The sequence below is a fragment of the Neovison vison genome, chromosome 14 (assembly GCF_020171115.1).
Source record: "Neovison vison isolate M4711 chromosome 14, ASM_NN_V1, whole genome shotgun sequence".
Taxonomy (NCBI): Eukaryota; Metazoa; Chordata; class Mammalia; order Carnivora; family Mustelidae; genus Neogale; species Neogale vison.
This window is the reverse complement of record NC_058104.1, coordinates 12043356-12325790: the sequence shown is the minus strand read 5'-3', so window position 1 is coordinate 12325790 and position 282435 is coordinate 12043356. Positions and strand designations below refer to the sequence as shown.

The following is a 282435-nucleotide window of genomic DNA, read 5'->3' as shown; positions in this document are numbered from 1 at the left end:
GAAGGAAAGACACTACCATCAGAGGTTAGACTGGCTTCAGATCCTGGTCTCGCTGGGGAGGGGGACTTAGGAAGCATGTGGGGTCCCAGCCCCGGGGGCCGGTCCACACACCGTGGGCCCTCCTAAATGCCCGGGGTAAGCACTGAGCATGGGCAGGAGTGGGGCAAGATGGTGGAAACCAGCTGGGGCTCTGGTGTCATAGCAGGGGGTCTTCAGAGAAGCAGAAGCAACAGGACCTATACAGATACATAAAAAGGGGTTCATGATGAGGGATCGGATCACGCAGTTATGGAAGCTAAGAGATCCCACGACCAGTGTGAAGGCCCAGGAGTGTCAGTGATGCGGCTGCGGTCTGGACCCATAGGCCTGAGAACCAGGAGCGCCCATGTCCAAGAGCAGAAAGACATGGATGTTCCAGCTCAAATGAAGGACAAAGTCACTCTTCCTCCCCTCTTTGTTCTATTCAGGCCCTCAGTGGAGTGGAGATGCCCACTGCATTGGGGACCACACTTCTTCATCATTCAGGCTACCAAGTCCAGTGCTAATCTCTTCCTGAAACACCTTCAAAGATGAGGCCAGAAATAAGGTTTTACCCGCTACCAAGGCATGCCTTGGCCCAGCCAAGTTCACACCCGGGCTTGAGATTGTCTCCTTGCCAGCATGTACCACCCACTTTCCAGCCCCCTTTTCCATACATCTCCTGGCCCTTCCACCTCCCATTCCAATCCCAAGTCTTATCTCTGCCTCCTGCCATCTCTGTCTCTCTCTCAATCTGTGTGTGTGTGTGTGTGTGTGTGTGTGAACACCTTGTCTAAAGGAGCACCTCAGCCATCCTCAACCACTCGCCCCCCCCACCTCTGCTTCCTTTTTCTTGAGAGTCCTAATCCCCGCCTGACAAGACAGTATATGTTTCCTGTTCGTCCTTCTGTTGTCTGTCACCCATCGAAAAGAAGAACTCCTTGTGGTGATGACTTCAACTGTCTTGTCCATTGCAGTATCGCTACCACTTCTGATAATGCCAGGTGCACAGGAGGCACCCAGCAATATCTGTAGGACAGCTGGATTATGTCCACAAACTGCCCTTGAGCAGGTGTTCAGTGAGGTTAGATATAATGGTGACAGTCATAGTGATCAAAATTCAGTGAAAGCTCAAGGGCCTGGGTGGGGGGGTGTCCCCAGAGGATTTGTGTCTTTCCTATGGGGCGGTAAGGAGAAAATCTTCAAATGCCTCCCTAGGGCCAGCCCAACTAAGACCTCAAATGAATCCTTCCAAAGGTATCTAGGCTTAAGACAAAAGAATGACATTCAGGAACAAACTGAATCCTGAGAAAAGGAACCAGGCCTTCTGTACTTCCTGCTAGAAGAAGTAAGGAGATCCCATTCTACTCTTCTCAGATTCACAGAAGCCCTTAAGTCCTTAAGAAAATGTCAAGTGCCTTCCACGTGTTCAAGGGCCAACCTCAATTTTTCCCCACAAAACCAGCCTCCCTTTCACCCAACTGAAGCTTTGTCCATACTGCAAGTAACTGAATCTGCCTGGAGACCATCCAAGGCGGCAGAGACTAAGTTGGTGGGTACCCTGGGATCCCCATGCCCTCCCAGGAGGCCCACCCCCTCTATCTCACATGTACTTGTGTTCGTGTGTGTGCACACACACATATGTGAACGCACACACCACACACATACACATGCACACACACCACCCCCTTTGACTCCCTCCCTGGAGCTGAACCACTGCCCCTCAAAGACTTTGGAGAGCCCAAGATACTAAGCGGTCCGCCGAAACCCGCCTGGCGAGCTCAGGCCATATGGAAATCAGACAGGGTCCTTGAAGACATGTGGGGAGAAAATACACCCAGGTCATGTCTACATGGTACCAGAAACCCCTCTCACTGCTACGTGGAATCCTTAGCTAGAAATAGATCAGAAAGTAAAAATGCAGGGCAGAAGAGCGTTTCCGATACGCTCCAATCCCTTCCAGCTGGTGCGCAGATGTGAGTGGCAGACAAGCCAACAGGGAAGTGGGGGCTCTGGTCCCGGGGCGTGGACTGGGGGGCTGGATCAGAGCCCCCCGGACAGCCGGCTCCTGTTACAGATGAGGAGACTGAGTCTCAGAGAGCCCACCGCCCCTGTCTGCCAGCTTCACACCGTCAGCCCAATCTGGGGTGTCCTCAAACTCGGCATCCCCATACCTCTGAAAATTTCTGGAAGCTTCTTTCAGGATGCGGGACCCTAGGTGCCCTCCTTGCTCTTCTCCTTCCCAGTCTGCTTCGTCCTGATGGCCACACTGGAGCAGAGCTGGGCAATTTGACCCCCTGGGCTGGGCAATTTGCTCCCATCTCCAGGCGTTGGTCTCCCGGCTGTGCAATGGGAGGGTTGCATCTGTTTCCTTCCGGCTCCGAAGCTCCCTGACCCTGTACCACCCCACAGAACCAGCAAAACTAAGAAGTCTACCCTCTGTTGCCATTACGTCTCCCCTTCTCAGGACTTGCTTCTCAATCTTGCTCCCGCCCCACAGAAAAGCCCAAAGCTCTAGTGCTATCCCAACTTCTTGGTCACAGAGAAAAGACCCTTAGGAACAATGTCTCACAAGATATAGGAAACCAGAGCTCCCCAGAGTGGCAGGAAAATAATCAACCCAACCCTAAAACCGGGCCATCTAACTCCCAGCTCAGCGCCCTCCCCAGGTCACCTCCGCTGCCTCTGGGTGGATCCTAGGGTTGCGACGACCCCACACTCAGCGTGCCTCCATCTCGGCCTCCTGGGTCCAAGCGTCTGGCACATGCACATGTTCCAGAATGTTCACTAAATGCAGAAAACAGGTCCTGTGTGGGAGACACCCCTAAGCATCTGACTCTGCCAACTCTCGTCCAACCCCTGGTGCCATGCCTGCCCCCACGGGACCCATGCTGTGGGAGTTTAGACCACCTCCCAGAGCCACCATCTAGTGTCGGCTCCTGGTACCACGTTCTTCTCCGTTCCCATGTCGCCACGTGGCAGAAGACCCTCCAGGCCCAGGCCACGTATGCACCACCTGGAAGGAGGGTAATTAATGCCCAGCAGGGCAAAACTGGCCAACAGGAGCCTCTCGAGGGGCTATCCTCAGAAGAAAGAGGGGACGACCTCTGGGACAGCTGTCCCCTCCATTCAGCCTGCCCAGCCCACACCAGCTTCTCAAACAGGCTCTGCCCTCCCCGCTTCCTCACCGCTCTGTCCCTCTCTTGCTCCCTGGGACCCCCTCCTCTCTCCTAAAGCCAGAGCAGGCTCTGCTTTCCCAAGAGCCCAGACCGACACCCTCGGTGGACTCCTGTGTCTCCTCTGCACTCACAGGATGTTGGCATGTTGTTTGCCAGGTGCTGTGCTGGGCACCGTGGGGGCCAAGAACAAAAGCACACAGCTCCCCCCACCCCAGGGGTTGGCGGGCCCAGCAGAGAACAGACACGCAGAGAAACAGCCACAAGGAGGCTGGTAACACCAAGTTCATCTCTTCCTGCTAGAATTTCCACCTGAGTACCAAAGCCATTTGGACCCACACGGCTGGGCAGGAGGAGGCTGGGAAGAGAGAGAGGCTTCTCCAGACCCTGGGTGGTCGCACCCCTGCCTGTCTGCCCGCCCCTCTCCGCTCCACCCTGGGGCTGCAATTTAGGGCCCACGAGGCCCCGTGGCATCACCCACGCAGGCTCATCTTCCCAAGGAAGGTGACATCACTTAGAAGAAATGCCTTTGGGATAAGGGGCAGCTAGGGGGGCAGGAGCAGGGACTCTGTGCCCCAGTTTTCCCATCTATAAAATGGATACAAGGTACATAATCGTCCTAACTTCCCGTCCCAAGTTAAAAATGAGATGATGCATGAAGTGTTTAGACCAGGACCCAGTACCTAGCAAGAGCTCAATAAATATGAATCCTCATTATTCGTCTGTTCCTCCCAGGGCACGCATGTGCACAAACACACACAGAGACAAGTGACTCAGATTGCGCATCCCTGTGAGAATAAAGTCCCCGTTGTCTCTCACAAGCCATCTCTCTGCCCTCACGGGGCTACGTACTCCCCCATTAACGGTGCTCCAGCCCTGCTGGTCTGCATACACACCAGGCTCACTCCTACCCCAGGGCCTTTGCACTTGCCTTGAAGATAGTGTAGGTTTGACTCCAGACCACTGCAAGTAAAACAAACATTGCAGTAAAACAGTTATAACCAGGGTGCCTGGGTGGCTCAGTGGGTTAAGCCTCTGCCTTCGGCTCAGGTCATGATCCTCAGGGTCCTGGGATCGAGTCCCATGTTGGGCTCTCTGCTCAGCACGGAGCCTGCTTCCCTTCCTCTCTCTCTGCCTGCCTCTCTACCTACTTGTGATCTCTGTCAAATACATAAATAAAATCTTTTAAAAAAAAGTTATAATCAAATTAAAACAATTTTAAAAACTGCTAGAACTCATACAGCAATTCAGCAACGTGGCAGGATACAAAGTCAATGTACAGGAATCAGTGGCTTTCTTATATACTAACAATGAAAATACAGAAAGGGAAATTAGAGAATCGATTCCATTTACTATAGCATCAAGATCCATAACATACCTGGGAATAAACCAAACCAAAGAGGTAAAGGATCTGTACTCGAGGAACTACAGAACACTCATGAAAGAAATTGAAAAAGACACAAAAAGATGGAAGACCATTCCACGCTCTTGGATCGGAAGAATAAACATTGTTAAAATGTCTATACTGCCTAGAGCAATCTATACTTTTAATGCCATTCCGATCAAAATTCCACCGATATTCTTCAAAGAGCTGGAGCAAATAATCCTAAAATTAGTATGGGATCAGAAGAGACCCCGAATCGCTAAGGCAATGTTGAAAAACAAAAATAAAGCTGGGGGCATCACGTTACCTGATTTCAAGCTTTATTACAAAGCTGTGATCACCAAGACAGCATGGGACTGGCATAAAAACAGACACATAGACCAGTGGAACAGAGTAGAGAGCCCAGATATGGACCCTCAACTCTATGGTCAATTAATCTTCGACAAAACAGGAAAAAAACTACAGTGGAAAAAAGACAGTGTCTTCAATAAATGGTGCTGGGAAAACTGGACAGCTATATGCAGAAGAATGAAACTCGACCATTCTCTTACACCGTACACAAAGATCAACTCAAAATGGATAAGATTTTTTTTTTTTTTAAATCACAAGTAGGCAGAGAGGCAGGCAGAGAGAGAGAGAGGGGAGAAAGCAGGTTCCCTGCGGAGCAGAGAGCCCGACGTGGGGCTCGATCCCAGGACCCTGGGATCATGACCTGAGCCGAAGGCAGAGGCTTTAGCCCACTGAGCCACCCAGGCACCCCTGGATAAGAATTTTTTAAAAATGAATTTTTTCCTTCCCAGTGCCTAGAAAAGTTAGGCTTCCACTCTACCCCATGACATATGCCACAGCATTATGTCTTCGTTTTGAGAAATACCTTATCGGTAAAAACTGCTAACCATCCTCTGAGCTTTTAGGGAGTCCTAAGAGCCGATCATGAAAAACACAATCATGAAAAGAAAAAAAAATCAAAATCCTGCCAGCCTTGCCAAAAGGTGCCCCAGAGACAACCAGCGAGCGAATGCTGTTGGAAACAAGACTTGCTCGACCAAGGGCTGCCCCACCCTGTCAGGCTGGAAAAAACACAGTATCTGCCCCAAACGGGGTACGTCTGTGCTGTTTGGTTCCAAGAGGGCATGGCGGGGGCCGGAGGGGTTGGGCAGAATTGACAGCTCTCTGTGCAACGCGAGGTAGGCAATAGCTTCCTTCCCAAGTCAAAGAAATAAAAAAAAATTCGCTGTTCCACCAAAGCCCTCCATAGGAGACGTCACCAGAATGACACGTTTGCAGTTCGCGGTGATGGTGGCCCAACCTGGGGGGGGTCTACGTGTTAAAGGGGCGCACCTGGGGTATGTGAATTCTATCTCCATGCTTTCAACGTGAATGGGAGATGTCACCAGGAGAAAGGATGCTAAGGCTGAAAAGAGCTTCAATGCACCAGGCCGGCTGCTTGTCTACACCCGGGCACAGGTGTGCTGGGACCGCGGGGGCTCCCCGTGTTATTAATGGGGCACCACTGCCACCTAGTGCTCATGGGGGTGAACAGCAAGAAAATGAGAGTTGGGATGTTGCAGAGGGGCCCCCTGGGCACACATGGGCACAGCCCTGTAACACTGCTGGGGGGGTGGGGGTGGAGAGGGGTGGAGGGGACACGGGCCAGAAGTCAGGAAGCTGGGTTGGAGCCTGGCGGACTCACCCATGTTCCCTCTAGGGGTTCCTGGCCTCCCTCTCCTGCTCTACACTGGAGATCGGGCTTAGCAATGCTGGGGTCCATTTCCCGCTCTCGAGCGCGGGGTGACCTGCCTCACCCCTGCTGACCCTCCCTGACACACCTCCCTGTGATGTGGCCAGACGCCCCCTTCACACAGGCCATCTCACCCCGTGTTCCAGCCGCCACGGTTTTCTCAAATCAGCACAGTTTTATTTTCAAAGAAGCCCATCTAATTCTCCTGGGGAAAGAAATCTTAAAAAGTCATAATAATAAAACCCATAGAGCTGCGTATTACCAGTTAGTATTGTTTGCTGAAAGAATGAAGTTATATAAAATGCGGGCCTCCTACAAAATTCTGGATTCGCCCGGAAGCTTCTTTCGGCTGTCCGAGACCGTAAATCCCACGGGCCCCCTAGGCTCCAACCACCGCCCCCCAAAATACCAGAAACTGAAAACCGCCAGTGAGGACGCTGGCCTGGGTAGGCACCGTTGTGAGTACACTTGGGGAGGGGGGTTGCGGTTTCAAGTGGCTTGGAACCTACTGTCGAAAGTAGCTCAGGGTGTAGACACTGTCCCCAACGCCCATTCACACACGCTGAGGCTTACGGGCCGACCCGTCAGTTCTGCCCTTGAATTCGTGGGCCACATGGAAGACAGACAGGAAAACGTGATTTAAATTTTTCATTTAAAATGACTTCATCGTTGGTTTTCCCAGAGGCAACAGGCAGATATAACCCGGTTCAGAAGCCCAGCTCGGGTCACCCCCGTGCCGCCTGAAGGGTAGCGGGGTGGGCTGTCATTAGGGGCTCTCGCCCAGCCTTGGCTGGGCTTCCTTAGCTCAGAGCCCCAGCCGGGGGGCTCCTGTGCTCTGTTCGGACGAGTGGGCGTGTGGCCGGACGGAGGCCGGGGGCCTGGAACAGCACAAAAGCCTCTGTTGAATTTCCTTTCTCCTCTGTGTAAAACAGAATAGCGGTCTCTGACCGTTAGCGTTATGCCCATGGGTTGGGACGTTGGGGACAAGACACCGGTGACTCTAGGTGGGGCTCTCTGGACAGGACGGACAGGGTCTCTGTGTGCCCTTTCTTGGTCCCATCAGCTCTGTGGCCAAGCCGGCAAGAACTCCAGGAGCAAGAAGGGTCCCTCCAGCACCCACCCCCCTGCCACAGACCCGTATTCCAGCATCTAGTCTCCTGAGACGGATGGACAGACAGATGCATGACACACACAGGCAATGCCCCCCAGCGAAAGTCCGTTGTAAGGGGGAGGTGGTATTTATTCCCATCTTCCAGAAGAGGGAATGGGGCACAGAGAGGTTGAGTAACAGCCTCGAGCTCACACAGGCAGGAGGAGAAGGGCCATCTCAACAACTTCCTTATCAACTCCCAATGGACCCCCCCACACACACACCGCAGGCAATGTCCCCCTGACCCCTGCCATCCCCTCCCTCACCTGGCCAAGGATCTGGGCAGCCTCCTCCTGGGGTGGAATGGTCCCCCAAAGATTTCACAAGGTATTTTATGACCCCAATGAGAAAGTTCCCACCCCACCTGGGACACAGTGTTTGTGCCTAAAACCTGATTCCTAGAGCCGAGTGGAAAAATACTACCCAGTCCAGCCTGAAGTCGTCCCTGCCCAGAAGAAAGACCAAGACAGGCCAGCCCAGCACCTGCCAAGCCCCACCCCCTGCCCAACCCTGCCCGAGACCGGAGGAGGAGGCTGTCTCACCCGGAGACATGAAGGACCCGTCCACCCGGTCCTGCCAGGCCAGAGACACCGAAGGTGGCCCCCAAGAAGCCCAGAGCTCAGCCTGGCCCTATCCAGCAGCCCAGCCCAGCTGCTGAAGAAGTCTGGTGCGGAGCCCCCAGAGCCCAGCCCCGTGCTAGGCACAGCCCAAGAAATATTCAGCCAAGAGTCAGAGCCCAGCCCAGCCCAGCCCAGCCCACCCTAAAACCAGGGCTGCTTCAGCAGCCTCTCAGCTGCTGACCAGGTTGGGGCCACCACCTCCCCCCAGGAGCCAAAGCAGCCCAAAGCCTCACCAGCGGCCCCCCACCAACCCCCACCCTGCAGCCCACCCCAGAGGGCCCCACCTCAACAGCCTAACAAAAGAGCCCAACCCCAGCCACCTCCCCTCTGCGCAGCCCAGCCTGGCTGCCTAGTAGCAAGGGGGCCTTCCTCGGGGGACAAACAAGAGGTCTGGGCCTTGGTAGGCAGAGCCGGCCGAGCGGACCGTCTCCAAGCTTCCAGCGGCAGCCCCCAGTGGGCTGAGCTGCCTGGAAGCAGAGAGGCCAGTGTTCCTTCCTCCCCGGGTTGGAACAGGTTCCCGGGGAAGGAGCTAAGAATGTCAAGAAGGCGTACCCTGGACTTCCAGGTTTTCTGAGCGAGAAGTGGACATCCGGCGGCTTCTCTGGGTGGGGAGGAGAGGAGGGTCGGATGGGGAAGAGGGGGTCCTGCCCCTCAGAGACGGGGCAAGGATCCTGCTGCGGGATCCCTGCGCCAACCAGGGCTGTGAGCCCCCAAAGTCCAGCACCACCCGAGGTGGTTGAAAGCCCCGCCTCTAGAAACATTACAGGTGACTCCAACTTGCCTTCCTCCTTCTGCATCTGGGGAGTGGACGGTCAGCAGGACTGCCTCTGGGATCAGATTATCCGAATTTGGGTCCTGACCTGTCTACCTCCAGCTGTGTGACCTTGGGCCACTGTCCCCACCTCGTTGCGCCCCCACTCCCCTCCGCTATAAGATGGGAATAAACACGATGTAATTCAAGGTATTTATTTATCTGCTAGCATTACCCGGCCACCAACCCCACAGGACACACCTGTGCTGGGGCAGGGTCCCCAGAAGGGCCCTGGAGGGTCTGAAGCTGACCCTTCCGGTGGACCTCAGAAAAACCCAGTGACTAAGGTAACTGGGGCCAGAGGACCCCAGTGTGAATGGACCGACCGTTTGATAAAGCAGCCATCGTTAGCTGGTACTACTCCACGCCAAGTTGTGTAGGGGACGGCTGTGAGACCCCTCGACCTGAATGAAATTCTTGGGATGGGGTTCAGATTAGAAGTAAATGTGCCTTTGGACTTGAGGCCATTTTTGGAACAAAGGGAGACCTCCAGAGCTCCTTGGAAGATACCAGGCAAGGAAAGGAAGTGCCTGGAAAATCATTTTTTCCACTTTTGCCCTGTGTGCATGGAAGGTGCACAGAATCATGGCTTGACTTACAGAGGAGAAAGGATGGTCACAAGCAGACAGGTTAGTGTCCACCATGTCATATCGATTATATGGGGCACCTGGGTGGCTCAGTCGGTTGAGCCTCTGCCTTCAGCTCAGGTCATGATCCTAGGGTGCTGGGATCAAGCCCCACATCGGACGTCCTGCTCGGGGGGAGCCTGCTTCTCCCACTCCCTCTCCCTCTGCTTGTGGCTGCCCCTGCGTGTGCGCTCTCTCTCTCTCTCTCCCTTGCTCTCGCTCTTTCTGTCAAATAAATAAATAAAATCTTTCCAAATAAATAAATAAATAAATGGCTCCAAATTGAGTTTGTCTGTTGGGTCTAATATTCTAATAGCCCCTTCCAGTGCCCCTCCTTTCTTAAAATGTTATTTTACAGGCTAGCCCCTCTTTTGCGAGCTGGTGCCGCCGTGACAAGCAGGACCCCCCCGCCCGTCTCCGTGACTCACAACGGCCAAGGTCAGCTGTGGCAGCTACCGTGGCCCTGCTCTCTGAGTCTTCTCAGACGGAGACGGCCGTCCCCATGAAGAGCATCCTTGCTGTGCTCACAGCAGCGGGGAAAGAGCAAGAGGGCCGTTAGGAAGTCACGGTGCCGCACATAAGGCACTTCCCCGGGTGTGGTGCACGGGCCATCTGCGCCCATGCCAGTGGTCAAAGCAAGTCGCGTGACCAGGTCCAGTGTCGACGGACATGGGATGCCTCCTCCTCCCACAAGAAGAGCAGCCCTCGTATGGTAATGACAGGATGGGTGATTCCCTTACAGAAGAGGGAGAATGAGTTGCTGGGAATGGAGACATCATTTCACCACATCCCTCCAGGTGACTCTGAATCTCCTTTGGACAAAAATACACTGAAAATGCCTTTGAGGCTTTCCACGTACACGCTACACAATATATACACGGACCTGGAAATACTACGCCTCTTACAGTCCTGGACCTCCCAGCCAGAAGCATGCACGACAAACAGGGTGTCGTAGTGTCATAAATATCCCGCCTCCTGGGGCCCCTGGGTGGCTCAGTGGGTTAAGCCGCTGCCTTCGGCTCAGGTCATGATCCCAGGGTCCTGGGATTGAGTCCCGCATCAGGCTCTCTGCTCTCTGCTTCCTCCTCTCTCTCTGCCTGCCTCTCTGCCTGCTTGTGATTTCTGTCTCTGTCAAATAAATAAATAAAATCTTTAAATATATATATATATATATATATATATATATATATATATATATATCCCGCTTCCCTCCCAGTCCTGCTTGTGTGAGTGTGTGTTTGTGTCCACTATAAAGACAAGCGTGGTTCCCGTTTGGATGTAAAAGTAAGTACAAAGATAGTGTATCATAGAACTAAGTATCAAGTAATTATCGCTTCTCTGATGACAGGACCCCTTTCCGAGCTGGGGACAGAGAGGAGAGATCTCAAATGGGAAAGACCGTCGGCTAAAAAACACAGGAAAGATCTGAAAGCAGTACAATTAGGAGACGGGAACCCCTGGAGTGTGTCGCCGCTGCGGGGATTACCAACAAAGTGTTGATTTCGAAGTCTTAGAGGAGGCTGAGTCGTGCCTGGGGGTGGGGACCCCGACGCCCATCCTGGGACAAGCAGGTTCCTCCAAAAGGGAAACTCCGTTCGCACGAAAGGGAATGCCAGTTTTTAAAGGGTCCCACCTCGCGGCGACCCTAGAAAGGCAAGTGAAAACCACAGTGAAGACTCACGAACATGGGGTTGATGAGCTCAGAACTCTTCGCTTCGTAATATCCGGTGCCAGCGCGGTCGTGGTGAGATGGGAATCCGGCAAACGTCGCTGGAACGGCGTCCGATGAGAAGAGCCCGGCACGGCGCCTTCGAAGAGCATCTTGACAACGTACATCAAGGACCTCAAACATGCTCGGACCCTTTGACCCGACGATCCCACGTCTGGGAACCCGACCTGAGGATCTTATTCAAAAGAAAATTTTAAAAAGCCATTTTTAAATGTGTGCTACAGTTTTGCTTGTAAAATCTGAAAAAAAAAGAAATGCAGTCTTGGGGACAGAGGGAAGGGTCCGGTTTCCGGAGGAAAGAACGGACTCCCATCCCGGCTGTGCGTCCTCCCTTCGTCCCTGGCTGTCTCACCCACCCTCTCCCAGCCCCTACTTCTCGGCTGTGCTTTGTAATAAACCCCCCAGGTGGTGGGAAGGACTGAGTGACATATAAGACACAGCTGTTTTGTAACCGAACATAACGGGTATTTTTGTTGTCCGTTCGTCAGAGCAAAGACTCAGGGAGAGCCCAGGCGAGTAGGAAAATGTCAAGTAAGTTTATGATGTCTCCACCCAGCCCAGGGGAAGCAGGCAGCCCTCCAGACTGTGAGTCCGGAGATGGTGGAACAATCTGGAAGAATGCACCGGATGTGGTCAAGCAGGAAACAATAGGATGTTACAACAATGTGAAAACTGTGCACATGGGGCGCAGGGGTGGCTCCGTGGGTTAAGCTTCTGCCTTCGGCTCAGGTCATGATCTCAGGGTCCTGGGATCGAGCCCCGCATCGGGCTCTCTGCTCAGCGGGGAGCCTGCTTCTCTCTCTGACTCTGCCCCCTGCTCAGTCTCTCATTGTCTCTCTAATATAAATAAATAGAAATTTAGAAAGAAGGAAGGAAGGAAAAGACAAGACAGCTGTGCACATGAATGAGAACAGGGAAGAAATCGGGAAGGGGGGTAGGAAGTGAGAAGTGACTGCATTCAAGTGATTGGTTGTAGGCACTTTTCCTTATTTTTCTCTTTATCTCACTATTGCCATGATCGGTTTGTGCCGTAAATAAAAGTGGGCGTTGGGGGAGAATGGCTATGAACGTATGGAACGCCTCCTTCCGTCTGCTGAGAGAACCACGTGCTTCGTGACCTCTTCTGTGGACGGGATGGACAGTGGAAAACGTCCCCCAGCTGTCCCACACTCCGTCCCCAGGGAACCCTCACTGGACCCTCGTGTATCCCGTTTCATTGGATCTGAAAACTTTTACTGAGCAACTACTTTGTACCAATTACAGCAACTAAAAAAGAAAGGGGCTAACGGAGCACGTGCCTTGGTGGGGGCCAAATCCTGGTCCTCCGAAGCAGAGAAGATCCATAGGGTAAAGGTGTCAGAGCCCAGGATGGGGCTTGGCACATAGTAGGAGCTCAATAAATACACGTAGCATTGAACTGAACTGAACTGGACTGAATGGCGGAACCTTATTTCCAATCAACCTCTTCTACTCCAGCCCAGAATGGAGGAAGAGCGCCAGCCCTCCTGGGGAGCCCCGTGTCTGACCCCCAGTCACGCCCTCCACCACGGCCTCACCCAAACCTCGGGTCTCAAGCAGGGTGCTAGAAAGAGGCCCTGCATGCCCCCTAAAGACCTCCAGGTCTTTGGTCCTTGATAGATGAAAACCCCAGACCTGGGGAACACCGACAGAGAACACCTCCCGATCTGTACAGTCATTCGTAAAACACACACACAAAGAAACAAGAAACGATCACACTCCGGTTTAGATTTAACGACCCACTTTTATTGAAAAGAACAAAACTACCAGGGAAGAAGATAAAATTCCGGGAGAAAACGGCGCGTGGGTCTGCACGTTTGTCCCCTTCGTCACTCATTCTCTGTGGGAGCTGGAGATGCCTCGCCCCCCCCCGACTCGTCTGAAGGGCCCACCCCGACCGGTGACTGCTTATTCCTGTTAATGGTTTCCAGGGCGCTTCGAAAAGCCACAGAACAGTCCACGCGGCCAACCACAGGACATCTTGCAGCCTCTGTGGTGAAGCCGTCTCCGGACCACACCGTAAGGGCATGCTGGCCTGGCGATGGTCGCCTGTCTTTATAAAACAGAATTCCTCTCAGGCAAGCAGGTCTGCAATACGTTCTTCTCTCTCTGACCTTGTTATTCACTTTCATGCTAAAATAACATTTTATGATTAAGGGATTCCAAACAGGGGCGTCCGGGGGGCTCAGTCGGTTAACGTCTGCCTTCGGCTCAGGTCATGATCCCGGGGTCCTGGAATCGAGCCGCGCTTCGGGCTCCCTGCTCCGTGGCGAGCCTGCTTCTCCCTCTGTTCCTCTGGTCCAGGAGAGGCTACCCCCGTGTAATGCAAAGCAAAGAGCGCCCCCTGGAGTTGTGCCACGGGGAAGTTCATAAGAGAAGGGAGATGATCGGATATAACGTTTGGTCTAATCACCTCCGCCCGACAAACAGCGGAAGCCGACACTGTCAGGGGAGACCAAGAACGGGACTCTCGTCCCCCTACCCCCTTAACCCCCCGCCGCCGTCTCAGGCAAGTTGCTACCCCCTGACCTGACAATCCCTTCCAGCCCCGACATCGTGATCCTGACGGCCGTTCTGAGAGCGTGTGCCGCTAACACTATCCACCCTTGTCTCGGGGAAGATCCCCTCGTGAGCGCGTATGGAGAGACATGTTGGTTTCCTGCGGGAGGTGATAATGTATGGGGAAATCAGAGACCCCTGGGGATGCAGAGACCCCTGGCTGCCTCATTTTTCCCATTTCCTCTGGACTTATCTGCCCTGGGGACAACAGAATAAAACGGGGAAGCCTTAGTTTTCAATCCCCACTTAAAGTCGGCATTAGGGTTAGGGTCAAGGTTAGGGTCTGGCTTAGGGTTATGTTCAGGCTCGCCTTTTCCTCAACAGATTTATCTCCCCCACCAGCTTCGAGTATCATCCCGTTCGTTCTCTCTTCAGTCTTCAAACACTGATGTTCCAGAGCCTCTGTGCCCCCCTCGTCACGTCCTTCGAGATCCTAGCCTGCAGGTCACGATGGGGAAATCCACTACCCTTCACGTCACTTCCCCTCCTTCCAACTTCCAGCAAACCGTCCCAGCATATACTGACCTTGTTCCTCGGATTTCTTTATTTACAATTAAACACCAGGATCTTGAGTTGACCGTCCAGCCATTTCTGACAAATGCACACTCCAGGTAACTAGGAACATTGCATCCCCGTAGAAAGCTGAGCTGTGTGTGTTTACCCCAGGATAACCGTTGATCCGGTTCCTGTCGCGATCAGTTGGTTTTTCCTGTCGTAGAACTTAATTTAAATGAAATCACTGGCACCTGGAGAGCTCAGGTCATGATCTCAGGGTCCTGGTATCGAGTCCCGAATCGGGCTCTCTGCTCAGCGGGGAGCCCACTTCCCCCTCTCCCTCCACCTCTCCCCCTGTTTGTGCTCTCTCTCTACCTCAAATAAATAAAATCTTTTTTAAAAAAAAGAAGTGTCTTATCACCTTCCACGTGTGGGCTGACCTCTGCAGGCCAGACGGTGGACACCGCCCCTCCCCACCGCAAGGTTCGGGTGAAGGAGGTGCCCATCGTGACCACGAGCAGAACTGCTGGGACAGAGAAGGCAGTGCTCGCCGAGCGTGCCACCTGCGTCCCGTGTTTCCCAGCCTCGCTTACAAATCGGCTGGAACAGGGTAAAGGATTTTGGCCAATGGATTATGAGCAAAAGTGACACGTATCTCTTCCAGGCCAGGGCGGCTAAAGCCAGCAAGCCTCGTGCATCCCTCCCTTCTCCATGACGCCTCCCTCCGCCTGCCCTCGCCTCCCCCCGAAGTGACAGTAGGAGCAGTGGCACCTGTTGCTCTCACTGGAGACGCCAAGGGAGCTAGAAGGAAGCGTTTGTGGCCAAAGTTCTTCTGTAGCGGCAACTAGCAACAGTTACCCTGACCCACCCAACTAACTATGTATCAAGTATCTTCCAAACATCTCCCAGCAGCCTGTACCAGCCCCCCAGGAACATTCGTCAAGGACCAGTGTGTCCTACAAGCTTTGAACAGCCCCAAAGAATTCCCTCTGGAAGCACGACATCAGCAATGTCTGAAACACCTCCCTGCCTAGGGACCCCCACACACCCCTGCCCAGATGTCAGCTGTCGCCCGAAGCCGGGCGGCTGGCCACCGGTTCCATCGCTGAGACTGCACCTCATAAACATTTATGGACCTGTTCAATTGCCAAGCGATCCACGCAATTAACTCCCATCATGGTTTTATTGTGGAAAGATGTGGCAAGCTCCCCCGTGAGGTCAGGACCCTGCGTCGGCTCGGGAAACGCGGCCGCCAGCACCCAGTGGGGTCCGTCGTCAAAGCAGGTGGAGAGCTCAGATCGGCGGCTCGCGGCTAATGGGGCTGCTGCTGGTCTTGCCCAGGCTTCAGCTGGACCTGAGCCCGACGCTTCATCCTTCCAGCAAAGGTCCTGGAAAATGCTGGACTGGAACCAGCCCCCCTCCCGTCTCCCGCGTACCGTGAGGTGATGCTGAATTCACCCCCGGAGGGATGCATGGGTCATAAAAAATCAGGGATGTTCAGCCTTGCTGGCCGAATCCTGTGCCCACGACAGACCCACTTCCTAGACCGCTGTGTGACATCTGTGGGGTAGCACCCATTAATGAATGACAGAAAGAGAGAGAGAGAGAAATGGGACTTGGACCACTGAGAGGCGGAAGGGAGGAGGAGGGAGGGCAGGCCGGCGGGTACCCCCTCCCCGGTCCAAAGCAACCGACAGGAGCCATGTTTCCCCAGCAACAATCTCTGATTGGTCACCAGCTGACGTGAGTCCTGGCTGGTGTGTCCTCGGTCCCCCCCACCAGACAGAAACATGTAGGAGAAGCTCAGAGACTCCACTCGGGATGCTGCCCCCACCCCCCACTCTAAGGCTGGCAACAGACCTTGAAAAGCTCTAAGCATTGAACGTGGTGATAACCCCGCCGTCTCCCCAGCCCATCTCTGCACAAGTCCCAGCAAAATGGTATTTCTCCGAAGGACACTCAGTTTTATTAACGCTCGAATTCTAAGGGTCTCTTTCTCGATCGGATTGCAGAATTTGGGATGAGCGTCTCCGAAGGGAGCTCTTTTCCAGCGCTGTGTGCGTGTGTGCTTTTGTGTGAGTGCAGAAACGTGCGACTGTGTGGGCTGGAGACAGCGTGTGTGGAGTGTGCTCCCCCAGAATTTCTCCCTCTGCGGAGGGCCCCCAGACGGGCCCTGCCTGCTCCGGGAAACCATTTGGTTTGGGGAGGTGGCCAGAGAGTCAGGAGGACCTACAGAGCGGAAGCATGCCTGGCAGAGGGGGTGGAGGGGAGGGGGGTGAGGCAGGACGCCGGGGGGGGGTGCTGGACGTGAGGAGGGAGGTCCTGAGGTCTGTCCAGCGAGGGTGCGTCCCTGGACACCCACCCCCCACATCAGGTAAGTGGGGAGGAGGCATTCAAACCGAGCCTGCCTCACCATGAAGACGGTTTTGGTTTTGCTAGGCACCCTCCAGGGGCTAAGAAACCCTGTCTCCGTAGCGGCAGGACAGAGCAGAGGCTGGGGACAAGGAAGCCGTGCCGCCAAGCAGTGAGAAAGCAGGGAAGCAGGAAAGCTCATGAGAAAGGCCCTTCGGGGTCTTTCTGGCCAAGGAGCATCTTGGACCAAGGCATGCCAGGAGTCAAGCCGGAGACCCCTGTCTCTGGGAAGGGGGAGGGGGCAACTGGACGACCATCTCTTTTCTTTTTTAAAATTTTATTTATTTATTTGACGAGAGAGACCTAGCGAGAGAGGGAACACAAGCAGGGGGAGTGGGAGAAGGAGAAGCAGGCTTCCCGCTGAGCAGGGAGCCCGACGCAGGGCTCGATCCCAGGACCCTGGGATCATGGCCAGAGCTGAAAGCAGACGTTTAACCCACTGAGCCACCCAGGCGCCCCAAGGACCACCATCTCTTGTTGGAAACACTGCAAGTTCCAGCAAAACAGACTCCTCTCCCTCCCCGGTGTCAGCCGTGCACAGCCCGGCCCCTCCCCGTCTTGCGTCTGACCATCTGCAGGGTGACAGCGATGTTCCAAGCATCCTCATGACGGAGACCCCTAGCCATAAAGTAACGTATTTCTGAAAGTCGGCAAAGTCCTTGGAGCCTCGCGGGTGCTCTGAACATACGGATCTTTGAATGGCCAGGCCGGCCGCCGGATGGTCCCTCCTGCAGCTCAGCCCCAGCACACGTGGCCGCCTCGGTCATTCAGTCTGCAGGCGTCCTGCCTAATCACCGCTCATGCCAACGTGGGGCCCTGACCTCCTGCCCTTTGCATGCGTCCCATCTCCCAGGCCTGGGGATTCAGATCCTTCTCTCCCTCCAGAAAGGTCTGAAGACCCAGATCTGCCCTGACCACCTCTGCCCCACGGAGGGAAGGACCATCGTTCTCTGCTTTTCTGTCCCGCAGAACAACATTCGCTCAGGCGTGCTGCAGGGGGGACAATCCGCCCACCAGCGACACGCCACCTCTTGTGAGCGGAGAAGGATCTCGTTGGGAGGACCAGCGAAGGAAGGACCCGGTGCTATCCTGGCCAGAGGCGGGCCTCACGGTGTGGCTTCTCCTGGGGTGGGAAGCCGCCGGTGCGTCTGACCCGATCACCATCAAATGCGGGCGCGGTGAGCTCGCACGTCAGAGGTTTCCGGAGCAGGGCCATGCGGGAGAAGAGTGTCAGTGATCTGGATTTTCCCATTAACCACCTGTGAGCAAGGCCCGCCCTGCTCCTGGGTGCCGCTTGCCCAGATAGAAAACGTTGGGCTAAATCATGGGTTCTCAGTGGTCACTGCTCCCAGCTTTGAGAACCGCTGGCCTCTGTCCCCTCTGGGTGCCCTTTCATGAGGGACCACTCAGCCCTCTCCTGGCCCCACTTCCCAAACCCACGGGAAATTGGTTGTGATGAAGATGGTTTAGACCAGCACTCGGGGGCTAGGAGGGCTTCGCGTCACCAGGCCTCCCTGGTGCTCCCCGCCAGGTGGCTGTGTGCAGCGACGCCATTTCCTAGCTCTGTGCCATGGCCAAGTTCTTGATCTTCGTAAATGTCTGTTTCCTGTTCTATGATATGAGGCTCAAGGGAGGACAAAAGGCATGAAACATGGAGAGCCCTTTGTTCCTGGTGCTTGCCAGGTTCTCCTAAGTGTTAGCAATTTGGGACAGGTGCCCCGTCCTTAACCCGCACCCCGGGGAGGCCAGCCAGAAGAGAGTGTCCCCACCTTCCCTGCCTATTATGAAAGGCAGCATTCACTGGGGGAGTGAGGGTCAAAATGGGGTGCGTGAATCCTGGTACCCACAGGATAAAGGGGGCACCTCTTCCCGGATCCTCCTCGCGGTGGTAAGCCATTTCAAAGTGCTTCTCAAATTTTAATGTGTGGGGACAGCTGGTAGACCAGGAGGATAGGCTACAGGAGCTCTCCCAGGAGACAATTCATCCCAGGAGGAAAGAAGCCAGCCTGACCCAGGTGCTAGACCTGTGGTCTTTTTTATTGGGGTAGGGCGCATGGTTCTGCATTTCTCATAAGCCCTCAGCTATGCCCAGGGTCCCGAGCCATAGACCACACCTTCAGTACGGAGTTTAAATAAAATTAAATAAAGATTTTTTAAAAGATTTTATTTATTTACTTGACAGAGATCACAAGTAGGCAGAGAAGCAGGCAGAGAGAGGAGGAAGCAGGCTCACGCTGAGCAAAGAGCCTGATGAGGGACTCGATCCCAGGACCCCAGGATCATGACCTGAGCCGAAGGCAGAGGCTTTAACGCACTGAGCCACCCAGGCGCCCCTTAAGATTTATTTATTTATTTGAGAGAGAGAGAGAGCATGGCAGAGGGAGAGGGAGAGAGAGAATCTCACGCAGACTGCATCCACACCCAGCACGGAGCCCAATACAGGGTCTGATCCCATGATCGGGCTCCCTGTTCAGTAGAGAGTCTGCTTCTCTCTCTCCCTCTCCTCCTCCCTCTGCTCATGCACTCTCTCTCGCTCTCACTCTCTCAAATAAAATCTAAAAAAAAAAAAAAGGCACTCACCCTCGTGAGGGCTACATCACCGCCGCCGTGACCACCACCTGCGAGAGAACCCATGTCAGAAGCCTTCTGTGGGGCTTGGGGTTCATGGCAGCGGCCAAAGTGGTTCACTCTGCGTCCTCTGTACACCCCGCCCTTGTTCCATGGCTCACCTCCCTTGGCTCCCCATCCTGGGCTCCCTCTCCCCCATAGGGTCGGCTCCCCCAGGGACCTCCCCAGACCACCCAACCCCCTCTGATCTGCCCAGTCTTGTCTTCCCAACCCTACCGCCTTGAAAGGGACGGCCACGTGGGTCACCCCCAGACGGCTGCCATGCTGCGCCAGGCCTGGTGTTGCCACTGAGAAAGCTGAGCAGGGACAGACTTGGGTCCTGCCCCTGTGGACTCCTTCCCTGTAGACCCCAAAGCCCGACAGGAGGGCCTGCTTCCTTTCCCCTCTCTCTGCCTGCCTCTCTGCCTACTTGTGATCTCTGTCGAATAAATAAATAAAATCTTAAAAAAAAAATCGGGCTGCAAATCCCCTTGATTCTGGGGCGACCTTAGTCATAAGACTGGCCCATGAGTAGGGTGATAGAGACACTAATTCTCTAGAACGTCTTCATTGCAGGTCCCCTGTGAGCAGTCTGGATGCCCGAGCCTACCCTACTTTGAGGATGTCCAAGCTAGTCCAGCAGGTGCCCCTACATGGAGAGACACGCCCAGCCACCCCCCAGCTGCCCCGTCCCCCGGCTCCCCCAGCCCCCTGTTCCCGGCCCCTCCCATCCCATCACCCCCGCCAGCCCCCAACCTGCCTGAAACAGCAAGAAAGACCCCACACACACACACACACCCCACCCAGAGCAGCCCGGCCAAGCGCTGCGCTTCCAGAATTCCTGATCCCACTGACACGACAAGCTCTAATTTCAGGGTGGTCCCTTCTACGCCACTACATTCTAAGTTCCTTTGGGGTTCATAGGAGGAACAACAGATCCCAGATCACGCCGTGGAAAAGCTGGGATTGGGACTTTACCCCACACTGCCTCTTGGATTCACAAGCAGGGAAGGAGAAGCCCCAGTTGCAAACGCCAGCAAGAATTTTGAAATTGTGACAGGTCACGGGGTCACGTGCCTCAGAGAAAAGAAAAAGCCTGCCAGGCAGGGGGATGGCGGGGATGGCGGTGGTCGTCGGCAGGAGCATGGAGGACACAGGACGTGTGAGCCCCGGGGGGCAAGTCACTGGGGATGAGACACCAGGAATGGCTGTGCGGCTTTGGAACCAGCAGTGGGTTCCTAAAGCTGACAAGCTCAAGGCACGTCAAATGCATTACCCGGTAAGGACAGCTGCCTTAATGAGCACAGAAGCTGGCGCCGAGGTGGGAGGGAACCCCGTTGTCAGGCCCCGAGCTCTGGGTCAGCATCACCGCCTTTGGAGGGAACCGAGGCAGGGTCAAGGTCTTTGACCCGTGTGTTAATAATCTCTGCCTTCTGTTGGGAAAGGGGTCGCACGCTGCCGGCTCCCCAGCGGGCGGGGGGCAGGCCTAATTGGGAGGAGAGGGATAGGGCTGGGCAGAGGGCACATGGATGACGTCCCAGCCACAAAAGAGAGCCCCGTGGGCTTAAAACCTGCTGATTGCTGAGGAGGGCACAAGATGCTCGTTAAGCCAGCCCCATACTCCAGTCTTGGACTCACTACTGGAAGCCTCTCTCCAAACTTGGTTTAGGGCGCCTGGGTGGCTCAGTTGGTTAAGCTGAGGAAATTGCAAGCTAACACAGCAATGAAATACCATCACATACCTACTAGAAGCGTGAAAATCCAAAATACAGCACCAAATGCTGGTGAGGTGGTCGAGCAAAGGCTCTCTCAGTCACTGCTGATGAGAATGCAAAATGGTATGACCTCTCGGAAGACAGCTTGGCACTTTCTTACAAAACGAAGTATGCCCTTACAGTACCATACAATCTAGCCAATCATACTTCTTGGTACTTACACGGGTGAGTTGGAAAATTATGCCCACAAGAAAACCTGCCCACGGTTGTTTATAGCAGTTTTATTCATTACTTCCAAAACTTGGGAACAACCAAGGTATCCTGTAGAAGGTGAATGGGTAAATAGACTGTAGTACATCCAGACACTGGAATATTACTCAGCACTAAAAAGAAATGAGCTATCCAGCCATGAAAAGACATGGAAGAATTTTAAATGCATATTGCTAAACGAAAGAAGCCAATTTGAAAACACTGCATGTTGTATGATTCCAGCTATGTAATTCTGGAAAAGACGAAACTATGGAGACAACAAAAAAGATCAGTAATTTCCAGGGATCCATGGGAAGGGGGGATGAACACTCAAAGCACAGAGGGTTTTTAGGGCAATGAAACTATTCCATTCAATTTTTCTATGCACCTAAAATTGTTCTAAAAAATAAAGTCTATTTTTTTAATGGAACATTGAGTTTGAGCAACCAAGTTGGGGAGGGGAAGAAATGTGAAGGATATATGTCAAGGGAGGGTACCCAAAATACTTTCAACACCTTCCCCCATGGTTTGAGCACTGCAATGCCCCCTCTTATCACTAGAACTACATTTCCCAGCCTGCCTTGCCACTGAGGGCCATGTGACTTGGACTCTGCCAATCAGCTGTAACCATGTGAAACTGACCAGGCAGTGAGTTAGGAGAGGAAACACAGGGGTCCGGCAGTGTTTCTTCTGCTGCCCTATAAGAGGTTGCATGTTTAGAGGTCATTAGCAAGGGCAACAGATTCCTGGCCATGGCAGGGGCAACGCAGCCTGGAGTCAGCAGCAATAGCAGCTCCCTTCTGGGCCAGTCTGCCATCCTGGAAACTGGTCCTGAGAACGCATTGTAGTGGTGAATCCCTTCCAAAGATTCAACGAGCTCTCTAGTGTCTTGTAATAAATTCTCTCCTGCTTTAAACTATCCCAGGGGATTCAGCTGTCTGCAGCTAAGAAACCTGACTGATACAATGTAGGTTTTGTTTCAGGTTTGTTTTGCTACTAAAATTAATTTAAAATAAATACAGAAAAACAAATATCATATAATCTGTTTTATATGTAGTCTTAAAAAAAAAAAAAAAACTCATAGATACGGGGAACTGATTGGTGATTACCAGAGGTTGGAGGGTAGGAGAGAAGCAGGAGGAATAAGAAAAATGAGTTAGAGGGTATCTGGGTGGCTCAGTGAGTTAAAGCCTCTGCCTTCGGCTCAGGTCATGATCCCGGGGTCCTGGGATCAAGCCCCACATCGGACTCTCAGCTCAGGGGGGATCCTGCTTCCTCCTCTTTCTCTGCCTGCTTCTCTGCCTACATGTGATCTCTGTCTGTCAAATAAATAAATAAAATCTTTAAAAAAAAAGAAAGAAAGAAAGAAAGAAAAATGAGTAGACTATTGGGTTTTTTAGGGTTTTTTTTCTTTTTTAAAAAAGATTTTACTTATTTATTTGAGAGAGCGAGAGCATAAGAGTAGAGAGGTCAGCAGGAGAAGCAGACTCCCTGCCAAGCAGGGAGCCTGATGTGGGACTCGATCCCGAGACCCCAGGATCATGACCTGAGCCGAAGGCAGTTGCTCAACCAACTGAGCCGAGCAGGCACCCAGGTTTTTTAGTTTAAATAAATTGAATAAATAAACGAAGGAAGGAATATGTACATACATAAATGCAATATTTTTGTCCCTAAATTTTTGTCTGCGCTTCTGCTTAGTTCCTAGAATTACTACGAACTCCAGGAAATGAGCTACGAATATCTTTTGGTCATTGACGCACAATGTCAAATGGCTTTCCAGAGAGTTGAAACTAATCTATAGTCCTGTGAGTGATGTATGAAGACCCGTATCAATCTCACTTTCTACCAGCGTGGAATGTTTTCATTTTTATAGCATGGGAGTGCAGGGCGCTATGGCACTCAGAGGCCAGAGAAGAGACTCTTTTCTTCCTAATACCCTCAGAGAAGGCTCCAACAAGCTCACACCCTCTGTGCTACTGAGGCACGAGGTGATGCCAAGGTCTCTGCTCCGGGTTTGGTGGCAATCCAAGGAATGAGGCCAGATGGCAGATCTGAGGTTGGTGGGGGCTCCTGTCAAGAAGTTCTGGGTTTTGTTTTGGTTTTTTGTTTGTTTGTTTAAAGATTTTATTTATTCATTTGACAGACGGAGATCACAAGTAGGCAGAGAGACAGGCAGAGAAAGAGGGGGAAGCAGGCTCCCTGCTGAGCAGAGAGTCCGATGCGGGGCTCGATCCCAGGACCCTGGGATCATGACCTGACCTGAAGGCAGAGGCTTAACCCACGGAGCCACCCAGGCACCCCTCTTGAGCAAGTCTCTTAACCTCTCTGAGCCCCAGTTGCCTCTTCTCCACAGCAGGGGGTTATAACCTCTACCACCCCGGGGCTGACGTCAGGAGGAAGGGCAGTCACATCCGCTCAGAACATACTACAGTACCCTGCAGACAGAGACCCATGACAGGTGCACATCCTCTTTTCCCCTTCTCTCTCTGCTCCTGCAGAAACAATCTGTCTCTCCACATTGTCCTGGGGTCACTACCCTGGATGGCAAGGGGTGGTGAGTTCTTCCATGTGTCCCCTTCCTGGGGAATGCTGGAGGACGGTGGGACTCCGGGCTCTCACTGGACCTGTGTGCTCTGCGGGGTGGTGGGGGGGACCTCAATGCCACTCTGCACAGAAGGCCTCGTGTGGACAGTGCACGGTCTGGACCAGGGCATTCCAGAGCATTCTCCGTGCAGCACACACTAGGTGGCAAACACGGGTCAGGCCGTCTAGCTCTCCTCCCGCTTTGTGCTCCGTCCCCACCGGAAAGCCCCCCTGGGGGCCTTCGCAGAGAAGCCCTCCCTGTGACCAGCATGGCCAAGCCACTTCTAGAACCGCAGAGGAAGGAACCAGGCTTCCCAGGCAGGGCATGGGGGTGGATTCTGAGGCTTTGGTTCTTGTTGTTGGAGCTTACTTAATATTAGCTGGGAATTTTGCCTTAGTGTAATGCAGTTTTATCTTTTTAAAAAATTAAGATCCTTGTGATTATCAAGAATATTTCAGAACATTCCAAAGTGGGACACAGACCCATATGGTGTCTGAGCAGCACTAGCCCACCAGAGAAGGACATCCTGTTCAGAGCGAGGAGGCAGGGCAGAACCTTGACCTCCTTCATGGGCCTGTGGTCTACAGACTCACATGACTGTTTGGGATTGGTAGGGACAGAGGGCAGAGCTAGACCAGGTCAAACCAGCTACTCTAAACCATGTGATTTTTGCTTCCAGTAGCAGAACGTCCAACTCAAGAGTCAGGGGTCATTATTCGCGTTAACGAGAAGTTCAGAGTAGGGGGTTTCTAGAGTTATTCCATGGCTTAATGATATTATCTGAGACCCAGGTGTTTTCTGTCTTCCCTCTGCCATACGTCTGTCCTCATGGTCCCTTGGTGGCTGCCACTGCTCCAGACTTCATACACAGGAGCAACAGTGTCCACTGAAAAGAAGGGAAGGTCTTTTTTCCTGCACATGTCTCTTTTTTTTTCCCCCTCCCCATCATTCTGCTTCCTCCTCAATCCCTCTTGGCAATAATCACCATTCTGTTTTTATGATAATGTTTTCCTTGCTTTTCTTCATAATTTCACTGTCTATGTCATCTATGCAAGCATTCTTGATCAGTATTTGGTTCTGCCTGCTTTCAGCTTTATATGCACAGAATCCTGTAGTGCATATTCTTTGTGTCACCGTTGTTTTCAGACTGTGGGAAGAATGTACTAGAATGCATCTGCTCACTCTTCTGCTGGTGGATGCTTGGGTAGTTCTGGGGCTACTATGAACAATGCTGCCGTGAGCATCCTTCTGACACGGGCATGCAGCAGGAGCCCAGCTCCTGGGTCGTAGGGTCCCATAGGTCCCGTAGGGTCCCTAGGGTCACAGGTAATGTCTAGTACTGATTTCCTGCTGTTCATACAACATCCATTCCCTCCAGCACAGGGGAAGAGTCGTCCCTCTGCATCTCTGCCATCCCAACACTCATCTTTCCGAACATGTAAACCAGATCTGTCATTCTCTTGCTTCAGGTCCATTTTACTTAGAATAAGATCCAAACACTTAACCCTGGGCCTCGGGGGCCCCAGCTCTCTCTTTGGTCCCACCTGTCACCACTGGAGAGGATCCTCCCGGCTACCATGCCCTGGCCACACGGGTTCACAATGCTCAAACCAGCACCTGGGTAGGAATGGGAACAGAGGCGACTGGAGAAGGGGGTGGGCCAGGCTCGGGAGCTATGCCAGGACCCCACGGGGACTTCTACCATACAAGACACCCCGTGGACCCTGCATTCTGCCCCTCGGGAGATCAGCGGCTCTTCAGCCCTGGTGGGGCTTCCGTGATCTTCCCCCCACGGAACATCCCCACCACCTAAGTCAACCACGTCACCAGGAGCAGAGACCAGTTCGAACCCCGACACTGGAAGAAAACCTGCTGCTCGGAGAAGAAAAGAACGACGGGGATTAACAGAGCATATGGATGGAGCCAGAGAGAGACGAGGAGAAGGAACCCGGGAGGACGTTGCGAAAGTGAAACCGAAGCGTAAACAACTCAGACAACCGTCCTTCCAGAACATGTCAGAATCGATTGCTCAGATCCCAGATTTCCAGGAAATGACATTTGTCAACCCTCTGTGAGGTCTGCGTTGCCTGGGGGGGAAGGGGAAGAGCTCTCCGTTCAGTTCTGTTTGGTTTTGTTTTTTTCTTACCCGAGCTGAAGTGACAAGTATTAAGCCGAGTTACTGAATGACACTTTAGGGGCGCCTGGTGGCTCAGTGGGTTAAAGCCTCTGACTTCAGCTCAGGTCATGATCCCAGAGTCCTAGGATCGAGCCCCGCATCGGGCTCTCTGCTCAGCAGGGAGCCTGCTTCCCCCCTCTCTCTGCCTGCCTCTCTGCCTACGTGTGATCTCTCTCTCTCTGTGTCAAATAAATAAATAATCCTGACAGAGATCAGACTCCTCTCCCCAGGTACTTTGTCTGACTAAAAATGGGAGCTATCCTCAAAGTCAACTGAAATGACTGGAAACCTGGGAGGAAGTTGGCCAAACACCCAGTCCAGGGCTGGAAGAGCCAGCAGGGAGAGCAAACAGGCTTTGCCCCATTCCCTGATCGTGCAGAAGCAGGAGCAGAATGAGTTAGGACAGGGCTTAGGCTGGTCCAGAAGGTGTGGCCGATTGCATCTCCCAAAGAGGGCCACAGCAGTGTCTCCCATCCCCTATACCCTTACTCAAAGGGGCAAGTCCATTCCACCAGCAGGAGTGGGGTCCGGGTCCCCTTCCTTGAACCTCGGCAGGCTCAAGACTGTGTCTACCAAGAGAGTATGGTGGAAGTTATGGGGTCCCTCAGGCCTCATCAGAGAGAGACCTGCCCCTGCCCCCTCGCTTTCTTAGATTGTCCACCCTGGAGGAAGCCAGCTACTAGGGCAGAAGTCAACCTCCCAGAAACCACCACCCCGGGGACCCCACAGCCAGTTGGCATCAACGGCCAGCCAAGGGAGTGCGCCGTCATGGATGGCCGGCCCGGTTGTGCCTTCGGATGACTAGGTTCGCAGCCCACGGCGACCTCAGCCAAGTGAGCAACCCCAAGGGAGAAGTGGCCTGCCGAGCCCTTTCCCAATCCCTGTCCTACAAAATAGCAAAATAAAAGAGGCACTTGAAGCTGTTTCATGTGGGGGGTAATTTGTGATCCAACAGGAATAACCCAAACCAGAAGGCGAGGGAGGGAACGTGGAATTACAGTGAGGAGACAAGGGAGGGAATGTTGGCCACGGCAGCTCAGAGGACACGGAAGGAGAAGGAGATGCAGCCGGAGGTAAAGAATTTGAAGATGACGAGGATGGGGAAGAGCAAAAGGAAGACAGAGACAAAGCTTGGCGGAGTCCCGCCTTCCTTTTCTGATTGGTTTTGCTAATTCGTTCCCAGCCCTGGCAGCAAGGGGAGGGTCTGCTCTTTTCTCCTGGGTCACCAGGCTCTCCTGGAGTCTTTCTTTGACTTCATCACACTTTGATATACAATTGTGGGGGGATGGAGGCGGGGGAGGTGTTCGATCCCAAGTTCCTTTCTATCCCTTCCTTTCTCAACAGACCCTTCCAGAATGCACACACCATTGTGCCCGCGAGTCAAAGACAACCTTCCCTCCCCTGACCCTGCTGGCCGCTGGAGGCTGCCAGGAGTCTGCGGGGGGGGGGGGGCAGGCAGCAGCCCGGAGATCTTCCTTCTCTCCCTGCATCTGTAACCACGTGACTACGGACAGCAAGCCAACTCCAACACAGGTATGTCTACTCCGTAGAAAACAAAAGCTGAAAACAAACCAAGAACAAGAAAAGCAGGATTCAGGAATTCGGCAAAGGGTGGGGTTGAGATGTTTGGAAGAGTAAAGCGGGCATTTTGGCAATACTGCTTCCCCTTGGGGGATTGTACTGGATGCTCTTGCCGTGAAAACGGTCACTTTGAAAGGAAATTTCTCGCTCGATAATGACTGGAGCCCGGCCACTTGACAGAGAATCGGCAGAACGTAAAGGAGCTTCTTTGGAAACGACACTCTGCATTGTAATTTTCCTTCTGTTTTATTTTTAAATTTCCTTTTTATGACACGTCTTTCAAATATGCCAGCCAAGAAAAAGAGCGGGTGGGGAGAACTTGGCGGCGCTAGGTGGGCAGCGTGGCGACCGTGATTCGAGCTGGATGCTGGGTCCATGGGGGCTCATTGAACTACTTGCTGTGCTTTCCACAGATGGCTTCAGATTTTTCCGTTATGAAAAGTTCATTGTTTTTCCTTTTGTCTCACCAGAAATGAAAAAAAAAAGATATTCCGTTTTAAATGTCAAAAAGCGCAAGGCATCTCGTGAGCATGAAAGCGCATGTGCACGCAAGGATTTCGTTGTTCCTCTCTCTCCGAACATACACTTCGGACCCCCCCCCGGTTTGAGTCCCTTAATAAATCTCCATCAAGCCTAATGTCTCCGACTCTAGCACAATTCTGTCCAATGCTCGCTGGAGGGCCGTACGGTGTGATCTAAATGCAGTGTCATTCAGCAGCCATGATGTCGTCGACACAACCCTGGGGACACCTCACATTGCTCAGCATTTAGTTGTTGATCCCCATCTTTCATTTTTATCTCAGTTTTGTTGCTTAAAAAATGGGCCACCACATCCACGGAGTTGCTAAAATCAGCCGCCGGCAGATGGATCTTAGGGGCTCTAATGCCCAGAGATGATCAAGGTGTTTGCTGGCGTGTCTTCCTCGAAACAACCGTGTCCAAGGAGATGGAAAAGCTCTCAAGAGCAGGAAGTCAGTGCTGGTGGAAAGAATTGGGGTAAAGGATGCTTTTTTTTTTTTTTTAAATTCTGTATTTTGGTGCTGGCTATGAAACAGGAAAGCCAAATGGAACTCATTCCAGCGACCCTGTTGAGGGGATGGCCCCTGCTTGGTCAGCCAAAGATGCTGAAGTGCATAAGCTTCGCAGGCTATAAAATTGAGTGGCTAGAGTTCAAGGCCACTTACATTAGCGATCTGCGTTCATGGCGATAGGGTCAAGACTGTTACGGGCTGGGTTTATTTTCCCAAAATTTATATGTTGAAGCCCTAATCCCAAATAGCTCAGAAAGAAGTTATATTTGGAGATGGGGTCTTAAGGGTAATTAAGTTAAAAGAAGGTCCTTCGTGTCCTAACTCAATATGACTCGTGTCCTAATAAGGAGATGGGATTAAGACACCGTCAGGCGCAGAGATGAGAGCATGTGCGCACACAAGAAGACAGCTGTCTACACACCAGGGAGGGAACCCTCGGAAGAAACCAGTCCTGTCAACACCTTGATTTTGAACTTGGAGCCTCCAGAACTGAGAAAATGCATTTCTGGTGTTCGAGCCCCCACTGCCCGTGGCTTTGTTACAGCAGCCCAAGCAAAGAACTTAAATACGGATTGTATCCAATGTTTCTGCAGTACTGAAAATATTTTTTCTAATAATCTATAGTAACCACCGATATACCAACTCCAGTAACGACTCTAGTAACTAACCATGGGGATTAACTTCTTGAACCCTATTTGCATTCCCAGGGTAAACCTCACACGTTAATAGTGAATTATTTTCTATTTATTTCTAAGTTCTATTCGCTGATAGTTAGAAATTTTGCATCTTCGTGTATGCATGAAATTCATATGTGTTTTTCTTTTTGACACTTTATCAAGTTTTGCTGTGTAAATTACTGCGACTTCATATAACTAACTAGGTCCTGTTCATCATATTCTTGGCCTTGGAAGAACTTCAGTAACTGTAGTTATATGTTACTTAAATCATAAAGCTTATTCACGAAGCAACACAAGGGGACAAAAAAGCTTAATAAGCGGGACCAGTCCATCAAGAGGCAAAATACTAGAACAAAACCTTCTTCTGTGGGCAGAATGAGGCAAGAATTTTGGAAATTAAAAAATAATAAAAGAACAAATTAATTAATTTTTTTAAAAAGATTTAGGAAATATTGGGAAATGCTGAAAATCAAGGAAAGGAGTCATTTTTCAGATCAAGCTTAAAACAAAAAGGCCGGCAGGTGCAGCCTTCCTTGGCCCTTGATGGTGCTCCGGGCTTGTCCCACATGCCTTATCAGGGTCTGAGGGACCTTATTTATTTATTGAAACGCTTCTGTCTCCATGACAGCGAGGATCGTGCCTGTCTTATCCACTGTTGAAGGCCCAGTGCCTAAAAAGGCAGCAAGTTGGCTCCCAATAAATATTTGTTTAATGAACGAACCGGTTCGGGGGGTTAACTCTCTAAGGCAATGCTGCTCCCTTTGGTGGCCACTAGTCCCATGCAGTTGTCCACATTTAGACAGAGTGCAATTACATTTCTTTTTTTTTTTTTTTTAAGATTTCATTTGTTTATTTGACAGACAGAGATCACAAGTAGGCAGAGAGGCAGGCAGAGAGAGAGAGAGAGGGAAGCAACCTCCCAAGCAGGGAGCCTGATGCAGGGCTCGATCCCAGGACCCTGGGATCATGACCTGAGCCGAAGGCAGAGGCTTAACCCACTGAGCCACCCAGGCACCCCAAGTTTCATTTTTTTTTTTTATTAAACTGACCATACAATTCACATGCCCAGAGGGTGGGGGCCACACATGGGTGGGTGGCCTGCCTATTGGACGTGACAGCCACAGACCCTTCCCCTCAGTGCAGAGAGTTCTACTGGGCAGCACTACCGTCCAGGATCCAAATGTGTACATGGAGGGGGCGGGGGGGGGGACAGCTGCAGACTCTCTCAGAGTCGGGGTGGAGGCAGGGAGATGGGGGCACTGTTATCAACACCGGGAACGTTACCTCCCCCTCCCCCTGAGCACCTGCTGGATGCTGGGCCTGGCTTGGATGTATTAGTAATGCTGTCCCTTCTGATGATCGTGCAGGACAAGTAATGTCAGCACTAATCATGACACGCTATTCGTGATACAGTAGCATAGGCAAGTGACCCCAGGAAAGAAAATTCCAGTTCAAGGGCCGGCAGGAGTGGGGAGGAGAGGCTTCAGGGGCCCAGCCAAGTTGGCCAGATCTCAGGGAGGATCAACGGCCCTAGTGGGGATCGAGAGCATGAGATGGGAAACCAAGGCAGGAGCTGCGCTCTGGGGCTGCGGTACGTCATGTGGGAAGAGGAACCCATGTAAGTGGGTGTCCAGGGCTCTGCTAGCCACTGGGTCCAGGCCTGAGGCCTGAGACCCAGGCCTGCCTCAATGCCAAGGAACAGAAGCCGCTGATCCCTGCACTGCCCAGGCCAGAGCCCCGACCCCACAGAATGAATATTCGGGACCCTGGCTGCAAGTGGCTAAGGAACGCTGGGAAGAGCAGAATGGCCCAACCTCCAGGGCACCCTTGAGACCCCAAGGCTGGCCATTCCCAGGTCTGTTGCCCGGCTTCACGGTCGGTTTGCCCAGTCCTGGAGCAGAGGACCTCCTGGACACCAAGCAGCGGGGAGGGCACCTGGGTTATAGGGACCTCAGTGCCCCGAAGGGGGGGACCTCCATCTGACGCTGGAGCCCCCCTGCTCCGGACAGGAAGCCCCAGAGCATTAGCAGTCTGTTGCCAGGCTTCCACGACAGACAGAGCTCTGACTCCCGGCTCCGCTCCACTTCAGCGTGGGTAGGGGGGTGGGGAAGGGGGGGGGTCCCATGCCACCCTCAGAGGGCCCCCCAGGACTGACCCTCTCCTCTTCTCTGGGGCCCTGGGAAGCCAGGCGGAGAGGCAGAGGCCCTTTATGCACCAGACAAGACCGTTGTCAAGGGACTGCAAATCTGCTTGAGGTGTCACAGGTCTGTTTTTAGAACAAGAATGTCACATCAGCAGGAATCAGTGGCCAAAGATGGCGGGGGGGCCGGGGGTGGGGGAGACAGGGAGAGCAGTGGCAAAGCAAAGGGGATGAGCATCTGTCTTAGAGTTTCGGGGCTGCTGCCCCCCGTATCTGGGGCACATTTGCACAGCCCAGAGGGCTATCCACCCCCCAGCTTTATGAAGGAGGCCCTGTGCATGGGTTAAATCGCCGTCTGCTCACTACAAAATGACAGGCAGGTGGCATTGTCCCTGCACTGCGGACAAGGGCTACGGCTTCTGGGGCTGGGCTGAGACGGTGCCCCAGGCTCCTGACTCCAGGGCCCAGGATACAGCACCTGCCAAGGGCTTTCTCCCGTCTCTGACCCTGTTGTGCCCTAGAGGGCCAGGGACAAGTGCCCCGGAGGTGACCCTTGACGGGTGACAGATGGGAGTTGGTACCAAAGCCCGTCAGCAACCTCACCTCGCAGGAGGGACAGCTCTGAGAGGCCCCCACGGGATTCAGCTCAGTGGCCACCATGGCGACTCGCTTGCTTATGTCCCTTTATTGGCTGTCTTCCTGTCCCTGTCCGGCTCCCCCCACCTGGGCTTCCGAGACATCTCGTATTTGAATCTTTATCTCAGGGCCAGCTGCCGACGTCACTCAAGCCAAGCAGAGAAAAAAAGGAGAAAGCTGGCCATTGGGGGCCACGTCACTGGATAGCCTGGACAGACGTGGTCTGGGGGAGGGGAACCTGGCTCACGAGGCTGGCCAGCGGAGTGTGTGGCCCAGCGGCGGAGTCCCCAGGGAGGGAAGCTGCCCAAATTGGTGTTGGCAGAAGATTCTATTCTGGGTAGCCCGTCCAGATGACAACAGGACCTGGGGACAGGGAATCAGGGTCCAGCCCTGGGAAAGGCAACTGACCAGCCCTGGGTAGCTGGGCCAAAGCTTGAGGACCTTGGGGTGCAGCCTCGGTGCACATCCCAGCGGAGGCAGAGGCCCGAAAGTATTGATACAGCACACCTTGTGGGTCAGAGGCAAGGCTAGCACTGGGTAGAGACGGGATTCTTGGGCTTGGGGCCCACAGGAAAGCTGACCCACCCAAGACTCCAACCCCAGGAGTCAGCATGAATTGTCTCAGGCAAAGGGCAGGTGAGTTCGGGGCGGAAAGGTCTCACCTGGACAAGGATAAGCAAGACTAGGGCTTGCACCCAGACCTCTGTGCCCTCCCCCTCCCCACCAGCAGCCCACTGCTGTGCAATCCATCACATCTGGCTTGGGTCCTAAATAAGTCTCCCTTCGTCCTCTCTCCCTCCTCTCTCGCCATCTCCACTGCCACCTCTCCGGTCCCAGCCGCTGCCACCGCTCTCTCACCCAGGCTGGAGCAGGCTCTGAGCTGGTCTCCTCTCTCCAGACCTTGCCCTTCTCCTGTCCTCTGCTGCACAGAGCGGCCAGAAGCGACTGCCAATGGATCGAGTCTTTTCTTGACCTGAAGCCTTTGGTGGCCTCCAACTTCCAAGGCTCCTTTGCTCCTTGGGTGCTTCACCTTCTTGCCCTGGGACGCTTAGAGGCCCTGAACCAGTCCCCAGTGGACCCCCACATTCCCTTGTCCCTGAATGACATCCTGCTGCCCTTCAGATCTCCAAACAGATATAGCTTTCTGGGAAGAAACTTCCATGAAGCTCCATTCAAAGAACAATTCTATTACCGAAGGCATCCTGACCGCCCCAAGGGCACAGAGAGCCAAAGGGAGCAATGCACAAGGAACAGTTAAGAGATCTAGAGGAGGGGCTTCCGCATTTACCTAAGAGACGTTCCAGAGGAAGAACAAAAGGATACAACAGTGGAGAAGCAATAGGTAATGGCACAACTGCTGAGAATTTTTGAGAGCTAAAGACAGACTGTGATTTGAGGTCTTAATTAAAAAATGCACTCCAAGAAGAGACAACATAAATTAAGATAAATCTGTATGTGGCTCTATGTTAATTAAACCACAGAATTTGGGGGCACCTGGGTGGCTCAGTCGGTGAAGCGTCTACCTTCAGCTCAGGTCACGATCTCAGGGTCGTGGGATCAAGCCCCGCATCGGGCTCTCTGCTCAGCGGGGAGCCTGCTTTCCCCACCCTCCGCCTGCCTCTCTGCCTACTTGTGATCTCTCTCTCTGTCAAATAAATAAATAAAATCTTAAAAAAAAAGAAAGAAAGAAAGAATGTGAAGGGGCAAGTCACCAAAGGAAAAAACCCAAATGCCCAACAAACCCATTAATCCTTCTCACTAGTAATCAGGGAAATTGCAAAATAAAACAATGAGATACCATTTTACACTCATGTAAGCAGAAGTTAACGTCTGGTAACACAGTTATTGGTGGAGATGTAGAAAAATGAAACTCATACACACGGGCAGGAAAAGTGTCAGTTGGTATTAGCTCGTGGAAACCACACCGAAGATGTTCATAGACTTTGCCTCACCTGTTCCATTTACTATCCTAAGTAAATATCCTAGAGAGAAATCTCAGTCCCTGCCCTCCAGAACACATTTATAAGTTTATTGCAACATTGTTTAAAACAGAAGAAAAAAGCGACACAAAGTAATATGTACAACTGAGTGTATACAAACAAACCAAGATAGGATGTATATTGGATACAATGTATATTGGAAAAGTATCTAGCGATGGAAATGAACAAGAGCTTCCCCTATCATTATATACATAGTATCCATTTGTATAAATCTCAAAAATCATTAAGGTGAGCAAAATAAGTTGCATAAGTATACAAACAGTACCATACCACTAACTTAGAACGCTTTTAGGTTCGATATTTTTGGCCTAGTTTACTGAGATATAATTTACATCCAGTGAAATTTACTCCTTTGGCATACAATTCCGTAAGTTGCAACAGAGGCATACCGTCTGTGATCACCCTCACAATCAAGATATAGAACTGTTCCATCCCCTCCCCAAATTCCTCAGTGCCCTTCTGTGGGTGCCAAATCCTGTCCCATCACCCCCAACTACTATAATCATACTCTATGTAGCCTTTTGGGTCTGACTTCATTCACCATCCATAATGTGTCTGAGATTCATCTATGTTATTGTGTATCACCAGTTTTTGTTGCTAAGTAGTATTCCACTGTACGGATGTACCAATGTATTCATCCATTCAACAGTTACAGTGCAATGGGGTTGTTTCCAATATGGGCAACTGTGATTAACCCTTCTGTAAACTTTTGTGAACTGGTTTTTGTGCAAATGTAAGTTTTCCTTTCTCCTGGATAAATACCCAGGAGTGGACTTGCTGGGCCATCTGGTGAGTGTATATTTAGTTTTATGAGAAACCAGAGAACCAGGGTACCTGGGTGGCTCAGTCAGTTGGGCAGCTGCCTCCAGCTCGGGTCATGATTCCGTGGTCCTCAGATCAAGTCCCGCATCGGGCTCTCTGCTTAGTGAGGAGCCTGCTTCCCCATCTATCTCTGCCTGCTTCTCTGCCTACTTGTGATCTCTCTCTCTCTCTCTCTCTGTGTCAAATAAATAAATAAAATCTTTAAAAAAAAAAAAAGATGTGTCTGTCAGCCTGTGCAAGGGACCAGAGGCCATGAGAGCATACGTGGGAGGGAAGGAGGTGTTCTCGATGGACGTTGGAGGGTGGGGCTGTGAGGTGGTTGATGGGACCACCGGAGAGAGAAGAGACCAGACTGCAGTGAGCGTTGAATGCCTCGTGCACAGCTTAGTTGCAAACCACAGCATCCCCTCTGGTCCCATAGAAAAGAAATTTATTTTTAAATCTTGAGGAACCTGTCACAGCCAAGAGGAGCCTAAGAAGACATGACATGACAGTGAAATGTCATGTGGTACCAGGGATGGGATCTTGGGAGAGAAAAAGGATGTTAGGTAAAACCTAGGGAAATCTAGGGACACCTGGTTGGCTCAGTCGGTGGAGTGTGCAAACTTTGGTCTCAGGCTTGTGAACTCAAGTCCAACGATGGGTGTAGAGATTACCTAAAAAAACAAAAAACAAAAAACAAACAAACAAACAAAACCTAGGGAAATCTGAATGAAGCATGGGCTTCAGTTAATGGTAACATATTGTAACAATATCCTAGGGGCAGGATACTCGGAATCCATGTACTGCCCTCCCAAGTTTCCTATGATTTCAAAACTGTTCTAAAATCGCCACTCTGGAAAACAGCATGCAGGTTCCTCAAAAAGTTGAAAATAGAGCTACCCTACGACCCAGCAATCGCACTACTGGGTATTTACCCTAAAGATACAAATGTAGCGATCCGAAGGGGCACGTGCACCGGAATGTTTGTAGCAGCAATGTCCACAATAGCCAAACTATGGAAAGAACCTACATGTCCATCAACAGATGAATGGGCAAAGAAGATGTGGTATATATACAATGGAATACTATGCAGCCATCAAGAGAAATGAAATCTTGCCATTTGTGACGATGTGGATGGCACTAGAGGGTATTATGCTGAGCGAAATAAGTCAGTCAGAGAAAGACAATTATCATATGAGCTCTCTGATATGAGGAATTTGAGAGCCAGGCTGGGGGACGATGGGACGAAGGGAAGGAAAATATGAATTAAGATGGGACCAGGGAGGGAGACAAACTATAAGAGACTCTTAATCTCAGGAAACAAACTGAGGGTTGCTGGGGGTAGGGTATAGGGATAGGGTGGCTGGGGAATGGACATTGGGGAGGGTATGTGCTATGGTGAGCGCTGTGAACTGTGTAAGCCTGATGATTCACACACCTGTACCCCTGGGGCAAATAATACATTATATGATAATTTTAAAATTAACTAATTAAATTTAATTTTTAAATGTTCTAAAATGAAGAGTACCATCTTAAATGGGATGAAGGAGATCCAAAGGTACAAACTTCGAGTTATAAGATAAATCACTGGCCGAAGACAGAAGTTACCGCTGCTGGGTGAGGAAGTTAACAGCCAATCCTAAGAGTTCTGATCACAAGGGAAAAGACATTCTTTTTCCTTTTGTATTTTTGTATCTATAGGAGATGAGACATGTTAGCTCAACGTAAGGGCAACCATTTCACAATGTGTGTAAGTCAAGTTATTACGCTGTACGCCTTAAACATATATACCTTTGGGGGCTCCTGAGTGGCTCAGTGGGTTGAGCCTCTGCCTTCAGCTCAGGTCATGATCCCAGGGTCCTGGGATGGAGCCCCGCATCGGGCTCTCTGCTCAGCGGGGAGCCCGCTTTCCCCTCCCTCTCTGCCTGCCTCTCTGCCTATTTGTGATCTCTGTCAAATAAATAAATAAAATCTTTTAAAAAAAAAAGAAAAAAAAGAACAGGGGCCCCCTGACTGGTTTTGGCTGGTAGAGCATGCGACTCTTGATCTTGGGGCTGTGAGTTCGAGCCGCACAGGCGATGTAGAAATGACTTAAAAATAAAATCTTCAAAAAAAAAAGAAAGAAAGAAAGTAATATTAAGAATGGACTCTTTGGGGGAGCTGGAGAAACAGGGTCTAGGCTGAACTCGCAGACCCTACCATGGGGCAGAAATTCTGCAAACCACAACTTTTCTTGGGACCTCCCCTTACTAAGTGGCAAGTGATTCCAAAAATGACTGAATAGGGGCACCTGGGTGGCTCAGTCAGTTAAGTTTCCGACTCTTGGTTTGGGCTCAGGTCATGACCTCAGGGTCATGGGATTGAGCCCCACGTCGGGCTTTGCGTTCAGCACAGGGTCTGTTTGGGATCCTCTCTCTCCTTCTCCCTCTGCCATTCTCCCTAGCTCGTCCTCTAAATAAACAGATAGATGGATAAAATCTTTTTTTAAAAAAATGACTTCACTAAGAATTCCATCTAACTCGCCCCTCAAGGTGATTCTGCCATTCCTTCACCAAGAAGAGAAGTACGACACACACACACACACCCCCACCCCGTCTTGACTCAAGACAGCTTGTGCCTGTTTTGACCAAGAGGGATACCATGAAAGTGATGCCATGGGGTATCTGAGGTTTAAAAAAAAAAAAAAAAGGCCCTATGGTTTTTCCCTGACTCTCATGGAACTCTGCCTCTGGAAATGCTCCCTCTGGAAGTCCAGCCTCCACGCTGAGAAACCCAGGCCATGCACAGGAGAGCTCCCGTGGACAATCCCAGTTCAGCCCGTCCAAGCACTAGCCATGTGAGGGCACAACCTCCAGATGATTCCAGCCCCCAAGCCCTCAAGTCACTCCCAGGATCCAAGTTCTCCAGGGGAAGTCCAGCTCAGTACCATGGAGGCCAAGTCTAACCGCCCCCACGTGCCCCGTCTGCATTCCCAACCTGCGGAATTCATGGGCTCATAACAAATTGTTGTTCTGCTCTGCCAAGGGTAGGGTAGGCTGCGTGTCCCACAGCAGTAGTCCCCAGGAAGAATCTTGCCACCTTCCTGTGCTGGGCTTCTGAACCCAAATCTGAGCCCCGTCTTCCATTGGTCTGATATGCCCGCACCACAGCCAAGAGGGAGGTCTGGAAGCTTCTAGAACATGGGAAATCATCCAAACGTACACTGGGTGGCCACCACGGAGAGATGCCCACTAGCTCCAGCAGAGGGAGCTAGTGGCTTCGGCTCCTTGTGGGGGCTGATGGCTTCTAGCCAGGGACAGAAATGACCTCACCCGTCCCCCAGAACTTCTACAAGACTCGTTGCTCAGGTGCTGACTTTGCTCTTCTGCAAAGGCAGTGGCTCTCCAACTCGATACTATGTCAGCGTCTCCTGGAGGGCTTGTTCCAGAGACCTGAGGGTCCCACCTCCAGAGTTTCTGACTGAGCAGGTCCAAGAGGGGGCCTGGGAGTTTGCATTTCTAACAAGTATCCAGGTGTTGGTACTCTTGCTCAGATGAAGCAAAGTATGGGTGTGGAGGCTTGGGGGTGGCAGTTTTCGACCCTGGGGGCACCTTGGTAATCACAGGGAAACTGGGGGAGGGGGGGAAATGTCTGATCCCAGTCCAGATCAATAGAACCAAAGCAGCCGGAGTGAGCACATCTCGGCCTGTGGAGAGGGGCCAGAACCTTCTCTGAAGACGGTAGACATTATAGGGGCCCATCTTCTGTAGAGGAGGTGGGTTCTTAAGTTTAGGAACTTAAGGCAAAGGCCATGCCAGGCCCCAGCCAGGCCAACTGAGAAGTCCTGCCTACCTTCGAGCATCGCTTTCTTGGGTCCGGAGACTCCAGACTTAAGTGGGAAAGGGGTTCCTGGCAACCACACTCCCACACCCCATCCCACCACAGCCGGGTGTTTGGGGCCTGGGGGTCGATAAAGAACAGAGACCCAGGCTCGTTGAAGCAGGAGATGGCCTGAGCCTGGGTATTTCTACCTCCCATGATTCTGACGCTAAACACAGCCTAAGAGCCACTGAGCTAGAAAAGCCCCGTCCAAGAAAATATAATGCAAGCCATATGGTCTTTGGAAGTTTTAAAAAAATGAAAAAGGAATGGACGAAATCAATTTAATGATATATTTTATTTAACCCAATATCTAAAATACTATTATTTCAACATGCAATCGATATTAAAAAATTGAGATATTTTGCATTCTTTTTTTAATGCCAAGTCTTGGAAAGTCAGGGTATACTTTATTTTATTGTACATCACCATTTGGATGCTTAACTTTCACCTACAATTCTTTTTTTTTTTTTTTTAAAGATTTTATTTATTTATTTGACAGACAGAGATCACAAGTAGGCAGAGAGGCAGGCAGAGAGAGAGAGGAGGAAGCAGGCTCCCTGCAGAGCAGAGAGCCCGACGTGGGGCTCTATCCCAGGATTCTGGGATCATGACCTGAGCCGAAGGCAGAGGCTTTAACCTCACCTACAATTCTTGATCTGGGTTTTAGATTTCACAAATTTCCATAACCAAGTTGTTTCATAGTCGTGTGATCAACGTGTCCTGGTTTATCCCGCATCCTGAAATCCTCCTCGGTCCCCAAGAAAAGAGCACAGTTAAGCACGCTATTCCAAACACACTTGAACTCTTTTTTTTTTTTTTAATGTTTATTCATTTAAGTCATCTCTACACCCAACATGGGGCTCGAAATCACGACCCCAAGATCAAGAGTTGCACGCTCTCCCCACTGAGCCAGCCAGGAGCCCCGTGAATATTTTCTAATAACAGAATTGAGTAGCAGTTCTTTAATTTAAATTAAAATAAACTGAAATTAAGACATCACAGCCTCATGGCACTAGCCACATTTCAACTGCCCAAGAGCCATATGTGGTTAATGGCTACCATATTGAAAATTGCTCTAGGACCAGGAAGCGTTTTCCTTTTACATAAGACCAGCTGTGGAGGATCTGAGCTTGGTTTTCTTAAGAGAACTGTGGTTTCCTCCTGGGCCTTAAAGGACATTAGGCAGTGTTGTTACAGGAGGATAGGGTCACAGAGTAGAACAGCTCCCCTGGGAATGAGAGATAGATAGAAGGGGCATTAGGACCTTCAGGACAGGGGAGTCATGCTCTGACATGGGATCGTGGTGGCCATAGTCGAGAAGGATGCTGGATTAGAGATATATGGTCTATAAAATCATTAGGACTTGGTGATTGTTCAGATATAGAGGTTGGGGTGGGGGTGGAGAGGCACCCAGGTGGCTCACCGGTTAAGCGTTCCACTCTGATTTTGGCTCCGGTCATGATCACAGTTGAGTCCTGCTCAAATTCAAGGGGAGACAACATAGACTCACCTCCTGATTGGCATGTTGCCAGAAGAACACGGAGGGTGGAAGACCATACTGCCGCCATCTTGGAAAATGGTGCCACACCAGGTTGGTAACTTGAGAAAACAGGTCTGGTGCCCTTCATCAAGACAGGGATTCCAGGAGGAAGAGCAGAAGGGGAAGGTCAGAGGTGGGTCAGACAATGAGGTCAGGTTCAAACAGGTTGGGTTGGCAGAGCCTGTCAATGTTCAGAAGGGGGTAGCCAACCGCTAGGAAGCCAGACGCATCAGTCAGGGCCTCTGGAACACATTCTTACGGGGGACTATCAATCTGGGGACCATCAACATATCAAAGCCAGAGACTAAGTCCACCCAGAGTGAGAGAAGATGAGGGTTGAATTATCTATTGCTATATAATGAACCACTCCAAATTTTAATGGCTAAAAATGACTATTCGTTATTTTTCTACAGGTTGGCTGACTAATTGCTCTTCTGGTCAGCCGGCTTACTCGGGATGTCGCATTCATCTGGACAGCGAGCAGGAAGGTCCAAGAGGGACATGTCGGGTAGTTGAGGCCAGCCGTAGGCCAGGAAGAGCAGGCCTACACTCAGGCCCTTCCTTCCCTGTGGTCTTTCATCCGGACTTCTCCACAGCACGGTGGTCTCAGGGCAGCATTCCAAGAGGGCGAGTCCCACTGTATAGGACTTATCAAGCACATTGGCCAAAAAGGTCCTAGAGCCAAACCCAGAGTCAAAGTGGAACGACTTACCGGAAGGCATGATTCACTGGCAGCCATTCTGGCAAAACTACTCTGCAGGAAGGAACATCACGGAGGCCTCCTTTCATTGTAGGGCTGGGCAGAGAAGAAACCACAGCTGGCAAGTGGAAGAACCAGAGGGGCACCAGAAGGGCACAGCGCTAAGGAATCAAGGGAGAGGAGTGAAGACCATGACATCAAGGGTGCCTTGTCTCACCCTAGTCCCAGCCCGAAAACATCCCCTGGACTTGGCAGCCCACAGGACAGTCTCTCTAACAGATCAACACTGATTTCTGTAGTCATCTCCCAAAAACTAAAATCACAAATACCGCTGAACAGAAGCGATTCTGCAACGCAAAGCCATACCATCAAAATTGCAAATGTTATGATGGTCTGGCTTGACCAGAAAACCCGCAGAACTGTCAGCTGCTTTCGAGTAAGACCACAGTAAGAAACACCTCTGCAGGGAGGTTCGCACGTGGACACGCAGGCCAAAATTCCAGTTTCCTGCGACTTGGAAAACACAGTAACCTAGCCTTGCAACGTGCAAGGCCCCGTGCCGTTTTCTATTCTTGTTTTGTTTGGTCTTTAATGCTAGTCGGTCCTGCTGGACTGATTTCCCCATCCGCTCGTGGGTCTTAACCTACAGATTCAAAAAAACACTGACTGAGGCCATCCAGTGCAGAAGTCAGAACGCAGACCATGTCCTACCTTTAGATTCAAGTGCTTGCTTTCCTCTGTTGGTGGTTTTGTGGGGTTTTTTTTGTTGTTGTTGTTTTTAATAGAATGTGATGCCTTCAAGCAGGCTTCCCTTCCCCTGTTCTACTTAGGACTGTCTGATACCCAACTGGTTCACACGTCTCAATTACTTGCCTGGGCCCTGAACGCGCATTTCCATTTGGGCCTCGTAGACCCCTAAGACCCTCAAAGAATAGGTTTTGCACTTGCGCACTCCATGAATACTGAAACGCCTGTGCCTCACAGGCCAGCCACATCGCAAGCAGTGGGAATAAAGCAGAGAACAGATAAAAGTCAATGCCTTCATGGAGGTGAGATTCTACAAGAGGGAGACAGACAAACCAACAAAAACAAAACAAAAAGTAAATATATTCTTTATTATAGGGTGATAAATTCTTCAGTGAAAACAAAGCGGGAAGGGGATCAGCCCACTGGAGGAGCTCCCAGATTGCTGGTTTCACACCCCTTTGTGGAAATGAGGGAGCCTCCTATGTTCCTACCTATCAGAGGCCAGCCTGGGGAGCGCTTGTGGGAGGGCATCGCTGGAGTTTTCCCCCAGAGAGAGCCTTGACGGCCTGCCCTGTCCCCAGGTCACTCTGCCAACGGGAGAAGCACCGGCGACCTTAACCTAGGCCATCTCCCAACCAGCCGGCCACGACGGGGATGCGCCGCAGGCCACGGTCACCGCACAGGGGCCCCGGGGTGGGAACGACCCCTCGGACTGCGGCCGACTGCTCACTAATTCGGCCGTCACGGTCCCCGTCCCCCGCTCCCGCGCGGGCCCCACAGCCGCCTCATTAGATCCGCACCCATGACCCCTCTCGACCGGACTCCTGGAGACGACGCCTGCCTTATCTCTCGCCTCTCGTCCCTCCCATTTTCCGCTCCAGCAAAGCCAAACAGCGCTCGGCGGGGGCTTTCACGCTTCTGTGCTCCGGACACGCTGTTCCTTCTGCCTGGAAGGCCCCGGGCCGCGCCCCGCCCCCCTCCGGGGCGAGCTCCCGTGCACCCGTCAGCGCCCAGCCTGCAGGACCCTTCCTCCGGGAACGGCCCCCGTGCCCCCCCCCGCCAAACGCCGTGGGCCCCACCTCTGACCGCGGCCCCCGAGTCTGCGCGGCTTCCGTGCGCTCTGACCACCGGTTCTCCACATCTCGCCCCTCCCGGACCCGGGCCTCCTCCCCCCGACCCCGGCGCGGGAGCTGCGAACCCCGGAGCGCGCGGCCCCGACCTCGGGGGCGGGGGGGGAAGAGCTCGCAGCCAGCTAGGCCCCAGCCGGGCCCCCCCGCCCCGGCGCACCCGCACCCCCCGGCTCCCCGCGGCCCCGCAGGCGCGCGCGGTCCCGCCTTCCCCCGGCGCCCGAACGGCCCCCACGCGCCGCCGCCCCGCCCCCGCCGCCCCGGCCGCGCGCGACTACAAGTCCCGGCAGGCCCCGCGGCGGCCGCGCGTGCGCAGCGGGCCGGCGTTTGAGTGGCAAGTTGTTTGTTACAGCGAGCACCAGCTGCTCCCCGCGCCGGGCGCCGCGCGCCGCCGCTCCGCCAGCGCTGCCGCCCTCGCCCGCCGCCCGCCCGCCGCCCGCCCGCCCGCCGCCCGCGGCCCCTCGCGGCTCGGCGGGCCTCCCCTTTGTCCGCCCCGGGGCCGCCCGGCGCCGAGCTCCCGGTCCTCCCCCGGGGCCGGCCGGCCGCGGCGCTCGGTGCGGCCGGGCGCGCAGGGGGCGGGGGCCGCGGCTCGCCCCCCGCCGATGAGCCGCGGCGGAGCGCGGAGCGCGGGCGGACGATGGAACTCCACATCCTGGAGCACCGGCTGCAAGTTGCCAGCGTCGCCAAGGAGAGCATCCCGCTCTTCACCTACGGCCTCATCAAACTTGCCTTCCTGTCCTCCAAGACCAGGTGAGCGCGCGGGGACGCGGCGCCGGCCGGGCGCAGACAAAGGGGCGCACCCGGGCGGCCGCCGGGCCGCGGGGAACAACTTCGAGCCCCCGGGGAGCGCCCCCGCCCCGCCGCCCGCCCGCCGTCGGCGAAGCCGCCGGGCCTGCCCTCGAGCGGGGTCCCCGCGCCCCGGGCCGCCCCCCTCCCCGCGCGCGGTGCACCCCCGCCGCTGTCTCTCCCCCCCCACCCCCATCTCGGTCCCCTCCCGCCCATCCCCTCCCCGAGATCCGGAGGGCCGGGGGGAGGCCGCAGGGACGAGCCCGGGAATGAATGAACGAACGAACGAATGAATGAAAAACAGGTGTGAGGACGCGGCCGTGGCAAACACACACTAACGCCCCCATCCCCCAAGGCCTCGGCTGGGCCGGCCCCCGGCGCCGGGGCCGGGGGAGGGATTCTGCTGAGCGCGGCTACCCGGAGCCGAAAATCCTAAAATCATTAGTGGGTGTTTATCGCGAGGTGCCCGCGAGGGTTGCGGACGGCGCGGGGGGCCGGGGGAGGGCCCGGGAGGGGCTGCGGGGAGAGGGTCGCGGTGCTGCTTTCTCCTCCAGGTCCGGGAAGGTGGGGAAGTTGGGGGGGGGGTGTTGCCGAACCGTGGAAGGGGGAGGAGCAGGCGTGTTTATGGCTCAGCCTCGAGGCTGGGCTTGGATGCTGCAGGGGGAAAATAGTTGAAGGCCTTGAGAGATTGGGGAAGCAGCAACCACCTTTAAAAAAAAAAAACCCAAGTTGGATTTTCCCACTGCCAGGGCAGGCTCTGACTTTGTGAGCACCCCCCCCCTCGCCGGGGATGCCTGGGGTGGGGTGTGTTTTTGAAGGAGCCCAGAGGAGTGTGAGCCCGAGCTGGCCGCTGTAACTTAAATCCCTTGTTTGTCCATCATGGCACTGTGACCCGTCAAAGGGTGAAGTTGTTGCTGGTTGGGTTTTTTTTCCAGGGTGGGGGCCGAGGGGGGTTCTCCCCGGCTGCAAAGTGAATGAACATATTCCAGGTCAAGGTTAAGGTTGAAATGACGGCCCCCTTCGGCTGCCCCCCTTGGGCTCAGAGCTCCGGGAAGCTCTGGCGATGCAGGGAAATGATCCGGTCCCAGCTTCTTCTCTGCCTGTTAAAGTTCTTGCCTGGAAATCTCACTTTGATGTGTGTGTCTGAGCGGGCAGCTCGGTCCCGCCATTGTTTGCGCGGAGAGCCGCTGGTGGCATCTTGTTTACTTTCTTCTCCGGCTGCTCCGTGGGGTATGGAGGGTTGAAACCCTCTCCTTCCCCCGAGCCCTGGCTTCTTTGATTGCAAAGGTAATTATTAAACAGGTCATTTGAAAACAAAAGCCGGCAGCTCAAATTCTGAACCTTTCCCTCCCCACTTCCCCCGACCCCCCCCACTCCCCCCGCCTCCGTTGACACCCCCTACATCCCGCCTCCACCTGCCCTCTGCCCACCACCCCCTAGCCTGTCTGGAGCTTCCGAGGTTGGAGGTAAGAGAAACCGGCCTTGTTTTCCCAACCCTGGGCCCTCGGCCCCAGGCAGCCCCCTGGCTGATTTGTCGCTACCATTCAAACAGAGAGGATGACTCAGACTGCGGCTGGGGCCTGGGTGCTGGGAGGAGGGGGCATCTGGGGGCTTCTTAGAAAGGCAGCAAAGAGCCACTCCCTCTGCCCCTCAACCTTTGTCTAGGGACTGGCCCTCTTCCAGCATCCACCCCAGGGCCCAGTTTAGGAGACTGACATGACAGATAGACGTGGGGGGTGTCAGGGGCCGGCGGGGTGGGGGGGAGTGGTGAGCCCCTGCTGCCCTTCCTGACCGCGGGAAACCTACCCTTCATTGAGTTCCCCTTTCTCTCTCCCCTACTGGAGGCCACGGGTCTGTGGCCCAGGTGTCCAGTCCAAGCTCAAGATGACTCAGAGATCAAAGGTCACCTCCTTGTCTCCAGGGTCTGGCTCTGGAAGGCACTGAGCACATTCGGCCCACAGCTGAAGGCCTCCCCCGCACCCCGGGGCCGGGCCGCTGTCCTCAGGTTGTGGCCAGCCCCGCATTGCCTGCGTGACTGTGGCAGGGTCCCTTTCCTCCGGGCCCCAACTCTGTCCCCCTGCCATGAAGACCCCCCCTCCCCGCCCAATCTCACAGGGCTGCCTTGCGTAGCATGCGGTGCTTGTGGACGCTGGCTTTTTAGCGAGGGGTAGTCGAGTGTGGATGTACTCCTGGAGCATTTTGATCAGTCAGTCCTCCAGGGCGAACTTTTGCTCCTGTTTGGTTCCCCCACCAGTGGTGGCCCATAGCCCTGTCACTTTCCCCACCCCACCCCCGACCTAAGTTTAGCTCAGGCTAGCCCAGGGGCCAGTGCATAACACACACACACACACACACACACACACACACACCCCTCAGTGTCCCTGTGCTGCTGGGTCACACGTTTTCAGCTGCATCCTGTAGGGTCGCATCCTTGGCGTGGCGTCTGAGGCCCGGTGGAATCTAGACCAGGAATCCTCGTCAGCCACTCAAGGCAGAGACTCTGGTGAGCCACAGTTTACTTAACTTTCCCTTCACACCCCTGTGCTTTTGGACTTCTGATTCTGCCTGGAAGCAGGTCCCTCTCCCAGTCAGTTTCTCTTCACCCTTCAAGATCTACTGATATCACCCCTGAACCTTGCCGGAACCCCCTGCCCTTTGCTTCGCCCCCAGCAGACTGAATCACTTTTTCCTTCTTGTGTCCATCTGGGTGGAGCTTTGGGGAAGGACGAGGCATGGGAAGGTGCTCCGTCCGTGTGAGAGTGCAGCCGAGTCTGAGCCATGCTAAGATGCCCCTCAGCTGGGGTTGCAGACAGGTCTGGGGGATTGCCATTGCCTGAGGGAGCCTGGGAAGCTTCCTGGAGGGGCGGCACTGGATCTTAGGGCTTTAAAATAGGAATTAGCTAGGTGGGAAAGGGGATCCTGCTCGTAGATCCCACACACACCGCCGCACAGCTCTGTGAAGTGGGTTTAATACCCATTTGCAAAGAAGGAGGTTGGGGCTCAAAGGTGAAATGACTTGCTCAAGGTCACACGGTGAGCGGGAGAGGCGAGGGTTTTGAATCCGCATCTTCTGGCTTCAGCTCAGAGATTTGCTATTACAGGTTCAAACGACGCCCGTATTCAGCAGTCCGTCCAGCTCTTCTGTGGGCAGCACACAGTTCTAAAGGCTTCGGGGACACAGACCGGAGGCTCTAGGCTTTCTGTGTCCTTTCCGTCCTGCCTCTGTGGACCTTTTCCCTCCAAGAACGCCCGGCCCATCTCACCTACTGACTCGCCGCCCCGCTCAGATGCTCCCTCCCCAGAACCTCTCATCGCTGCTCAGCTGTCTGCCACAGCTCAGCTGTCTGTCACAGCGTATTGTCGGCCTCTCATTGTCAGACCCAGGTGGGAAGCCTCACCCCCAGGAAGCTTTCTGAGCCTTGTTTTACCCACTGCTTACGCCCATGCCCGGCCAGCCCCGGAGAGAAGCGAGCCACCCGTTGATTTCACATCTCCCACAAAGAGGCAAAGTTGCCGGGTTTGGAGAAGGAAGGTGTCTTGCTCAAGGTCACCCAGCTGGGAAGAGACAGAATTGGGATTTGAACCAGGTCCTTTCTCCGCCGCGCTTAGCACGCTGCTTTGTCGGTACTTAGTAACCGCCCGTTTGATAGATGTCCGACTCGTGCGTGGAGTGACCCAGATTTCAGCCAGGGCCTCCTGTGAGCGCCCTGGGGGCTGGAAGAGGCACGGTGGGCAGCAGCGCACCTGGAGAAGCTGGGCCCGGCGCCCCTGCCCCTACGCCAGGTTCAGCGCAGCGTTTGGGTACGGCTGGACCCACGGAGCCCACTTATTCTAGGCACAAAGCCGGAGGGCGAGACCGTGGGCGAACAAAATCAAGGCCGCCCACAGAACCTGTCCTCTGCCCTTGTGATAGCCTGAGGGTCTGTAGCCTGGCTGAGGGGCCCCCCCACAGCCCACCCCACCTCTGGCTCTCCAGCCTCACCTCTCCCGGCTCCCAGCCACACAGACTGTCTCACCTGCGTGCACACACGTGGACACACAGACACACACATATACAGACACACTATGGTGTCCGCAAACTCAGGCCTTTGTTCTGGCTGCCTGGAATGTTACCCTTTGCCCTGCTCCCTTTATTGGCCTGCTCATTCTTTTGGATTCCATTTCACCTCCTCCAGGAAGTCTTCCCTGAGTGCACAGGCTGAGCTCAGACCCTTCTCCCGTCTGATGGGCTTAATCTCAAGCAGAGGAAATGAGACCAACCCCAGGATATCAGCAGGATGCTTTGGGTTGCAAATACCAAAAACCCTTCACTTTGCTGGCTAAGTTTGATAGGTTTGTGTGAAAAGAGGCTGTGAGTCAGGTGCTCAAAGTGTGGTAACCTAAAGGCTTGCTGATGTCCTTAAGGACCCAGGGCTTCCTGTCTGTGTTTGGCCATCCTTGGCATGGCAGTGCGGCTCCCTCTGGAATGGCCCTGGACCGCTGTAAGCTTTATTGGCCGTGGGTCGGAAACCCAGTGTTGGGAAAGGCTCCTTGCCTTCAGAGTGTCTCAGAAACCTCTCCAGGAGCACACCCCACTCCTGCACAGACTTCGTCTCATTGAGCAGCACCGGGTCACATGGACAGGCCTGCACCAATCCCTGGCTCAGGGAATGAGACCATCACAGACCAATCAGGACCCACTGCTGCAGGGGGTGAGGAGGGGGAGCTGCTGCCTGGGGGCTCGCGGGGGGAGGCGGGGCAGGGGCAGGCAGAAGCTCCTGCTACTCTTGTGGGACTCAGAGTCAGTCCCTGCAGCCGTCCAAGGCGAAACTGGAGCACGCTGGCCACCGATAGTGAGTGTAGAGTAACAGCGAGGCCAATGCCACGCTGGAGCTGGGATGTTCCCATTTTACAGATAAGGACAGCGAGGAACTTGAGTGCCCCGGGGCACACCGAAGTGGCAGAGCTGGGATTTGAACCCAGGAATTAAGGCGGTAAGACCTGTCCTGGTGGGCACCTTGGCACCACAGATGGTTAAGCGTCTGCCTTCCGTTCAGGTCATGATCTCAGGGTTCTGGGATGGAGCCCCGCATCTGCCTCCTTGCTGAGCGGGGAGCCTGCTTCCCCGTCTGCCTCTCCCTCCACTTGTGCTTGCTCTGTCTCTTTCTTTCCCACATGAATAAAGATCATCTTAAAACAAACAAACAAACAAAAAAGTGTCCCAGGGACCACTCAGCCAGGCCTAGGAGCCCACCAGCTTGGTTGCCCCAGGGGCCACATAGCAGAGGCATTGCTGAGAGCTCGGCCGTCACCATGAAGGGGGACGGGGCAAGATCATTATCCCGGAGTCCGTCCAGGTTGCAGGAACCTGCAACACACTTTTTTTTTTTTTTTTTTTTTTTTTGCCAGTAAAATGCTATTATCTTTAAGTCCACTCTAGAAAGAAAATCCATCTCATTTGGTTGGCCAAGAAAGCATCTCGGTGAGTGTGAGGGACGCACACGCCCACAGAGACCCACAGCCTGCCTGGTCCCTGGTGCCTCGTGGCCCGGGTCGGGCGGGCGTGTTGTCGCCTGCGGGAAATCTTGCCAGCAAGCCTCAGCGAGCGCTCAAGACTTCAGACCCGTTTATGGGGGGAAAAGCTCAGAATCGCCAACAGTCCATCCAAAGTCCATCGGTTTCCTGAGTGCGCGGGGCTGAGCCCCACCCCCCACCCCCCACCCAGCTTGCACCCGGCTTGACCGCGGTTTAGGGAAAGACGCGGGCCAGTGGCCACGGTGAGAGGCCCCAGCACCCGGGCCCTGGGGCAGAATCCTGGCGCCGCCCCGTGCGACCTCGGGCCAGCTGCTTGATTTAGCTGGGCTGTCACTTCCTTGCCTCTGAAACAGATAACGATCGTGCCTGCTGCCTGGCCTCTTGCGAGGACTTTGTGAGACGGACAAGCACTTCCACAGAGCCTGGTCCACTCTCCCCCCCACCCGGCGCTTGCCGAGAGCAGGGGCCCTAGTTAAGCTGGCCAAGGCCAGGGCCGCGTCGGAGAAGCCCAGGGTTAGGGGGCTTTACGGCTCTGCACCCTCATACGCTGATTCTAGCAAGGGGAGGTTCTTTCGAGGCCCTCCAGGAACCTACCTGGGGACACAGGTCGCTTGGGCCTCTGCAAGTGCCTGCAAGCGCGTAAGGCTTCCCAGAGGAGGTGGCAGCGTGTGAGCCGAGTCTAGGTGGAATGGGAAGACGTCCGGGGGCGGCGGTGCTGGGGATGAAGGAAGACCGGTCCGGCGGGCAGCAGGAGTGGGCGCGCACACTTGGGGCTGGGGAGGGTGCGGGTGGAGAGCCCCAGGCTGAGCCCCGGTGTGAGCCCAGCTTGGGGCTTGGCTGTCCACGCAGAAACCCTGCACGATGCACCTGCTCTAGGCCGGGCCCAGCGGGGAACACACACGGACCCTCCACCCAGTGGGAAGGAAAGGTGCGTTCCCCACCAGAGACGGGGGGTGAAGGCCCCAAAGACCCGGAGGAAAGGGACAGCTGGGCACGGCTTCCGCTCGCCCCACTAGAGTTTGGTGCTGGGGCGGACGACATGGTTTGCTCTGCTTTGCTCATAGCCCTTCTCTGACTACCCCTGCTTCTCAGCGGGCATTGTGAACATCCCATAATCTGATTTCTTCTCTCCTCCCTGGCTCTGTCCGGTGTCCACACCGCGCATATCTGATTTTGTTAACTGTCCCCAACCCCTTGACACCCTTCTCTCCTAGAGCTAGGGCGCCCCTACCTCTAAGTGGGGTCTGGATTAGTGACTTTCCTCCAGCGAGCGGAAGGTGGCAGAGGTGATGGTGTAGGCCTCTGGGCGTAAGCAGATGGCGTCTGCCTGGCCGTATCTCCCTGTCTCTGTCTCCCTGTCTCTCTCGGATCTCTGGCTCCATGGGGACAGCTGCCATATCTTGGGGACACAGAAGCAGCCGTGTGGAGAGGGATCGAGGCCTCCCACTGACAGCCAGCCTGTGCCCGAGCCACCTGGAAAACAGACTGCTGCCCCGGGCAAGCCTTCCAGTGACCTCAGCCTTAGCCAGCACCTTGACCATGACCTCGTAAGAGATCCTCAGCCACAAGTGCCCAGTGGAGCCGCGCCCAAATTCCTCAACCGTAGGAACTATGAGAGAGAGGAGTTTGTTGTTCTTCTAAGCCATTGAGTTTTGGGGTGATTTGTTAGGCAATAGGTAATACAGGGACCATATAATTTATCATCCCCACGGGACACTGTTGAGAATAACAGGGAGCCCTAAAAATAATTACCCTGGACAAGAGGGCAAACCAGAACATGTGATCAGTCAGTAGTCGACCTGACAGCCCTCACGGGTGCTCAGATGACTCTTGGAATTGGTTCAAGCATCACCTCCTCCAGGAAGCCCCCCTGGGCTGGGTGTGTGGTTTCCTTGGATCACTTGGACAGCGGGGTATAGGCTAGAAGGACCGGTCCCCTCTCCTCACTCCACGTGTGTGTCCAGGCCTTGGGACCGATGCACTGTGGTACTGATGTGTCTTCCGTGGGACCAGAGTAGTCATAAAGGACAGAACTGGTCTTTCCGGAGCCTGCATACGGCTAACGGGTTTTTTTCCTTATTATGACCTGTGCTACAAGGAACCAGCCCCACCGGGGCCTGGAGCAGTCGGATTCTGGTTGTCCGGCAAGCAGTCAGGCCCCGGGAAATGTCCAGCAGCTGACAGTACACTAATTGTTGGGGGTGTGTTTGCTGGGAGCGTGTTCAGTTAAACGTTTAAGGGGAAACTTACCTTTAGATCCCTTATGCCCCTTAAGTAGACTCTCTTAGATGTGCTCCAGCCTCTGAGATCAGTGCTTAAAGCCTGGGGTCTGTCTGGTCCACTCACATGTCTGCCCGTGGAATTCACAGTAGCCCGAAGGTGACACCTCTCGTGTCTGTCCACGGGCCAAATGTGGTCCGTACGTACAGTGCAGTATTACTCTGTCTGCGGAAGGAAGTCAATTCCGACCCCTGCTACGGCCCAGATGAACCCTGAGGACCTTACGCCCCGGCAGGAAACCAGTCCCAAAACGACAAAGACTTCACGGTTCCACTTACAGGGGATACTTTGAGTGGACACAGAGAGTAGGATGCCAGGGGCCGGGGGGACCCGGGGGGGGACTGAGTGGGGACATTGTTGTCTGTGGCTACTTAAGTCTGTTCTGCAGCACGGAAAGAGTTCCTGAGATCAGCTGCACCACCGTGTGTGATATACGTAGCACCGCTGAACTCTGCCCTTAGAAATGGTCAAGATGGGGGCTCCCGGGTGGCCCAGTCGGTGAAGTGTCTGCTTTCGGCTCAGGTCGCGATAGCTCAGAATCCTGGGCCGGAGCTCTGGGTCGGGCTCCCTGCTCAGCAGGGAGTCTGCTTCTCCCTCTCCCTCTGCGCCCCCCCATTTGTGATTTCACGCACTCTCTCTCTCAAATAAAAATAAAATCTTTGTTATTTTTAAATGATTAAGATGGTTTAATGTCATGTATGTTTTACCCAAAAAAAAAAAAAAAATGGCCCTAGGAACTTAGCCTGTGAAAACCAAAGGGCAGTGTGGCGGCCGGAGGGCAGTGAGCCGGGGGGCAGCCCACTTAGTCCTCAGCACTGTCCACATGTGTACAGCGACCGGCCCCATGTCTCTGGGGACACTGAGGCACCACACAGTTCACTTCCTTTCCAAGATCCCAAAAACCAGTAAGGGAAGAGTCGGGTCTTCTTCGTAACAGCTTTGTGGAGACACAGTTCACGTACCGTACCGTCGGCTCGCTTCGAGCTTGCCCTTCACGTGGGTCCGGGACGTCCCCAGCGTTGTGCAGTCTAACTCCAGAACGTTCTCATCACACGCAAAAATCCGTACCCACTAAGTCGTCAGCCCCGGCCCGTGCCGGCACCAGGCTGCCGTCTGTCTCTGTGGATTTGCCTCTTCCGGACGTTTCGTTTAAATGCAGGCCGACCGGGTGGTTCTTCGTGTGACTGGCCTCTGTCACTTCCCGTCATGTTTCCGAGCTTCCTTCCAGTCGTGGCATTGGCGGGAGGCCGTTCCTTTTTACGACTGAGTAATACTCCCTTTCTGGCTCTGCTACCTTTTGTTTGTTGGTCCCCAGATGGTCACTTGGATCGCGTCCACGTTTGAGCTCGCGTGAGTCACGCTGCCGGGGACATGTGTGCGCCAGCGTTGGTGTGGACGTGTGTGGTCGTGCCCCCTGGGTGCGCGTATGCCGAGGAGTAGTGGCCACACGGGGTCCCGGGGTGGCTCCGTGTGTAGCGTTCTGCGGGAGCCCCGGGCCGCCCTCCACCCGCGACGTGCCACATAACAGGGTATTTCGCATACCTGAGGTGGAGGGACTTGAACCCAGCACCGTGGACAGCGCCCCCCCCCCCCAGAGTCCCGCATGACCACGTTACCTTAGTGCTGGGAGGAGCCCGGAGATCCTTTCTGGGCGACCCCAGTCTCAGGGACCTCCTGTTGGTTTGGGGCAAAGAGGGTTGCGGGGAAGTGGTGGCCCACACAAGCACCCAGCCCGGGGGCAGGCCCTTCCAAGAGCCCTCCTGGTCCCCTGGGTCCCGAGCTTCTGGGGATTCGGTGTCACTGACACAGGCACACCGTGAGTGGAGGTGAGGAAGCTCCTGTGTGGTCCTGGTGGCTCCTGGGTCCCTCGGAGGCGGCTCCCACATGCCTGCTGCTCGGCGGTGGTCTTGAGCAGCGGGTGCCGGACTGGTGGGCTCCAGGAGGCGGCCACACCCGGAGGCTCTGGTGAGGTGTCCGTGGAGGGGGGTGGGCTCCCTCGCGGACCTGAGCTGGGGGCTGCCCGGAGACGAGCAGGGAGGGAGCCGAGGAGAGGCTGCAGACGGGTCAGCCGGCCCTCTCCGTGCGGGCCGGCCGTGTCTGGGGCTCCAACGCGGGGCTCATGCTCGAGGTACGGTTCATTTTCCCTCCCAGGCTGGGTCTCCCCTGACACCAGCCCGGGGCCTCCTGGACGCTGCCCTGGACTTTCCCCTCTGCCCCCTGGGCCTCTGCCTTGCTCCGCCAGGCCTGCCTTCCTTTGGACGTCCCTCCTACCCCATGCCGACTGCCTTTCTCGAGCCGGAAAGACGGGGTGGAAATTCGTTCTCAGAGTTCAGTCTTTTCCGTCGGGGCTCAGAAGTCACCGAGGCAGTGACTGGTACAGTGAGCTTCACGACAAAGCTTAACCCCAGAGATCTTTCTAAAGAGACTACTGTGCACCATGTCCCCTCCCCGTGGCTCCGTGGGAAGGAAGAGGGGCCCACCCCACTGCCCAGGACTCCGTGCCACGTGCCGGGTGACACAACAGACACGGAGCGTGGTGGGGTTCACACCGGCTCCCCTGTCCACGGCCGTCCTCTGCCAGGCCCCACTCCATGCCTCCCCCCTCCCCATTAACTCCTGACAGACCTTTCTCGGGGACGTGCCTGCCAGGGTCAGTCCAAGGCCACTGCTTACCTGCTGTGTGAACACCGGCAAGTTGTCAGTTAGGTCACGTGGGACTCAGTGTCCCCATCTTTAAAATGGGCGGCATGGCATCAGTCACTGGTTGCGGTGAGGACGGCGGGGAAATTTCATGCCGAGGACTCAGCGCCCAACCCGAGGCAAGCTGGTGGAACCGGGCGGATGTTCATCGAGCTCCGAAGTGCCCGGGGCTGGACTGCCGGCGTCAGCAAGGGGGCGGCTGCCCAGATATCTGATCCCAAGGCCTGCCAGTGTGTCACCCACTCTGGGGCTAAGTGTGGCCCTTGGGGCCCCGGCCTCTGCACTCAGCCTCCCGAAGCCTCCCCCCTACTTGTTTCTTGCTGCCCATCCCCCTGCAGTGTCCTGTTCCCCAACAGGGACAACCTCTCGTCTGCCTGCGTGCTCCCCTGCCTGAGTCCCCTGCCCCTCACCTGACCCTGGGGTCCTCGTGTGGAAGACAGTCGTGTTCTGTGCAGCCTAAAAGGTCTGGCCCAAGTGGGGATGGGGGTGGGGGAAGTCAGGAGACTTTTTGGACTCCACCCCCCTTAACTGCCTTAGGGGTGAGGCTGGGGCAGGTCACTCAGGAACCGGAGATGCCCACCTCCGCCCCCCCAACCTCTGCCCTCCGAACCAGGAGCTGGGACCTGTCTCTGATTCTTGTCTCCCCTTCCCACTGCTTGGTCCCAGGCAGGCGCAGCCCTGGGGTGGGGAGGGGGCCTCCCTGGTGTACTGCTGGGAGAACTGGCACCCTCCCCCCCAGACAGGACCCCCCCAGAGCTAAGTGATCCTTTAGGGACGGTTTGCCCATGCAGAGTGTCGCCGTAGGGAGCAAGGGGGCCAGAGGGCTTACAGGGTCACCTGTAAATGACCGGGTGTCACATCAGCGCCGAGAGCCCCCGCTGGTGGCCCAGAAGTCAGGAGTACCCCGTGCTGGAAAGCAGCAAGACCACGGTCTTTTTTTATCTGCTTTTTTCCAAATTCTCTTCGGAGGAGAGCCCTTCACAGTGACCCCTCAGCTTCCCTCTGGCCGCTTCCCTCCCCAGCCCTTCAGTCCAAATCAGCCTGGTTTAACCGTCTGTAGCCGTTTCTGCCGAACAACAGAGAAGGCGCCGGCACCCACGTCCCGGGGCCACACGTGGTCCCCGTCTGGGGCAGCCGTGGTCGTGGGGGCCAGGAATGAGGCCCCTCTCAGCGCCCACGGCATCCACCCCTGCTGCGGGCCTGCTTCGCACCCCAGTCGCGTCACTAGACTGTCCCGGAAAAGTCAAGTCACTGGAAAAATGCCCTGTGTCAAGGCCCCAAGGAGTGCTTGTCCCCCAAAGCCAGGACCCCTGCCTCCTCCTGTAGAAGGAAGTTGTCTCGCATCACCCGTGGTTCTTGCTGCGTGTCCCAAGAGGGCGGGTCTCCTCCACAGTCTCGCCCCTTGTCCCGCAAAGGGCAAGGACAGAGGGAGGCCCCGTGGGAGAAGTCTGGGTGAGCGTGTAGTAAGAAAGTGCTGTTTCCCAGCCCCCCAAGGGCTCATCTGTCACCCCAAGGGGGCATCAGGCCCTTTGGACGGTGGCTGGGGAAGGGAGAGGCTGCCTGTGGAGAAGGTTCGTTCTTCCTGTCTGTGATTTCCTTACACCTGGCGTGGGCCCTTGGCCTTGAGGCTTCCGAGGCCGCCTCCTTCTCCCCCAGCTCACACGTGAGTCTTGATGCCAAGCCCGTGGTGAGTGCTGGTACCACGGGGACTCGGACCCCATCCCTGGACGGATGCACAGACTCGGACCCCATCCCTGGACGGGTGCATAGCCAGGTGGGGGACACAGCTCTGCAACCCCTGATCACCTGTCGTCTGGAAAGGGGGAAGTCCCCAAGGCACAGGGTAGGAGGAGGTCCTGAGGCTGGGGGTGCCGGGGAGGGTTTCAGGAGAGATGGCTCTGAGCCAGGCTGGAAGCATTAAGTAGGGAAGGGACTTCCAAGAAGGTGGAACAGCATGTGCGGACAGCACAGTGGCCTGGGCCGTGTGGAACAGCATGGGGGCTGGAGAGAGTGGCCTGGCGTGAGGGTGTGAGGGAGGGGCTGAAGGGCTGTGTTCAGACTCCTTGGTTGAGATCCAGTCATTGGCCTAATGCCAGGGCCAGAGAAGGCTCCCGGGGGAGGGGAGGTCAGACCAGGATGAGGGCAGCTTGGGGAAGGGCCTGGTGGAAAAGGAAGCGAGAAAGAGTCCGGTATGGACTAGCCAAACCCCACTTCGGGCTCCTGCGCAGAAGAACAGAGAGCACGGACCCTGAGGACCTGTTTGCACACGCGCGTTCTCAGCAGTCCTGTTCACCGTCGCTGGAACGTGGGCGCGCCGCACGGCCCGCGGCTCCACGAACGAGTAAGCGAACTGTGGTCTGTGCCCGCAGTAGAATGCTGTACGGCCTCTGAAGGGAGGGGCACTCTGCCACCTGCTGCGGCCCCTGAGCCTTGACGTGGCGCTCGGGGGAACCCTCAGCCAGAGGAGGGCGGGCACCGTGTGATCCCCCCACACGAGGGGCCCAGGAGCCGTCGGATTCGTGGAGACAGAAAGCCACGGGGTGGGTGCCAGGGGCTGGGGCGGGGGGGGGGAGTTCCTGTTTAAAGGGTACAGAGTCTGAGTTTCACAAAACGGAAAGCGTCATGGGGGTGGACGGCGGTGGTGGCCACGTAATAATGCGAGTGTGTTTATCCCGTACGGCACATTTTGTGGTGTGTGCCTTTTAACACAGTAACACGTACGAAATGTTAATACAGAAGTGCAGACGGAATAACAGGAGCAACCCGTCTGGGCTAGGGAGAAAGAGGTGGTCAGGGGGTGGGGTGTGGCCAGGTGGCGATAGGCCTGTCCCGGGGTGTGGATGGATGTGAGTTTGAACCCCTGCTGAATCAGCTGTATCTGTCTGCCGGGCAGCAGTAACAAAGAGCCCCAGGCCGGGCGGCCCACGGAAGAGACCAGTCTCGTGGGCAGAGCTGGGGTCTGGAAGTCCAAGATCAAGGCGCCCACCGATGCAGGGCCGTAATCCTCGGGTGCCCCCCGGAAGGCCTGGGGCTCTGGGAGCTGCTCTTTCCCCCCCCAACAGGCTGTGTTTGGGGATTCTCTTGCTGGGCCTGGGGCTCTGGTCTCCATGTAGGGGCTGAGCGACCGCTGGGCCCCAGGAAGGCTTGTGCGGGCGTCTGTCTTCCCGTGAAGCCTGCGGGTCTTCGCTTTACGGTTTCCCACACCCCTGTCGGGCCCAGGCTTCCCAGGGAATGACCTGGCAGCTTTTCCTGGGATCCCTGAAGCGGGAGAAAGCAAAAAGCACCAGGGGCAGTCACCTGGCCTGTTGGATGGGTCAGTGTCCCCTGATGAGCGGGTGGCGGATAGCGGAGACGTGCCGCACCCAGCCTGGGGGGGGGTGCCCCTCTACAGTCCCGACGTCACTCATGGCCAGGTGGCCCTGGACCCCGGGCAGGGAGTGACTGTCGGCGTCGCCGTGCGGGTGGACGGCTGGCTCCTGACGCCGTGCCTCGGGCCACGCTCCCTCCTTCCCGCACCTTCTCAGCACACCCCTCTTGCTCCCTGCCTTTGCAGTTCACCCTGGTCCCACCTCCTCCTCCTCCAGGAAGGCCTCCTGATCTCACTGTTCTGTTGTCTTTTCTCACTGTCAATTTTGGGGTGGATAATAAATTCACAGTTTATTAGGAGTCAAAGATACACCAAGGTGCCCGGCGAAAGCTCTCTTCCAGTCCCGTTCCTGCCCCCACAGACGGCGAGGTTCGTGGGGATGGATTCTTGGGGAGACAGATGTATATAAACTTGCGTATCTGTTCTTCCCCCTGTTTTTTGTTTGTGTGTTTGTTTGTTTGTTTGTTTTTTAAGCATAAATTGGTATTAAACCACGCTCCCTGCTTCCTGCCCACTCTGGCTTTTTCAGCCGACATCCGTCTTCGCAGAGATACGTGTCCCCCATTTGAACTGTTGCGCCGTGAGCCACGGAACAGGTGACGCTCCTATCCCTGACTTGTCACGCGCTGCGGACATTTGTTCCCGGTCCTCTTTTGTTGTTGTTGTTGTTGACGACCGTTAATGCTGTAACATACCACTCGGGGCCGAGTCCTCCCTCTGCATGCTTGGGGCTGTGTGTGCCCGCAGAGGTCCGGAAACCAAACCCCGGGCCCGAGGCTCTGTGCCGGCGAGGTCCTCACGCGGTCCCTGCGGAGACGGGTTCCGAGTCTACACCGCCGGCCGGTGTCCCGGGCCTGCCTCTCACAGCCTGATCACCCACCTTGTCACCCCACGGCCCGGGAGTGGAAGGCCCCCCCGATGTCACCTTCTGTTCTGGGGGCGCCCGGGTGTGTTTGCTCCTGCGTGCGGGCCCCGAGGTGCCTGGCCGCCCTCCTGTCTGGTTCTTCGTCACTGTCCATCTTCCTCTCCAGCCGGCTCACAGGACCCCAGTGGGCTGCGGAGTCTTAAGGGTCTCCCCGCTCCCTACCTGCCCCCACCACCGCCCACCACCAGAGTGTCCAGCCAGAAGTCAGCCAGCACGCTGAAAGCCCTGACTGTATCGGCTCCCAGGGGTGGTACCTGCGCATCTCTATGGCCAGCTGTCCCTCCATCCCCCGCCGCCCCAACGAGGGGAGCCAGACCCACACTCAGCCGGCCTCGAAGCTGGGTCCCTCCACCCCGGGACCACCCGCTCCCCGAGCCTGAGTCCTGTTGGAAACCGTGCCAGGTACCAGCCCCCCAGCTGTGCCACCTTCCCACGCTTCGCCTCTCCAGGATGCAGGTTCGGGGACCGGCTGGGCCCCCGAGCAGCACCCTCCCTGGGGCCTGCTACTCCCCAGAGGTAACAGGTACAAGGCGCCCGTAGAAACACCTGCCCACCCCAGGGCAGCGAGTAGGCAGCTTCTGGCCCCTTTCAGCCTCGGGGGGCTCACTCCTGCCCAAGACGATTAGCCCTGGGGTCACCCCCTCCTGTGCGGGCAGAGAGGACATGGGTGCTGTGGAGGGCCCAGGCTCTGGGGCCCAGGGGGTCTCCTGACTCCACCCACCACCACCACTTAGCGCTCGCACGGGGCCCATGCGGTCCACTTACCAGCTCACAGCCTTGTCAGGCCACTGGCCGTGGGCCTCGGCTTCTTCATCTGCGAGATGGGCTGGTACTGCCCGCATCCTGCTCTTTCTCACCTCTTCCCCGTCACTGCCGTCTCCCTCCCTCTGTCTCAGGGACTTGGGCAGACGGAACTTGGCCCCAGGGATGCTGGCCTTCGCCAAGTGAGGATTTTAATGAAAGTGAAGTTTTGGGCCCAAAGCCCGTGGAAAGCCCTCGGGGCCTGGACCTCGTCGCCGCGGGGCAGCCCAGGGAGGCGAGGACAGGCCTAATCCAAGCACAACCAAATGCACCGTCGTCGGGGAGGCACGGGGGGGAGGTTGGGTCGTGGGGGGAGAACGGGACCCGGGGGCACCCGTGTTGAAGTTGGACCCCAGTGGGCGTTCTGTAGGTGTGTTTCGACTGACGCCTGGCCCCCCACCAGGTGCCTGAACGTTCCAGAAAGTTCGGGGATCTGGGTAGTAAGCAAAGCCCTGTTCTCACTGGGCCCACGTGGCCGGGGCAGCCGGAGAGATCAGCCCAGCAGGCTGTGTGCAGGGGAGCAAGGAGGGGCAGGCTGTGGTCTGGGGACAGAGCGGTCATGTCCACCCCCTCCTGTCCCCTCCCGGAGGCTCCCCCCATCGCTGGGGTAAGTGTCGCCTTCCCGGTGGAGGAGGGTGGGTAGCGCAAGGACTCCCTCATTCTCGGACCACCTTCGGTTCACATTTCATTTCATGGATTTGGGACGGAATGCTAGAAAGACAGGACTGACCGGCCGTGGTGCTCGGTGGCCCTCCAGCCCCCCGGGGAGCTGTCCCACACCATTTTTCAGAGTCTTCTCCACATTTCCCAGCCCTTTGCTCTTCTTTGTGGGGCTTCTGTCCGCTTCCTTCACCAACACGTCTTCTCAGTAGCCTTCGTGGATGCCGTGGGCCGAAGGCTTATGTCCCCCCAAAACTCACAGGCTGAAGCCCTCACCCCAGATGGGGACTGTATTTGGAGGGAATTTTGGTCAAATGAAGTCAGGAGGGGGGGACCTGACCCCATAGGATGAGTGTCCCGGTGAGAAGTGACAGCGGGGAGCTCGCTCACAGCGGGAAGGTGGCCGCAGCGAACCAGGAAAGCATTCTGTCCAGAAACCCCACCAGCTCCTCCGTCTGCCTCCAGCCTCTGGAACTGGGAGCGAGGCCTCTCTGTTTCAAGCCACCCAGCGGCAGGTGCTTTGTTCGGGAGCTCTGTGTCCCCTGTGTCCCCCATACAGCTCCCCGACCTTCCCGGGCCCACGCAGGGAGGACTAGTGGAAGGAGCCGAGACTCAAGGTTTGTTCAGACCTTCCTCCACCGCTGACGGGACTGGGTCCTGGCCTCAGTGTGACCAACCTTGGTAATGGGAGGGCGAAGAGAGAGGAGGAGCTCAGGGCTCAGAGGCACAGTGAACGGTGTTCCTGCCCTTTCTTCCCGGCTTAAGGCTGAGCTCCTTAAAAAGCGCTCAGTGCCAGTGCTGTCCCCGAGGACTGTCCTGGGGAACGTCGTGGTAACATGAGCATCGTACTCGGAACCCCGCGTCATGCCCAGAGCGCGCCCTTTGCTCCCAAGGGCTGCACTGAGGCTCCCAATGTCACGCAGCCAGGGGTGCGGTCCAAGCCTGGGATGGTCCGGGTGCCGGTGGCGTGAGGGTTGACCACAGCACGGCAGTCAGTGGCCCGGGGGAGCACGTGGGTCCGGCTCCAGGTGGAAGCCTTGAGCAAGGGACGAACCGCCGGGCCAGATCCGGAGCCCGCAGCCACACGTGGCTGTCCAAATTCAGGTTAATTAACATCAGATCGAACCAAAACTTCTTCGCCGCACTAGCCGTGCTCCCGAAGGGCTCTGTAGCCACGTGTGGCAGTGGCTGTCGAGCGGGACGGTGCAGGCGCAGGACATTTGCACGATCCCGGAAGCGCTCCCGGACAGCCCTGGCTTAGGGTTTAGAAGATTGGTTTGGGCAGCGAGAGAGAACGCGGGGTCTGTCGTGGCAGCGGCTGGCCTGGTTCAGGCCTGGTCTCGGCGGGTCAGACCTGGTCGCGTTCGCCATCCCTGAGGGCAGGTCTGCACCGTGGGCCTCTCGACATAGCAGTTGTGCGTGTGTCCATTGCTGTGGCTGGGCCTTGCCTGGCGAGGCTGGTGGGAGTCGGTTCCATTGGGAAACCATCAGCTACACACGGACTTAGCTTTTCAGCTTTGCGCCCAACGCCACCTCCAGGAAGCCTTCCCTGAGTCCCAGAACCCTCCCTCCCGATATCCACCGTTGGTTCATCCCTGCTTCCTCCCTGCATCATGCACCCCCTTATATGAATACATCATTCCCTCGGCCTCCCCCGCAGACAGCCCTGGGCTGTGGAACCATGGTGGACAGGCCACGTGTTCTGACTCGGGGAGCCACAGGATACCAGCCCAAAGCATAAGGGGGCACAGGACAAGCCCAGGGCGACCCAGCTTGCAGGGAGCAGCGCTAGGGAGTCAGAGCTCACACTCCTTCCTGACTGCCAACCACAGGCCCTCCCAGGACGGTGACGGGCGCCCTGAGGTGTGACTGCCCGGACTCAGGGCTTGGGCACTGTGGAGCTCCAGAGGGAGGCAGGCCCGCTGGGGCAGCAAACCTGTGAAAGTCCCACTCAGGGTCCGGAGCTGGCTGGTTGGCACAGGCCGCTCTGTTTTCTCTGGTTTACATTTTGCATAGCCGACTCCCGGGCCCCCCTCGGAGGCAGCCCCAGGGAGATCTGGGGACCCCCCCCATCAGAGCTCCAGGTGCAGGCCCACGGCAGCCACTCCCACAGGCACCCATTGCCATCCGGGAAATCGACTCCCCCCAAACCCTAAACCCCAGACACTTGAGAACGGTTTGGGGTTTGGGAAGGGAAAACAAGGTATTTGGAGGCCAGACGTATTTTTTTTGGCCCACCCAGTGTGTTTTTAAAAAAGTTATACCAGCGATGTTTAAACACGGAGAGAGCTCACAAAACTCTGGATTTCCATCTTCCCTGGAAACACTTGGAGGATCTTGTGACCCAGGCCCCACGGGGTAACAGTTTCTCCAGCAGGGAGGGCCCCCCCTCACCCCAAGGCAGCCTCCCCCGTGGCCCCTTCACACGAGACCAGGTGCTGGGCCCGTTTGTCGTTGGGTCATGCCCAGCGAGTTCCATGGGTACCGAAAAATGGTGTCTGTTCTTCTCGCCCAAAAGTGCAAGGAAGAAAAGCAGAGTGAGAAGCCCCTCTGTGTCTCGGTGCAGGTGAGAACCGTCCCTGGGTGGCGCCGGCAAAGCGTGGCTTACCCAGTCCCGGTTCTCCTCACCTGAGGAGCTCAGCTGCCTGCCCCAGCCGGCCTCCGAGTGTAACCTCCGTTCTAGACCTTTCCAAGCTCTTCCTTGATCGAGGGCCTCCTCCCATCCTCCCTCCCACCCTGTTTGGTTTCCTGACCCTGGAAGCCCTGCAGGTGCACCTGTGTCCAGCTCCCGACCTTGGGGGGCTCGGGCAGAAACCGCAGACTCGGTCAAGGCCGTGGGGACCGGCGCTCCTGACCGTCCTTCGGGGCTCCCCGCGGGAGGGGCACGGGGGCTGGGGTCTGCCTCGGTGCCTGTCCGACGTGGCCAAACTCCCAGGTTTCCGTGTCCAGCGCCCGCATCCCGGAATCCCCCAGGGTCCCCGCTTTGGACTGTGGCGGATGGAGCCTGAGCTGCTCCCCCGCCCCAAGGGAAGACGGGACCCAAGCAGGAGCAGAGAGGGGTGTGCAGAGATTGGACAGGGAGATTGCTGGGGAGATGCAGGAAGAAAAATCTCAAAAAAAAAAAAAAAAACAACAAAAACAAGCAAATGCGATCAGCTGCCGCCCCCGTCCCTTCAACCCTACCTTATACATTTCAAAGCTTTTTTTTTTTTTTTTTTTTTTTAATGGACTTGGGTGCCCAGAATTCGATGACTCATCATTCTCGGGCCGTGACAGACCTATTGGTCCTGCTTTTACTTTACCTCTGTTTGTTTGAAGAACGGATGGCGGCTGCGGTCTGCCCACGCTTACCTTTCCCTTGACTTCTGCAAACAGCGCGCTCCCCGGCATCCATCTGAAGAAGCCATTCTGGCTGTGCCTCGCCTCCTGGGGCGTCCTCGTCCTCACCCAGCGTCGTGTTCCAAAGCGTAGCCGGGTGTAGACGGTTCGGCCACACCACCGCATAAACATACGGATCTTCTTGGCCGCAGGAAGAGCCACCGGCTGTATAAAGCGGAACGGATTGGTCTCAAAATACGTCGGACCAAAGGAGCCAGACCCAGAACGGTGCCCACAGCACGAGGTCACGGCGACGGGGCTCACGAAGCAGCCCGACCCGTGCGGGTGGGAGCCGGGCCTGCCTCTCGTGGGCCGGAGGGGCTGACGGGAGGGACACACGACCCTGCAGGGACGGGAACGTTCGTGTGTCGCCCCAGCCGGCGTGCACGTGGGCGTGTCCGCTGGTCACAGCTCACCCGGCCACACCCCTGAAATCCGCACGTTTCGTTACAGTAAATCCTGCCACAGTTTTGGAAGAGTTTGGGGTAAGAAAAAAAAAAAAAAAGCTGTCGGAAATGATGATCCAAGCCCCGCTTTGATCTCGGGAAAAGCGTGTCTCGCCCAAAACGATGAGGGCCATTTGGGAGCTGCTGCGTGGCTCGGGCTCCGTGACAGGGACGTCACCGAGGGGCTTTGCAGAATGTTTCCTTCTCGTCAGCGCATCACCTCCTCGCTGCCTCTCTGCCTTCCCTCAAACCTGCGTCCGGGGGGACCCTGGAGGCCCACCCAGGGGCGTGAGCCACGTGGCCCGGCCGCTCAGTCGTGGCGTGAAGGAGACCCAAGGGGGACCCAAGCAAGAAGCCTTTGGCCTCCGCCCAGCATGGCCCCCCCCCGAGACTGCTCCTCTTTGGTGGGGACGTGGCAGCCGCGTGGGGCATCACGGGTCTGACGTCCGGGGCTCTGTGCATTCCCGTAGGTCAGCCGCCCCTGGGGAGGCCAACACCCACGAAAGACCCAGCGCTCCCAAAGTGCCCCCACTTCACCCCTGGCAAAGTGTCCCCACTCGCCCACGACGGCCCTCTCCTGCCCACTCCCTGTCCCGACCTCGCTTGCCTCTGTGATTCTGCCCGCTCTGAGTGCCCGGGCTGGGACGGTCCCAGGCCAACCAAGACGGCTGGTTTCCCTAGTCACCTCCCTGTTGGTGACACGGTCCACGGGCACTGCACGTGCGCAACAGAAACGCACGGCCCTGCGAGGGGAGAGCAGAGCCTTCTTAGGCGGACAGTGCCCTGCAGGTGGGCTCTCGCCCAGGCTGGGCCAGCAGCACGTGGCAGTGGGTTCGCTCTGTCGAAGCCCCTGGCTGGGCAGCTGACCGGGGCGCCTTCCTGACCAGGAGAGCCTAACCATCCAGTAAGGGAGGCTGGTACCACCACCCCCAGTGTCTCTGGTGTTCCAGTTTTGGCCCTACAACTTCGGTTGTGCCTTTTAGAGCCTTACAGCCGAGTTCCGGTGCCTTCAGCAGTGGAGAGCTTTGCCCAGAAACCCTGTTCTCACTATGGGAAGAGATGGCGGTCCTCCTGGACCCCTTCCCTGCCATTTTTACAGCAGGAGCAAATGCCTGTGGGTCCCTGAAGGACAGAATTAAGGCTAGCTGGGTATCAGTTAAGTGGAGACCACATTGATAGAACCTTCCAGAAATAAGCTACCCCAGGATGAAAGGAATTGCCTCAAAAAGGAGTGAGCGTCCCCTGCCTAGGGGTATGCAAATGGGAGCTGGGTCTCCATCTCTCCAGGGTCCATTACAGAAAGAGGTGACGCACGGTCGCTGCCCCCACCCCCGCCCCGGCTTGATTTTGTGCCCCCGCTGTGTTCCCCTCCCTGTCTGGGGGATTTCAGGGGCGTCCGTGTTCTGTGGCTTCAGTGGGGAACCTGTTGTCAACTGTCCCACAAATTAAACCCTCCAGCTCCCTCCCTCTGCTCACTGACCTGACCTCACAGATCAGAGCTCTCAGATCAGGTCTGCTAGACAAGTTTGCCTGCAAATCTGGAAATGGCCCTTCCCGGGGGCAACGCCCCCCCCACCCCCGCCCTGCCCCTTGCCTCCTGCTTGAGGTCCGTCGCCGCAACGGGGCTCCGACTGGCCGGGGCTTGCCAGGATGGCCGAGAGGAGGCCGGTGTGAGGGCCCCGCTCTGCTGGGTTAGGAATCCGAGAGTAAACAGATCGAGTTTCCAGTGTCAGCTGGGCTTTTCCATAACAGGCGCCACAGCCGTGGAAAATGAGAATGTTCTCTGAGATGACTCAGCCGGCCGGCCCCCAGGTAGGGCAGCCCCCCGGCCTCAGCTCGGCCCTGGTGACCAGCTGTCGGCCGAGCCCCAGGGGGTGGCAGCGGATTTCCAGGCTCGAGGACGGTGGTGCACTTCACGGGGCTCCCTGTCAGGATGAGGGCACGTGCAGCCGCCTTGGTCACCTGGCGGGTCCTCAGTTTCCCCATCTGCGAAATGGGATCAGCAGATCCTCTCCCAGGGCGTGGGGGGAGAGGGGGTGTGACGGGAGACCAACAGTGTGGGTGGAGAGGTGCACATTGGAAGCTTGGGAAGAGAGCTTGGACCACAGCAGCGGGAACCCTGGGAGGGACAGAATTGCCCCCACCCCCCCCCCAGAGCCACCTTCATCGGGGAGGGGAAGAGAAGAATTACAGAAGAATCACAGAAAACGAAAGAGGGGCGTCACCCTCAGAAGTTGGAGGCCGTGGGGTAGATTCCACGTCCAGGGGAAGGCCTTGGCCGCCCGGGTGGGGTCTAGCCCATCAAGGACAAGGACAGGACGGCGGGAGAGAAGGGGGAGGGGTCACTGCTGTACTGAACCGGATCCTTCCTAAGGCAGAGGCTGGCCAGTGACCATAGCCGGAGGGCTGGGGTGACCCGCTGGGGGAGGGGAAGGAAGAAGGTGGTGGCCTGGGGAGGAGATGGGGATGAGGGAGACTTTTTTTTAGGATGTTGGAAACTTAAGCCTGTTTGTACTTAAGACCAGGCGGCCAAGAAGGAGCTGGAGTCCCGGGAGGGAGGGAGGGAGGCGCTTGTGGGAATGCGAGAGACGCTCGCCGGGAGCTGGATTTCTCGGGCCAGAGACAGAGATAAGATGGGTGAGAAAACAGAGATGTTTTGAGAGGGGCCCCTCCCCAGCTGGCCGAAATCCTAGGAAGCCAAGGGTGTGGGGTCAGGGTGCAGAGCTGGGGGTGGGGGGGCTGAGCCGATCCTACAGACGGGGCGGGAGCCGGGCCCTGGGGGGATTTCTGGCCGGAGGTCATGGTGCTGGACAGAGGTCATCTGAGGATGGGGTCGGCCAAGGGGGCCGCCCAGGACATCCTGCCCCTGGACGAGCAGCGGAGGGCACAGAATCCAAGTGGCTGCCAGAGAGGAGAAGCTCTCGAGTGACCAGGGAGCCCGGGGCCCTCAGAGCTGCCAGGTAACAGGGCAACCCTCCCAGCTTGGTTCTGCAGCCTTGTAACAGCCAAACCCTCGAGGGGCTGTGGTTTCCAGTTACGAGTGTCCTGGACTTGGCGCGGGGGGTGGGGGGGGCGGCGCAGAGGACAACTACAGATGGCTTTGGGGTCCAGTGTGTTGATGATGGTGTTCCGCTTCCCGACCAGAGGCCGGAAGGGTGGGTAGGAGGTTGTGTGTCTCTGTGTGTCCTCAGTGGCTGTGTTGAGGACCAGGGGACCTCGAATAAGCTTCTGGCTGTGTCAGCAGGAAACCAGAAGAACATCAGCCCAGAGCCCAGACGGAAAGGGAGGGAGAAAAACTGGTGTGTTGTAGCCCTGGGGCTTCTACCCCCAAGGGGGTGCTGACCTCTCACCCTGGCCCACGCGATCGGGGGCGTTTGCCCCTCTCGATGAGTGGGAAGACAGGCTCAGGGGTCGCGTAAATGTCTTTAGGCCACAGGGCTGTCGCCATAACGGGGACTCACACCCAGGCCTCTGTCCCCGCAGAGCAGTGTTCTTTGGGGAACACAAGCGCGTGGAAGCCCCTGCACCATCAGAGGGTCAGATAGCGACTGGACTGTGGGGACCGTGTCGGGATCAATCCATGGAGCTGAAGGGAACCCCCAGGTCACTGACCAGCCAGGGCCGCCTGGAATGGCCTGGCTCGGGGGAGGTCGCAGCCCTAGGACGGGTCCTGTCCACTCATCCTGCCGCCCCTGCCTGATTCTGTCCCCACTCCAGTGTCTCCTTGCCGTGGCGGTGGTTCTGTGGCTGGGGCCAGACGGTCACCTGGGTTTGACCAAGGGTCGTACCCGTCCCGTACTAACCCCCACCCCGGGTAACCCCGTGTTCTTCATTGCCTTGCTTCCTTTTTTTTTTTAAGATTTTATTTTATTTATTTGACAGATTTATTGATTTGACACAGCGAGAGAGGGAACACAAGCAGGGAGAGAGGGAGAGGGAGAAGCAGGCTTCCCGCTGAGCAGGGAGCCCGATGAAGGGCTCGATCCCAGGACCCCGGGATCGTGACCTGAGCCGAAGGCTGATGCTGAACCACCCAGGCACCCCCCTCCGCTTCTTTTTTGTGTGTCTTGAGACTTCATGTGGTCCGAAAGGTTTATTTTATCATTTTTAAGAGCGGTTCCTTCTCTCTCTGCCGGAACAGATGCCGCCGTCCGTGCTGTCTGCGGACTGACTTTGCCGTCTACCAGATTATGGGGACTCCCTCGTATTTTTGCAAGTCACACTAGACCGTTCATCCTGACGGCTGGTCCTCCTGTGTCCTCGTCCGCCTGCTTGCCCGGCGACGGCCGTCTGGGTTCACAGCCCGCTTTCTGTCCCCGAGAACAAGTGGTTATCAATTCTCATGTCCGCGGCTCCCGTGACACATGTGGGAGAGGGCGGATGCCTCCCAGGGCGCGTGTGAGGGCCACACCGGCCTCCCCGCTGTAGACACGGCCCAGCCTACTGGGCCCAAGGCTCTAACTTTCTACCCTAACTGAGCCTCGGGCTTCCTGCCCGCGAAGTGGGAATAATTAGTTGGGCTACATGTCTGTTTGGTTAGTGCCGATGACGCACAGACCGCGTCACCTCCTGTCCCAGCCATGCGGGGGCGGGGGGCGGCTGCGGGGAGGTCTCGGCCCATCTCCCAGGAGCAGGTGTGTCACTGAGCACAGTCAGATCTGGAAGTGAATAATCTTTCATGGTATCGTCACCGGGGAGGATGGGCCGGGGCTTGGACCTGCCTGGAGGTGCTGGGGTGGGGGCCACGGGAATGGGGAGATCCGGAGTCAGACAGGCGTCGTTTTACACCAGAGAAGCCAAGAACCTTCCCCTGCCTGCGAGGCCGGAGCACTGCCTGGACAGGAATGTTGCTGGGAGGTCCGGTTCCGCACGGGTGTCCAGGCCAGCTCCTGGACTCGCCACTTTGCATGACCACACGAGCCCAGGCAAGATCTGAGCACTGCCCTGTGTGTTCAGTTCCTCCTTCAATCCCACACCACCCTGCCAAACCTCTTTCAGAGATAAGAGAGCTGTTCCGGTCTTGTCTGGGGCAGGTGGTAAAGCCAAGATCCACACATGGGCCCTTTCCATCTCCGACCCCCCCAGGGAAGAAAGAGAACTAACTGCCAGTCAGCTCAGAGCCTACCCTTGGCTCTGGGTTTGTGAAGCAAGAGGCTGAACTTCCCCAGACTGTGGCCCTATCCTGGCAGGGCCCTTCCTCCTCACCCCACCCACCTGACTGCCCCAGGCCATTGGGACGTGCATAAGGAGGCCTGTGGCTTTGGCCCTCAGTGCAGGACTAGGCCAGTCTGTTGGCTCAAGTTCCGCACCTTCCCCAGGTCTCCATGGAGGAAAGAATAGAGGTGTCAGCGGAGATCAGGTTCAGAGGTGACAACAACCTGCCCGCTGACCTCATCTTCCCGAGGTGCTGAGTCTTGCTTCCTGGCCACCCACGGAACCACGCCCACCACCTCCAGCCTGATCCAGGCCACCGTCGGCTCTAGCTAGTGGCCGGCCGGTCTCAGGGCCCACCCACTCCCTACAGCGGCCACCAGACGTCCTCCCTGCCCTATGACCTGTCCCAGCGCTGCCGGTCACTACTCCCCCACCACTCAGCCGCCCTGGCCTCTGTCACTCCTGGCCTGTGGCCGCTCCGAGGACCATGGCATGCCAGCTCCTCCTCCCCCAGGTCCTGTGAGGACCTGGCTGGTACCTGCTCAATTTCCCTTTTTACTGTGGCCACACGGACCTAACCGCATTGACCACTGTCGCCGTCCCGAAGTGCGTGTGTCACTGGCATCGAACGCCGTGGCACTGAGTTTCCCTCCCGCCGTCCCTCTCCGGAACTTTCCCACCATCTCTGACCACAGCTCTCCATCCGTTCAGTGACCGCTGCCCGCCTCCCCGCCCCACAGCTCCTGGCAGCTGCGCCCTGCTCAGTCTGAGATCGCCAGCCCCATCCCCCACAGCCCCTCTACCCTTTCTCCGCTTTTCTGATTTGGTCTGCGGTACACACCGCTGGTTTTTTCCCCACCCCAGCATGTGAACCCTGACTGTCCGATTCTTGGAGGTGTGTTCCCGAGCACTTGCCGCACAGCCTGACATAGGCAAGCGCTTAGTGACCTGTTTGTCGAATGACTGAATGACCTAGCCACTGATTTCAGCTCCTGCCTGGATCTAGGGGCTTCCCCTTGCGCCCTACCCATCTCCTTTCTGCCATCCCTGTGTCACCCTAGAACTTGCGAGTGCCACAGCTCACACGGTGATTGTCCTGGCCGCCTGCGACCTGAGCAGATTTTTTTTTTCCATCTTAACAGAAGAAAAAACTTCCCCTTTTCGGGATGGCCCTTCAAGTCACGGACACGATGCAGGGCTTTCTCTCTACCTGAAACTTGAAACAGCAGCCTCCGGTTGCCAAAGACCATAGAAATGAAATGTCAGTAACACACGAGACCTAGCGAAGACCCAGGAGGAAGAGAGAAAAAGGCCACGGCCCGTCGAGGGATCAAAAGCCTGGACCAGCATGAGGCCGGCTCAGTGTCGCTCGCTGTGCACGGTGGAAGGCTCCTGCGCCGCCGGCCGTGGCCAGGGGGCCGGCGCAGGAGGCGGCCAGAAGCAGGGGCGGACCCTGGCTCCAGGCCCAGTGGGCTAGCCTTGGTGAGAAACACTTCTGGCTTCCCAGGCTGAAATTCAAAACAGGCCCATGCGCATTCAGAGACACCCCCCGCCCAGTGGAACAAAAGACAGTGTGTCCACAGGTGCCTGGAACATGCGGGAGGCCTGGTCTCAGTCCTGTGCGCGGGGCCCGTCCCAGTGCATGAAGGCAGTGACTCCCCGGCGGGCCGGGCTGTCTTCCCGAAACGTCTGCACCTGTTCTGTAATGAGCTGGCAGGTGACCTCAGCAGGGTCTGGCCGACACGGGGCATCCTGACCCTGCAGGAAGCGGGCTCTGGTCCCAGACTGGTCTGGCTCCCGCCTGCCCTCAGCTCGGGACTGGCCGACACGGGGCATCCTGACCCTGCAGGAAGCGGGCTCTGGTCCCAGACTGGTCTGGCTCCCGCCTGCCCTCAGCTCGGGACTCCGTGTCCATACCACCTTTGCAGATCCTTGACTGCGTAAGGGGGTCTTTGTGGTGTCTGGAAAACGAGGGGAAGGGAGCGGGGCACAGCCTGCCGGGACCCTCCACCAGCCAGCAGGTGGACGGAAAAGGCGAGGTGCGTGCCCATAGGGGTCCCCATCCCTGGCTGCCCTGATCCGGACACTCTGCTTGCTCAGACACGCCAAATGTCTGTGAAGGTCCCTCAGCCTCTACGTGATGTGTCAGGGAGCGGGGGGCAGGGGTGCTGGGGTCAGGCCTGGGGCCGCAGAGCCCCTGGGATCTCGGGCTGAGCCTCTAACGTCATCAGCCATCATGCTGGCTCCCTGGTGGGGGCTGGGCCACAGGCTGGGTGGATGGAGGCTTTTCAGCCAGAGCTTGTGGCATGGAGGATCAAGTGTGTAAGAGCCAGCACCACATGGGGGGGGGTCTCCCCACGGAGACCCCATCCCGCCTACAGCCCCTCAGAGAACCGCCGGCCCACCGCCCCTCCAGCCGGCCCACTGCTCTCTCGAGCTAGCTGGCTTTAGAGCTTCTCTTCCCTGGGAATACAGGCCCGCTTCCCGGTCAGCTCCCTCTGCCGTCCGAGAGTAAATAGCCAACCTGTGGTGCTGCGTGCTAAGACGTACACTGGGTCTTCGCTCATTGGTGTCCTTCAGCAACAACCCTGGGAAGTAGGGTTATTGTCCCTGTTGTATACAGGAGGAGACTGAAGCACAGAGAGGGTAAGCAACTTACCTGAGGTCACACAGCCATAAACAGCAGCACTCCTTCCGTCCTATGGAGCACAACAGCCACAGAGGAATAAAGGAGGCAGCTGGACTCTTCCTCCAGGCTGAAGGGGGCACAGTCTGCAGTCTCCGGGCAAGCTCTGTGTTGGCCATGAGCGTCTGAACAGACACAGGCTTCCTGGCATGGCCTGCCTACATCTAATACCCCTGTTCTGTTCAACAGAGCGCAACAGTGCATTGTCACCCCCTGGATGGGGGACTTGCATGATTCTTGGGGTGTGTCCTGAACCACAAGTTGCTGCTCCCCAGTCTCCCTGCCTTCATTGCTCAGAGCTGTAGAGTTTTATGTCCTGTTTACCTGATGATGGCTCCAGTAGAACCTGCCAGGTGATGGTCATGCACTGTTGCGTGGGTTGTGCACTGCTCAACTGAGAGCACTCTTCACAGAGACCATGCAGTGAATGAGCCCTGCCCCCAGAGCTGTGATACACCACCTGCCCCGCTACCCGGATAGCAGAGCCGTCTTGGGTTCTGATTTAAGCTGGTTTGGATTTTGCCTGCCCTTGAATGGTGTTTTCCAGACAGACTCCATGGTTCTAGGATCATCTTTCTGTGCCTTCCTGGCCAGGTCCCTCAAGGGTGCCCTGCTGTGGAGCTGGCGGGGTTCCATGTGGCCCACGCTGGAGCTGGATGGGAACCAGTCCACCTTGAACCTGGCCCTAACTGTACAGCGGAATGAAGCAGCCCAGGGCTCACCGCCCCCAGGTGCCAAGCTGGGACTAGTACGCAGGCCTTCACACTTTCCCAGTCCACTTTATTTTCCTTGTTGTTCCATCCCATTCCTGAGTACCATGAGGGCATCCAGAGGGCACCCCGCTCTCCTCCTCCTCCTCAGACTTCCTGACAGCACTGAGCAGAGGCTGGCGAATCGTGGGTTTTGTCCTCTCTCCAGCTCCTCATAGACAAAGTAGAGGGAGGCCGCGAACACTGGGGCCCCAAGCATCTGGAGTGTGGCTCTAGCCATGACTCGTTAGAAGGTCAGGACTGGAGCCTTCAGTATCTCCCAGAGGAGGGCAGGTCAAGGCAGTGCCCCCACAAAGGGCCAGCAGGGTTTGTCCAATCAGGGCTTCTCTGGCTTGGGGATAAGTCTGTGGCCCTAGTGCACTTTTTTGCTCATTGGACAATGAGTGTTGATTCTCTTCCCAGCCTATGCCAAGGACTAGCTGTATGTACAGAGAATCCACAGCCCTTGCCAGAGAGAGCTCTCGGTCTGCTGGGGAAATGGAGTATTATTTGTCATAGGTTGTGGAGATGACCTAGGACCCTCATCATGCACAGTTGTTCAGACTGTGCACTGCTCAACTCTAAGGGCAGACTTCACATAAACCGTGAGATGAGCGAATTGTAACACACCAGCAGCCCAGCTGTCCGCGGGGGCTCTAATGTCCTGTAGACATCGTATAAGGCTGTAGACTGTCAAGGGAGGACCACAGCCCTGCAGTGGGAGGTGAGGGAGATGGGGCGGCCGGTGCCAATCTGAAAAGGCTTTACCCCAACGAAGATGCTTGCTGGGTCTTAGAGAATGAGCGGCAAGTCCCCAGCCGAAGAAGAGGGAAGGGTGTGCAGGGCCGTGAAGAGACCACTTGTCAGCCTTGGAGGCGTGAGACGGGGAGGCAGGCCAAGCGGAGGGGGACGGGGCGACGTAGGAGGCCTGTACGGTCTCCAAGGCAGAGCTTCACATGAAGGGGAGTGGTAGGCAGAGGGGAAACCTGAGAGCACCTCGGGGTTTGGGGAGGAGGCTGGTGGGGTAGCGACATGCAGGCGGGGGTCTGACTCCCCGAGTTTGACCACAGCCATCGTGGCTGGTCCTTTGGGCTGACCCGCCCTCCCGGGGACCTGCCCACCCCAGCAGGCACATTTTTGGAGACCCGGAAGACGGGTCACGTCTACAACATGTATACCTCATTTACACGGAGGCCGGTGCTGCCTTCTGCTGGGGTTTCTGCCTTCTGGGATAGTTTATAGGGTCTATTTCTGGAACATCCCTCGCAGCCAAGAGGACATGGAGGGGGGAGGGGGCAAGTGCCATCTCTGTTCACTGTCACAGTTAGCCGGATGGCCACTCCCCATACCCAGCAAGTACCCGTTCGCGGCAATCCGGTGACCGGTGGGGGGTGGGGGGGACGTGCTTCCGAGGCTCTTTCTCAGTGTACAGGGGTCCCCAAGAAGGAGCCAGGTCAGACCAGCGACTGCCACTTTCTGAGGTGACAATAATTTGCTGCCATCCCCGAGCAATTGCAGATCCCATGTGTGCGGGCAGTTTGCAAATTGGGTGTGGGACGGACAGGGACAGAGACGCATCTGATAACGGAGAAGCCAGAGGGAGATTGAGGCGCGTGTGGGTCTGGCTGAGCAGAGCGTCTGGGGAGAAGCTCGCCACCTCGCTGAGGACTCTGCTCTAGCGGTTTCTTTGAGGTCAGGTGCACTGATGGGGCGCCCAGTGGCTTGGCTGGTTGAGCGTCTGCCTTCAGCTCAGGTCGTGATCCCCCGGGCCTGGGATCGAGCCCCGCATTGGGCTCCCTGCTCAGCGGCGAGCCTGCTTCCCTTGCTCTCCCTCTGTTGAAAAATAAATCTTTTAAAAACTATGTTTTAAAAATAAAGTAAGGCACATTGGGGGATTATTACATAACAGTAAAAGTCACCCCTCTTAGGGTATGATTCTTGGAGTTTGGACACACGTATGTGTTCTTACAACCAGCACCATAACCAAGATACCAAGCATTACTGTCACCCCAGAAAGTTCCCCAATGTCCTTCTAAAGTGGACCCCAACCCAGCCCCCAGCACCCGTGACTCCCTTCTCTGTCCCTAGCCTTGCGCCTCTCCCAGAATGTCCTCGAAATGGAATCAGGGGACGTGTCTGATTGGAGTCTGGCTTTAACTTCGGCAAAACACACTCGCGATCCATCCGTGTTACTGTGCGAACCGGTAATTTACCCCTTGGGTTGCTGACCAGTGTCCGTGGGGCCGATGGGCCACCGCGTCTCCGGGTCTCCAGGTGAGGGGCCGACGCTGGACGTGTTCCCAGTTTGGGGCGAGCACAAAGCAAAGCCGTAAAGACCTGCACGCGGGTCTCGGCGTGGTCCTGGGTGTTCGGTTCGCCCGGGGTCCAAGCGCGGGGGTTGCCGAGTCCCGTGGTCTGTGTATGTTTCCCTTCAGGAGAAACCGCCGCCTCCTCCCAGGGGCTGTGCCTTCTTGCATTCCTGTCGGTTCCGGGTGGTGTTCCCGTTCCTTGTGAAAAATTCCAAGGACAAAGCACATGGGGCACCGGGGAGGTTGTGTGGCTGGGCTCTGCGGCACGGGTGGGCCAGCCCCACCTCCCTCCGCCCCCTGCCTTACAGCCCTGCATCCCCTTCAGGATTGTCTTCCCCTTGAATCTTTGTAGAAGTACCATTTGGGCCCCTGCGGGGGTTCCTGGTTGGTCCTCTTTCTGGTGGGGCTTCCCGTGATGGATGCGTTTCACACGTTGGGCACGGAGACCGCACTGGGCCTCGCGCTGGAGAGCCCAAGTGACGCCGGAGAAATGACCACAGGCTGTTTCCTGCTCGCCGCTGTTCGTGCCGCGCGCCGTCTCTCCCTGCAAGTGTCCTGGGGGCCGTTCTAGCTGGCGCAGGGACAGGGAGACAGGCAGTGAGGGGCGGTGGACCCCCGCCCCGATCTGCTGCAGAAAGCCACGGAGCCCCGCGTGTCTGCCTAAGAATGAACTCAGGGACGAGAATGAACTAAGAATGAACTCAGGGACAAGATACAGAGGGACGGAGTGAGTGGCAGCCCCAGCCTTGGGAAACCGATGGTCTTGTTTGGGGCAGAAAGGGCAACGCACACATACACCCCAGGCTAAGCCAGCATCACCAAAGATGCCGGGGACGATCCCGGGATCCGTGCCGCCGCCCCCCACCCCTGCCGCACAGGTGGCCACACCCCATTCTTGGGCACGGAGGAGAAGTACCCTAAAGGCTGGACTGTTGGTCGGGTGACTTGACTTGGGTCTTAAATGACCATGGGACTCTCGAGTGGGTGAGGAGAGGGGCTGGGACTCACGGGTGTGGAGGGCCGGGGGTCGCGGGCAGCAGCAGAGGCCCGGGAGTCGGGGCGTGGGGCGCCTGCAGAAAAGACAGTGCTCCCTGCTCCCTGCCAGTCCTCCTTCAGCTGCTGCTTCCCCGGGGAAAGTGGGATCGAGGACCCCTGAGCTGTGTGGGGACCTCAAGGCTGGCCGGCTCAGGGGGTCCACCAAGGTTGGTGGGGGGCGGGGCAGAGGGGACGACCAGCGTCTCTGAGATCCCGGAGTCAGAACTGGAGGGCAGCGCGGGGGAAGATCCACAGCTCACGGCAGGTCACACGGCAGCCTCGGGTCAGAGCTCTGGGTAAACCGAGTCCTCTCCCACAGGGTCCCAGGGTCCTGCCCGGTCCGAAGTGGGACTAACAGTGATGTTCTCTGTCTGTCCGTCCCCCGTCCAGGTGCAAGTTCTTCAGTCTGACGGAGACGCCGGAGGACTACACCATCATTGTTGACGAGGAGGGGTTCCTGGGTGAGTGCTTCTGTCACCCCAGACATTTCTGCTCCCGCCCGCCGCCTTATTTCTGTTCCTGCCCGCCGCCTTATTTCTGCCTCCGTCTCCCGGCGAGGGGGTTAGAAAGTCAGCACAGAGTCTGTTTTCTTCTCTCCCTGTGCTGGCGCTGCTCCCCTCCCTTTCCGCTGATGAAACTGCCCCAGGAAAGGCCCCAGAGCTGAAAGGGTCAGTCAGGCAGGCAGCGGGTGCTTACCCAGCTGGGAACTCCAGGCTACGGAGGAAGTAGCTACGACCCTGGGCTCGTTTCGCTGAGCTCCCGCCGCTGAGCGAGAGGCTGTCGGTCCTCCGTCCCTGGTTCCCGGGCAGGGCTCCCGTAAGCCCCGCTGCTGTCCCTTCCTTCACGCGTGTGTCCGTTTTCGAGGCGGAAACACAATTCACGAAGCAAACACGCGCCCTTTTCAAGTGTCGGGTTCAGCGGTCCGCGGTGTGCACGGGGCTGTGTGGCCACGCCCACCCACCTCTCCCCTCCCCCCAAAACAGCCTCATCCCCGTTGGCATCACCCCCCATCCCCCTTCTCCGCCGTGTCCCCTCCGTTTTATTTCGTAGGTTTATGATGTTGGTCCTGGTCTAAAGCGCCAGCGAGCGTCCGATTACGCTGCCTGCTGCCCAGTCGTTTATGAGAACGGGGTGTGTTCGCGTCCCGCCGGCGTGAAGCTGCGAGCCGGGGGGAGGTCAGGGGACCAGGCCCACAGCCACGGAGCGGGGCTCCCCCCAGAGCCAACGTTCCCGCCGTGCCCCCCAGTTCCGTTCGGGAAAGCCTACAGAGAGTGCCCCTGAGTCCGCATTTTTATAAAAACCCCATTCCACCCCACAGGCAACTCCTGGTCACTCTTTCCGTGTTTCCCTTTCCAATGGTCCGGGGCACGAGTTGTCTCCCTTCAATCTGCGTGCCTTCCTGTCCCGGAGAGAAGTGCTTGCCCCTGACACCAGACGCGACGTTTCCTGTGATGTCGCGGCCTCTCGTGGTCCACGCCGTGGTGGATGCCGCCTGCCTCCCTGCCCGGTCCCCTGCGCTTAGAATCCAAGTGGGCATTCCTGGTTCTCCAGGGATAAATTTATGACCTTCGTTTCACTCTGGCTGATTCCTAAAATGGGGTCTGAGACCTGGTGTTCCGGGGTCAGAAGCTGTTTGTGTGGTTCTTAGGGCAAGTGGGGGGGAGGCGCCTTTTTAGACCATCCACGCCGGTGAACGAGGGGAGCTCGGAAGAATTGACTTCACCCCTGCGCTCTGTCGTGCTTACACGCCCCTACCCCATCATCGAAGATGTCTGTCGGGTCCGTCATTCATCCATGCACAGACCCTTTGGGAGCCTAGGAGCCACAGACAGGAACTTCTGCCCTAACCACAAAGCAGGGTCCCATGAAGAGCGTACACTTGGACACCCCAGACCCATTTCCCCGTCTCTGTGTGGGTCCTGCCGAGAAGCACGGCACTTTGGACGCAGAAGGAGCGCCCCGGGATGTCTCTGCTCCAGGAGCAGGTACCCTCACGGCCCCGTCTCCCCAGACGAGACAAGCTCGCTCCAGCTCGGGGCCACAAGCGAGCCAGTGCGGCGACCAGGGACAGAGGAAGGCTGTGGCCGCAGGACCCAGGGGGCCGGTTTTGCAGGGTTAGGTTAGGGTTTGCAGGCCCTGGAAACCCACGTTTGTAAGAATCCTCAGTCCCCTGGGAGGCATCGCGCAGGTGAATGGTGCCTGTCCCCAGCTGGCACCGCCTGCCTCCGGGGTTGCAGGAGGCGGCACTGACAGAGCCCCGCTGACCCCATGAGCTGCGGGGTCTGCCAGCCCGTGACGCGGTCAGTCGTGGTCGCGGTGGGTGCTGTGCGGAGACCCCGTAGGAGGGACCCTTGCAGTAGTACGCAAGCCAGCAGAGTGGATCGGTAAGGGGCCTGAATCGGCCTCTTCCGACTTCCCTCCCTGCCCCCACGGGGCTTCTGGCTGCGAACACTGTGCTGTAGAAGCCCTGGGAAGGACTCTTGCTAACTGCGTTTTATAGACAAGGAACCTGAAGTGCAGAAAAGGCTGTCGCCAGCCCCGGCCTCACGGCTGGTGTCCTCTCTGGATGCCTCCAGGGGCCGGGCCCGAGGCCGGGGAGAGCAGAAGTGCAGGAATCTGGCCTTTGCCTCTCAGGGGCTTACGGCTCTGGGAGGACAGAAACACAGGAACCAGAATTGCGGTATCAATAGAGAGTGGTACCCAGCCTGGCTGGCAGAAGTGCAGTCCAGGAGGACGCCCCAGAGGAGGCAGTGCTTGAGGCAAACCCAACTAAATGACTAATGAGCCCACCCGGTGAAACCTGTGACACTGGGAGTGGAGAGGCTTCTAGAATGGGGGGTCGCTGGGCATGCAGGGGAGAAGACAGAGCAGGAGGAGATGGGACGAGGGGGGCCAGGAGAGACAGAGGCAGGGGGAGCCAGTGAAGGGGCTCATCTGACCGTGAAGGGCTTGCCTGGAGGAGAGCAGAGTGAGGAGGCTGGCGCAGTGAGGACAGAGCAGGAATCTAGAAAGATTCGAAATCTGAATTTACCTGGGACTTTTTCCTGAGCTGCACTGCTAACCAGCGGGGAGCCTCACGCTGTATTTAAGTCTGGAAGAACCGGGGAGCTTTCAGCATGACCCTTTCTGGGAGCTCAGAAGAGGAGACTTTGGGGGAGCTTAGGTAGTCAGGGAAGGCTTCCTGGAGGAGGCCATTTTTGCTGCCTTTGAAGGGCTAAGGAGGGAGAGCGCATGTCAGGTGGGGGTGTATGTAAGTCTGGACGCAGAAGCAGAGACCAGGTTCAAAAAGTCGATGGAAAGACAGGTTCAAATTTAAAAAGGGGTGAGCAGGGTCCATTTGGACCTTGTTCTGCAGGCAGTAGGGAGCCATTGAAGGTTGTTGAGCAGGAGAGAGTCGTCATTGAGGCTGGACTCAGGAAGAGGCGCCTGGAGTGAGTACGCGGGAGGCGAGAGAGGGTGACGTGGGGGCCTCCCTGGGGGAGAATAAAAAAAAAAAAAAAAATAAGCAGGCTTTGTCCGAAGTGAGATCTTCAGGCCCAGGCTGAGACCCCGACTGACCCAGGGAGGGAACTACCCACAATCTTGAAACCCCAACTTCCCCTGGAGCCGTTAATAATCCCTTGGCCTCTCCCCAGACCTGTTCCGGCGGCCAGAGCAGTAATAGTGTCTTCAGTGTGGGGAAAGGGGCTCCGGGAGGGGGAGAGAAGCCTGTGTAAGTGATTCACGCAGCAGGGGCTGAGAGGAAGGGTCCACTACCGTGCGACAGCTGTGTAGGGGTCTCGCTTCCAGGCCGCGATTCCTGGTCGGCACTCGGGGCTGAACCGGGTATGATTACGGGAGTGCGGGGTCTCTCGCACGCGCGCTGGTCCAGAGGCAGGGGGAGGATGTCGTCCAGAAGCGACTCCTGGCCTCCCAGTGAGCACGGACGGGAAGACCCGGGTTCAGACCCGGCTCTGCCGCCTGCACAGCTTCTGGTGCTGGGTGTTGGCGTTGCCCAGAGTGAAGGCGGGATTAAACACCTCCCCCTCCTCCTGACCCCAGGACCCTTGACCCTGCTGCGGGTGGGGCAGGAGAAGCCAGAGAAACACAGGCTGGGTGGGGCACACAACAGCCGAGGCACGCAGGGACGGGCAGGTCCTGCAGCCCGGGGCAGGGGAGGCCCGGGGCAGGGGGGTGGGTCCCATGAGGAGGGCAGGGGGAAGGCTCTACCCAGCCACAGAGCCACCCCCGTCTGTGGCTGGGGAGTGACAAGACACCGTTAACCTCCACCACCACGGCTCCCAGAGGCTGTTTGTAGATCCTCCGCTGCGTGTGGTGACAGACACAAACAACCCATCTTGGTCTTGGAGTGGGTCCGCTTTTCCTCTAGGGACGGGCAGGCTCGCGGTCTCCTGGTCAGCCTCCTGGAGCTCATCCCCACAGCCCCAACAATGGCACCTCGTCTCCCCGAGGCTTGGCCCGGGGTGAGGATGGGCCCGGACAGGCCTTCCCTCCCCGCCGCCCGCCCCGGTATTGCAGGTCCCCAGGGCCGAAGCAGCGAACACTGTGGTTTCCAGCTGCCTTTGCTCCTCTGAGGAAACTCCCGCTTCTGAGAGGATCCGAGGGGTGACCGCTGGTCCGAGCTGACCACTGTCCGTGGTTCTACCCAGGGCCGAGAGCCAGCAGTGGCCGGCCCCGAGGCCTGGAGCAGGGCGGGCAGACCCATCCCGGCCGACCCGCTCGCTGCCCAGACTGGCCAGCAGTTGGACGGCCCTGAAGTCCTCTGTCCCCCGCCCCCTTCAGCCCCCGCACGGTCCCACATCCCACTCTCAGCTGCCTCAGGCCTGGGCTTCTCCCTGGGGCGCATCCAAACCCACCAAGAGACTCCCCAGAGCAGAGCCGTGTCTGCACCAGTGCCCCTTAAAAATGCACACACCCAGCGCTTCACTGACTGGGGGGGACACGCCTTCCCCCGCTGGACTGGCCGCAGCTTCCCGGCAGCCTCCGCCAGGGCGGCTGGAGCCCGGACTGGAGTCGCCCCTCTCCCAGCCTGAAGCGGGCGTACGTCGCCGTCCGCCTCCCTGAGCTCACAGGACCCCACGGCCTACTCTGCCCAGCGGGGACGGGGCGGATGTCGCACAGTCCGTGTGCATCCGTAAGCTGATGGGCAGCGAATGCCCTGTCCCCACTGGTGGGCCAGGGCTGGGAATGGCACTTGCTCCCCCCTGGGGCCCCGTGGCCCGATCCTGGGAGGTTGGATATGGGAGGAAGGGATGATGGTGAGGCCACCCCCCAACCTCGGGCCCGGCAGGGTGACCGAGCCCCGACAGAGGAGCGGGAAGGCACGTGGGTCGGAACGTGGGGCCCGGACAGAACACAGAGGCAGGGCCGGCTGCCCCCCACCCCGTCCTCGTCATCTTGCACCCCTGCGCACCACGTGCTGAGCATAGACGAGGCCACTGCCCCACACGGTAGCCGCGCATCACGTGCACTTCTCAGAAGCAAAATGAATCCAAGTGAAAGAAAAAACCTATGAACTTTTCTGTTGCATTAGCCACGTTCTTCTGTCGCTCTGAAGCCACAGCGAGCGGCTACGGTCTTGGGCAGTGCGGGTGTAGACGGACCGCTCCCTTTCTCCACACAGAGCTCTCCGGGGAGAAGGACTTGGGCTCTTCTCCGAAGGATGCGGGAAGCCGCTGGGGGTCTGGGGTTGCAAGGAACCTGGCAGCGGCGGGCAGTGGGCCGGTTCGCAAATGCCAGTGTGGTCTCTTGCTAATACGCAGCGACTTAAGACGTAACTGACCCTTCCAGGGTTTTCCCAAGAGGGCCAAAGGGGTTCTGCCCTAATGGACAGGGGCGTTTTCAAGTGTCCAGTGTTAAATACATTAAAGTGATGGCCGCTGTCGGGGCTGCGTGGCTCACGCCCAGCACACAGGCCCCAGGAAGCCCTAGGCTGAGCACTGAGCAAGGCTGGACCCTCAGGACACCCGGCCCTCAGCGGCTCTTGGGGCTGTCTCTGAAATAGATGGCCGGATTGGGGGACTCGGGGCATTCTCCCTCAGTCCAGGCCCCTTAGAATTTCAGAATTGAGCTGCTGTTTCTGGGGAGTTTTCCTGCAGCCGTCAGACTATTTCTCTTCCAACACCCACGTAACAGACCGGATGCTGAAGCGGAAGCCCAGGGCCCCTTAAACGCCTTTCCTCCCGCTCTTCCCCCCGAAGCTTTCCCCTTTCCTGGGAAGCCGCCTGCCCCTCCGGCAGGCCTGGCCAGGACGGTCCCTTCTCAGCCAGGGGGACCGGTTGGCGCACCGGGCTGTGGTTACCGTGGGAGTGGTCGGCACGTCTGAGGTCCTCTGAGGGCCTTCCCTCTCGGTCCCCCCAGGCTGGGACCTCTGATGCCATTCTGCTCCGGCAGACGAGGGAACCGAGGCCCGATGGGGGGCACTGGCAGGCAGCCGGCCCTGTCCCCGGCCCGGAGGACCCATCGCAGTCACAGGCCTTCCATGTGTCGTCCGCTTCCCCCCCCACAGAGCTGCCCTCCTCGGAGCACCTGAGTGTGGCGGACGCCACCTGGCTGGCCTTGAACGTGGTGTCGGGCGGGGGCAGCTTCTCCAGCTCGCAGCCCATTGGCGTCACCAAGATCGCCAAGTCGGTCATCGCCCCGTTGGCGGACCAGAACATCTCCGTGTTCATGCTCTCCACCTACCAGACGGACTTCATCCTGGTGAGCCGGGGCCCCGCGCCCTGGGGCCTTGGGTGGCATCGTCTACAGGGTTCTGTGCCCCCCCCCCACCGCTGCATGGTCAGCTCAGAGAGAGGTCAAGGGTACCTCAGGGTCATGGCTCAAATGTCCGCAGGGCTCCGGATGGCACTGCGGGGCTCCGTTCAGCCCCGTACACCAAGTGCTTGTTGCAGACTATGCCGGCTCGGACCCCGAGCCTGGGCTGTGAGGGCACACGAGGGTGCGGGGGGGGGCAAGAGTGTCTGCTCCCAGGCCGCAGCGGTTCCAGACTCCCATCCCCCACGAGCATGGCGGGAGGGATGGGGGAAGCTGGTTCGGGGAGCAGAATCTCAGAGTGAAGGGAGGTGCCCCCCAGGGACCACGGGATACCGACATCCTCGACTCTCCGTCCGTAGGTGCGTGAGCGGGACCTGCCCTTCGTCACGCACACCTTGTCATCAGAGTTCACCATCCTGCGGGTCGTCAACGGTGAGACGGTAGCTGCCGAGAACCTTGGCATCACCAATGGCTTCGTGAAGCCCAAGATGGGTGAGTTCAGGAGGCTCTGCCGGGGAGACCTCAAGAAGTCCCCAGGGCACCCTAGAGCAGCCCCGTTCTCAGAACATTCACAGAGCACCAAGTATAACACTGGGTCAGACCCTGCTCTCCAGGTCTAGTAAGGACAGGGAAGGGGACACAGCTGGCGATGTCCAGAGGCCACTCCTCACCCATCCAGGGTATCAGGATGGGCTTCCCAGAGGCAGTGACTCTCGAACTGAAGCTTGGAGCCCAAATAGGAGCTCAGCCAAGTGGTAGAGGTTAGCACGGGCATTCATTCCAGCAGCCAGCAAGGCATGTGCAAAGGCCCAGGGGTCTGGCAGTGAGCCGGAGAATCAGGAGAGCCGTGAGTGAATGTATTGGAGGCTGGAGAAGGCACAAGGGCCAGGCCCCCCAGAGCAGCCTCTGGCTCACCCTGCCTCTTGTCCTGGGCCCTCCTCCTACCCCATGTCATTCCTCCTCCTAGCCTCAGCACCCACTGTCTTTGCTCTCACAGTCCAGAGGCCTGTCATCCACCCTCTGTCCAGCCCGAGCAACAGGTTTTGTGTCACCAGCCTGGACCCTGACACGCTGCCTGCGGTCGCCACACTTCTCATGGACGTCATGTTCTACTCCAATGGGTACGGCCGCCCCCTTGGACGGGAGAGGCTGCAGGACAGGCCAGGGAGGCCAAGGGGACACGGCTGTGCCTGGTAGCCCCGGTCTGAATAGGGAGACACCGAGCTACCCCCTGTCCTGGAAGCTGGTCTGGGACAGGGGTCATGACTGTACCCCAAAGCCATGCTCTGACTGGGGAGACATCCTTCCTCGGGAATCCCAAAGCATGGCGAAGCCCTAGGGGCACACGTCTGTGGATTCCGCCCCCACTCACCATCCCCGGAGCTCCGGCGGCAAGCCCGGTCTGTAGGGGCGCCAGGAGCCCAGGGCTTTTCTGCTTGGCAGACAGTAGGCTTTGCTGCCTTTTTTTCTTGGATTTTAGTGGGGGTGGGACCAGGGACCCTGAGATGTGGGTAAGCGCAGGGACAGAGAAACCATGTCCAGGGAGGGGCGGAGGGGTGGTCTGCAGCCAGGGCCGGCTGGGCCTTGGGTTCCGGGAAGTATGGTGCTCGCCTCTGTGAACGTCATGGACTCGTCCGCCTCAGATGGGGAGACCGAGCCTGGGGCCGGAGGTTCAGGGTCAGGATTGGGGCCAGGACTTGGCCACAACTCTCCCAGGCCGATGGGCAGGCGAGCGGACCGGGTGGGGATCTGGGTGTGGTCAGGGTCCACTGTCCCGCTCACCACCGCACCCCCTGCCCCAGAGTGAAGGACCCCATGGCTGCCGGGGAGGACTGTGGCCACATCCGCTTCTTCTCCTTCTCCCTCATTGAGGGCTACATCTCTCTGGTGATGGACGTGCAGACCCAGCAGAGGTGAGTGGCCCTTCTTACTTACCAACGACAGGCAGCTCAGAGAGGTGATGGCCCGGGGTCCCTCGGCCTCCTCTCTGGGGCTGGCGGTGGGGGAGGGGCAGCGTTCCCAAACGCACTCACAGCCCTGCTTCCCCGTTCCCCCAGATGAGGGGGGCGCTCAGGCAGGGCCTCGAGACCCCTGATCGTCCCGAGGGCAGCCACCGCTCTGACCAAGGGACCGCGACCAACGTCGGCCTCTGGGGTTTCTCTCTTTCTGTCCTTGTTAAGGTTCCCTAGTAACCTGTTGTTCACGAGCGCGTCTGGAGAGCTCTGGAAGATGGTGCGGATCGGAGGACAGCCCCTGGGATTTGGTGAGCCCCGGGGGGTGCCACACCAGCGGGCGGGGGCCTAGCATCTCCGCGGGCATTCCATCCGGGCTCACTCACCCTGCGGTGCAGCTGGGGGGACTGAGGCTGGGGGGGCCGGCGTCCGTGGCCCTCGCCCGGCGAGTGACAGGAGGCAGGGGGCTCCAGACAAGAGGGCGGAGGAGCGCCTTCAGCCAAAGCAGCCGTACCTCTCCCCGCCTGGGAGAGCGCGTTCCTAGCACGCCGGGGGCCAGAGTCAAACAGAAAGGGGAGGGAGGCCTGGGTGGCTCAGGCCGCTAAGTGGTGACTCTTGATCTCAGCTCAGGTCCTGGTCTCAGGGTCATGAGTTCGGGCCCTGCTGCTGGGCTCTGTGCTGGGCGCGGAGTCTGCAGTGGAGAAGGGAAAACGTCACCTGTGAGTCCCAGCTGCTCCCAGGCCGCGGCTGTGGTTCTGATGAGGGTCCTTCACGTACACAAATGCCACCGCCATCAGACTCAGACACCCCAGCACTCACCCCGAAATACCTCACTGTTCCTGTCCTGGGAAGGAGCCTCTTCTCTGTAACAATGACCTGACCCTATGGAGGACCTCCGTGGAGATTCCCTAAGACTCTCGAGCGTCAGCTGCCGTAACTGCCCAAACAGCGCCGTTGGCGGCAAGTTTTGTCCACAGGCGTGTTCAGGGGGCCGTGGGGCTCAGGGTCCTCGGGGGTTAGCAGGCCTGCGGGGCACTGATTCGCCTGCGGCCGGGTGGAGGCCGCCGGCCGCACTGTCAGGGATGCGCCGATCGGAAATGATTTCCTGCAGCTAGACCTGTTAGACCCCAGAGCTGGAACCCGGGTCAGGCTCTCGGTCGTCTCCGGGAAGCGGCGTCCACAGACCCGGGTGGGATCGGTGAACCCTGAGTCCCCACAGACGGAGTGAAGGACATTCCCGACGAAGCCCAGACTGCTCCAGGGGCCATCACGTCAGCCCTCGGACGCCCGTTCCTAGCATAGGAGACGGAGGTGGCAGCATGTGTTGACCTGGGGGCAGAGGGGCGGTGAGGGACCCAGGTTCTGCCCCCGTCCTCACCTGCCCGTGGACGCACTTGCAGGTCACGGTCACTAGCAGGACAGGACAGCAGTTCCCCGAGTCTGCTCACATCGAGGCCAAAGCCAGAGCCGTCCTGGGGGCAGAACAGCAGGCTGCTCCGTAGAGTGCTAGGAAGTGTACACTGAAGGCTCCTGGTCCGACCCTGGCCACCAGTTTGCCTCTCGGCGTGGGGGTGAGGGGCTCCTTCACCACAGACCCTAACGTTTCTCCCGCCCACACTGGCTGCCCAGGGCCAGGTCATGGGGATCGAGCGCTGGAACGAGTCCTCACCAAGGAGGTTGTTAGAAACAAGCATGGTCGCAGGGGCATCCTAATGAGGACGGTGGGTCCCTCCCCCGGGGGGAGCACCTGTGCGTGTCTGTTGTACCCGTGCTCTGCTGTCAGCGTCACGGGTAAAATCCAAGTGGCCCAGGAGAAGGCTCCCCAGAGAAGGTGACCAGTGGGTACTCCCCGGCTCTCGGGGGGGGGGGGGGAACGCTGCAGCCCCTGTCTGCGGCACCCGCGTGGCTCCAGATGCCTGTGCCCGGGGCGCAGGCTCCAGAGGTAGGCAGGGTTGAAGAACCTAGCCAGGTCAGCACAGGCAGAGGGACGGGGTCCTGAGGCCAGACCGAGGGGTCTGCCACCATGTCTTCCTGTAGGCCGTGGGGAGCCGCCGAGCTCTGGCAGGCGGGGGAGCCGCCGGGGGGCGACCAGGAGCCCGAGTCCTTCAGAGGACTGCCTGTAAGACAGTCGTGGAACGTATGATGACGTGTCCAGATGTGTTGCCGGCGGCGCGGGGTCTGAGCCACCCCGACAGCCGGCAGGACCCTGCCAGGGAAGCAGCTCGCCGAGAATCTGAAGGGTTCCAGACCAGCGGGTTCCATGTGCTTATGAGCGTGCTTTGGGGTAAACGCAGCTTCCCCCGGGACCCAAAGTGCCCAGTGCAGGTGGCTCCGTCCTCGCCCCGGCTCTGCTGCGCGCCCTCGGGGCTTCCCCTTGGCCACCCTGTCGTTCTGCAAAGTGTGGGTCCCCGGCCTTCCAAACTGACGTGACGCGGGGTCCAAACCCGCAGTCGGGAAAGCATCGTTCTCGACTCCCATCTCCAGCCCCCATTTCTGTTGGAGTGGTTGTGTCCGTAGTGAAAGGATTTGGGGAGACTACACGTCCCCACCACACGGTGGCACAGACGGTCACCAGATGCCGGGCTCGCCCAGCCGCCAAGGGCCTGCGTGTCCAGCCGGGAGCCCCGGCAGACTGAGCAGAAAGCAGGAGCCCAGAGTCACCGCACAGGTCCAGGGCTGGGCCAGGGAGTGAAGGAGCAGAGGGGAGGCTGGAAGGGATGGCAGTGGGGTGCCGTAGGCTTGCGGCCCGGGTCGGTTCCCGGGCTCCAGCCTCAGAATCGCGCGGGGAGCTGGTGACCCGATCTGGACTGTCCCACCCAGTTGGGAAAAGGCATCATCGTCAAAATTGGAATAATGGATTTGGGGGAAAACACCTGAAAGTTTGGAAGGGGCTGTGTTGGTGGCAGAGTGGTCCTCAGACCCTGGAGGAGGAAGCTTCGAGTGGTGCCTTCAAATCAGGCAGGGAGCCGGGGGTGAGGAGGGGATACACCCCCGCTTTGGAGGTCTAGAGGGAGGTAGAAGCCCCATTCCCGGTGGGGACTCTGGGGAGGAACCCCGTGCTCGCAGGGAGGAAGTGACTTGACCACGGTCTTCTGGCTAGAAAAAGGGTCAGAGGGCGACAGGGAAGAGGGCCTGAACCCACTTCCTCCCTTCGGTCACACGGGCTCCAGCTCTGTCGCGGAAAACTCGCGAGGTGGTAGGGACGGGGAGCGGGGGAGCAGGGGAGCAGACGGAGAGTTCAGCTCTGTGGAGCCCCACGGAAGAGAGCCCGTTGCCGGGCTGGGGGGGGGGGCGGGTCAGAGCACCAGGGAATCCTGGCGTGGCATCGGGAACCCGCGTGGCAGGCGGCCGCGGCTAGCTGAGCATCGTCCCCGCCTCCGTCCCCAGATGAGTGTGGCATCGTGGCGCAGATCTCCGAGCCCCTGGCCGCCGCAGACATCCCCGCCTACTACATCAGTACCTTCAAGTTCGACCACGCGCTGGTGAGTGTCCCGCACCAGCCCCCGGGCAGGGGACGCCAGTGCGGGGCTCACGGCTCTTGCCTCCCCTGCCCCCTCGCAGGTGCCGGAGGAGAACATCAGTGCCGTCATCAGCGCCCTGAAAGTCAGCCAAGCAGAGAAGCACTAGGGGGGCCTCCTTCCTCCTCCCTGTCCGCCCCCCAGGCCTGGGCCCGGCCCTCACCCGAAGATTCTTCTCGCAGTATTTCTCAGACTGGAAAATCGGCCCCAGGAACCCCCAAGAAGGGGCCTCTGGGAGACGCCCCCAATTGCTTCCCCTGCCAGGCCTGGGGCGTCCAAGCCAAGACCTCCCCGTGCCCTTCCTGGAGCCCCCAGACCCTCCAGAGAGCCCCTAGTCTCCTCCTCCCCCGACTCCTCCTCCAGAAAATGAGGTCCGAGGCCCAGGGAGCCCGCGAGCCCACCCACCTTCCCCCCTGGCCTCGCCCGCAGTGGGGGGCGGATGCTGAAGGAAGCAGGGCCCTCCTAGGAGATGAGGGGGTTCCGGTTCTCGTGTCATCTAGGGGAGCTGGCCGAGCAGGGCTGAGTTCATGGAGCCCAGGGAGACCCCCGTGAGGACCTGGGCTGGATGTTGTGGTCACTGGTCTCTGGTTCCATCAGCTCCGGGCTGGTTCCCGCAGAGTGGAGGCCAGTGGGCGGCCCCTGGGTCATGTGCTGGGGCAGCTGGGACAAGCCAGCTGGGACAAGGGTGAGCCCCGAGCTGGGGAGGACCCGCACCGCCCAGAGTCTCGCCTGCCGTGCACAGGGCCTGTGCCCCGACTCCCAGCAAGACTGCCAAGGGGGCCCTGAACAGACCCTCCCCACTGTAAGCGCTTGCTCCGGGGGGCGGTTCCCGGGAGACCCACCAGCCTGGGGCGTGGGCGCCCGTCCCCTCTTGCTTTCCCTGGACCCTACCTGGGCAGGCAGAGCCTCGGTTTCCCCCAAGTGGGGGCATCCCCAGCATTCTGGACCTGGGGTTTCTTGGGTCACCCCCACTCCCCAGCAGTTGACTAGACCAGCACAGGCCTCCCCTGATATCCTGTCCCCTCCCCCGCCCCACTTTTGGGGGATGCGGAAGGCCCCTGCCCCCGACTCGCCTGTCTGCCCACCCCTCAGCTGGGGACTGTGGCATTTATGAGTACTTGACCTTGGGGGGCAGCTTATCTGAGCCTTAACAGAGAAAACTGTACCGTATGTTTTAGTTTCTTATTTAATATATTTGCGCCCAGGCTGCGGTTGGTGGCAGTTTTCGGGGGATAGGGCCTGCTCTGTTCCATCAGGGGGCCCAGGGGCTCGGCATCACTCAGCTGGCGCCCAAGCAGGAGAATCGGGGGGTGTCCCAGGAGTGTGGGCCTCTCTTTGGAGCAGGAAGTGGGCCACAGAGTCTGTTGCAAGGCAGGGGTCCCCCCAGGGCAGCCCCACTGACAGCACCCAGGGAGCCGTGGTCTGTGTGAACATCAGAGGGGACCCAGAGGCCACGGGGCGGTGGCAGCCAGGTGGCAGGCCAGCTGAGGCGGTCTTGTACCCCTGCGAGGCTGATCTGGGAGCATGGGGTGAGCCCCCGCGCCTCCCCTCCAGCCGGGGGTGCTTCCCAAGTGAGCTGGACCAGAGGGTCCCTTGAGGCCCGTGTCCTTCCTGGTGTTCTCAGCGCGGCTGAACCGCCGTTCCCGAGAAGCTCAGAGGAGAAAGGACGTTCCCTTAGGCGAAGGGCTCGTGCGAGCCCCAGTCCCCCCTACTCCCAGCGTGAAGAAGACCTCTGAGCCCCGGCAGCCCAGCACGGAAGAGCCGTGGGTCTGGATCCTTGACGCGCTCAGGGCCCAAGCACTGATTAGGAACCCTCTTCTTCTTCTTCTTCTTCTTTTTTTTTTTTTAAGTTAATTCATTTTGCACAAAACTCGAAAGCAACCAAAACGTGTCCACTGTTTGCTGGCTCCAAACCGGGGGGTGGTCGAGTGGGCAGGCAGAGACCCTCAGGGCCCCTCTCTGTCCTTGGAAAGCCTCAGTGTTCCGGGGCTCGTCCTTCCAGACTCCCATCGGGTCTCCTGATGGTGTCCGCTCTCCGCCGTCCCTCCCTGCCCAGCAAGTGTGTCGGCGCCGTGACCCCAGAAGCGTGTGCTGCCCAGACCCCCCCGAGAACGTATCGATTGTACACACCTATAAATACTTGTGTTTTATGTCGATATAGATATATACTGTAAATAGCACATATACTTGAGCAATATATGTTAATATATGCTGTGGGCACGCACACGCGTGTGCGCAGGGTGCGCGGACGCCGACCCCGCTGTGCGCGCGTGTGTGCAGGCTCCGGGGCCTCCGCCCGCCGTGTCCCCGCGGCACACGGGCACGTTTCGAGCCACCGTGTGTTTTTCAATCAAGTTACGCAGGCAATACGTTAGCGGAGAAGCCGGGGCTTGAGAGCAAAACCAAACCAGCAGCCCAAGAGCGGAGCCCCCGGGGCCCGCCCCCCCAGTCTCCCCCAAAAGCTGGATTCCGTGCCATCCTGCACCCCCATTTCCATGGCCAGGGCCCCGGATACCCCCGTTTGGTCTGGGGGACGCTGGTACGAAGGGAGGAGAAAGGCCATCTTCCCATCGCCCTGAGCCTGAAGACCTGGGCGGTGGGGGGGGTCCCGGGGGCTTCCGACCCAGCTTTCCACCCAGGGTCCCCCCCCCCAACGTGGCTGTTCTTGCGTCGTTTCACCCGCAAGCTCAGATACCTCAGGCTCTTCTCTCAGGCCGCCTCCTGCAGACGAGCCTCGTCTAGCCAGGAAAAGGACCGATGTCGGTGACCTTGTGCCCAGGGGGGGCTGGTGAGGCCTGGGCAGGAGCAGCCGCCCGGACCTTCCCCTTCCCCTTCCCCAGTCTCCCCTCCCACTGTTTGCGTGACCGTGAGGAGCACAGTCACAGGGACGTGGTCTCCACAGTTCGGGGGGGAAGAATGCCCCCCAGTTTGCATTGTGGAGGGGTCTCCAGACCCGCAGGGCCAAAGCTGTCTTGGCTCTGGGTGGAGGGCACATGGCAGGGGCAGGGAGATGGGCTCCTGAGCAAGGCTGCCGAGAGGTGGGGTGGGCTCTGGGCATGTGTGGCTTTGTCTCTGTGTCCCATGCCAGCCGAAGGCCACCCCTGCCCATCGCCTGCTCCATCCCTGCACACTACAGAGAGGAGGTGGGGAGAGGGAGGCGTGACCACCCCCTTCTCTCTCTCAACCCCAGTTAAAAAATCTGTCTCTGAGGTTCAGCCCTCAGCATGGGCTCCTCCGGTTCCCAAGAAACCCCTTCCGACCTCTGCCCCCCCCCCGCCGCTGGGGCTCGACTGGGCAGAGGTGGGCGGGGCCGGCCCTGCACCTTCTTTGGGGTGGGGGAGGGTCTCCAAAGCCCAGAGCACACATCCAAGCTAGAGAGGTGTGCGGACTTCCCCACCCCGGGATCGGGGGGTCCCGAGTCTCCCAACCACCAGCATTCTCCCCGTTCCACCAACTGCAGGCCACGGGCCCCTGGCGGGACCCACAGCCGCCAGCCGTGGCCTCCCCCATTGGGCAGCATGGCCTTGGTGACCAGTGCCGGGTCCGGAAGAAGATGCGTGGTCTGGCGAGGCTTGTCCCCTGTGAGATGATGGAGGATGAGGGCCTGGAGGTCAGGAGAGAAGGTTCTGGTTTGATGGGTAGGGTGAGGCCCCTGTCCCAAGCCAAGGAGCCTGGTGGTCAAAGATGAACCCGCCCCAGCCCCTCCTGGCCGCGTTTCTCAGGCTGACCATTAGGGGGTCCCTGGACCACCTTTCCAGGCCTCTGGATCTGGACGTGGGGACAACTTGGGCCCTTCCCAGACGGGGCTAAGAGGGACCTCGAGGATCTCCCAGGAGACAGCAGAGCGCTCCTGTGCTCTGTGACCGAGTTTCTGATGCCACTTCCCGAGTGAACCCCGGGGGGAGGTAGGGTTAGGAAGAAACACCCCCCCCCCGTAGATCTGTGTCCCCTGTAAGTGGGGAGAGGGGACCCGCTGGTCGTGGCGGTCACAGCCGCTGGGAAATGGAGCGGGCGGTCGGCTTGGTGAGCAGAGCTTGAGGGGGAGGATAATGGAGTCTCCCCCCACTTCACACCCCCAAAGAAAGGAGCTTTGGCTTTTCAGGTTTTCCCAGATGCTGTGCTGGGAGAGGGCTCGGCCCGGAGGGGGCAGTAGCCTCCCTTGAAAGAGGCTGCAAGGCCCTCAGCCAACCAAGATGGCCCCGGGGAGGGGGTCCTGGGGCGAGAGGCCCACTCCCCACTCAGATACCTGTCCCTGCGGCCCAGAGCTCCCCATGCTCATTTTCTAACTTTCATTTTCAAATTAGAGGCCCCGCAAGGGCAAGCTTTTTTGTCTCTCCTGCTCTGTCCTTAAGCCCTGGGGGAAGGGCCAGGCGGGGAGAGCTACCAGGAGTGGCCCCGGGACAGTGGGGGAGGCCCGCAGCCTGGCCCTGTGGCCTCCGGGGCAGGGAGGCAGTTTGAGGCTCTCGGTTCAAGGCAGGAGCCCGGACGGTGTCGTGTGCTGGGCCCTGCGTGCGCAGTGTCCCGCCTGCGAGTGTGTGAGCCCCCCCGGGGCCCCCTCAGATCCCGGCGAGGGGCCTCGCCCGGTCCGTATTTTGCGGCCTTGGGAGCTTTGTCCCCGCGGGCCGCATGGAGTGGGGTTGGCAGTGTGTGGGTGGCAGGCCTCGCCCGCGGGGCTGCCCCAACTTCATGAAGCCGCTTGGAGGGGGCGGGGGGCGTCCCCCACAGACCGCACTCGCCAGGAGAGGCTTCGGGTGCCGGCGCCCCTCACCTGTGGGGGCCCCTCGGGGTCCCAGGGCAGGGAGCGCAGTTGGTGGAGGCGGAGAAACAGGCCAGACTCGGGTCCCAAGAGAGAGGTCAAGCCCAGTGCATTTTCCAGTCCTCTGCCTCAGTTTACCTCCCCAGAAAACCGTCCAGGAAGAACTGAGCAGGGTTGGCTCCCCAGCGGGGGCCGGGGGGGTGGGGTGACTGACAACAGAATCCCAAGTCCTCTTGCTCTATGCCAAAATTATTTCCGTTATCCTGAGACGGGGGCGAGCGGATGGTGGGTGCGTGACGGGGCCCTCAGGGGCCTCCACCCCGCGCAGGGGGGCCTCGTCTCGGGCATCTGGCCCTCACCTGGCATGTCCCGGGTCACCAGCAGCCGTAGCAGGGGCGCGTAGATCCGTCCCAAGTTCTGGGGCGAGGGGGAGCACGGGGCCACCCAACGCCCCAGGGCTCTCACGCTTTTACCCTCTTTGTTGAAGACACACAAAACCCTCGAGATTCATGTACTGTATGATGGAGAGAAAAAAGAAAGTACCTAATGTTCCCCCCAAAAAAGACAGTATATTTTGTACTTTGTAAAGTGTTAATTAAAATGGAGACAAAAATGGATGTTGGCTGACCGGTGTCTGATGCGGGTCTGCATGTGCTGTTGGTCTTCCCTTTCTCTGAGCCGTGGCCGGACGGGCGGGTGGCGGGGAGCACAGCCGGGGCCGGGGAGCACAGCCGGGGCCGGAGGCGGGCGCCGGGTGGAGGGAGAGCAGGTCTTCCAGCCCCGCAGCCAGAGTCGGAGAGGAGAGACACCCGCCCAGAGCGAGGGGGGCTGTCACCGCTGCCCGGTGCCGTGTAACAAGCAGCCCCCGGACCTCAGGGCTGCACAAAGGACCCGGTGCGTGTGTGTGCACACTTGCGCGTGTGTCGCGGTGCGCGTGGGCTCGGGCGGGGGAGCAGCTGCAGCCGTTCTGGCTCAGGGCCGCTCAGTCACCTGAAGTCTTGGCCAAGACCAGAGGGTCTGCTCCCAGAGGCGGTTTAGTGCCGGCTGGCGGGCTGGGGGCTCCCCGCGGGGTGGCGTTCGCTCGCAGCACGGAGCCTGGCTTCCCCCAGAGCCGGGGACACGGGGGCCAGGGTAGAAGCCCACATGTTCTCGGGATTCCCACAGACCACCCACCACCCCACTCCATGGCCGTAAAGCCCGGCTCTGGTTTGACCCAGGAGAGACCCTCAAGGTCAGGGTCTTGGGGGCCGTCTTGGAGATGGGCGACTCGGCCCACACTCCTCCCCAGGCCTCTGGCAGAGGTGGGCCCGGGGGTCGGGGGTCTGTGGGGCAGGACGGAGCTCCTTCCCCAAGCCCGGAGCCCTGCTGTGGACAAAACACACAGACACACACAGGGCCTGGGGGGCGGGGACACACACACACACGCATGCACGTTCCGGAAGCCCAGGCGCGGATACTTCCACACAGGACACCCTGGAGGCAGGAGGGAGGGCACCCGCCCAGCGTCCGTCCCACAAGACTCTGGCGTCTGGCTCCTTGCCCTCTTGGCAGGTGGGCGTTACGGCTGCCCCAGCAAGAAAGAGGCCCTGGACCTCTCTGGTATTTTCCACGGAAGGAAGGCAGGTGTGAGCAGGGCAGGGCTGAAGACCCGTGTCCCCATTTAGCACCCCCCCCACCTCAGCCCTGCCACCCTGAGCCCCAGGAAGTTCTGCTGCTATGAGGGCTTTTCCCTCTGAGGTCTGTGGACCGAGCGCCCTCTCAGGCCGTCCGAGGACACCCAGGAGCCAGGACACCCGTGGGGACTCAGGTGGCCGCCGCCGCCGGGAGGGTCAGGGGTGAGGGGACAGAAGCAGAGACACCAGGGGGAAGACAACTGTGGAGAGAGTCTGGCGTGTGCAGGACGCACTCCAGCCAGCCAGGCAGATGGAGCCCGCCTGCGAGAACCTGGGTCATGACACATCCAAGGTCGTCCCTTTCAGGGCCCTGGTTCCTGTGTCCAAGACGGAGGTCGTGGCGGGGCCTGAACCTTGGGTGGGGGGCCTGAAACCACTCCGACCTTCAAGAGAAACCCTGCCCGGCACCGTCACATCCTGGCCCCGAACACCAGGCTGGTGGGACGCAGGAGGCATGACCTTGACCTTCCGGGGCACGCGCCCTCCCTGAATCGGCAGGTGCTCTAAGACTGCACGGGGACGGATCTCTGTTCTCCACCACCGGCGGAGGGGGACGGTACACGGCCCAGCCAGGAGTTTCGGGAAGGAAACCGACAAGTCACTTAACTCTCAAGTTTATGGAAGATCTTTCATGGCAAGTGAAGGAGCCGGTTCCCCACGGACAAATGGAGGGGACGCGAGCCCAGGAGGTGGTCCCGGGACTGCTCCCCCAGACACAAGGTCCATGGGACCTGGCTAGGTCCTCCGGCCTCAGCTCACAGCAAGGACTACTCAGTGACCGTTTCACTCATTTTTTTTTAAGATTTTTATTTAGAGAGAGCGAGCATGAGCGGGGGGAGGGGCAGAGGGACAGAATCCCAAGCAGGCTCGTGCCGCCCAGCGTGGAGCCCAGCAAGGGGCTTGAACCCACAACCCTAAGGTCATTACTGAGCCGAAATCAAGAGTCAGACATTCAACTGACTGAGCCACCCAGGCGCCCCCTAAAGACTGTATTTTTAAGTCATCTGTACACCCAATATGGGTCTCGAACCCACAACCCTGAGCTCCACGGACCAAGCCAGCCAGCCGCCCCGACCGTCCCCTTCCTGCAAAGCCCCCACATGGCCAGCCCCGTTCCCCGGCTCTGCACGGCCCACGCAGGGAAGCGCCATACACTCCGTTTGGCCTGTCGCTGTGTTTCACCTCCCAGAACGTAAGCTGTGTGGGACCTGCTTCCAGGGGCGTCGTCCCCGAGTCCAGTGTGACCGAGAGTAGCTGCCCCGGTGGGGACAGAGGATCTGTTGAGGGAATGAGTCAGAGGAAGGGGGTGCGGCCACGGGGCGAGACCCCGGGGGGTGACCCGGTTGTCGCTTCCTCCCAACGAAACCGTGGGGAGGCGACTGTGCAGACACACCGTTTTCAGGCAGGACCGTCTTCGGGAGTATTTGTCCCTGGCTTCTAGTCGTCTCTTTAACAAAAGCCTTGTTTTTGTGAGCGAATCTCTAAATGATCAAGTAAGATTAAAAAAAAAAAAAAAAAAACCCTCTTCAGTGCTCAAAAATAAAAAGGCAAAAAATAGACTTTATTCCAAAAGAGATTTTCCAAAGATGTTTTTAAACGAAAGGCCAAGTTGATGTTACGACCTCAGCTCTTTTCCACGATTTCTGGATCTCTTCTCGGGGGCTCGCCCTCCAGCCAAGCTTCTGAAAGCAGGGGGTGTTCGGTGCACAAGAACCTGGCCTCGCTCTAACTTCTCCAAGCTTCTCAGCCCGGCTCCCGCAGTGGGACGGGGACTCGCCCTGAAGCCCACACGCCCATCACAAGCTCTGCTGGGGTCGGAGAGTTGCGGAACCCCTCCTGGCCACTAGAGCCGTCCGGCAACCTTCAAGCACAAACAGAACGGCACGGCGTAGAGCTAAGCTTCCCCCAGACCAGCTGCTCGGGTCCGATGAGACACACAGCCCGGGGCCCCTCTCGCTGGTGCTTGGCCGGATGAGGACAGCCCCCCGTGGTGATGCAGCGGGTCCCAGCCTCGGCCAGAGAGGGGCCTGAGTCCCGGGACTTCCAGCACGTTCTTGCTAAGGGCACTGGCAGAGAGCGTCACGTGTCACAAGGGGTCTGGGTCCTCTCTGACCCCCGGCAACAGCCCCGCTGGGGTCTCTGCCAAGCAGTCCAAGGGGTTCTGAGGCCAGGTTCCAGGGTGGAGCTTCAGATGAAGGACTTGGCCAGAGTCACCATGTGGTCCACACCACATGCCACATCCACGGGCTCCCCAGGCATGGTCACCTGCAGAACAAGACCCAGCACAGCGTGAGGGGACATGGTTCGGAAGCCGCCCAGCCTGCGCCTGAGCCCGGCTCTGCCTCTTGGTGACTTGACCCATCTGAGCCCAGCAGGACAGTTCGGACGACCCCGGCGTCCCACCCAGCCGACCGCAGACGTGACTCTTCCTACCCGCCCGTTGCAGAAACTACCAGAACCCGAGCGCCCACAGAGGTTACTCAGCCCTGAGGTCAACACCTCTTCCCAAGCCAGGGGCTTGGTGACCTTTCCTGGGGGTCGCCCCCATGGCTCCCTGGAGCTCAAGAAGCCCCAGCTCCCCACGCGGGGTCCACTCTGGGAAGGAAACCCCTGGCTGTGCACGCCGTCAGCCTCAGCCCCGGGCCGGCTGCTTCCTGCACCACGTGCATCCTCCATGAGGAAGGTCTCCCGCGCCGCAGAGGGGCCACGGGCCCTGCGGCACCCGCCCCTGCAGACGGCATCGCTGTCTATCATTACCGTTCTTTTCGACAGGTAAGACCCTCTCCTGGGCACATTATAAAGGGACATTCAGTGAAGAAGAATTAAAAAGATATGAAATCCCCTTTTTTTTCTAATTTTATTTTTAAGTAGTCTCTACACCCGCAGTGGTGTAGCCACACGCTGGGGGAGCCCCGCGCCCTGGGCGCACCCGTAAGCCCACCCAGCACAGCCTTACCCTCCACGGGAAATACTGGTCTTCCAGACGGCCGATGCCCAGGCACCCGCGGATGTTCTTGCCCCACACAAACAGCTCTCCTCTGTCTGCAAAGAAAGAAAAACGGTGTGTGGTTGGGGCCACACCAAGAGCAAGTCTCCAGGAGGAGGGTCATGAGAACAGGCTTTCTAGAACCAGGAACCAGGAGGGCCCGAAGTCACATTTCAATCTCCACCGGGCCTTGATGCTCTCCTCTGAATGGACGCGGGCTGCGCCCGTCACACGGGGGACAGGCACACACGCGGGGCTCTGAGGCCGGCAGCTCCACACAGCCCGCTCTGCTCGCCCCCCTGCACACCCCCTCCTCAAAGCCTGGCAGCCGACCCCCTCGGGCCCGAGTCACACCCCAACAGAGTGAGAAGCAGGACGATCCGTGACTCCTTATCTGGTTTCTGTACCTCGGGACCATGTGGTCCAGAGATACGCAGTGACCAGCGCCTCTCCGGGCCGGGTCTACGTCCACGTGCCAGGAGCTGGGACAGGGCCGCAACTGAACACGCACGGTCCCTGCCCGCACGGGCCTGCGGCGACTCAAAGAGCAAGACCCAGACGAGGGAGCAGAGCTCACCGTAAAAACGGATGTTCACCGATTGTGTAAAGTGCCGTGAAGGAGGACGGCCCGGCAGACCAAAGGCAGAGGGGGCCCTGGAAGTGCCAACCTGCAGGACGGACCCCAGCCCCGGCAGGGCACTGCCCGCAACCCCGCCTTTGCCGCAGATTTCCATCCACGCCAGCTGGGGGCGCTCCTCGGCCCAGAGACCCCATCCTGGCAAAAGGCTGCGGTCACAGGGAGTAGAAGAAAAGCCACGGAAAAGCCGGGCCTACAGAAATCCAGGCTGATTAAAGAGGAAACCCCCCCGTTCCGAGCTGTCAGAGCCCTCTGATCTCACTGTCCTCCGTGGTCCCCCTGCCGCCCGGATCCGAGCCTTCCGACGAAACGATTCAGTCTGGCCCCCGCTCCGGAACGAGAGCCGACCTGGGCGTAAACCACCACCGCCAGCCAACCCCCAGCTGGCCGGATGCAAACGCGGGGCCCACAGACGGGGCCGAGCTCCAGCTCTGACGCTGCCCCGACTAAGGGACAGCAACCGGCACGTGGAGGCGGCCACCGGGCCCTGGGGAAAACCCACGGGACGCACAGCAGCCGCACAGCCTGACAGCAAGCGGGAAACAGTCCACCCGTCGAACACGTCGTACTGACTTCCAAGCATGCGACTCTGCACGCAGCGTAAGCCCAGAAATGCCCTGGAAAATACACCTTTGTTACCCCCCGAATTCGGCCGTGTGGCTTCTTATGGGCTCCGGCAAAACGGCTTCAAAAACCTGCCGTGACTCAGGGCGACCCAAACTCACCGTCCCAGCCCGGATGTTCCCAAAGAAAACAATTACTTCCCATGAAATGTGATTTTCCAATCGCAAGGAAACCACCAATCTACTTGAGAACCACACCGGGAATGAGCGTCGTTCAGCCTGACCGTTCCCGTCGGCGACAGAGGCAAACCGATCCGGCCGCGCTTGCGGAGGCGGCGTGACCAACACAGCGACACACCAGCCAGAGGGCCGCCGAGCCACGGGTCCTGTACGGCTCTGTAGTCTGGCAACACTCGGCGAAAACCTGCGTCTGGGCCTTGCCTTTGATCCCGCTGGAGGACTCGGGCGGCCTGGCCTCTGCGAGACGGCAGGATGGGCTCCCAGACCCACCTCTGGCCGCCCCTGTCGCCTCCTGGTCACCCACTGTGGATTCACCAGCCCACGGCTGGCTTCCGCCAGCACCGCGACACGCTCGACCCTCTCCCACTGCCAACAGGTGTCCTCACGAGGAAACTCGCTTTACTGTGGCCTGACCACAGAGCCAAGGAACTCTAGGATGAAGAGGAGACGCTCATCACACGCCCTCAAGGCCAAGCACCTCGTGGCTTAGCCGCCTCCTGAAGGTCCGTGAGCTCAGCCACCCCCCGGGCCGCACGGGCCGGGCCACTCACTGGTCAGGGCGGCAAAATGGCTGAGGCCACATCGGATCAGGGAAACGTGGACTCCCGGGTTGAACTCCGTCAGGCCGAAGAGACTGGGCGGGATCACCTCGGGAAGGGCACTTTCCACAAGGTTCGGTCCTTTCCCAAGAATTCCGTAGCCCCAGATGAAAACCTGTCCTTCTCCTGCATTAGAGCAAACACCACGGTCAGTCGGGCGAATGAGCGCAGCCCGCCCTCCCTGGAAATTCAGATCATGCCACCCAAATCCCGTGTCCACGTGGATGGGTTTCTTCCCCCCTCCTTGCCTGTCAAGAACACATGGACAGAGATCTAAAACCGCGTTTCTTCCCTCCCTCTTTCCAAGTCCTGCTTGCGGCAGATGTCCAGCCAGCGAACCGTGCTCAGGACGCGAGCTTCGCACACCTGGAGCTCACCGGGACGGGCCCGGGGCGCCAGCCGCCCCGCTGCCCGGTGAGCACAGGGGAGGCCCGGGACGGTTTTCCCCACCCAGATGCTCTGCTTTCACACTGACGGCAGGAGCAAGCCGAGGACACGACCAACCTGTGGCCACATTCCTAAAAGTCTCGGAAATGAGTATCTTGGTCATAGAAGGTTTACTGCTTCTCAGCGGTGCCTGGCGTTTAATTGGGCACAGGCCTTGGGACCCACACCTCATGGCTCTCCCCTCTGCCTACTGTCTTTGGGCACAGCCTCCCTGGGGAAGGTGGGGCTGAGTCTCTGGCCCAGGGGGAGGAGACCCCAGAGGTCGGTTATCATTACGGAGGTTGGAAGGACTCAGTCCTGCTGCTGTTTGTCTGTATCTGAATCATGGCTCTCACCCTCTGTCAAAAACGTCACCCTCACCGCCTATGAAACTGAGCCCATGGGGCGCCTGGGTGGCTCAGTGGGTTAAGCCTCTGCCTTCGGCTCAGGTCATGATCTCAGGGTCCTGGGATCGAGCCCCACATCGGGCTCTCTGCTCGGCAGGGAGCCTGCTTCCCCCCCTCTACCCCCGGCCTGCCTGCCTACTTGTGATCTGTCAAATAAATAAATAAAAATCTTTTTAAAAATATTTTTTAAAAAAAGAACCTGAGCCCAGGCTAACCAGACCTCCCACAGCCACGCTCCCTTCCCTTCCTCGGGGTGAGGGCCGCAGCCACGACTCCAGTGGGCCCTGAGCACCCCCCAATGCACCCACCTCCAGCTTCCCAACAAACCGCGCGCAGGAGGGTCTCACCGTTTAACACGGCACAGCCCGTGCCGCCGCAGGCAGCCTGCTTCACCTTCCCCACTCCCGAGAAGGGTAGGCACCGGGGGACGTTCACCTGCATCCAAAGCAGAACCACAGTGTTAGGAAGACACACCAGTGAGATCGCGGCCGTGCTCCGTCTCGTGTGCAAAGCAGGGAAGTCCCCGGCCGTTGACTCAATCTCCAAGGCGTGCCTGAACGTCCAAGATACACTGAAGACCTAACCAGGTGCTGGGGATTCGACAGGAAGGAAGCGACGTGGTCCCTCACCCCGAGTGGAATCCGGTGGAAAAGGTAAGAGGCCGGCCAAAATGAACCCAAAATTAATTTGCACTGAATGCAATGAAGGAGAGTGTGTGTCAAGGAACCGGATCTAATTTGGGGGGAGCGACCGAGCAGGCTTCGTTTTATCCTGGGTCCCGAAGGATGTGTAGGGGTAACAAGGCCAGGGGAGAGAGGCCACCTCAGAACAGAGCGGGCAGGCACCCAGGGAAGGGGGTGAGAGGGCACCTGCAGGGAGTCTGACCAAGGTCACAGAGGCTGAAGCAGGGGCACGGGCGGGATGTGGAGACACCGGCTAGAGGTTGTGGGCCATGGTTAGGAACTGGTCTTTCTCCTGAGCGCAAAGGGGAGCCAGCAGGGGTACTAAGAAGAGGGCGGGATTTCCAGAGGCAACAGGAGGGGACCTGGGACACAGCAGAGGAACAGGGTGTGGGGGATCCACCGTTCACTGCGCCCAGAGCTGGCCGAGGGGAAATGTCTTCGGGGATGCCCCAAAGGGCGATGTGGGTGCAGAGCGAGAAGCCCACACGGGGCGTCTGCAGGTGGAGGCCGCACGGGTCAGGGCGGGCCGGCGGGACCAGTGGGGAAGGGGAGGCTGGAGCCACGGGGACGAGGGCCAGACGGAGGAGGGCTCCCGAGAAGGCGGGAGCAGACAGGACCCAGGACGCGGAGAGAAAACTGGCGTCACCGGGGAGGGACATGCTGTCCGCGTGCTAGAAGGGAGCGGGCCTGGGCTGGCGGCTGGAGAACTCCGAGTGGGAAACTGAGGACAGGCGCATCTGACAGCGCACGTTTTCCCCATGAATCAGGGACCAGATCTGCTGAGAACGAGGGACACGAGGGTCGGGGTTGGCGTGCTCTCGTAGACGCCCCGGCAAGGCCTGAGGAACACCCCGGCACGGAGACGCCGGAGACGCGCCTCGGCTGTCCAAGACAGGGTGAGGCTCAGGCCACGTCAAGAGTCCCAGCTGCGGTAGCTGCTCCCCAGAAAGGTCCCGTGACCCCCTCTCCTGCTGGTCGTACCCACACGGCCCCCGCCCTGGCGTGAGGCCGGACCTCGGGACCGGCTTCTGAGGAGCAGAGCGCCAGCGAAAGCCAGGGCAGGTCACCGCCAAGAGGAAATGATAAAACGCTGGCCTCCGTCTCGCGCTCCCTCGATTGCTTGTTCCGATGAAGCCGCCGCCAGGGTGGGAGCTGCGCATGGGAAGCCTACGTGGCCAGGAACCAAGGACGGCCGGGCCGACAGCTAGTTGGCTCACCGCCCGCGAGGAACCGGGGCACCAGGCCAACGGCCCACGGGGACCTGCGTCCTGCCAACAACCGCCGGGGTGGTCCTGGGAGCAGAGCCGTCTCCCACCGAGTCCGAAGAGGACGGCAGCCTTCGGGGGACGAGGGCCAGAGGACCCGGCTGAGCGCCCCCTGGATTCTGGACCCACAGAAACTGTGAGACAATCAGTGTGTGCCGGGCGAAAGCACGAAGTGTCGGGGTGCGGCCACCTGACACACCGCGGTAACAGGGCCACCAGCCCGGGGCTGTCCCCCGGGGGAAGCCCTTGGGAGATGCGGTTCTCAGAATTTGGGAGCAGGAAGAGCAACAATTTTCCTGAACATGTTATTCGTTTCTCTTCTAGAAACAATGAATCATTTGAATGGGTGTGTTTTCTTCTTGAATTGGGCTACTAGGAAGCTCAGAACCCTATCTGCTACGGCTTCTAGCCACTGGACCGGACCACAGGGAAGGCTTCTCCTCATCCTGTTCTCGGCTTTAGTTTCCTCTGGGCTGATCTCTTTACTAATACACATTTAAGGGGAACCTGGAGGCGTAGTCAGTTAAACGGCCGACTCTCGATTTCAGCTTGGGCCGTGATCTCAGGGTGACAGGATCGAGCCCCATGTCAGTCTCCCTATACGGCTGAGAATTTGCTTGAGATTCTCTCTCTCCCTCTTCCCCTGCCCCTCCCACTTCAGCTCTGCAATGAATACATAGCTCTTTAAAAAAATACATAATTTAAACCTTCTGCCTGTTGTCAGAAGTTTGACGGTATTAAGGAATAAAGTGGGTTTTTTAAGTAGTCTTTCCCTTTTAGAGATAGATATGGAAACTTTTATGGATAAAATATGATGTCTGGGATTTACTGCAAAATAATCCAGGGCAGGGGTGCCTATGGGTCCACCAGCTGCACATCTGAGTCCGGTTTCAGGTCAGGCCATGAGCTCAGGGTCATGAGACTGAGGACCGTGTCAGGCTCCACAATCAGCCGGGAATCCGCTTGACATTCCTCTCTCTCCCCCTCTGCCCCTCCCCGCCCCATGACACGCTCTCTCCCTCTCAAAACAAAACAAAACCAAACAAATCCAGGGCAGAGAAGCAGATGGCAACAAAAACTGGCCATTGGGGATACAGGATTATTTTTTTGTTGGGGGGAGGAAGGTAAAGTAAAACTTCTGGAATGAGACGGCTGCACGACTTGTGACTACGCTAAAAACCACTTAAATTCTACACTTGAAAAAGGTGAATTACGTCTTGGGTTTTTTGCGGCTATTTCTGGTTTGGGGCCATTAGCTGAGAACTGCTGAATGTGGGTTAGGGAGGGAGGTTCTTCATGCAGTGGAGTTTTTTATTTTTATATCCAATTCCCCTTCATGTCTAAAATCCTACTGTACTGTACTGAAGGTGGCTCCCTCCGGTGAGAAGGCGGGGGCGGTGACAGGGAGGCCACAGGCAGTGGCTTCTGGCGTCCCGTGCGTGTCCTACTGCGGGGGTGGGCGGGGGGGAGCAGGTGCGCACCAGCGATCTATGTGCCGTACGTGGCACATGCATTACCCTGCCCAGCACATAGCGACACCACGGGAACTCACACCCCCTCCGACCGGGACAGGGCGCACAGGTGCACCTGTCAGCCCGCTCTGAACCAGCTATCGCATCGAAGGCTTGATAACGATGGCTTTGAACCCCAGCAGCCTTACAGGTGGTCGGGCCTAAACAGCACTCCCCACGTCGCACTTTGCTGAAGAAGCTCTTTTCTATCAAGATGTGCTTGTTTATTTGAGAAAGAGAGAGAGAGCACGTGCCCACGCGCCCCGGCAGGGGAGGGGCAGAGCTGCAGTAGACTCCCGCAGGGCGTGGAGTCCAACCTGGGGGTCCATCCCACCACCCCGAGACCACGACATGCCCCAGAGTCGGACACCCAACCAACCGAGCCGCCCGGGCGCCCCAGAAGCACGTCTCACAAACGCCCGTGACCCGCCCTGTCTACCAAGCCCCCAGGCCCGGCTGCGCGCGGCCCCGTACCTGTGCGGCGTCGGTGACGGCGGCCAGCTGCAGGTACTCCGAGTTCCCCCATCCAAAGAGGCCGCCCTCGGCAGACACGGCCAGGCAGCAGTCAGCGTAGGTGGCCACCTGCACCACGCTCACTCCGGCCAGGTCCCCGCCCAGCTTGGTGGGCGCGCTGGTGATGTTGTAGTGACCCAGACCTGCCGCAACAGCGAAGCGTTACTCTCAGTCACGGACTCTTGGCACGGACGCTTCCAGGGGCTTCCTATGTGCCGAGCACAGTTTTAAACGCTTTACGAGCATCGGCTCGGCAAGGCTAATCTGCTCCTCTCCGTACTCTACAGCTTCCTTCTCCACGCTCTCTCAGAGGAGGAAGAAAACAGAAGAGTGAGCGTTTATTTTTTAAACCCCGGAGACTTTCTCAGTCTGACTCAAGTTAGAAACGTTTACGAGACACAAGCGCGCGGCACAGTGAGGCCAGGGGACCCTGTGGGAACACACACGGACCTGTGCGGCCAGCGAGCTCCAGCGCGCTGCTGGGCTTACCAGAAAATGAAGGAACTCTCCCAGAGCCCATTCCACCCCAGCTCCCCACGTCCCCCCACCAAAATAACAGTAAGCCGGAACTGGCCCACCGGCGCGGCAGGCAGCGAACAGGAGAAAAGGCAGGTGGCCAGAGGCCGGTGGGACAGATGGCACCGTCCACGCCGTGACGGAAGGGGAGCCCTGGCAGCAGGACCAAGGCAGAACGCACACCCCAGACTCCCACTGTAAATCAGGCTTCACAACGGGACCCAGGGCAGCATCAGACTCGCAGCACCCCTTAGCGACAGACAAACGTGAACCTGGATCCTCTCTGAAGGAGAGCATCTCCACCTAGGCTCCTCCAGTTTCCACAAGGTCAATTCAATGAAACAGGAGCCCACGGTCTAAAGTTACTCAACCCATAAGGAAGGGTAGGCTTGTGCCAAGGCCCTGGGGCTGCAAGAGGCCGGCTCCAGGAACCGACTGCAGGGGCCTGCAGAGCTGGACACCAGGCCCAGCAAGCAAGGGCAGGGAGGCCAGCCGTCACCTACGACGGTTCGCTTCTGGAACAGCACCGGGAAACTGTTAACCACGGTCATCTCCAGCGAGCAGGGCTTTTGCATCTCCCCTTATTCCTCTCTGGGCTGTTGGGATGCATCTATCAACGAGCTTCTTATTTTTGGGAAAAGCTGATTTTTCGGGGCACCTGGGTAGCTCAGTTTGCTAAGCCTGTCTTCAGCTCGGGTCATGATCTCAGGGTCCTGGGATCGAGTCCCGCATCGGGCTCTCTGCTCAGCAGGGAGCCTGCTTCCCCCTCTCTCTGCTTGCCTCTCTGCCTACTTGTGATCTCTGCCTGTCAAATAAATAAATAAAATCTTTAAAAAAAAAAAAAAAAGCTGATTTTTCAAAAATGACCCACAGCACGATTTTAAAAGTAAAGAGAACCTTCGACTTTACAGATACCGAAAAAAACACATGTGAAAATACTGGCACAGGGATGAAATCAGCACACTTAAACGGACAGTATTTGTTGCTGGAGAGCTTATGGCCACCGTGGTAACTTCTGTACCGTGGCTAAGGACAGTCCGGGCTAGTGCGATATTTAGAAAGCAACCTAATGATTCATTCTGAAAACGCAAAAATATTCTACTCTTCTGATCCACTCCTTGATCCACAAGGGGGTCTCGGAAGGGAATCAATCCTACGGCAACAATCCCCAAAAAGAAAAAGTGTGTGTATACATGATAAATGTCATAATATCTTCAATGACCGATGTGGGGCTGCCCCTGGTTCCCCCCACCCAAAAATGTACCTCCTGACAACAGGGTAATGATTAACTAATGATTTAGTAAGTAATGAGTCATTTATCTCACGGTAAATGAGCTTGATGCTGTATCGCACAAATTATTAAAAACGCAACTGTGAAAACTGTACCGACAAGATTTAAAAGAGAAAACAAACGTGTAAAAATCACACCTGTGCTATCATCACAATACAAAAGACGTGCACGCATGAACAAGAATGAGAAGGAAACGCAAGACCAAGAACAAAGGTGATCCCATGCGGTGGGGGGTCTTAGGGAGGATCTGTACAAGACTGAAATCTTAAATTTAAAGGCCCTCCCTCCAGACAAATTTCAAAACACAGGAGGATTAAATAAGCAAGGTTAATAAAGCTTATCCCTCATTCCTCCCGATTTTCATCCCATTCTCCTCAGAAGGGCTAAAGCCGCGCTCTCTTTAGCTGGCCTTTGTGAACCTTTTGTCTCCAGTGGCATCTAGAATCTTCCACCCAACCCTTTGCGGGATGGTTGCCAGGGGTGCTGGGGGCGAGGGGAATGAGGCGAGACAGGCTGGCTGGGGCGGTAAGAGAGGGATGAGCCTAGGGAAGGCAGGTGCTCGCCCACAAGGGTCCCGGAGCCCCCACTCCCTAGTGCCCCAACCCCAGTGGGGAAGGACCCCTACCCGTTTGCCCGTCGGCGCCCCAGCCGCAAGAGTAGACTTCTCCTTTGTCCGTCAGGAACAGGCTATGGTCCTGGCCACAAACCACCTGTCAGACGAACAGCGGGGAGGCTGATGAGAAATCCTTGGGAGCCCAGCATCCCGGGGGACAGACCCAAAGCTCGCCACATACCCTCAGGACCAGTGAGCCGGCCAGGCCCAGGCGGGCTGCCCCGCACGGCCTCCGCACCGGATTCTTGCTCAGTCCCCTCCTCCGTAAGCCCTTCTCTTCCCCGTCCCCGCCTCGACCTCCCCACCGGCCTCCTCCGATCTTTGTCACTAGCTCCCCATCCACCCTTCTAAGCCCTCGGGGTGCCCCTCCTTCTGCCGTAACCCCTTTCCCCCCTTTCCGACCAGCCAGCCCCGCCTGTCTGACCCACGCCTCCTTCTCCGTGTGCCTTCTCTCCCTCCCCTCCACCCCCGCGAGCCTGAACAATTCTCCTTCTGCGCTCTCAGGGCCCTCCTGTAAGCGTCCGCTTACGTACTAAGGCCTGTATGGTGAGCACGGGCCGTGCGCCAGGCTCCGCACCGGGGATGGAAATAAAATGGTGAGCACGACCCGGCCAGCCTGGGATGCACACACAACTGACTCAGCCTGGGCCTCCCCTGAGAGCGCCAGCCCCCCCAAACCGTACTAAACTCTGTACCCCCATAACCTGGTGGAAACCAATACCCTCCTGACCTACAGGAGGCGGGCAATAATTTTCACTAAAATAATTTATTAACTCAGATAATTGCCCCGACCCATCTGCCGTCACCCCCCCCCACCTTTCACCCCTGCAAAAACAGCTCCAGGGGCCTGGAGGACAGGCTCTCAGCACCTCTCCAGGGCGTGTCCTACCTGAACCACCTGTCCGTCGAAGTCCTGCATTCGGTTGACTTTGTGACTTTCGCTGCAGCCACGCGCCATTTAGGGAGAAGCAAGAGGTACGGTCATCATAAGCGCCGTGTGGTTCCGCCCCTGCCCGTCGCCCCTAACTGACAGCCCCCACGTGCACACAGTTAACTGTTAGGGCAACTCTCAAGGTCAAATATAGGGGAGAGGCAGGCCAAGGCAGGAGAGTAAAAGAGGACAACAACCCTTTGGTGATTTTTTTATTTTTAAATAGGCTCCGTGCCCAACGTGGGGCTCAAACTCACAACCCCAAGATGAAGGGTCACGTGCTCTACAGACTGAGCCAACCAGCTGCCCCCACTTTGATTTTTTTTTTTTTTTTAAGATTTTATTTATTGGGTGCCTGGGTGGCTCAGTGGGTTAAGCCGCTGCCTTCAGCTCAGGTCATGATCTCAGGGTCCTGGAATCGAGTCCCACATCGGGCTCTCTGCTCAGCAGGGAGCCTGCTTCCTCCTCTCTCTCTCTCTGTCTGCCTCTCTGCCTACTTGTGATCTCTGTCAAATAGTAAAATCTTTAAAAAAAAAAAAGATTTTATTTATTTGTCAGAGACAGAGAAAGAGAGAATACACAAGCAGTGGGAGAGGGAGAAGCAGGGCCCCTGCTGAGCAAGAAGCCCCATGCGGGGCTCGATTCCAGCCCCGGGATCATGACCTGAGCCAAAGGCAGACGCTTGACCGACTGAGCCAGCCAGGTGCCCCCCTACTTTGGTGATCTTAATATACTGCCCGAAATGAGACTCGTACTCAGACCCAACAGCATAGTGTGAGGAAGGAGAAGGGAATCTTTTTAAAGACCAACATCAATAAGGGTCTAGCTCAATGGGTTGAGCATATGACTCTCGATCTGTGAGTTTGAGCCCCACTGGGTATAGAGATTACTTAAAAATAAAGTCTTGAAAAAAAACAAAGATTGAAATAAATAGAATAGAGGGAATTTTTAAAGTTAATCAATTTGGTAAAAGTAAAAAACTAATTCAGAACAAGTCCGACGCACCACAGTCAACACTCGACCACCCTCCCTTCCACCCAGGCACTACACAGAGCTCAGCCCTCAGCGGAGCGACCCCTCCACGACCCCTCCACAGCCTTCCAGTGACTCTCACCTCCCCTCTCAAGCAGGGGAAGCCTGCCACTTCCTGCTCTGTGCGTCCATCACTTACTAACCACACGGGAAATGTTAAATGCTTAACACGATCTGGGGAAGTCCTTTGGGGAACTCACCTGTAAATTTCATTTTCGACCACGTTTCTTCCACATTGCCCGTAAGAATTGTTTCCCATGCTGAAGACTGCAGAAAAGACCACCAGTGAAACCCACTCTGCGGGCTCGTGGGATCCCGGAACGTCAGGACTACAAGGGGGTCTCGGAAGGGGTCTCACTCCAACCACACAGGCTAAGCGCCCGGTTGCCTTCTCGGACACCCCCAGCCTTTGCAGGTGCACCCGTAGGCCAGCTGGGGCCCGGCCCGCCAGCAGCAGCCTGGGCCACCTTGCCAGGCCCCTCTGCCTTCCCCTGCAGGCCCTTCTGAGGCGAGCACCTCCCAGGGAAGGCCCCGCCACCCCCACCCCGGGACGTGTCCCTAGAGGCTGCCCCGCACGCCACAGCTGCTCTGGAAAGAGTTCCTGATCACCACGTCTGCCTTTTCCCACAAAGCATGCTTAGCTGGGAAATGAAACTGGGAACATTTAGGCAAGACGGCCTTTCCCCAGAAACACTCGCTCTTCGGGAGAGAATCTGTGCTCTCTGGACTCTGGAAGCAGCCCCCCAGCTGAAGGAAGAGAATCTGTGCTCTCTGGACTCTGGAAGCAGCCCCCCAGCTGAAGGAAGAGAATCTGTGCTCTCTGGACTCTGGAAGCAGCCCCCCAGCTGAAGGAAGAGAATCTGTGCTCTCTGGACTCTGGAAGCAGCCCCCCCGCTGAAGGAAGAGAATCTGTGCTCTCCGGACTCTGGAAGCAGCCCCCCAGCTGAAGGAAGAGAATCTGTGCTCTCCGGACTCTGGAAGCAGCCCCCCAGCTGAAGGAAGAGAATCTGTGCTCTCCGGACTCTGGAAGCAGCCCCCCAGCTGAAGGAAGAGAATCTGTGCTCTCCGGACTCTGGAAGCAGCCCCCCAGCTGAAGGAAGAGAATCTGTGCTCTCTGGACTCCGGAAGCAGCCCCCCAGCTGAAGGAAGCGCCGGCCAGCAGGCTCCTTTCATTACAACAGAAAACACCGTCTACGGGCAGCCCAGGGACTTCATGGCAAAGCGAGCAGGAGGCCTTGCGAAGGCGGCCTGGTGGGCGCCGTCACGTTTACGAATACTGAGGTTCTCTAAGAATCACAGAGAGCAGAGAACACGGAAGAGCTGGCAGGAGCCCCCAACGGTGACCTTGAGCCACCCTACCGGTCTGCTCGGGAAATGCCAGCGGCCTCCCTAGTGACGCGTGTTTCCATCAAACCACCCGGTTTCGACCCAAGGGCAGAAAGTGGCTCCCCGGCTCCTCCATGAACCCGAGAGGCCAACTCACCTCCTTCGCGGTCTGTCAGGATGAGAGAGTGGGCTCTGCCGCAGGACACCTGCAGCACCCGTGTCTCCTGAGGTCTGTCCAGAGGCAGCGGGACAGGCGAGGGCTCCAGTACGTACTCATACCCCCTGGCTGGAAGAAGAAAGAGCAGGTTCACGGCCAGCCGCACCGACCCAGAGTGATAGCACTCCCGGCATCGGACCTCACGCTGTCCGACCCCCACAACGCCCCACAGAGATCAGAGGGACTCGTCCAGCCACCTGAGCGAGTGGCCGAGCTAAGACCGGAACCCCAGGCCCCGGGCCGGGACCCGCGGCAACCCGCTGCCTCCGGTGAGCCTTCCTGGGTCATTCACGCCATCTGCATCCGAGGAGAGCAAAGGCAAAGACCCACTACCATCTCCCAGTAAAGCGAAGCGCAGCATGTACTTCACGATACCGCTCGGATTACAAAGTGGGAAAAAGGATACACGGGGGCCTTTGCTTGTGTACGCCATTGCATCTCTCCAGGAGAAACTGGAAACTGTTAACACAGGTTGTCTTCAGGGAGAAAAAATGGGTGGCCAGGAGGACAGAAGCAAAAAGCAGCCTTTTCTCCAAAATATTCTAGTGCACCTGGAGGGTTCTCAAGTACACAAATATGCTCTCTAGTCGAAGAAGAAAATTGTAGGGGCGCCTGGCCCTATGCCTGGTAGAGCGTAAGACTCTTGATCTCTGGGTCGTGAGTTCGAGACCCACACTGAGCATAGAGATTATTTCAACAATAAAGTAAGATCCCTAAAATTAAATTTTTCTTAATTGATTAATTAAGTACAGTGAGTTCTGCACCCACCGTGGGGCTCGAACTCATGACCCTGAGATCTGGAGTTGCACACTCGACCAACGGAGCCACCCAGAGGCCCCTGAAAATTTTAACTTTTAAATAAGCGAGTAAGGGGAAAGTTCTTTAGAAGTCACTCTGTAGAAGAAACTTATACTTTTGTTTGTTTGTTTACAATTTTATTTATTTATTTGACAGACAGAGATCACAAGTAGGCAGAGAGGCAGGCAGAAAGAGGGAGAGGGAAGCAGGCTCCCCGCTGAGCAGAGGGCCCGATGCGGGCCTCGATCCCAGGACCCTGAGATCACGACCTGAGCTGAAGGCACATGCTTCACCCCGAGCCACCCAGACGCCCTGGAGAGAGTTTTCTGTCAGCATGGAGTAACTGCTTTATCACACCAAGATGTTGTGATTCTAGGCAACATCGAAGAAACCAGACCATGTTGTTGATGTATACCTCCTCCACTGCTACCTGCACAGACCTCTAAGGGCCTGGGAAGCCTTCAATGTATCACGTAAGGGGAATCGGGCCAGAAATACAGCTATCAGGAAGTACAGAGAATGACATTAGACGGAACCACAGCAAACTCCAGACTGGAGAATTCTATAGGATAAACAATGTGATCTCATTTTTTTTTTTTTTTAAGATTTTATTTATTTTTTAAAATATTTTTTATTTTATTTATTTGACAAAGAGAGACAGAGAGATCACAAGTAGGCAGAGAGGCAGAGAGAGAGGGCGAAGCAGGCTTCCCGCTGAGCAGAGAGCCCAATGCGGGGCTCGATCCCAAGACCCTGGGATCATGACCTGAGCCAAAGGCAGAGGCTTAACCCACTAAGCCACCCAGGTACCCCTAGAGATTTTATTTTTAAGTAACCTCTACACCCACTGTAGGGCTCAAACCCACAACCCTGAGATCAAAAGTCACACACTTCACCAACTGGACCAGCCAGGCATCCCTATTTCCTTTTTTTTTTTTTTTTCTTCCTTAAGAAAGGAAGCCTTGGCGGGACACCTGAGTCAGGTCATGATCTCGGGGTCCTGGGATCAAGTCCTGCATCGGGCTCTCTGCTCAGTGGGGAACCTGTTTCCTCTCTCTCTGCCTGCCTCTGTCTCTGTCAAATAAATAAAATCTTTAAAATAAAATAAATATTTAGTAACATAAAGGGATTATATTGTTCAATATTTTTAGGTGTGAAAATGATGTCGCATTTACTTTTTTTTTTTAAGATCCTTATTTTTTTTTTAAGATTTTATTTATTTATTTGACAGACAAAGATCACAAGTAGGCAGAGAGAGAGAGGAAGAAGCAGGCTCCCTGCTGAGAGAGCCTAATGCGGGACTCGATCCCAGGACCTGACCCGAGCCACCCAGGCACCTCAAGGGCCTTATTTTTTTAGATGCATACTAAAATATTTACCAACAAAATTAATAATGTTGGGATTTGCTTCAAATTAGTGAGGGGAGGGGCACCTGGGTGGCTCAATTATTAAGCATCTGCCTTTGGCTCAGGTCATGATCCCAGGTCCTGGGATCAAGCCCCAAATCAGGCTCCCTGCTCGGCGGGATCCTGCTACTCCCTCTCCCTCTGCCCCTGCTTGTGTTCCCTCTCTCTGTCTCTCCGTCAAATAAATAAAATCTTAAAAAAAAATTATTGAGGGGAAAGTGCGGGAAATGAACAAAACCAAACGGGCTGAGTTGGTAAGTAAAGCTGGCATACCTCCCTCTGTCCATTTGTGTGTGTGCCGAAACGTGATCCCCGGAAAAGGGGTAACACATTCAATGTGGTGTCTTACAGCTAACGCAGCCTTCAGTGCTGACTTCTAAAAGAATTCTGATGCAGAATTAAGTGAAAGGCAGAAGATACCCACTGACCCAAACCATGCAAAAATGTAATTGCCCATGAATGAGAAAACAAGAAAAAAATGAAAAGGTTTATCCAGACAGTAAAGGTACGGTCCAGTACAGCCAACCCCCCCTTCTCCACGGGGGATACATTCCAAGACCCCTTGGATGCCTGAAACTACAGACAGGACTAAACCCCATATACACTCTATTTTTATTTTGGCATACCTATCTATGATAAAGTTTAATTTATAAATTTATATATATTTATATTTAATTAATATTTATATTTAAATTTAGAAATAATTTATAAATCAGGCTGGGTGTCTGGGTGATTTGGACAGTGAAGCAGTCGACTCTCAATTTCAGTTTGGGTCACGCTCTCATGATCCCGGGATAGAGCCCCACAGCAGGCTCCATGCTCAGCGCGGAGTCTGCTTTGGGATTCTCTCTCCCTCTCCCTCTCCCTCTGCATGCATGCACGCACACATACACACACTCTCTCTAATAAATAAATAATATCTTCAAAAAAAATTCATAGAGGCGCCTGGGTGGCTCAGTGGGTTAAGCCTCTGCCTTCAGCTCAGGTCATGATCCCAAGGTCCTGAGATCGAGCCCCGCATCAGGCTCTCTGCTCAGTGGGAAGCCTGCTTCCTCCTCTCCCCGTGCCTGCCTCTCTGCCTACTTGTGATCTCTGCCTGTCAAATAAATAAATAAAATCTTTAAAAAAATGTTATATATCAGGCACAATAAGAGGAATATCTTTACTTATCATCAAAGCCTCTTTTGCCTACAGGTCCAGTGTTATTACCAAAGGGGCTCACAAGCAATCTAATCCAGACGGTTCCAAATAACATTCGTGTAAGACTCCTTTTATTCCGTTCTGCCAGTCCGGTTTGTGTCATCACATTCTTGAAAACAAAAGGAGAGCTCCCTCAGACCAGTCGCAGCACAGAGTAGCCAAGGTGAGCACACTCACTTTTATCTTTGCGGCTCTGGTGAAATCCAAGCTGGGAATCTTTGTTGAGCCCCATACCCCAAACTTTCGTCACATCCTTGGTTTTAGAGGACAACAGTGTGAATCCATAGCCACAGGCAGCAGAGGAAATCTGCAAAAGAGTTCCCATAAAGCATGAGCTGATTTGAGACAACAAGTTTTCTCTGCAATAAATGACAGGTTGTTTGCCCAAAGAACATATAGCACTGGGGCGCCTGGGTGGCTCAGTCGGTTAAGCATCTGCCTTCGGCTGAGGTGATGATCCCAGCGTCTGGGATAGAGTCCCACATCGGGCTCCTTGCTCCGCGGGGAGCCTGCTTCTCCCTCTGCCACTCTGTCTGCCTGTCTCGCACTCTCTCTTTCTCTGACAAATAAATAAATAAAATCTATAAAGAAAATAAAAATAAAAGCTACTCTATTTAACACAAAAGAAGGCAGCAAAGGATGAAGAGAGAAACAAAAGACCTACAGAAACAAACAGCAAGACAGCAGATGCGATTTAACCCTATCAGTAATGACATGAAAAGTGTTAGGGTCCGTGAGGACATGGATTGAGTGACATCAGTGAAAACGGCAGATCAACAAGAACACTGGCAAAATGCCAGAATCCTTCCCCCCCCCCCCAGAACTCTGGAAATTAATCAAAGACTTCAAGCGATCTGGGGGCTGTTGACTCCAGAAAAGCAGCTGAGTCTCCATAAGAACAGCAAGCTTTGTGGTTAGAGAATATGCATTTCTTTAATTTCGGCAAAATGCTTTGCAGCATTTCAACTCGACCTATTCCCATTCCCCTCCGCGAAGCTCTGCGGTAGCTCTGAAAAGGAACAGGTCACAGTGACCGCACAGGCGGACAGTCCGGCAGCCCCTGCAACAGGAAGAAAAGGGTTTGGAGGAACTTCAAAGCCCCATTCCCAGAGCGTTCTCATCTCATCCGTCCGGTGGCTCCCTGGAAGACCCCATGCGCCCCGCTCTCCTCCTGTGACCTGACCCACGTATCACCCAGGGCAAACAGCCTCCTCCCCAGGGCTATTTGCTGAAAACAATCAGCAGCTAATGTTTGACCACTGCAGCTGCCTGAGGTGGTGGAGAACAGCTGGAGCAAATAACAGGTCAACCAAGGAGTCACTAACCCACTTGACCTGACATCAAGTCCCCCCCCCCACCCCGGACCATGGCAGAACGCTCCTCCCTTTCCAGCACACGTGGAACACTGTCCAGCGCAGGCCCCAGGCCAGCCTGTAAAACGGAGTCTCAATGCACTTAAAAGGGCTGAAATTAGAGAAAGTATATTCCGCGACCCCTAGGAACGTAACTGTGACTCCGGTGACAACCCCCTGCTCCGGGGGTGACGTGCGAATGACGCTAGTCCGGCACAACAGGGGCACATTTCGGCCACTCGTTAAACGTGAGACCCTAACGCCCTCCCCCACCCACCTGGGCCTGCAGCCCGCTGAGGGTCGTCCTCCCCGCCGCTGGACCACCCAGAGTCCCAGCTCCCCGCCGAGGGCCTCGGGGAGCAGCGGCGGAGGCCAGAGGGCGCTCCGAAGGGACAGAGCCGCGGCCCGCACCTTCTGGTCCAGCTCCAGGCGGTAGGGCACGGGCTGGATCCTGCGGGGCGGCCGCGAGCCGGCGCGAGGCTTGGGCCCCGCGCTGGGCAGCACGAAGGTGGGCACGCCCAGCGCCCCCGAGAAGCTGAAGCCCCACACGAAGATGCGGTCGGCACGGGCTGCCCGCTCGCCCACGTACTGGAACACCGGGGCGTCCGCCTCGCGCGAGCTCGGCGAGCGCCCGGCCGCCGTCCGGTGCCCTCGCCCCGCCCGCAGTCCCGGTCCCGGTCCGCTCAGCAGCCGCCCCAGCCGAGGCCCGGCCGCCAGCGCCGCCAGCGCCATTCCCCGCTCCACGCCTCAGCGCCTCCTGGGCGCTGCCATCTTGAGTGACCCCTGAACCCACGCTCTGGCGGAAGAGCCCCAGGGCTCGTCAGCTATTGGCTGAAGGCAAAGGCGCCGAGGGCCGCCAGTGGCTGGGGGAAGGCGAGGGACGGGGACGGGGCCTGGGAGCCGCGGACTCGGGGGGGCGGGGCTAGGGGCGGGGCCTGGGGACAGCAGGCTTAGTGGGCGGGGCGCTGTGCTGCAGCGCGCATCTGTCTCGCAGCTCCGCAGCCCGCCGGGCGCCTGCCCTCCCCATCCCGCGCTCCTTGCGGAGGGTCTTGGCTCTCGGGGGGCGGCGGGCGCTTCCGTTCCGAAGACCCGTTGCTGCCTGTCTGTCCGCAGAGGTAAAACGTACTGGTGGCCCGCTCTGCGCGGCTCCCACGTGGCGCTCTCCCCCGCCCCGGTATACCCTCCTCGCCGCGGCCCCTCGTCGTCCCCAGCGGGCGCCGTCGCAGACTCCCCGTCCGCTTCCAGGCCGCTCAGCCGGGCTCCAGCCCCAGCGCGCGGGAGGGCTGCCCTGCAGGTGCACCTGCCGCCCCCGGCCCCGCAGGGAAGCCGCACCGCCTGCCGCAGCGCGTGGTCCTCCTCCCCAGCCCATCTCGCCCCTCAGCCGCGCGCTGCCCCCGGAGTAAGGTGGCTTTCCTCGTCATTTCCGAATCCCGGGGCCGGTTCAGGGCTGCCTGCTTAGCACCCGGGGCCCCGCATGTCCTTCCGGCCGCCCTCCTGCCTGCAGGTGTCCAGCCGACTACTAGCCATCTTCTGAGATCAGGCACCTGCTCCCAAGTTCCCAGGAGGCGGGAACGGACGGGGCGGAGGGAGTGGGGGGTCCGGGGACCTGGGCCTAGTCCTGGCTGTGCTACTCCCTTGACACGTGGCTTTAGCAAGTTGTCTCCCTTCTCTGGAGAGCACCTCTAAAGTGAGGAGGGGAAGGGAGGGGAGTGAAATGAATTTTTTGAAATAAATGAGATGTGAGATGTTTGCGCTTTGTGACCTGTATGTAGGATCTTCTGCGGCCCATGCCGACCGATGATGGACATTCCACATACTAGTCTCAAAAGCTGAGGACAGACGACTCTGAAACTAGGCATCCTACAGGATGGTGGGGTTCCAGAACGGCAGAGCCAGGTGGCTGGACTTGATAGAAGAGGCAGCCAGGGCAGGGTGGCGGCCCTAGTCCCTGGCACCATTGGTCTGTGGCTTGGCTACCTGACCACGGTATTCCGAGGAATGAGGTGTAAGTTCCTCCTTGACGGTGTATAACCAGAAAAAGATCTGACTCTGTTCTCAGACCAGAATCCAGCAACTGTAGGGGAAGCAGAATGCACTTAAAGGACCCTGTGGAGCCAGCACGAGTAGAGGCAATAGCTAATCACTTCCCAGAGGAATTTGTAGGTATTTACCAGGGTTCCTATACACTAGAGAAATGAGAATAAGCAGATCTCCCCAGAGCTTCATAGAGGGTCTGAGATGACACTGAGCCCAGGAGACCTGAAACACTGGCAAGGACCGCAGGTAGGCCGGGAGCTTAAGGAGCCCGTACAGGCACGGCTGTGCGTGGGTCAGTGTATCCCTGCACCGGCCCCTTGAAATGCCTCAGGTTCCTGAGTCCACAACTGGGACAGACAGACATCCTTAGCAACTCATACTGGTTTCCTCATCCTGTCCTGACCCAGCCAGTATTAAATCAGAAGACATACTGCATTGCGGTTAGAATCGCACCTGAGAGGCATCTGCAGAAACGCAGAGGATAAAAAAGAGAGAGAGAGAAGGAAATGCAGAGGATCCTGGTTCCCGTCATTATCCCATTCAGCTCATATGCTTGGCTCCTACACAGCCCAGGCAGGTTATGGCCAGTAATGTGATAAACTATGTAAACTTAACCAAGGGCGGAGCCCAATCCTAGCTGCTGTGTTGGGGGAGAGTTTTTCTAGAACAGACCAACACAGCTGAGGACCTTGCTACAGGATACTGATCTGGTGGATGGGTTCTTCTCGATTCCAGTGGTAAAGAGCCTCAAAGGCAGTTCAGCTCTATAGAGAAAGGACATTATTATTCATTAATTCTCCCTGACTTTTGGCTCATGCTACCTCCCAAATTAAGTATCCGTGTACAAGATCTTGTCTCCAGATCTGCTTTTATTTACAAATCAGGAGCTCCCGGGTGGCTCGGTCTGTTAAGCATCCGACTCTTGGTTTCGGCTCAGGTCATGATCTGAGGGTCGTGAGATCGAACCCCAATCCAAGCTCCATGCAGGGCCGGAGGCTGCTTAGGATTCTCTCTTCTCCCGCTGCCCGTCCCTGCTCATGGTCTCTCTCTTTAAAAAAAAAAAAAAAAACTGAGACTTGGGGGTGCTTGGGTGGGTGGGTTAAAGCCTCTACCTTTGGCTCAGGTCCTAATTCCAGGGTCCTGGGATCGAGCCCCACATTGGGCTCCCCGCTCTGTAGGGAGCCTGCTTCTCACTCTCCCACTCCCCCAGCTTGTATTCCCTCTCTCACTGTTTCTCTCTAAAATCTTTTAAAAAAAATTTTTTTAATAATAAGTAAAGATTTTACATTTTTATTTCCACACCCAATGCGGGATTCGAACCCACAATCCCAAGATCAAGAGTCACATGCTCCATCATCTGAACCAGCCCATGGCCCTGATGTCTTGAATTTATCAAACATTTGTCTTCTAACAAATACCCAAAAGACATACCATCGGTTGGAGATTTTAGGGGACAAAGGGCACGGTGATAAAATCTGCAATGTGAGCCTCAGCCACTGGGTGGCGATGCTTGCCCATCAATTTTGTGTATTACTCAACCAAGGAAAGCCAGTTTGGGCCAAGGGAAAGAGCTGGTTTTGTAGCGACAACTGGGCTTTTATATTTTACTATTAAAACCTGATTGTTTTGGGGCATCTGGGTGGCTCAGTAGGTTAAAGCCTCTGCCTTCGGCTCAGGTCATGATCCCAGGGTCTTGGGATCGAGCCCCGCATCTGGCTATCTGCTTGGCGGGGAGCCTGTTTCCTCCTCTCTCTCTCTGCCTGCCTCTCTGCCTACTTGTGATCTCTGTCAAATAAATAAATAAAATCTTAATATATGTGCTGCCGAAGCGAGCACAATAAATAAAATCTTAAAAAAAAAAAAAACAAACACCTGGTTGTTTTGTATACTGGTTGTATGCTGGCTAATACTAGTCCATATTGTTGCTTGAAAAAGATGGTCCCACAGCAAAATACCAGCCCTCCCAGAGTGTTAAAAAGTCTGCTATCGGTAACCAAGCTCCATTTCCCTATACTGACATTTTCCTGCAGACATTCTAATTTCTTTTTTTTTTAAGATTTTATTTATTTATTTGACAGACAGAGATCACAAGTAGGCAGAGTAACAGGCAGAGAGAGAAGAAGGGAAGCAGGCACCTTCTGAGCAGAGAGCCTGATGCAGGGCTCGATCCCAGGACCCTGGGATCATGACCTGAGCCAATGGCAGAGGCTTAACCCACTGAGCCACCCAGGCGCCCCTCTAATTTGTTTGTTATACTGGGATAGTTAAAATTCTCTGGTCTGGGGAAGAATGAACTTCACTTATGTATTCTAATTATTATTATTAAACTTTTAGTTATATAATTAATATATGATGAAGTACCTTTGTAAAAAAAAAAAGAAAGAAAAAAAATTACTTAGGTGTTCTATATGGATAAAAGGAAAGGCTCCTTTTTTTTTTTTTTTTTTTTTTTTTTTTGGCGACTCCGCCGGGACACGAGGAAAGGCTCCTTTAACCACAGCCCCACATATATAGAAATATATAGAATAAATAGAAAAAATAATAAAAAAATAAATAGAAAAAATATTCTTAAATTTGTTCTGTGTGTTTAAAGAAAACAGTATAATATGTATCTTATTTTATCACCTCTTTTCACTCAAAACTTTATTGGAGACACTTTCATAGTAATTTGCTTGCACTTGGCCCATTCCTTTCCAGCCTTGCATATTAATATGAATAAGTCTTGTTTATTCTTCTGGTGAAATGTTAGGTTGTTACTTTCTTTTTTTCTATTACAATGTTACAGTGAGTGTTCTTGTAGATGTTTCCTTTGGTATCTGTATAATGGTATCTTTGGGTAGATAGTAGATAGGGATAAACAGAACTGCAGGGTCATAGAAAATGCTCATTTTATTATTTTTAATATTTTTTCTTAATTTTATTTTTTATACTTTATATATTCACTTGAGAGAGAGAGAGCGTGCAACCAGGAAGAAGGGGCGGGAGAAGCAGGCTCCCCAGTGAGCAGGGAGCCTGATGAGGGACTCCATCCCAGGACCTTGAGATCATAACCTGAGCTGAAGGCAGCTGCTTTAACTTTTGAAATGTTTGTCAATCCCGATACCTAAAGCACATCTCTTGTTGATTTTTCTTACGTTTCTGTAATGTCTTGGGAAGGTAGAACACCTTGTGGTTACTGGCATTTCATATTTCCTCTACCAAGAATTGTTTGGCTCTTTACATCCTTGGCCATGTTTCTACTGAATTGACTATTCTTAATTTATAGGAGAACTTGATATAATTGCGTGGGAACCTTCTGTTACATGTTGAAATATTTTCTCTTTTCTTTTTACTTAATTTATGGTGTCCTTTCTTCTACAAAATTTTATTTTAGTGAGGTCAGCATTAATCTTTTTTTTTTTTTTTTTTTTTTTAAGAGAGAGCATGTGAGGGGGGAGGAGGGGCAGAGGCAGAGATAGAGGGAGAGGGAGAATCCTAAGTAGACTCCGTGCTGACCTGGGACTTGATCTCACAACCCTGACCACGACCTGAGCCGAAATCAAGAATTGGATGCTTAACCAATTGAGCCACCCAGACATCCCTACGGAGTTGATTTTTATGAGTGGTATGATTGTACATTTATTAATATCTTATCAGATACATGATTGTCCCCAAATAATTAACTGGCTATAACATACTTTGAAGATTTAAAATGTCATTTATAACATGATGCTTTTCTGTATACGGGCCAGTTTCTGGAGTCTGTTCCTTCTGATCTATTCTTTATCTGACTGCTACAGTTTTATATTATACTCTGATTTTTATGCAGTCAAGTCTTCTTTGTTCTTTTGCCTTTGCTACTCATAACATTTACTTCCATATAAATTTTAAAGTCATCTTGTCAATTGAAAGAAAGATCCCAATGGGCTTTTTATTAGAACTGTATTAAATGGATGACCTAGTTGAGATAAATTAATAAATGACATTTTACAATCTTGAGTCTTTCTGTATCACATAAATGTGGCGTACTCCAATATTATTGGTTTCACTCATCTGCTTGAATGAATTCAGCCCTCTGCTTGCAGATGAAATCTTCTGTTGGTTTTCTGACAACAGGATCTTCCAAATTTTTAGAGCAATAATCTCCACATTATTTTTTGAACTCTTCTTTTTTTAAAGATGTTTATTTATTAGACAGAGAGAGACACAGCGAGAGGGGGAATACAAGCAGTGGGAGTGGGAGAGGGAGAAGCAGGTTTCCTGCTGAGCAGGGAGCCGGATGTAGGGCTTGATCCCATAACCCTGGCATCATGACCTGAGCTGAAGGCAGACCTTTAACCTACTGAGCCACCTAGGCATCCAGAGAGAAACTTAAGTAGGCTCCATCTCACGACCCTGAGATTGTGACCTGAGTGGAAATCAAGAGTCAGACTCTTAAAAAAAAAAAAAAAAGAGTCAGACTCTTAACCAACTGAACCCCCCAGGAACCCCTCATTTTTTTTTTAATTTATTTATTTTTTAAAGTAATGTCTATGCCCAAAATGGGGCAGGAACTCATGACCTTAAAATGAAGAGTCACATGCTCTGCCAACTGGTCCTGGGATTGAGCCCCACATCAGGCTCTCTGCTCAACAGGGACCCTGCTTCCCCCTCCTCTCTGTCTGCCTCTCTGCCTACTTGTGATCTCTCTGTCAGATAAACAAATAAAATCTTTAAAAAAAAAAAAAGATTCTCTCTCTCCCTTAAAATAAAAGAATCATCTGAAGACGAGCTAAGGACAGACAAGTTAAGGGAGACAAATTAGGAATCTAGTGCAGGAAATGACGTTGGCCTGGACCAGTGCGGCGGCAGTCGCAGTGGTCCGAGAGTGGCAGAATCTTGGGAAATCAAGCTGACACGGTTGTCAGGATCAGGGACACTGAAGGATCAGTGTCACAGCGTCAGAGGAGGGAGGAGTAAAGGATACTTGCAAGGTTTTGGCCTGAGTGACTGAAGAATGGTGTTTCGTTCATTGAGGTGGGAAGGGACTCCAGGAGAATCTGGGGAGAGGATGGGACACTGTCTTGCTTGAGATGCCCCTTCCTCCTCCACGTGAAAATGCCAAAGTAGACAGCGGGTCATACAGACGGGGGTGGGGGTGAGGGGGCTGGGCTAGAGACACAAACTTGGGAGTCCTAAGCAGACTGAAGGTCTTTCAGGATTGGACAAGGTCATGTTAAGGAGTGAGCAAAGAGATGTAAGACAGCCCCGAGCTACAGCACTACTCAAAAGGTTGTGGAGAAAGAAGGACCTGAAGGAGACTGACTCCTGAGGGCCGAAAGGGCAGGCCGGGCTGCAGAAGTGTTGCAAATTGGACACAGTGCACGGTAACGACCACTGCTGACATCGAGCCATTCACAAACTGAAAAATGCCCGGCAATGACCTCGGAGAGAACAGCTTCCGTGGAGGAGTGAAAGCTCGCAGGAGTGGGCTCCAGAGAGAATGAAAGAAGGGAGATCAAAGGCGGGGGGGTGCACACAACGCGTCTTGAGGTCAGTGCTTTCAAACCAGTGACGCGTATTTTGACCCCGTAAACCGTTCCAAACACATTAGAAAATGGTTTCCAAGTTAAGCTGTCAAGTTCGGGTCTTAGGCGCTGATCATTTGGCATTATGCATCAATTTCGTGTTCGTGAATTTACCTGCTCGCTGAAATTGATGGGTAAACCCAAAACCACTACAGCGCGCTCCCTGGCTCTTGGACAGGCGCAGACTGGCAAAAAGCTTACGTGGCCTGATGCACATTACCCAGCTGAGGTAGAACAAGGTCCCAGTCCTGTTCCAGTTCTCACACTGTAAAGTGTCCGTTTGCCAGTCTTTTTAATGCTATGGTGTTTTTTGTTTTAGTTTTACTTTTTGTTTTGATATTTTGTGCTTCTTGTGGCTTTTGCGGTTCCCCAAAACATCATGACTCTGGCAGAAACCTAACCTTGTATTAACACTCGGAGTTGTAGCTCAGACTTGCTGTTTGACAAAACTCTGTAGAACGGAACTCTTTGGAATAAGCAGCAGCAGCTATAACATTATGGGAATATTTTCCAAACATCTCTTTTAAAATTGTCCAAAAAAACAGGCACTTTTAAAAAATATTTTATTTATTTATTTTTCGGAAAGACAGCGAGAGGAACACAAGCAGAGGGAAGTGGGAGAGGGAGAAGCAGGCTTCCCGCTGAGCAGGGAGCCCGACGTGGGGCTCCATCCCAGGACCCCGGGATCGTGACCTAAGCCAAAGGCAAATACTTAACGTTAGACTGAGCCACCCAGGTGCCCTGGTATTTTTTTTTTTTTTTTAAGCATTTAAATCCCAGTATAGTCAACATAGTGTTGAACCCGTTTCAGGCGTAGGACAGTATTCAGAACTCTACACACTACCCAGGGCTCTTCATGGTAAATGCACTGGTTAATCCCTCCTCCTGTCTCACCCACCCTCAGTGTGTTCTCTATAAGGAAGAGTCTGATTCTTGTTCTGTGATACTTTCTCAATTAACTGTTGAAATTTTTTTTTAAGATTTTATTTATTTATTTGACAAAGATCACAAGTAGGCAGAGAGGGGGAAGCAGGCTCCCCCATGAGCAGAGAGCCTGATGCAGGGCTCGATCCCAGCACCCTGAGATCACGACCTGAGCCGAAGGCAGCGGCTTAACCCACTGAGCCACCCAGGTGCCCCTAACTGTTGAAATTGTTAACTTTCCCTTGCAATGCCAGTTTTTATTTTTTTAAACAGCATCTGCTAGGAAGCCTAACGCTGACAGTCACTTCCAGAAAAAGGGCTCAGCAAAGAAGACACTGGTCTTTTTTTGCAAAAGAAAATGTGCATTAGAACATACAAACTTCAGGACAGTCTTTACGGGGGGCGTCTGGAGGGTTCCCGTGGGTCAAGCCTCTGCCTTTGGCTCAGGTCATGATCTCAGGGTGCTGGGCTCGAGCCCCGCATCGGGCTCTCTGCTCTGCAGGGAGCCTGCTTTCCCCTCTCTGCCTGCTTGTGATCTCTGTCTGTCAAATAAATAAATAAAATCGTTAAAAATAAATAAAATAAAGGACTAAAGCCGAGTCTGCGGTGCCCCAGGCGCAGGAGGGCGGAAACCGCCGTGAGCCGCTGCACCAAAGGAGGCCGGCGGCGGGGTCGGGGCGCGGGGACACAGGTGCCAGCCGCTCGCCCGTCGGAGTCCGGGACGGAGGCGACGGAGGGGACGACCGGCCCCGCGGCCCCCGCCCCCGCCCCGACCCGCGCGGCCGCAGCGCGGCGGCCCGAGCGCACCGGAAGCGGCGGCTTCCGCTGGGGGCGCTGCGGCCGCGCGAGCCGAGGCCGCCTTCCAGGAAGCCAAAAAAAAAAAAAAGGAGGAAAGAAAGAAAAAAAGAGGGGGAGAGAGAGAGAAAAAGGAGGGAGAGCGGCGGAGAGCCGGGCCGGGCCGCCGCCCGCACGCCGCGCCCCCGCCTCCTCGCCGCCCGCCCCGCAGCCCTCGCGACCGGCCGCTCCCCCGCGACCCAGCCCTGGGACCCCGCGGCCGCCCGGCGCTGCCTCCGGCGGGCACTCAGGTGCGTAGCCCGCCCCGCCGCGGCCGCCATTAGGAGCGGCGCTGCCCCGGGAACGGTCTGCGCCCGCGACCCGGCGACGGGGAGGCCTGGGGAGGGAGGCCGGCCGGCCCGGGGCACCGAGGGGGGCGCGCCCGCCGAAGCCCTGCGGCCCCCGAACCCCGGTCCCCGCGGGCCGGGCCCAGGCGTGGGGGTGGGGCGGGGAAGCCCCGCCGCGGGGAGCACGGCCGCGCGCACGGCCGCGCAGCTCCGTCCCCTCTGATTGGTTGCGCGGGGGCGCCGGGGGCGGGCGTCTGCGGGCTCCGGGCGCTCTGGGCCCCGTGCGCGTGACGTCACGCCCCGCCCGTCGTACGTGGGCGCTCCCGCGGCGCGCGGACGTGCCCGATGGCGTGGGGGGGGGGGGCGCGCTGTGGCCGGGTGACTGCTCCGTCGGGCCCCGCCCCCTGGTCGCGCGCTGGGGTTCTGGAGGGGACCGGGGCCGCGGGGCGGCGTCCGGCGTCGTGTTCGTCAGCAGCAGAGCGACCCGGAGGCCGGAAGGAGAGCCTCGGGGCGGGGGGCGGCGGTTCCTGGTGGGGGTGACTCGGAGGGCGTCCTCCCCCGGGGGACCCACGCTCCGCGGCGCTGGCCGCGGCTCTGTCGGGTGGGCTGTGGGGTCAGCCCTTGGTCTGTGGCGAAGTGGCCCCGCTGTCCAGCCGCAGAACACGGCCCCCTGCAGCCCCCTGCAGCCGCCCTCTCTGCCGGCTCCGACGTTCCCCATACACATGGGGTCATCCTAGGGGGCCTGTGTGTCCGCGTCTTTCCCTCCCTTTTATGGTCCCTTTTATGGCTGAATAGCGAGCCCTTGTATGGCCAGACCCCATGCTTCCCCCCCCACCGACTGATGGATTTGGGGGCGGTTTCCACGTTTTGGCTATAATGAATAATGCTACCGCGAACATTCATATACATTTTTGTGGTTGTTTTGGGGTTTTTTTGTTTTTGTTTCTGTGTAGAGGGGGAGGGGAGAGAGAATCCCAAGCAGGCTCCGGCCCCAGCACCCAGTACCTGCCCACATGGTGCCCGGTCACACAACCCCGAGGTCACCCCTGAGCTGACGTCAGAAGCCCCAAGCTTAACCCGCTGAGCCACCCAAGCCCCCCCACACGCACTTTTCTGTGGGGCCCCGCTTTCCACTGGCGTGGGTGCATACCAAGGAGTGCACCTGCTGGGCCCAACTTTGCCTCTCAAGGGGAATGTTTTTCAGGTTTTAGCGTCCGGCTGGAGATGGTTAGTGTGACCGGCGTCAGTACCCACAGACATGGGGACGGGCTGCCGCAGGTGTTACCGAGCCGCGGTGACTAGGGCCGGCTCTCCTATCTGCCTGCCTGCTGGTCAGCCCCACAGTCTGCTGCCCTGAGCTCCGGGTCTTTGCCTGGACCTTCAGCCTGGACATTCCCGTCCTCGTTCTCAGGCTGCCCAGCTTGGAAATAATGCTCACCTTGTCTTGTCCCTCTTGGTTACTGAGTCTGTTTCCAGACATGCCTTGGGCCACGTCAAGGGTGTTCTGGCTCACATTTTGCCTTTTTTTTTTTTTAAGATTTTATTTATTTATTTGACAGGCAGAGATCACAAGTAGGTGGAGAGGCAGGCAGAGAGAGAGAGGAGGAAGCAGGCTCCCCGCTGAGCAGAGAGCCCGATGCGGGGCTCGATCCTAGGACCCCAGGATCATGACCTGAGCTGAAGGCAGAGGCTTTAACCCACTGAGCCACCCAGGCGCCCCATTGTTGTTGTTCTTTTTTTTTTTTTTTTTTTTTAATTTTTGTCTGGTTTTGGGGTATCTGGTGGCTCAGTTAAGTGGGAGACTCTTGATTTTGGCTGAGGTCATGATCTCAGGGTCCTGGGATCAAGCCCCACATAGGGCTCTGTGCTCAGCCGGGAGTCTGCTTAAGGATTCTCTTTCTCCCTCTCCTTCTCCTCTGAACCCAGCTTCCCATACATGCTCTCTCTCTTTCTAAAATAAAACAAAATCTTTAATTTTTTTGTTTGTTTTTAAAGATTTTCTTTATTTATTTGACAGAGATCACAAGCAGGCAGAGAGAAAGGGGGAAGCAGGCTCCCCACTGAGCAGAGAGCCCGATGCGGGGCTCGATCCCAGGACCCTGGGATCATGACCTGAGATGAAGGCAGGTGCTTAACTGACTGAGCCACCCAGGCGCCCCAAACTACTTTGGGTCTCTGGTTAGTTTCTTCACCAGTAAAGGGAGGTTGGAACTAGGTCATCGGCAAGGACCCTCGCAGCTCTACACACGTGCTCGGGGGACACAGGATTTCCACCGCTCACTGTCTTGTGACTTCTCTTGGACAGGGATCATGGCCCAAGTGGAAGTGTCTGCTCTGCCCATGGAAGACGAGGAGTCCTCGGAGAGCAGGATGGTGGTGACGTTCCTCGTGTCTGCTCTGGAGTCCATGGTGAGACAGTCTTCAGTTCTATAAAGTGTCCCCTCGTGGGACCACTGTTGAAATAGAAGCGCCGGGTCACCACCCCTCACTGTCCCTGTCTGTGTGGCCGTAGCCTTCTCCATGGAGGTCAAGGTTCATCGGGTCATCTTTAAAGGCGCTCCTTATATTATGGATGTAATTAAATCAGTGTGAGCTTTCTAGAGCTGAACATTTAACGAGAGCGCCTCTGTTCCCTGGTTGAGAATGCTCTCGTTCTGAATTCAGAGGCAAGCTAATCGTCCACTGATACCCCCTCGTTAGCTGCAGTGTGTAAAATGGACCTTGGGGGCAAAACTTGGTGAGAAATGCACATCCCTTCAAGGGATCCGATCACAAGATACTTACTGGTTAGAAATGGGAAATCCGCACCTTTATAAAGGCGGACAAGCCTGAGAGATGGGCCTTTCATCAAGCAATCAGAGCGGACATCAGGATAATGGGACAGATTAGCGTCACATGCCTCCCGATGTGACATGCCAGGAAGGGACGTCACTGATTCTGTGGTTCCTGCATGACCTGAATCTAATGGGGGAACACCAGACAAAGCCAAATTAAGGGACATTCTATAAAATGATGGAGCTGGCCCTTTTTTTTTTTTCTTTTTTAAGATTTGATTTCTTTATTTGAGAGAGAGGGAGGGAGGGAGGGTGAGTGCAGGGGAGGGGCAGAGGAAGAGGGAGAGAGAGAATCTCAAGCAGACTCTGTGCTGAGCGTGGAGCCTGACGTGGGGCTCGATCTCACGCCCCAGAGATCATGACCTGAGCCAAAACCAAGAACTGGACGCTCAACCTATTGAGTCACCCAGGTGCTCAAATGCGGTATTTTTTTTTTTTTAAGATTTTGTTTATTTATTTGACAGAGAGAGCACAAGTAGGCAGAGAGAGAGGGTGAGATGTGGGCTCCCCGCTGAGCAGAGAGCCCGATGCGTCCCTTGATCCCAGGACCCTGAGATCACGACCTGAGCCGAAGGCAGAGGCTTAGCCCGCTGAGCCACCCAGACGCCCAAGTGTGGTATTTTCAAGGCGCATCAAGAAGTCCAATAACGATGAGACAAGAGGCCCCAAGTAGCCAGATCACGTAGAGCTCTGGGGCTTTCTCTGCAGTGTGGTGGGAGGGTTCGGAAGGTTCCGAATGAAGGGGTCCCGCGGGGGGCATGGTGCTCGTGTGGACGGTCGGTGAACGTGGAACAGGAGAGGGAGGCTGGGACGCCGGCTGGCGGGCTGAGGCTGTGGTTCAGGCGGAGACTTCCGTGGACTGGATGAGGCCGGCCGTGGTGCCGGTGGGACGCAGCGATGCTTCTGGAAGGCTCTGCAGAGTTCACGGGACTTAGCGACAGGTTGGATGTGAGTTGTAAAGTTTTCGTAGGGGGAACATCAAGACTTGTTTTTTTTTTGTTGTTTAACTGTGGTAAGATACATTGATTCAGATCACAGAATTTACCATTTTAACCCCTTTACCCAGTTTAAGGGCATTAAAGCCATCCACCCTGTCAGGGAGCCCTCACCCCGATCCGTCTCCAGAGCTTTCTCATCTTCCTCAACGGAAACTCTGCACTCACTGAACAAAATTACTCCCTCGACCCTGCGGAAATTAAGCTGGGTTTTGGGGGGGCACCGGGATGGCGCCGTCAGTTAAGTGTCCGACTCTTGATTCCGGCTCAGGTCATGACCTCAGGTTGTACAACGGAGCCCCGCGTCGGGGTCGACGCTCCGTGGGGAGTCCGCTTGGGATTCTTTCTCTCCCTCTGCCCCTCCTCATTCTCTCCCTCTTTCTCTCTCAGATTAATAAATACATCCTTTAAAAAAAAGTTGGTTTTTTTGTTTTTGTTTTTATTATTTTTAAGTCCCCTCTACACCCAGCATGGGGTTCAAACTCACAACCCTGAGATCAAGCGTCGCTCACTCCTCCGGCTGAGGCAGCCGGACGCCCCAGATTTCATGTGCATGTTGACTGATGTCCTTTCTCTGTCCCGGGGCACCTGGGGCATCACGTTGCTTTCAGTCATGAGGTCTCCTTCGGCACCCCTGGTCTGTGACAGCTTCCCAGTCGCCCCTTGATTTTCACGACCTCGACGGTCTCGCAGAGTCCCAGTAGGGATGTTTTCGAATCGGTCAGTTTGGGTCTCACCAGGTTTCTCCTCCTGCTTGGACTGGGGTTTCGGAAAGAAGACCGCAGAGGTGAGATCCCCCCAACTTCGTCCCATTGCGTGAGGGTCCCATGACGCCAGCATGACCTGGTCCCTGGTGAGGCTCACCTCGGTCACCTGGTGAGGCGGGTGTGACGGTTCGTTCTATCTGTCAACTCAGCCGGGCCGCAGGTGCCCACACATCCGGTTAAACACGACCTCCGGGGTTGTCTGTGAAGGTGTTTCGGGAAGAGACGAGCGCTTGACCGGCGGGACAGAGCGGAGCCGACCGCCCTCCCTGCGGGGGGCGGGTGTCCGCGGAGGGCCGGAGTAGAACGAAAAGTCAGAAGACGGGTGGACTCCGCTGTCTGGCCGAGCCCCTGAGCGGGGACATCCATCTCCTGGTTGTCAGGCTTCGGACTCAGCGTAGGATCTACAGCTTCCGTCCTCTGCGCTCAGGCCTGTGAGCTACACGGCCGGCTCCTCTGCGTCTGCTGCTGAAGGAAGGCCCACCATGGGACTTCTCGGGCTCCATAACCACAGGAGCCAGTTCCTTGTACGGAAGCTCATGTCAGAGACAGAGAGAGAGAGAGTCTCCTTTTTGTTCTGTTTCTCTGGAGAAAACAAGTAGTGTCTGCTATGTTTTTTCACCGTCCGCTTACTACGTCCCCCTCCATGCCCTGTTCTCGGGAAGCAGGTCTCAAAGTCCAGCCCCCAAATAATGATCCTCATCCGTCATGAGAGGGTGACGTGGCCTCTCCCGCAGTCCCTGTGGGAGTGTGAGCCCCCTCTGAAATGCTGCTTGTAATATGCTTGAAGAAGCTAAGAAGAGGGGCGCCTGGGTGGCTCCGTGGGTTAAAGCCTCTGCCTTCGGCTCAGGTCATGATCTCAGGGTCCTGGGATCGAGCCCCGCGTCGGGCTTCCTGCTCAGTGGGGAGCCTGCTTCCCCCTCTGCCCCTCCCCACTGTGTACTTGAGCAGCGTCTCTCTCTTTCAAATAAATCAATAAATCTTTGAAAATTAATAATAAAAATGAGTGATTTCTCCTGATACTGGGTTCTCTCATTCCAATAGATGAAGTGCTGAATTTCTGGTTCATGCGACAGAGATGCAGGGAGATGTGCCGTGACGCGAACGGAGCGGACACATCTGTGTCCCCTCCCGGGGCCGTGGGGGAGCCGCAGCAGTGCGTGCACACGCGCGTCCGTGCGCTTCTCTGAGTCACAGATCTTCCCCGCATCGGCAGAGTCGCTGTGACCTGCTCGGACTGTCCCCCCGCCACTGCCAGCCCTGTGTTCCCCAGATAGTGCCTCAAAGCAACCCACACTGGGAGACGGTTCTAGAGGCCAGGAGGCGGGAAACAGGCTCTGTGAGGGACGCCTGGGGGGCTCTGTTGGTTACGCATCTGCCTTTGGCTCAGGTCATGATTGCAGGGGCCGGGGATCGAGCCCCATGGTGGGCTCCTTGTTCAGCGGGGAGCCTGCTTCTCCGTCTCCCTCTGATGCTCCCCCTGCTTGTGCTCTCTCTCTCTCTCTGACAAATAGATACATAAAATCTCAAAAAAAGGGGAAGTCCTATGGGACTGAAATCAAGGTATCAAGGGGACTGCATTCCGACGGGCGGCTCCCGGGGAGAAACTGCGGCTGGCCTTTTCCAGCTTCCAGAGGCCACCTGCGTTTCTGGACTTGGGGCCCCTTCCAGCAAGGGCACTCCTCTGCCCTCGGCTTCCGTGGTCACCCCTCCTCCTTCCGCCTCCCTCGTTCCTTATCAAAACCCGTGGTGATGATTACACTGGCCCCACCTGAATTGTCCAAGAAAATCCCCCGCTGTCAGGATCCTAAAGCTTAACCACAGCTAGCAAACCCTTTTGCACCTAAGGTGAAATATTCATTCCCAGGCTCTGGGGATTAGGCCGTGGACATTGTGGGGGTGGGGGCAGGATTCTGCCTCCCATGATGCCTTGGGTCAGGTGACCCGAGGAGACCGAGGCATCTTTGGGGTTCCAAAAGGGAAAGCTCCGTTGGGGATACATTTAGTGCAGCGTTTTCGTGTGGCTTGCTGTTGCTTCCGTGTGAGGCTGAGCTCCTGCTGGACGCCCCCGTGGGGGATGGTTTCCGGGAACATTCTCCCAGTCCGTTGTGCTGACCCACCCAGTAATGGAACATCGGGGTTAGGACGTGAGTTCTCCCTGGTGGGAACAGGGGCTCCTCTCCGGACACAGGCAGAAAGCAGAGGAGAGGCAGGTTTTCAATGTACAGAGCCAGAAACTAGTTTGTGGAAGATTCAGTTGTTAAACAGGGAAACTTTTTTTTTTTTAAGATTTAATTTATTTATTTGACAGACAGAGATCACAGGCAGAGAGGCAGGCAGAGAGAGAGGTGGAGGCAGTCTTCCCGCTGAGCAGAGAGTCCCATGCGGGGCTCGATCCCAGGACCCCAATCCTGAGCAGAAGGCAGAGGCTTCCAGACTGAGCCCCCCCCCAGGCGCCCCTGTTTCTCAACTGTAAATAGAGGATTTGTTTGTCAAGACAGAAGGTCTCTCTGGTCAGGGATATACCCACCAACATAGTTATAAACGCACCACACGTTGTTTCCAATCTTTGGAAGGATTTACACAAGGTAAATGTAACAGATTTCTGGTCTGTAGGGCATACACGTGATGAACGGAGAGTGTGTCTTATGTACGAATTTCACCTTCTATGCATCTCTACCATCAATAATAAAAACGTAATCAGCCAGGTTGGAAGAAATACTAAGTTCTCTATTCTGTCTGTAGAAAAGGTTACAAAATTGTCCTAGGAAGAGGCAGTCAGAGTCCTTTGGCAAAACTATCAGGGGAAAAAGTCCTGTTGTAGGGGCCGGGTGTCAGCTGTGAAGACACTGCCCCCGATTCTGACAAGCAGCAGGAATTCTCTGGGTGTCCTACAGTTGTTGGGTTTTTTTGTTTTGTTTTTTTTTTAATTTAGAATTTTTTATTTATTTGAGAGAGAGAAAGAGAGAAAGCACGAAACGGGGGAGGATCAGAGGGAGAAGCAGGCTCCCTGTCAAGAGGGAGCCTGATGTGGGGCTCGATCTTCCGACCCCAGGATCATGACCTGAACCGAAGGCAGATGCTTAACCGACAGAGCCACCCAGGCGCCCGGGGGTCCTACAGTCTGACTCAGTGCTGACCGTGTAGACAGCTTGAGAGCCCACAGGGTAAGGACCCCACTACCCTCCAAGGCCGCCCCTCACTTCAGACGCTAACATCAAGTCGAGGTTGTGACCTGTAGATCAAGGTTCCAGAAGCCCCCTCCCCCTGCGTGGGTTTGACTGATTTGCTAGAGCAGCTCACAGAACTCGGAGAAACATCTTCCTCACCGTTGACCACCAAAGAATGTGACTCAGGAACAGCCCGATGGAAGAGAGGCACAGGGCAGGGGATGGGGAAGGGGTGTGGAGCCTCCGTGTCATCTTCCGGTGAGCCAGTCTCCCTAAAGCCCTCGTGCTCACCAGCCTGGAAGCTCCCAACGCTGTCCTTTTGGGGTTTTAGATTAGATTAGATTAGATTAGATCACTGGCCACTAGGAACGGAACTCAACTTCTAGCCTTTCTTCCATTGCCTGGAGGCCAGGGGGCGGGGCCGAAGGTGCCACTCCTCCACTCACGTGGTTGGTTCCCCTGGCAACCAGCCCCATTAACCTTGACATTAATTTTTTTTAGAGATTTTTTTTTTTTTAAATTTGACAGAGATCACAAGTAGGCAGAGAGACAAGCAGAAAGAGAGAGGAAGGGAAGCTGGCTCCCCGCTGAGCAGAGAACCTGATGCGGGTCTTGATGTGGGGGCTCAATCCCAGGACTGACCTGAGCCAAAGGCAGAGGCTTTAACCCACTGAGCCATCCAGGCGTCCCGACATTAATCTTGACAAAAGACCTCTTTATTGCTCTCTTAAGAAATTCCAAGGGTTTTAGGAGCTCTGGGCCAGGAACAGTGGATGAAGAACAAATATATATCTCTTATTATAAATCACAGTGATCAGGGTGCCTGGGTGGCTCAGTGGGTTAAAGCCTCTGCCTTCAGCTCAGGTCATGATCTTAGGGTCCTGGGATCGAACCCCACGTACGGCTCTCTGCTCGGTGGGAACCTGCTTCCCACTCTCTCTGCCTGCCTCTCTGCCTACTTGTGATCCCTCTCTCTCTGTCGAATAAATAAATAAAATATTTTTTAAAAAATAAATCTTAGCGAAATAAGTCAATCAGAGAAAGACAATTATCATAGGATCTCCCTGATATGAGGGAGTAGAGAAGCAACAGGGGGGGGTTGGGGGGTAGGAAAGGAATAAATGAAACAAGATGGGATCGGGAGGGAGACAAATCCTAAAAGACTCCTAATCTCACAAAACAAACTGAGGGTTGATGGGGGGGGCGGGGGGATGGTATGGAGAGGCTGTCTGCGTTATGCACACTGGGGAAGGTATGTGCTATGGTGAGTGCTGTGAAGTGTGTAAGCCTAATGATTCACAGACCTGCACCCCCAGGGCTAATAATACATTATATGTTAGTAAAAATTTTTAAAAAATTATTTAAAAAATAAAAATAAATAAATCACAATTATCGTAAGTTAATAAAAATATGTTCTCTGGGTTTTATGATGTTTATGGTATTTGCTTGGTGGATTTGCTTTGTTTCTTTGGGGGGATTTTTCTCATTCTAAATGAATACTCATTTTGCACCTAATTTTATATTTTTCTTAATGACGTAATCTCTGTGCTCACTGTGTGCCCACAATCAGGACATCAAGAGTCACACACTCTGTGGACTGAGCCAGCCAGGCGCCCCCGTGCACTCTTCTCAAAACAGATCTCTGGGGCTCCACTAGACTTGGGTGTGTATAACACTGGTGTGTCACCCTCTTCCTCATGTCTGTTTCAGTGTAAAGAACTGGCCAAGTCCAAGGCGGAAGTGGCCTGCATCGCCATGTATGAGACGGACGTGTTTGTCGTCGGAACCGAGAGAGGACGCGCTTTCGTCAACGCCAGGACCGATTTACAGAAGGATTTTGCAAAATACTGTAGGTGTTAACAGTTCTGTCCTTTGTATTTGTAACTCTTAAAATAGTTGCTAGGAAGACTTACGGGACGTTTTCTTTGAAAGCGTCCTAAACATTATCCTAAAAGTGGTCCTGATACCCGTCTTGTGACTTGGCATCCCCGTGAGTCGGCTGCCTCACAGTGAGGAGTCCAAGAAACAGGGCCAGTGGCTTTTGTCCTGTGTCCTCAGGAGCACCCTGGTTTTGTAAAAGAAATGTGAGGAACATAGAGTAAACGATCTTCAACTCATTTTATAAACCCACATTTTTAAAAAATTCTGGGGTGCCTGGGTGGCTCAGTCAGTTGAGCATCCAGCTCTTGGTTTCGGCTGCAGTCATGATCTCAGGGTCGCAAGGTCAAGTCCTGCTTCAGTGTCCACGCTGGGCATGGGGTGTACTTAAGATTTTCTCTCTCCTTCTCCCCTGTCCCTCCCCATGTCTCTCTCTCTCTCTCTCTCTGAAAAAAAATAAATAAAATCTTTTTTAAAATTCTTATTTTTAAAAAATGTGCGGAGGCACATAGGTGGCTTACTTGTTAAGTGTCTGCCTTCGGCTCAGGACATGATCCCAGGATCCTGGGATCAAGCCTGGCATCGGGCTCCCTGCTCGGCGGGAAGCCTGCTTCTCCCTCTCACACTCCCCTGGCTTGTGTTCCCTCTCTGGCTGTCTCTCCCTCTGTCAAATAAATAAATAAAATCTTTCAAAGTAAAAATAAAAAATAAATAAAAATTTTTATTTTACTTATTTCCAAAGGAAAGGGCTTGTTAGGTATTCCTCTGAGTTAATAACCATTTTCCCTTTTTTCACTATGGGACCGTCAGAGCCTTCAATGTGTTACAGGTGGTGAGGATCGCCAGTGAGCCTGTGGGCCATATGTGACAGAAACTAGTCTAGGGTGTTAGTTAAAACCTACACCTTGCATAGTGATGGTCTCTACTGTGGTAGGTCATCTACCAAATACTGACTAGGCACCTCAGTATTTTCTAGAACCAAGAAAGGGGAGGAAAAGACGCGCAAAGGTTTCTCAGAGGATATAATGTGAATGTGAGTGTGGAGAGAGAGGGGAGATAGAGATGTAGATGTTCCCAAGGGTTGTCAGAGGGCATGCGGACATAAATACATGTTTACATGTCAAGATCATACAAATATGGGAAGGAGAGAGGGATCGGTTGGTTCAGATTGGTTTCCAAGACCAAAATTAGGGTCTGTGCACTCAGGAAGATAGATTCAAACATGAAGCAATCTTTAAATAATACAGTGAGTGTGTAACTGATGAACATGAAGGCTGTTCTCCTTCCACTCATGTCAGGCGCCGGCTGAGTTTCTTTTTTTTTTTTTTTTTTTTTTTTTTTAAAGATTTTTTTTTATTTTTTATTTATTTGTCATAGAGAGAGAAGCGAGAGCAAGCACAGGCAGACAGAGTGGCAGGCAGAGGCAGAGGGAGAAGCAGGCTCCCTGCCAAGCAAGGAGCCGGATGTGGGACTCGATCCCAGGACGCTGGGATCATGACCTGAGCCAAAGGCAGCTGCTTAACCAACTGAGCCACCCAGGCGTCCCTGAGTTTCTTTTTTTTAAAGGTGTATTTATTTATTTGAGAGAAAGCGCACAAGCCGTGGGCGGAGGGGCAGGGACGGTGCAGAGGGAGAGAGAAGCAGACTCCCCACTGACTCTGGAGCCTAACACGGGGCTCAGTGTCATGCCCCTGAGATAATGACCTGAACTGAAACCAAGAGGCAGATGCTTAACCAACTGAGCCCCCCAAGCTCCTTGCTGGTTGGATTTCTAATAGTTGATATATTTTTTTAAGATTTTGTTTATTTATTTGACAGAGAGAGAGAGAGATCACAAGTAAGCAGAGAGGCAGGCAGAGAGAGAGCAAGGGAAGCAGACTCTCTGCTGAGCAGAAAGTCTGATGCGGGGCTCGATCCCAGGATCCCGAGATCATGACCTGGGCTGAAGGCAGAGGCTTAACCCACTGAGCCACCCAGGTGCCCCAATAGTTGATATTTAATTACAGATTTTTTCCAAGTTTCACAGTTGGTTTTCCAGATACAGGCTGGCTTTCCAGATACAGGACTGTTCATGCTTTCTATTTCTTCTGGTACGCATTTCAGTAAATCTTACTTTTTCTTTTTTTTTTTTTAAGATTTTATTTATTTATTTGACAGAGAGAGACACAGGGAGAGAGGGATCAGAAGCAGGGGGAGTGGGAGAGGGAGAAGCAGGCTTCCTGCCAAGCAGGGAGCCCGACGTGGGACTCAATCCTAGGACGCTGGGATCATGACCTGAGCTGAAGGCAGATGCTTAACGACTGAACTACTCAGGCACTTCTAATATTACTTTCAACCTCATTTTTAACTAGTTCCTTTCATGTAAGTTGTCAAATTTGGTGACCAGAACAATGGTTTATAACATTTGCCTTATAATTTTAATGTCTGTAGTGATGCTTCTACTTTCATTCCATGGTAAAAGTCTCCCCATACCATGACTGTTACCTTCAGACTATACAGCAAATAACATTTCTGTTATCATTTCCTTGGAGCTACTACTGTTGTCTGTCTGTGGAATTATTTATAGTTCTTTCTCAGTAGATTCATTTCAGAGGTGATGATCACTGTTACATTATCCTATTCATCAAAAATGCCCTGGTCTTTGTGAGTTTTTTTAAAAAAATTTAATATTTATTCATTTATCTATTTTAGAGAGAGCATGCATATGAGCACGGGCAGGGAGTGGCAGCAAACAAGGGAGAGAGAATCTTAAACAGGCCCCATGCTCAGTGGAGCTGAGTACAGAGCCTGAGGCAGAGCTCAATCTTATGCCCCTGAGATCATGACCTGAGCTGAAATTGAGAGTTGGATGTTTAACTGACTGAGCCACCCAGGAACCCCCAATTTTTTTCAAGATTTTATTTTTTAAGTTACCTCTACACCCAACATGGGACTTGAACTTACAACACTAAGATCAAGAGTTGCATGCTCTACCAACTGAGCCAGCCAGGCACCCCATCTCTGTGGGTTTTCTTAATAAAAGATCTTGTTTTAGGGGCACCTGGGTGCTCAGTCAGAGCCGTGTGTGACCATCTCAGGGTCGTGTGTTCAATCCCCATTTTGGGGTAGAATTTACTCAGGAAAAAAAAAACCAAAAACGTGTTTTGTGTTTCTTCATTCTTCCCCTTTCTTGCTTCACAATACCAGAAGCAGAGATATGAAGGGAACACACAAGACAAATGCTGGGATAATGACTCTGTGCCTGTCACTCACTTACAGGCATTGCCCACGAAACAGAGGAGGCCAAGCCCCCAGGCCCCGCAAACGGGATGCCGATGGATTCAGGAGAAACGGAAATACTCAGAAAAGCGGTTGAGGACTATTTCTGCTTTTGTTACGGTAAAGTTTACAGGCCAAGCATTAATTCTCTGAATAGTTCACCAAGGGATAACTGGACCCCATTTCAGATCACCTTATTCATGGGACCACTTAGATGACTCTGACACTTAAAACTCCACATTCTCCTTAAGTGAAAAGCCAGTTCTTCTTCTTCTTTTGTTTTTCTTTTAATTTTATTTTATTTATTCGAGAAAGCACAAACAGGGGGAGCAGCAGAGAGAGGGGGAAAAACAGGCTTCCTGCCGAGCAGGGAGCCTGCCAAGGGACTCGATCCCGGGATCCAGGGATCATGACCTGAGCCGAAGGCAGTTGCTTAACAAACTGAGCCACCCAGGCGCCCCTACAAATAAAATCTTGAAAAAAAAAAGGCTGGGGCACCTGGGTGACACAGTCACTGCATGTCTGCCTTTGGCTCAGGTCATGAGGGTCCCAGGATCAAGCCCCATGTTGGGCTCCCTGCTCGGGGGAAAGCCTGGTTCTCCCTCACCCACTGTCCCTGCTTGTGTTCCCTCTCCCACTGTGTCTCTCTGCCATAAATTTATAAAATCTTTAAAAAGAAAAAAAGGGCTCAGTACCCAAATAGCTACAGGAGTGTTGTACTTAACTTGTGACATAAGCTCCTTCCTTAGCATCTCAGGGTCTTGTTTGTCATTTTTAAAGAGCTTCATATATTTATGGAACTTTCAGGTCCCTGTAAGCACTCGACTGTGGGGGCCCCGAGCATAGGGGATCTGGGGGTCTCAAGCTACCCTTCCCTGAGATAAATGGGGCTCCTTCCCTGGGGGCTGGTCAGCCAGTGCAGAAAGGCTGACAGGGCCCCAAGATGGCAGCAATGTGAGGCCATGTTGACTCTGTAACTTTTCCGTGGGAAGTTGGCCTGACTCGTTGGAGGGATGGAGGGACATAGGGACATAGGGATGGCTAAGCTGTGGGTAGGGGCTCCCATCCCTTGTTGACAGCAGCCTGAAGAACCACGGGTCCTCCCTGCCAACCTGGGTGCATCGTCTCCAACAGACTGGAGAAAAAAGACCTATTATTTCCTCTTTCTAAAGTGAAGATGTAAAGTAAAATGTTTGATAAGTAGTTCCTTGTGCCCTTTGGGAATTTTATGAACTTGGGTTGTAAGGAATGGGGTACGTGAGCTTTTACTTGACCTTCAGAGTGTCGCCACCCAAGTTTACTTCCTACCTCGAATGAAACTGACTGGTAGGGTCTGGGCTCATTCCATCTAAAGGCATCTGGACTCTTCCTCTAGGGAAAGCCTTGGGGACGACGGCAATGGTACCTGTTCCATACGAGAAGATGCTGCGAGACCCCGGGGCCGTGGCTGTGCAGGGCCTTCCAGAAGGAGTGGCCTTTCAACCCCCTGAGAACTATGGTCTCGCCACCCTGAAATGGATCTTGGAGAACAAAGCAGGGATTTCATTCATCATAAACAGGTGGCAGGCTCTATCCCCCTCATAACAGCTGGTCCTTTTGAGGATAAATGGGCGGCTTCGTTTCAAGTTCATTTGTTCATTAAGTTCTGTTACACGTAGAAGCTGATTATGCGGATGTTTGATCTGTCTTCCTTGTGTGTTCACGTCAGGTAATAGTATCGGTTTTCTTGCAGACCTTTCCTAGGTGCAGTGAGTCAGCTAGGTAAGTGACAGCGTCTCATACTTGGTGACTGCTCCTGGCTGCTAAGCCAGTTCTGCTTTTCTTAATTAAAATGCAAGTTTGGTACATTCAGAAGCTTGTGTATTCCTTGCCTTCTCCCCGCGGAGGGAGAAACCTTCTGACCCTCCAGGGTGGGCGAGGGGTGGGGGGGATCGTGCTGTTGGAGGGTGAGCAGGTCAGGGAAGGACCCACCACAGCGAGAACTGAGACAGGATTCTGCTCCCCGGTCTCAAGCCGGCAAGCTTCCACGGCTGGAGCAGGGAGGGCAGCAGGGCCAACCTTGTCCTCAAGGACAGGAGTGTGAGGATGCCAGGTCACCCCATGGTCTTTGAGTCGCAACCACGGGCCGGGCATTGTTGGGTTCCAGAGTGAGTGTAGGAGATGTGAGTGTTCCCGTGCTTCCGAGACTCACGATCTAGAATGAAGGAGACTGTCCAACAGACAACCAGCGATGACCTGTGATGTTCTCAGGATGGCTGGTGGTCGTCTGTGTGACCAGAAGGGCTTCCTGGAGGACCAGGTTCTCAAGCTAAAGCAGGGTCACTATGTGTTGGTTCTGCCAGGAAGCCCATCCCACGTGCTCCGGCAGCAAGTAGCACGTGTGGGTGTTGGAGGCCGCATTTGAGAACGCACAACCCTTCATCATCTCCTTAACTTTTGATGGCCAAGGGACCAAGAAATTATAATTTTGCCTGAAGCATTTGGAGACCTACCTCTGCCCACTTCTTACTCCTTCAGATTATTCTGGATCGCAGTGGGAAACACAGTGGCCGTAGCTGGCCTTGGGAGACCAGGCCGAAGAGGGTGTTTGGCCGGGTCGACTAGTTACAGAAACAAAAGGCCCAGGGGAGGGGTGGGGCAGGCTTCACAAGGCGCTGGCGGGGTTCTTGGGCAACGTGACATTGTGCCGACCCTGAATTACTCTCCGAGCAAAGCCCCTTGCAGAGCACTTCCAAGTTCCCAGACTTACCCAGGTACTGTTAAAGCAGGGACCTGAGGGTCAGGGGCGGCCGGGGACCCGGTGGCCGATGTCCCCCATGGCTTGTATTTTCACTATAGGAGTGTCTTAGCTGCTCAGCCTTTCTCTGCACATGTGCTGTACCTGGCACGATTCTAAGCTCGCTGTACGTATTAATTGATCGTCACCCTACCACCATTTTCAGACGAGGAAACTGAGGCCCCAGGAGGTTTAGTGACCCGCGTGAGGTCGCTCCAGCCCCAGTCCACTCCTGCCCCCCCCTTCTGCCCCCACACGTGGCCCCAGGGCACAAGGGCTGCTCTGAGTTTATCTCTGCCCTGGACGATGGTGTAAGGGCTGGGGCTGGACTTGCGTTCTCTCTACCTTTGCTTTCACCTTACGTGCCTCTGAACGTTGGCATTTTCAAGGTGCAGAATGGCTAGCATGTGTCTTTCTCCTCCCGCACAGGTGGGCCTGTGGTGGCCACAGACGCTAAGAGGTCGGTGACATCGCCAAGCGAAAGGTAGGGGGTATAACGAATCAAATGCACACATAACCCTAAAGTGTTCGTTTTTAGACCGTGGGAAGTTCGACGTTCTTTATTCAAAGGGATTTGGGGATTTTAAGACTGTGTTCTGTGGACGCCTTTATTTGTATGACAAATTACAAGAATGTTAATTCTAAATGAGCTTTGTGTTCGGCTGGTTAACGGGGCGGGGAGCAAGCATGGTGTGGATATCGGGGGATTGTTGTACAGCGTGTCCCGATGCCTGGGCTCACGTCGCACGCCACCAGCTTGTCCTGACAGGGGCTCCCTTCTCCTTTCAGCTGCAGCCCCGTCAGTGTGAAAACGGAGCCCATGGAAGATTCCGGTATGTACACCGATGCCTTTAAAACCAAGTCTTCAGCGGGTTATCGTGACTCCTTTCTTTGGTTTTACTTCTAAAATGTGAGACTTTCCGTAAAGTAGAAAGGGGGGCACTCTCTCAATGCGACTTTAAAAAAACAAAACAAAAAAAAACAACGAAGAGCCAACAGCTAACATCACACTTGGTGAGAAACTAGATCCTTTCAGCGGCGTCTGCGGCCTCAGGTCGGGATGTGGAGCCTGCGCCAGCCTCCGAGCTAAGTGTGCAGTCTGCCTGAGAGTCTCTCTCCCCCTCTGCCTCTCCCCCCCTCACACACCCTCTCTCTCAATAAATAATTTTGTTTCAAAGATTTTATTATTTATTTGAGAGAGAGCACGAGTCGGGGGAGGAGCACAGGCAGAGGGAGAAGCAGGCTCCCTGCTGAGCAGACGGCCCGACGCGGGGCTCGATCCCGGGACTCCAGGATCATGACCTGAGCCAAAGGCAGACATTTAACTGACTGAGCCACCTGGGAGTCCCAATAAATAAATGAAATCTTTTTTTTTTTTAAGCTTTTATTTATTTATTTGACAGCAGAGAGCACAAGTAGGCAGAAAAACTGGCAGAGGGAGGGGGGAAGCAGGCTCCTCACTGAGCAGAGAGCCCGATGCGGGACTCGATCCCAGGACCCTGGGATCATGACCTGAGCCAAAGGCAGAGGCTCAACCCACTGAGCCACTCAGGTGCCCCAAATAAATAAAATCTTAAAAAAAGAAAAACAAGGGGTGCCTGGGTGGCTCAGTGGGTTAAAGCCTCTGCCTTCGGCTCAGGTCATGATCTCAGGGTCCTGGGATCGAGCCCCGCATCGGGCTCTCTGCTCAGCGGGGAGCCTGCTTCCCTCTCTCTTCCTCTGCCTGCCGCTCTGCCTGCTTGTGATCTCTCTCTGTGTCAGATAAATAAATTTTTAAAAAATAAATAAATTTTTATTAAATGTATTTATTAAAAATAAATATTTATTTAAAAATAAATATTTATTAAAAATAAATAAATAAATAAATAATTTTTTTGAATAGGAGAAAACGTTTACCGGACTTTGGATAAACGCACGTGTATGCGCTGCCGTCTGGACAGGGAGCATTTCTCAAGCTAGGAGCCCGACCTTGTCCCGTCCTTTCCCTCCCTTCCTCTTTCTGTTCCTTTCATCCTCCTTCTCTCCCTCCTTTCTTCCCGGCTTCTATGTTGATTTTCTGTTGTCGTTTGTTTGTTTTGCGACGTCGCTACGGCTTCTGTCCTGATCCGGGTTTAGGGTTTGCTCGGAGAGTGTGAGGCCGTGCGGTTTCGCTCACTCCCGTGTGGTCGTGCTAACCCAGAGCCTGGAAGTTGCAGCAGCAGCTCCGGCCTCCCTGGGTGTGGGTAGGGGGCGGGCTGCGGACTCACCCGTGGCTTTACCGTTTCGTTGCCTCCCAAGGCACCGCGGTGAAGACGGCCGCTGCGTCCGTCAAGAAGGAATCGGAAGATCCTAATTACTATTGCTACAACACGCAAGGTAATACCATTTTAGCCCCATTTTCTTCCCTAAACATTATCAGTGATAGAAAATGGTCATCAACCCCCTTCTGGAAAACAGTCAGGGAGTAATTTTAAAAAAAGAAGAAGACCCACGTGCCCGGGATCTACTGTAGGGCCATTTGACATAAAGCATTTCACAGTCATAGCCCAGATCCCGTGTAGCCTGAGTCCACAGGCTTCAGGGCAAACACGAGGGTAAAGGGTCCAGGGCGCACATGACCGGAGTTTATCTGTTAGCAAGTCTTACTTTGTGCGTTCAAAAATCCTGCCCTGGGTGGCTCTGTCGGTTAAGTGTGTGACTTGTCAGCTCAGGTCTTGATCTCAGGGTCGTGAGTGTGAGCCCCGCTTTGGGCTCCGTGCTGCGCGTGGAAACTATTTAAAAACAACAATTTCTCTCTGACCCTCTCCTGTCTGGTCTGTCCCCTAAATTCCTGGGAAAGTACCAAAAGAAATTCAGGTCCCGTTCTTAATAGTATTTGTTTCATTGACAAGTAAAATGGGGAACAGAAGACACGGCTTACCAGAGACGCGCACGTTTCACACAGGGCGCGGGTAGGTGGTCTGTTCTTGGCTGGCGAGGTCAGAATCCGGATGAACCCCTCCCAGCATGATGCCAGCTGGACGACACGACAATGTCGCATCCATAAGAGCATTGTAAGCCCCCGGATCCCGTCTCGTCTTTGACTCTGCTGGGAAGGCAGGCAGACTGCGGGACATTGCGCAGTTAATTGTTCAAACGTGACCAGGTTTGAAGTATTTCCCATAGAAATCTTACCTTGAAATACTCCTGCGCCATTCTGAGGTCTCTAACATACCGTAAAAAAAAAGAAATTTTTTTCCCAAAAACTGAAGACCAGTGAGAGTGTCCGTCATATCACTGTGGTTCTGGGCTGGTCGCCCCAGCCCCACACACAGCTGGATCCCTTTTCAATCCCTCTTACGTCCTGTCCCCCAAGCATTTATTTCTGGAGAACGGGGTCTGTCACCTCCCTCCCCTGCTCACACATCGTCTGTGGCTTCTCCTGTGCCATGTCTTCCGTCGCTGTTCCCGGCTCCCTTCCTGTTCTGTCTGCCCACCCCGTCTCCCCACGGCCAGCCCCCCCTCCCCTCCGTTCTTCAGACGTCCTGCTCAGGCTCATTCCTGTCCCTGAACAGGCCCCAAATCCTCCTTCCCCCGGCTTTTATACAAGCTGATCCCTCCGTGTGGTGGGTTTCCTCCTGGCTCTGCAGGCTTCCAGCAAGTTCCGCCACTTTGTGGACGGTCGGAATCTCAAGGAGAGCAGGGAGCTTACGCCCCCAAAGTGCACGCACCTCTAGTCCTGCCTGCTTGTGTGGTATTTATGCTTTCGCTGCAGACGACCCTAGCCAGTGGTGGGCTCCTGGGGTGGGGGTGGGGGGCACACAGCGTCTTCCCCCAGGGCCCCGAGCCCAGGGCTGTGCACACAGCAGGCACTCACATGTGCTTGCTGAGCTGAGCGTGTCCCTCGCAAAGAATCCATGTAGCCTGTGTCTCAATCACTTGCGTTTTGGAAAAAAGTACACATGATTACATCTTGACTCCCAGGAATATCCTTTACAGCTCAAATGACCTTGAGCTTTATCAAAACGCATACAGTTGGGGGAATCTGGGGTATTTACAGAGTCTGCTCCCCAGGCAGCAGTGAAATGAGTAGAGGACTGGATAGACGTACGTACCATCATTCTGGTTCAGTTTTTCAGAAAGAAGTACGTTGTTTGAAGAGCCACATTTAGGTTAAATGTGTGCTTTCTAATCTTTCTCCTGCTTGTTTGGAAAAGGACGGAACTATTCAAGATATCTTCTTGGTACAAAAACTCCTTAAGCGGGGCCCCTTCCTTCTTGATGCCCCAAGGGTGAAAATTGCCTGACATTGTGGGCATCTTTCCATGGGACGGATAGTTTTTGCCACACTCAGGTGAAGTCCTCACTTGCTGAAGTACTGACATCGTTATATACCCTTGAAGTGAGGGAGAAATGTTTAGATCCATAAGGGCAACCAAGGCCCCTTGCTCAGAATGTTGACTGGCCTTTGCAGAGCCCCCCTCCCCAGGCTTTGACATCAGCTGTGGCCCCACCGGGGCCCAGGGGCTTGTGCAAGATTTATACAAAAGTCTGATTCCCGACCCCACCTGGACCTCACCCTCCATCCAAGCACAGACCTCTCAGAAGACCCCTGACTCACATACACACATCGGTGACTTGGGAATTCCCGTAAGATCTTTCATACATGCAGGTACCCCATCTCCGGGGCCCCTGGGAATGGAGAATGCGCAGGACAAGCTTTGCTGAAATACAACACGCCCAGGTTCCTTTGATGTTGGTGGCGGTAAGAGGATCAAACCAATTCAGGTTTCTTCCCAAGGTCATGAGTTTAAGCCTCACAATGGGCATAGAGCTTATTTTTTTTAAAAAGGGGGGGGGAGTAAGGCTTTTAAAAAACTATAAAATGTCCCCATTACACAGCCCCATTGAAGCCATACATCTTGGCAATAATCATCAAATGGCCAGTGAAGCCATTTATAGAACATTGATGGGGAAATTATCACAAATGGATTAAGGAGACACTTCCTGAACTCAGTGGTCCAGTGTTCACATCACGAAGGCAGAGGTGAGCGGACTTCATGTGCCTCCCGATGGGATCCAGTAGGAGGTGCACCTTGGGAACACATACTCCCCAAAATCAAACCTCAGTCTGATCCAGCCTCTAGATCTACCCACCAGTTTGCAGGAAACACGGGGGATAGAGGAACAACATGAAGACGACACCATGAGGACGCAGGCAGGAAACTCCAGAGCGGGAGGAACGTCAGACAAGGTGGTTTTCTTCATCGAACAATGGCAAGTTAAAGAAGAAATGGAGAAGAAACCTGGTTTATAAGAAAAGATATTTAAGACATTTCAGCCAAATGCCGTGTGTGGGGCTCTGTCGGGATCCTGATTTGAATAAACAAGCTACAAAAGAACATTTATGGATTCTATGGAACGCCAAGTGCTGGTTAGCGCTGGAATTGGGAAGCCATCCTTTCGTAACCGTTATAATAAAAGAGTGGATCAAGCAGGAGTCACCAATGGTTGTGGCATCTAGAGAGAAGTCTAGAAAAGACCAACTCGAAATAAGGAACTTTCAGTGGAGGGAGGGTTGTCTCCCTCCCTTTTTAAATTTTTTTAAAAAATTTTTAAAAAGATTTTATTTATGTATTTGACAGAGATCCAAGTAGGCAGAGAGAGAGGAAGGGAAACAGGCTCCCTGCTGAGCAGAGAGCCCAATGTGGGGCTCGATCCCAGGACCCTGGGATCATGACCCGAGCTGAAGGCAGAGGCTTTAACCCACGAGCCACCCAATTTCTTAAAAATTTTAAGTAATCTCTACACCCAACAAGGGACTCGAACTCACAACCCCGAGATCAAGGTTCGCTCGCTCCACTCACCGAGCCAGCCAGGGGCCCCAGGAGTCTCTCTTCTTCTAAAGCAGAAATGCCGTAAAAATCAGGCAGACTATAGAACTGCGCCAGGTTAAATGAAGGTGAAGAGCAGTGGGAACGAGACGCAGTGCCGGGCCCTAGACCAGATCCTGCCCTAGAGGAGGGAAGGCTAGAAGGAAGTGTTCAGAGGTGAAGGGCCATGGTGTCCCTAACTTGTCCTCGGGTGGGTCAGAGGAGGAGAAAAGGACGTCCCCTATACATGCATTGATCCAGCTACTTAGGAAGCTGGGGTGGGGGTAGGGGGCCAGGATTGCACATAATCAAGGGAAACCATAAACCCTTATCTCCACGTCGTTGAAGGAAACGGTATGTGGTTCCTCTTTGTACTCTTCTTTTTGTGACTTTTATGTAACTTTGGAACTATGCCCAAATATGACATTTTTTTTTAATTTTTTTTTTAAAGATTTTATTTATTTATTTGGCAGAGAGAGATTACAAGTAGGCAGAGAGGCAGGCAGAGAGAGAGAGGAGGAAGCAGGCTACCCGCCGAGCAGAGAGCCCGATGCGGGACTCGATCCCAGGACCCTGAGATCATGACCTGAGCCGAAGGCAGCGGCTTAACCCACTGAGCCACCCAGGCGCCCCAAATATGACATTTTTTAAAAAGATGTGTACGAGGCAGTTGGGGAAGTTTGCGCAGTGACCCGGTATGAACTGAGGGTTCAGAAGAGTGTTAATTTGGGGGGAGCTGTGGTGTGGGGAAGGGGAAGGACGAGTCCCTCTGTCTTGCTTGCACACGCACGGTCTGCACGCCTCCACACGGCCAGACCTGGGATTTACTTGAAGGATGGGGCGGGGGGGGGGCACAGGAGAGCAGGGGGCGGCGTTGGTGGCTGTCGGCATCTCTGCCATCTCTGCTCTGGGACATTTGCATCTTCTCCCAAGGGCAGATAAATCAGCAAATAAAAAACGTAAAGAAGGAATCATTTCTGTGAATTTCGTGGCAAGGACTTGGAGTAGTTCTCACGTACATTCCGGCATGGGGCTTGACCTGTTGACTTGGTTTTAAATGAATTCTTGTTCACATTTTCTATTTTGGCCTTTTTTTTTTTTTAATGTGTCATTTGCTTCCCTTTCAGAAAGCCAGCATCCTTGTGCCAGCGGCGAAGTAGCAGAAATGGAGTTACCCATGGAAGGTCAGAGAAACCAGGCATTTTAGCCTCTTTTCGGTTTTGGTGTTCTGGTTTGCAGTGTTTTGCAGAGAGCACAGTCTTTTAAAGACCCGCGACGCATGTTTGACAGTGAGGCAGCTTCCCGGCATGCCTCCTCAGAAAACCACCCGAGACTTGGCGCTAAAATGTGGTCTCAGGAGCTCTGTCACCCTTGCTTTTCTGACCCGTGAGGGATTCTTCTTAAAGCACCCAGATTAGAAGTTGTGTGCTAAGAAGGATTTACACCTGTGCCATTTACTGCTTTATCTTCTTGATGGGCATACCAAAAATCTTTTTTTTTTTTTTTAATTTTAAGTCAACTCTGCACCACACATGGGGCTCGAACTTATGACCCTGCCATTAAAAGCTGCATGGTCGGGGCGCCTGGGTGGCTCAGTGAGTTAAGCCGCTGCCTTCAGCTCAGGTCATGATCTCAGGGTCCTGGGATCGAGTCCCACATCGGGCTCTCTGCTCAGCAGGGGGCCTGCTTTCCTTCCTCTCTCTCTGCCTGCCTCTCAGTCTACTTGTCCTACTTGTGATTTCTCTCTGTCAAATAAATAAATAAAATCTTTAAAAAAAAATAAAATTAAATTAAAAAAAAAAAAGCTGCATGGTCCACCAACAACCAGGTAGGTGCCCACCCCCTCCAAATTCTTTTGAACAGAGTTGAGAAGTATTTTAGGAAATCCTTTTTAAATTTTTCTTAAGATTTATTTATTTGAGAGAGAGAGAGAGAGCAGGAGTGAGGGCAGCTGGAGCGGAGGGAGAGGGAGAGGCAGGCTCCCTGCTGAGCGGGGAGCCCAATGTGGGACCCGATCCCAGGACCCTGGGATCATGACCTGAGCTGAAGGCAGAGGCTTAACCCACTGAGCCACCCAGGCACCCCTAGAAGTAAAATCTGATGGTCCTTTCCTCCCTATGTGTATGAATCTTGAGTATCGTGTGTAAGGCCTGAACTCTTAAAATGGTTCATACGTGTCCAAGGTAACATTAGTAAAGGAGATTTTGTCCCCACACCTAGAGGCATGGGACATCTTTATCAGTTTACAGGCAAGAAGACGTCACTTTTAGGGGTAGGATGATGCCTCTTTTGGTTCCAAAATGATTTGTATTTTCTCTAAGTCAGGTCATGATCTCAGGGTCCTGGGATCGAGCCCCGCATCAGGCTCTCTGCTCGGCGGGAAGCCGGCTTCTCCCTCTCCCTCTCCCCCTGCCTGTGTTCCCTCTCCTGCTGTGTCTCTCTGTCAAATAAATAAATAAAATCTTAAAAAAAGAAGAAGAAGAAGAAGCAGCAGCAGCTTCAAGAGCAGAGATGTGTGGTGTGTCTTCACCATGTCCCCCCCAGACGGTGTATCTTACGTTACGATAGTCCAGTACCCAACAACTGCTTCCTTTAGAGTCTTTCTTCCTCCACGAACAATTAACAGAAGCTTTCTAAAATGAGCCAGAGTTAGATGAGATCGTCCAGCGAGGCTTGTGTCCGTGGGTCATAATTCTAGCAAACCAGAAAAATCGATTGTGTCTCCGGGGTCATAACAGGCTGGACCCCGGGGGCTGGTGGCGGGGGACCCGCCCCGCAGAGCACGCAGCTCTCTTTTGTCCGAGGGATGTCTGATGACAGCAAGAAACTGCTTCTGACCGTAGGAATTCCATCGCCTCAAAGAAAAGGACATTCCGTGTCCACTAATGGGTACAGTTTCTTAATATGTGAGAGTTTCTTGCCTCCCCTTATCCCTTAGAAGGTTACCCTTTCTTACCCTGTGATCCCTCTTCAAGTTAAAATTACCTTCACATTTAGGGACGCCCAGCTGCATCGGTCAGAAGAGCGTGAGGCCCTTGATCCCGGGATCACGAGTTCGACCCCCACGTTGGGTATAGAGATTATGATAAAATAGTAATAATAAGTAAAAATAAATATTTAGGTCTTTCATCCATTTTTAATTATCTTAGTGGATGGTGTAAGGAAATGGTCCAGTTTCATTCTTCTGCATGTGGGTGTCAAGTGTTCCCAATACCACGTGTTGAAGAGACTGTCTATTTTCCATTGGACATTCTTTCCTGCTTTGTCGAAGATGAGTTGACCATAGAGTTGGGGTCTATTTCTGGACTCTCTGTTCTGTTCCATTGATCTATGTGTCTGTTTCTGTGCCCGTACCGTCTGTCTTGATGATGACAGCTTTGTAACGGAGCTTGAAGTCCGGAATTGTGATGCCATCAACTTTGGTTTTCTTTTTCGATATTCCTCTGGAGGGTGTGATGCTGAACAAAATACATCAATCAGATTAAGACAATTATCATGTGGTTTCACACATATGAGGCATATGAGAGAGTGCAGAGGACCATAGGGGAAGGGGGAAGGGAGGAAAACTAAATGGGGAGAAACCAGAGAGGGAAACAAACCATGAGAGACTCCTAACTCCAAGAAGCAAACTGAGGGTTCCTGGAGGGCCCCGGGGTCGGGGACGGGGTGCCTGGGGGCTGGGCACGGAGGAGGGCGCGGACGTGGCGAGCACTGGCTGTTAGACGCAGCTGATGAACTGCTGACCTCTACCTCTGAAACCCATGACGTACTACATGCTGGCTAACTGAATTAAAATTTTGTTTAAAAGAAGTAAAAATAAATAAAAATTTAAAAAAATGAAATTACTTTCACATTGACACTTTTACGTGTGTTAGGTACGGACTGGGTTGAACGTGCCAGGCCAGGCTGCTGTCTCGGGCTGCAACATGAGGGCACGTAGCAACCAAGGTCATTTTAGACATTTTTTTTTTTTCCAAGATTCCACTCCGTGTGCCCCTTCAGAAACGAGCGAGGACCCCAAAGCTGAGGTGAAAATTGAAGGTGAGTTTCCGGAAGCCTCGTCAGAGGGACGCGGTTCAGTGCGGCGTGGGGTGTGTGTGTGTGTGTGTGTGTGCGCGTGCGTGTGCACACGTGTGTGTGCGTCCGTGCAGCTCACACTGGCCGGGACCAGACTATGCTCCATCCCAAGTGAGGAAGAAAGAAGGGGCTGGCGGGGGAGGCATCTGGGTGGCTCAGTGGGTTAAGCCTCTGCCTTCGGCTCAGGTCATGATCCCAGGGTCCTGGGATCGAGCCCCACATTGGGTTCTCTGCTCAGCGGGGAGCCTGCTTCCTCCTCTCTCTCTCTGCCTGCCTCTCTGCCTACTTGTGATCTGTCTGTCAAATAAATAAATAAATAAATATCTTTTTTTTTTTTTAATTAAAATTTTTTTTTAAAAAGTGATATTTACACGGCCCAGTCTCAGGCCATCTAAGGCCTCACTGCGGCATCTGGGACCCCCGTTCTGAGCCATACAGTGAGGTGATTTTTCCTTAAAATCCCACGAAAGGAAACCCTTAAAATACTTCCAATTTTTTTAATTGACATGAAACGAACATGACATAAAATTAACCATTTTAATGTGAGCGATTCAGTAGCTTTTGTACATTCACGGTGCTGGGCGACCACCTCTATGTAGCTTCAAAGCATTTTCATGTCAGAGGAAAACCCCAAACTCATTACGAGTCCCTCCCACTCTTCCCTCCCACAGCCCCTAGCATCCACCAGGCTACTCTTGGTCTCTGTGGCTTTACCTTTCCTACCTGTTTCATACGGGTGGGATTGTACAGTGGGTGCCCTCTGGGGTCTGACTTCTTTCATTTAAATCTCCAGGGGCGCCTGGGTGGCTCAGTCAGTTAAGCGCCTAACTCTTGATTTTGGCTCCAGTCGTGATCTCAGGGTCGTCAGATGGAGGCCTGTGCTGGGCTCTGAGCTGGGCGTGGAACCTGCTTCGCATTCTCTCCCTCTCCACGCCCCCCCCCCGCTCCCTGCCCCACTCATGTGCACTCATGCTGTCTCTCAAAAAAGTTAGAAATAATAACTTAAATAAAATAAATTCTCCAAAGTTCATCCACATGGCAGAAAATTACAAAACTTCCTTTCAAGGTTGGATAATATTCCACCATGTGCATAAATCATGGGTTATCCATTCTTCCATAGATTAACGCTTAGGTTGTTACCTCAAAGTACTTTTATGAATAGAATGGAGTGTAACATACGGAGTTGTCAAATCGCTGTGTTGTACACTTGAAACCAACGCAACGTTGTGTGTGCACTCTACTTGAATTAAACGAGGAAACAGTATAAAGAATCCCATGTTAGAATCCAAGTCCGGGGGTGATTTGAACACAGGTCGATGGAAACGTTCTCCAAGATGGCCTCCCTGCTGTGCTCCTCTCTTGTGGGACATGACGCTCGTGAAGGGACTACAAGTCCAATCACCTTTTTGGTCTGGAGAGCAGTTTTCTAAAGGATTGGCTGTAAGGTATTCGGTAGATAATGACCACCTAGCAAAGGACCATAGTATTTGGAAGCCCATGTGTAGGTGTGCACTTGTCCTGCATCAGACAGTGGTTATTACGATGACTTATAGAATGTGGAGCCAGAGGAGCACTTTCATATTTTATTTTTTAAAAGATTTATTTATTTATTTTAGAGAGAGAAAGTGCATGCAGGGCGGAGGGGCTGGGAGATGGAGAGCGTCCTAGACACAGAGCATGGAGCCCGACTGCCTACAGCCCATGTTCTCTGAAGCTTTAGAAGTTGAGCCTGCACTTCTGATCAGAGCGGCACATGGACGTTTTTAGAGGAGAATTAACCTAATTTTCTTCAAGTCCTACATTTCAGTTTCTCTTTTTAGGAAGCACAAATTCATCCAGCATCCCGAATTCTGCGGCTGGTGTTGAAGATCTTAACATTGTTCAGGTGACAGTTCCAGGTATGGACGTCTATCTGGCATTATCGTAATTGATGTTATATTTTTCTTTTTGTTATATTTTAACCATTTTATGACACGGGTCATAAACCCTTGGATCTTTGTTATTATTATTATCTTTTTGCTTAGTTCATCCTTTCAACAATTCAGGAATATCAAATACAGTACAGAGTGTCAAACACTGAATACCTTGCTTATATCAGACATCGTTAATCAGATATACTGCTTCTCACAGCCACGCCTTGGCATTACTGGAAAATACACCTCAGGGCGGGCAACTCCAAGCACCAGCTACCACGGAATAGGAATTGGCCACAGAGGGTAGTTTATCTGCTGCCCATCAAGCAGTCCTTTCTAAATATGTGTATTCAGTCCTTTCTGAACATGTGTATATAAAATCTATCTGGAGAGATACAAAAGAATCCAATAACACAGTCCCTCCAAGGAAGGAAACAGAGCTGAGAAAGGGATGGGAGAGAGATGGTTCGCTGTGCAGTGTTCTGTCTTGTGAGTTTTGAACCACATAACTGCTTTAGTTATTCAAAATTAAATACAATAAAAATGTGAAGTATTAAAAAATATTCTGTTCTAGTCCTACTATGTCTTATTCCTTTTACCTATCATATTGCATTGGCTAAGATTGCTAATTCAGTGTTGAAGAGTAGAGGTCAACATGGATATTCTGGTTCTACATAATGTTGAAAATGTTCCCTAAAGCAGTATGCAGTGTGTTTACATGGGTTTATAATTTGGGACATTCTCTGTCATCTACAATGGCTTCCATTTACACATTTCCAAAAAACTAAACTGAACGATAAGCCAGGTAAAGTGCTTTCTTCCTATGCTGTCAGGCTCTTTCTCCAACAGCTTTTTAGGGGGCAAATATATCAATACCCCTAGTTTGTTTGATTGTCTGATTATTTTTAGATAATGAGAAGGAAAGATTATCCAGCATTGAAAAGATAAAACAACTAAGAGAACAAGTCAATGACCTCTTTAGCCGAAAATTTGGTAAGTTTTTATATTGTTATGTATCCAAAAAGTATATATTTGAGGTATTTCTTTTTAATGGAATACTTTATTGATCTTTCTGGGGGTGCCTGGCTGGCTCAGTCAGAAGAACGTGCGACTCTTGATCTAGGGGTTGTGAATTCAAGCCTCATGTTGGGTGTAGAGCTTACTAAAAAAATTGTTAATAAAATATATATTTTTTTTTAAATCTTTTTTTAAGTTTTTTTTTAAGATTTTATTTTTATTTATTTGACAGAGAGAGAGAGATCACAAGTAGGCAGAGAGGCAGGCAGAGAGAGAGAGAGGGAGAAGCAGGCTCCCTGCTGAGCAGAGAGCCCGATGCGGGGCTCGATCCCAGGACCCTGAGATCATGACCTGAGCCAAAGGCAGAGGCTTAACGCACTGAGCCACCCAGGCACCCCCCAAATATGTTTTTTTTTTTAAAGAAATAATCTCCCTGGGAAGGAGCTACGATCAAAATCAGTGTGCATTTTCCCCGACGATCTTTTACATGGACACCGTGATCACAACACTCTCTCTCTTTGATTTACTGGGTTCTTACGTAATAGCCGAGCATGGCTTTCAGTACTCCCGTGCGATTCATTATTTAATCTTCATAAAACCCTCTTTCAGGTAGATGCCAGGATCGTTTCTCTTTCACGGAGAGAGAAATTGTGTCTGTTACCTTGCCCGTTGCCAACGTCCAAGTCAGTAAGGCTGTCCCTGAAGCAACAGTGGCCAACCTCCCCCACTGTCCCTGGACGGGAAGGATCTTAACGCCTCGGCCGTGAAGACAAAGCGTGGCCTGGGAAAGGCAAGTGGCACACTGAGGCGCGTCTGTTGCTTCTCTCCTTCCAGGTGAAGCCATCGGGGCGGACTTCCCCGTGAAGGTCCCCTACAGGAAGATCACGTTCAACCCTGGCTGTGTGGTCATCGACGGCATGCCCCCGGGCGTGGTCTTCAAGGCCCCTGGCTACCTGGAAATCAGCTCCATGCGAAGGATCTTGGATGCCGCAGAATTTATCAAGTTCACGGTCATCAGGTAGGTGAGCGCCCCCTGCTTGGTGATGAGAATGAATCTGAAGGTCGCCCGCCACTGACCCGTGGGGGGGTGGGCAATGGGGAAGGGGGCAGTGGGATTTTTTTTTTTTTAACCCCAGGAGGTGGCCGCTTCCGGAAGCTGCGTGTCCGAGGACAGATGAACTCTGTTGCTTTCACTGTGTCTCTCTCCCTTCAGACCCCTTCCAGGCCTGGAGCTTAGCAACGGTGAGTAGCCCGGGTAGGGGGCGAGAAGGGCGTCCCCAGCATCGCCTGACGTGTCGCCGGGCCCTCACCCCAGGGTCCTCGCTTCTTGAGCCCTAGAACAGAGCCCGGTGTTCATTGGACGCAGTTTATGTGACCTGCTGGTCATCAAGTCCTTTCCTTCTGGGGCTTCACCAGAATTCTCATCCCACAGTTTGAAGGCGCTCGCTGGCTCTCGCATGTGGGAGCCCTTCCTGGCCGGCGAGCGGTGGGGGGGCTGGGTAGTTTACTGAACTAGCCCAGACCCGTGGGTACATAGCGCCTGCCTAGAACCCCAGCTCCGTCCCCCAGGACACCCCTGCCCTCCGCCCAGACCCCCGCCCCCAGTTCAGAGCCAAAAGGGTGCCACTGGGCACAGAGAGGGCTCTCAGGACCCCCTCCGGGGCTGAGGTCAGCATCTCTTCTGAGTGATGCCCCATATTCTGAGCATGGCCCCCGGGTCCCTGCAAGTCAACGGCGCCCCGTGTGGTAAGAAAAGCAGGCATGCCTTCGGCTTAGGTCACGATCCCAGAGTCCTGGGATTGAGCCTGACATCGGGCTCTCTGCTCAGCGGGGAGCCTGCTTCTCCCTCTCCCGCTCCCCCTGCTTGTGTTCCTTCTCTCTCTGTCTCTATCAAAATAAATGAAATCTTTAAAAAAAAAAAGAAAAGAAAAGCAGGCGTAGGGAGGTCCTCGGGAGTCTGAGTCACGAAGGAACCTCCGTGGTTCAAGCTGGGAAAGCTGAAAATACTCTTTGAAAATTCCCGAAGGTTCTTCCCAAACTCGTCTTGCTGCCTAATGAGGTTTTTTTTTTTTTTTTTAAACCTTTCTTTCTAGCTTTATGGAGGCATAATTTACATGCCATAACATTCACTTGGGTGAGGTATACACCAGTCAGCGATTTTGGATAAATTTACAGTTAGGCAAACTGTCACCACCATCAAATATTAGGACATTCCCATCACCCCCCAAAGGTCCCTCCTACCCACTTTTCTGTCATCTCCTGTTCCTGTCCCTAGTCCCAGGCACCCACCAAGTTGCCTTTCTTTCTTGTCTCTGCCCACACTTCCGTGAAGTGAATGTTTAGACCCGTGTCCTCTCCAAGCAGAGTGCACCTGCTTCATGGCCAGATTCCTTTGAATTTAAAACAAGTAAGTTGTGTGCGGTTCCGGGCCTAGGAGCAAGGACCTTTGCGGCCCATGGCAGGTAAACCCCATGCCGTGGTCATCCCCCTCTCCGTGACTTCGAAGTTCTCTTGAGACCCAAATGAACAAAAATAGACATTCAAATGCGAACGTACTGTCAGATCAGTGTCGCTTAAAGCAAATGTGGCAAACAGGTACTTCCTGAAATCACAGAAGACGCCTTTCACGGGGCTCACGTACCTTTTAAAAATGGGAATAAGTGACCGACGCTAAGAACCCAGAGACATTTTGAGGATAAGAAAGAAAAGCTGGGGACGTTTTATGAAAGTCGATGTTGGGGATCCAGGGCGCCCAGCTTAGTGGGTAGGTATGCCACTCTTAATCTCGGGGTTGTGAGTTTGAGCCCGGTGTCTGGCATAGCGTTTTCCTTTATTTATTTATTTATTTAAAAGATTTTATTTATTTATTTGACAGAGAGAGATCACAGTAGACAGCGAGGCAGGCAGAGAGAGGGGAAGGGAAGCAGGCCCCCTGCTGAGCAGAGAGCCCGATGCGGGGCTCGATCCCAGGACCCTGAGATCATGACCTGAGCCGAAGGCAGCGGCTTTAACCCACTGAGCCACCCAGGCGCCCAAGCGTTTTCCTTTAAAAAAAAAAAAAAAAAAAAGTCGATTTCTAAATTCTCTTGGAATCCGAAGATCTGGCCACAGATCCCACCTTCCGTCCAGCAGCAGCTGGCTAGGGCTGAGTCCGCCGTCCCTCTCTGCAGGGCCGGGTTCGCCATGCCCCCCTGGCCCTGCCGCCTCACCCCTGGCATGTATCATCACGTCTCTGCTGTCGGTTTTCATAGAGCGGCATTAAGAGAAAACGTGACATGTGTCTTGTCTCCATGTCTCTACCAAAAGTGGGGAAAAGGAAGATAGACCAGGAGGGCCGTGTCTTCCAAGAGAAGTGGGAGAGAGCGTATTTCTTCGTGGAAGTGCAGAGTGTCCCCACGTGTCTGATCTGCAAGCAGAGCATGTCCGTGTCCAAGGAGTACAACCTGCGCCGCCACTACCAGACGAACCACAGTAAGCACTACGACCAGTACACGGAGAAGACGCGCGACCAGAAGCTCCACGAGCTGAAGAAGGGGCTCCAGAAGTACCTCCTGGGGTCCCCCGAAGTCGCGGGTCCCGAGCAGAAACAGGCGCCGACCCACGCGAGCCCGAAGGAAACCGCCGCCGCCGCGCAGCCCGTGGAAGACGTGGCCGGGAACTTATGGGAGAAGTTACGCGAAAAAATCAAGTCGTTCGTGGCCTACTCGATTGCGATCGACGAGATCACGGACATCAATAACACGCCGCAGCTGGCCATATTCATCCGCGGCGTGGACCAGCACCTCGACGCGTCGGAGGAGCTCTTGGACACGGTGCCCGTGGCGGGGACGAGATCCGGCCACGAGATGTTTCTGCGCGTCGAGAAGAGCCTGAAGCGGTTCAACATCGACTGGTCCAAACTGGTCAGCGTGGCCTCCACGGGCACGCCCGCCATGGTGGACGGGAACGACGGCCTGGTCACGAAACTCAAGTCCAGGGCGGCCGCGGCGTGCAGGGACTCGGACCTCAAGTCGGTCCGCTGCATCATCCACCCGGAGTCGCTCTGTGCGCAGAAGCTGAAGATGGAGCACGTCATGAGCGTCGTGGTGAACTCGGTGAACTGGATATGCTCCCGCGGGCTGAACCGCGGCGAGTTCACGACCCTGCTGTACGAGCTGGACAGCCAGTACGGCAGCCTGCTCTACTGCACCGATATCAAGTGGCTCAGTCGCGGGCTGGTGCTCAAGCGGTTCTTTGAATCGCTGGAAGAAATCGCCGCGTTCATGGCGTCCCGAGGCAAGCCCCTGCCTCAGCTGAGCTCTCCAGACTGGATCAGAGACTTGGCCTTCTTGGTCGACCTGACCATGCACCTGAACACGCTGAACATCGCCCTCCAGGGGCACTCGCAGGTCGTCACGCAGATGTACGACCTCCTCCGGGCCTTCCTGGCCAAGCTGTGCCTCTGGGAGACGCACCTGGCCCGGAACAACCTGGCCCACTTTCCCACGCTGAAGTCGGTCTCCAGAAACGAAAGCGACGGCCTCAACTACATTCCCAAAATCGTGGAGCTGAAGACCGAGTTCCAGAAGAGGCTGTCTGACTTCAAGGTGCACGAACGCGAACTGACCCTGTTCAGCGCCCCGTTCTCCGTGACGGTCGAGAGCGTCCGCGAGGCGCTCCAGATGGAGGTCATTGACCTGCAGTGCAACACGGCGCTGAAGACGAAATACGACAAGGTCGGGGTCCCCGAGTTCTGCAAGTACCTGCGGGGCAGCTACCCGAGGTACAGGGTCCACTGCGCCAAGATCCTCTCCATGTTCGGGAGCACGTACATTTGCGAGCAGCTCTTCTCCATCATGAAACTGAGCAGGACGAAATTCTGCTCGCAGCTCCAGGACTCGCGGTGGGATTCCGTGCTCCACATCGCCACATGACCTGGAAGGCGTCCCCGGCCGCGCCCCGCGGGCGACTGCCACCCTCCGCGCCCCGGGGACGGCGAGATAAGAAGACGACGTGCACGCGATCTCCCGATCTCCGCTTTCCAGTTCTTTCCACCTCGACGCCGAAACGCAGCTTGCGGCATCGGACCCGTCTGTATGACATTTTATGCCTCAACACAGTCCAGTAAAGATCGCGGGCGTTTTACTGTATCCCTGGGGGTTGCCTTTCCTTGCGGCGGGCGGGTTCCGCTCACCCCTGAGGCCGGCACACGGAGGTTTTAGGCCGCTCAACAGAGAAACAGAGAGAGAGGCGCGTGTGCGTGGAGGGTAAGCGCGCACACGTCCAGTCCCCCACGCTTTGCACGGCACCCCCTGTGATCTAACACGTTCGCACGCTGGGGGACGGTCCCTTGGAGACGCATTCGCCAACCGCAGTGTCCCGTGGGATGGCTCCTCTGCCACGGCGACCCACGAAGGTAGGAGTTAAAAATGGAAAATGCCACTTAACAAGTAACACAGGCTTTCAAAGGGCAAGGGAGCGGAGGTGGTTTTGGTTTTTTGTTTTTTTCTGTGTTTTTTTGTTTTGTTTTGTTTTTGGTAAACTTTATTTTGAGGGACTCCTGGCTGGCTCTGTCAGTAAAGCAGCTGACTCTTGATCTCTGGGCGGTGAGTTCGAGCCCCAGGTTGGGTGCGGGGATGCCTTAAAAAATTAATAAACTGTGTTTTGAAGTAATCCCCAATTTACAGAGAGGTTGCAGAAATGAGAAAGGTATGAAGAACTCTTACACGTTCTCTTGCCAGAGTCTCATATGGTTGAAATTTTACCCCGATGCTTCATCACCTGTTCGTTTGGCCTCCCCCTCTCTCTCTCTTCCTTGTGTACGTGTGTGTGCATGTGTGTGTGTGTGTGTGTGTGTTGCCTGTGAGTGTGTACACATGAGTCTCTGAGTATAATGTGTGTTTAATCTTTTCTGGACCATTTGAGGGGGTTACCTATATCCTCGCCCCATGACTACTTGAGGGAGTATTTTCCAAGAATAGGGATATTCCCGAACCATGACTGAGTGGCCAGTTCTAGTAAATCAAACACTGGTGTAATACTTGGATCTCATTTACCACAAATGACACTGTGCATGGTGTCCTTTGTGTTCTCACATTGTTTGCAAGCTGGGGACAGTCCCCTGGAGACTGTCCTGATGGCCTTCCCTTTATAGCACGGAACCCCTGGAGAGCTGGTTTTTGAAAGCACGTGTACAAACACACACGCGCGTGCACACACACACACACACACACAGTGTTCTTAGTCTGTATTAGCCACTGGAATTAGTAACCTCAAATTGTGAACACTTTCCAGGTTGGAGGAATTAATCTGACTAGGGAACAAAAAAGCTAAAGACCCTGACCTGGTGACCCACTTGGGAATCCACGGACCAAACACTTGGATAAAAATGAAGGGAGGCTGCAGGAGAGAGAGCCCAACCTCCAGGCCATCTCCACGCAAGGGACTCGCCCCCAGCTGGAGCCCCAGTGCCTGTCCTCAGACCCAGGGAAAATGACCCCACCCTGGCCGTTCCTGTCCTTGGCGGGTGGACTGCAGGTACGGCTGGGTCTGGCTAGCTCAGAGGCTCCCTTTCTGGGGGGAGGAATGGGCTGGTTTACAGCGGGGTCAGGGGAGGCCGCCTCCCCCCCCCCCGTGTACCTGGGTACCAGTGTACCTGGGCTAATGTCTACACTGAGTATCAAAGGGGTCTCCCTGTGGACCCTACAGGGAAAAGTCAGCCCCTTCCGTGATAGACCGGAAGCTAGGGCCCAGAGTGATTCAGTGACCGGCCAAGGTAACATGGCAGAGATGTGGTCAGGATTCAGATTAGGGCTATGGGACACCAAAGTCCACGTTATTCCATGACAGGTGGCTGTCCTGTGTGGCATTATGGTGGTTAGCCCCAGAGGGGACAGCCTGGGCTGCCTTCTGTGACTGGGCTCTCCATGGGCCGTTCCGCTTTGAATCACCTCCTACTGCCCCTAGCTTCCTTCTTCACCCTGCATGTGTGTTGGCGCCACAGTGGCCCAGGACCGTCACTTCGGCGACTGAGCCACGCCTGGGAGAACTGACTGAATGAGCAGGTGGTTTTCTGGGGTCGTGGATTGATGGGGCGTCTCCAAATGAGAGCCCTTAGGAGCGGGTTGCTCAGGCCCAGCCCAGGAGCCGGGGGCTGGATTTAGTGGTCCCCATCAGTTCCTAGGGGCAGAGAGTGCACAGCATCTCCCCCAAGGCCCTGTCTTCCCATCCCAGGGCGGCCAGAGGACACTGGTCACTCCTCCAACATAGGCCTGGGGTGGGGGTGGGGGGCTGGAGCTCTGGAAGCCTGTCACCTCCCTCCTCTGACCACCCATCAGCCACAGCACCCGCCGCTAGGGCTGAGGTACAGACCAGGAGCTCTGCAGGGTCAGGAGAGCATAATGGGTCCTGTAGGGCTTTGGAACCAGCAAGAAAAGCCTCCCTCCGTCTCCCGGCTTTGCCACCCACATGCCATATTACCCTGGAAACCCGCTTACATTTTCTGAGGCTTGGTTTCCACAACCATAATTCTGACAGGGTTGTTCTCAGAACCAGAAACAAGGTAAAGAGCGAGCCCCGCGTTGTGCCTGGTCCCTAGAAAATTCACACACACACACCAGCTGCTGCCGTAACTCAGGCCCCTGCAGGCGTGCCTGCCCGGCGCTCTCCCTAGGTTCCCCTGGGGGACGGAGAGGCCCCCCTGCCCTCAGGCCCCTGCACCCCCTGGGGCCCCCTCCTCAGCAGGCAACAGTAGGGCCACCTCCAGGGGACCAGGAATGCAGGAAACCATGAGAAAAACATTCGATCAGGAACTTAGCTTGGAAAAAATGAAAATACAAATTAGGAAAATCAGTATTTTTATCTCACACTTTTTTTTAATCATACTTGCGACGGAACAAGCAAAGGGGTTGGGATGGTCGGGGTTCATTCTCGCACAGCTTCGCAGGCTAGCGCGGGAGGGGCTGCACTCTTCCAGCACACCGAGTGTACAAAAAGCAGACGAAGGGCCCCAGGACGTTCTCAAGGCCTGGGTCCCCTTATCTCAAAGGGACCAGCCTTGCCCATTGTCTTGAGCCACCTCCCCTATGGGAGGGGCGCCCCTCCCCACTGCCTTCCTCTTAAGCTGCTGCTTTTGCGAGATTTGCAGCCCAGGTGGCACCCTGGTGTCTTTGCATTTTGCAGAAGATCCACCAGCAAAGACTTTGAGGCCATGGGCTGGCAGCAGGGCTGGTGGGGCCAGCGAGGGACCGTGCATCAGTGAGTGACTGCTTTCTGGTACAGCCTCCTAACTGGGCAGTGAATAACCATCTCCCTATACCTAGATGACAATTCTTCTTTGTCACCGAAGTAAGGGGCACACAGGGTGCGCTGCGGCACCCTTCAGAACTCTTCTGCAGTGGGACCAGAGTTTTAGCAGGCAGCTTCTGTCCAAACAGGCAGCGCGGGGGGCGGGGGGACCGGGGGTTCGTATTGCACTTGGCCCGGTGCAAACTTAGTCTGGGGCAAGGCCAGGGCAGTGTGCCAACGGACCTCGACCTCCGTTCCAGCAACTTCCCCCAACTTCCCTCCGCAGCAAAGCGCACAGTCTACAGTCCCAATTCTATAAATAACCCCAAGGGCATGCCCCAGCCCGGTCCGCCCGGCTGCTCTGCAGGACCTCTGCCCACTCCCTGCAGCATTAATTGAGAGCGCGGAACAGTTAGCCGGACGGGGCCGGGCTGCCCGAGGCATCCAGACTTCTGGGTCTGTACAGGTGTATACAGGGAGGGGGCGGGGCAGGGCGGAGAAGCCAGGACACCACCTCGGGGAAGCCGCCCGGCCTCAGACGGGCGACGCCAGCTTCCTCTTGGTGCTCTCGCTGCAGCGGTGCAGGATGAGGTTTGCGCTGGGACGCGGGGGCACTGCGGGCTGTGGCTTTGCGCGCTCGCTCTCCCGCTGCTCCCCTGCGGCGGAAAGCGGTGGAGTTGGGGGGGCCCGTGAGAGGCCCCGCCCCACCCTCCAGGCCCCACCCCGGACCCCGCCTCCCCGGCAGCCCCGCCTCCAGACCACTCAGGACTCTCACGCCGCGCCCCTGGTCCCACCCCTGTCCCCGCCCCCTCCTCCAGGCCCCGCCCCGAGAAGCCCCGCCCCCCGCCCCAGGCGGCTGGCCGCGCTCACCGTGCGGGCTGGCTGCGCTCTGCGGTCCCGGCCGCCCCGGGCGGCGACGCTGCTGCAGGTAGCGGACACTGTTGCGCCGGTAGGTGTCCTGGCTGAGGCGCTTCCGCGACCGCTGGTGGATGCTGTGCGCGTTGCGGATGGACGACCTGGGCGCAGCGGGACCGGGGCGTTGCTCAGGCCGGGCCACCCTCGCTGCGCCCGCGTCCCAGCCTGCGGGGACTCGCATGACCCGCCCTGGGGTCCAACGACTGGCCCCGGGCTGTGGGGAGCAGGGCCGGGACCCCACACGACGGGGCGGGGCTGGAGGTCCATTTCCCACGCCCCTCGCCCGCCTTCAGCCCGGCCCCTCCCAGGAAGCCCTCTGGACCGCCACCGCCCTCGAGGGCCAGCCCCAGGCACGGGGGCATCGAGGTCTTCCCCTGCACCCCCACACCCCTGCGTTCCCACCGCCCCCGTGCCGGCCCCAAGGTGGGGGAGGGCACGTCCACCCTCGATCCTGCGAGGGCGCTGTCTCCCCGGCTGGCTGGAGTGCCCCCCTCCGCCGCACGGCCAGTCCAGGGCCTGCACCCACAGAGGGGACCCGTGGCACCCCCTCCTCACCCCCGTCCAGTCCCGGGACCCGCACTCACCGCCGGGGAGGTGCCCCTCGACTCTTGATCTGCCGTTGGGCCTGGGCTACATCCTGCCCGGACTTCTGTAGGTACATGGACGGGAAGTAGCCTGTGATGTCGTCTTTCCTGCAACAGAGGCAGCCCTCGAAGCCCCCACAGTCACCGGGGGGGGGGGGGGAGAGGGGATCTGGGGGCTCAGGGGTCCCTCTAAACAACTGGGGTTAAGGCAGCTGGAGGCTGCAGACACCCTGAAGCCTGGCCAACACCAGACCCTGTCCCACCGGGCCTCAGTTTCTTTATCTGTGCCAGACAGGCCCCTCAGCCATGATGTTGGTAGTGCGAGGAAGTTAGCAGGTCCAACTTGCCCCCCAAGGGACTTGTGTTTGCATTAAAACATCTGCCACTCTGTATTTGTTAGTTTTTTCTTTCAAAGCCACGGCTTCCTGTGTCTAAGAACTTTTGCCTGTCCCCAGGTCACCAAGTTCCCCTATGCTTTCTTCCAAAAGCTTTTTTTTTTTTTTTTAAAGATTTTATTTATTTATTTGACAGACAGAGATGCAGGGAGGCAGGCAGAGAGAGAGGAAGAAGCAGGCTCCCTGCTGAGCAGAGTCTGATGCGGGCCTCGATCCCAGGACGCTGGGATCACGACCTGAGCCGAAGACAGAGGCTTCAACCCACTGAGCCACCCAGGCGCCCCCCAAAAGCTTTTTAATTTGGGGTTTTATGCTTGGTCGTTGAGAGATATCCACCTGCCTCCCGAGCCCCCAGCCCGGGGTCAGGCTGGTGGTGGGTGCTGTGGCCACCAGCTCCGAGCCGAGCCGCGGACAGGCCCTAGGACTCCAGGCTCGGAAAGGGTGTCCAAGGACCTGGGGAGGCCCGGGGGGTCTGAGAAGAGCCCCCAGGAGGAATGACCAGACAAGAATCAGTGACAACCAAAGATTTAGAAGCAAAAAGCTTCTCAAGTAAAATAACGAACGCAACAACGAATCGTGTTGTAGAAAGAACAACAGATGGCGAGGTGACCCCAGGTCACACAGGACAAGGACACCGAATCCTGAGAGCTGGGTTGGGCAGGATAATCACTGATCTGAGTGATCAGATCAAAATGGAAACTGAGTCCAGAGAGAGGCGGTGGCTTACTGGAGTCCCACTCGCCCGTAAGCATGGAGCCCAAACAGACCAGCCCCTGGGCCAGGGCTGACCCCGGGGTGGGCACAGGGGGAGGGCGGTAGGTAGGGACGCTCTCCTACCTGATGACCCACCAACCGTCCAGGAGCTTATGAATGACCTCGATGGCTTCTCCCTCCTGCAGAGACACTTCGTCCTCCATCTCGGCGGTATAGGCTTTGATGGTGACATAGGGCTCACCTGGTTGGCCGCGGGGGCAGAGGCACGGTGTGAGGGTCGGCCCAGCACCTGCCTGCCTCCCCTCCTCTGCTCTCTGGGTCCCGAGGCTTCCTCCAGCAAGAGCCCAGGACCGCCCTCTCCCCTGGTCCCGGCTGGTCTCCCTCTGTAGGCTCCTGCCCCCCACTCGTGGGTCACCTGCAGTTCTGCCCTCTGCCTGCGACAACCCCCACCATCCACATCCAGGGCCAGGCACCTCAACAGGCCGCATGGCCGGGCAGGCGTGGAGCGCCCGTCCACGGGGGACCTGAGCCCCTTGACCCGGCTGCCTTTACCGGGTTTTCCACAGGTGCCATAAATCCGCCTTCGGTTGTGAAATCTCTCCATTTTAAAATACGGGTCATCTAACTTATCTCCACCTCCCCATAGGCCCCATCCAGCTGGGGGCGCTGTCGGTTCTCCCCTTGCTGTCAGCGAGGATGCCCCCGCCTCCAGGCAGTGTTCCGTCCTGAACCGCAGAGCTGCTCAACCGCCAGCTTCCCGCTGCACCCTGCCAGAGCCGGACCCACCCCTACTCTACCTCCCGGTTCTCTGTCCTGACCAAGGGCCCCACCTCCTACCTGGGCCTATTGAGCCAGACTCTGGGGTCTCCACCGTGACCTACTGCCCACCCCACAATCCTAGCCAACCCCAAAGTGGATATGATTGTATCCGGTTTCTAAAGAGCCCGGAGCCCCTAGGTCCCCTGCCCCTCACATTCTTACGGCCGTGGAGGGCAGGCCGCACCTTCGTAGTTGGGCTCTGGGTCCTCTGACTCGTCAGGACTGTCCAGGGGTTCCAAGTAGGACGCCGGGACCCAACCTCGCTTTGTCTTCATTTGGCAGAACCACCAGCCTGCGGGAGGGGAGAGGCCAGACGTCTGGGGGGGGCGTGGCACCTCCCTCAGCCCCCAGGGTGGTAAGGACAGCAGGACACACACACACAGACATGGAATCTGCTTCCCACCCAGCACGCCCGGAAGCTGGTCTGGCCACTTGGACCTAACCCACCCCCCCGGGGACGCACAGATGCCCAAATCCTCCCCCAGGAGGCTGAGGAGGCGCCCTTGGCGTGGGGAGGACGGTCAGGGCCCCCCCGAAGGAGCCACAAGCCCGTCGGTGAGGAAGGTCCCAGCAGGGCGGGGAGACTGACCGCTCTCACTCTTCTCCACGACATCCACCACGTCCCCCGTGGCCAGAGCCATCTGGGAGCCCGAAGTCTTCTCGAAGTCAGCGATGGCCCGGTACGTCTGCAGGATGATGGGGCCCGTGATGTCTGGACAGAAGGAGAGCGGGGTGAGCGGACAGGGGCGGATGGGCTGCCTCCTCCAGGCAGTCCCCTGCACGGGCCACTAGAACCAGACACGCAGGAACTGGACCCCCCCTGCCAACTGGAAAGCGGCCGACACCAGCCGGTCTTGGCAGCCCCGCATTGACCGAGCGCCTGCTGTGTTCCTGACGTTACTCACACGCCCGACACACGCTCTTTCTCACTCGGGGTTAGTGAGCAGCCCCCCGGGGGCCCTAATGAGCACGCCGATCGCCCCGGGATCTTGCTGGAACGCAGGGTCTGATGCCATAGGTCTGCGGCGGGACCTGAGAGTCTGCATTTCTAACCTGCCCCCCGGGTCTTGCTCCTGCGCTGTATCATGGACTGAAATACGTCTCTTCCTCCTTCCCTAAAAGTCACATGTTGAAGCCCTAAGCCCCAGGACCTTAGAATCTATATCTGGAGTTAGAGCCTTTAACGAAGGGATAGGGACGGGGCCCTGACCCCGTAGGACTGGTGTCCTACACCCCGATCTCAGACTCCCAGCCTCCGGAACGGTGAGAAAATTCATTTCTGTCGTTGAAGACCCTCCCCCACGTCTGTGGCACTTTACCCTGTGTAGACTAAGACCCTGCTGGGCCCCCAACCAAACCCTGAATGGCCCATGGACCCCATCCAGGCATCCCACTGACTGGTTGAAATCCTGCTCCCCATTTCGTGGCTGCCCTGACCTGAGTCCCCGGTTTAATCAAGCCTCCATGTGTCTAGCTGTGAAATGGGGCTAATAGCACTTTGACCCCTACTTCCTATTGCTACAGAAATGATTACAATGTGTTAATACGTGCAAGACATTTAAAATAGGGCCTGGGGCAGAGTGAGTCCTTAATCAACATCAGGTTGTATTAGTAACAAGTATCGGCCATACAGATCGGACACCATGAGCCCTGACAGCCGCCTGCACCCCCGGACCTGGTCATTCACTCAGCCACGACATCGCCGGCTGGTGGGAGCCAGGGTCGGGCTGGGCTCTGCAGCCACAGACGGGAGCTCCGAAAGCTTCACTTGATGACCAGCGACCCCCAAAGACCCCCAGCCTTTAGCGCAAGCCACGGAGACACCCCCCGCCGCCACCCCAGCCCTTCTCCCTGCAGAGCCTGTGCTCAGGATCCTATATCATATCCCAGTTCCCGCCGTGGGGTGACCTACAGGGGGCCGTCCCCGCCACTCACCCGAGACACTGTTGTTGTCTTTTGGCACCAGGTAGGTCTCTGGTTTTTTCGTCCTGCAGGAAAGAAGAGTCTGGGTTAGGTGTGCGGCTTCCCACAGGGGAGCAGACGCTCCAGGCGGACCTACGGAAGAACTTCCCAAGCGGAAAAGGAATGTAGGGGTTTCTGGGGGCTGCTGCGGAGGGAAGGAAGCCACGGGATGGGCAAGGAGTGGCCCCCCGCCCCCGCCTTCTGCAGACCCAAAGGAGGAGGCAACAGCTGAACGCAGGTGAGGCACCCTGGTCCGGGAAAGGCTCTTGTCACCTCGGGGGGCAGCTCCTTTCTTCCGGGGCCTCAGGACCGCGGCCAACAGGCAACGGGCATCCCCGCCACCCAGGCCCCTGGACGCTGCGCTGCCCTGCCCTGGGTCGGGGGGTTTGTTCAGTGGAGCTGTGTGTTCCGCAGGCCTCCCCCGTACTCAGCGAGCCGAGAGGGACCGAGAGAGGGACCTTCCCCAGCAGGGCGGCACATGGGACCTCCCTCGGCTTCTCCGGCTTCTCCGGTGCTTTCCACCAACAGTGGCCGCCAGCCCTCCCCGCGCCCCCCTGCCCAGGGGCTCTGCGCTTCACCCTTTGTAAATGCCCTCCCCGACCCCCATTCCTCCCTCCGGCCCTTCCCACCCCGCGACTGATGGGGAAACTGCTTTCAGAAGGCAAGCTGAGGCTGCGGACCTAGGATGGCGGACCCCCAGCCCAGAGAGGCCCCCCCAACCCAGCACCGGGAGGCTCATCGGAGACTCGGCAGGGATGCTGGGGGCCGGGGGGAGGGGTACGGTTTCCAGGTCACACAGGCCAGAGTTGAAACCCTTCCTCCTTCTCTTTTGGGCTGTGTGACTTTGGGCGAGTCGCCTCCCCTATCTGAGCTTGATTCATCTGTCCTAGTGCGGAGGTCCCGCACCCCTCCCCAGGCAGAGCTCCCCACTGCCCTTCCCTCTTCCACTTCAGGGCCAGAACGAGGGGACACTCACTGGCTGTCCGTGGGGAGCTTGAGGTCATCGGGGCGCACCTTGAAGAAGTCGAGGAGGTGGGGGCAGCGGGAGATCTTGACCGGCAGGCTCATGAGGGCGTTGCAGTACTCGGTGAGGGTGCCCTGGCGGCTCTCGGCGGCCCGCTGCCCATCGAACCACCGTGGGGCTGGAGGGGCCCGGGAGGGACAGCAGAGGCCCCGTGAGCACACGCCCAAGTCGCGTCCCCAAGGGGGCGGGAGGAGGGGGGCGCGGCTGGGGTGCGGCAGGCCAGGGCTGCGGGCAGGGGAACCCTGCTGCTCACCTGGCAGGTGGGGGATGATCCTGTTCTGTGGGTTGATGTCCCCCGCCTCGATAGGAAACATTTCCTTTAACAGTTTCTGGACACGAAAGAAGAGGTGAAGGCACCGGCTCGGAAACAACTCTCCACCTGGCTTGGGCTAGACGCTCCGGCTGCCGTCCTGGGTCCGCTCTTTCTGGCCTACCTTCCGCTCACACCGCCAGCAGATCCTTCTGGTTCTACTCCCGAAATCTGTCCAGAATCTGACCCTCGTCCCTACCCACACAGCCGCCACCTCGATCTGAGCTTCCACCGAGCCCGGACCTATGCCCCCTTCCATCTTTGTCCTCACTCCAGCTCCCTCATCACACTTAAACTGGATCCTGTTTCCCCTCTGCCCAGAGCCGTCCCCAACTCTCAGCTCACTCAGACTGGAAGCCAGAGGCTTTACGTTTGTTCGTCTCCAAGGCCCCGCAAACCTGTCCCCACCGGCCTCACTTACCTCCCTGGCCACCACCCACCCTTCCCTTGTTCCCTCTGCTCCAGGCCTCTCTGAATATTGCAGGCCCACTGCTGCCCCAGGGCCATTGCACTTGCTCTTCCCATTCTTCCCCCACCCCCCACTTGTCCATAGCGCTTTCTCTTTCTCTTGTCCTTCTTCAAGTCTTTGCTCAGATGCCACCCCCTCAGTGAAACCTTCTCCCTGTCGGTTTCCCCTCCTAGCTCAGTCCTCCCATCCCCCACCCTCCCCTGCTTTATTTCCTCTAAGTCCGGATGACTGTCTAACATACTGTGTAAATTCCTTGCATTCTGTCTGTTAACCTGACTCCTCCGCTACGACTGAAGGTCCACAAGGGAGGGCAAGGACTTGTATCTTTGTTATGCCCTTGTCACCTTCAGAGCATCTCCTGCTCACCAAGTAGGATGCGCGGGCACTCAGTGGGTGCTCGGTAAATAGTTGCTGAACGAACGAACAAGTCCACCAGTCAGTAAAAGGGGCTAATCCTACATCGGAACAACCCAGAACAGTTTAAAGAGGAGAGACGGCGTCACATACACATCAGTACGGACCGGTCTCAAAAACACGACCTAGTAATACGAACAAGGCAGAGAAGGAAAACAGCCACGATGCTCTGACAGCTTCTGGAAAGCCTGCGGAAAACACACGCTTAACACGACTCTGTCTTGTTCTTGGACTTGTGTGTGTGTCTGTGTGTCCATCCAGGGCTGGAGCTGGGACAAGAGCAGGGGATAAAGGGTGCTTTCCACTTCTTTTGTAATGTTTTATTTTCTTGATCTTAAAAAAGGTTTGAGGGTCAGGGGTACCTGGGTGGCTCACTGGGTTAAAGCCTCTGCCTTCAGCTCAGATCATGATCCCCGCGTCCTGGGATCGAGGCCCGCATCAGGCTCCCTGCTCAGCGGGGAGCCTGCTTCTCCCTCTGCCTGTCATTCCCCCTGCTTGTGCTCCCTTTCTCCCTCTCTCTCTGCCAAATACATAAATGAAATCTTTTTTAAAAATGCTAAGTTTATGTTCTGTGTATTTTACCCCATTAAAACATACTTTAAGGAAATCTTGCCACTTGCGACGATGTGGATGGAACTAGAGGGTATTATGCTAATGAAGCAAAATAAGCCCATCAGAGAAGGACAATTATCATAGGATTTCACTCGTATGTGGAATTTAAGAAACAGGACGGAGGACTCATAGGGGAAGGGAGGGAAAAAGAAAAAAATGAAATCAGGGAGGGGGACACACCATAAGAGACTCTCAACTCTAGGACACACTGCGGGTGGCTGGAGCGGATGACACGGGGAGGGAGGGACGGGGCAAGAGGTGAGGGACACTGAGGAGGGCACGGGATGCGACGGTGAGCACGGGGCGTTATTCCCAACGGATGAACCACCGGCCTCTACCTCTGAAACTAATTATACGCTATATGTGACCTAATCGAATTTACGTTACAAAAAATAAAAACGAAAACGTGCTCTAAGGGAAATGTTCTAAGTTCAGGAATAATGCCCCTCGCTGTGGGCGGGGGGTGCTCTGCGTTCCTCCCTTCCTGGCCAGCACCTGGGCCACCCCCCCTCCCCTGGAAGGGCAGAGCTGGGACTGGGTACGACGTCCTCCCTCTCGACGTACACACGCGCACGCACACGCACACGCATGTGCGCGCAGGGCACTCACGTGTAACTCGTAAATCTCCGTGAACTTCCGGTAGACCACCTTCTCAGACAGGTCCTGCCACTTCACCAGGAACATGTACACCTGGGGGGGGGACTCGCTCAGCTTCCTGGGGGAAGCCCATGGGACTTGGGGGCGGGGGTGGGGTGGAGAGCAGGGGGACGCTCGGGTGACCTGGGTGGCTGAGAGGGCACCGACTTCAGGGACCCCAGAGCTCCTGCTCTCCAGCTTTAGGACCCGAGGCGAGATGTTCAGCTCCTCCCAAATGAACTCAAATTCCTCATCTGTAAGTTGGACACACAGGGGCTCCTGGGGTTAGCGGGGAAAGTTACGGGCGGTGAGACGGAAGAGCCTGGGCTCAGACCGTTCGAGAACTCGGGGGGAGACTGTATGGTCCCAGTTTTTTGTTTTGTTTTGTTTGTTTTTTTAAGATTTTATTTATTTATTTGATGTACAGAGATCACAAGTAGGCAGAGAGGAGACGGGGGAGGGGGGGAAAGCCAGCTCCCTGCTGAGCAGAGAGCCGGATGCGGGGCTCAATCCCAGGACCCTGAGATCATGACCCGAGCTGAAGGCAGAGGCTTTAACCCACGGAGCCACCCAGGCGGCCCATGTATGGTCCCGTTTCTACCGCACATCCAGAAGAGACAATCTACCCAGACAGAAGGTAGATTAGTGGTTGCGGGGGCTGGGCTGGAATGGGCGTTCCTAACGGGGCTGGGGTTTCTTTGGGGTGTGACGAAAATCTAATATTGACTCCGTGAGGGGCACCTGGGTGGCACAATCGGTGAAGCTTCCGACTCTTGGATGGGGCTCAGGTCGTGATCTCGAGGTTGTGCGATCGAACCCCACGTTGGGCTCCCTGCTCAGCTCAAAGTCTGCTTGGGATTCTCTCTCCCTGTCCCTCTGCCCCTCCTGCTCATGCTCTCTATCAAATAAATACATCAAATTAATAAATATATTTAAGGGGCACCTGGGTGGCTCAGTGGGTTAAAGCCTCTGCCTTCGGCTCAGGTCAAGATCCCAGGGTCCTGGGATTGAGCCCCACATCGGGCTCTCTGCTCAGCGGGGAGCCTGCTTCCTCCCCCTCTCTCTCTGCCTGTCTTTCTGCCTACTTGTGATCTCTGCCAAAAGAATAAATAAAATCTTTAAAAATATATATATTAAATATATATATATATAAATTGAATAATGGCACAACTTTGTGACTATTAAAAACCACTGAGTTGTACAATTTATCTAGGTGAATTTTAGCTCAATGAAGACATTATTAGAAAAAAAGGAAAGGAAACTTGGTGAGGAGAAACCAAAATAGAACTGGGAAAGTTCTACTGAGCCACAAAAAGGAACAAATCACTGACAGGTGCGCCCACACGGTAGGTCTCGGAAGCATTCCGCTAAGTGAAAGGACACAAAAGACCACCCACGTGGCAGGTAGGATTCTCCTTCCACGACATTCTGGAACAAGCGCCACGCACGCCAGGTGGACAGAGATCAGAACGAGGGTAGCGTCCGGGGGCTGGTGGAGCAGTAAGTGGGGAGTGAGAGAAACCGGGGGCTGATGGCGGCAATCTCTACCTTGACGAGGGTCGGGATTACGATGGGACATCCTGCAACAGTATCCCTACGGGGGCGCCTGGGTGGCTCAGTGGGTTGAGCCGCTGCCTTCGGGCACAGGTCATGATCTCAGGGTTTGGGATCGAGTCCCGCATCGGGCTCTCTGCTCAGCAGGGAGCCTGCTTCCCTTCCTCTCTCTCTGCCTGCCTCTCCATCTACTTGTAATTTCTCTCTCTGTCAAATACATAAATAAAATCTTAAAAAAAAAAAAAAGTATCCCTACGATGGGTGGATTTCATTTTACATAAATTTTACATCAAAAGAGAAAAAAAATAACAAAAACAAACAAAAAACAGACTAGGGGGCCTGGCTGGCGGAGTGAGTGAAGGGTGCCAGTCCCGATCTCAGGGTCATGGGTTCGAGCCCCCGCGGTGGGTGTAGAGGTGACTTAGAGAAATAAAAGTTAAAACAAAACAAACAAGGAGCGACGCAGATTAAGGGTGTCTGGAGAGTGGGGATGAGGACCGAAATGCAGCCGGTGGTCCTGGGCTGGATCCCAGACCCTGGCACACTCTTACTACGGGAGAAGCAGGGGAACCGGTGGAAGCCGCGTAAAGTCGGGGGGTCGGGGGACCGTGTTTCATCCACACCAACTTGCTGATGTTGACACATCTGCACGGCGCTGACGGAAGAGGATGCTTCTGATTTTAAGAAACACCCAGTCGAGGGGCGCCCGGCTGGCTGGTGCAGTTGGGCAAGCATCGACTCTCGGTGTCCGCCCAGGTCATAATCTTGGGGTGGCGAGGCTGAACCCCGCGTTCAACGGGGAGTCGGCTTGAGTCCTCTCTCCTCTGCCCCTCCAGCACCCCCCCTCAAATAAATCGATTTTTTAAAAAGTACGCCTTTATTTAGGTTTACTCTGGAATGATTGGTGGAGAGAAAGGGTTGGGGGGGTAAAGAGAGGGAGAGGGAGGGAGGGAGGAAGGGGAGAGGGAGGGAGAGGGAGCACAGGTGTGGGGGGGAGGGACACTGGAGCTATTTGCACTTCTGGGGCAAACTTCCCTAAGTTTCAAGTTATTTCGGGGCACCCGGGTGGCTCAGTGGGTTGAGCGTCTGCCTTTGGCTCAGGTCACCATCCCCCTGGGCTCGAGTCCCGCATCAGGCTCTCTGCTCAGCGGGGAGCCTGCTTCTCCCTCTCCCACTCCCCCTGCGTGTGTTCCCTCTCTGGCTGTGTCTCTCTGTCAAATAAATAGATAAAATCTTTAAAAGATATATTTCAAAATTTAAAGTGAAGAAAGAGAAGAAAGGATACTATAGGTGCCCTACAAATATTTTACAATGACAAAGCCGAGTTCCTCCCTGGCCTTCCTCCGGGCTTGGGGCCCCCCCGGTGGGGTGGGGTGGACATGTCTGGGCAGATGCATCCCAGTCTCCCAGGACCGCGGATGAGGGGAGGGGACACTTCGGGCCCTTTGGTGGTGCCACCTCCTGGAGGGGATCCCACTGCAGTGTAACTGACCCCAGGGCCAGCGTGGGGAGACAGAGGGCTGCCGGCAGTCGTCCCTCCCGGAGGACCGTTCCCTGAAACCGGGGATGGTCAGGGAGGGCTGCCCGGAGGAGCGCGCCCCGTAGTGGCGCGCTGTGCTGCCTGGACGCGAACCAGGAGCCTTCGGGGCCTCCCTGCTGGGGCGCGGCAGCACCGAGTGAGGTCGGCAGGCGGGGGCGGGGGTGGGGGCGCAAGGCCGCGCGTGCTCTAGGGCCCCGGGGTGCCGGGCGCGCGCGTTTCAGGGGCGCACATGCAGGCGCACGCCGACGGGCCAGGGCCCGGGAGCGCGCGGGGACAGCGCCGTGTGGCACCTGCGCTTCCGCGACCCCCCCACCCCGCCAGACCCCCCGCCGGGCCCCCCGGGGGGGCCCCCCCGCAGGACCCCCCCCAGGGCGCCGCGGGCTACTCACGTAGTGCTGGCTGGGGACGAAGCGCTTCTCAAAGCCCAGAAGGGCGATGTGGCGGATGAAGGTGTCCCCCATGGCTGGGCTGCGGGGCCTCCCCTCGGCGGGGCGCTCCCCGGCTGGGCCTTAAATGCGGGAGAAAGAGGAAGTCGCTCTGGCCTCGCCAGGGCTGGGGGCGGGAGGGGGCAGGGAGGGGGCAGGGAGGGCGCCGCTTCTTCTTTCGGTTTCTGGGATTCCTCGGACGCCGACGGCGCGGACGTGGGCGGCCTCAGGCAGCCCCGTGGATGCGAGAGCTTGCGGGGCGCTCCCCGCCGTCTGCGCGCCCCAGCCCTGCGGTTTGGGGACGACCATCCCCCACCCCTCCCTCTGGCGACCTGAGGACCAGCCACACCGGCCTCTCCCTCGCTCAAAGCTCCCTTGCGGGCCGCCTGGACCTTGTCCCTAACTCCCTCCCTCCTGGCCTTCAGGTTTCTGCTCAGATGCCACCTCCTCCGAGAAGCCTTTCTGGGTAACTTCATGCAAAGGAGCAAAACTTCATGCTTCCCCCGCCCCGTCCCCCCCACCTTTCCTGTTTCGATTCAGAGCCCTTACTACACTGACATACTGCCCGTTTCCATTTATTTATTATTATTTTTTTAAACAACGTGTCTCCTTACCAGAATATGAGCCCTATAGAGCAAGGGCTTGGCCTGTTGGGACAGGGCTCTGGCCCCAAGCCCTAGCCTGGCACCTGGCTTGCAGAGGGCCCTCCGTAAATACTTGGGTAGTGGCCCTCCAGTCCCCGCCATGGGAGCATGTGCGAGCCAGTGACCGTCAGGTGCATATCTGCAGGGGTGCGTGACTGAGAGCCAGGCGCGGAGAGGACAGGCTTTGAGTGCGAGCTGCGTTCAAATCCTGAGCAAGTGGACCCTCGGTCCTGACTCAGTTTCCTCCTGAGTGAGATGGGACCACAGGCTCTACTGAGAGGGGGTGTGGGGTGAAGAGGGGTGTTGGGAGGGGATGTCGGGCCAGGAGGCTCAGAGGTTACAGAGCGGGACCGAGGTCACAGGGCAGGTGGCCTCCAACCCAGGCTGCAGGCTCAGGTTGGCGGGGCCAGTTGGTAGCCAGATGCACAGATTCCAAGACCCAGAGGCCATGGCAAAGGCCACCAGCACTCTGAGAGCCACAAGTCCCCCTGGACTCCTGCGGGTGAGGTGGCCAAAGCATGCCGATTTGTGACCGTTACCATGACCAGTAACGTGGGAGGTTGTTCCTGGTTCTGTCTAAGGGCAGGGGGCACGTCCGCTATGCTGAGAGATTTGCTTGGCCCATCGCTTGTGGTCACTGGGAGGTCACCAGCCCTGGGTGTGGCCAGCCTTGCAAGGCCCTTCTCCGGTCATCTCCGTTCGCATCTAGAATCTTCCTGCAGGGAGCCTGGCTGGCTCAGTTAAGCATCTGCCTTGAGCTCAGGTCAGGATCCCAGGATCCCGGGATCGAGTCCCGCTCCCTGCTCAGCGGGGCGTCAGCTTCTTCCTCTGTCCCTCCCCCCACTGGTGCTCTCTCTCAAATAATAAAATCCTCAAAAAATAAAATAAAATCTTCCCACGCAGGAGGATACAGTGCTCAGCATCACACAACATAGGAAAACTTCTAGAAACAAGGTAGAGGGACAGAAGGCAGACAAGAGAGCACACCTTCAGCAGGACGCCATGTAGACAAAGCTGAGAAACCCCCATCGCCCGTCTACACTGCTGGCAGGCAGGGTGACCTCCGGGGTGGGGACAGCGGTGACCGGAAGGGAGCAGGTGGGTGGCAGCTGGGGGTGTCCTTTCCTCATGAGGCTGCCACTTCTGCAAGTGGGCTCTTGGGAAATCTGCCCAGCCCCGGCACGCAGGGTCTGGGTTATGTTTGTGCTTCCATGGCTGCTCTCTGGTTGTCCCCAGGTCCCACACGGTGCTGCCCTGAGGTCCCCGCCCGGCCCCGGGCCTGGCTCACCTGGGCGCAGCAGGGGGGTGGGCAGGGGAAGTCAGCGGGGCTGGTGGCCAGCGGGACCTCCTAGGCGCCGGGTCTCAGCACTTCCTTCCCTTTCTCCCGTGGTCTTTCCACTCTTGTGTAACAGGCCCTGGGCCAGGGCAGCCAGGGTCCCCAGCAGCCTCCAGCGGTCAGCTGCCACCTTGCCACTTCCCTCCCGTGGCCTTCCCGTACCTCGTCCCGTGGCACCAGCAGCCGGGGCATCCGTGGCGCGAGACAAAGCGACGTCCCGTTGTGGCGGGCAGTGACCTCTGTCGCCGTGCAGGTTCAAAGCCTCTGTGAGGCTGGGACGGACTGACTTGAATGCATGCGTGACACAAGCAAGTGATCAAAGGTTTAAAACAAAGGGGGGGGACGAGCTAAGTGAAGGAATGATAGCGAACAGATAGCAGGTTCTTTTTGGGGGGGGCGACTTAAACTTTTAAAAAAGTTTTAAGACTTGATTGTGAAGCACACAGAAAACTGCAGAAAAACGTACAGTTTGGTGATTATCAGATCACAGTGATGAGGAAGTTGCTGTCTGGGCCCCGGTCAGCTGTGTACTGGCACAGCTGCCCCTTCTCCGCCCGATGGAGGGACTGGCCCGGGGTCAGGAGAGCTTTGAATTTATGAACATCTCGTCCTCACGAGGACGCTCTCAGGGACGCGCCCCTATTTCCTCCCACTTTACAGATGCGGAAACTGAGGCACAGAGTGGGAAACAGCCTGTACGGGAAGAGCTGGGATTTGAACCCAGGAAGCCCAGACCCCAGGCCCAGGCTCTCAACCCCTGGGCTCCCCTGCTCTGCCCTTGGTCATGAGAATGGACGATGACCACGGCTGGGGATTCGCGAGGGAGGAGTCTGCCGGGGCCAACACCCCCCGCTGGGAAGGAGGCAGGGCTGTCCCTTCGGGCCCTGTGGTGCTTCACGACTTTCCAGATGCCACCGTCTCCAACCAGGCCTTCCCCACTGGGGCCGGGCTGGCCAGTTCCTCAACCAGGAAATCCCCAGGGCTGGGCCACGCAGACAGGCCGAGTGGAGACGGGTCTGACAGTGGAGCCTGAGGCCCGGGCACAGCCCCCTGGGAGCTTGTGTCAAGAGAGCAAGTGTAGGGCTTTCCAGGATGAGACAAATGAGCTGTTCTTCTGAGGCTGTTCTGGGTCCTTTCCCAACTGCTGTCCCTCCTGGGGTGGGGTCAGCCGCCGGGGGGACGCCCCGGGCCAGCCCTCAGCACCGGTTCTCTCCTGGTGCCCACACCGGCAGATCGGGGTCCCTGAGTTGCCACTGACTGGCAGGCAGCAGAACCCCGTGGAGGGGACGCTGCCGGGAAGGGTCAAGGCTCTGGACTGCGAGCGGGGGTCTGCACGCAGAAACGCGGGGTGCCCGAGGTCTGTGTCCCAAGGGACCAAGAGTCTTATTTCTCAGAAAACTGCACCCCAAATGGGCTCTGGGCCGGTCGGGAATGACCCCCGGAGCCTCATCAGAAGGGAACCGGGTGCCTGAACTCGGAGAGGGCTCAGGACACACCTGAGTCCCACTCTTGGGAATTTCTTCTCCCCTGGACTCGGGGGCTTGGGGACTGTGGGCTCCGACCCGCCTTTGGGCTGCAGGAGGCAGTGCCCTGGGGGAGGACACATCTATGCCGTCTGCTGGACACACACATGCACACACACACACACCCGCCCCTGCTCTGGACATGGGACTGCTCTGTTTCTAGCTGGGAGCACCCTTGGCAAATTGACTTGGAGCCTTAGTGCTTTCACCTGCAAGGACAGGGGACAGCTCCGTTCACGGGCTGCTGTGAGCCGGGCGGGGTGCCCCGAACAGCTGCAGACTGTGCACAGGACAGCCCGAGGTCAGCAGAACGGAGGGGACACGGGGTCCACATCGCCAGCCCAAGTCAGGGCACTTTCTTGCTGTTGAACCTGGGCCTCGAGCGAGGGAAATGTCCCACGAATGACAGCAGGCCCTCGGGGCTCCCAGGGTCAGTCACCTGCGGCTGGGAGGGAGGCTTTCCTGACCAGGTCAGGCAGAGGACAGAAACCAAGGTCACGGGCACAGCCTCAAGGCGCTGCACCAAGCGGGTCTTGCCCTGCTGAGGGGTGGAATTCCGCAAGCCCACCTCCTCCCCCGCGGGCTGCCTGGGAGCCTCGAGGCCTGGCCCCTGCCCCCCACCCCCACCCCCACGGCGGGGCGGACACTCCCTTGCTGGCGGGGCCCAGATGTGTCACGCAGCGACAGCTATTTGAAGCTCATCGGCTAACCAGAGAGGACGAACCCAGCAGCCAGCGGCCACCGCAGGGGATTTTGTGGTGATCTTTGAATTTGACGCTAACTTCAGTAATGAAGGAAATGGTGTCCCAGACGGGAGTCGCCAGGGCTGGGCTGCCACCCACGGGTCTGCCCAGCCCCGGACGGCCAGAGGGGTGGTGGAGTCAGCGACTCAAGGACTCAGTTCCTCGGGCGGGAATGACCCGGGGATACAGCACGCGGGAGGCACAGCGAGGGGTAGGGTCACCTGCAGACAGGTGACGGACGGAGGTGTGACGCGGCTCCTGTGCCCCTTGCGTCAAGCTCGGGGCCCGCTGGTCCCTTCCCAGGGCCAACAGGCCAACACTTGCTCTGGCTTCTGTGACCACACCCCCCTAGGCTCCTCGCTCCGACCCCCCGTTTTTGGAAACCCTTGCCTCCTGTGTTTTGTGAAGGATTTTCCCAAAAAGGTCCTAGACGGGTCACCATAAGGGAGAGGACAATTTTGGTCAGCTAGGCTTCCGGCGCGTGGTCCTGCTTTTTCTCCAGCTAGGCTTCCGGCGCGTGGTCCTGCTTTTTCTCCGCCTCTGGCTGGATCTACCCGAAAGCTTTTATGGAAATGAGAGGGGATGTCCCCCGCGGATCCCGCCCCGACTCCTGGATGGGAGCCGATACTGCCTTAGGGAACTTGAGATCTTAGATGAGCAGAGGCCGAGCGTGAGGCTCCTGCTGCTGCAAAACGCTTCTCAGACCCCTGACCTCGCTTCTGAGAAGGAAATCCGGCAGGAAGCACCTTTACTAACCGGTGTTGTATCATAACTGGCCTCAACTTGACAGTTCCTTAAAATCAAACCACAAGGTGTGTGTGCCTTGGGGGTGGGGTGGGGCTGAAGGGGGGAGGTCCCGCGACAGACTCACTGACCACCGACAGACTCACTGACCACCGCTGATCTGATCGTTGTTAATGAGGCTGGGCAGAGCCAATCCAACCTCCCTTGCTTTGTTATTTAACCCAGGACCTGGAGTGAGGAACCCCACTACTGGAGGGGCCAAGCTAGGCCCACCCACTGTACTTGTCTCCAGGCCACCAGGCCCCTAGGGACCTGGATTTTCTACAACCAGCTGCGAGCTCTCAAATCTGATCCTTGAGCCAAGAAGGTTGGCGGCCCCGCGGGGAGGCCCGGGAAGCCGCCCACCGAGCCCACGTGGGAGCAGGGGTCCAGCTGCGGAGCCTGGGGCGGCTGAGCGGAAGCACGGACAGCCCTGTTTGTGCTCCCCTCACCGGACCCCCAGGTCGGACAGGCCCAGGCAGCAGCCCCCAAGCCCTCTCGATTTCTGGAACCCTCTTCTCCTCTTGGTCCCCACCCCAGGGAAACCGAGTCATCCCTGGGAGAACGTTACCTTCCAAATACATCCATGTCCAGAAACTGGGGCTTCCGCTTGGAAGGGGCCGTTCAGTGTGTGACAACTGTCTACCCACTACGGGTTAAACCAGCAACAACCCTGAACTTGTTCAGACCGGGGCTCGCGGTGCTCCGTGCCCTCTGGTCTTTCTAACACTATTTTTCTTCCCGACACATCTTTTTGGTCCTCAGTGGCGGGGACGGTGGGGCGGAAAGGAGGCCCGGACGGACGCGCAGGGTAACGGAGGGTACCAGCCGCCGGCCGCGGAGAGCAGCGGCGAGTGGACACGGAGGGCTTCAGACCGCTGCCCCCGGCCAGTCTCCGGCAGACCGGGGAGGGGGTCTGACCACCACGCAGCCTTCACTTCCTCATCTGTGGAGCCTCGAAGGGACGCCGGCCTGGGACGGGCGTGCACCGACACCCCTCGCCTCACGCACCGGAGGGCGGGACCCCACGGGAGCTCCGTCCGATGTGCTCCCCGCCAGGAGGGGCAGGCGGACGTGCGCTCGGAGGCGCACACGTGGGCCGGGCAGGCCCCCCTCTCCGCCCCAGCACCCGCCCTTCCCGAGGTCCTCCCTGCCAAAGACTCCAGGAACCGGGGGGGCGGCCGGCACTTGGCCGGACTCTGCGTGGGGGTCCCGAGTCCCAGTCCCGGGGTGTCGACTTGCTTGTACCGTCTCCCTGATGGGAATTTCCTCAAGGGGAACAGCTGCCCCGAAGCAGAGCTTGGACGTGGTCAACAAACTGTTGTTCCTCATCACTACGGTCCCTGGTAAGATCCGTTTAACAGAAACTTGCGGGGTAAGGAGGCCGTTTCAGAAACACTAAGCCTGTGGGAATTACTGAGGGGAACTACTGGTGCCGTCGCGTCCTTCTCAGTCCTCAGTGACCGGACACAGATCACGGGGGAGGGGGGAGCGGGGCCCCCCCACTGCCTGTGGTCCCGTTGATGCGCCCGCTGCCCGCTTGCAGACCCCCGGGAGCTGAGGGCTTCAGCCTTTGAGCTCCTGGGGCTGGGATCCCCCCCCTCCCCTTCCCGCAACAAAGCCAGGGCAGCCCTCAGGGCAGGGAGGCCATCTGGAAAGGCAGAACCCCGGCAGGGGCCTGGAGCTGCAGCGGGAAGGTTCTGGAGACCCGCGGGGGAGTCGGTTAGAACCTCGCTTTTCACCTGCGGCTCCTGCAGGAGAGGCCGGGAGGGCGGACCCATGCAGGAGAGAGAGCATTTCTGGACACGAGGCTTGTTGAGGGGAAGGCGGGACCGGCCAGGAGAGCGTTCCCTAGACCTTTCCGAAGTGACGACGGGGCCCTCGCGCTGACTCTGGGCTGTCCGTCCAGGAACACGAACGACGCGCTCGGCAGGTGCGACATCCCACACGGAGAAGCAGAGGCTGACGACGCAAGGGACCAGGAACCGCGGGCGCCCTCGGCAGCACCCCGCGGGCGGGGTGCGCTGAGGCCAGACAGGGCAGCTTGGCTCCCTGCTGCGTCCGCACTCCCGGGGTCTGTAATCCCAGGCTCCGCACTCCCGGGGTCCGGTAAGTGTGAGGCGCAGCTGCTCAATTCCTTTCGAGCGCAGCTGCTGGACGGAGCTTCCGGAAGCGGCGGGGCTGGGCAGCTGGGGACAAGGGCAGGGAGGCCGAGCTCGGGCCGTGCCCAGCTCAGGAAGGCCTTAAAGGAAGCAGGAGACCGGGCGGACGGTCGGCTGGCGGGTGGGGAGAGGGGAGAGCCAGAGGCCACGCTGGGGGGACAGAAAAACACGTGTGGTCCCCATGGGATGTGCGCATGCACGTGCTCACGCAGGGGGGAAGCTGAGGCACGAGCTCACCGGGGAGGGAGCCGGCGCGGGGGCGCGCTGGGACCGGACACGCGCAGGCCTTGGAGTGCACGGACAGTGCCCCCGGCCCGCCCCGCGCACTCCGCGACCCCGGGCCCCTGCTGTCCCCGCGCGAGACCACGAAAACACCTTCGCAAGAAATGAGTTAGTGTGTGAAAGGCATGGATGGATTTTATTTATTACCCTATATCTACAATTTAATTTGAGGTAAAATATAAGCAACACATAAAAATGCCTATTTCTGCTACCATGTAATATAATTCTCCGTCGTGAATATGGTGATAAAGCTAATGGACACTCTATGCCGTCACGTACTCTAGCTTCTCGTCGCTGGTATTGTACACCCCTCTGTCTGCGAAGTCCAACCGCGGAAGACCTCCCACTGCGGGCGCGGGGCACCGGGCGCGGGGCACCGGGGCGCGTCCTGGGCTCGCGGCCCCGCTCCCCACACCGAGATGAGGAAAACCCCTGCAGGCGGATCCCAGCTGGCGGCGATCCAGAAACCCACGGCGCGACGGGGTCCGGGACAGCGAGGCTTGAGCGTCTGTCCCCGGGCTGGGCCCCACCCTCGCACCTGACCCGACGCCGCTGGGCCGCCCCGCGTGTCACTTGGATGCGACGTCGCCGTGGAACAGACTCCCGGTACCGCGTCTCTAGGCCACACGCTGACACACTAACCTCTCACCGGCTTGTTAGGGATCCAGATGGTGGTTTTTTAATTATGATTAAAAAAAAAAAAAAAAAACCCAAAAAACATAGGAACCATGATAGATCGCTTAAGAAAAGGTTTAGTCAAATATACAGATACTAACTGTTCACTCCGTCGTCAAGGAGAGCCGTGAACAAAAGGGTCACTGAAATGATTTTTCAAATAGAAAAACTGAAGGACTGAACGATCGCAGGTGTTTCTTCACTGCAGGAGCTGAGATGTTCCAGTTGGAGAGATCTTCGCTTGATTGGAAAATAAACACCGTTAGCTGAAGGCTCTGCTGATACGTAAAAAATCTGATGAGATTCATCCCTGTCATTTTCCCTGTCGTTTTCCAGCATTGCTGTAAAATCCTTATAATACATTCCGAAGTAAACCAGCCATTCCAAATCTACAGTCACTCTGCTCTTTAATTCAATTCACAGAACTGCTGAAAAAGTAGACATTTCTATCTAAAAGTAGAAAAAAAGGTTTGTATAGAAGGTATTTCTGTTATACAAGTATATTACACGGCTTGGGGCAGTAACAGGTCCGAAAAGCTCTTCTCACCCATTGACACTTTAGGCTACAATAGGAGACAAAACAGACAAGCAAGAAACCAGGTTATTCTGGACCCAGGACGTCAACAATGGCAAACAGCAAAACTCAATCAGCACTAAGTCCATGAACGGACGGTAAACGGCAAGTTCCCAGACAAGAAAAGGTCTCCGTGTAAAAGTGCGCCAGCAGGGGCACATCGGAGCACCTGCTGTGAAGTAAGACCCTGACCCTACAGCCACCGTCACTATTCAACAGCTCGGCCTTAGCGAGGTGTGACGGGATCAAAGAACCAAGTGAGCAGACTCCTGGTGGAGAGCTGCTTCTCCTGTTAACAACCTGGCCAAGTTCAAGGTTGCAGGTTCATTATGCAAGATGCCCAATGGACTGTGCATCTCAGCCAGACTCTGCAATGCTATTTTTGTCAGTGTAGTGACACGGACTCGGAGTGTATTCCAATGGAGGGGATGAGATTTACCCTATAGATTAGAAACAAAACATTTTCCTTTTAGGACAAAGAGCTTTTACATTTTTGACTCACAGATACTGATCTAAGGAACATCTCTCTGCTTGATCCTCTAACTCAAAGCACCCAGTAGGGCTTACACCTGACCTCCTATGACCTGAAGGTGGGGGGGACACCATTTATGCCTGAAGCAGGGAAAACACACTAGCTTCTGAACGCGCAGGAGGGTTCAGACGAACACGAGATGGCATCCCGGACACAGAAGCTGATTTACCCTAGGAGGGGAAGAGGTCTACCACGTAGGGTCTGGTTCTTGCTTGATCTGAGAGTTTCCATCAGTCTCCTTTATGTCTATCAAGAAAAACAAAGGGGAACTGGTAAATTGCACTATGAATGCGAATCTGTAGAATTATAAACCTCCTCCTACCAAGCTCTGCACTGAAATGATTTAATAGGAACCGCCAGACACTGAAGATAACATTTTCAGAGACAACGGTCCTCCAGCTAGCAGTTCTAAATTGTGTTACTGAGAAATCTCAAGGTAACAAACACCTTACTACTTATCTGTTTAAAAATCTGAGTCAGAAAGTAGTTATTGCACTGGTTCAGGATTAAGAGTCACGTGGGGAAAACAGAGCAGAAGAACCACAAGTCACTGCTAACACGACCGTTTCTGGATGTAAACGACAGAGCCGATTCCCCCAGAGACAAAAGAAAACGCAACCACAGGGACTTAGGGAGCCGGTGTGGAAATCACACTCGATCTTTCGTCCTGAGGACATTGTTAAGGGACTTCAGTGTCTGGCAGCTGGACTAACCCTTTTTACCTTCTGTCGCAGGAACCTCCAACTGGCTGGGCTCAGCGGATTCTGAAGAAAAACACAGGAAGATTTAATCTAACACTGTTCTAAAGTCGCTCTCACTTACTTAAAGGGCCTAGAGGAAGCAAGGACAACGTTCTCCAGACAATGCACACAAACAAGTCCCAGCTCCAACAGCGGCCACAGCGTCTTGTGCTTAAGCGTGACGACCCACCAGACGCCCCGCAGTCTCCTTGCGGGCACGGGGGAAGTTACCTCGCGCACCCCGCGTGGGAGCTAACGGCCGTCATTAACACGGCTCTGACAAGAAAGACGCTCCTTGTTAGATCTCTCCCACCGTCCTGTGGGTTTCCTTTTTGATAAAATAAAATCCTTTCGTTGCTTTCAACCGGATCACAGTGGCCGGCCTCCAGGCTGGTTTCTAAGGAATGTTTCAAGTCACAATTTCCACCCCACACAGCCAGGCTGGTAACAAGGCCTCAGACATGAATGGCGTAAAGGGGTAAAGTCAGAAAGACACATCATTGCTAAAAAAAATTACACTCTGCAACACTGCCCTCCTAGGGTTCCTGACCTCCTTTCAGCCTGAGTGGGAGAATGGGGTCCAATGACGCGTGGCCCAAGCTCTCAGTTAGGACCCAGGGCTTGGGCACATACAGGCCTCTGAACACAGGAGTCAAACGCACGAAGTCTGAGTGTGTCAATGACTTTCCCCGAAGTCAGCACATGGAAGCAAGTGAGGACCCCTCATTTCATGCAACCCACTGCATCGTGAAGGTAGGGATATTTCTGTTTTATCCTGCTTGATTTACCTTGTATCACTGGGCCTTCTGACTCATTCTGATCAACCAACTCTGAAAACAAAAGCAGATTCATTTTAACATTAACACGGCAACACGCGGTCACAACGGAAAAGCACGTTTACAGACGTTCTCTATGTGGATGCTTCGACCTTGCCACAAAGCCAAGATTTTCCTTATGACAAGAAGGGAACACGGATGAAGAGCTCGGGTCCCCCCGTCAGTCACTAACTCCGGAAGGTCCATCGCACACTACCACGCGGCTCCCTGGCGTGGCGGAAGCGGACTGCAACGAAGCGCAGTGAAAATCTGCGAAGCAAGGTCTAGGTTCTCTTTCATTACCGACACTGCTGGGGACCAACATACTGGCCAGGACAGGGACGATAATAAAAACAGAACCTTTAAAAAGAGAGTGTGCAGTTTAGGGGTACAACCAAATGAGTAGGCTTTATGACAAAGTGAAACCCCAGAAGCAGAAGATAACGAAATCTATGGCTCTGAAGCACGAAGGCCCCAAACAGAGCCAACAGCGCAAAGCGCAACTGGGGCAGGGGCACCTATGGTGACGGCCGGACTGCCCGGGGGGGGGGGCTTCTGCCGCTCCAGGGGCCCCGAAAACTCCAGAACACGCTCTCACAGTGCACACCCAGAACCGAGTCCTCAGCACAGATGGGTGTCAGAGTCGTGATACCGACCAGAAAAGAGACTGAAGCTCTGACGGTACTGGGGGAACGAGAATGCTCACTTTTGAAAAACTTTAACAAAGTACTTGCTGAAAATACGATGCTACATGTTACGAACGTCAGGGAACTGGAAAACCACATGCAATGTCGGGGCAACAGCGCATGGGGCCCAACCTGCGCAGACACTGGCTCAGACCGAGAGCAGCCAGCGGCAGCCACGCAGCTGTCACCCCGAGTCCACACTGTCCCTCCGGAGCGCGCCAAGCAGGCTCCAGGTTGGGCTCAGCACGCTTTCTCCCGAAGTGCTGGTCAGCGAGGGTCTTAGGCCCTGCAGGTCCTGGGGGTCTCTCGCGGCCAGCCAGCCCCGCCCGAAGCCAGGAAGCCAGGAATGTTCTAATAAAACTTTATTTACAAACAAGCAGGCGCTGGCAGATCCCCGTGTAAGGTATCTGACGCCACATGAGTCATTTAGCTGCTTGGAGACTCTCGGGGCGGGGGGGGGGGGACTAGTGTAGCATCTTATGAACGAACAGCCTGGGATGTAAGCGGCCAAGCCCCTAACCCCATGTTACGTGTAGAAAAGCGCCTGGTGCGCTGGCATCGGGGCGGAAACACCAAAATGTCACGTGACGTAAAAGGGCAAAGAGCCTGTGCACACCGTCTCTCACACCCCAGAAAAGGAGAAAGGAAAAGATTTCATGAAATCTACTCACGGTTATTAATCACAAGTCCTGGAAATGGTCTAAAGAGAGAAACAAATTATGTAACAGTTAATTTTTGCTCTACAAGAGTTTACACGTATATTCAGTTTATTGAACTAATATTTAACTCACGTCACTTACGTGTTAGAATGAGCAATGTTATCCAACTACGTTTCAATCTTACACTTTTTAAATCTATGAACAGACAGACATATGAATAACTACTACAGACCATCATCAGAAAAGGCCTCGCTCAAGATGGTGAACACGACAGGAGCCAAGAAAAAAGAATACAGGAATTTCAGTGACACGGTCTACTGGAAGCGCGCTTTTACCCCGACCCCTGGAGAAGAGCACGGACCCTGGGCACGGGTTAAGTGGGACAAAAACGGGGTGTTTAGGGAAAGGGCATTGGGAGAAGGTAAGCGCAGGACGGAAAGCCGCAGGGGGTTACCGCATGAGCTGTTCCGAGAGCCGGTCCGAAGTGACCGGTACTAGAACAGTGGGACACAACAGTGGAAGGACTGGAAGACTGAGCGACAAGGACGGTGTGGGAGCTGCAAGGGTGAACACTACAGGGATGCTCGCTCGGGCGGATGGACAAGAGCGCGCCCGCCGGACACCTCCTGGGACGCACGGCATCAACGAGCGTCACCTCGTGGTGCTGGCAAGGGCACGGGAAAACTCTTCATTCCTGTTCCAGGATCAGGAGCCCATTCTCAAAGGTGATGAGCACAACTCTACGGTACAGGCCAGGGGACAGAACGACCTGGCTCACTTGGCACCCGAGCCCTATCGGGCCTGAGGCTGGGCTGACGCTCCGAGGGCTCGGGCTAGCCACCGTGTCCTGTCCTGGGTGAGCCGGTAAGCACGTCCGGCGCTGCGGACCATCCTGTCTCTGGCCCAGCCACTCCGCTGCGGCCCGCCAGCTGCACTGCCGTGGTTTCGAAGGGTTTATAAAAACAGGCAGCAGCCGGGCTCTGGTCCGTGGGCAAAGGTTCGCTAACCCCTTGCCTTCAAAACCGGACAAGTAGGAGTCAGCCTAGGGAAAGGAGAATCTCACAGTAGAAGAACTCAAGGGTGTTATGTGTTTCCTTCACTACATGGAAAACTCGGTTCTATTAATACCCAGGACTACGCGCTGGAAGACTCAGCCTCACCATCCACAGATTCGTTCTTACGATCAAGCAGGGAAGACTCGCTTACCTAATGACTGTGAACTTAATGAACTCGGCCGAATCTAAGATCCTTCTCATGGAGCTGATTTCCAGGTAACTGGGGGCTTTGAATGACACTCCGGGGGGCATGCCGTCCACCACCACGCAGCCGGGGTTGATGGTGATTTTCCTGTAGGGCACCTTCACAGGGAAACCCATACCAATAGCTTCACCTAGGACAAGACAAACCGCATAGAAGCACAGATCAGCCTGTCACCTCCGGAGGGAGGAGAACACGCAGCATTAAGGACAGTGCCGCAGCTAGTGACAGTCACGGTACGTGCCAAACCCTACCCCGAACCTCACTCTACTCACTTGGACGGCGACCATCACTGAGAGTCTAACACAGCTAAGGTCTCCTTAGGAAAAAACTTTAGAAAACCCCTTGTAGGAACACTTGCATTTCAACTTCACTTCCTTTTACACAGGAAGATGACAGCGCAATCTGCTGCCCAGGGCTCGCTGGGAGGCAATGTCCGAGCTCACTGCAAAGGCCAAAACTACTCACCGAATTTCCGACTGAAGAGGTCGTTCACTTGCTCTCTGAGCTGTCTCGCTTTCTCCACTTTTGACAGCCTTTCGTTGTCATCATCTGGAAAAGGCAAGAAGACAGCCGTAGCTCAATAATGCAATTTTAATTCCAAGTCCATTTTTTGGTGTTCCGAGTGAACTCGTTTCATGTTTTGGGACGATTTAAGTATCTTACACTAATTAAGATTGAAATGACGTATCTGATTTGACTCTAACAAACTGAAAATGCTAGGCCTTTGTTCCTGTTACAAGGAGCTTTGGAGCTCCTGTCCAGACTTCCTAAACAAGACACCAGGTACTGGCTCATGCTGTGTCTAGTAACTGCATAGAGCTTTCTGGAAAGAACGCGTCAGGGGTTGTGTTTGGTGAGTGCTCCCGGCAGGGTGGGCAGGGGCACAACACGGCACAGAGCGAGCCCCAGGAACCCGAGTCAGTCAAGTGAAAACCCAAACTCGGAAAACTCCACCAACAAGAGAAAGGCAGAGAAACCATACCTGGAATCGTCACCTGAATGATGTTAAGATCTTCCACACCTGATGCAGTAGTATTAACGTTTGGGGATGAATTTATTTTTCCTTAAAAGAGAAAGTTCAGATTAGAACACACATAAACTGTAATTAAACCAGCTCTACTGGGGCGCCTGGATGGCTCAGTGGGTTAAAGCCTCTGCCTTCGGCTCAGGTCATGATCCCAGGGTCCTTGGACTGAGCCCCGAGTCAGGCTTTCTGCTCAGCAGGGAGCCTGCTTCCTCCCCTCTCTCTGCCTGCTTGTGGTCTCTCTGTCAAATACATAAATGAAATAGCAAAAAAAAAAAAAAAAAAAAAAAAAATCCGATGACACAAGATAGTATTTAACCCAATTTTGTGAGAAGTTGTTCCTTTTTTTTTTTTTTTTTTGAAGACTTTATTTATTTGGCAGAGAAAGACACAGCAAAAGAGGGAACACAAGCAGGGGCAGTGGGAGAGGGAGAAGCCAGCTTCCTGCGGAGCAGGGAGCCCAACGTGGGGCTTGATCCCAGGACGCCGGGATCATGACCTGCGCCGAAGGCAAATGCCCAAAGACTGAGCCACCCAGGCGCCCGAGGGCTGTTCCTTTTGGTGGTATATTTTGTCACTCTGAGGGATTAAGTTTCCTGAAAGACTGCCCCCTCCTACTCTTTTCTCTTTGTCTCTGTGCTCAGTATAGCAGCAGACACGTAAACATTCTCATAAATAAAATTGTAAAGCAGTCAAAACACAACTTTTAATGAACTTTCCTGGTTTTAACTCAGTAGCTGTTCTTTCAATGATTTAAAAAAAAAAAAAAAATTGCAGCAACACCCACTTCCCACCGCACACTTTCTGCGGCAAGGACACTCACTCGGAGGGCTCTTCGAGGAGGACGTGCTCTCCTTAATCGCGGTCTCAAACATCTCAGGCCTGAAAAAGAGGAAGGAGAAAAAAACATGTGTGCTAATAATCCCAGAGTAAAACATTAAAAGTTAAACAAAGACTTTACAAAACCATTTATTTTCTGTACATACACATTCAATTCTTAGTAACGTAAGAACAGAAAGAACATGTCCCTCGTCTAAAGAAACACCCAGGGAAAAGCCCGCTCTGCTCGTGGTCACAGCTTCAACGAGCTTCCCTTGCCCGTGGTTTCCACCGTATGCTGGAAGAATCGAGCACTAGACCTGAGAATGGAAACAGGGAACGTGCTGCGTGGGGGCAGCACGGAAACAGAGAGCAAAGTGGTGAAAACTGGAGCACTAGTCTTTCTCTAGGAAGACACAGAAGCAGAGGGCTTAGCTACCGCCAGACCTCTCCAGACCTGCTCAGAAGTACAAGACGTGGCCATCCTAGTTGGCGGTGTTGGCTTTGAGCATTTGACAATTCTGCTGTGGGACTCAGAAGCAAACGCTAATAGCCTAAAATTCACTTCCGTTAATTTCCTGTAATTTTTTTTTTTAAATATTTTATTTATTTATTTGACAGAGAGAGATCACAAGTAGGCAGAGAGGCAGGCAGACAGAGAGAGAGAGAGGAGGAAGCAGGCTCCCTGCTGAGCAGAGAGCCCGATGTGGGACTCAATCCCAGGACCCTGAGATCATGACCTGAGCCGAAGGCAGCGGCTTAACCCACTGAGCCACCCAGGCGCCCCAATCTCCTGTAATTCTTGAGCATCAACACATATTTTTAATTTCTGATTATTCCCATCCATTTCAACTGTGTTGGCCTAACTCATAGACCTCCAAAGCCAACTGAAACTTAAAATATTCTGGGGGCGCCTGCTGGGCTCGGTTGGAAGAACTTCCGACTCTTGATCTCGTGGTCGTGAGTTCAAGTCCCAGCTTGGGTGTAGAGATTACTAAAAAAATAAATATTCTGTAAGCTGGAGAAATCATGGGGCTTCACAAAACCAAACGACTGCTTAGACCCAGCAGCACCGTCAGCGGGAAGACAGCGGTCTACCAGCAAGGCCGAGGGGTTATCCCTCTGACAAGCTCCAGCCCCCCTGCCCTCTTATAAACCGGTTATGAAAAACTTAAAAGAGCCACAGAAGCACAGCTCCAAGAGCTTTCTCCTTTGACTCCTAGAGTTAACCAGGTCTTGGCACAAAGGGGAAGCCCAGTCCCAATGTGCCTCCGCCAGGGTGCCGTCCCCTCACGGCCGGGCTCCTTCCAGCTCACTGCGCTTACTTTTTGATGATGAACTTAATCTTGGCCTTGTTTCTGAGTATCTTCTCCAGCCTTGGAATGCCGAAAGTCGACGGCCGCCGGAAGGGCACCCCCTCAGGCAGGCCCTCCACGTAGAAGTCTTCCGGGAAAGATTCAAATAACGCAAAGGGCACCTTCACAGCTTGCTTGAGGCCCAGCGCCTCGCCTGTAAGACACACAGACGTTCCCTTTCTTTCTCACAGTCATATCTCAAAACTCAACCTTTTTTAAAAAGTCCTTTTAAAATTACATTTTGCAAGTACTAAAATTATATATATATATATATATATATATATATGAAAAATGGTATTACTTTCAATTTTAGAAAAATGTGTTCAATGTTGCAGTGCTCAGAAAAGTGGGAGAAAAGGCGGCATCCACACCCGCAGAACACAGGTATCTTCCATGACAGTAACGCTCCACATTGTATTCTGCACACATTCTCCTACTGGGAAAAGGCTCCCATATATTTTAGTCCTAACATTTCAAAATAAACTCACCGCATTTTTCATTAAAGAGATTTTCAACTTTCTGTTTTAGGTCCGTGATTTTGGCATTCCAGGCCTCTGCAAGTGAAAAACAAGACAGTTACTAGCATTACTTGGCAAAATACATCTCTGCTCAAAAATGTATTTCACTGCGCATCTTTAAGAAAAAAGACGTAGGTTTTTAGCACAGTCGGGTCTTGGAAACTACTCTAATTCTGCATCATTAAACCGTTTCACTGTATCACTAAAACACCGGCAACAAATAAATGACATAAACTAAAATCAAAAACAAATGAAAACCAAGAAACCTCCCAAAAAACAATGACAGCCCCCTCAATGTGCCAGGTACGGTTCTACCCTTGAAATAACTTTGTACTTCTACTCCTCGTAATAACCCCATGAGGCAGGAAGGAACAGTACCCCCATCTCACCAATCCAGAAACTGAGGCACAGAGGGGCTGAGTAGCTATTATAGTACCTTTCACAGCTCATATACACTAACTAACCAAAGAAAGAACCATTCACCTAGAAAAATACAGCGTTTGTATTGGTTCCTTTTACGTAAAATGATGAAATTAAGAAAAACAAAATTCTGGGCGCCTCGGTGGCTCAGTGGGTTGGGCCGCTGCCTTCGGCTCAGGTCATGATCTCAGGTTCTTGGGATCGAGCCCCGCATCGGGCTCTCTGCTCAGCGGGGAGCCTGCTTCCTCCTCCCTCTCTCTCTCTCTGCCTGCCTCTCTGCCTACTTGTGATCTCTGTCAAATAAATAAATAAAATCTTTAAAAAAAAAGAAAAAAGAAAAACAAAATTCTTATTTACCAAAGGAAAACTCTCTCCCTCGAGGCTTGAAGGGAACATTAGAACCATTAGTCTGGGTAGGGGTTCGAACCGTGGAGGTTTGAGGGTTGTTGTTATTAGGGCCTAAAGAAGAATTAGAAAGAAAAAATCACAATCAATACATGTACCCCATCACGTGTCAGCATCGCTCGTGTTTCCCTGAACCACCGTGTTAGGTTCAGACCGTACACAAACTCTGCAGTGCAGCGGGCGCCCAGGCCCCCACCACAGCCTCCGGCCACTTTTCCACTTCCGCCCCTGCATTCAGCCACTTTCGCCTTAAACAGAATTAGCTTTCTGGAAGATCTGACGAATTTTCAATTAGCTTAATGCTCCGACAAGCCCTTCTGGAGCCATCTAATTTGGGGATAGTTACGTTTGCTTGTGTGTTTTCCTCTCAACCCTTGAACAACGACAGCTTCGGGTATGGCTGTGCTGTGTCCACGAGAAGGCTTCCTTTGGATTCTGCAGCTGACTCTGCACCCCCCCGCCCCGCATTCTTAGTACAAAGCAGAAACAATGTCGTGGGAAACCGGTTGTTCTTCCACTGAATAAAAAGAACTATTAGTTTAAGTTATTCTTATAAATCCCAAGCCCTGATTCCTCTTTATGTAGAGGTCACCTAATGCTTAAATAGTAAGTTTATTTTAATCTGAAGAATTTTTAAAAACATAATAGCCAAAGTAATGGGAAAATAAGAAGAAATTAAGTTTCTTCAAATCTGTTAAGAAAATAACCAACAGCCTAAAGATAGGTCTTCCAACTCCAAATTTCCCACTTTGCAGAATATCTGGATAGACTCTGGGCTTTCAGGGTGCCTCAGGTGGTTAAGCCTCTGAGTCTTGATTTCGGCTCAGATCATGATCTCAGGGTCCTAGGATGGAGCCCTGCACTGGGCCCTGAGCTCAGCGGGGACTGCTGGAGATTCCCCCCCACCCCCAGCACAGCATGCTCTCTCAAATGAAATAAAATCTTAAAAAAAAAAAAAAATACCCTCTGGGCTTTCACCTGAACTACCCTGCTACTGAGCTACCTACTTCCTGTGCTGCCCCCGTGGAGAACAACGTCTGCAGTGACACGGCCAACAGCTACGGCTTGGTCGCTGCCCTGAGCACACCCTGCTTTCACAGGACACACGTGCCCGCCATACGCATGGGGACCCTGAGCCCTGGGGGCTACGCAGCCTGCAGCCAAGCACACAGCACGCGGTGGGGCTGGGGTCCCAACTGCGGGGTCTAGCTCCTCGGTCCTCACCACTAGTCTCCGATGCACCTGCGGGCCAGAACCTGACTCAAGCAACGCAAGACTCCGGCGTACACACGGCCACCACTTTCCGTCTTGTGAACTCAACCTAGATACGGCCTGGGAATCCTGGGCCGTGTGAGAGGGGAGGATGGCAGTGGGGGAATTCAAGACGAACTGTATCTGTCATGCTCTCTAAAACGTCGAGGAGCTGGGGCGCCTGGGGGGCTCAGTGGGTTGAGCCTTTGCCTTCGGCCCAGGTCATGATCTCAGGGTCCTGGGATCGAGCCCCACATTGGGCTCTCTGCTCAGCGGGGAGCCTGCTTCCTCCTCTCTCTCTGCCTGCCTCTCTGCCTGCTTGTGATCTCTCTCTGTCCAATAAATAAAATCTTAAAAAAAAAAAAACGTCAAGGAGCGCCTGGACGGCTCCGTCCGTTAAGCACCAGACTCCTGACTTCAGCTCAGGCTGCGATGCCAGTGCTCGGAGATCGGGCCCTCCCTGGGCTCCTCCTTCCTCCGCACGTCCCCGCTCACAAGCGCGCTTTCTCTCTCTCAACAAAGACGAAAAGCCAAGCGCGCCAAGGCGAGCTGTCTCTAGCAGCCTGGCCTCGCCACGAAGAGGCCATCAGTCGGCCCGTGCCTGCAGCCCTGCAACGGGCTACTAATGCGGGGAGTCAGCCCTGACTGCAGTTTTGACGGGAAGAGGAAGGGTCAATCTCTCTTATCCTTGTCCCGTGCATTTAAGCAGACGGAGGGGAAGGGACTGCAGTACTGGGTCAGGCTACAACACAGGTGAACCTGGAAAACATTCCGCCAAATGAAAGAAACCAGTCCCGAAGGGTCACCCCCTGTCATTCCGCTCCGGTGAGATGTCGAGAATAGGCTTATCCAGTGGTTCCCAGGGCTGCAGGGATGGGGGGATGGGGCACAACTGCTGTTAGGTATGGATGGGGTCCTCTTCGGGGTGAGGAAAACGTTCTGGAGTTTGGCTGCTCTCACTGGTGCACCACCGTATGCATATGCTGACTTGTGTATTTTAAGGAGTGAATTAAGAAAAACAAAATGGCGAATTTTATATGTAAATTATATCTCAATTTTAAAAACAGCACATGAGCGGCACCTGGGTGGCTTGGTCATTAAATGTCTGTCCTTGGCTCCGGTCATGATCCCAGGGTCCCGGGATGGAGCCCCACACTGGGCTCTCCCTGCTTGGTAGGAAGCCTGCTTCTCCCTCTCCCACTAACCCTGCTTCCGTTCCCTTTCTTACTGTGTCTCTCTCTGTAGAACAAATAAATAAAATTTTAAAAAAAGATTTAAAAATTTAAAAAACAGCATATGAGCTAAGTACCATTCTTATTACCATTTCACAGATGTATTAACTGAAGCCGAGATTTTAGGTACTTTGCCTAAATGACGGAGCCCAGACTTGAAAACCCAAACCTCTTAGCACTCGAGCCCGTGCGTCGTTTTGTTTCAAATTCTCCTGCCCAACCAAGAGACCTGACACATACACTGTGTTTGCACACACTGGGTCCAGGCCGGTCTGGTACCCCGTCTCCTGTACGTCCTGCCCTGTATGTATGTACACCTGAACCACGAGCTCAGTCTTCTTGTAGCCATGAAAAAAGGACAAGAGGAAACCCAGAAGCCGGTCTCGTAATTTGTATTCTTTTGTGTTTTGCGCTCCGTAAGCCCAGTTTTGTAAAAATTCATCTGCATAAAAGCAGACAGCAAACTGAAGAATTAATGGATAGAATTAGTGAACTGGAGAATCACCAGAAACCTGCCCCCGAGTGGCCTTACCTTCCACAGTGACCTCAATTTCAGGAACTTTTGAATTGCTCCCAGGGCTCCGTGGTCTTTTCGGCGACTGCAAGGCTACAAAATAAGCACACGATCACTTTTGCATATTGGAGGGGGAAAAAAAACCACCCAGAAGGGGATGCCTTATTAAGGCAGAATATTCATACAGTTTGGATCTTTTCAAAGAAACCTCTAGAATTAAAGTGGTAATTCTCCACCAGTCTCAACAACACGGTGGAAACGTGAATGAAAGAGGATGGCAAATGGGAATTTTCAATGAAATGGTTTTTTTTGGGGGGGAGGGGTGGCGCCCACTACATAAAGTACCTTTAAAAGCAGAGAAACAACCCAAAAGCCCCGGACAGACAGGAGGCGCGGGACTCGGTGTGATTCAGGTAGTATCAGTAAGGAATGTCTCACTGCACAGACGTGAAGCACAGAGCATGTGATCCCTTACCTTTAGTGTTTATTTTACTAGCCATTCCAGGAGGCAGGTAGGAAATAACTAGTTCAGGTCTAGAGAGAAAACCAAGAAATATTAGAACACCCAGCACAGCACTGTTCTTCACAGCTAGTCAGTGTTGCCACGACCCGTGATTTTCTTTTCTGAAGGCCGCCGTGCCGTAATGGGACAGCGCATTCTGTCACTACGGACGAGAACGACCCTCACTTTTCCCTCCCACCATGACCCGCTACATGATTTTGTGAAGAGTAAACGACTTCTTCCGTGAAGTGAAAATTAACGGACACTAGTTTAGTCTGGGCAAGTACGGAAACCCTGCAGAAAGGTGCGTAAGAGACCCAAGCAGGGAAACCCAGGCTGCCTCAGGAGCACTGGGGCAGCTACAAATCCGTCCTCCCCCTCCATTCACGTACGAGGAAGGCAAAGCATCAGCACCGTGTCTTTGACCCAGCCGAACACCACCCCTGCGAGGCAGGTGTCACCCTCCTTGGATGAAGAAGAAAATCTATGTGGGTTCAAGGACGAGCCAAGGCAAGGGCCCATGCCAAGGCGGCAGCTCAGAGCTGAGCTCTCCCATCGCAGCGAGGCCACCCACAGCCAGAAAACACTTCAGATGGAAGTTTTGACGCCAGAAATGACTATATGGGCAAACTGAACTTACTTTTTAACAACAAACTTGATTTTATTACTCCCACGGACAATCCTTTCAAGTCGCGGGATCCCGAACCAGGTAGGGCTTCGGAAGGGAATTCCTTCTGGCAAGCCTTCTACGTAAAGGAACTCAGGGTTTGATTCAAACACAGGGTATGGAACTTTGACTGCCTCTGTGAGTCCAAGAGCTTGAGCTGCAAGATAAGAGAACATAATACACGGAAGGTAAAATGTTACGGGCATTCTTTTATTTCTGTATGTATTCTTTTAAAAAATGTTTCCTTTTATCAAGGTACAGCTGACATGTAACAATACACTGGTTTCAGGCATGCCAAATGCCACGATTTGGTATTTGTTCAGATTGCAAAGTGATCACCACGTTAGTTGAGCTAACACCCGGGCATTCTCAAACGTGTTATATGCAAAGATTCCCTCCACTCAGTAGTTTTCTTTTCTTAAGGGGAGCCCCCACTCGATTATTGGAAGCATTATGCATAGGATATTGTGCAAAATGCAAGAAGGGACCTAAAAAATAGTATCTTGAAAAAGAACATTTTAGCGCTTAAGCGAACCACGAGGGCAGTTCCATCATTAGTCAGAACGATCTCTGTGCTCTGGGCAGAATCAATCGGTAACTATGGGCCACGGCGCCCCGAAAGCCTGTTTGCTGATGACAGATAACGGGCTGCACCTGGTGCCCCCGAGCACAGCTCATCCGGAGAGAGCAGAGGCAGAGGTGGAAGGTTCGGGATCCGGGACACAGAACAGGAACACCTTTCAGTAAGGGCAGACGGGAAGGCCCCGACGGGACTGCTACCAGTCCCACTCCTTCCCTCCTTCTCCATGAACGACAGGCGCCATCCACGGAAACACGCCCCCCGGGCCCCCTCAGAAGCCCCCTCAAGACCGCGCTCCCAGAAACCGCGGCCAACAGGCCAGCGCCGGGACAAGCGGGACACGTATCCGCTGCACGTGCGGTGTCAGCCCGGCTGGAAGCGCGCGCGGCCGAACCGAGCCTTCCCCCGCCTCCTCCCTTGCTCTCCGGTTGGGACGCACCAGAACCCCGCGTCTGGGAGAAACACGGTCCCATGCTCAGGTTCAGCTGCGGATTCAGCAGCAGAGAACAACGAAAACCCCGTTTCTGGGGCTTCCTTCCTTCCGCCCCGCTGCTGTGGGACACGCAGAACACCGCCTTCTGTTCAGATTTCTAAACTAAGACACAACCACTGGGTTTCACTTACCGAATTTCAAATTAAAAATCTCTTCCACTTGCTTCCGTAGCTTGGTAATTCTGACATTCCAGTCTTCTTTGACTAGAAAGCACAAGTAAATGGGGTTACCAACGTTCCTTCTTGGTGTGGACACAGGAGGAGGCTGGATATGGCTCCTCCCGGTGATGGTCCTTTTCAGAACATTCCGCTCTACCTGACATACGACACTCTGTCAGTTTTCGGTGCTGAATCCAGTGACGCTCTGAACTTGATTTTGTTTGGAAACAAAACCTCTGGGTCTTTAACCCACTGAGCCACCCAGGCGCCCCCAAACCTCTGGGTCTTGAGGAGAAACCCCTGCACCTGGCAAACACTGGAGCTTCAGGAGGATAGAAATCAAATTTCGGTCCACACTGTAAATAAAGAACGAGTTTGTAAGAAGGCTCTAAATAGTGTTTTTCGAGGATTTCCTTGGAGGAGCACCACAGGACCGTGTCGGGGCAGGGAGGAGCGACTGTGTGAGGTTCCCAGAACAGTTTCGACCGCATCTACTTTCTGTCGGCCGTTCATTGCGTTATCAAGCTGGCGTGTGGCTAGAAATCCACAGAAAGGGAAACTTCACTAATCACAGAAATACACGGGAGAGAGGGAGAGATGCACGTTAAAAAGATTCAGAGATCTGACCTGACACTACTCCCGTCGATAGCCCGGCTTCTTTCCTTCCTCTTACGCACAAGACAACAAACCCCTCGTAAAAAAAGGGAAAATGAGCCACCGCGGAAGACATGTAGGATGTCACTTACTTAAAAGACACTCGAGGCTTGTTTGGTGGAGCTTCGGATGGGGGGGTGGGAGGGGCTGCACAAAGAGAGGAGAGAGCGAGCGAGCGAGCGAGCGAAAGAGTAAGAAGGAAAGGAGGGCAGAGCCCAAGGATCACGTTCAGGGCGGAAGTCATCTGTGTCTGCGGACAGACGCAGTATAGAAATGCTGGGAACATTCTGGAAATACTGCTAAAGGTCAGTGGCTTGGGAAAATCTCCTAATACACTTTTACTTTGGGGAAGTACCTTAAAAGCTCTTACTTTTAAAAGAAAACCTACCATCTCAAGTGCTTCGTGTGGTGTGGCGCAACCTTTCAGCCAGAGGAAGGAAGTCAGGTACGAATCAAAACCTGGTATTAAGAAACATCAAGACTCCGCCTCGCCAAGGTCAAGAGCTTCTGTTTCCTCGTCCATTTTCTGCCTCACCCAGCACGTCCTCTGCTGGGGAAGGTCTCTGTACTCCTCCTCCCAGGAAGGGGGCGACCCTTCCTGTTCTGCCCCCTCCAAGCTCAACCACCTGGTCACAACTCCAGGACTCTCCCACGGGACCTGTGTGTGTCTGTTACAGAACTGAGGGCAAAGTGCCCCCATGCGTCTAAGCACACAAGTTTTATGACATCTCGTGCCGTGCCCACACTTACGCAGACCTTCCTAATGGGGTAACTAACTTGTGTCACGCAGTCGGACTCGAATTAGCCCAGCAAAAACCGGATGCCCGGTTTCTCGGCGACCAGATGCCTGTTCCTGCGAGAACGAAGAACGACGACTTTAGCTCCCGCCACGGTCTCCTGAGAAAGGTAGCAAGCCAAGTACCATTACTGATTCAGAGCATCGAGACTCTTCTCGGACGACAGGCTTTCCAAGGACCTCGGCCAGAGGACGACAGGCGAGTACAGCCGAGCCCGGGCTCCCTCAATATACCGTCACGTTTGCCGTCGCTACCAGAACGATCAACCAGCGATCCCGTAAGCACAACCCTGAATTTGGTGCTTCTCTCGAGAAACGAAGACTTGGACAGAGCCTCTCGTCAAGGTCACACTAATCCAGGTGACCCCAGTCATACCTTCAAAAATACTGCTCGATCCATCACTTCCCTCAGCAAAGCCTGGCTCCTCCCCGATCTCCCGTGTGTCGCCAATACTTCCTTTGTCTAAATCAAAAGTAGGCCGAGGAGGCCGCTGGGCGGATTCTGCCGCTCACTGATCACACCGTCTCCCCAGCAGGGCTCCTGGCACAGGAGAATTCGGCTTCCCCTGCACACGGTACATCTCAACCATTTTGCATGCCACCAGAAACACAAATGACTCTGCCGTCTCTCCGGGATCCTGGCTCGCCTTCGCTGGCTGCCTGCAGGTACCCCCAGGGCCTAGTACAGACCTCTTGGGTATCGTTTTTTTTTTTTTTTAATTGACAGAGAGAAAGAGAGACAGCGAGAGAGGGAACACAAGCAGGGGGAGTGGGAGAGGGAGAAGGAGGAGGAGAAGCAGGCCTCTCGCCGAGCCGGGAGCCCGACGCAGGGCTCTGCTCCCAGGATCCTGGGATCACGACCTGAGCCGAAGGCAGACACACAGCGACTGAGCCAGGAAGGCATCCCTCTTGTATGCCATTATGTATGAACAATTAACTGCGTGAATTCCGAATCGCCCCCTAGCTCTTGGCAACAGAAGTCTGTGAGTCTGTAGAAGACACACGAGCTGCGGTCACTTTTTTGACACTGTGCCCGCTGAACAAAAAGATGGCAAAGGAATAAAGGCACACTTATAGTTCAGATGGAGAAAATAAAACCATCCATTCACACAACGGAGACTGAGACCTCCCAGTTCCACTGGGCGATGAGGTCAGTGCAGCTGCTGGAACCGCGCCGTTGGTCACCGAGAGGGCCGGGGCCGAGTGACCACAGGTGAAGGACCGCGTCTGCAGGCTCTGCCACATCAGCCACGGGCCGCGACCCAAGACTCGGAATGTGCTTCCGCGGTGTGAGGCGTGCTCTGAGTGTAAAACACGCGCCGCGGCCGCACCTATCGTGTTTGCTGATGCTGATCACAGCACGGAGCACAGATCGGGTGCCGGAATATTAACAATGACACACGCGGCATCTCTACTGAACCCCACGGACCTAAACTCGAAGGCTGAGCTTTCCCAGAACTAGCTGGGAGTGCCCGGATAACCCAGCGAGCCTGTGCTAAGCGGCCACGTCGGATCTCTGGGGGAAAGGGAGAGAGAGGCTCCATCACTTTACAAGACTGTGAAGAACACCGACCTGAGCGTTAAAAAGGAACCACAGCTGTCTTACCTGGTGTGTTGGTTCTCGGCTGAGTGACTTCGGTAGTGCTGTGGGTCAGAAGTTCTGGTCTGCAAAAACACGGGCGGGATGAGTGAGGCGCGCGGAACGCCCGACAGGCCACCCCACGCAGCCGGGCGCCGTCCGACCTCACTACGCTTCAGTCCCACGTCACTCCTGGTGCGGGGGAAGTCAGCTGGAGGACTCGATTGTTTTGAAAATAGCAATTTTCACAGATTCAGGTTCTGACCGAATGTCCTCAAAGGCACGTGAAGCTCAACAGTGCGAAAGCAGCCGCCGTCTCCCCAAAGCCGTTCAAGTGCTTCTGAAACCGCACGAGCTCCAGCATAATACGGTGAAAAATATCTAGCTGTGCCGAACTGGAGAGTCCTCTCCCTTACACGCTGAGACCCAGTGACCATACACACGCACAAGCCCCAACGAATAAGCCAGAGCTATGCATCCTACCACCACAGCAGCCTTCTGTAGTCAAGAGAGGCCTTTGGCACCCTCTCCCTCCCCACAAATCACCCATTCCACCACCCTTCAAACTCAAGCCAGAAGAATCCTTTTAAAATGCAAATCCAGGGGCACCTGGGGGGCTCAGTGACTTAAAGCCTCTGCCTTTGGCTCAGGTCATGATCTCAGGGTCCTGGGATCGAGCCCCAAATCGGGCTCTCTGCTCAGCAGGGACCCTGCTTCTCTCTCTCTGCCTGCTTCTCTGCCTACTTGTGATCTTTCTCTCCATAAAATGCAAATCCGAATTATTACTATTTTTATTTTTAAAGTAAGTTCTTAGCCCAATGTGGGGCTTGAACTCGCAAACCCAAAATCAAGAGTCGCACACCACACCAACTGAGCCAGTCAGGGGTCTCACCAACTGCTTTTACTTACTTGTTGGTCAGAGAGAGCGAGTACGAGCGAGCACACAAGCAGGCAGTGGAACAGCAGAGGCAGAGAGAGAAGCAGGCTCCCCTTTGAGCAAGGAGCCTGAAGGGGGACTCGATCCTATGACCCTGGGATCATGACCTGCTTAACCGACTGAGCCACCCAGACGTCCCCCATCAACTTCTTTTAAGAAGAACTGGCTTTAAAACCTTTCCATCACTCCACTGACAGTACAGGACCAAAGGCTTCCTCCGCGGGCCCGCATCTGCCTGGCTTCCCACATCCTCAAAGAAGGCTGCGGTTCCGTGACCCGCCCTCCCTCCTCTACCTCTACTATTTCCTGTACTCGACACCCTTTTCCACTGCTCTATGCGCCGCTGACCCATCTACTGGCCACCCACACCTTCTCCCCCAAAGCAAAAAAACCACCTTTTTCCATTTATCTCTGTAACAAGCCTCCCAAGACAGGGCTCGTGTTGGACCCAGCTTTGTCCATCTGGTGCCTGATACTAAACAAACATTCCCTCGATAAGCAAATCTAACTGTAATACAACTTTAATTTAAATATGGACAGTAAGTCCAACAGGAGGGGGAACAAAAGACCCCACCTGCATGAAATTAATCTTTTTTTTTTTTTTTTTTTTAAAGATTTATTTAATTGCGAGAGAGTGAGAGCTAGAAAGAGAGCACACAGAGACAGAGGGAGAGGGGGAAGCAGGCTCCCCACCAGGCCCGGAGCCCGATGCGGGGCTCGATCCCTGGGATCATGACCTGAGCTGAAGGCAGGAGCTTAACCGACTGAGCCACCCAGGCGTCCCGATATTAATCTTTTCTTAAGGACAGCATTACATTTGTTTCCAGAGATCATCATCTTACCTTTTAATAACAAATTTAATTCGATTGCCCACTTGTATGATCTTCTCCAGCCGTGGGATGCCGTACCATGAGGGACTTCTAAAAGGAATGTTTTCGGGCAGTCCTTCCACGTAGAGGTCATTGGGATGGGCCTCAAACTTCTGGTAAGGAACAGCCTTGGCCTCTGTGCTCCCCAAGGCTTCAGCTTCACAAAATAAACACAATTCAGGAGATTAAGCTCCTGCTGAAATCACAGTTTAGTAGAATCCAAAGCAAAATAGCGGTCAACTTTTTGAAAAACAAAGTAAATTCTGGAAACATACACACTAACTACGGAAACAGCAAAGGCAAGTATGAATGGCCCGTGATCAAGAGGTAACTTCTGGTGGAGGGAAGCTTCTAGATTCGAAGACCATCTTAACAGCTCTACGATCTTGTAAGAGCTTTTTCAGTATCTTTGAGAAGAAATAAACAAGGTAAGAGAACTACCATAGGGAATAAAGATAAATAAATTACATATTACTTTGTCAAATCATCTGGAGACCGACTTTGGCTGCTACCTGTGCTCTGAGTGTGAGAATTCTGTTAGTGGTTCCTACACAGTTACTACTTTTTACTTATACTGCAACGGTGAGATGAATGTTCTTTATCCCAACTACATGAATGTGGTATTTTTTTTTAAAGATTTTATTTATTTATTTGACAGACATAGATCACAAGTAGGCAGAGAGGCAGGCAGAGAGAGAGAGGAAGGGACGCAGGCTCCCCGCTGAGCAGAGAGCCCGATGCGGGGCTCGATCCCAGGACCCTGGGATCATGACCTGAGCTGAAGGCAGAGACATTAAACCACTGAGCCACCCAGGCGCCCCAATGAATGTGGTATTTTAAAAGTAGCTTCTGCAAAGAATGCATGGAATGGAAATAAAAACAGCAGGCAGAGACTGGTTTAGATTAAAAGCAGCTATCAACCAAAGCTACTGCTTGAATTTTGTTTAGACCCAGATTCAAAGCAAAACCTTTATCTTTTTTTTTTTTAGGATTTTCTTTTTTTTAATTGATTTGACAGGCAGAGATCACAAGCAGGTGGTGGGTCGGGGAGGGGGGAGGGAAGCAGGCTCCCCGCTGAGCAGAGAGCCTGCTGCGGGGCGGGATCCCAGGACCAAGATCATGATCTGAGCCGAAGGCAGAGGCTCAACCCACTGAGCCACCCAGGTGCCCCTCAAAGCAAAACCTTTTTTAAAGGGACTTTTCCAATGAACGAGGAAACTCACAGACGGAGTGTCCAAGAGTGGGTACAAAGAACGGTTAATTGTGTCAAGTGTGACGAGGACGCGGTGCTCGTCTAAGAAATGAAAGCTCTGTCGGAGGCGCGTGGACACAACATAAATGCTGCAGTGCCTGCGATGCGCTTCCTGTTCCTCCCGAGGGGGAAAAAACAGGAAAAGATGAACAGTGTGGACAATCTTCATGATCACTGATTCTGAAAAATGGGAACATGGGATGGGGCTCCTGGGTGGCTCAGTGGGTTAAAGCCTCTGCCTTCGGCTCAGGTCATGATCCCAGCGTCCTGGGATCGAGCCCCGCATCGGGCTCCCTGCTCAGCGGGGAGCCTGCTTCCCCCTCTCTCTGCCTGCCTCTCTGTCTACTTGTAATCTCTCTGTCAAATAAATAAATAAAATCTTAAAAAAAAAAAAACGGTACATGGGAACGCATTGCACTGCCTTTCCAGTTTTAAGCAGGTGGAGAATTAGAATTTCAAAGTGTAAATGTGGCATCTGTAATCCGTGCTCTGAAGCCGCTCCAGGACAGAGCTCTAGGAAGGAAGGTCAAGGCCTTCCAGTTAGCTTCCTCCTTGTGTCATGAGCTCTGAATCCGAAGGGCCCAAGTACAAGATCCCTCTCTTGCTCGTCTCCTTTCTAAAAAAGATTTTATTTATTTACTTGTCAGAGAGAGAAAGAGCGCACAAGCAGGGGAGCAGCAGGCAGAGGGGGAAGCAGGCCCCCCACTGAGCAGGGAGCCCCACGCACGGGCTCAGTTCAGGACCCTGGGATTGTGACCCAAGCCGAAGGCAGATGCTGAACGGCTGAGCCACCCGGACGCCCAGGACCTCTCCGCTCCGAGTGAAGACTGTGTAACTGGAACGCACACAGTGTGCCGAAGACCATGACTGTTGAAAGAAACACTCCCTCAAGAAATACGGCAGGGCCTTTCACACCGGGGAGAAACCCACAACACAACTGGATGCATAACAGAATAACAATTACAGGGGAAATACGGCCAGGAAAGACACAGTCATGACGCGAATGGGATTCCTACGAAATACAAAGGGATCAAGCGCTGGAGTGGAGATATGAAGAAAGAAGTTACGGGGAAAGGGAAGGTCAGCTGCGAAAGCTGGTCGCCAGGGAGGCTTCCTCTAGAGAAAACAAGCCCCCTCGCTCCCTCGTCCCCTCCTGTCCACAGACCCCATGCCACCCTCGGACACTTCGTACTCACCGTGGCTCTGCCCTGTACCTCTCCCCTGGTGTCTGGGGGCGCCCCACTGCCTTCTGCTCTACGATGTTCTCAGCACCTGGCGGCCAGGTGTCCACGGGTGCAGAAGGCCTACAACTGACTATTTTGACAAAGCAGTGGAAGGAACCTTCTAGACTTAGGATGTTTGACACTTAAAATGTAAGCTTTCCCCCACTTTCCCTTTTAGGAACCTTAGAGGAAGCAGCAACCCTCTCTACGGTACTTACAGTCCTAGACTCACCCAAGGCCAAGAGCAGAAACAAAGAACCAGACTTTTACTGTTGATAATGTAGCGACAGGTAAGCTCTTACTTCTTTTCTTAGCTCCGACACGAGGCCAGAACATTTCCCATTGGCTCCCTCTTATGGGAACGAGTACATGGGCTTGTCCACAGCCTCTCCTTTCCACAAGGCCAACGTCAGCTCGCATGGCAACCATCAGAGGTGCCGACAGGTTTGGCCGACTCTTTTCCCAAGTTCAACTTCCGGAACCACATGGAAGGGCAAAGTTTAAACCTGTTCATGCAGATCCCCGTGGGCTCTGACGACACTACGGCGGCGGCCTCCATCTGACTCGTTTCACTAAATGCCTCGAAAGTACAATGCCCTTTCAAGTGGGGAAGACACTTTGGTTTCTCACTTATTAGCTGATTTCTGACCAGACAAACTAGGAGGACGGAACTTGTCACTAAGGCCCTGTACTCACACTGGGTAGTCGAGGCCAGGGATGAGGAGAAAATACTTAAAATCCAGACTTCTCCCCACTGCCTTCCACTGCCAGGTCCAGAGCACAGCCAACATCAAGTGCACAGATTCTGCAAACAACACACCAGCCATGACCTAAGCTCGCAGCTGCCATCCGAGAGGTACCCCAGAGCTGGTTTATTACGTCTAACACCCAGTGCCATGCACCCCTCTCGGAAACCACGGGCCAAGTAAGAATCATCAGCCAGGAGACTTGGCTTTTTGGGCGGTAAAACTCAAATGGCTTCTCCCGCAGAGCAGGAAGAACCGCTGCCGTCCTTGGGACTGTCCGCGCCGGCTGTCACACTGCCCTCCACGCAGCCTCCCCCGCGTGGGGCAGCTGGGGCGCTCAGGACGGCCTCTGGTCTTCTCTACCACATAACGGCACGAGGCCACACGCCCATGCGTCCGTGACACAGGCCTGTTCCCCAAGTATCCGGGCAGCACCTGCTCCAGCACTAAGCACAATTCTAGCAGCGGCAAGATGCGCAAGATCTTGGCCGGCGCTGTAGGGGAGGCAGAAGACCCCCATCCGTGCTTTGAAGAGCGAACACGGGCTGACACAGGATGTGCTCCGAGGCGTGCGGCAGACGGGCCGCCCAGTGAAGACCTGGCCAATGAGGCTGCACTGGAACGGAGATAGAAACGAAAAGGAGAGGCACAAAAACATGAGTCCCAGCAAGACAACACTCCCCAGGAGGGCAGGACCTTCAAAAATTAAAGGACAAAGGGGCGCCTCAGTGGCTCAGTGGGTTGAGCCACTGCCTTCGGCTCAGGTCATGATCTCAGGGTCCTGGGATCGAGTCCCGCATCGGGCTCTCTGCTCGGCAGGGAGCCTGCTTCCCTCTCTCTCTCTCTGCCTGCCTCTCTGCCTACTTGTGATCTCTGTCAAATAAATAAATAAAATCTTAAAAAAAAAAAAAAATTCAAGGGCAAGGAGACAGTCATAGAGCCAGTCCGGAGTGAGCTGGGGGACAGTCCACGAGGTGACATTAGAAGACAGGGTGGCCACGAGCAGGGACTGTGGGGTTCATTCCAAAAACAAATGGAGGCCGTGGAGTAGAAAACAGAAAAGGGACTTATGGTTCTAATGATATTAAAACCTATCGGCTTTGCAGCACCAGCTTTGACAGTGACAGTGTAAGAGACAGCAGCAAAGAAGAAAAGGGTAGGGCTCTGGGCTGAGCTGTAAGTCCGGTCAGCAGGAGGCTTTGTGAGAATCAAGATATCCAGGGTGACTCCCAGGGCTCTGGCTAGACAACAGGGGAGAGGGTGGTGTCCCCGGATGGTGGGGGAAAGGAACATGGTTACAGAGGGAGATAAAGATCCTAATTCAGGGACACCTGGGTGGCTCAGTGGGTTAAAGCCTCTGCCTTCGGTTCAGGTCACGGTCTCAGTGTCCTGGGATCGAGCCCCGGCATCGGGCTCTCTGCTCAGCAGGGAGCCTGCTTCCCCCCCCTCTCTCTGCCTGCCTCTCTGTCTACTTGTGATCTGTCTGTCAAATAATAAAATCTTAAAAAAAAAAAAAAAAAAAAAAAAGATCCTAATTCAGACATGTGAAGTTGGCAGAGGTACCAAACAGGTGGGGAAAAAATAAAGTTCTGAAGTCAAATGAGTGTCCAGGGCTAGCAGCTTAAATGCAAAAGCCATCAGGAAACAGAAGAGATGGGAGGGAACAGCTGCCGAGCGAGCACGGCAGGGAAGCAGGGAACGGACTCAGGACGGAGCCGCCAGGCAGCACTCCAAGCGCAGACTGACTAGAGGGAGGTGCCATCAAGAACAAAGAAGACAACCAATGACATGGGAAGAAATCAAGAGTTAGCCAGATTCGAAACTGTCCGTATAAATGGTTTTAACCGTGAAAACAAGCAGCAGCAGCAGCACAGCCCGGACTGACAGACTGCTGAGAAGCACAACAGAGCAGGGTGGAGTGGCCCAGGGTAACAAGAGATTCCACGGCGACAAACCAAACCCAAGTACAGGGACATGTTTGGGGACGCGAGCCGGCAAGGCCAGGGAACAAGAGAAGAATGGGGGGCATACCCCGTTTTTGGACAACCAGCCCTCAGGGACAGGCTGTGACCCAGGCCTGCTGCTACAGAAAGCCACACCAAGTGCTACAGAAGGGGCCAAAGACAAGGGACTCCTGGGCCGCAAGGGGCCTGGCGCTGTACCAGCAACACTGGGTCAGAGTCACTCGGGAAAGGAGTTCATGCTTCCGCCGTACGGCCCCCTCCCCTCGGTACGGGTCCACAATTCTGCATGATTAACACATGTATATTCACCGATGAAAGAAAAGTCAGAATGGCTGCAAAGAAACAGTCCAGAAAGACAGATGCTGGCAAGGCTGCGGGGAAAGGGGAGCCCTCCTACACTGTTGCTGGGAATGGAAACAGGTACAGCCGCTGCGGACAACAGTACGGAGGTTCCTTAAGAGCTACCCTACGACCCAGTAATTTCACTACTAGGGATTTACCCCAAAAATACAAATGTAGGAATCCAAAGGGGCACGTGCACCCCAATGTTTATAGCAGCAACATCCACAACAGCCAAACTGTGGAAAGAACCCAGGTGTCCATCGACAGAGGAGTGGATAAAGAAGATGTGGTGTGTACAAACACACACACACACACACACACAATGGGATACCACTCAAGCCATCAAAAAACTGAAATCTTGCCATCTGCAATGACATGGATGAACTAGAGGGTATTACGCTAAGCGAAATCAATCAATCAGAAAAAGACAATTATCGTAGGATCTCACGCGTGTGTGGGATTTAAGAAACAAAACAGGATCACAGGGGAAGGGAGGGTGGAATCAGAGTCAGACAAACCATAGAAGAGTCTTAATCACAGGAAACAAACTGAGGGCGGCTGGAGCACATGGGGTGGTGGACGGGGTCACTGTGACGGGCATGAAGGCAGGCATGTGATGGAAAGAGCCCTGGGTGTCATGGAAGACCAATGAATCACTGACCTCTTTTTCTGGAACTAATACATACATTAGATGTTATAAAGGGGAAAAAAGAAAACGAGATGTATCATTTCACGGTATTTACTTTCTTAAAAGCAAAATTTGGAAACCTTACTCTGTAATATACTTTAGTCGTGGGGGAAATCAGACTCACCAAATTTTTTGCAGAAGAGCTGATCTACCATTTTTCGCAATTTGGTGATCCTGGCATACCACTCTTCCTTCACTGTAAGAAGAACAAACACACAGACGTTCTCAAACTGGTCGCGTTACTAAACCAGGTCAATTACGTAGTACGATTTTTTTCCAAGTTTATTTATTTAAGCAATCTCTACACCCAACGTGGGGCCTGAACTCACGACCCTGAGTGAGCAGGAATCGCCCCTTAAAAAGAACATCTGTTCTTTTGGAGATTTCAGAATGTGTTTCTTAAAACCATTGCTGACACCGACTCGAAAGAACGACAACAGATGAAACGATGACAAAATGGAAATGAGCAACGAGGCGCGATTTCACAGCTCGAGTGTCCGGACCACAGCTCGGAGAGAGCAGAGCTCTGGCCCCCGAGCAGCCGCGGCGGCTGAGCTCCGCGATGGTAAATGGACGGACGGGATGACGCTGGCGGTAAACGGAGGGACGGGATGACGCTGGCAAGCTCTCCGTCACGGCAACCTAAGTGACAGGCTTCCCGTGCTCCACCTACACCGCCAGGCTCCAGAGCCGACAGGAGTCAGAGAACACGTCACAAGTGTGTTTCTCCAAAACGCGTCTCACAGACAAGTGATCATACCCACGGCTCTGTGTTCTAAGAAGTCAGCCCTCTTATGTCCCGTGGACAATGACGAGGGAGGATTCAGGGGACTCACGCAGACGTGGGTGACACACTGATTCACCGTGCCCAGTCACAGACTCTGTGTCTCGGAAGTGGACGAGCTTAGCTCTCTCAGTTGGCCCAGCGGTGTGAGGGCTGCACTTACTTAAAATGGATTATTAGGAAGAACCTTGAGTTTATCCCCAGAACAGAACAGAAAATACTATTTCAATACTGTGTATTTCTTGTATATGATGTTGTGATTTGATGTACTTTTTTTTTAAAGTAACTTCTATAGCCAACAAGGGGCTCGAACTGACGACGGAGATCAAGGGCCGCCGTGCGCTCTACCGACTGAGCCGGCCAGGGCCCCCCTGTGACAGAGTCTGAAGCGAGACCGGAGACCTACCTCCGGAGGCCGGTTTATCGAGCTGTAAGTCCTCCCGTGTTGAATTCAGAAGTTCATGTCTGCGAGGTGAGAACAAGTACCAAGTGTTTACCAGGTAAGATTCAGCAAAAGTAGCAACTACTAGTGCCCATGTGACACTCAGTCATGAGGACCCGCTTTAAAAAGACGAGAACGTCTGAACTGCTGCGCACAATTAAACTCTCATCTCCGGAGATTTCTAGAGAGTAATCAAACCAAACGGTAATGGCAAATTGTTTCATAAGGTGCATCTTGGAACATGGATCCCTCACGGAAAGAGTTCCCTTTGCAACTAACCAAAAGATACCCGATCACAGCGTAACACCAAGGAAGGGACCACGAAACTACAATGACATCCTTTCATTTTCCTTTATACTCAAGACTACCTCACTTCAACACATCTATAAATTGGTTTAAAAATCCTAACTATATTTCAATACTATCACATCTGTGAGACAGATTACATGTTTTTTTATTTAAAAACTGCCCAGAAAACCTAATTTCGAGATCACAGCGTTTTCACCATCTAACTTAAACAGCACATCACTCCTTTCTGGGGTAGTGGCCTGAAGTCAGAGGGTGCTGGCAGAGGTGGAGACTGGGTCAGAAACAAGAATGACCCTGGTAACAGCCATCTCACAAATGCCGGAAACCAGCACAGGACTGAATCAATAGTTACAGACAGTGTTTAAATAGTATTAGTGAGCTATAAATAAAACATCTGCTAAACTCTGTAGAATCATCCTTCTTTTTTTTTTTTTTTTAAAGATTTTATTTATTTGTCAGAGAGAGAGGGAGAGCGAGCACAGGTAGACAGAATGGCAGGCTGAGGCAGAGGGAGAAGCAGGCTCCCTGCCTAGCAAGGAGCCCGATGTGGGACTCGATCCCAGGACCCTGGGATCATGACCTGAGCCGAAGGCAGCGGCTTAACCAACTGAGCCACCCAGGTGTCCCTAGAATCATCCTTCTAAAACAAAATATATCCACCAAGATGAAGCACCTTCACCTTTAGAGAAGGGCTTACAAGTCCCTCTCAAGGGGCCCCTGGGTGCGCTAGTCAGTTAAGAGTCTGTCCTCGGCTCAGGTCATGAGCCCAGGGTCCTGGCATAGAACCTGGGATAGAGGCCTCCCTTCTCCCTCTCCCTCTGCTGTCCCCCCGCCCTCTCCAATAAATAATATTTGAAAAAAAAAGTCTCTCTCAGGGAAGAAGAGGGCTTCCATGACTATAACTAAGTGTACTGAAAGGACTTAAACAGGACGTGCGCATGAAGTGTCCCACGGCAGGCTTGTGCAAACACTGCAGCATCCAAACACTTTTATCTACTCTAAGGTTAGCAGATACTGGCAGTAATAGGTACGTTAAAAAATATATATAATAAATTCTATATAAATAGAATTCTTTATATAAATTCTGTATTTTACTTTGCTATTTAAAAATGAATTTAAAACCTCTAATATTAAGAGCACAATTGAATAAAATGACAGTGCAAGAGAGTTTTCTTAAAACAAACTTATTCATGTAGTGATGTGTAGGGGGAAGGGGATCCTTACTGATGGTCCTTGGCGAGTGACAGTTGTAGAGCAAGCCCATTTAGCTGACAATTCGATTTCAAGAGGCCAATAGATCTCACAACTAAAAATTTATTTGCAACAAGGTCCTATCTGGGGAGGACAGCTCACTTCATTATGTTGAGGTACCTCTTGGGTCTCTTTCATGCTTAGTTAAATCTTAAAAGCTGTCATTCCCTTACTGAATACCAACACAGACAGAAGCGTGCTTGGCTGTCATCTTTGAGAGAAGTGGTTGTTAAATTCCCATTTTTTTTTTAGCAGTTCCACAGTGTTCCCAAAGTAAGGAAGCTGAACACTTCTGCAAATGATAAATACTGTTATTCCACTACTTTTTTTTTTTTTTTTTAAAGATAGATTTATTTATTTATTGGTCAGGAGAGCGAGCGAGCACAGGCAGACAGAATGGCAGGCAGAGGCAGAGGGAGAAGCAGGCTCCCTGCCGAGCAAGGGGCCTGATTGGGACTCGATCCCAGGCCGCTGGGATCGTGACCTGAGCCGAAGGCAGCTGCTTAACCAACTGAGCCACCCAGACGTCCCTGGATTTTTTTATTTAAGGTTTATTTTATTTGACAGCAAGCGAGCGTGTACAGGGGCAGGAGGCAGAGAGGGGGAGAAAGAGACTCTTCAGCAGACTCTGTGCAGAGCCCAAGGCAGGACTGAGCAGAAACGGAGAGTCAGAAACTTATCCGACTCCACCACCCAGGAGTCCCTAATTCGACGACATTCATTTCCTTTACTGTTTATAGTTCAAGAGATCTCAGGAAAAAAGTTTAAAAATTAGTTGTAATATACACACAGTTCAGAAAGATTCATTTCCAACACAAGGACTTAAAATGAAAGCCGTGGGGCGCCTGGGTGGCTCAATTGGTTAAGCCTCTGCCTTCGGCTCAGGTCATGATCCCAGGGTCCTGGGATCGAGACCTGCATCGAGCTCTCTGGTCAGCAGGGAGCAGGCTTCTCCCTCTATCACTGTGTCTCGCTCTGTCAAATAAATAAATAAAATCTTTAAAAAAAAAAAATATTTTACTGATACATTGATCCTCTATTCCTTTCTTCAGGAGACTCAGCAGAGAATCGGAGAACAAGACTGACAGCTCTACATCAATCACACATGGGCAAATATTCATGTTCCAGAAGCCAAGTCTGGACATGACTAAGAAAATCCTGTCCACAGAAACACATTAAAATGTGGAAAATAAAATAATATATAACTCAAATTTAATTAAAATACAGCCCTGGAGGTTAATGAACATTTGACAATAGTATAAAAAAATGCACTAAATGAAAACAAAGACAAGAGTCCAAAGGGAGTCTTACTTCTTTATCACAAAACGAATCCTTTCCTTGGCCAGTAATATCCTCTCAAGGCGAGGAATTCCGTAAGTAGACGGCCTTCTAAAAGGAATTCCTTCCGGAAGTCCTTCTACATAAAGATCTTCAACGTGCGACTGGAAAAGAGGGTATGGGATCGTCACAGGACCTTTGGCTTTTATAGCTTGAGCTTTAAGGATAAAAAGAGAAAGGAAAAAATCATTAATTGAGACAGGGATTAGCAGCACAGTCTGTACAACAGAGTAATTCAATACGTACTGCTCTGTAACTTTTATGACTCTACTTTTGCTTCTGTTTTAACTGAATCAGAAGAAAAGCAATAGAAGGGAACTAAAAGAAAAAGAACACCAACGATGCAGGTGCTCCCCCCGAATCTGCGATCAAATAATGCGTTATTTGGGGGTAATGCCAGATGCAGCTGGACGTTCCACTGAAATTTAAAGAACATACGATCCAGAAAAACATACCGGTTCACATCAGCTAAACAGGAAGACAAGTCGTGTTTTTCAATGATAAACACTGGTGTAAAAAGGGATTTTTTAAATGAAATTAACAGAAGCAGAAGATCTTCCTGAACTGTGAAGACTCTGCTACAATTTATTTGTCCAAAGGTGAAATAATGCGGCAGCTGCAAAAGGTCAAAAGCCTGGGGAGTCTCCGGATTCCAGAATAGTGAGAAGACCTCAGCGATCGGATCAAACAACTTACAAAGGGTCAGATTCTCTAAACAACAGGGCACCGTGAGAATCACTGGGCACCACAGGCCATGTTTCCAGGTGTGATAATGGAACCGATGTCAAGACGATTCTCTCCCTTCACCCAACTCCCGATTTTGCATTGTTTTCAAGTCAGCCTTAAAGCTGATGTGGGGCCTGAACCCACGACGCCAAGAGCAAGAGTTGCCGGCTCTCCTGCCTGAGCCAGCCAGGCCCCTTCAGCTCCCCCTTCTGAAATGTGGACATCTTAGAGCTGAAGTGACAGGACGGCCGGGAACTGCAGTTTTAAAGGTTTAAAGAAAAAAAGCATCGGCTAAGTTCGTCCCCAACAGAGGCACATTCGCAGACACCATCAAAATTCCGCAGTTAAACCTTCTGAGGCGGAGTCAAGGACAGCAGATGTTCTAGCACCGCAGGGCAGGTACCTACCACATCCTTCCAGACCTCTCCTTCACGAGCACAGCCCCGCCGAGGAAGCAGCCTTCCAGCGGGTGTGCCGCAAGGACAGCAGATGAGCTACTGACCCGGCCACGGCCCCTTTTAGCCCCAAAGCAGGACGGACTCCGATGGCCTCCCCTTGCTCCCTCCTTCTCCCGCAGGAATCGCCCTGCATCAGAACAGCCGCCCTTTCTCACTATCCTTGATGCTAAAGTCTGTTTGCTAAACAGGAGTGCGGGTGCTGACGTTTCAGGGGACCGCGGTACACATTAATACCGGCTACCTTACCAGCCTCTGTTAGACACCCTGCCGGTGAAAATCCTAGAAAATCCTAGTCATGTAACAAAGAAAACATCTTCCCCTAAGGCTATCACCATTAAAATTGTTTCCATTGGGGCGCCTGGGTGGCTCAGTGAGTTAAGCCTCTGCTCGGTGGGGAGCCTGCTTCCTCTCTCTCTCTGCCTGCCTCTCTGCCTACTTGTGATCTCTGTCAAATACATAAATAAAATCTTAAAAAAAAATGGTTTCCATTTGTAAAATGTGAGTATTGTTCTTACACTCTCACAATAGTCGGGAAACACTGTTTTCTTTTCTTTTTTTTTTTTTTTAAGATTTTATTTATTTATTTGACAGACAAAGATCACAAGAAGGCAGAGAGGCAGGCAGAGAGAGAGAAGAGGAAGCAGGCTCCCTGCTGAGCAGAGAGCCTGATGCGGGGCTCGATCCCAGGACCCTGAGATCATGATCTGAGCTGAAAGCAGAGGCTTTAACCCACTGAGCCACCCAGGCGCCCAACACTGTTTTCTTATATGCAAAATAATGCGATAAACCACCATCACAACAAAAGCAAAAACATAATTTTTGTTTTCCTTTATGAGAAGCACTGAGATTTGTAAAATTGTTCTAACAGTAAATTACTTTTACTCTAAACAGTACTACAGTAACTATATAATAAAGTATAAACAACAAGCACCATGTACTTACGGACCACCAAATACAGATACTACACTGTCTTATCTTATCAAATCTCCCTAACACAGCCTCAGAGAGGATGAAGACAAAGGGCCCCACATTCTGTCCCCCGAGCCTGTAGCCGTACCAGCGCCGAAGAGTGCCGAACATAGAACAAGTTCTGGAATTTTCTGCTTTAAAATGGACCAAGTAAGATCACAGGAAAATGCCAGGGCTACTGGAGAGGGAAGGCCACTAGGAGAGCCTTAAGTAGAAGTTACTGAATTTGTTACTGAGTTTACTCTCCTTCCGAATCTTCACAGAGGGTTCGGCTGTCATCCACGAAAAATGGTACAGGAACTACCTCTTCAAGTTGAGTAAATAATGCCAGTGTTGTCTATCATTTAAGAACTTCATTGGGGCGCCTGGGTGGCTCAGTGGGTTAAAGCCTCTGCCTTCGGCTCAGGTCATGATCCCAGGGTCCTGGGATCAAGCCCCACATAGGGCTTTCTGCTTCGTGGGGACCTGCTTCCTCCTCTCTCTCTGCCTTCCTCTCTGCCTACTTGTGATCTCTGTCAAATAAATAAATAAAATATTTAAAAAAAAAAAAAGAACTTCACCCACAGAAACTCCGTGAGTGGGAGAGCACTACAAAAAAAACAATTTTCAAGTGAACATTCAGTATAATCAGCCCATTTTCTAGACTGTTAGTCCACTGCAAAGTTAAGCATCCTCCAAATAATGGGGTGCCTGGGTGGCTCAGTCATTAGGCGTCTGCCTTCGGCTCAGGGCATGGTCCCAGGGTCCTGGGATCGAGTCCTGCGTCTGGCTCCCTCTCTCACTCCCTCTGCTTGTGTTCCCTCTCTGGCTGTGTCTGTCAAATAAATAAATCAAATCTTTTTTTTTTTTTTTAAGATTTTATTTATTTATTTGACACACAGAGAAAGATCACAAGGAGGCAGAGAGGCAGGCAGAGAGAGAGGAGGAAGCAGATTTCCCGCTGAGCAGAGAGCCCTACACAGGACTTGATCCCAGGACCCTGAGATCATGACCCAAGCTGAAGGCAGAGGCTTTAACCCACTGAGCCACCTAGGTGCCCTAAATAAATCTTTAAAAAAAAAAGAATCCTCCAAATAAAAACACAGTTCAAAGAAGGTTGCTATTTTTAGGTGTTACCTACTTTAGGTAATACATACCAACTGGTAGTAACATGGTGCTTGTTTTTTGATCACTATTTAAAGACAGATTTAGGATAGAATAATAAAAGGAGACAAGAATTAACTTCGATCAGTAGTCCAGAAAATAAGGACACAAGATGAATAATGGACTCAACCGAGCAGATGAAAAAATGACTCATGAAAAAGCTCATCTTCAATTCGATAGCCAAGATCTGGGACTTTGCAAAACACTTGTACATAAACTCCCAGAGGAGCTCTGTAAGGGTTAAAAGAAATGGTAACTGGTAATCCGAGAAGAAAACTTTCCCGAAGCTTCACAGTCATCTAGGCGACAAGGTTTCTAATACCCGAACAGGCGCTCTCCACGAGCTTCTGAGGGACCGGTAACTTCACTGAGAGAAGTGAACTTTCTTACACTGCACGAAAAGTAACCCCATTGTTGAAAGGCTTATCGACAAACGAGTGCAAGAATTTCTGAGTTTAGACCTACCGTATTTTCTTTCAAACAACTCTTCCACTTGTTTCCGTAGATCAGTAATTCGAGCATTCCACTTCTCTGAAAAATTGAGAGTTCCAATTACATCTGAACACTAAACCCCTGTCTGGGGGCACTATTCTACGACAGTGACCCAATGTCTATGGCTTATTTTCTCCATAGTACATCCCAATTGTGCTTATGTGAAGTCCTCTCTACGCCGAGGAGGAGTCTTGAACTCATGACCCCAACCAAGAGCAAAAGTCGCACATCCTAATTTTTAATAATCCAAACCCACCTATGTAATGTCACTGCTTTCTTCAGCATTTCTTAAGAATTGTGCTGCTCAGAATTGGTCCAATGAGAGGTTATAGAGGCGTTTTTAAAGTTTATTTTCGAGGTACACCTGGTGGCTCAGTCAGAAGAATGTCCAACTCTTGATCTTGGGGTTGTGAGTTCAAGCCCCACGTGGAGGTACGGATTACCTCAATAAGTAAAAAATTTTGAGAAAAATAAAGTTTATTTTCAGAACACTGAGTACCTTCTTTTTAGCCTGAGAATGTCTAAGAAGGTCAGAAAAGACTACTCTAACTGAACAGTATAAAATGGAGGTGTCGTCAAAGGTCATTCAGGAACCCGTCTAAAACCTAAGTTGTGGAAATCAGTATTCACGTATTGTTGAGTGCTGAGGAATAGAAATACATGTAAACGTACTACTATCTACCAAAAAATCCAACTTATATCCAGTATTTATGACTATGACAAATTAAAATACCAAAAAGCTATTTAGAAAGTGTAGACGTTAATGTTCTACCTATTCAAAATATGGATTGCACATCATCTGCCCCACTGAAGACCTGTTTAGTCCGTTCAAAAAGATACACCATCTACTGGGGTTTGGGTTAGAGTAACTGCTGCCAGTTACACAGAACAAGAAAAATCAAAGCGTAAAATAGGAAGGCTTTAAAGCTAAGAAAAACGACTTAATTACGGAGTCATCAAAACTGATTCTGAGTCGATTCACTGTACTTAACATCGGACACGGGCCGGCTGGTGCTTCGGGCAGCGCACCCTTCGCTTCGAGAGCGTCCGTGGGCGCCCTTCAACCTGCCCCGGTCCTCCTCACATTAGAATGAAGCTAAGGCAGTAATGATTTTAAAGCATCTCCCCCGCCCCGACCCCAGACACACACAGACACACAGACACACGCGCGGGTGAGCGGCTCTAAGTCCTAGGGGAAGCAGACAATGTCTGGAAGGCAAGAAAGGAAAGGGTGTGTGTCTGCGGCGGAACCTACCGAAGTTGAACTCCCGCACCTTCCGCTTCCCGGCATTGGCAGGCTCCGCGACGGGCGGCTGGGGGGGCTCGCTGCTCTTTGGTCTCTTGGCAGGTGGAGAATAATCATCATCTTGAAAAAGAGAATTGTCATCACTGGAGGAACAGTCTGCGTGAGCTCCGGCTACTGTCTGTTCGATTCTCAACGTTCAAAGGTCGGGAACCTTTCCGCCCGCTGGCGGCCGCGGTCGGCACTTCTCTGCGGTCATTTCTGGCCCACTCCTTCCCAGTGACACCTGCAGTTCTCCTACTCTCGGGGGACGGGCTCAGCTGAAGAGGCCTCCTTTTCCTCTGCCTGACACCCTCTTCTTTAGTTTGTTTAATTTGAGTTACATCCTCCTAAATTTCCCTTCTCCACCAACCCCTCTCGGATCCTAAGACTATAGTTTCTTTCAAGAAAAAGGTTTTAAGACAGACAGATACCTAAAATTATACAAATATATACAAAAAGGGGAAGGAAATACAGCTCGAACAAAGAAACATTTCAGCTCATACAAAATCCAAGCATGCATAAACAAGGGAGGGGGGTAACTGGATGTCGACCACTTTTAACAAACACAGAACTTACAGAATTAATGGAACAGGGCTACGTTGTTTGTGACACAGATAATGCTAGAGTCAACACAAAACCCAGGAGAAATGAGCAAGCAGATACTGAAGTAGAGAACACAGATTTCAGAAGTCTCTAGTGTGAGTTCATGCTACCGTCTTCACGGATATGTCCTGCAGCTCAACCCTGCTAGAAAACTTCATCTAAGGCCAGAATTAAGGACATCTGGATAAAATAAGAAAAGCAATCAAGATCATCTTTTTCTAGAACCTTGGTAATGTCCCATGGCACAATCATAACTTTGCTGCTCAAACATCACCCATAATTTACTAAAAATATCACTTTAAGAAATCTCTACTTGAAACTCAATGTGGGGATAGAAAAAAAATAATCACTGTGTTAAAGAATCACCAAAAAATGCCATTCAAATACTACAGGTTACTCCTTGAGACAACCTTCAACCTCTCAACAGCTCAAGAAACCGGCTCCACGAACGCCGTGTGGCTGGACCTTGTCACCCCGCTCGACAGTGCAGCTGAGATCAGACTCCGGGCAGCTCCCAGGGCTGAACTAGCACAGTACTCCCCAAGAGCGAACAAGATACTCAAATCCACCCAAACACGTGACGTTGCCTGGAACAACCACACAGGACTTCTGAGCTCTTCGTATGTCAGTCGCGGGAAAATCAGACCAGAGCCTGACGCGCCCGCCATTCTCTCGAGGCATCAGAGATCACAACGAGACGCTGTCCACGAGGCTCGTGACTTTGGGCTCTTCCCCTAATGCCAGCAGATACTCTAGCGGCCTGAAATCATTTGCTCGTTATTCTACTTTCTAATGAGAAAAAGTCACCAATGCCACCAATACCGGGTTAAGTCATATCAGGACCCACTTATGAGCTGGGGCCACATTTAGGGGATCCTGGGAGATGGTATCATACGACCGACTTCCAACACTCCGGCTTTCACGTGTGGACTGTCACTGCACACACCCTTCCTCAAACCCAGAAAAAAAGAAATCTATCATAAAAGATGTTAAAACTAGAAACTACAAGTAAAATAAAAGTTAACCATGTCCTCTGGGCTTATTAAATTACGACAAGCACTAGTGGCCAAATGGTTACAAAAATGGTCCAAACACTATAAAAGATTATCAAGTAATTAAATTCAACCTAAAAAGGCACAGTTGCGAAAACATATGTGGTATCATTAATACACTTGCCCTTTCATTCTGAAAATGTACTGGAAAAAAAACCAAAATGTCTTTCTCCAATTCCAGATTTTTAGAAGCCTACAAGCATATTTATGCTAGTTTGCATAACGAAATGAAAGATACTCGCTTTACCTATGAACAGTGTCAAACCATTTTGTTCTATTTCAACTAATCTCTACCCCTAACTGGAACCGGCTGGAACTCACGACCCCGAGATCAAGAGGAGCATGCTGCGGCGGCTGAGCCAGCCAGGGGCCCTGCGTCAAAGCCTTTTAAAATGCTTAATGTTGGGGCGCCTGGGTGGCTCAGTGGGTTAAGCCTCTGCCTTCGGCTCAGGTCATGATCTCAGGGTCCTGGGATCGAGTCCCACATCAGGCTCTCTGCTCAGCAGGGAGCCTGCTTCCCTCTCTCTCTCTGCCTGCTTCTCATCTCCGTCTGTCAAATAAATAAATAAAATCTTTAAAAAATAAATAAATAAATAAATAAAATGCTTAATGTTAAAACTTCTTTACAAACATTAAGCAATGACGTTGAAAACAGAAGTACTTTCCCTGTGGGCTAATGTAGCCTATTTCTATAGGTCACCGTTTAAGCTGTTAACTGAAATTACATAAAACGAAAACCAAAAGAGCATAAAATTAAGAAGACAAGAGAGCCGGAGGGTAGTAACGAAGAATCCCAGCAATTCTATTAGGCTGACCTCAACTATACACTCAAAAACCCAGGCCCAGGGGAAAGGGCACGAGGGCTTGTCTCCAGTGTCAAGTCGGCTTCGATCAGTCCAGCTTTGTTTTACAATGTAAAGGATTTAGTGGGATAAACATATTTTACAAAAGCAACCTCACTAATCATAAACAGAAAGAAAAGGACAAAAACAAACCTAGCAGAGTGTGTGCAAACAAGACAAGCTATGGGGCAGACTGGGTATTATTAAAAAGTGGTTCCCGTTTCTCTCCAGCGACAAGTTTAATCTGTACATGTGAACCAAGAGATGAATTTCATTATTGGTGATAATAAGATAGCACAGCACACATTCGAGTAAAAGACTAACCCAATTCATAGATTTACTCATCAATCTTTGGGGGTTTTAAATCCTGTGACACATGGAATGAAACCACAGCCACAGCTATGAACTCCCACAGTCTCTTCCACTCTTTGCTGCAAAAAACTCCAATTTCTTTCGTGAAAGTATGAGAAAATGTTACTCTTGACCTCGAAAACCTTGCCCAAGGGGCCAAAATTACTTACTGCTCTGCTGCAAGACTATCAAACAAAGCTCTAAGCATTTGCCTCTTCTGACAGTCAGGTCTGGCAGACCGACCAGTCGTCCTAGTGATCAGGGCATTTCCACACTAGAAGCAACCACTTTAGTGTTAAAAGACACACATTTCAGGAAGCTTCAAATTCAAGCCCAAACTAAAAATGTTTACATCATCAAGGCTAAACGCTTTTAAGATAAATTTCAAAATATTTTAACGTGGGGAAGCTGTTATGTGGGAACAATTAAGTATTACGCTACCAGGACTAACCAAAGCTCCTATCTCACCTTGAAAAAAGGCAGCTACTGTCCCTACTTAAAATCCGTACTTTAAAAAGCCTGTTCTCCTTTTTGCAACATACTTACAAATATACCTACAGGACACCACAGGCTTCCGAGCTAAAATGTATTATGGCATTCTGAATGCTGAATGCATTAACAAATTATGCAACAAATTTTCTGGTACTTTTATTTGCAACACAATCCAACAGTAATATTTTCATCATAAAATCTGACACAGATCATTTAAACATCAAAATAAACTAGATACTATCCGTTTTGAAAAGTATACAGAATTACCCTCCACATGTCAAATTAATGGACAGTAACTTTTCATCCACGGATCCAGGTCCCAACTCGTCTAAAACTCTAATTTCTACATGAACAGTTGGAAGTTCATTACGTGACTCTTCAGCAACTGTAATATTCAAAACACAAAAATCTCAAATACGAACGTACTCCATCATCCGGAGCCTGTGAACAGGCAGTAACATTTCTAAGCCAAGCAAAATAACTGAACAGTGCCGAACAGCAAAGCCTACTGACTGACTCTCTCTTCAGAACATCCCCAGACTTCACCACTTTTACCACCACGGCCTCCACCCGGGTCTAGAACCCCCAGCTTTGCGCCCCGGGAGCCCGACGCAGCAGCCGCCTTCTGCGCCGGTGGTCTCGCTCCGCTCCCGGTCTGCTCTCGTCTTTCAGAAAACACCCGTTTCCTCAAAGGGAAGGACAGAACCTGGTGCTCCCCTTGATCAAAACCCTCCAGGAGACCTGCCCATCTTGTTCACGCCTGAACCCACACTACCTCGCACAGGCCCAAGGCACACACACACAGCTGGGGACCCGCAGTGACTGAATGGGCACCCGCAAACCGCAGTTCTCGAGGACAATCGGCAGCCAGACATTTACGAGGCTCCTGTGCACAAAAGTCACGGAAAAGGATTCCAACAGAGGATGACCGCGTCCTCTGCTGCCCGTCCACCTGCCAATTGTGTGCGGAACCGCACGCCTGTGTTCAAGTATTTACATGTTTCCACGGACAGGGGAGAGAACATCTACTTCAAACATAGCTTTACTGAAAAAGATGAGGGATTAAGTTCTAAATGATTAATCTCTTCACAATCAACGTAAACAAAAACCGGGCTGAGGAAACAGACAGGAGGTCAGGCCCCAGCACAATGGGCATGCGTGAATAGCTCAGGTTGGGGGACCGAGGCCCTAAAAAAGTCATGATCAGGGAACTTCTTCTGAAGCAGAGCAGATCGCTGGATTACCAGCCCGTGACAGCGCCAACAATTCTGATGGAAGGTTCTCTCTGCATGCATCAGAGACCGGGCGGCTGTCTGATTTTACCCCCAAATGCAGGCACGGTGTTTACCAAATTCAGGCAGGCATGGTCCCCTTATTCCAGAGGCAATATCCCAAACCTAAGTCACACAAGGGGGGGGAATGTGTACCACTGACTTCAAGGACAAGTGAATCCCCACGAATAGGACAGCACAACTCCAAGCACGCCACCTGCTGCCTTAAGGACTAGGATCCTAGATGATGCATCTGCATCGATGCCAAATGAGCCTCTTTGCATCTCCACGATTCCAAACACAGAGATCGATGAAAAAGTGCTGTGTGAAACACTAACAAACTTATTTGATGACAAGTTTTTTTTTTTTCTTTCCTATAAACTATTTGGGAAACCCAAAAAGACAGGGAGAAATTAAAATCCATCCCAAGCAAGTAAGATTATCTTAATTTATCTTTTTTTCTTTGAAGATTTTATTTATTTGTGTGTGAGAGAGAGAGAAAGCACAAGCAAGGGGAGCAGCAGAGGGAGAGAGAGAAGCAGGCTCCTCGCTGGGGAGCCCTACATGGGACTCGATCCCAGGACCCTAGGACCGCGACCCGAGCCACAGGCAGAGGACTCATCCAACGGAGCACCCAGGCGTCCCTATCTTCTTTTAAGCACAGCATTTTCCTAAACAAGTCTAACATCATTATCTAGATACACTGCTCCTTTTAAACCTGCTTTGTTCATGAAAGGCAGGGATTTTTCAATCTAGAAATCTCAAAATTTTTTTCAGGCCACTTACTTAAAACCAAAGTGAACAAAAACCACCCCGTTTCAATGCCTGTGTACTTCTTTCTATTATGAGGAAATACCACATTTTATTTTTCTCACTATTGATATTTAACTAGTTTCCAGCATTTTGCAATCATCTTTCCAGAGAAAATATACAACATATACTTGTCCAACAGACGTGCATGTTGGTTCTCATTGGACCTTCCTTGTGATGCTGACAGCTGACCCTCCTTCCAACGAGCCTGGCATTTCACCGCTCTTCTGAGCAGAAGACATTCTCCTACTTGCTGATAAATTCAGCTGAGTCAAGTCAACTTCTGGCCCGGTCTGAAGATTCAAAGACACAGCACTCACCGCTCTCCTCCGCAGTGTCAAAACCGAAAAGACTGACACGCTTTAGGCTCATGATCCATTTCTTTCATGATTATCTTTGAAGGTGCTGTACTATAAAAGCAAGTACTGATTTTCAAAGCAATTTTAACAGCTTACATCTGCTTTAAGCATTCATAAATCCACCAGGTTACCAGTCGTATTGAAAAGTTTTCTTCTAGGGGGGCCTGGGTGGCAGAGTGGGTTTAGTGCCCCTCCTGGATCTGCCTCAGGTCGTGAGACTGAGTCCCACATCAGGCTCATGCTGCGTGGGGAGCCTGCTTAAGACTCTCTCTCCCTCTCCCTCCGGTCCCTCCCTGACTCCTGCCCTCCTGCTCTCTCATAAACAAGTTCTATTTGGGCGCCTGGGTGGCTCAGTGGGTTAAGCCTCTGCCTTCGGCTTAGGTCATGATCTCCGGGTCCTGGGATCAAGCCCTGCATCGGGCTCTCTGCTTGGTGGGAAACCTGCTTCCCCCCTTCTCTCTGCTGGCCTCTCTGCCTATCTGTGATCTCTATCTCTGTCAAATAAATAAATAAAAGATCTTTTTTAAAAAGTTCTATTCTAATTACTTAAATAATCATCTATTTTTCCTATCTCTACAGAAAGGACTAAGCTCTGAGTGTGTATAATATTTACATGCTCTTCAGACTTCCTTCTCTGATACCTGAGGTTTGTAAATAAAAAGCAATTAAATTTGAGCACTTAATGCTGACTACAAACAATTCAAAATTGCTTTTAGGTTAGTAAAATTATATTAACGATACAAGAACTATGTAAGTGATACTAAGATACTAACACATGAAGTATGAAATAAATTTTCATGAGAATCATCAACTTCTATTTCAGAAGCAATGAAGACAAACATTTCAAGTAGTATGAAATAGCCAAACATGATAAATAACTAAATGACAAAGGAGACAGGTTATTAAAGGAGAGAGAGATACAATTAAGAAATGTGAGGCTGCAGGAAAAAAACAAAAACACAACCCTCCTCCCAAAACTCAAGTACCCAGGTGTGTGGTTATCTGGGGCAGGGTGGGGGGAACCTCTGGAAATGGGATATTTGTGCATTTTAAATGCCTGTCATAATGTTGGATGCTGAAAACGTCTAATTTTGCACAACTATACATACACATATATATATGTGTGTGTTTACTATATATAAAATTACTTTTACGGGTATAGACAATGAACAGACATCCAGCCCTGAGTTTAGGGACCTTACAACAGGGTGGGGAGGGGCGGGCGGTAATGAAACCTCACCCAGTGCGATTTACTGTAGCGCTTCAGTGTTTTAGCTCAGGACAGAAGTACTGGGGGGGGCCTCAAAAGAGCCGCGTGGGACAGTGACAGAAATGCAAAGCGCGCCCTAACCGTGGGGGGCGAGCCTGCTGATAACCCTGCGTCCGCTGGCCTTCTACGTGCTCCTGGCTCCTCCGCGTTCCCGCAGAACCTTGGAAGGTGAACCTGGGCTCGAAGCCACCTCAGCTGCAGCTGCTCCTTCAGAATCTACTGGTCACGACTGCTTCGAGAGCGGTTTGGAAAGCCCGAGTCCGCACGCGCCTCTCGTCGTTTCCTAGGGCCGAGCGCGAAGGACGGCGAACTAACCCGCCGCCTGCCCTTCCCCATCCCTGAGGCAGCGGCGACTGTCCCCCGCCGCGACCCAACCACAGCTCGCGTGCATCTCGACGGCCCCTACGCTCGCCCTGATTTTCGGTTCCCGGTGACGGGGAGGGACAGCTCCGTCGACCCGCGGGCCGCGGCTCGTGCTCCCCGCCGCGCTGCTGTCTCGAGCCCCCGCGGCCCGGGCTGCGCGGCCCGCACCTGCGCCGCGTCGGTCACAGAGACACATAGGAGCTTCGGTTCGTTTCCCCAGGTTCCCACGGAGAATGAACGAGATACAGACTTAGCGACGTGAGTGTGACAAGGACTTTTCGGACTGGAAGTACACTTGTGGAATCAAGGCTTTTAGGTAACTAACCTTCAATAGTCACCTCAACTTCGGGGTCCTCACTTGTTTCTGAAGGGACATGCTGAGTAGAATCTTGAAAAAAATAAAATTCTAAAATGACATTCATTATAAAGCACTTTCTGTATGTTCCAACATTTCACTGATTTGTTACTCCAAAAGCAGCCTACAAGAAAATTTTTACTGGCATCTGAATTCAGCTCACAGTTGTCAGGTTACAGTATCTGACCCTTTTCACTGCAAACAGGGATGAGAGAAAACAAAAAGGAAAAACGCTGGGCACCTACTTGATAATACCAAATTACTGGCACTAAGCATTAATGGACTCAAACCCCTCAGATTTTAGAAGAAGGAGATTATAATGCTGTCACTATTCTTTTCCTGCTAGAACTAAAAAATGCTAGGACAGGCACAAAGGCTTTTCTCTCTTGTTTACTATTTCCCCTCTTTTTTCAGAAATCCTAGGAGTGGTTTACATCATTAAATAAAACCACAATCCACGCTTCGCTTCAGGGACTTTCATATCAAGACAAGGCCCGGGACGGAGGCACACAGGATTCTATCCCCGAACTTGATGTGGGACTTAGAGATTTGATTTCTATCTGTGTTACTACACAGAACAAATGTACATCAGAATGTGAGCGCCGGAAAGCTCAGCTAGAGAGTCTTCTCATCGACTCTCTTCTCATTTTGCAAAGGTTGAGAGAGTCATTGATTTGCCAAAGATCATGTTCACTTGTTAGTCAAGGAAAAAAGACCAGAACCCAGGTTCGACTCAACTCTGTTCATAATGCACTGTGACCAAAAAATCTCAAACATCAAGTATGTCAAAGCCTAGTTATCTGGTGACAGCACTGGGGGCTACGGAGCAACGCAGACTGCCCGAGGACTGCCTGGCCCGGGCGTGGCCTGCACACAGGCAGCTCCCTGCTGCACGCCCACCGCCTACCTAAAACGGAGATGTTACAGATGTTATGGAGGAAACATCTAATTACCTGTACACAGTAAGACATCAAAAAAAAAAATTCATCCACAGAATTTTCTGTAAAAAGATCTCAAAAAGAAACGTAACTGAATTTGGAAAGCTTAGTCAACATTCCAGGGTCCTTAAGACCTCTCTCTCCTCAAAAGAGGGTAGAAATCAAATTATTTATTTAAAAAAGTTAAATAAAAAGCACATAAAAGAAATAAAAATTTATCGTATAGATTCCTGTTTTATTCCAGGGGGGGAAAAAGGCACAACATGACCAGTTTATGAGAGAAATCGTAATTCCAAAACGAGAGTCAGGTACCTTATGCCAGTCATCCTGGAGCTACAGAAACTGCTGAGAAAAAGGAAGCCATTCGGCAAGGTAACAGTTTCACTTAGGATTGAGAGAATTTCAAGAGCCGCACCACAATTCCGTATTTCCCCAATGCCACAATCAGAGGAGGGCTGGCTGGGAAACAGACAGTGAGTTCCACGCAGGGCAGTCGTGGGGGTGAAAATAAGAGAAAGAAAACCCCTCCTTTATTTGTCTTATACGGAAATACTACTCTATGCTAAAAAACGGTACCACTAACTAATATGTTTGAGAATGAAGTATGAACAGAGGCCAATCATATTTCTAGGTCTGCAATAGTGAAGCCGTTCTTTCTCAAGGGATCCTTAACACGGCACAAGACGATCAGGACCAAAGGGCAGCATTCTGCGTCAGCAGAGTGTTACCTACCACTTCCGTGTCCATCCCCACATGTTCTATTACTCAGTAGAATACAATATGTATTTAACACCTTAGGACTAAAAAAATAAACCTGTTGGCTAAAAAGGCATACTGTAACAATCACCTTCTGGCTTCCAAATAAGGTGCTTTAAGGGTAGTATTTCATAGAGAACAAACGTAATACAGATACTGCAAATTAAAAAACCCTTTGTAGCTAACCTTCTGCTGGAACTTCCATTTCTGTTCCTTCATTGCCTTCTGAAGAATGATGACTTCCTAAAGAGAAAATAAACCACATATACTAAACCAGTAAAAACTTAACATTGAAAGAAGAGAAACTAGGCAACAGCGCAAATCATTTAACACTTAACCATACAACATATACAAACTGATTAATTCTTTCGCAGTTAATTCCAACAATGTGATCTAATTCAGAAAAGACATGTAACACTTCTATTTGAAAGTACAAAGAATTATTTTAAAATGTAAATAGATAAAGTAAACCTAAGTAGGTTTGGGGATTTAACAGTATTTACTATAACTATACAGTAAAATTACTGATAGATGTTGGAATGTGAGATACAGAACAATTACGGTTCAAGGTACCATGCTCATCTGTCAATGACGCACACACAGAAACACAATCAGAGTGAATGCTATCTTTGCTCACAGACTCTATTAAAGTCTACACAAACAAGTTCAGGTTTTGCTGTGAAATGTTTCCTGCTTTCCATTTTTACAATGGCGGAAGCTATGGAAACTCAATCCCCATTATTTAATCAAAGTTGTTCTAAAAGGAAACTCGTAAGTTAAAATTTAAGATACTACCTTTAGTCTCAAAAGCATTTTAATTCAGGTAATATAATCTGCCTGCTTCTAAAAACTGGAACATAAAGCAATGTATCAGGTTAGGCAGTCACAAGGTAAACAGGCTCACCCTACCAGAGCAGAAGCTTACTCATAAATAGGAAAGAAGAAACCTACAACAGAGAGCCACTTAGGATTAATTGCCCAAACTGCCCCAGAATATTCATCCTCTGTCCTTAATGTCTGAGCTGCAAACATGGAAAAAGCTGGAAATCACTGCCTTCGTGGATCAATGAATATATGCCCTAGGAGTAAGAGTAAGTCACACAGGGGAAGCAAAATCCAATCTGCCTGGCCATCCCCTGGGTACGTGAACTCCGAACGTACTAAAGGTATGTCCGAGGGGGTCAAAGGTTTTAAGTATATATTTTTTTAGTTTTTTAAAGAGCATCAGTTACGGTTTCAAAAACTCCCACTCAATACCTAGTACCTTTTAACTTAAAAAGCCACACTAAAGTCAAATACTTTGGGTTTCTGAATGTCTAGCTTTATGAAGCCATAATAATCTGGGGTTCTCTTCCACTTACTCCATATTATAAAAACTCACCTGAGCTCAAATGCTAGGTAAATCTATAAATCTAGAGCCACGGTTTATTCTTTAAGTAACTTTTAAACTATGCTTTCTCAACACACAGTGACCGCCCAACACCTTTAACCTTAACATCTGAATTCATGGAGCCTCTTGACTTTTGACTGTAAAGTCAAAGAAAACAAAAGATGTGAGGTCAAAGGAGATCATGAGGCAGAGAACAGGGCTTCACAGGAAAGGGGGGGTCAAGTTATGAGACTCTTCCACCCTGATATCACAGAGTGCGTGTCAGCAAGGATTGTGTCCTTTCTGTTCTTTTTTTTAAATCTGAAATAAGCAATTGCATTTACAGTCAAAGTAAACTTAAAAAAAAAAAAAAAAAATTCTACTCGACCACAGCCAGAATAGACAGAAGTAAAAGCCATCACAAACAGCCTACCATCCTCAAGTTAGGGCACACCATCCAAAAATTCCCAGAGAAGGATTCAATTAATAAACGTAGGGATTTATTTACAAAGTGGTCATTTCACAGATCTTTCTAAAAACTAAATATCAACATGACCTTATCAAATTTACAGTACTAGCTATACAATAAACACCGTATTTCTGGCTATTCTGATATAAGGTATAAATGTGTACTTTACCTTAAATATGAAAGTGTGTCATGTACCCATTTCGAGATTCATTACTAGATTCACAAAAGGGAAAATTGGTTTTGAAAAATTGTTGCTTGTGAAGTTCATTTATGTTTAAAAAAAAAGGCCAATACATTTTCTTTTTCCTTTTCCATTTAGAAAAGTAACAATACAGATATTAATACTAAAACACAGTCTGTGCAATATAAAGAACATCACATCAGAACAGTTATGTGGGAAAACGGAAGCAAAAACGTTATACCTTGCAAAGACTTCGAAAGGGGAAGTTTGTCATCAACATCATCAGTTTCGGAAGGGCCTGCTTTGGAATACAAAGATAATACTTCAAAAGTAATCCCAAAAATGTATTTGGGGTCACTTCAGTAAACAGATTTGGGTGAGAGATATGGAGTAATACAGCCTTTTCATGAACCAAAAAAAAAGGCAAAATGAAAAAAAAATATATGACAAAATGAATGGTATCGATGCATGGTCTTAGTGAATGGAAAAGGTGTACTCAGATAAATTCGTTTATAGACAGTCTATTTTGAAATTTTGAAAATGACCAGACATATATGAATTGAATGGGAATGACATGTCTAAAACGGTGGACATGGGTCTTTCTACCCAGGAGATGGCTGGTTTCTAACAGCAAAACTCTAACTTTCCACTTCACACAGATTGTAACTGCAGATCTATCACACGAGGTGTATTTCTTCCTTCCTTTGCAAATATTTAAAAAAATTTTTGTCATGCTGAAGAAAACTGCTGAATCAATTGTTATACCTTCCTTAGAATCTCTAAATTCATGTAATTAAACTATCAGTAAGCCTGAATCTCCACTGAAACAGAAAACAAGACAAACTAATAGTTATTAATTCATAATTCCCCCTTTCCTGCAGATCCATAGGACTCCTTAATAACCTCACACTGTCCTTCCTAGTTATTAATACATAAAGCATTTTGAGTCAACTAAACCTTCATAGAAGGCTATAAAGATTTTGACAACACATTACATGCAATATCAAGCTTGTTAGTGATGAGAGTGATCAATCTGAAACAGACAAATCTAATGACTACTTAAAAGAAACAATGTTCCCGAGGCTGTGACCTCAAGTCCTGTGATGACTACAGGGAAGAAAAAAAAAAAATAAACCAATGTTCTTGTACTAAAATGAATACAAGACACTTCACTATCTCTGAATCCGGCCAGGACCGTTATTTTAAGACTTTTGAAAAGTACCAACTCATGAGAAATATCACAAAGACCCAAACTACACCTTATAAGTAAAGAACATGTTTAGAAGAAAAGTTTCAGAGAAAATGCACAAACTGTATTTGAAATTTCAATTAAGAGCAAGACACGGTATGAAAGAGACTTGAATTAAATGCCAAATTCACTGCTTCCTAGTCCTCTGCTCCTGGGTAAACAAAACACAGAAAACAATTAAATGACAGCCAAGGGTGTTACTTGACCTCTAAGTTCGGCTTTAGCTGCTTTTGCTGAAGTCTGGCTCCACAGTATTCTCAGCATGGTTCTGGTCTCATCTTTTAAAAAGAAGGTCCTCCTTACCACAAAGTACATTCTTGTACAATGTTCAATGTAGAGGATTTCTGTTTTAAATAGCCTGTTTATTTCTGAATTCTAATTACACTAATTATATTACATTCAGAGAATTTAAGATTATCTGTGAACAAGGATAAAGTCCATTTTTGTAAAAGAGTCTTGCTCTGTAAATTGATGTGTTTGGTGCTCAGGTCTACATGCGCCATCACTTAGCTTCCATTTCTAAACCGGAGAATGCAAATTTCCTACTTAAAATCTGCAGGTGTTCATCAGCGTGATGGTTTAGTAACTGACTGTCACTCGTTAGACTCTCCCGCATGGCTGGGGTGCCTGGGTGGCTCAGCAGTTATCTGCCTTCGGCTCAGTGGGATTGAGACCCGCATCGGGCCCCTGGCTCACCAGAGAGCCTGTTTCTCCCTCTGCCTGCCACTTCCCCAGCTTCTGCGTGCACTCTCTGTCAAATAAATAAGTCTTAAAACCTTTTAAATAATGCTTAAAAACCTTTAAAAAAATCTCCCACATGACTGAGATCTACAAATTTTAACAACTGTGTCAAGTCTTTATTTCCATTTTAATCTTGAGACTATACTGTAAGGTATATACAAAGCTGTATGTTTGTGTGTCTGTGAGTGTATATACTATACAGTACACATTAATAATCACTGTATCAACCACTATAACAACCTATGTAGTTTAACTTTTTATACCTATTACTTTTTCCTTCTTTGGCCTCAAATTAATATTGTTAAGCTTGACTTCTTTGTAGTTATATGTGCCCAGGAGACCTTCACAGATCACTATCCTCTCAAACTACCTATGTTTAATTTTAGCTATGTATGCTTTAACACACACACATACATTTTATTCATTCTAAGGATACTCAAAATGCAAGTGGTATCTCCACAGTCATGAAATCAAACAGTCCTAACGCCCCCATGTGAGGACAAGGGTGAGCCAAGGATGTTACTTGATCTCTAAGTTCGGCTTTAGCTGCTTTTTCTGAAGTCTGGCTCCACAGTATTCTCAGCATGGTTCTGGTCTCATCTTTTAAAAAGAAGGTCCTCCTTAACACTACTACTGACAAGTGCACAGAGATATGTCGGAGGCTATTTTAAAATGCTGAAAGTTTTGGAGGAAAACATAAATGTCTAATGCAGAAGAATGAACAAATTAATTACGTATACTGTACAATAATACTATTAAATATACAAGTGATAAAACGAGTTCATCTCAAAAACTCAAACCAAATGAGGGACATACAAGTTGGTATGTACATACTAACATATATACCATGATACCATTTGTGTCAAGCTTAAAAACTAGCAAAATACTAAATATAAAACGCATAAGATCCTTATGGCTAAGGGGGCACCCTGCTGGCTTTATTTCAGCTCAGGTCAGGATCTCAGGGTCCTGAGATCTGGCGCCAGACTAGACACACATGGAACCTGCTTAGTATCAATCCTCTCTCTCTTTCTCCCTTTGCCCTTGCAGCACCCCCCAAAGAAACCCAAACAAACGTTTACTGATAAGGATGACCCTCAATTTCAAGAAAATGGTTAACTTGGAGGAACAGAAAAGAAAAGTAGAAATTTGGGAGAGCCCAAAGAAGAGGGTCAATTACGGCGGTGGGGGGGTGGGTGGGGGGTGTCAAAACACTAAGATTCCAAAAACCTGGGCAGATGTACGTTATGTCTTTAGGTTTCAATATTTCACTATAAAGTATTTTAGAAATACATACAGCAATGCAATGTATTTAGAAATACATACAGCAATGCAAATAAATGATCTGCAAGCACACCTAACAATATGACTCAGAAACTCTGCTTAAAGCCTAGGGGTGTCCAGCTGGATCATTCGGTGGAATTAAGTTGATTCTGGGGTTGTGAGTTCAAGCCCAAACTAGGTGTAAAGATTACTTATAAATAAATAAATAAATAAATAAATAAATAAATAAAAATATTTTTTGAAAAACCAAAGCCTAAAACAGTACATGCGAAAGGATTCCACTTACATGTAACACAAAACCAGACAAAACTAAGGTAGGTTGCTACAGGTCAGGAGAAGGGTCACCACTGGAAGTGGCTGCCTAGAAAAGAGCCCAAGGGAAGGAGCTTCTAAAGACATTGGCGCCTAACGACAGCCCTTCCAAAAGCACGAGGAAACACGGACCCAGGGTCAGCCGGAGATGCTAGAACAAGGAGAGAGAAGTAGCAGTAGAGACAGCAGACTTAAAGGACTATCAACCAACCTTAACAGAGTTAAAATAACTGAAATTATGAAAAGAGTATTCTCCAACCACAATAGAAAAAAAATGAGGGTGCCTGCGTGGCTCAGTGGGTTAAGCCTCTGCTTTTGGCTCAGGTCACAGTCTCAGGGTCCTGGGATCGAGCCCCGCATTGGGATCTCTGCTCGGTGGGGAGCCTGCTTCCCCCTCTCTCTGCCGGCCTCTCTGCCTACTTGTGATCTCTGCCTGTCAAATAAATAAATAAAATCTTTTAAAAAAATTAAGAAATGAAAAGGGAAGAAGAAATACATAACCTGAACAGCCCACAACTATTGTAAGAAATTTAAAAATCAAAAAATAGACTGAGTTTTAAAAGTTTCCATTATGGGGGAAAAAAAAAAAGTTCCCATTATGGAAACCAAAAGGTCTAGGTGGCTTCACTGGCAAATTTCGCCAAACACTAAAGAACAGAATAGTAGCAAATCTACAAAAACACTGCCCCATTACATCACTTCCCAATCCATTCTACTGAGGCCAGTATTAACCAAAACCAAATACAAAGACATTTACAAGGAAAGAAGCCTTCTGACTCATATAGCTTAAAATCAATAATATATATAAAGAATACATTATAGCCGAATAGGGTTTATTATTCCAGTAACACGTGGCTGGTTTAACATTTGAAAATTAGTATCAATCACCATTTTAACACGAGTAAACAAGAAAAACCCATATAATCATCTCTAGAGATATAGAAGACCTTTTTTTCTTTTCTTTTTTTAAGATTTTACTTATTTATTTGACAGACAGAGATCACAAGTAGGCAGAGAGGCAGGCGGTGGCGGGGAAGCAGGCTCCCCACTGAGCAGAGAGCCCGATGCGGGGCTTGATCCCAGGACCCTGAGATCACGACCTGAGCTGAAGGCAGAGGTTTAATGCACTGGGCCACCCAGGCGCCCAAGAAGACCTTTTTCTTTAAAAAGATTTTATTTATTTATTTATCAGAGAGCGAGCATGCACACAAGCAGGGGGAACAGCAGGCACAGCAGGCAGAGGGAGAAGCAGACTCCCTGCCGAGCGAGGACAGTGCAGGACAAGATGCCAGGACCCTGGGATCATGACCTGAGCTGAAGGCAGACACTTAACCAACTGAGCCACCCAGGTGCCCCTAGAAAAGACCTTCTACAAATTTGACATCCAATCACTACAAGCATAGACAAAAGAGAACTTCTTCAAACAGATGAAAGGCATCTGTGAAATCCCCACGGCTATTCTACTGAAAGATCTGGACGTCTACTCTCACTATTCCTGTCCGACACAACACCAGAGGGTCCCAGAGAGCACAATGAACACAAGGAAAAGGAAGGAATGACATTGTCTACTTAGAAAGTCCCAAAGACTTTACCCACAAGTTGCTAGAACTAGTAAGTGAATTTTAACTGAGTCACAAGATACAAGGTCAGTACCTAAAAACTGGAATTTCTCTGGACTGGCCATAGTTGGCAGTGAATGTACAAGAACAGTCCCATTTTCAGTAAGAACAAAAAACATTAAATATTTAGTTGTAAATCTTACAAAATGTGCACTACAGGATCTCTCTGCCAAAAACAAACCTCTGAAAAAAGGAATCTAGGAAAAGCTATAGAAAGCATGCCCATGAACCAGAAGAAGGGATATGAAGGGAATTAGCCAGAATCAGCTGCACGGACTGACCACAATCTCTATCAGTATCCCCGCAGTTTTCTGAACAAATCACCAAGTTGATTTTTACAACTCATATGAAAAGATAAAGGAGCTAAAATAGACCAAATAATTTTGAGAAAGAACAACAATTCTGTAGGACTCCCACACTCTGATTTCAAGACTTACTAGACGCCACAGTACTCGACACATGTAGAGGTTGGTCAAAGGAGACACAGCGATCAATGGAACAGAGCCATAAAGGTAATGCAAAGGAAAAGAACAGTCTTTCAACAAACGCTACTGGAAAATCTGGATAGCCATACACTCAGGCTGGAACCAAACATCCTCCACACCATACAAAAGTTAGGCCTAAACTGACTGAAGACCTAAACGTAAAAGTACACAATTTTTATAAAACACAGAAGATACGTATTGTCTAGCTCTTACCTTCAACTGTACCTAAAGTACTACATTTCAGGCAATCTCTCCCTCTACAAACATCTGATTTCCAACCCTCATTTTCCAGTCTTCACCTTAAATCACTCAACGTACAGTCTCAAAAGGGGACAGGAAAGCTTCTATACTCGTGGCTGAAAATAAGACAACTCTGAACAGGCAGTAACCAAAGATAAAAGCAGACCTTTTTATTGTAAAAATAATCTGTGTTGAAAAAAAGACTATTTCATTCAACAGTATTTATCAAATTTATATCCATGTATTAGGAAGGTACCAATGGCTACTTTTATAAAGGCTAAATTTTTTCAAAAATTTCAAAAATTTTCAAAAATTTTTAATTAAAACTCCACAGAACTGTCTCAAGCTGTTAGCCATGTGATTACTAACATCACAAGAATAAAATGTGCAAAACTGACCAAAAAAAATGAAATTCACTATTAAAGCTTAATATATGTACATGGGTATTCACATGACTGCAAATCAGAATAAATTCATTCATAAAACTTTCACAATGCTCCAGAATTCATAAGAGTTTATCTTTTTAAATGAGCTACAAGTAGCAGGCAGATCACAAATCACAAGTAAACGAGGTCTCTGAGACACTCACTAAAACGGCTAAAAAGGCGACTGACAGGACAAGTGTGGGCAAGGACGTGGAACAGCTCGGAACTACTCATACGTTGCCGGTGGAAATGTAAAAGAGTACAAGCACTGTGCAAAACACTTTGGTGGTTTCTTACAACATTAAATACCTACCATATGTCCCAGCTATGCCATTTCTAGGAATCTACTCAAGAGAAATGAAGGCATATTTCCATACAACAATTTGCACACAAAAATTCAAAGCAACTTTGTTTTTAAGAGCCCCCCAAAGCAGACACAACCAAAATATCAATATACAAGGAGATAAACAAACTGTGGTAGACAGACAAGCAACGGAATAATCCTCGGCAGTAAAATGGCATTAGCTACGGATATATGTAACACTGTGGATGAATTTCAAAACAATTATGTGGAATGAAAGAAGTCACATCCCATCCCAAGAAAACAGTACATACTTCATAATGATTCCACCTACAGAAATTTCTTAAAAAATGGAAACTCAAGTCTAATGACAGGAAACAGATCAGTGGTTGGCTTGGGAGGGCAGTGAATTGCAACAAAACACAAAGGAACTTGAGGGTTACGGAAATGTCATTATCCTGACTACAGTACAGACAGATTTATGGGTATACAGAGACAACGACACTCATCAGCTTTTATACTTTAAATATTTTCAAGTATTTTATGCACCTCTAAAAATAAAACGGACTATAAATACAGAAAACATTCTTCTCAACTAAAAGCCAATGATGGGTAAGAGCAAACTGCATTATTACGCCACAACCTTTAACAAGCGAGCAGAAAGATGAGGAACGAGATGAGAAATAATAGCCAAAAATTAATGAAAGTCTTACCTTTTGTAGATTTTTAAGATAATGATAATGGTTACACAGGTATTTTTTCTTGCACATACAGAATATTCGAGGCTCAGAAGACCTCTTGTGTCTTGCAAATAACACTAGAAACTAGAACTGAATTCTAAATTGTGCCACAACTTTTGCTTGCCTTTCAAGAACACTAATGGCTATTTTACATTTCCCCTGTAGACAGATGACTTATTTCACTGCCACATTTTGGAAATCTATCTTATTCCAGTGATAAATTATAAGCATGCATGCCAATCGAGAAACAATCCATAAAGCAGTATTAAATGAATTTAGGCAATTGGTAAATTTGAATTTTATCCACCAACAACTTTTGTAAAGAGAAACGGTACACACAGTATTACCTTGAATGTTATATTGATAGTAATCAGGGTCCTCTGATTCTTCTTTTACTGTCACAGCTGCCATTTCCAGGGAAATACCTGTAAAAAGAAGTGAACGTACCTAATTACACTTTAGGGCATGCAGGTAGACGATGCAGGAAAATCTCTCCTGCCCTATTAATGCAGAGCAACGCATACATAAAAGACTCTGAAAGGACAAAAGTTTGGTAGGTATAGCAAAGGGGCAAAAATCATCTAAAATCCCAACGAAACAAAGTTCTGTTACTAATTTTCTGAGATTATTTGCTGCTAACTTTTTTCTCGGACGTTCTTATCTCTGGATTTAAAGAAAATTAGTCATACTTCTCTTCTCATGCAACATTCAAATGCTTTTACAGGGTCCCTGGCTGGCTCAGTTGGCAGAGCACACGACTCCTAATCTCATGTCCTGAGTTCAGTTCCACACTGTGTGCCGAAATTACTCAAGGAATTAGAAAGATGTTTACAAACTACTGAAAATCACGTGCAGGGGCACCCGACTCAGTCAGGTATGCAACTGTCTTGGCTCAGGTCATGGTCTCAGAATCAGACTTGAAGCCCCGCATCAGGCTCCATCCTGGGCATAGAACCTGATTAAAACTGTCTCTCTTCCTGTCCCTCTGGCCCGTGCTGAAAGGTGGAAGGGAGTACTTGTAAACCTCAGTTGTAATGACTCAACAGTCCGCAGTCAAGATGGCATAACTGTAAACCATTTTCAGAAGATACACCGATTTTTCTTCCCTCCTAATAAATCCCTTTATGAACAAGGGGACGAAATGTACCTTTCTGCCTAATGCTGTGCCTACGGTTAGGACAGATAATTGGACGTGGGCCTCCGTGGCTAGAACAAAAGCACACACTGCCCCCCCTGCACACGCGCGAAGGCTCACTGTGTGCGGCTCTCCGCGGTCTGACCCGGAGCCGGCGCTACGTGGCGTGAGCGCACAGACAGAGGATCGCCGACTGGACACAGCCAGGAAGAGCTAGATTCCGGGCCAAGGACACTTAACCCGAACGCAACAAGCAATTACCAGCAGGAGACAGGTGTGCTGCCCACGATGGCGGCAGAGAACAGTCTGGAACCCCTGAGATTCTGCGGGCCGTCCCTTTCCCACAATGGTGCTCATCAGTAAAGAGAAAAATGGAAGCAAACAAAAAAAGGCAAATCCACCAGGGATTTAGACGCTTCGGGAATGAAGGTTCGTGCGGCCTCACCAGCTAACGTCCTGACCGAAGGCAAAGGAAGTGCAACGTAATGGGCAATGAATTAAAGAAGGTATTAATTTTTGTGACAAACTGTAGAAATGTGAACATGTGCCTATTTTCTTCTATGTTAGGAATGTCTTTCTGCAGATGCAACGTATTTGGGATATAAACTGTTCTCCATTCTCCTGTGCATTATTATTTTACAAGTTTTGCTCGGCTTCCGTTACCACGCAGCCTCTCGGAAAAAGAATATTCAAACAGGTAGAGAGTGAATCTGAGACACAAACAACACAGCTCCCGAATGCACACGACCGGACACCGCTCGGTCTCCCAGAGACAGGCAGGAAGGCTGTCAGGACCCTCGACGCCCTCCTTCTGGGGCGAGGCCAGAAACGACGGACTGTGCGGAAGGGAGCTGCATCCTGCCCGACGAACGCGGTTCTGCTCTCGGAAGGCGCAAGTGTGTGGAGGAGGGTGCGACGGAGCAGCCGGAGGGAGCAGCCAGCGCGGTCGCGACGCTGTTGTCCCAGTTCCAGGCACACCCCCAGACCCTGCTGGAGCCTGCACTGCAAACCAGTCTGGCTCCTTGCAAGAACTCCCAAGGGAGCACAACAGGGAGGCGGCTACAAGGCCAGAGCAGAGACCATGAACCGGCAACGTCCTTTCAGCTTCGTCTGCATCCTATTCCGGTCAGGGTCACAGACCCTCCGCCAACCTGGTGAGAGCAGACCCTTCCCACAGCAAAGAGCAAACAGCAAGACCCAGCGGAGATTTTTCCAGCACCCCCAGAACCAGCTCTAACACGTCCCCGTCCCACCCACCGGGCCGCCAGCTCAGCAGTCAGAATCCGAGTTCTGGGGGAGGCAGCCCATTCCCGGGGTGGCTCCGCATCTGACACTTTATCGTACTCCTCGTTACCGAGCTAGTGATGAAAACCGGCTCATCTTTTCGGTGGGTTTTCTCTACGGCTTCTTTCTCCTGACCAGACCATGACTGTTATACCCAAGACATATATACCAAAAAAAAAAAAAAAAAGTAAAATGGAAATATCAAAAGAAATTGCAGGATAAATTGAGAATATGAAGAAATACAACATCAGGGAGAACAAAGAAACCTTGGGGCGCCTGGGTGGCCCAGTCATTAAGCCTCTGCCTTCGGCTCAGGTCATCATCTCAGGGTCCTGGGATCGAGCCCCACATCAGGCTCCCTGCTCAGCAGGAAGCCGGCTTCTCCCTTTCCCACTCCCCCTGCTTGTGTTCTGTCTCTCGCTGTCTGTTTCCCTCCCTCTCTCTGTGTCGCATCAATAAATAAAATCCTTCAGAAAAAGAAAAAAGAAACCTCTGTGAGAGCATTGCTATTATATCCATACATAAAGATGGTTAAAGAATTCAATAAAAAAGGACTTTTCTCAATTCAGCATGCTCGTATTTAGATTAAAAACTATTCAGGAAATGACTATGTGAATAAAAGAGAAAAGGAAGTATAAAATGGTGACTGAGTTGCAATCAACCAAAAGCTAAACAGAAAACTGAGATCTCCTGTGGCATAAAAAAGAAAGGGGAAAACCTTCTGTAAAACAGTGTAATAGACTCAAATCCTTCCTACCAATGAAGATATTCAATGCTACCCTTCTTGCACATCTTCCAAAAAACCAGGCCTTGGCCTACATGTAACATACACAGAAGTTCCCGTTCTCTCTCCTCAACGCCCCTCTCTCACACAGGCACAATTAATACAGCCTCGCCTTGGGGTGCCCGGGTGGCTTGGTCGGCTCAGGTCAGGATCTCGGGGTCATGGGATTGGGCCCCCAGTCAGGCTCCATGCTCAGCACGTAATCTGCTTGTCCCTATCCTCTCTTGCTCTCAAATAAATTAAATCCTTAAAAAAATAAATAAATACAGCTTCCCTTTCCCCAACCTCCCCCAATGCCAATAGTTGCCACCGAGCAAGGTCGGCAGCTACGTCAGGGAGGCCCCGGGAAGCAGCGGAGGCTGGCAGGACGAGAAGGGGACTCCCAGGAGGGGCAAGGGACACCAAGGAGGGCTTTAGGAGACGGAGCTAGATGAGGGGGCGAGCAGAGAATGGTGACAGCCCAGTAGGGCGGGTCAGAGCGGCCGTGAGGTAAGGAGGGTGGTGAGGAGCCATGGGTTAGACAACAGGACGGGGGTCACATGAAGTCATACTAAGAATGTGTGGCTGGCAGGACTCTCATTCTAACAGAAGGGAATTATACAAGAAAAGGAGCAGGGGAAACCCCTGGGATGTCGAAGATCTGGGCATGGGAAATATAAAATGTAAATGAATGCATGTATGTGTATGTGCGTGGAAACACCCCAGGCACACACAGCGGTTCCCACACCTGGTCGCTGTCCGCAGCGACATTCCAATTGCAGTCCCAAATGCAGTAAGCATGCCCAGCACAGAGACCCTGTTGTCCTAACACCATTCAAAACGGAACCGGGGCTTCTCGGGACGGCAGACACTAGAGCCAGACTACAGAGAGAGCGAGATAAACCTTGACCACCTCCTACTGCAACAAAGTAAAAAGTTCTTGGGGCTCCTGGGTGGTTCGGTTGGTTAAGTGTGTGCCTCTCGGCTCAGGTCATGGTCCTGGGGTGCTGAGATGGAGCCCCGCACTGTGCGCCCTACTCAATGGGGAGTCTGCTTCTCCCATTCTTGCTCTCTCTGTCAAATAAATTTAAAAAAAAAAACTTAAAAAAAATGTGACGCTAAAATTAAAACTTTAAAGAATAATAAAAAAACGTCTTCTAGGGGCGCCTGGGTGGCTCAGTGGGTTGAGCCGCTGCCTTCGGCTCAGGTCATGATCTCAGAGTCCTGGGATCGAGTCCCTGCATCGGGCTCTCTGCTCAGCAGGGAGCCTGCTTCCCTCTCTCTCTGTCTGCCTGCCTCTCTGCCTACTTGTGATTTCTCTCTGTCAAATAAATAAATAAAATCTTTAAAAAAAAAAAAAAAAGTCTTCCATTTCCCATGGCAGGATTTCTGCAGCAACGAGCCCCGCCGGCACACTACCAGGTGGACGGCAACCAGGGCTCCACTGACGGGGCCGCCGTCCACTGCCGTTTTATTAAAGCAGCAAAGGGTCAAAGAGCACGTGCACCTCAAAATTTAAGAAAGGGGCGCCTGGCTGGCTCAGTTGGTTGGAACTCCCGACTCTGAATCTCGGAGTTATGAGTTGAAGCCCCATGTGGGGTATAGAGATTCCTTAAAAAACAGAATGTTTAAAAATAAACAAATAAAGGGGCGCCCGGGTGGCTCAGAAGGTTAAAGCCTCTGCCTCCGGCTCAGGTCGTGATCCCAGCATCCTGGGATCGAGCCCCGCATCAGGCTCTCTGCTCAGCAGGGAGCCTGCTTCCTCCTCTCTCTCTGCCTGCCTCTCTGCCTGCTTGTGATCTCTCTCTGTCAAGTAAATAAATAAAATCTTTTTAAAAATAAACAAATAAAATAAAATGGTAAGAATTACCAAAGCATCACCTGTAAGAAAGCAACAATTCAGCAACCATTAAGAATCCCTGAAGCCGCTGACTCCAGCTCCTCTTCACTGGGTAGGAGCAGAGTGTTGCCGACACAACTTCATCTCTGTTGGATTTTTATCTCCCTTTCTTTAACCAGACTAAGCATTTTCTCTTGCTTCTTGAATCTCTGATCATTAATTTAAGTCCAGTACAACAACCCTTCATCGTCTGTCTTGCGAACAGCAATTCCTTGTGTCTCATGTGTCCTCTGGCTCACTTTGGCCGACGCTGCCATCCTTCATTTTTAATTCTTTCTTAGCCAAATGCAGTACTTAGCAATTATTCAAAGGATTACTAACTTTTTTCCCATAATGCTTTTAATCTAAACTCTTAGGGTACCCGGACTCTTTCACATGTCACAAGGTCAGGTCAGACTCTCGGGGTCTTGTTCGCGGCTCTCTAGCTCATTCTCTGGTGTTCTGCACACACAATCCAACCGTCTGCAAGTTATGGTACCTCCACTGCCTAACTACTTACCCCTCATCTGTACTGGTTTGTCCTAGAAACTGGTAAGAAACTGGTGAAAGTGTGCCTCTTTGTCCTACAAAGGGTGCTCCCGTGGTTCGCTATTCGTCACAACGAAGGGCTGGCACTTGCAGTTCTGTACGGTGACCCGAGCAGTCAGGATAAGGGCTTCTGCAGCCTTCTTATCATCTACTCAGAGGATATAGTATTTCTAATTTTTAGTAACATGAGAACCTGAGGGTAGAGATTTCCTAATAATATCCTTGTGCTCCTAGATGACCCTTAAGTCTGAAGTTCACTGTATAAGGTGATTTCTTTTAAAAATTTTATTATTTAAGTAATCTCTACACCCAACACGGGGCTCAAACTTAACTGCCCCAAGATCCAGAGCAGAGCCATGCTCTGCCGACTGAGTGAGTCAGGCAGCCCAAGATAACGTTTGAACTAAAGTGAGAACAGAGTAGGCGCCTGGGTGGTTCAGTCGTTAAGCATCTGCCTTCAGCTCGAGTCAAGACCCCAGGGTCCTGGGATGGAGCCCACTTCAGGCTCCCTGCTCAGCGGGAAGCCGGCTTCTCCCTCTCCCACTCCCCCTGCTTGTTTTCCCTCTCCTGCTGTGTCTCTCTGTCAAATAATAAAACCTTTAATGAAACAAATAAATAGCGTGAGAGCAGAGTAAAAGCTCCATGATGACCGGCTCTGCAACAGCACAGACTCGGAGAGAACGAAATTACAGCTGGCTTCCGTCCTGTAAGAGGTCAAACAGGAACGTCGCTATTTTAGTGATATAAAACTGCCTTTGACCCAATTAAAATTTCTGTATCCCAGCTAGAGCCTCTGCTCAGGTTTTACAGTACGTATATGCCTTCAATAAGAAAATGCAGTAAATGTCCCATTTCTCACTGCCAATCACCAAAGCTCATTATAACTGATATTCCCAGTAATAATACAATGATTATTACTTTGGCTCAAGTCATGATCCCAGTGTATGGGATCAAGTCCCACGTTGGGCTCCCTGCTCAGTAAGAAGCCTGCTTCTCCCCTCATCTGTGCTTTCTCTCTCTTTCTGTGCCAAATAAATAAAATCTTCTAAAGAAAGAAAAAAATCTTAACAAAGAAATTATAATCCAGTCAGGAAGAGCTGTATGTTTTATAAATCAGCAAAACCACTTGCACCCTAGAAATGGACATGACAAGAAAGGAAACATTAAAGTACAACGTCCAAGATCATGATCAGTTCTCAAAGAACCTGAACGGTAAAAATCAGTTTAACTAGATAGTCAAAGTGGGAAAGAGGAAGTATTGAGAGACAGTGAAATAATCATATCCTTATTGTTCCGTATGTTAACAGATAACAAAACCAAACCTTGAAATAACATGAGCTATGTACGGTGCTGTGCTGCTGGTCTAAGACTGGGATTCAAGTTTAAGGGAACAGAAATATACCTGGTTACCTGCTGTTTGAAAGAGGTGCTTAGGCAATCTGATGGGGACTGGACAACTTTTCAATAAAGGACACCCAAAGGACGCTGGGGCAGTGGGGCATCCACACACAGAAGGATGAAATCAGACCATTCCCTGGCAACCCACGGAACAATGAACTCAAACAGGCCTGAGGCTTAGACATAAGAGTTAAAACTGTATAATTAAAAAAAAAAACACAGCAGGGTAAAATTCCTCATGACCTCAGGTGAGGCAAAGAGTCTGGGTTTTCTCAGATGTAACACCAAAGCCCCTGGTGATAAAAGAAAAATTTGTAAAACTGAATTGCAACAAAATGAAAATACTTTTAGGCTTAAAGGGACACCATGAAGAAAATGAAAACACAACCCACAGAGTAGAAAACTACATTTGCAAAAGATGGTTTCTTATTAAAAAAAAAAACAAAAAACTATATCCAGAATATATAAATAAACTTTATAATTTAAAAAATTTCAATAAAAAGAAAATGGGGGGAAAAAGGGAGAAACAAAGAAGAAGGAAATCTTACCATCTGTGACAACACAGACAGACCTACAGGGCATTATGCTGAGTGAAATAAGTAACAAGTCAGACAAGACTAAGACCATATGATTTCACTTATATATGGAATGTAAAAAACAAAATAAAGGAACAAACAGACTCTTAAATACAGAGAACGGGTGGTTGCCAGAGGGGAGGTGTGGGGGCGGGGGGGCGGGCAAAACAGGGAAGAAGATTAAACGGTACAAACTTTCAGTTATACGAAATGTAAGTCATAGCGATAAAAAGTGCAGCACAGGGAATACAGCCCGTGCTGGAATAATGCTGCACAGCGACGGGGGTGGCCACACTTAGCATGGCTGAGCACCGAGCAACAGCGAATATTGTTGAATCGTTACATTGTACACCTGAAACTAAAGTAACATTGTATGTCAGCTCGACTTCAATAACAAATAACAAAAAAAGAAAGAAAACAACATTAATTAAAGAATGAGCAATAGATTTAAAAGGACGTTTCATCAAACTAATACAGGAGTAGCTAATAAGTATATGAAAAATAATGTTCAACATCGTTAAGAAAATGCAATTAAAATCACAATTCTAGGACTTTCTAAAAAAGGCAAAACGATGGCGGCAGTAAAAAGATCAGCAGCAGACGGCCGGGTGTTAGAGGAGAGAGGCAGATGACAAGGGACAGGACAGAGGATTTTTAGGGCAGTGGAACTATTCTGTGTGCGGCTACAATAATAGATGCACGTCACTATACACTTATCAAAACCCACAGGATGCACAAGACTGATCCCTAATGTAAGCTATGGCTTTGGGTGATAATGGTTCATCATTTTGAATACCCTAATGTGGGATGCTAATCTTGGGAGGAAGGGTTTTCATGTGTAGCATACAAGATACATGAAAACACCCTCCATATTTTTTGTTCAATTTTGTTGTGAACCTAAAACCGCTCTAAAAATGTTTCTATTTAAAAGTATTAAAAAAAAAAAACCACACAATGAGATACCACGTCACACTCACTAGAGTTGTTATAACAACAACAACAACAACAACAAAAAAGACAATACCACAATACCACATGTTGGTCAAGATGTGGAGAACTGAAGCCCCCGTACACGGCTGCTAAGAACCTACAGCCGCTGTATAAAACAATTTGTCAGTTGCTTGTAAGTTGAGCACAGAGTTACCAAAGAACCAGCAATTCACTCCTGGGTATCTATCTACCCAAAAGAAATGAAGACAGACGATTTCCACACAGAAGACAAAGCTGTAGGGGCGCCTGGGTGGGTCAGTGGGTTGAGCCTCTGCCTTCAGCTCAGGTCATGATCTCAGGGTCCTGGGATCGAGCCCCACATCGGGCTCTCTGCTCAGCAGGGACCCTGCTTGCCCCTCTCTGCCTGCCTCTCTGCCTACTTGTGATCTCTGTCTGCCAGATAAAAAAAGAAGATGTGAATGTTCACAGCCATGTTATTCAGAACAGGCAAAAAGTGGGAACAACCCCAGTGTCCACCAAATGATAAATGTACTGGACAAAGAAAAGGTAGTGTATCTGCACACCAGAATAATATTCAGGTATGAGTTACTTCTGTACACTAGGACGATCTCGAAGATGAGCCTCCCAACATATGTAACTCCTAGTGTAGGACTGCACACTCTCGGGCAATGTCCAAGTCACCTACGAAACCCAAAACTAGACTAACGGTGGGAAAAGGTTTTCTACTTGGGCACCAGGTTTCCATTTGGGATGACAGACATGTGCCAACAATACATTATGGTGATCTCTGCAAAACTCAGCATGTCTCCAACGTCACTGAATTTATACTTGGGGCAGGTAAATTCGGCGGCACACAAGACTGTATCTCAAAAAAGCTACCCAAAAACTCTGTATAAAGTAAGAGAACAAGCGTGACAGTTAAAAATAAGAAGCTGAACACCGGGCGCCTGGGTGGCTCAGTGAGTTAAGCCTCTGCCTTCGGCTCAGGTCATGATCTCAGGGTCCTGGGATCGAGTCCCGCATTGGGCTCTCTGCTCAGCAGGGAGCCTGCTTCCTCCTCTCTCTCTCTGCCTGCCTCTCTGCGTACTTGTGATCTCTCTCTGTCAAATAAATAAATAAAATCTTTAAAAAAAAAAAAAAGCTGAACACCAAAAACACCGGAGAGTTAAAAGCAATCTCCTTGGACAGCAGAACCGGGCAAAGGGGGCGGGGAGAGTAGGGAGACATTTGCTCAGCCTGTGTAAAAAGCACCGTAGAAAGAGCTGACGTTTTACACTGTTAATCCTATACAACTGCGGGGAAACGAGCAATAAATTTTGTTAACCAACATGTAATTAGCTAAAAACTTATGGCTAAAATTCAGTAAAAAAACGATCCAGGTTTTAGTATAATATTTGGTAACATTAAGAAATAATGTCTGGGCGCCCAGGTGGCTCAGTTGATTAAGCCTCTGTCTTTAGCGCAGGTCCTGAGTCCAGGATCCTGGGGTCAAGCCCCGCATCGGGCTCCCTGCTCAATGGGGATTTTACTTCTCCCTCTCCCACTCACCCTGCTTGTGCGCGCTCTCTCTCTCTCTCTCTCTGTCAAATAAATAAATAAATAAAATCTTTGAGAAAAAAATTTTTTTAATTTAAAAGAAAAGTCACTGTTGGAATAAATTTATTCTGTCTGCTTCTCATCAAACCATGACAGTATAAAGAAAAAAAAAAATCACAGTAAATAATGAGTCAAAATCCAACCTTCTAAATTAAGGAAAATGCTCTCTTAACTTCATAGTAGATTCTAAAGGCGCTAGTACATACCAGAATCTTCTGTGGGCTCAGTTTTCACTTTGACGGGGCCACAGCTGAAAGGAAGAGAAGGCGGGATGAAGGTGCGCGCCGGTACCGGCCGCCCACGCGCCGCCCACGCGCCGCCCACGCGCCAACACACAAAATCACTCACCTGACCCAGCTTCACGCAAACCTGACTCTACATTAAATTTACATATTTATTTCTTGCGTAAATATAACTTGTGCACTAAATTTAGGACTTCAAATTCCGATCAGTCTCTTTTGGAAGAAAGTTTAACGACGTGCAAGTTCCGCTGTACTCCTCCTCCCAGTGCATCCCGACAGCTGCCCCCAGGAACTACTTAATCAAAAACAGCATTCTCGTAGGACCCCAAATGAATCAGCTGAGTATTAACCTTCAAGACATGTGATATGGGCCTCTTTAATTCTAATACCTCAAGATTCTAAAAACTAACGGCGCTGGGGTGTGGAGGTTCACTCGGCCCGCGCAACCGCACATTACCTTCCACCGGGAGACAGCATGGACCTTTCAGCGTCTGTCACCATCACACGACCACCTACGTACAAAAAAAACCAGTAAGATTTAGGTTTCGCCAACACTTTCAACAGGACTCCTATTTCCAACGTTCTTAAACAGAGAATGAGCGAGGGCAGGAGCGCCTGCAGCGCTGGGTCGCACCGGAGCGTGTGCCGTGGGAATCCGCGCAACAGTGTCCTTCACTCTCTCCCCGTAGGGAAGGGAAGTGAGGGTGCAGATTGGCCAACAAGCAGCTCTCATCCCCTCAGCCACCAGCATCCTCTCCCCTTAAGGAAAAAGCTCAAATTTTTATCAAACAAACAGAGCAATGCACTACGATTCCAGCAATCCAGGAACGCCCCAGTGGCACTGGAGCGCGGACAAAGATTGCCAGCAGAGGTATGTCTGCCTTGGAACTGGCAAACAGTGACTGCCTGACAAGAACAGGACTTCTAGGGGCACCTGGGTGGCTCAGTGGGTTAAAGCCTCTGCCTTCGGCTCAGGGTCCTGGGATCGAGCCCCACATTGGAACTCTCTGCTCAGCGGGAAGCCTGCTTCCTCCTCTCTCTGTCTGCCTCTCTGCCTACTTGTGATCTCTGTCAAGTAAATGAGTAAAGTCTTTAAAAAATAAATAAATAAAGTGTGTTTAAAAAAAAAAGAATAGGACTTCTATTTGAGCGTGATGAATATGTTCTGAAATTGGGGCACCCTGGGTATCTCACTGGGTTAAAGCCTCTGCCTTCTGCTCAGATCATGATCCCAGGGTCCTGGGATCAAGGCCACATCAGGCTCTCTGCTCAGCAGGGAGCCTGCTTCCCCCTCTCTCTGCCTGCCTCTCTGCCTGCTTGTGATCTCTGTCAAATAAATAAATAAAATCTTTTAAATAAATAAATAAATAAATAGAAAATTTGGAGTTTTAATAAAACAAGACAATAAACCTTTACTTTCTCAATCTTATAGAGAACATCTACAAAAAAGCAATAGCTAACATAGTGACAAGAGCTCAAACGTCTTCCTCCTAATATTGAGAAGGTGAGGTCTGCTATCACCACTTCCATTAGGTATTGTATTGGACATTCTGGCTAGAAAAACAAGATTAAGAAATAAAAAGTATCCAAATTGCAAAGATGTAAACTGTCCCAATTCACATACTTCGTGATGCACTGCACTGCGTAAAAAGTCCAGAAACAAACAAGCAGGGCCCACTGACTGTCAACAAAAATGCCAAAGCGAGAAAAGAGAGTCTTTTAAACAAACTGTGCTGGAATGCAATTTACAAGCTTACCACCTGCCATATACAAAAATTAACTCAAAACTGGCCACAGATCCAAATGTAACAAGTCGGGCTATGAAACTTAAGGAAGAAAACACAATACACCCTCATGACTTTGTGTTAGGCAACAATCTTGGATACAAGATCAGAAGCACGAGTGATAAAAGAATAGACCAAACTCTGTAGAAATTAAAAACTTCTGTTCCTTACAGAACATGATCAAAAGACAACTTGTAAAACTGGAGAAAATGTATTAAATCTACATCAAAAATATAAAAAGAACTCTTACAACTCAGTAACAACACTACAAATAACCCAATAACAACACATGGAAAGGACCTGAACAGACCTTACTCCAAAGGATACCGATACACGGTCACTAAAACATGAAAAGACTGTCTAAACCACAGAGACCCACCACTTCACATCCATTGGGATGGTTAAAACCAAAAAGACAATAGCAAGTGCTGATGGGGCTGTGGAGAAACCGGAACCCTCAGACAATACCAGTAGGGACATAAAATGGTACAGACACCTAGAGGGTAGCTTGGCAGGGTCTCTAAAGCTAAATGTAAAATTAGTCTATGACTCAGCAAGTCTACTCATATATAAACATGTATACCAAAGCGAAATTAAAGCTTATGTCCACATAAAAACTTACTCAAGTAGGTCTATGGTGTAGTATTATTTGTAACAGCCCACTGGAAACAAACTAAAGGCCTATCAACCCATGAATGGACATGAGAGGTATATTCAAATGTAGGAATACTTACCATTCAGCAAGAGAAATGAAATAACTAATATTTTTTAAAAGATTTTAAAATTTTGGGGCACCTGGGTGGCTCAGTGGGTTAAAGCCTCTGCTTTCGGCTCAGGTCATGATCCCAGGGTCCTGGGATCAAGCCCCACATCGGGCTCTGCTCGGCAGGGGGCCTGCTTCCTCCACGCTCTCTGCCTGCCTCTCTGCTTACCTCTGATCTCTGTCTGTCAGATAAATAAAATCTTAAAAAAAAAAAAAAAGACTTTAAAATTGTATTTGACAGAGTGAAACACAACAAGAGAGGGAATGCAAGCAGGGAGAGTGGGAGAGGGAGAAGCAGGCTCCCCACCGAACAGGGAGCCTGATGCGGGGCTTGATCCTAAGACCCATGCATCATGACCTGAGCTGAAGGTAAATGCTTAAGGACTGAGCCACCCAGGCACCCCAGGAAATAACTACATATACACCCAACAATCTAGATGAGCCTTGGGGCATCTGGGTGGCTCAGTGGGTTAAGCCTCTGCCTTTGGCTCAGGTCATGGTCTCGGGTCCTGGGATTGAGCCCCACGTCGGGCTCTCTGCTCAGCAGAGAGCCTGCTCCCCCCCTCTCTCTGCCTGCTGTTCTGCTACTTGTGATCTCTCTGTCAAATAAATAAATAAAATCTTAAAAAAAAACACTAGATGAGCTTCAACTGAATTATGCAGAGTGAAAGACCGTCTCAAAAGCATCCACACTATATATCTAATCTATGTAACGTTCATGAAAACAATAGAGATGATGATGAAAATATTCTGAATTTAGGTGGCAAGGACTGTAAAACTTTGTAAACTGTCACTGTAAATTTACTAAAGCCCACTGAATTCTATACGTAATACAGGCGAATTTTATGTCATGCCAAGTACACCTCAATAAAGCACCTAAAATATTGATCTTTTCATCATGATGAGAAGAAAACAAAGGTTATTAAACAAAAAAATAAAATATGGGTGTGTGTATGTATTATTTTTCCTTTCTCCCTTACACTGGTTAAGAGACTGCTAATGATAATGGTCATTTATTTTCAAAAGTCTCAAATAAACCTGTCTCCAAAGGGCACCAATCTTCTAAAAATCACTTTTCCCTTCAAATGCAATGGCTCGAACTTCCCAATAGGAAGTCCTGTTGAAACCCAGCTCAGTCTTCAAGAGCCCAACTTAATGCCCTCTTCAACTTAGAAGCCTTCCTGGGTCACAAACAAATGCTTCCTCCAACAAACCATTTGTGCACTGTGCAGGCTATGCTCCCGCTGTGGGGACTTGATGAGTTTTTGTCTCTTCCACTGAACTACCAGCACTCCAAAGCTTGAATGCTTGAGGCAAAGCTGTGCATCCCCCCTCCCCACCCAATCTTGCGCCCAAAAATTCTGCGCCTGCTCAATGAAGTCACCCTCTTAATTCTGGGAAATGAGGGCAGAGCCAGTGTATGATCGAACCCGTCGCCAGGGTAAAACCTTGACTACCTCATAAGGAAAGTAGCAGAACTAAGACCAAAAAACAAGTATCTACTTTTTCAGTTCAGTGACTTCTCACTGGTTTATATATAACACCCTACTCCTAAGATGTCTTACATCATATTCTCAAAATAAAAGAAATCAGTAAAATATGTTTAATTTGGTCCAACAGGCTTAGGAATTATCTGGAAACAAAGTAATCACTTACCTAGGTGCTTCTTTGGCTCTAGGAAAGGTCTGCATTAAAACAAAACGAAAAACTACACATGAATATACAAAATAAAACTACCGTAAGGCATAAATTTAATTGATTTCTAAAGTAAACAAGAATTTTAAAAATATAATAAACTGAATATTCAATTTTATATACTAAACTGTTGACAGAAAAGGGACAAAGTACTTCACCTCTTAATGATAAATGAAATCCCTGCTTTGTTCTCTAAAATCCATTTCAGAGTGGCAAGATCATAGTTCTCGGGGTGTTTAAAGGCAACTCCTTCTGGAAGGCCCTGCACAACCACAGCAGACTGATCACGTAGCATCTTCTCATACGGAACAGGTACCACTGTTGATTTGCCTAAAGCTTTCCCTGGGGGTGAGGGACAGAGTTGAGGTAGGAAGAGGATAAACATCATTAAATGTGGAGATTAAAAAAACAAAATCATCATTAGTTTATCATGGCTTAACAAATGGCATTCATGCTGTTTGTAATATCCGATTTCCAAACAAATTAAAAAAACCAGAGGGCCCTATTCCCATTTTAGAAGTTCTAAGCCTGAAACAGATCCAAAAGGCCAAAATGAAAAGTATATAAAATATTATATAAAATCTACACAAAACAAAAGAAACAATGCCTGCTGTCTTCCACCATTGTCTTTCTTTACGATGGCCTCACTGTGGCATAATACAATCTTCTCATATACCGTTCAGCCTTAGAACATGGAAACCTGGGCGCCTGGGTGGCTCAGTGGGTTAAGCCGCTGCCTTCAGCTCAGGTCATGATCTCAGAGTCCTGGGATCGAGTCCCGCATCGGGCTCTCTGCTCAGCAGGGAGCCTGCTTTCCCCTTCTCTCTCTGCCTGCCTCTCTGCCTACTTGTGATTTCTCTCTGTCAAATAAATAAATAAAATCTTTAAAAAAAAAAAAAAAAAAAAAAGAACATGGAAACCTAACAGGTCCTACTGTTACCATAAGTATCCAGCAATTTTTGGCCAATCTTCTCACTGAATACTTACTAGATAAATACAATGGGCATGGGGCGCCTGGGTGGCTCAGTGGGTTAAAGCCTCTGCCTTCGGCTCAGGTCATGATCCCAGGGTCCTGGGATCAAGCCCCGCACCCGGCTCTCTGCTCAGCAGGGAGCCTGCTTCCTCCTCCCTCTCTCTCTGCCTGCCTCTCTACCTACTTGTGATCTCTCTCTGTAAAATAAAACAAATAAAATCTTTAAAAAAAAAAAAAAATACAATGGGCATGCACAACTGAGTGTGTTCTACCACCCCATCTGAGTGTATCAGAGGCAGGAGCCCACACGGACTAGAAACCCTATTCCCCGTGCCCCGCCCCCGTGAGATGAATTTTACCTACAATCTCACAGTGTAACCAGTAACTTCTCCCTCCCACAGTTTTGGGGTTTTTTTTAAGCGCTTTGTTTGCCATGTGTTTAGACTAACAAAAGATGGTTTTTTCAGGAAACTGGTGGGATCAGCACACAGGGCAAAAATAAACAGTTCTCTTTGGGTGAATATTATGTATTAATGCAGATTCTCCAGGGAAAGGGGTAGTTGATAGTGGGAGGGATCTATGCAGGTCAGTGAGCCAGGAAGTACCTGGGAAATCTACTTCTCTCTTCTTACAAACCTAAAACAGCTTGTAAATAGAAAAGGGAAAAAAAAAACCCACCCCACAGCTCTAATAGGTACATTTGTTTGTTTCTGAGTTTGTTTCTTCGAACAAGAAAAGGAAAGTAAGGTCACTCCTGATGTTAACCCCATATTTGGAAATCAATCCATTCAGTTTGTCAAAAATGCGACCTTGAAACCATTTACACAATTCAACCCTTTAGCAAACTCAATTATATGTCTTTTAAAAAATGCAAGTGTAGGGGTGCCTGGGTGGCTCAGTGGTTAAGCCTCTGCCTTCGACTCAGGTCATGATCTCAGGGTCCTGGGATCCAGCCCCACATCGGGCTCTCTGCTCGGCAGGGAGCCTGCTCCCCCCTCCCTCTCTGCCTACTTGTGATCTCTCTGAGTCAAATAAATAAATCTTAAAAAAAAAAAAAAAAAAACCCAAGTGTATGACCTTACCATAGCAAAAGCAGAAATAGTCCTCAACCGTTTTTCTGAGCGTCTCAATCTCCACAGCGTCCACACTCATGCGATTCGCGGGGCCCGTAGATTTCATCTTGTGCATCTCTGCAGCCTTTTCCTCTTCTTCAACACCTGCAAAGTAAGTAATGATGTAAGATGCCCAGATCCATTATCTTAATACTTGCCTTTCCATAAGAATAATTTACTTCTAATATTATAATATTTATCATTTGTTAAAAAGAGACAAAAGAGGAGCGCCTGAGTGGCTCAGTTGAGGAAGCGGCGGCTTTCAGCTCAGGTCATGATCTCAGGTAGGGTCCAGGGACTGAGCTCAGCGTCAGGCTTCCTGGCTTCAACCTCACCCTCTGCCCCTCCCCCACCTCACCACACCCACACGTGGGCTCTCTCTCTCTAATAAATAAAATCTTTTAAAAAGAAGGGTGGGGGAGCAGGGGGCATTTAAAAATAAAAACCTACAATAAATGACTTGAATAAAAACCACAAACGGGGCGCCTGGGTGGCTCAGTCGGCTAAGCCACTGCCTTCGGCTCAGGTCATGATCCTGGAGTCCGGGGATCGAGTCCCACATCAGGCTCCCAGCTCCATGGGGAGTCTGCTTCTCCCTCTGCCCTTCCCCCCTCTCACGCTCTCTCTCACTCCCTCTCTCACTCTCAAATAAATAAATACAATCTTTAAAAAAAAAAAACCATAAACGGTCATCGCCTCTGAAATAACTGCAGCTTTAACAAAAAATTCTATAAAGTAAAAATTAGCTACTTGTAGTTTTGTTTTCTTTTTCTTTTTTTTTTTTTTTAAAGATTTTATTTGTTTATTTGACAGAGAGAGATCACAAGTAGATGGAGAGGCAGGCAGAGAGAGAGAGAGAGAGAGGGAAGCAGGCTCCCTGCCGAGCAGAGAGCCCGATGTGGGACTCGATCCCAGGACCCTGAGATCACGACCTGAGCCGAAGGCAGCAGCTTAACCCACTGAGCCACCCAGGCGCCCAGTTTTGTTTTCTTTTTTAAGAAAAGGTATCATTATGGTAATTTGTCACCTACAAACTTAAATATGAGATTAGCAATGTCACAGAAAACATTCCAGGTTCAAAATGCCCAACACACAGCCACTAGACACCTGTCGCTGCTGAGCACCTGATGTCCCAGTCCAAATGATGATGTGTGGCACATCTGCCAAACACACTGATTTTGAAAGTCCAAAAGAGCATGCAAAACACCGCACTGGTCATTTTTATGTTGACCACATGCTGTTTTAAATATACTGGGTTAGGGGCGCCTGGGTGGCTCAGTGGGTTAAGCCTCTGCCTTCGGCTCAGGTCATGATCTGGGTCCTAGGATGGAGCCCCGCATCAGGCTCTGCTCAGCAAGGAACTTCCTACCCCTCTCTCTCTGCCTGCCTCTCTGCCTACATGTGATCTCTCTCTGTCAAATAAATAAATAAAATCTTTAAAAATTAAAAAATTAAAAAAATATATTGGGTTAAACTATAATCACTGAAATAAGTTTCCCTGGTTTCTCTTATTGTCATAACACAAACATTTTAAATTATGAGTGATTATCATCTCATTGCTCCAAACTGTGGGAAAGAAAATTCTTCCCAAGAAACTGTAAAACTGGGGTGCCTGGGTGGCTCAGTTGGTTAAGTGACTGCCTTTGGCTCAGGTCATGATCCCGGAGTCCCAGGATTGAGTCCCACATCTGGCTCCCTGCTCAGCAGGGAGTCCGCTTCTCCCCTCTCTTCTCATTCTCTCTCTCTCTCTCTCTCTCTCTCTCCCTCTCAAATAAACAAAATCTTAAAAGAAAAAAAATTGTAAAACTGACTCATATACCTACTGATCAGGTTTCAGAAGACCACTATTGATCCTTATCTGCAAAATACTTTATATAAACAAATATTATGTTTGAGAACTACATCCAAAGATTTATTCTCTAAGGCATTAAATTACTGGTAACAAAAAGAAAGTACGAATACTAATAGGCAGGGACTACAATTTGCAACCGAGGACAATTCCCCTAATGCTTAGTGCTAACCACTGGAGAACCACAGAGGCAAGACAGTATAGGGAACAGGAATATAAACACAGCTGCCAGTGGGATTATAGTATTCATGGGACAGATGGCAGCTGATATACACATAATCAAAACAACATTATTACTATAAACTTAAATACACAAACATGATCAAAGCCTTAAAAATTCTCAAAACGATCAGAAATAATGAAAATATTTAAATAGATTATACTATCATAAAGCTTAAAAGATTACAGTGGAGCACAAAGGGGAGCCTGCAGTGTAGAGAAGATATGTTTTTATAAAAAGGGCTAAAAATATGATTGAGAATTTAAATTAATGAATTAAGGAAAATATTTACCCACGATCTGCTCAATTTATCATGAGTTGGATCTAACTTGATAATGGAAATTTAAATGGATCTAAGTTGATCATGGAAATTTTAATTTGGCACTTAAAGACACACACACACACACACAAATATCCCTACAGGGGCGCCTGGGTGGCTCAGTGGGTTAAGCCTCTGCCTTCGGCTCAGGGCATGATGCCAGGGTCCTGGGATCGGGCCCTACTTCAGGCTCCCTGCTCAGCGGGGAGCTGCCTCCTCCTCTCCCACTCCCCCTGCTTGTTTCCCTCTCTCGCTATCTCTGTCAAATAAATAAATAAAATCTTAAAAAAAAAGAACCTTTAATCAATTCAAGATTCCTCTACCTCCTCTCCCAGGTGTGCCACTAATCCAAAGTAACACCAAACAAGGAACACAGGATAAACATTTACCATTTTTCTTAAACTCTTCAGCTTTCACCATTATATATTACAATGTCAGGGACATCTTGAGTGTTCTGAAATGTGTCTCTAGACATTTTAGAAAATCCTTTTAGTATAAATGCTTTAGAAAATAAGACATCTGTTATCCCTAACTATTTAGGTCCAGTATTTACAAAATACAAAAGACAAAGATACAATACTTACAGTATTTTACAAAATCTTTCTGAAAATCCTTTCTGGTGTTAACAAAAGCGCGTCCTCTCTCCGTTCCAACCACAAACACGTCCGTCTCATACACCGCGATGCAGGCCACTTCTGCCTTGGACTTGGCCAGTTCTTTACACTGAAACACAAAGAGCAAGTGTGGTACTACGTACAGATGTCCTGAAGTACTATGTACGATGGATGAATAAAGAATCTTATCACTTTGGGGGCGCCTGGGTGGCTCAGTGGGTTAAAGTTGCTGCATTTGGCTCAGGTCATGATCTCAGGGTCCTGGGATCAAGCCCTGCATCAGGCTCTCTGCTCAGCAGGGAGCCTGCTCCCCACCACCCCCCCCGCCCCCGCCTGCCTCTCTGCCTTCTAGCGATCTCTGTCAAAAAAAAGGAAAAAAAAATCTTACCATTTCAATGGTCTTACAGTATCTGGAATCAGACGAAGTTCCTAGTTTCTGGCCTTAGATTATCATAGAAAAAGAGTCACCATTTTTTAAAGGTACCGCTCTTTTATATAGTTTTCAATCCCAATGATAAACAGGAAAAAACAGAATTTATAAGAAAAAAGGGCAGAAATCCCTTCTAATCCGTTACAGGTCAAATCCCCATGAAACAGTCTCAGACTTCCACCCAAGGCTTACTGGAGAGCACGCTCTACAGCAACACCCAAGAGACGCGAGAGGCACAGGATTCGGCAGACAGAGAGCTGATGGCTGGTGTGGCTGCATCTGGGGAGCTCTGTAGCGGGGAGGGCCCTCCCAAAGAAAGGGGAGACCTTGGGCCAGGAGCCTCGAACACTCACAGCAGTAGGAAGGATCAGGGCCATCAGGGCTAAAGGGAAGTCTGAGGCCACCTCACAGCATCCACTACATCACCCCACCTCCAGAGTCTCTTGTCTGAACGCACCACGGGAATCACGCTGGGGTGATTTGTTTTGTTTTTTAAGTAAGTATGACTTCTATTAACTATATTCTTTTTTTTTTTTAAGATTTTTATTTATTTATTTGACAGACAGAGATCACAAGTAGGCAGAGAGGCAGGCAGAGAGAGAGGGGAAGCAGGATCCCTGCTGAGCAGAGAGCCCGATGCGGAACTCGATCCCAGGGTCCTGGGATCATGACCTGAGCCGAAGGCAGAGGCTTTAACCCACTGAGCCACCCAGGCGTCCCTACTAAGTATATTCTTATGAAATTAAAAGTTCTTAAAAATCGTGGGTGCCTGGGTGGCTCAGTTGGTTAAGCAAGTGCCTTTGGCTCAGGTCATGATCCTGGAGTCCCAGGATCCAGTCCCACATCAGGCTCCCAACTCCATGGGGAGTCGGCTTCTCCCTCTGACCTCCCCTCTCATTCTCTCTCACTTTCTCTCTCTCAAATAAATAAATAAAATCTTTAAAAAAAAAGTTCTTAAAAATCTTAACTCTTATATAACATTTCATTTTCTTTTATTTGGTACTAATGTTACTGGCAGAGTTGGTGATTCTAATGATCACTCCTTAAAATAACACCGAAATAATCTGGTGACAAAATATTTGTGTGCAGTGTCAAGAGATAGGAAACGAGTCAAAAAACTTTTGACTCTGAAAGTAAATACTTCCAACGTTCTCAGAACCTACTGCAAACTGCTTTAAGAAGAGTCTATCAGGGCACCTGGGTGGTTCAGTGGGTTAAGCCTCTACCTTCGGCTCGGGTCATGATCCCAGAGTCTTGGGATCGAGCCCCACGTCGGGCTCTCTGCTCAGCAGGGAGCCTGCTTCCCTCTCTCTCTCTGCCTGCCTCTCTGCCTACTTGTGATCTCTCTCTCTGTCAAATAAATAAATAAAATCTTTAAAAAAAAGAGAGTCTATCAGTTCACACTCCCATCCAACCTTCTAGAGGAGCGAAATCAAAATATTCTTAACAAATGATACCGTGTAACTTTTCCAGGAACATTCTAAAAGGGCATCTTAGTTTAATCAATAATCCACTCCGGGACACCTGGCTGGCTCAGCTGGTAGAGCATGGCGACTCTTGATCTTGGGGTTGCTGAGTTTGAGCCCACTTTGGGTGTAGCGATTACTTAAAATAATAAAATCCTTGGGCGCCTGGGTGGCTCAGTTGGTTAAGCGACTGCCTTCGGCTCAGGTCATGATCCCGGAGTCCTGGGATCGAGTCCCGCATCGGGCTCCCAGCTCCACGGGGAGTCTGCTTCTCCCTCTGACCTTCTCCTCGCTCACGCTCTCTCTCACTGTCTGTCTCTTAATAAATGTTTAATAATAATAATAAAATTCTTAAAAATAGTAATAGTAATAATCCACTGACTGGTTGGTATTAAAAATAAAGAGTATTGTACCTTAGTACAATACCGTTTCTGTAAAGTAACATATTGTTTACTCATTTTTCTACTATCTTAGTGATATGTTTCCCTATTGAAACATAAAAGCACCTCACTTACTTTAGGCACTGAAAAGCTATTTATGGAATTAAATATATAATTATGTATTTTTCCTTCTTTTTTCTAAGTTTGTGCTATTACTTTTTCTACTCATCTAGAATTTTAGCTTAACACATTATAAAGGCTTGGAAGTTTGGGCGGTTTTCTTTTGCTTTTTGTTGTTGACTTTTGGGAGGGGGGCAAATACCCCATGTGCTCAGTATCATTTGTTGCAAACTACAGCTTTCCTCTAATCGGTTTTTATTTACACAATAACCACCTTCAATAGAAATTAGCTGCATAATATTGCTCTAAAATGTTATCTTGAATAAGTAAGTTTACGCCTACTGAGATGATTGAAAATCTTTTTAAATATAGCAAAACCCTAATACAAAACTTCTGACCTACAGGTGGAGCCAACAATTGTGCAAGCGGGACTAATGCTGCCCTATCATTCCGTAACACGACATTTATATGAGATACACTGTGGCTGCTCACCTGGAAGGAAGTGTTATTTCCTCTCTGTTGTAGGCCAGGGTGTGAGGGTGTGAGGGTACATGCCTACGCATCACTATCCACACTCAGCTGGACACCCCTGTCACCGAAGGCAGCATTAATGAAACAGCAGGGCCAGATTCATGTACTGCCCAAAGATTCGATCAAAGAAATCTATGGACCAAGGGAAAAGATGAAACTGACCTATACACTTATAATTACACTTCATAATTTACAACGAGGAACATGAGGAGAGATACTCTTTATGCTGGTGAGGAAGACATAAAAACCTAAGAATAAAGAAGTGACTTTGCCAAATAAGAAAATTTAAAAGACAGTCTAAGGAAGAGAATGGGTTCCATCTGACCGAGTTATTCAATGTATAGAATAGTATTCAGGAAAACCATTTTAATAAACAGTAGGGGACCACCCAGGGGGCTCAGTCAGTTAAGCATTCGGCTTAGGTCATGATCCCAGGCTCCTGGGACTGAGCCCTGTGTCAAGCTCCCTGCTCAGTGGAGAGTCTGCTCCCTCTCCCTGTGTCCCCACACCCTGCTTGTGCTCTCTCTCTGTCTGAAATTAATGAGTAAAATCTTAAAAACAACAACAAAAACAATAAAAAAAAAAAAAAAAGGAAAAAACGCCTGAAGGGGGAAAGGTAAGCAACCTGCAAACTCTGTCATACGGACACCTGTGAGGTTCAATGCTATCTAATACGAGTCACACTTAGGACTGGAAATACACAGCCCTCTCCTAGCTAGGACATGTCTAATTTCAATGTGTCAGAAATACCTAAGTCTGACACTTCTAAGTCTATGAGCTGAAACACCAGGTGTCCAGCTATAGATCTATAAAAACATGATTAAGTAAACTATTATTACTACCACCAGAGTATACAAAAATACAGCAAAAGGATACTTAACAGTTCACTATAACTAAAAACGAAGAGCTAACACCACATATTTAGTAAGAGCTAGCGGGGTGAGGACAAGTGTGAGCGCCAGCACCATACGGAACGTAAAGAGTAAGTGTGGTCTTAGGGCTCGGAATTCCGCCAGTGCTCTTCACAGACACAACTGAACACCAGCACACACCAGCACACACCAGCACACACCAGCTGCCATATACCAGCTCGTCCGGAGCGACTTCAGCATTCCACATAAATTCAAAGCTACTGCTTGCGAAACAAGAAATTGCCTAAGATATTGATAGGTAACCAACTGAAATTAAATGTAAAAAAGTAAACATTTAGGTTTACTTTTACATAAGTTCAGATTGTTTGGAAACATGGTAGTAAAACGATTTGAAAGGCTTAAATCCAGAACTACTATTCAAGCAAAAAACTCTTCTTATAAAACCAGAAAACATGTATGTTTCCAAAAAAACTCAATCTCACCCACAAGCCCAACCCCTATCCAACTACAAACATTTTCTAACCATAAAGCCATCTCACCATGGACTCCAGAGCAGACATAAGGAAGGTCACCACCATCCTGCTCTCTGAGGACTCCTCGTCTTCAACGGGCAGGGTAGACATTGCTACTTGGGCCATGATCCCTAGGAAAGAAATACGACAGTGAGTGGCAGAAATTTACAACGTCCTTCTACACAGATGTTCAGAGCTGTGACTGTCCTCCACAGATGCCTAATTTACAGTTTTCTTGCATAAGAGGAAAAAAGGCTCAGAAGCTGAGTATTCAACTTGTCAAAAACTCCCATTCTCTAAGATATAAAATCTATCCCCTAAATTTCCAACTAATTTCCATAAAATTAGGTCAGCATAATCTCCCAAATAAATTCAGATGTCACCCACGACCAGTTAAAATGTCTCCCAAGTGAGGGACGACTGGGTGGCTCAGTTGGTTAAAGCATCGGCCTTTGGGTCAGGTCAAAACCCCAGGGTCCTGGGATCGAGCCCCATGTGGGGCTCTCTGCTCAGCGGGGAGCCCGCTTCTCCCTCTCCCCAGCTCCTGTGCTCTCAGCAAAAAAAAAAAATCTTCCATGTGAGAATGAGAAGTGAAGCCCTGCACCATCCAGTGATCCCTTATCACAGTGCGTCACAGGACACAGCCGCAAAGTTCCCTTTCTCCCAGGCACACGCGCAGTGGGTAAGGCAGACAGAGGCCAGGTGAAGAGAATTTCTCTGTTCTTACCAAGAAGGACAAATAACATCTAAGAATGCTTTACAATACAGCATTATTATCCTCTTTAGAAAAGATTTTCCGCTACCTGGGTGTCAGAAAAGAGACTCAGCTAACCCTCCAACACCATAAAAATGCAACACGTAACACTACACAGTAAGTGCTGGCCAGGATATGGACAAACTGGAGCCGTCACGCACCGCACTCGGGCATGTAAAATCGGGCGTCCAGGGTGGAAATCAACTTGGCTGTTCCTAAAAAAATTAAACAGAATTACCAGGACACAGAGATCCCACTTCTGGGTGTATACCCCAAACCGAAAGCAGAAACTCAGATATATCTACAATATGTTCACAAAAGCATTATTCACAACAGCTAAGAGGTGGAAACAACCCAGGTGTCCACCGTCAGCTGAATGACGCACAAAATGGGACATGTACATCCAATGGCATAGAATTCCTCCTTAAAGAAGAAAAAAGTTCTGGGGCGCCTGGGTGGCTCAGTGGGTTAAGCCTCTGCCTTTGGCTTGGGTCGTGATCTCAGGGTCCTGGGATCAAGCCCCACATGGGGCTCTCTGCTCAGCGGGGAGCCTGCTTCCCTCTCTCTCTGCCTGCCTCTCTGCCTACTTGTGATCTCTGTCAAAAAAATAAACAAAATTGGGACGCCTGGTTGGCTCAGTGGGTTAAGCAGCTGCCTTCGGCTCAGGTCATGATCCCAGCGTCCTGGGATCGAGGCCCACATCGGGCTCCTTGCTCAGCAGGGAGCCTGCTTCTCCCTCTGCCTCTGCCTGCCATTCTGTCTGCCTATACTCACTCTCTCCCTACCCTCTGATAAATAAATAAAATCTTTTAAAAAAAAAATAATAAATAAAATAAACAAAATCATAAAAAAAAGAAGAAAGTTCCAAAACATGCTATGATATAAACAAACCTCGAAGAGAGTATTCTAAGTGAAATGTGCCAGACCCAACAAAACTAGTATTGTGACTCCACTCCCATGAGATCCCTACATAACAGGCAAACTCACAGAGCCAGAGAGGAGAAGGGTGGCCGCCAGGGCCGAGGAGGAGTGAGCAGTGGAGATTTACTGTTAATGTGCACAGAATTTTATTTGGATGACGAAGTTCTGGAACTAAATGATGCTGAGAGCTACAGAACAATATAAATGCACTTAATGCCAGGGAGCTGTACATTTTTAAATGGTTAAAGTGGTAATTTCGTTATGCATATCTTACAGAAATTGAAAATTGAGAAAAAGTAAAAATATACCACATAAAGACTCTTAAGAAGCCAAAATCAAAAGCATTATTTTAAAGTTACTAATACCGGGGTGCCAACCGGTTCAGCTGACTCTTGATTTCGGCTCAGATCATGATCTAAGGGTAGTGATCTGATCAAGCCCTGTGGAGGGCTTCATTTCTACTTAAGATTTCTCTCTCCTCTCCCTCTGTGCTCCCCCCACCCCCGCCTCACCCCAGTTCCTGGGCTCTCTCTCAAAAACAAAACACTGCTAATACTAAAAAACTATTTTCTAGGGGCACCTGGCTGCTCCAATCGGTAGGACATGCGATTCTGGATCTTGGGGTAGTGAGTTCAAGCCCCACGTTGGGCACTGACCTTACTTTCAAAAAAAAAAAAAAAGTAAAAGTGACCTAGCTCGCACCATTTGTTTCGGTGCTGGTGAACTACTAAGCTATATTTGGGCATCAACAAGTAACAAATTGTGCATACTTAGGAAATAACACTTTACAATGAAACACAGTAACAAGGGGCACCTGGGTGGCTCAGTCATTAAGTGTCTACCTTCGGCTGGGGTCATGATCCCCAGGTCTTGAAATGGAGCCCCGCATCAGGCTCCCTGCTCAGCAGGAAGCCTGCTTCCCCCTCTCCCACTCCCCCTGCCCATGTTCCCTCTCTGGCTCTATCTCTCTGTCAAATAAATAAAATCTTTAAAAAAAAAAAAAAGGAACATGGGTAACAAAAACTGATACTTATCCCTGAATCTGTGAACACACAGAAGCAATTTTGTTTTCCAAAACAAGATCTCTATCCTGAATAGAGACAGACTCAGGAACAATAGCATTCAGCAAGAGAACGCTTAAAACATAGAAATCACTTTCCCTAACAGCCTAGGTCCTATTCTTTACTCCTGGAAAAGAGTTTCAGTAAATTTGTATTAAAATGTGGCTCAAAACGAACTACAAAAGCATATTATTTTGCCATAATCATAACATTCACTTAGAATATACGGTCATGATTTCCGAAGGCTCATAGGATTTCTTACTCATCTCACTTTTCTCCCAGTTCTCCAGGAAGGGCAAAAGGAGTCGTGAAAAAGGGACATGTTCTCATGTTACAAATTCAATTTCATGTCAAAGGGCGCAGCCGTTCTTAGTGTCAGAACACAACTTTGGGACAATTCCCTGCCTACTGCGATTGCTGCTTCTCACCTTAAATTGCCGGAAGTCCGCCACGAGGTCACTCCCGCTCAGTGAGAATTAAGAAATGGGAAGACAGACCCCACACAGACAGCCCTGCAGGGGTGCCGCAGGCCATGAGAGGTCCTGTTTCATTACCAGAACTTCTCAGGAGGCACCGTAGCACTTATCAACGGGAAGAACCTTGGAGGGATGAGTCAGTCCAGCAGGGCTTGATGGGGAAGGCGGCGCATTCTGTCTGGGGCTTTCTGCTCCCAGGAACGGTGCACGTGCATTACAACAGAAACTCTCTGAACTGTTCCTTGCCCGTCCCAGGGGGTCATTTCCCCGGGCAGGCTCTTCAAGGAACACAGTCCCTGCACCCCACACCCGGTAACCACTGCCCTCCCCTTCTTCCCAGAAAGAACCGCCGTCGCGCAGTGGCACTGACCACGCACGCCAAGGCCACACCCCAGGCCGCTGCTGACACAAGCTTATGGAGCATGAGGCATGACAGGCACTGGCACACTAAGCTGTGGGTCCCCAGACTCTGAAGCACTAAACCAACCACTTGCTTCCAAGTCCCCCTTCATCTCTGACCTTTTATTAAGCCCCCTCGTTTTTAAACAGCAGTTAGACCAAAAAGAAGGAGAAGGAGAAAGATCTATTCATTACACCCATCACGGTTTATGATCTTCTTCATACTCTCAACAACCCTGTAAGGGAGAAAAGGGTAAGAGCACAGAAGCGAAACAGAAGTATATTGGCAGAGCCCCGAAAAAAGAACTTCACAGGAGCCAGTGTTCTCATAAAACACTTGCGCAGGGGACGCCTGGGTGGCTCCGTTGGTTAGGCGTCTGCCTTCGGCTCGGGTCATGATCTCAGCGTCCTGGGATCGAGTCCCACATTGGGCTCTCTGCTCAGCAGGGAGCCTATTTCTCTGTCTCTCTTGTCTGCCTCTCTGTCTGCACGTGCTCACTCTCACTCTGACAAATAAATAAATAAAATCTTAAAAAAAAAAAAAAACACTTGCACAGAACAGGATGTGTGTGTGTGTGTGTGTGTGTGAGAGAGAGAGAGAGAGAGAGAGAGACCAGAAATGAACAAGAAAATCACCACTGAAAGCAACTAAAATGGGACAGTTAGCTCTGTACTCAAGGAAGGCTAATAGGCAGATTTCTATCTCTAAACCTCATTTGGGATATTCTTTGGAACAAAAAGGAAAAAGAACAAAATGATTATGCACTCCATAAGACAGTAAACACACACACACACACGAAAGAAAAGAAAAATTATTTTAAATGTGAGACCTATGACGAAGGCACATTCTTTCTGGTGTTTGGGAACACCACCTCCCTGGGATCACCATAATCCAAGTTCAAGGGATCAGGCTGCTTGGGCCACCCAGATGTGAACCCGGACCACAAACAGGGATGGTGACTATCTTACTCATCCCTCATCCAATTCGGGGTCTCATCTCACGGGGGGCGGGGGGATGTCTATTTGACCCCTAGTTTTGAGCCAGCTCGGGGCTTCCATTGCTGAGCCTCTCATCCCATAAAGTGGTATAATTAATTAGTAGGTACCTTCAGGACAAAAGTGATTTTCACTTCTACTGAGTTCCCACTTTCTTTCTCTTATTAGCCTTTCTGTATTAGCCCTTCCAAGTTCCCATCAACTTTTTGTTATTTATACCAGCTTTATTTTGTCATTTTAGAACCTTCTTATTAGTTCCACCCACCCTGAGAACCACATCTTTATTCTGAAGACTAATTTAGGAATTTTCCAGAACTATTTTAGACTGTAAGGTTACAAGTTCCTATTTCCAACCAGCCCACGAAAGGAATTTTTAATGCCTAAGTTAATTATTCAGCTGAAAGGATCCACAACTAGACCCGGAAACAGAGACATCATTAAAGTTCTCTCTACCCCACAGTCTTCACTTCTGGAGCAAATGGGTTTCTCTGCTAAGACAGAGGGGACAGTCACACGCATCTTTAGGCTCACCGCACACCCACACTGTGAGCCTACAGGCAACAGACTACCATTGTCTTCCCACTACAACGTGCTCAAGAGTTCTGGGGGCTTGTGTCGCGAGCCTGGTGTAACTGCAGGGGCTACGCGGAACAAAAGGATCCAGGGTTCCCTGCACCTGGCATTCTAGCTAGGACCACGTGGAACAGGAAGGCAGGCAGTTACTGAGAAGGCAAAGCAGGGGACGCCTGGCTGGTCCATCCGTACAGCCTGCGACTCTTGATCCCGGGGCTAGGAGTCCAAGCCCCACACTGGGCGTGGAGGCTACGGAAAAGAAAGCAGAGCAGGACACTGGTACCAGGGGAGAAGCAAGAGGGAGCCTAAGCAAATAGCAGCAACTTTAGTCTGCTGGACCTTCTTTCCCGTTTTTTCAGTTTACTCAATTCATGCGTTCTGAATGTCTTCTGACCTCATCTTTTGTTTCCCTGATTGGATTTCAAATCTCCCTTAGAACTTTCGGAGATGACCGTCACTGGACTGTTACTGTCTCCTCCATCTCCCATCCTGGGCAGCTACTGGTTAATGGATATGATGCTTTCTGATGCGTCCGAAACCAGACTCCAGCCAGTCTTGCCAATCTTCTTGGATTTCTTGTTGGAGATCCATTTCAAGGATTAGGTTTATCTGGGTCCTTACTGTTCGATCTGTTCTACCTCAAAATAAGCCAATAACCAATTCCATATAAATTTTCATTTGACCATACTACTTTTAATTTACTGATCCTTGGGGCGCCTGAGTGGCTCAGTGGGTTAAGCCTCTGCCTTCAACTTAGGTCTTGGGATCGAGCCCTGCATCTGGCTCTCTGCTCGGCGGGGAGCCTGCTTCCCTTCCTCTCTCTCTGCCTGCCTCTCTCCCTACTTGTGATCTCTATCAAATGAATAAATAAAATATTTTTTAAAAATTTACTGATCCTTGCTGTTCATGCTTAAACAGCAAAATAACAAAAAGAATATTTTATAGTGAGTCGGAGACTTCATGAAGATTTTCACATATGCCATTATCAGTCTAACAACAGCAGCAAAACACAAAACAAAAAACCCCCTGAGGTCTTTAGTATTTTTTATTATGTTGATCTCTAAAATATTACTAAACTGGGTGCCTGGGTGGTTCAGTCGGTTAAGCCTCTGCCTTCAGCTCAGGTCATGATCCCAGAGTCCTGGGATCGAGTTCCTTGCTGGGCTCCCTGCCCCGCAGAGCATCTGCTTCTCCCTCTGCCCCTCCCCTAACTCATTCTCTCCATCTCTCCCCTCCCCAAATAAATAAAATATTTATTTTAAATAAAATATTTCTTCTTTGTATTTGTATTTTGTTAATTTCAACAAGCATCTTTCCATTTCAATCTTACAACATGTGATCTTAGATCAGGGGGGAAAAATCTAGTGCAACCTCCTTGCTCCATTATGTTATAAATGAGAAGCCCAACCTGGAAAGATTAGCGGTCTTGCTGTGGCCATACGGACGGTTAACTTTTATAACAAGCAGCTGGAATCCGTACCTCCAAATTCCCAATTACCTTTTACATGCACAATAATAATCAAAGAAAAGAAGGTTAAATAGAGGAACCCAAGATAAATAATTATACAGTGATTAAAATTGTAATACGAGGCAATCCTGACAAGGCACTAGAGTAACAGCCACCCACTGCAAACAAACTGAAGCCAAAGGACAGTCCCCTTTTTGTGCAAGCAGCACAGACTGCAGGGACACTGAGGAATACTTCACATACCAGCATCAGTCACATTCTATGAAAAAAACAAAGGATTTGGTTCAAAGAAAAAATATGGAATTACAGGCCAAGTGTTTCTGTGAACACGTTAATTTGTGTCACAGAACTCTGCTGACAGGTACCATCAGGAGTCACCTTTCCTCTCCACAGCAAATAACAGCCCTCAGAGCTGAGTTTAAACAACAGTGTAACTTAGTAAAATTTTAGCAAAATCCAAGACCTAGGATCCAGTCCTCAACCAGGAGAAAATGGATTTAAACTGACAGAGGCAACAGGCCCACTATTCTATTCTATTCCCAAAACTTTATTTTCGGGGCGCCTGGGCTCAGTGGTTTAAAGCCTCTGCCTTCGGCTCAGGTCATGATCTCAGAGTCCTGGGATAGAGCCCCGCATTGGGCTCTCTGCTCAGCAGGGAGCCTGCTTCCCCCCCACCCCAATCTCTGCCTGCCTCTCTGCCTACTTGTGATCTCTCTGTCAAATAAATAAATAAAATCTTTTTTTTTTTTACTTTATTTTCACAATTTTCTATAAACTGCTAAGGTTCTCTCTGTTATTGTTACTTACAGTAAACAATTAAGATCTACCCACATAGCTATTTAAATACGGTGAAATAAACTTCGAGACTGCAAAAATCATTAACCTTCCTGACTCAATGTTTTGTACAAGAGCCATAACCCCTAAATCCCAGCCAGACACCTGGATGGATGAACACTGAGAAAATACTCAACAGCACCTAAAATACCAACCACAAGGGTACCGCCCACGGAAAACTACAGACAGCACTTAGGACAGGTAATGGTATTCAATTCTGTAATTATTCACCAGGTTTCAGAGGTAAAAAGAAAGTAATATTTCTACCAAGACAATCTTTCATCCAAACTTCTTCAGCTTCTGACCTCTACCCCAAAAATGAAGCGGGAGGCATCTGGCTGGTTCACTAGGTAGAACATGTAACTCTTTTTTTTTTTTTTTTTAAAGATTTTATTTATTTGACAGATCACAAGTAGGCAGAGAGGCAGGCGGGGGGGGGGGGGGGGCAGGCCCCCTGCTGAGCAGAGAGCCCAACGTGGGGCTCAATCCCAGGACCCTAGGATCATGACCTGAGCTGAAGGCAGAGGCTTTAACCCACTGAGCCACCCAGGCGCCCCAGAACATGTAACTCTTAATCTTAGGGTCATGAATTCAAGCCCCATGTTGCAAGTACAATCTACTTAAAATTTTTATTTATTTTTTTTGAAGATTTTATTTATTTACTTGACAGATCACAAGTAGGCAGAGAGACAGGCAGAGAGAGAGGAGGAAGCAGGCTCCCCACTGAACAGATAGCCCGATTAGGGGCTTGATCCCAGGACCCTAAAATCATGTCCTGAGCCGAAGGCAGAAAGGCTTTAACCCACTGAACCACCCAGGAGCCCCTCTACTTAAAATTTTTTAAAAAGGAGAGCCTGGGTGGCTCAGTCCTTAAGCATCTGCCTTCTACTCAGGTGACGATCCCAGGACACTGGGATCCAGCCCCGCATGGGGCGCCCTGCTCAGCCCGAAGCCTGCTTCTCCCTCTCCCACTCCCCCTGCTTGTGCTCCTCTCTCGCTGGGTCTGTCAAATAAATAAAATCTTTAAAAACAAATAAATTAAATAGATAAAATACATTTAAAAATGCAGTGTGGTTTTCCTGTATTGGGGATGCTCTTTATCCAGGCCCCGACTGAAGATCTCCTCCTCGGTGTTTTTGGAGTCCGATCCAGTCGTGCCGCGTTCTAGGAGACCTAGTCTCGGGTTATTATTTACGTGATGTAAAACTCAAATTTACCAACTCATTTCATTAAGAAATCCTAGTCAAGTCTTTGTGTTTTTTGTTTTTTATTTATTTGTCAGAGAGGAAGAGAGAGAGACAGACAGCACACAGGCAGGCAGAGAGGCAGGCAGAGGCGGAGAGGGAAGCCGGCTCCCCGCTGAGCAAGGAGCCCCATGCGGGACTCAATCCCAGGACCCTGAGACCATGACCTGAGCCGAAGGCAGCGGCTTAACCACTGAGCCACCCAGGCATCCCCTAGTCAAGTTTTGATTAAATTAGTAATGAAGGCACCATCATAGTCTCAAGTACACAAACCAACAGAAACATCTTCAGTGAGAAGTAAAAATAATTTCAAGTATCACTTAATTCTAAGGAAAATGTAAAACGGCACCTCAGACTTTTCAAAATAAATTGAATCCTAAAAAAGAAATTTCCTTGGGACACCTGGGTGCCTCAGTGGGTTAAAGCCTCTGCCTTCAGCTCAGGTCGTGATCTCAGGGTCCTGGGATCGAGCCCCGCATCGGGCTCTCTGCTCAGCGGGGAGCCTGCTTCCTCCTCTCTCTCTGCCTGCCTCTCTGCCTACTTGTGATCTCTGTCTGTCAAATAAATAAATAAAATCTTTTTAAAATAAATAAATAAATAAATAAATAAATAAAATTTCCTCAAAATGATGAGCACAAACAGAAAAGTTAAAATTCCTCATCTAAGATGTCACACATTTTGGCATAACAGGGTGCCTAAGATAACTGGAAAGCATCTAATGGTTCAATTAGCTGACTTTATCCTAAACAAGTTTCGGCTGCATTAAAGTCAATCTGGGTCATCATATAATACTGTATCCCCACAATCTTCTAGGCCGCCGAAATCCTTCTACCTCTGAAGCTGATGGCACCGAACACCTCCACGTTGTACCTATCATCACTAAGTGGTAAAAGCTAAAGAATCGGTTTCCCAGGAAACACTCCATCCTTAAATTTCAGGTACAGATACTACAGTCCGTTAGGGCCGCAAACCCAGAGCTTGGGGCTTCAACCTCCTTCAACCTGCTACCATTCGTCCAATGATATCTGCTCAGGAGCTGCTGCAGACGACCTGTTTCAGGTTAATTCACTGACCCTATTAATTTGGCTTCTGAAGGATATCAAAGACATTAACTTGATTTGTTTATTACCCAAGTGGGGCATTTGCCTGACTCATTTTACAGAGCAGAACTTTTTTTTTTTTTTTTTTAACATAAGAAGCTTCTACCTGGGAAAAACAAGGTAAACTGCTTGGGAATACAGAATTATTAAGTAGAATATAACAGAGATCTGACTGATCTTAATTCTCCATGTTCTTTAAACCGTACCATCTACTGTAAAATTTATTTTTTTAAAAAGACTATTTATTTATTTGAGAAAGGGAGCACAAGCGGGGGGGGCATCGGCAGAGAGAGAAGCAGGCCCTCCCCACCCCCAAGCAAGGAGCCTGATGTGGGAATCAATCCCGACCCTGATCGTGACCTGAGCCACCCAGGCACCCAAATTTAATCAGATTGGTAATGTTTCCCAAATTCCACTATTCACAATATTTAAATTCCAGAAAAACATTTCATTTTCTGAGATTTAGACAAAAACGATAATGGGATTTTTAGGTCCATGCGCTAACCTTCATTCTAAAAAATAAAAATCACCAGCCTCAAGAGAAAAAAAATCCTTAATTCTAAAAAAGAGAGTTTTGGGGATGGGAGGGATGGGGTGGCCGGATGATGGACACTGGGGAGGGCATGTGCCATGGTGAGTGCTGTGAATTGTGTTAAGACTGATGATTCACAGACCTGTACCCCCGAAACAAGAAACACATTACATGTTAATAAAAGTAATTAATTAACTAAAAATTTAAAAAGAGAGTTTCATTATCTCCAAAGTATTACCACAGAAAATACTCATTAACAAAGTAAATAAATTAAATCTTTAAAAAAAAAAAAAAAAAAACAAAGTAAAGCATGGCACACACCAAGTGATCAAAGTTAACCTAGTCAGGGACAAACAGACCTCACGTCCCACCCAACAGACTGTACCGAGAACACGGTGATATTCCTGCCTAAATACATCGGGCAAATCCAAGCTGAGGGACATTCTGTAAAACGACTACATCTTCAAAAAGGTCAAGGGCACCAATTTCAAAGGGCAAGGAACTGTTCTAAAGTGAGGTGTATTAGAGGAACAAGACAACTGAGTGAAAACTGGACTAGACAGAGCCTTTTGCTCTGAAGAGACATCTGGCAGAGCTGCCCTGGTTCAGGTTGTGAGCCTGGGTCCTGGGTTCCAGCCCCACATCGGACTCCCTGCTCAGTGGGGCGTCGGCTTCTCCCTCTCCTCTCTCTCCTTCTGCCTCCCCTTCTCAGGCTCTCTCGCTCTCAAATAAATAAATAAAATCTTTTAAAAAAAAAAAAAAGTGACATTTGGCAAATCCTGAATGGGGTGAAGGATATATGGGAAATTTGTTTGCTATCAGTTTCAGAGTGTCCCACATAATGTTTAAAGCACAAAGTACATATAAGCTAATCAAAATTTTTCTACTTTTGCCTTATCTCATGGGTGTTGAAGTCTTGCTGCCTTTTTTTTTTTTTTAAAGATTTTATTTATTCATTCGACACAGAAAGATCACAAGTAGGCCGAGAGAGAGGCAGGCAGAGAGAGAGGAGGAAGCAGGCGCCCCGCTGAGCAGAGCCCGATGTGGGGCTCGATCCCAGGACCCTGAGATCATGACCTGAGCTGAAGGCAGAGGCTTCAGCCACTGAGCCACCCAGACGCCGCAAGTCTTGCTGCTTTTGCTGTCAAAGGTAGGAAGAATGTCAGAACGGGGAGAAAGGCAAAGGGGGTTAAATAGTAAATTCCGATTACAATATATCTCTATTAGCTAAATAAAAGTGGAAATGGGCTATTTTTCTTTCTTTCTGCATTTGAAGGAGGGAGTGACTAGAAATTAACGAAGGTAAATAAGCCTAGAAGTGAAAGCACACATACTACACTTAAAAGGTTATCAAACTTCTCTACAAGACTGCACACAACTGGTAAACCAGGGGTGTTTTTTTTGTTTGTTTTTTTTTCAGATTTTATCTATTTATTGGACAGACAGAGATCACAAGTAGGCAGAGAGGCAGGCAGAGAGAGAGAGGAGGAAGCAGGCTCCCTGCTGAGCAGAGAGCCCGACGCTGGATCCCAGGACCCTGAGATCATGACCTGAGCCGAAGGCAGAGGCTTAACCCACTGAGCCACCCAGGCGCCCCAAACCTGGGCCTTTGTTACTGAGCATGAGTCTCTGCTCTAGACTGGGGCGGGAGGAGGAATCCTGCCACTCCAGCACTAACACAGCGCCTGGCACACAGTAAGCACTCTTGACACATGTGCCAATTCAACAATGAATCCTAAACTTCTGGTGGATGTTTTCCCCCCAATATTAGAACTTAGCCACATGGAGGCTATCAGATAGTAGCTCGCTGGCTAAAATGCCTAAGTCAGAAAGTGTAATCGATCATTTGATCCCAAGGAACTGTCTGGGTCACTCAGTCGATAAGCATCTGCCTTTGGCTCAGGTCATGAGGGTCATGGGATCCAGCCCCATATCGGGCTCCCTGCTCACCGGGAAACCTGCTTCTCCCTCTTCCACTCCCCCTGCTTCTGCTCCCTCCCTCTTTTCTTTAAGAAATAAAATTAGAAATCCCTAAGATGAACCACTGCTCAAGATGGATTTTTTCTTTTTAAGATTATTTATTTATTCATTTGACACAGAGAGAGATCACAAGCAGGCAGAGAGGCAGACAGAGAGAGAGGAGGAAGCAGGCTCCCCGCCGAGCAGAGAGCCCGACGCGGGGCTCGATCCCAGGACTCCGGGACCACGACCCGAGCCCAAGGCAACGGCTCAACCCACCGAGCCACCCAGGCGCCCCTCAAGATGGATTTTTTTTTTTTAAAGATTTTATTTATTTATTTGACAGACAGAGATCACAAGCAGGCAGAGAGGCAGGCAGAGAGAGAGAGGAGGAAGCAGGCTCCCTGCTGAGCAGAGAGCCCGACGCGGGACTTGATCCCAGGACCCCGAGATCATGACCTGAGCCGAAGGCAGCGGCTTAACCCACTGAGCCACCCAGGGGCCCTCAAGATGGATTTTTAAGTCAAGGTTTTTTAAGTTTTGATGGCTGGCTCTGCTTACGTTTTAAGATGTTTAATTCTTCATTTCTACCTGCTGCAATAAAGCTGGTAGTCATGTCAGTAAAACCCAAGCACTCTCAAGAAGAAACAAAATACATTTGGAAGGTTAAGATTTGAAATGACCTGTAACGGTTATATTTATGCCTAAAACTTTACACCCTTCAACACCACATTTTAAAAAACATGTTGAGATACCTAACAAAAATAGCTACATTTTCTTTCTTTCTTTTTTTTTTTTTTTAAAGACAGGTGAAAGGAAGAATTACAAAATAAAATGAAGCCAGGGAAAGAGAACCTGCCCAGCTGATGATCCCAAGTTCAGTCCTGAACTCCACAAGTAGCCAAAGCAATGTCCTTGAAAAACCACCAAAAAAGCACCTTATCAACTTTTCTTGGCACTAGAGTTTAAGAGAAAATGTTTGCAAATGCACAGATTATCCTTTTAAATTGACAGTCCAGATCTGGCTCTATCAATACACTAAGAATATATCCTTTTGACCTTATTGGACGCCTGGGTGGCTCAGTTGGTTGGACGACTGCCTTCGGCTCAGGGCATGATCCTGGAGTCCCGGGATTGAGTCCCGCATCAGGCTCCAAGCTCCATGGGGAGTCTGCTTCGCTCTCTGACCTTCTCCTCGCTCATGCTCTCTCTCACTGTCTCTCTCTCTCAAATAAATAAATAAAATCTTTAAAAAAAAAAAAAAGAAATTTAAAAATTATTTAGGAAAAAAAATTACTTAGGACTGGGAAAGGTAGATCAGTGTTCTTTTTCTAAATGTGCATGAATGGGAAGAGGAAATGAAAATCAAGTAACTATGACCTACAAAGTCCCATCTTTTTTTTTTGCTCAATGCACTGTTCACAGGTGGCAGGCAACAGGGCAAAGCTATCATGAACACCAAGTTTGGAATCAGACCGAAGTTCTGAATTCAAGTTCTAGCTCAAGTACTAAATATGACTGACCCTGGGATTCTTGAACCCCAAACTTACTACTCTGGAAAATGACAACAGTATGTGTACTTACCTCACAAAGTTATCGGACTGTAAGTTAAGTACCTGCTGGTGTTTCACACAAGCATTCAGTAAATTAACCATTTAAAAATTTAGATTTCAGGGTGCCTGGGTGAAGCCTCTGCCTTCGGCTCGGGTCATGATCTTAGGGTCCTGGGATCCAGCCCCCGCATCAGGCTCTCTGCTCAGCGGGGAGCCTGCTTCCCCCCCCCCCACCTCGTCCCCACTTGCCTCTCTGCCTACTTGTGACCTCTCTCTGTCAAATAACTTAGTAAAAAATTTTTTAAGAATTTCAATTTCAGGGCGCCTGGGTGGCTCAATGGGTTGAGCCGCTGCCTTCGGCTCAGGTCATGATCTCAGGGTCCTGGGATCGAGTCCTGCATCGGGCTCTCTGCTCAGCAGGGAGCCTGCTTCCCTCTCTCTCTCTCTGCCTGCCTCTCCATCTACTTGTGATTTCTCTCTGTCAAATAAATAAATAAAATCTTTAAAAAAAAAAAAAGAATTTCAATTTCAGGGGCGCCTGGGTGGCTCAGTGGGTTAAAGCCTCTGCCTTCGGCTCAGGTCATGATCCCAGGGTCCTGGGATCGAGCCCCGCATCGGGCTCTCTGCTCAGCAGGGAGCCTGCTTCCCTCTCTCTCTCTCTCTGCCTGCCTCTCTGCCTACTTGTGATCTCTGTCTGTCAAATAAATAAAAAGATCTTTAAAAAATAAAATAAATGAATAAATCTACAAGTAAGTAAGTAATAAAGAATAAAATAGGCAAATTCATAGAGACAGAAAGTGTATGAGAGGTTACCAGAGGCTGGGGGAGAAGAGAAATGGTGAGTTATTGCTTAATGGGTACAGAGTGTCTATTTGGGGTGGGAAAAAACACAAAAGAGTTTAGAAACAGTGGTGATGAACTGTACAACATTCTGAATGTAATTAATGTCACTGAGCAAAAATGCTTAAAAAAAAAAGAAAAGAAAAGCTTAAATATACTTCAAGGGCACAAAGGAAGAGAAGGAACAGGAGGAAGAAGTGAAGCGAGCGAGTTTCCTGACAACTGTTCAGCCAGTTTTCAAACTCATTCCAGAACGAGGGTCAATTTCTATTTCCTCACTTATACAGTGGGTATAATACATGCTGCCCTCCTTCTTTGTCACATTACCGATGACATAATGTAACTGAAGTGTTTGCTGCCGGGCCACAAGTAAGACAGCTACGCCTTCCTTTCCTTCTTTAATTACCCTGGAGAATGACGACGACTTTCAGCTCCTTTACTACTTTCTAACTCAATATGCCAACATCACCAGTAGGGAAAGAGGGTGCTGCCTCTAAAACCGGTGAGGGCTGAAGACAAAGTAGGCGCAGTGAATTTATGCACTGAGTAAACAGGTCCAGAAGCCTATTTTTCAATGATAAATTCACTCTTCACAAGGTAGACAGGTTTCATCTCCATTACACAAATTTGTAAGTTCTCAGCTCGCCTGAAGCAGATACCCCAAATAAAACCAAACTCTTCCCTACTCTGTAGAATTATACTATGATATAATCACATACATGAACTTTTAGGGGAAAAAAGAAACACATTATTTCCTTTAGCCCTTCTACAAATACAAAACAATTCAACAGTTACAAGGAAAAGAATCCCAAGAAGTCCCTGCCTTTCCAGAGCTTATATTCTTCAGTGTGGGGAGATGAACCCTGTCGTCAGTATTACTGGGACAATGTTGATTTCCTTAGAAAATTCAGTTTCTCCGAAGTATTCAACACAGTGCTTTTATGGCTAATTTTACTGAATACTTTCTGTCGGCCACATACCATCCCAAGCCCTGTCTTTTGCTCAATCCTCACAACAACCTGTAAGAGAAACGGGGTTCTCTCATCACCATCCCTGTTTTTTTAAACAGGGAAAATGAGGCACAAAACAGTGTAGAGAATTGCTCAAGGTTAACGACCAGGAGGTGCACCAGGCAGGATCAGAACCTGTGTCTAGGTCACAGTCTTCTCCCACGATCATAAACACATTTTGCCTCTTAAGTTACATTTTAAACAAACTAATTCTTTAAAAATCCTCTATAGTTTTTGGTTTTTGGTTTGTTTTTTTTTTAAGATTTTATTTATTAGAGAGAGAGCAGGACCTCTCTCTCTCCTGGGAGAGGGAGAAGCAGAGAGAAACCTTCTGCTGACTCCATCCTGAGCCCCACACAGGGCTCGATCTCACAACCCTGAGCCCTGAGATCACTACCTGAGCAGAAACCAAGAGTCAGACCCTCAATGAACTGAGCCACCCGGCGCCCCAAAAGCCCTCTACAGTTTTCAGTCAAGCTACAACCAAGGAACAATGAGTCAATTCTCCCATCAACTAAAAATCCCTGGCTCTTTCGAACTTTCTCTTGTGTTCCCACTCTGCCAAAGTGAAAAAAGCAGAAGAGTTAAGTGCCAGCAAGAAAACACAAACAAGCCAGAGTAGAAAAACAAGGACTGAAGAAACAAAGAGAAAAAAAGAAAACAAACACAGGAAAACTGCCGGGGCGAGAGTTCCAGCAAAGCACAGACAAGAGAGAGGAGAATGGTAGTAAAGGGCAAAAAAAAAAAAAAAAAAAAGGAAAATGAAAGTCAAGACTCTACCATCAGTACTTGTGATGATTTTATCCACATCATTTTTCCACTGTACTTACAGCCTTTAAATACTAATTCTCAATTTTATTCCCTAGACAAGTCACCTCAGGCTACACTCTGGCCAACTGAGTATTGTGCAGGCTGTGATGTTGCCACTTAGACCGCCTTGAGGGGCGCCTGGGTGGCTTCGTGGGTTACAGCCTCTGCCTTCGGCTCAGGTCATGATCTCAGGGTCCTGGGATAGAGCCCCGCATCGGGCTCTCTGCTCAGCGGGGAGCCTGCTTCTACATCTCTCTCTGCCTACTTGTGATCTCTCTGTCAAATAAATAAGTAAAATCTCAAAATAATAATAATAATAAACTGCCTTGAGGGGCGCCTGGGTGGCTCAGTATTAAGCATCTGCCTTCAGCTCAGGTCAGGATTCCAGGGTCCTGGGATCAAGCCCCATATCGGGGTCCCTGCTTCTCCTTCTCCAGCTCCCCCTGCTTGTGTTCCCCCTCTCGCTGTCATAATAAAATCCTAAAAAAAAAAAAAAAAAAAAAAAAACCTTGATTACAAGAAATCTCAACTTCACAATTATAACCAACCAACGGATTTCATTTCCAACTTTCTTTCAGTTAGTAACAATGAATAAGCTTCACCCAATGAATGTATACAACTTTTGAAGAAAAATGATCCAATGCTCGCTCATCAGTAGATTACTACTGATAAAACTTCTGGCAATTACTCTTGGGGTAAATTGCCTCTAATGTATTTCTAAAACAGTATTTCTAGCAGAAATACTGTCCTCAGAGTATTCTCAACTCTTCAGAAAAATTTTTTTCGCTTAGACATACATAAAAATCACTTGATCGGCATCTGTTTAAGCCAGCGGTCAAAACAATTTCATGTGAATTATACCACAACAGTTACCAAGAGAATTGCAATATTTTAAAATGCATGTTTTCAATGAAGAAACCACGGCAGAACCAAGTCAGGTAGAATGCAATGCAGAAGCTAGCCAACACTAATAAAGGGAAAAGGTTAAGTGTTTAGTAATTTTTCAGTGTCTTATTTACAGCTCCTTTAATAACAACCTGGAGAAAGGACCCTTGTCCTCTAGGCTTTGGGTTGGAACACACAAGCCATCCATGCGTCGTCAAAAATGACAGAACATTCCTCCTACCTAACTTGAGTCACTTTCTCCAGAAGGAAATCCATTACAATGAACTCAAAACTCTTTCTCAAGACTTGTGCCCCAAGAAAAAGAACCTCAGAACCTACAAATTTAATGACCGTCTTTGTAGTCATTCTTCAAAGTAAACCAAATGGGGGTGCCTGGCCGCTCAGTCAGTGTGCAGAGCGCCACTCCTGATCTCAGGGACCGGGGTTCAAGCCCCCGTGGGGAATACAACCTATATTAAAATAAATAAGTAAATAAACCAAACCACTGGAAGTGCCTGGGGCTTGGGAGGAGGGGTGGGTGGGGAGACTCAGGGCTGCAGGAGATCAGCGCCTCCCGAATCTCAGTATCAAGATCAGGCCCTATCAGGCCTTTCAGATTTCCCGATTACACTCGGTGGTGTGAAGGGATGCTTCAGCCATCTCTGGGAGGAGGTAATAAATGCCAATGCTGTAAATACATTACAAAATGATTGAGAATAGGAAAAAAAAGCCAAGATTATTTAGGTTTCTAATTTTGTCCTGTACTTTTAAATCCATGCCTCCTTTTAAAACCTGAGATGAAAATCTAGAGTAGGGGCGCCCGGGTGGCTCAGTGGGTTAAGCCTCTAACTTCAGCTCAGGTCATGATCCCAGGGTCCTGGGATCGAGCCCCGAATCGGGCTCTCTGCTCAGTGGGGAGCATGCTCCCCCCTCCCCAGCCTATTTGTGATCTCTGTCAAATAAATAAATATCTTAAAAAAAAAAAAAGAAAGAAAATCTCTCAGAGTAAATTTCCTACACTCATAACTGGATTTTGCACCGTAGTCGACAGCTCTCAGAGCGCCACCAGTGCAGGGAACCACGCAGCACCGCCTGGAAACTAGTTAGAAATGCAAATGACAGGGCGCCACCCCAGACCTGCAGAATCCCAACGTCTTGGGTGGGGCTCCACACTTGTGTTTTAACAAGCCCTCCAGGGGTTGCTGGTGCTCACGGGCTTAGGAGTTGAGAGTCAGACCCGCTAGGATCAAATCCTGGGGTAAGGCTGACTTGCTGAGTAATCAGGAGTAAATTACTCAGCTTCTCTAGACTTGTTCCTCATCGACACAAGGGAATCACCGGGTTGTTTTCAAGATTAAATAAGAAAATAAACGTTAAGCGCTCAGGAGGGATGCCGGGCACCTGTTGCTGCTGTTACTCCCCTATGCAAAGCCCTGTGACCGTCTGTACACTGAGAGAAGAGACAAAGGTAGAAAAGGCTTAATCCCTACCCTCCTACCCACTGACGACCTAGGCAGACACGAGTGCACGGGGCAGAACCAAACACACTCACAGGGGAACTGAAGATACCCTCCTAGAAGGGGCACACAAGCTGACCGGGACACCTCACGAAGAAATCAATTCTGACCCAACAATGCAAGGGACAGCTTTCAGTGACTGGCTGCGAGGAAGAACAGAGTCCCAAAGTCTGCAGAAAAAGTCCATCCAGACGAAAGGTGTGAGCCAAAGTCCAAAGGAGGCAAAAGGGAATTCTGCGCCAGGCGGTACCATTCGGGAGCTGAAGAATGGACAAAACGGGGGCGCCTGGGTGGCTTAGGTCGTGATCTCAGGGTCCTGGGATCAAGTCTGACATCAGCCTCTCCACCGCTGGGCACGGAGCCTGCTTCCCCCCTCTCCCTCTGCCTGCCTCTCTGCCCACTTGTGATCTCTCGTGTCAAGTAAATAAGCAAAATCTTAAAAAAAAAAAAAAAAGGAGGGTATCTTGGGGGCGCCTTGGTGGCTCAATGGGTTGAGCCTCTGCCTTCGGCTCAGGTCATGGTCTCAGGGTCCTGGGATCGAGCCCTGCTCCGGGCTCTCTGCCCAACGCAGAGCCTGCTTCTCCCCCCTCTCTCTCTGCCTGCCTATGATTTCTCTGTCAAATAAATAAAATTTAAAAAAAAAAAGGAAAAGAATTGACAAAACAAATATGCAGACGTAGTAGCGCATAAAATGTCATTCCCCGTCCTAGGCCTCAGCCTCGAGGGAAGGCTCGGCCTCCGCAGGGTCCCCCGAGGCACCCTCGTTTGCAAACCAACTTCCCCTTCGGATTCCCGAGCGCCCCAACACGGCTCTTCCGCCCTCGGGCCCGTCCTGCCATTGTCTGCGGCGCGGCCAAAGGCGGGGAAGGGAGACGTCCGCTCGGAGCCCCGCATCCGCGGCGGCGGGCGACGGCTGCGGCCGCACAGGACACCGGAACGTCCTGAGCCGCGCGACAAAGAACACACAACTCGCTTTCCTGAAGGGCGCAACTTGCACGAAGGAGGGGACAGGTTCGTCCCTCCCCGAACCCCGCCGCGGTGCCGGCGCAGGCCGCGCGGCTTCTGGCCAGGGCCTGAAGCCCGAGGCTTTCCTTCCGGTCATTGTGTCCATTTCCCCCGAAGAGCAGGCCCCGCGGGGACGCCGCGCCGGCCGGGCCCGGGACAAAGCCCCACTCGGGGCTCCACCTGGGCGCGGGCAGGGGCGGGGAGGAGCGGGCGCGGGGAGGAGCGGGGGCGGGGAGGGGCGGCGCGGCCCGGCCCGCCTGCCCGCCGGCCGCAGTTACCAGGCAGCGCCGCGGCGCCGCCCCGGCCGCCCGCCGGCCAATCGCGCGCGTCTGCTGCCCGGGCGCACGAGCCCCGGAGACACCAGGCCGAGCGCGACCCCACGGCTCGGGCCTGGCACCGCGCGCGCACCCGCACCGCCCGAGCCGGCCAATCAGCGGCCGGGCATGCGCAGCCCGCAGGCTCGCTCGCGCGCGGGCCTCACGCGTGAGCCCCCCCCACGCGGCGCCGGCGCGCGCGCCCCTCCCCCACGCGCACCCAGGCGCGCGCGTGCAACTGCCGTCCCCCGCGACCGCGGCTGCTCCTGCCCCACCCCCCACGCCGGCGATCCGGGGTGTGCGGGGGGGGGGGTGCCGGCCACCCCAACTCGGCCGCCGACGACCCCCACACCCGTCGGGGGCAGGCCCCGGAGGGGGCGCGTCTCGAATAAAGGCCCCGCTCGTGATGGCAACCGGGGCGGGGGACGGGGGCTGAGGCGACAGGGACTCACCCGAGTGCAGCCGCCTCCAGGCAGCGCCGGGGCTGGGGGAGCCGAAGGGAAGCGAGTGTGGGCCGCGCGCGAGCTGCGGCCGCGGCGGGGCAGCTTCGGGCTGAGGCGAGCGGGCGAGCGGGCAGGAGGTGAGAGGGCGAGGGGCCCGGGCGTCTCGGCCGAGCTCCTGTCACCGCCGCATGGCCGCCCCGGCAGGGCCTCGCTCAGCGCCGAGATCCGATCACAGGGGACCGAGGGAGAGGCCGGGGTAACCGCGGCAGGCGGGCGGCCTCAGCCAGAGAGCGCGTGCGGGGAAGCGGGGGGGCGATCGGTGGCCCCTTTTCTCTGCTCTCCGAGCTTCTCTCTCACCCTCCTCCTCCTCCTCCTCCTCCTCCTCTTTTTTTTTTTTTTTTTTTTTGTTCCTCGAAGGCGCGCTGCGCGTGCGCACCCGCAGCGCCGCCCAGCGGGAGTTGTAGTTTCGGGTTCGTCCCCACCAACGCGACGGCGGGGGCGGCGGACTACGACTCCCAGGAAGCCTCGCGCGGGCGAGCCCCGAACCCGGGGACGCGGCGAGCGCAGCGCCCGGCCCTCTCCGGCAAGGACTGTCAATGGAGGCGCGGGTGGTGGGAGCAAGAACATGGCTGCACCTGGGGCCTGCGCGGCCGCCCGGGTGGGGGAGGGGAGCCGGGGCGCGGGGCGCCTCTCTAGGCCGGGGCAGGCGGCCCCCGCTTGCTCAGCGCGGCGCTGCCGCCGGCCTCAGCCACCGTCCAGGGCTCGCACTCACTGTTGCACCCGAGATTCCCCGCCGATGGCGAGGCCGGAACGCGGCGAGGGCCGGGGCGTCCCCAGGCCGGCCTGCCCCTCTCGGTGCTCCGCCAAGGGACCTCCTCCGCCCTGCACCCCCCTCCGGGACACAAAGAACTCCTCTGTTAGTTTTGAAAGCTCGCCCCCCAAAGCGGCCGGAGGAGACTTGCCCCAACTTGGGACGGGGCGACGGGAGGGGACGCTCCTGCTTTTCTTGACCCGCAACCCCCCGCCCCGCCCCCGCCCCAGGCTCTCGTCCCGCGCCCTCGCTGGACGCGGAGAAGCCAAGTGGAGGGGAAGCCACGGAGCGAGCGCGGAAAACCTGCCCCGCAGCCCGCTCGTTTTGTTCGGTCAACCGCGCCGAGATGCGACCGAACATCCCGCCCCCCCCCGCCCTCCACCCCCCCCAATTATTCTTTCAACTTGGGGAGCCTTCGAGAATGTCGAGAAGGACGAGACCTGGCTCTCGCCCCTCCGTGGAACTCAGAAGTTTTGCAAAACTCGAGCCCGGAGGTCGTTAGGGGGTTCTGCAAAAGCACGAGACCGAGCGATGTCGCGATTCCTGTCCTCGGCGGGGGCGGGGGGGGGACCCCCACGCCGGCCGCCCCCCCACCCCCATCTCCACCCCCACCCCCACCCCCTCCTCCTCGGTAGGTGGCGACCACGGCGCTTTTTCCAGCCTTTGTCGCTGGAAAGAAAACTTTCCGAGCAGCCAGTCTTGTTTGATGTAGGTCCAAGAGCTGCCCTCGGAGTCCTCGTTCACCGAGCGGCGCGCCCCATCTTTCCCGCATGGACCGCACCCAGACAGCCG

At 52.3% G+C, this 282435-nt stretch overlaps 5 protein-coding genes and 1 long non-coding RNA gene across 20 annotated transcripts; 2 read left to right on the top strand and 4 right to left on the bottom strand.

The window, feature by feature from the left end:
- Positions 1-39080: 39080 nt before the first annotated feature.
- Positions 39081-42939, bottom strand: LOC122895816. 6 transcript variants are annotated; one of them, XR_006382312.1, is made up of 3 exons: positions 40792-42507; positions 39443-40422; positions 39081-39248 (listed from the first exon to the last, which is right to left on the bottom strand). It is a non-coding gene; the product is annotated as an uncharacterized LOC122895816 (long non-coding RNA). The 6 variants fall into 6 exon arrangements; XR_006382317.1 differs by lacking the exon at positions 39081-39248 and adding an exon at positions 42867-42939 and having other exon boundaries at positions 39368-40422; positions 40792-41201; XR_006382314.1 differs by lacking the exon at positions 39081-39248 and adding an exon at positions 42867-42924 and having other exon boundaries at positions 39368-40422; positions 40792-42011.
- A 565-nt stretch (positions 42940-43504) lies between these two features.
- CASTOR2 (cytosolic arginine sensor for mTORC1 subunit 2) lies at positions 43505-93303 on the top strand. The gene is made up of 9 exons (XM_044234094.1): positions 43505-43664; positions 76095-76165; positions 82213-82406; positions 82820-82952; positions 83458-83581; positions 84263-84373; positions 84641-84723; positions 87800-87894; positions 87974-93303. The coding sequence occupies exons 1-9, from the start codon at positions 43552-43554 to the stop codon at positions 88037-88039; spliced, it is 990 nt and encodes a 329-aa protein (XP_044090029.1). The 5' UTR covers positions 43505-43551; the 3' UTR covers positions 88040-93303.
- A 2596-nt stretch (positions 93304-95899) lies between these two features.
- Positions 95900-115603, bottom strand: RCC1L (RCC1 like). 3 transcript variants are annotated; one of them, XM_044232784.1, is made up of 11 exons: positions 115283-115603; positions 113697-113826; positions 110056-110184; positions 108773-108839; positions 107499-107550; positions 106622-106706; positions 104151-104332; positions 100565-100652; positions 99337-99510; positions 97316-97401; positions 95900-96624 (listed from the first exon to the last, which is right to left on the bottom strand). In XM_044232784.1, the coding sequence occupies exons 1-11, from the start codon at positions 115601-115603 to the stop codon at positions 96547-96549; spliced, it is 1392 nt and encodes a 463-aa protein (XP_044088719.1). In that variant the 3' UTR covers positions 95900-96546. The 3 variants fall into 3 exon arrangements, with proteins under 3 accessions (XP_044088719.1, XP_044088721.1, XP_044088720.1); XM_044232786.1 differs by having other exon boundaries at positions 115461-115481; XM_044232785.1 differs by lacking the exon at positions 115283-115603 and adding an exon at positions 115149-115175.
- Positions 115604-124383: 8780 nt separating this feature from the next.
- On the top strand, positions 124384-158141 carry LOC122895324 (general transcription factor II-I repeat domain-containing protein 2-like). Of its 2 annotated transcripts, none has more exons than XM_044232652.1 (16): positions 124384-124463; positions 126805-126908; positions 133973-134111; positions 137399-137518; positions 138774-138957; positions 139131-139159; positions 140604-140658; positions 140964-141007; positions 142452-142529; positions 147133-147189; positions 149984-150046; positions 151903-151980; positions 152905-152988; positions 153847-154030; positions 154226-154254; positions 156319-158141. In XM_044232652.1, exons 2-16 carry the CDS (start codon positions 126810-126812, stop codon positions 157923-157925), a joined length of 2850 nt encoding a protein of 949 aa, XP_044088587.1. In that variant the 5' UTR covers positions 124384-124463; positions 126805-126809; the 3' UTR covers positions 157926-158141. The 2 variants fall into 2 exon arrangements, with proteins under 2 accessions (XP_044088587.1, XP_044088588.1); XM_044232653.1 differs by having other exon boundaries at positions 154149-154254; positions 156319-156421.
- A 2704-nt stretch (positions 158142-160845) lies between these two features.
- Positions 160846-173739, bottom strand: NCF1 (neutrophil cytosolic factor 1). The gene is made up of 11 exons (XM_044233427.1): positions 173615-173739; positions 170105-170185; positions 167944-168019; positions 167643-167808; positions 166640-166692; positions 165294-165416; positions 164889-164996; positions 164009-164126; positions 162777-162884; positions 162118-162293; positions 160846-161933 (listed from the first exon to the last, which is right to left on the bottom strand). The coding sequence occupies exons 1-11, from the start codon at positions 173684-173686 to the stop codon at positions 161812-161814; spliced, it is 1203 nt and encodes a 400-aa protein (XP_044089362.1). The 5' UTR covers positions 173687-173739; the 3' UTR covers positions 160846-161811.
- A 7501-nt stretch (positions 173740-181240) lies between these two features.
- GTF2I (general transcription factor IIi) lies at positions 181241-281187 on the bottom strand. Of its 7 annotated transcripts, none has more exons than XM_044234211.1 (35): positions 280842-281183; positions 260166-260269; positions 255798-255936; positions 252796-252930; positions 250899-251082; positions 250702-250730; positions 246956-247010; positions 246463-246506; positions 236474-236551; positions 228972-229031; positions 226898-226954; positions 224988-225050; positions 217220-217330; positions 215938-216003; positions 212150-212333; positions 209243-209301; positions 208177-208248; positions 201811-201994; positions 200059-200117; positions 196976-197047; positions 195745-195928; positions 195078-195136; positions 194621-194695; positions 191558-191659; positions 190751-190816; positions 190233-190416; positions 188912-188970; positions 188047-188127; positions 187530-187613; positions 187011-187194; positions 185817-185845; positions 184433-184474; positions 183627-183668; positions 183074-183150; positions 181241-182361 (listed from the first exon to the last, which is right to left on the bottom strand). In XM_044234211.1, exons 2-34 carry the CDS (start codon positions 260262-260264, stop codon positions 183092-183094), a joined length of 3000 nt encoding a protein of 999 aa, XP_044090146.1. In that variant the 5' UTR covers positions 260265-260269; positions 280842-281183; the 3' UTR covers positions 181241-182361; positions 183074-183091. The 7 variants fall into 7 exon arrangements, with proteins under 7 accessions (XP_044090146.1, XP_044090147.1, XP_044090149.1 ...); XM_044234212.1 differs by having other exon boundaries at positions 228972-229028; XM_044234214.1 differs by lacking the exon at positions 224988-225050.
- Between the last annotated feature and the right edge of the window lie 1248 nt (positions 281188-282435).

Excerpts from the sequence above, each read along its gene's own strand:
- RCC1L (XM_044232784.1), bottom strand. The coding sequence starts at position 115,603 with ATGGCGCTGGCGGCGCTGGCGGCCGGGCCTCGGCTGGGGCGGCTGCTG. Across the intron at positions 100,653-104,150 it reads CCGTCACCGACGCCGCACAG|GTGAACGTCCCCCGGTGCCT; the intron begins GTACGGGGCCGC and ends CTTTGGATGCAG. Across the intron at positions 97,402-99,336 it reads CCATTTTGCCGCCCTGACCA|ACAGAGGAGAGCTGTTTGTG; the intron begins GTGAGTGGCCCG and ends CTTTCTTTGCAG.
- NCF1 (XM_044233427.1), bottom strand. The coding sequence starts at position 173,686 with ATGGGGGACACCTTCATCCGCCACATCGCCCTTCTGGGCTTTGAGAAG. Across the intron at positions 170,186-173,614 it reads TCGTCCCCAGCCAGCACTAC|GTGTACATGTTCCTGGTGAA; the intron begins GTGAGTAGCCCG and ends TCCCCCCCCCAG. Across the intron at positions 168,020-170,104 it reads CGGAGATTTACGAGTTACAC|AAACTGTTAAAGGAAATGTT; the intron begins GTGAGTGCCCTG and ends TTTCGTGTCCAG.
- GTF2I (XM_044234211.1), bottom strand. The coding sequence starts at position 260,264 with ATGGCCCAAGTAGCAATGTCTACCCTGCCCGTTGAAGACGAGGAGTCC. Across the intron at positions 191,660-194,620 it reads AATTGAGGTCACTGTGGAAG|GCCCTAATAACAACAACCCT; the intron begins GTAAGGCCACTC and ends ATTCTTCTTTAG. Across the intron at positions 183,669-184,432 it reads AGAAGGCCCAGTGATACAAG|AATCCGCTGAGCCCAGCCAG; the intron begins GTAAATCAAGCA and ends GTTTTTCTTCAG.
- CASTOR2 (XM_044234094.1), top strand. The coding sequence starts at position 43,552 with ATGGAACTCCACATCCTGGAGCACCGGCTGCAAGTTGCCAGCGTCGCC. Across the intron at positions 83,582-84,262 it reads GTCATGTTCTACTCCAATGG|AGTGAAGGACCCCATGGCTG; the intron begins GTACGGCCGCCC and ends CCCCTGCCCCAG. Across the intron at positions 84,724-87,799 it reads AGGACAGCCCCTGGGATTTG|ATGAGTGTGGCATCGTGGCG; the intron begins GTGAGCCCCGGG and ends CTCCGTCCCCAG.
- LOC122895324 (XM_044232652.1), top strand. The coding sequence starts at position 126,810 with ATGGCCCAAGTGGAAGTGTCTGCTCTGCCCATGGAAGACGAGGAGTCC. Across the intron at positions 126,909-133,972 it reads TGTCTGCTCTGGAGTCCATG|TGTAAAGAACTGGCCAAGTC; the intron begins GTGAGACAGTCT and ends TGTCTGTTTCAG. Across the intron at positions 154,031-154,225 it reads ATCAAGTTCACGGTCATCAG|ACCCCTTCCAGGCCTGGAGC; the intron begins GTAGGTGAGCGC and ends CTCTCCCTTCAG.